We start from the raw sequence: 279,622 nt of genomic DNA, 5'->3' as shown, positions 1-279,622 counted from the left end.
GTGTGTGCACGGGTATGTGCATGCGTGCGTGCGTGCGTGCGTGGGTGTGTGCGTGGGTGTGTGCGTGCGTGTGTGCGTGTGTGCGTGTGTGTGCGTGTGTGTTTGTGTGTGTGTGTGTGTGCGTATGTGTGTGTGTGTGCGTGTGCGTGCGTGTTTGTGTGTGTGCGTGTGCGTGTGTGTGTGTGTGTGCGTGCGTGTGTGAGTGTGTGCGTGTGCGTGCATGTGTGAGTGTGTGCGTGTGTGCGTGCGTGTGTAAGTGTGTGAGTGTGTGCGTTTGTGCTTGCGTCCATGAGTGCGTGTGTGCGTGTTTGCGTACGCGTCAGGGTGTACGTGTGTCCGTGTGTGCGTGCGTGTGTGAGTGTGTCATTGTGTGCGTTAGTGCGTTCGTGTGTGCACGGGTGTGTGCATGCGTGCGTGCGTGTGTGCGTGTATGCGTGGGTGCCTGGGTACGTGCGTGCGTGCGTGTGCGTGTGAGTGTGTGCGTGCGTGTGTGCACGGGTCCGTGCATGCGTGCGTGAGTGTGTGCGTGTGTGCGTGCGTGCGTGTGTGCGTGTGTGCGTGCGTGCGTGCATGTGTGCGTGTGTGCGTGTGTGCGTGCGTGCGGGTGTGTGTGTGTACGTGCGTGCGTGCGTGCGTGTGTGCGTGTCTGTGCGTGCGTGTGCGTGTGTGTGTGGATGCGTGCGTGCGTGCGTGGGTGTGTGTGTGCGTGTGTGCGTGCGTGTGTGCATGCGTGTGTGCATTCTAGTGTGTGTGCGTGCATGCGTGTGTGCGTGCGTGTGTGTGTGTGCATGTGCGTGCGTGTGTGAGTGTGTGCGTTTGTGCGTGCGTGTGTGAGTGTCTAGTGTATGCGTGCGTGCGTGCGTGTGTGTGCGTGCGTCCGTGAGTGCGTGTGTGTGTGTGTGAATGTTTGCGTACGCGTGATTGTGAGCGTGTGTCCGTGTGTGCGCGTGAGCGTGCGAGCATGTGTGCTTGCGTGGGTGCGTGTGTGCGAGCATGCGTGTGTTTGTGCGTGTTTGCGTGCGTATGTGTGTGCGTGCGTGCGTGTGTTTGTGCGTGTGTGCGATCGTGTGTGTGTGCGTGCGTGCGTGTGTGTGTGCTTGCTTGTGAGCGTTCGTGTATGTGTGTGTGCGTGTGTGCGTGCGTTTGTGTGTGCGTGTGTGCGTGCGCGTGCGTGTGTGTGCGTGCGTGCGTGTGTGCGTGTGTGCTTGTGTGCGTGGGTCCGTGTGTGCGTGCGTGCGGGCGTGCGTGTGTACGTGCGTGCGTGCGTGTGTGTGTGCGTGTGTGTGTGTGCACTCGTGCGTGTGTGTGGGGATGCGTGCGTGCGTGCGTGGTGTGTGTGTGTGTGTGTGCGTGTGTGCGTGCGTGCGAGTGTGCGTGTGTGCATGTGTGCGTGCGTGTGTGCATTCTACTGTGTGTGCGTGCGTGCGTGTGTGTGTGAGCATGTGCATGCGTCTGAGTGTGTGCGTTTGTGAGTGTGTGTGTGAGTGTGCGTGTGAATGTTTGCGTACGCGTGAGTGTGTGCGTGTGTCCGTGTGTGCGCCTGAGCGTGGGTGCGTGGGTGCGCGCGAGCATGTGTGCGTGCGTGGGTGCGTGTATGCGTGTGTGCATGCGTGCGCCAGTGTGTGCGTGGTGGTGTGTGCGTGTGTGCGTGCGTGCATGTGTGCATGTGTGAGTGGGTGCGTATGTGCGTGTTTGCGTGCGTTTGTGTGTGTCTGCGTGCATGTGTGCGTGTGTGTGTGTGTGCGTGTGCGCGTGTGTCTGTGTGCGTGTGTGCGTGTGTGTGTGCGTGCGTGCGTGAGAGTGTGCGTGCGTATGTGTGTGTCCGTGCGTGCGTGCGTGTGTGTGCATGCGTATGTGCATGCGTGGGTGTGTGTGTGTGCGTGCGTGCGTGTGTATGTGTGTGCGCGGGTGCGTGCGTTTGTTCGTGTGTGTGTGAGTGTGTGCGTGCGTGCGTTCGTGTGTGTACGGGTGCGTGCATGCGTGCGTGTGCGTGTGCGTGTGTGCGTGCATGCGTCTGTGCGTGTGTGCTTGCGTGTGTGCGTGTGTGCGCGGGTGCGCTTGTGTACGTGCGTGCATGGGTGTGTGCGTGCATGCGTGTGTGTGTGTGTGCGCGTGTGCGTGTGTGTGGATGCGTGTGTGCGTGCGTGGGTGTGTGTGTGTGTGAGTGTGTGCGTGCGTGTGAGTGTGCGTGCGTGCGTGTGTGCGTGCGTTTGTGCATTCTAGTGTGTGTGCATGCGTGCGTGCGTGCGTGTGTGTGGGTGTGCATGTGCGTGCGTGTGTGAGTGTGTGCGTTTGTGCGTGCGTGTGTGAGTGTTTGAGTGTGTGTGTGTGCGTCCGTGAGTGCGTGTGTGGGTGTGTGAATGTTTGTGTATGCGTGAGTGTGTGCGTGTGTCCGTGTGTGCGCGTGAGCGTGGGTGCGTGCGAGCATGTGTGTGCGTGGGTGCGTGTGTGCGAGCATGCGTGTGTTTGTGCGTGTCTGCGTGTCTGCGTGTGTGCGAGTGTGCATGTGTGCTTGCGTGTGTGCGTGTGAGCGTGAGTGCGTGCGTCAGTGCATGTGTTTGTGTTTGCGTGCGTGTGTGCGTGTGTGCATGGGTGCGCGTATGCGTGTGTGCGTGCGTACATGCGTTTGTGCGTGTGTGCCACTGTGCGTGTCTGCCTGCGTGTGTGGAATGTGTGAGCGTGTATGCGTGCATGTGTGGCTGTGTGTGGGTGCGTGTGTGCATGGATGCGTGGGTGCATGTGTGCGTGTGTGCCTGTGTGCCTATGTGCGTGCGTGTGTGCAAGTGTGGGTGTGTGCGTGTGTGCGTTGGTGCGTGTGTGCGTGCATGCGTGGGTGTTTGTGTGTGTGGGTGTGTGCGTGTGTGTGCGTGTGTGTGCGTGTGTGCGAGTGTGCGTGGGTGCGTGTGTATGTGCGTGCGTGTGTGTGTGTGCCTATGCGTGCGTGCGTGCGTGTGTGTTTTTGTGGACGCGTGGGTGCGGGCGTGCGCGCGTGTGTGGATAGATGGGTGTGTGCATGTGTGCGTGTGTACGTGCGTGCATGCTTGTGTGCGTGTGTGCGTGCGACTATGTGTGTGTTTGTGCGTATACGTGTGAGTGTGCGTGTGTGCGTGCGTGCGAGTGTGCGTGCGTGCGTGAGTACGTGCGTCCGTGCGTGTGTGCGTGCGTGTGTGCATTCTTGTGTGTGTGTGCGTGCGTGTGTGTGTGTGTGTGCATGTGCGTGCGTGTGTGAGTGTGTGTGTGTTTGTGCGTGTGTGAGTGTGTGAGTGTGTGCATGTGCGTGCGTGTGTGAGTGTGTGCGTTTGTGCGTTTGTGAGTGTGTGCGTCCGTGCGTGCGTGTGTGTGTGTGTGCGTCCGTGAGTGCGTGTGTGCGTGTGTGCATGTGTGCGTGCGTGTGTGGGTGTGTGTGTCTGTGTGCGTGGGTGCGTGTGTGTGTGTGTGTGTGTGCATTCGTGTGTGCACGGGTGCGTGCATGCGTGCGTGCGTGCGTGTGTGCGTGTGTGTACGAGCGTATGTGTGTTTCTGCGTGTGTACATCTGTGCGTGTATGCGTGCGTGTGTGCGTGGGTGTGTGCGTGCGTGTGTGGGTGTGTGCGTTCGAGAGTGCGTGTTTGTGTGCGAGCTTGCGTGTGTTTCTACGTGTGTGCATGCGAGCGTGCATGTGTTTCTACGTGTGTGCATGTGTTTCTACGTGTGTGCGACTGTGCGTGCGAGAATGCGTGTATGCGTTTGTGTGTGCGAGGGTGTGTGTGTTTCTGCATGTGTGCGTGGGTGCGTGCGTGTGTGCCTGTGTGTCTGTGTGTGTGAGTATTAGTGTCTGTGTGCGTGCGGGCATACGTGTGTGCGTGCGTGTGTGCGTTTGTGCGTATGTGCGTGTGTGCATGCGTGTGTGCGTGCGTGCGTGCGTTCGTGTGTGCTTGTGTGTGTGCGTGCGTGTGTGCGTGCGTGTGTGTGTGCATGCGTGTGTGCGTGTGTGCTTGTCTGAGTGCGTGCGTGTGTGTGTGCGTATGTGCGTGCGTGCGTATGTGTGTGCGTGCGAGAGTCCATGTGTGCGTGCGTGTGTGCATGCGAGCGTGCGTGTGTGCGTGTGCGTGTGTGTGTGTGTGGGTGTGTGTGTATCTGTATGTGTATATGTGTGCGTGTGCACGTGTGTGCGTGTGTTCGTGGGTGTGTGCATGGGTGCGTGTGTGTGCGTTCGAGAGTTCGTGTGTGTGTGTGCGTTCGAGAGTTCGTGTGTGCGTGTGTGCGTGCGAGCGTGCGTGTGTGCATGCGTGTGTGTGTGTCCATGCGTGTGTGCGTGCGAGCGTGCGTGTGTGCGTGTGTGTACGAGCGTGCGTGTGTTTCTGCGTGTGTACATCTGCGCGAGCATGCGTGCGTTCGAGAGTTCGTGTGTGCGTGCGTGAGTGTGTGCATGAGTGTGTGTGTGTGTGTGTGCGTGAGTGTGCGTGCGTGTGTGCGTGTATGCGTGTGTGCGTGTGTGCGTGCATGCGTGGGTCTGTGCGTGCATGCATGCGTGTGTGCGTTTGGCGTGCGTGAGTGAGTGTGTGCGTGGGTGCGTGTGTGCATAAGTGCGTGTGTGCGTGGTTGTGTGCGTGCATGCGTGCGCGTGTGCGTGCGAGTGTGCGTGTGTTTCTGCGTGTGCGTGTTTGCATGTGTGCATGTGTGCGTATGTGTGTGAGTGTGTGTGTGTGTCCGTGCGTGTGTACGTGTGTGCGTATATGCATGGGTGCGTGTGTGCGTGCGTGTGCGTGCATGCGTGCGCGTGTTTCTGCGTGTGTGCGTGTGTGCATGAGTACGTGCGTTCGTGTCTGCGTGTGTGCGTGCGTCTGTGAGTACTTGTGTTCGTGTGTGCGTGTGTTTCTGCGTGTGTCCGTGGGTGTGTGCGTGCATGAGTGCGCGTGTGCGTGTGTGTGTGCGAGCGTGCATGTGTTTCTGCGTGTGTGCATGTGAGCGTGTGTGCGTGTGTGTCTTCGTGGGTGTGTGCGTGCGTGTGTGTGTACGTGTGTGCGTGTGCGCGTGCCTGCGTGCGTGTGTGCGTATGTGTGTGCGTGTGTGCGTGTGTTCATGGGTTCCTATGTACGTGTGTGCGTGTCTGTGTGTGTGTACGTGGCTACGTGGGTGCGTGGGTGTGTGTGTGCGTGTGCGTATGGGTGCGTGTGTGCGTGTGCGCATGTGTGCGTGTGTGCGTGCGTGTGTATATGCATGGGTGCATGTGTGTGTGCGTGCGTGCGTCCACGTGTTTCTGCGTGTGTGCGTGTGTGCATGAGTACGTGCGTTCGTGTGTGTGTGCGTGCGTGCGTGCGTCCGTGAGTACTTGCGTTCGTGTGTGTGTGTGTGTTTCTGCGTGTGTGCGTGGGTGTGTGCGTGCATGAGTGTGCGTGTGCGTGTGTGCGTGCGAGCGTGCATGTGTTTCTGCGTGTGTGCATGTATGCGTGTGTGCGTGCGTGTGTGTCTTCGTGGGTGTGTGCGTGCGTGTGTATGCGAGTGCCTGTGTGCGTGTGTGTGTCTGTGTGTGAGTGCGTGCATGCGTGTGTGCGCGGGTGAGTGTGTGCGTGCGTACGTGTGCATGTTTGCGTGCGAGCGTGCGTGTGTTTATGCGTGTGTGCGTGCGTCCGTGAGTGTGTGGGTGTGTGCGTGCATGTGTGCGTTTGTACGTGGGTGTGTGTGTGCGTGTGCGCCTATGTGCGTGCGTCTGTGCGTGTGTGTGCGTGCATGCGTGCGTGCGTGTGTGCGTGCGTGTGTGCGTGCGTGTGAGTGTGTGTGTGTGTCCGAGCATTCGTGCGTGTGTGTGTGTGGTGTGTGTGCGTGCGTGCGTGTGAGTGTGCGTGCGAGCGTGCGTGTGTGCGTGTTTGCATGTGTGCGTGCGAGTGTGCGTTTGTGCCTTCGTGCGTCCGTGTGTGCGTGTGTGCCTTCGTGCGTGCGTGGGTGCGTGTGTGTGTGTGTGAGTGGGTGCGTGCGTGTGTTCGTGGGTGTGTGCATGGGTGCGTGTGTGTGTGCGTTCGAGAGTTCGTGTGTGTGTGTGCGTTCGAGAGTTCGTGTGTGCGTGCGAGCGTCGTGTGTGCGTGTGCGTACGAGCGTGCGTGTGTACATCTGTGCGTGTGTGTCTGCGTGGGTGTGTGTGCGTGCGTGTGTGGGTGTGTGCGTGTCTGTGTGTGTGTACGTGGCTACGTGGGTGTGTGTGTGCGTGTGCGCATGGGTGCGTGTGTGCGTGTGCGCGTGTGTGCGTGTTTGCGTGTGTGCGTGCGTGTGTACGTCTGTGCGTATATGCATGGGTGCGTGTGCGCGCGTGTTTCTGCGTGTATGCGTGTGTGCATGAGTACGTGCGTTCGTGTGTGTGTGTGTGGGTGCGTCCGTGAGTACTTGCGTTCGTGTGTGCGTGTGTTTCTGCGTGTGTGCGTGGGTGTGTTCGTGCATGAGTGCTCGTGTGCGTGTGTGCGTGCGAGCGTGCATGTGTTTCTACGTGTCTGCATGTGTGCGTGTGTGCGTGCGTGTGTGCGTGTGTGTCTTCGTGGGTGTTTGCGTGCGTGTGTGTGTGCGTGCGTATGTGTGTGAGTGCCTGTGTGAGTGTGTGTGTCTGTGTGTGAGTGCGTGCATGCGTGTGTGCGCGGGTGAGTGTGTGCGTACGTGCGTGTGCATGTGTGCGTGCGAGCGTGCGTGTGTGCATGCGTCCGTGGGTGTGTGGGTGTGTGCGTGCATGTGTGCGTTTTTTACGTGCGTACGTGTGTGCTTGTGTGCCTGCGTATGTGCGTGGGTGTGAGCGTGCGTGCGTGTATGCGTGTGTGCTTGCATGCGTTTGTTTGTATGCGTGTGTATGTGAGTGCGTGCGTGCGTGTGTGCGTGGGTGCATGTGTGTGTGCATGTGTGCGTTCGAGTGTGCGTATGTGCGTGCGAGCGTGCGTGTGTTTCTGCGTGTGTGCATGTGTAAGTGTGTGCGTGCATGTGTGTGTGTGTGTGTGTGCGTGTGTGTGTGGGTGTGTGCGTGCGTGTGTGTGTGTGGGTGTGTGCGTGCGAATGTGCGTGTGTGCGTGTGTGCCTTCGTGCGAATGTGCGTGTGGGCGTGTGTGCCTTCGTGCGTCCATGTGTGCGTGTGTGCCTTCGTGCGTGCGTGGGTGCGTGTGTACATTTGTGCGTGTATGCGTGCATGTGTGCGTGTGTGTCTGCGTGGGTGTGTGCGTGTGTTTCTACGTGTGTGCGAGTGTGCGTGCGACCATGCGTGTATGCGTTTGTGTGTGCGAGGGTGTATGTGTTTCTGCGTGTGTGCGTGGGTGCGTGCGTGTGTGCATGAGTGTGTGCGTGCGTGCGTGTGTGCGTGTGTGTCTGTGTGTGTGAGTATTAGTGTCTGTGTGCGTGCGGTCGTACGTGCGTGCGTGCGTGTGTGCGTTTGTGCGTGTGCGCGTGCGTGTGTGCGTGCATGCGTTCGTGTGTGCTTGGGTGTGTGCGTGCGTGTGTGCGTGCGTGCGTGCGTGCGTGTGTGCATGCGTGTGTGCGTGTGTGCTTGTCTGAGTGCGTGTGTGCGTGTGTGCGTGCGAGTGGGTGTGTGTCTGTGTGTGTGTACGTGTGTGTATGCGTGCGTGTGTGTGTGCGTGCGAGAGTCCGTGTGTGCGTGCGTGTGTGCATGCGAGCGTGCGTGTGTGCGTGTGCGTGTGCGCCTGTGTGCGTGCGTGTGTGCGTGTGTGCGTGCGTGCGTGTGTGTGTGCGTGTGTGTGTGCGTGTGTGTGTGTTTGTGCATTCGTGTGTGTGTGTGTGTGGTGTGTGTGCGTGCGTACGTGTGAGTGTGCGTGCAAGTGTGCGTGTGTTTCTGCGTGTGTGCGTGTTTGCATGTGTGCGTGCGAGTGTGCGTGTGTGAGTGTGTGCCTTCGTGCGTGCGTGGGTGCGTGTTCGTGTGTGAGTGCGTGCGTGCGAGCATGCGTGCGTTCGAGAGTTCGTGTGTGCGTGTGTGTGTTTCTGCGTGTGTCCGTGTGTGCATGAGTACGTGCGTTCGTGTGTGCGTGTGTTTCTACGTGTGTGCGTGCATGAGTGCGCGTGTGCGTGTGTGCGTGCGAGCGTGCATGTGTTTCTACGTGTGTGCAAGTGTGAATGTGTGCATGTGTGCGTGATTGTGTGCGTGTGTGTCTTCGTGGGTGTGAGCGTGCGTGCGTGTGAGGTTGTGTCCGTGCATGTGTGAGTGTGTGTGTGTGTGTGCGTGAGTGTGTGCGTGCGTGTGTGCGTGTATGCGTGTGTGCGTGCGTGTGTGCGTGTGTGCGTGCGTGCGTGGGTCTGTGCGTGCGCGCATGCGTGTGTGCGTTTGGCGTGCGTGTGTGAGTGTGTGAGTGGGTGCGTGTGTGCGTGTGTACGTGTGTGCGTGTGTGCGTGTGTACGTGTGTGCGTGTGTGCATGTGTGCCTGTGTACGTGTGTGCATGCGTGCGTGCATGTGTAAGTGAGTTCGTGCGTGCGTGCGTGCATGCGTGCGCGTGTGCGTGCGAGTGTGCGTGTTTGCATGTGTGCATGTGCGTGTGCGTGTGTGCGTATGTGTGTGCGTGCGTGCGTGTGTTCGTGGGTTCCTGTGTACGTGTGTGCGTGTGTGCGTGTGTGCGTGTCTGTGTGTGTGCGTGGCTACGTGGGTGCGAGGGTGTGTGTGCGTGTGTGCGTGTGCGCGTATATGCATGGGTGCGTGTGTACGTGCGTGCGCGTGTTTCTGCGTGTGTGCGTGTGTGCATGAGTACGTGCGTTCGTGTGTGCGTGCGTCCGTGAGTACTTGCGTTCGTGTGTGCGTGTGTTTCTGCGTGTGTACGTGGGTGTGTGCGTGCATGAGTGCGCGTGTGTGCATGTGTGCGTCTGTGCGCGAGCGTGCATGTGTTTCTGCGTGTGTGCATGTGTGCGTGCGTGTGTGCGTGTGTGCGTTTGTGTCTTCGTGGGTGTGTGCGTGCGTGCGTGTGTACGTGTGTGCGTGTGCGCGTGCTTGCGTGCGTGTGTGCGTATGTGTGTACGTGTGTGCATGTGTTCATGGGTTCCTGTGTACGTGTGTGCGTGTGTGCATGTCTGTGTGTGTACGTGGCTACGTGGGTGCGTGGCTGTGTGTGTGCGTGTGCGCATGGGTGCGTGTGTGCGTGTGCGCGTGTGTGCGTGTGTGCGTGCGTGTGTACGTGTGTGCGTATATGCATGGGTGCGTGTGTGCGTGCGTGCGTGCACGTGTTTCTGCGTGTGTGCGTGCGTGTGTGCGTGCGTGTGTATGTGAGTGCGTGCGTGCGTGTGCGTGGGTGCATGTGTGTGTGCATGTGTGCGTTCGAGTGTGCGTATGCGCGTGCGAGCGTGCGTGTGTTTCTGCGTGTGTGCATGTGTACGTGTGTGCGTGCATGTGTGTGTGTGCGTGCGTGTGTGTGTGTGGGTGTGTGCGTGCGAATGTGCGTGTGTGCGTGTGTGCCTTCATGCGAATGTGCGTGTGGGCGTGTGTGCCTTCGTGCGTCCATGTGTGCGTGTGTGCCTTCGTGCGTGCGTGGGTGCGTCTGTGTGTGTGAGTGCGTGCGTGCGTGTGTTCGTGGGTGTGTGCGTGGGTGCGTGTGTGTGTGCGTTCGAGAGTTCGTGTGTACGTGTGTGCGTGCTAGCGTGCGTGTGTTTCTGCATGTGTGCATGTGTTCGTGTGTGCATGCGTGTGTGTGTCCATACGTGTGTGCGTGCGAGCGTGCGTGTGTGCGTGTGTGTACGAGCGTGCGTGTGTTTCTGCGTGTGTACATCTGTGCGTGTATGCGTGCATGTGTGCGTGTGTGTCTGCGTGGGTGTGTGCATGCGTGTGTGGGTGTGTGCGTTCGAGAGTGCGTGTGTGCATGCGAGCGTGCGTGTGTTTCTACGTGTGTGCATGCGAGCGTGCGTGTGTTTCTACGTGTGTGCGAGTGTGCGTGCGACCATGCGTGTATGCGTTTGTGTGTGCGAGGGTGTATGTGTTTCTGCGTGTGTGCATGAGTGTGTGTGTGCGTGCGTGTGTGCCTGTGTGTCTGTGTTTTTGAGTATTAGTGTCTGTGTGCGTGCGGGCGTAAGTGCGTGCGTGCGTGTGTGCGTTTGTGCGTGCGTGTGTGCGTGCATGCGTTCGTGTGTGCTTGTGTGTGTGCGTGCGTATGTGCGTGCGTGCGTGTGTGCATGCGTGTGTGCGTGTGTGCTTGTCTGAGTGCGTGTGTGCGTGTGTGCGTATGTGCGTGTGTGCGTTTGTGGATGCGTGCGTATGTGTGTGCGTGCGAGAGTCCGTGTGTGCGTGCGTGTGTGCATGCGAGCGTGCGTGTGTGTGTGCGTGTGCGCCTGTGTGCGTGCGTGTGTGCGTGCATGCGTGCGTGCGTGTGTGCGTGCGTGTGTGTGTGTAGGGATGGCAACGATGCGGGGCAGGTACGGGTATCATGATCCCATCCCCATCCCCATAATAAAAATTCATCCCCATCCCCATCCCCAAACCCAACGGGTATACAACTTTTGACCCATCCCCATCCCCAAACCCAACGGGTATACAACTTTTGACCCATCCCCATCCCCACCGGGTAACGGGTATTTTCTTATACCCATACCCATACCCATTTTTTTATTGTTCCATATATCAATTAAATATTTTTTATAAAAAAAATTTAAAAATCACACCAACGGAATCATGATACTATCAAAATATTCAATATTAAAATAACATACTCTTTTTGATTTTCATGATGTCAAATATTAAGAAAAATATTATAATAGTATAAATCTCAAATTAAAGTATCAAATAACAACTAAATAAAATTCAAATAATTATATAAAAGCTAAAAAATTACACATTACTAAAATTTTATAATAACCAAAATATTTATTAATTTTACAAATGATCAGTGGTTTCATTTGCATTCGATCCACCTACACATAGAAAAAAAATGAAAAATTAGATATGATATAATAATTGAAATTGAAAATTTTAATTACTAGAATATAATGTACCTTCTTCATCAGATTCATTTTCACTCATGAGAACATCTTTTTCTTTTAATTTTTTAACACCTACAAACACCAAATGTAGAATATTAGATGAGAATTCACAAAAAATACTAACAAAAAATATTAATAAATTTGAGTAACTTACCTAGATGGTTTGAGTTCCATATCCAACTTCTTGTACACATCAAAGCCTCTATAGTAATATGATGAAGTCGACTACGGTGAGAAGTTAATATCTGACCACCAGTACTAAAAGCAGATTCAGAAGCTACAGTTGTTATTGGAATAGCTAAAACATCCCTTGCAATTGCTTGAAGGGTTGGAAACTTTAACCCATTTGTTTTCCACCATGATAGGATATCAAATTCTTGTGTAACCGACAAATTATCTTCTTCCAAGTAATAATCCAACTCTGTTTTCATAACTGTAGTTCTAGATTTTTTCTTTTTTGCCATAAACTCTAAAAATTCATTCGCATCATTATCAACATCCTTTCCCAACTCCAATGATGTAGCTCTATAAGAAGAAGTTTCATTCTTTTTTGATTGATATTCCAAAACCAAATCATAGCACATTTGATGAATCCTACTAAGTTTCAGATCAAAATCATTACCATACAATTTATAAAAATAATATTCTAACATGTCCATCTTGTACCTTGGATCTAAAACTGAAGCAATTGCCAATATATCATGAATAACACTCCAGTAACTTTCAAATTTCTTTAACATTTGTATTGCCATATTTTGAATGGTTATCTCAGGAGATTTAACCCAATCATTTATTGCAATCTTGATCTCACAAATCTTTGGGAAAAAGATGTTGGCAGTTGGGTATTTGGAGCCAGAAATGATTTCTGTGATGTCATTAAATAATTTTAGCCTTCGACAAACATCCTTTGCAAATTCCCACTGCATATCAGTTGGCAAAGAAGTGTATTGAGCTTCACGTTGCAAATTATATTATATTATATATTATATTACTATGTATATATATATTATATGTGTGGATATCTTATGTTTATATATATATATATATATATAATTATTTATATATATTATATTATATTATATATTATATTATTATTACTATGTATATATATTATATGTGTGGATATCTTATGTTTATATATATATATATATATATGTATATATATATTTTTATAGATATATATTTATTTTAAGTATATATTATATTATATTATATAATAATATAAATATAATAATATATATTATATTATTATGTATATATATATTATATGTATATGTGTAGATATTTTATGCTTATATATATATATATATATATATATATATATATATATATATATATATATATATATATATATATATATATATTTCTTTTAAATTTTTATAAATTTGTCATGTTATAAATTTGTTTATAAAAGATCTCACTAGTTAAATGATTAATTTGTTTTATACGTATATATTATATATATTATATTATATTATTATGTATATATATTATATGTATATTATATTATATTATATTATATTACATGTATATGTGTAATATATATATATATATATATATATATATATATATATATATATATATATAAGTATATTTTATTTATATGTATATATACTATATTATATTATATTATATTTTATGTGTAAATATATTATTTATTTATATATATTTTTTAGATTATTTAATAAATTATAAATAGTTTAGTAATTTAAGCGGGGACGGGTATTTGGGCGGGTATATATATATCCCCATCCCCATCCCCATCCCCAGTTGAAAATTTTGGGTATTACCCATACCCACACCCATACCCAGTCAATGCGGGGATTTCCCCGTCAAAATGGGGACGGGTTCGGGTGATACCCACGGGCACGGGTTTATTTGCCATCTCTATGTGTGTGCGTGTGTGTGTGTCTATGCATTCGTGCGTGTGTGTGTGTGGTGTGTGTGCGTGCGTGCGTGTGAGTGTGCGTGCGAGCGTGCGTGTGTTTCTGCGTGTGTGCGTGTTTGCATGTGTGTGTGCGAGTGTGCGTGTGTGAGTGTGTGCCTTCGTGCGTGCGTGGGTGCGTGTTCGTGTGTGAGTGCGTGCGTGCGAGCATGCGTGCGTTCGAGAGTTCGTGTGTGCGTGTGTGCGTGTGTGTGTTTCTGCGTGTGTCCGTGTGTGCATGAGTATGTGCGTTCGTGTGTGCGTGTGTTTCTGCGTGTGTGCGTGGGTGTGTGCGTGCATGAGTGCGCGTGTGCGTGTGTGCGTGCGAGCGTGCATGTGTTTCTGCGTATGTGCAAGTGTGCATGTGTGCGTGTGTCCGTGATTGTGTGCGTGTGTGTCTTCGTGGGTGTGTGCGTGCGTGCGTGTGAGCTTGTGTCCGTGCATGTGTGCGTGTGTGTGTGTGTGCGTGAGTGTGTGCGTGCGTGTGTGCGTGTATGCGTGTGTGCGTGCGTGTGTGCGTGTGTGCGTGCGTGCGTGGGTCTGTGCGTGCGTGCATGCGTGTGTGCGTTTGGCGTGCGTGTGTGAGTGTGTGCGTGGGTGCGTGTGTGGGTGTGTACGTGTGTGCGTGTGTGCATGTGTGCCTGTGTACGTGAGTGCATGCGTGCGTGCGTGTGTAAGTGAGTTCGTGCGTGCGTGAGTGCATGCGTGCGCGTGTGCGTGCGAGTGTGCGTGTGTTTCTGCGTGTGTGCGTGTTTGCATGTGTGCATGTGTGTGTGCGTGTGTGCGTGTGTGCGTGTGTGTGTGCGTGTGTGCGTGTGTTCGTGGGTTCCTGTGTACGTGTGTGCGTGTGTGCGTGTCTCTGTGTGTGTGAGTGGCTACGTGGGTGCGTGGGTGTGTGTGTGCGTGTGAGCGTGTGCGCGTGGGTGCGTGTGTGCGTGTGCGCGTGTGTGCGTGTGTGCGTGCGTGTGTACTTGTGTGCGTATATGCATTGGTGCATGTGTGCGTGCGTGCGCGTGTTTCTGCGTGTGTGCGTGTGTGCATGAGTACGTGCGTTCGTGTGTGCGTGTGTGCGTGCGTCCGTGAGTACTTGCGTTCGTGTGTGCGTGTGTTTCTGCGTGTGTACGTGGGTGTGTGCGTGCATCAGTGCGCGTGTGTGCATGTGTGCGTGTGTGTGCGAGCGTGCATGTGTTTCTGTGTGTGTGCATGTGTGCGTGTGTGCGTGCGTGTGTGTCTTCGTGGGTGTGTGCGTGCGTGTGTGTGTACATGTGTGCGTGTGTGCGTGCCTGCGTGCGTGTGTGCGTATGTGTGTACGTGTGTGCGTGTGTTCGTGGGTTCCTGTGTACGTGTGTGCGTGTGTGCGTGTCTGTGTGTGTGTACGTGGCTACGTGGGTGGGTGGGTGTGTGTGTGCGTGTGCGCATGGGTGCGTGTGTGCGTGTGCGCGTGTGTGCGTGTGTGCGTGTGTGCGTGCGTGTGTACGTGTGTGCGTATATGCATGGGTGCGTGTGTGCGTTGTGTGTGTGCGTGCGTGCGCGTGTTTCTGCGTGTGTGCGTGTGTGCATGAGTACGTGCGTTCGTGTGTGTGTGTGCGTGCGTACGTCCGTGAGTACTTGCGTTTGTGTGTGCGTGTGTTTCTGCGTGTGTGCGTGGGTGTGTGCGTGCATGAGTGCGCGTGTGCGTGTGTGCGTGCGAGCGTGCATGTGTTTCTGCGTGTGTGCATGTGTGCGTGTGTGCGTGTGTGTCTTCGTGGGTGTGTGCGTGCGTGTGTGTGGGAGTGCCTGTGTGCGTGTGTGTGTCTGTGTGTGAGTGCGTGCATGCGTGTGTGCGCGGGTGAGTGTGTGCGTGCGTGCGTGTGCATGTGTGCGTGCGAGCGTGCGTATGTGTGTGCTGCGAGAGTCCGTGTGTGCGTGGGTATGAGCGTGCGTTTGTTTGTGCGCGTGTGTATGTGAGGGCGTGCGTGCGTGTGTGCGTGGGTGCATGTGTGTGTGCATGTGTGCGTTCGAGAGTGCGTATGCGCGTGCGAGCGTGCGTGTGTTTCTGCGTGTGTGCATGTGTACGTGTGTGCGTGCATGTGTGTGTGTGTGTGCGTGCCTGTGTGTGTGGGTGTGTGCGTGCGAATGTGCGTGTGTGCCTTCGTGCGTTCGTGTGTGCGTGTGTGCCTTCGTGCGTGCGTGGGTGCGTGTGCGTGTGTGAGCGCCTGCGTGCGTGTGTTCGTGGGTGTGTGCGTGGGTGCGTGTGTGTGTGCGTTCGAGAGTTCGTGTGTGCGTGTGTGCATGCGAGCATGTGTGTGTTTCTGCGTGTGTGCGTGTTTACATATGTGCATGTGTGCGTGTGTGTGTGCGTGTGTGCGTGCCTGCGTGTGTTCGTGTGTGCGTGTGTGCGTGTCTGTGTGTGTGTGTGTGGCTACGTGGGTGCGTGGGTGTGTGTGTGCGTCTGTGCGTGTGCGTGTGCGTGTGCGCGTGTGTGCGTGTGTGCGTGCGTGTGTGCGTGCGTGCATATATGCATGGGTGCGTGTGTGCGTGCGTGTGTGCGTGCGCGTGTTTCTGCGTGTGTGCGTGTGTGCATAAGTACGTGCGTTCGTGTGTGCGTGCGTCCGTGAGTATGTGCGTTCGTGTGTGCGTGTGTTTCTGCGTGTGTGCGTGGGTGTGTGCGTGCATGAGTGCGCGTGTGCATGTGTGCGTGCGAGCGTGCATGTGTTTCTGCGTGTGTGCATGTGTGCGTGTGTGCATTCGTGTGTGCGTGTGTGCGTGTTTGTCTTCGTGGGTGTGTGCGTGCGTGTGTGTGTGTGCCTGTGAGCGTGTGTGTGTCTGTGTGTGAGTGCGTGCGTGCGTGTGTGCGCGGGTGTGTGTGTGCGTGTGCATGTGTGCGTGCGAGCGTGCGTGTGTTTCTGCGTGTGTGCGTGCGTCCGTGAGTGTGTGGGTGTGTACGTGCATGTGTGCGTTTGTACGTGCGTACGTGTGTGCTTGTGTGCATGCGTGTGTGCGTAGGTGTGAGCGTGCATGCCTGTGTGCGTGTGTGCCTGCGTGCGTGCATTTGTGCGCGTGTGTGTGTAAGTGCGTGCGTGTGTGCGTGGGTGTGTGCGTGGGTGCGTGTGTGTGTGCGTGTATGCGTTTGAGAGTGCGTATGCGCGTGCGAGCGTGCGTGTGTTTCTGCGTGTGTGCATGTGTACGTGTGTGCGTGCATGTGTGTGTGTGTGCGTGCGTGTGTGTGTGGGTGTGTGGGTGCGAGTGTGCGTGTGTGAGTGTGTGCCTTCGTTCGTGCGTCGGTGCGTGTTCGTGTGTGAGTGCGTGCGTGCGAGCATGCGTGCGTTCGAGAGTTCGTGTGTGCGTGCGAGCGTGCGTGTGTTTCTGCATGTGTTCGTGTGTGCGTGCGTGTGTGTGTCCGTGCGTGTGTGCGTGCGAGCGTGCGTGTGTGTGTGTATGTACGAGCGTGCGTGTGTTTATGCGTGTGTACATCTGTGCGTGTATGCATGCGTGTGTGCTTGTGTGTCTGCGTGGGTGTGTGCGTGCGTGCATGTGTGGGTGTGTGCGTTCGAGAGTGCGTGTGTGTGTGCGAGCGTGCGTGTGTTTCTGCATGTGTGCGTGCGAGTGTGCGTGCGAGCATGCGTGTATGCGTCTGTGTGTGCGAGAGTGTATGTGTTTCTGCGTGTGTGCGTACGTGTGTGCGTACGTGCGTGTGCGCGTGTGTGCTTGTGTGAGTGCGTGTGTGTGCGTGTTTGCGCAGGTGCGTGCGTGTGTGCGTTTGTGCGTGCGTGTGTATGTTCGTGCGTGCGTGGGTGTGTGTGTGTGTGTGTGTGCGTGCGTGCGTGTGTGCGTGTGTGTCTCTCTGTTTGTGTCTGTGTGAGTGTTAGTGTCTGTGTGCGTGGGTGCATACGTGTGCGCATACGTCTGTGCGTGTGTGCATGTGTGCGTGCGTGTTTGCGTGAGTGAGTGTGTGTGCGTGCGTGAGTGTGCGCGTGTGCGCGTGCGTGCCTGCGTGCGTGTGTGCGTTTGTGCGTGCTTGCGTATGTGTGTGCGTGCGAGAGTCCGTGTGTGTGTGCGGGTGTGCGTGCGAGCGTGCGTGTGTGTGCGTGTGCGTGTGTGTGTGTGGGTATCTGTATGTGTGTGTGCGTGTGTGTGTATCTGTATGTGTGTGTGCGTGTTTGCATGTGCGTGTGTGTGTATCTGTATGTGTGTGTGCGTGTTTGCGTGTGCGCGTGTGTGTTTGCATGCGTGCGTGTGTGCGTGTCTGTGTGCGTGTGTGTACGTTCGTGCGTGTGTGTGTGTGTGGTGTGTGAGCGTGTGTGCGTGCGAGAGTGCGTGTGTGTTGCGTGTGTGCGTGCGAGCGTGCGTGCGAGCGTGCGTGTTTGTGTGTCCGTGTGTGTGTGCGAGTGTGTGTGTGTGGTGTGTGTGTGTGCGTGCGTGTGTGCGTGTGTACATGTGTACGTGTCTTCGTGCGTGCGTGTGTGCGTGGGTTCGTGCATGTGAGCGAGTGTCCATGCGTGTGTGCGTGTGTTTGTGCGTGTGTGAGTGAGTGTGTGCGTGTGTGCATGTGTGTGTGCGTGCGTGCGTGTGTGCCTGTGTCTGTGTGTGTGAGTGTTAGTGTCTATGTGCGTGCGTGCGTATGTGCGTGTGTGCGTGTGTGCATGCATGTGTGAGTGCGTGCATTCGTGCGTGCTTGTGTGCGTGCGTGTGTGCGCGTGCGTGTGTGCATGCGTGTGCGTGTGTGCTTGTGTGAGTGCGTGTGTGCGTGTGTGCGTGCCTGCGTGCGTGTGTGCGTGCATGTGTGCGTGTGTACTTGCGTGCGTGTGTGTGTGTGTTTGTGCGTGTGTGCATGGGTGTGTGCGTTCGTGCATGCGTGTGTGCGTGTGTGCCTGCGTGCGTGCGTGTGTGCGTGTGTATGATTGAGTGCGTGCGTGCGTTCGTGTGTGCGTGCGTGTCTGCGTGGGTGTGTGCGTGCGTGCGTGCGTGTGTGCGTTCGAGAGTGCATGTGTGCGTGTGTGCGTGCGAGCGTGCGTGTGTTTCTGCGTGTGTGCATTTGTACGTGTGTGCGTGTGTGTGTGTGTGTGTTCGTGCGTACGTGTGTGTGTGCGTGCGTGCGTGCGTGCGTGTGTGTGTGTCTCTCTGTTTGTGTCTGTGTGAGTGTTAGTGTCTGTGTGCGTGTGTGCGTGGGTGCATGCGTGTGCGCATGCGTCTGTACTGTGTGCGTGTGTGCGCGTGTGCGTGTCTGCGTGCGTGCCTGTGTACGTGTGTGCGTTTGTGCGTGCGTATGTGTGTGCGTGCGAGAGTCCGTGTGTGCGGGCGTGTGTGCGTGCAAGCGTGCGTGTGTGTGTGTGGGTGTGTGTATTTGTATGTGTGTGTGCGTGTGCGCGTGTGTGCGTGCTTGCGTGCGTGTGTGCGTGTGTCCGTGCATGCGTGCGTGCGTATGTGCGTGTGTGCGTGTGTGTGTGTGTGTGTCACTGTGTGCGTGTGTGTGAAACCTGAAACCTGAAACCTGAAACCCTAAACCCGAAACCCGAAACCTGAAACCCGAAACCTTAAACCCAAACCCCACACCCCAAATCTCGAAACCCTACGCCCTACACCCTACACCCAAAACCCTACACCCGAAACACCAAACACGAAACCCTAAACTTGAAACCCTAAAGCTGAAACCCTAAACCTGATACCTGAAACCCTAAACCCGAACCCGAAACCCTACACCCAAACCCTAAACCCAAACCCCAAACCCCAAATACCAAAACCTGAAACCCCAAAACCTACACACGAAACCCGAAACCCTACACCCGAAACCCTAAACCCTAAACCCGAAACCCGAAACCCCAAACCTTAAACCCAAACCCGAAACCCCAAATCCCAAAACCCGAAACCCGAAACCCTACACCCGAAACCCCAAACATGAAACCTTAAACATGAAACCCTAAAGTCGAAACCTTAAACTTGATACCTGAAACCCTAAACCCGTAACCATACACATGAAACCCCAAACTTGAAACCCTAAACCCGAAATCCTAAACCTGATACCTGAAACCCTAAACCCGAAACCCGAAACCCTACACCCGAAACCCTAAACCCAAACCCCAAACCCCAAATCCCAAAACCTAAAACCTCAAACCATACACACGAAACCCAAAACCCTACACCCGAAACCCTAAACCCGAGACCCGAGACCCCAAACCTTAAACCCAAACCCCAAACCCCAAATCCCAAAACATGAAACCCTACACCCGAAACCCTAAACACGAAAGCCTAAACCTGAAACCCTAAACCCAAAACCCTAAACCCGATACCTGAAACCCTAAACCCGAAACCCGAAACCCTACACCCTATACATGAAACCCTAAACCCAAACCCCAAACTCCAAAACCCAAATCCTGAAACCCCCAACCCTACACACGAATCCCGAACCCTGAAACCCTAAACCTGAAACCCTAAACCTTAAACCCAAACCCCAAACCCCAAATCCCAAAACCCTACACCCTACACTTTACACCCGAAACCCTACACCCGAAACCCCAAACACGAAACCCTAAACCCGATACCTTAAACCCTAAACCCGAACCCCTACCATGAAACCCCAAACCCGAAACCCTAAACCTGAAACCCTAAACTCGATACCTGAAAACCTAAACCCGAAACCCGAAACCCGAAACCTTACACCCGAAACCCTACACCCGAAACACGAAACCCTAAACTCGAAATACTACACCTAAAACCCCAAACACGAAACCTTAAACCTGAAACCCTAAACCCGATACCTGAAACCCTACACCCAAAACCCGAAACCCTACACCCTACACCCGAAACCCTAAACCCAAACCCAAAACCCCAAATCCCAAAACCTGAAACCCCAAACCCTACACACGAAACCCAAAACCCTACACCCAAAACCCAAAACCAAAAACCCGAAACCCGAAACCGTAAAACTTAAACCCAAACCCCAAACCCCAAATCCCAAATCCCTAAACCCTACACCCTACACCCGAAACCCTACACCCGAAACCCCAAACATGAAACCCTAAACATGAAACCCTAAAGCCGAAACCTTAAACACGATACCTGAAACCCTAAACCCGAAACCCTAAACCCGATACCTGAACTCTAAACCTGAAACCCGAAATCTGAAACCCTACACCCAAAACTCGAAACCCTAAACCCGAAATCCGAAACCCCAAACCATAAACCGAAACCCCAAACCCCAAATCCCAAAACCCGAAACCCTACACCCTACACCCTACACCTGAAACCCACCCCCGAAACCCCAAACACAAAACCCTAAACATGAAACCCTAAAGACGAAACCCTAAACCCAATACCTGAAACCCTAAACCCGAAACCCGAACCCCGAAACCCTATACCCTACACACGAAACCCTAAACCCAAACCCAAACCCAAAACCCCAAATCCCAAAACCTGAAACCCCAAACCCTACACACGAAACCCAAAACCCTACACCCGAAACCCAAAACCCAAAACCCGAAACCCGAAATCGTAAAACTTAAACCCAAACCCCAAACCCCAAATCCCAATTCCCTAAACCCTACACCCTACACCCGAAACCCCAAACATGAAACCCTAGAGCCGAAACCCTAAAGCCGAAACCTTAAACACGATACCTGAAACCCTAAACCCGATACCTGAACTCTAAACCTGAAACCCGAAACCTGAAACCCTACACCCAAAACTCGAAACCCGAAACCCTAAACCTGATACAAGAAACCCTAAACCCTAAACCATAAACCCTAAACCCTATAGCCGAAACTGAAACCCCAAACCTGAAACCCCCGAAATCCTAAACCTGATACCTGAAACCCTAAACCCGAAACCCGAAACCCTACACCCGAAACCCTAAACCCAAACCCCAAACCCCAAATCCCAAAACCTAAAACCTCAAACCATACACACGAAACCCAAAACCCTACACCCGAAACCCTAAACCCGAGACCCGAGACCCCAAACCTTAAACCCAAACCCCAAACCCCAAATCCCAAAACATGAAACCCTACACCTGAAACCCTACACCCGAAACCCTAAACACGAAAGCCTAAACCTGAAACCCTAAACCCAAAACCCTAAACCCGATACCTGAAACCCTAAACCCGAAACCCGAAACCCTACACCCTATACATGAAACCCTAAACCCAAACCCCAAACTCCAAAACCCAAATCCTGAAACCCCCAACCCTACACACGAATCCCGAACCCTGAAACCCTAAACCTGAAACCCGAAACCCTAAACCTTAAACCCAAACCCCAAACCCCAAACCCTAAACCTTAAACCCAAACCCCAAACCCCAAATCCCAAAACCCTACACCCTACACCTTACACCCGAAACCCTACACCCGAAACCCCAAACACGAAACCCTAAACCCGATACCTTAAACCCTAAACCCGAACCCCTACCATGAAACCCCAAACCCGAAACCCTAAACCTGAAACCCTAAACTCGATACCTGAAAACCTAAACCCGAAACCCGAAACCCGAAACCTTACACCCGAAACCCTACACCCGAAACACGAAACCCTAAACTCGAAATACTACACCTAAAACCCCAAACACGAAACCTTAAACCTGAAACCCTAAACCCGATACCTGAAACCCTACACCCAAAACCCGAAACCCTACACCCTACACCCGAAACCCTAAACCCAAACCCAAAAACCCCAAATCCCAAAACCTGAAACCCCAAACCCTACACACGAAACCCAAAACCCTACACCCAAAACCCAAAACCAAAAACCCGAAACCCGAAACCGTAAAACTTAAACCCAAACCCCAAACCCCAAATCCCAAATCCCTAAACCCTACACCCTACACCCGAAACCCTACACCCGAAACCCCAAACATGAAACCCTAAACATGAAACCCTAAAGCCGAAACCTTAAACACGATACCTGAAACCCTAAACCCGAAACCCTAAACCCGATACCTGAACTCTAAACCTGAAACCCGAAATCTGAAACCCTACACCCAAAACTCGAAACCCTAAACCCGAAATCCGAAACCCCAAACCATAAACCGAAACCCCAAACCCCAAATCCCAAAACCCGAAACCCTACACCCTACACCCTACACCTGAAACCCACCCCCGAAACCCCAAACACAAAACCCTAAACATGAAACCCTAAAGACGAAACCCTAAACCCAATACCTGAAACCCTAAACCCGAAACCCGAACCCCGAAACCCTATACCCTACACACGAAACCCTAAACCCAAACCCAAAACCCCAAATCCCAAAACCTGAAACCCCAAACCCTACACACGAAACCCAAAACCCTACACCCGAAACCCAAAACCCAAAACCCGAAACCCGAAATCGTAAAACTTAAACCCAAACCCCAAACCCCAAATCCCAATTCCCTAAACCCTACACCCTACACCCGAAACCCCAAACATGAAACCCTAGAGCCGAAACCCTAAAGCCGAAACCTTAAACACGATACCTGAAACCCTAAACCCGATACCTGAACTCTAAACCTGAAACCCGAAACCTGAAACCCTACACCCAAAACTCGAAACCCGAAACCCTAAACCTGATACAAGAAACCCTAAACCCTAAACCATAAACCCTAAACCCTATAGCCGAAACTGAAACCCCAAACCTGAAACCCAAACCCCAAACCCCAAATCCCGAAACCCTACACCCTACACCCTACACCCGAACCCCTACACCCGAAACCCCAAACACGAAACCCTACACCCGATACCTGAAAACCTAAACCCGAAACCCTACACCCCACACCCGAAACCCGAAACCCTACACCCGAAACATGAAACCCTAAAGCCGAAACTGAAACCCGAAACCCTAAACCCAAACCCCAAACCCCAAACCTGAAACACCAAACCCTACACACGAAACCAAAAACCCCACACCTGAAACCCGAAACCCGAAACCCGAAACCCTACTTTCGAAACCCTAAACGCAAACCCCAAACCCCAAATCCCAAAACCTGAAACACCAAACCCTACACACGAAACCGAAAACCCCACACCCGAAACCCGAAACTCGAAACCCTACACTCGAAACATGAAACCCTAAAGCCGAAACTGAAACCCCAAACATGAAACGCAAACCCCAAACCCTAAATCCCAAAACCCGAAACCCTACACCCAAAACCCTACACCAGAAACCCCAAACACGAAACCCTAAACCCGATACCCTACACCCGATACCTGAAACCCTACACCCTACACCCGAAACCCTAAACCCAAACCCCAAACCCCAAATCCCAAAACCTGAAACACAAAACCCTACACAGGAAACCGAAAACCCCACACCCGAAACTCGAAACCCTACACCCGAAACCTGAAACCCTAAAGCCGAAACCGAAACCCCAAACCTGAAACCCAAACCCCAAACCCCAAAACTTGAAACCCTACACCCTAAACCCAAAACCCTACACCCGAAACCCCAAACACGAAACCCTAACCACAAAACCCTACACCTGATACCTGAAAACTTAAACCCGAAACCCTACACCCCACACCCGAAACCCGAAACCCGAAACCCTAAAGCCGAAACTGAAACCCAAAACCTGAAACCCAAACCCCAAACCCAAAATCCTGAAACCCTACACCCTACACCCTACACCCGAAACCCTACACCCGAAACCCCAAACACGAAACCCTACACCCGATACCTGAAAACCTAAACCCGAAACCCTACATCCCACACCCGAAACCCGAAACCCTACACCCGAAATATGAAACCCTAAAGCCGAAACTGAAACCCCAAACCCCAAATCCCAAAACCCGAAACCCTACACCCGAAACTGAAAACCCTAAAGCCGACACCGAAACCATACACCGGAAACCCCAAACACGAAAGCCTAAACCCGAAACCCTACACCCGATACCTGAAACCCTAAACCTGAAACCCTACACCCTACACCCGAAACCCTAAACCCAAACCCCAAACCTGAAACATCAAACCCTACACACGAAACCGAAAACCCCACACACGAAACCCTACACCCTACACCCGAAACCCTAAACGCAAACCCCAAACCCCAAATCCCAAAACCTGAAACACCAAACCCTACACACGAAACTGAAAACCCCACACCCGAAACTCGAAACCCTACACCCGAAACCTGAATCCCTAAAGCCGAAACCGAAACCCCAAACCTGAAACCCAAACCCCAAACCCCAAATCCCAAAACCTGAAACCTTACGCCCTAAACCCGAAACCCTACACCCGAAACCCCAAACACGAAACCTTAACCACGAACCCCTACAACCGATACCTGAAAACCTAAACCCAAAACCCGAAACCCTACACCCGAAACCCGAAACCCTACACCCGAAACTCGAAACCCTAAAGCCGAAACCAAAACCCCAAACCTGAAACGCAAACCCCAAACCCCAAATCCCAAAACCCGAAACCCTACACCCTACACCTGAAACCCCAAACACGAAACCCTAAACCCGAAACCCTACACTCGATACCTGAAACCCTAAACCTGAAACCCTACACCCTACACCCGAAACCCTAAACCCAAACCCCAAACCCCAAATCCAAAAACCTGAAACACCAAACCCTACACAGGAAACCGAAAACCCCACCTGAAACCTTATACCCGAAACCTGAAACCGCAAAGCCGAAACTGAAACCTCAAACCTGAAATGCAAACCCCAAACCCCAAATCCCAAAACCCGAAACCCTACCATCGAAACTCGAAACCCTACACCCGAAACTCAAAACCCTAAAGCCGAAACCGAAACCCCAAACCTGAAACGCAAACCCCAAACCCCAAATCCCAAAACCCGAAACCCTACACCCGAAACCCGAAACCCTACACCCGAAACTCAAAACCCTAAAGCCGAAACCGAAACCCCAAACCTGAAACGCAAACCCCAAACCCCAAATCCCAAAACCCGAAACCCTACACCCTACACCTGAAACCCCAAACACGAAACCCTAAACCCGAAACCCTACACTCGATACCTGAAACCCTAAACCTGAAACCCTACACCCTACACCCGAAACCCTAAACCCAAACCCCAAACCCCAAATCCCAAAACCTGAAACACCAAACCTACACAGGAAACCGAAAACCCCACCTGAAACCTTATACCCGAAACCTGAAACCGCAAAGCCGAAACTGAAACCTCAAACCTGAAATGCAAACCCCAAACCCCAAATCCCAAAACCCGAAACCCTACCATCGAAACCGAAACCCTACACCCGAAACCCGAAACCCTACACCCGAAACTCAAAACCCAAAAGCCGAAACCGAAACCCCAAACCTGAAACGCAAACCCCAAACCCCAAATCCCAAAACCCGAAACCCTACACCCTACACCTGAAACCCCAAACACGAAACCCTAAACCCGAAACCCTACACTCGATACCTGAAACCCTAAACCTGAAACCCTACACCCTACACCCGAAACCCTAAACCCAAACCCCAAACCCCAAATCCCAAAACCTGAAACACCAAACCTACACAGGAAACCGAAAACCCCACCTGAAACCTTATACCCGAAACCTGAAACCGCAAAGCCGAAACTGAAACCTCAAACCTGAAATGCAAACCCCAAACCCCAAATCCCAAAACCCGAAACCCTACCATCGAAACTCGAAACCCTACACCCGAAACTCAAAACCCTAAAGCCGAAACCGAAACCCCAAACCTGAAACGCAAACCCGAAACCCCAAATCCCAAAACCCGAAACCCTACACCCGAAACCCGAAACCCTACACCCGAAACTCAAAACCCTAAAGCCGAAACCGAAACCCCAAACCTGAAACGCAAACCCCAAACCCCAAATCCCCAAATCCGAAACCCTACACCCTACACCCGAAACCCCAAACATGAATCCCTAAACCCGAAACCCTACACCTGATACTTGAAACCCTAAACCTGAAACCCTAAACCAGAAACCCTAAACCCAAACCCCAAACCCCAAACCTGAAACACCAAACCCTACACACGAAACCGAAAACCCCACACCCGAAACCCGAAACCCTACACCCTATTCCCGAAACCCTAAACGCAAACCCCCAATCCGAAAACCTGAAACACCAAACCCTACACACGAAACCGAAAACCCCACACCCGAAACCCGAAACCCTACACCCGAAACCTGAAACCCTAAAGCCGAAACCGAAACCCCAAACTTGAAACTCAAACCCCGAACGCGAAATCCCAAAACCCGAAACCCTACACCCTACACCCGAAACCCCAAACACGAAACCCTAAACCCAAAACCCTACACCCAATACTTGAAACCCTACACCCTACACCCGAAACCCTAAACCCAAACCCCAAACCCCAAATCCCAAAACCTGAAACACCAAACCCTACAAAACAAATCGAAAATCCCATATCCGAAACTTGAAACCCTACACCCGAAACCTGAAACCCTAATGCCGAAACTGAAACCCCAAACCTGAAACCCAAACCCCAAACCCCAAAACCTGAAACCCAGTTCGTGGGAGCAATATCACATAATACTTCTTTCACACATTGTCCTGTATTGAATTTGATCCTTGCTCGATTTGGATGAAAGCTTCGTGGTAACAAGAGTTTCTCCACCAATCTTTTAGCTTACAACATTGTTGTCGCTTTCGTAAATGAATGCAACTAAACATGGGTGGCCTTCGATTAAACATCTTGTTTCTCTACATCCTACACCGAAACCCCAAACCTGAAACGCAAACCCCAAACCCCAAATCCCAAAACCCGAAACCCTACACCCTACACCCGAAACCCTAAACCCGAAACCCCAAACACGAAACCCTAAACCCGAAACCCTACACCCCATACCTAAAACTCTAAACCTGAAACCCTACACCCTACACCCGAAACCCTAAACGCAAACCCCAAACCCCAAACCTGAAACATCAAACCCTACACACGAAACTGAAAACCCCACACCCGAAACCCTACATCCTACACCCGAAACCCAAAACGCAAACCCCAAACCCCAAATCCCAAAACCAGAAACACCAAACCCTACACACGAAACTGAAAACCCCACACCCGAAACTCGAAACCCTACACCCGAAACCTGAATCCCTAAAGCCCAAACCGAAACCCCAAACCTGAAACCCAAACCCCAAACCCCAAATCCCAAAACCTGAAACCCTACGCCCTAAACCCGAAACCCTAAACCCGAAACCCCAAACACGAAACCCTAACCACGAACCCCTACACCCGATACCTGAAAACCTAAACCCAAAACCCGAAACCCTAAACCCGAAACCCGAAACCCTACACCCGAAACTCGAAACCCTAAAGCCGAAACCGAAACCCCAAACCTGAAACGCAAACCCCAAACCCCAAATCCCAAAACCCGAACCCTACACCCTACACCTGAAACCCCAAACACGAAACCCTAAACCCGAAACCCTACACCCGATACCTGAAACCCTACACCTTACACCCGAAACCCTAAACCCAAACTCCAAACCCCAAATCCAAAAACTGGAAACACCAAACCCTACACAGGAAATCGAAAACCCCACTTGAAACCTTATACCCGAAACCTGAAACTGCAAAGCCGAAACTGAAACCTCAAACCTGAAATGCAAACCCCAAACCCCAAATCCCAAAACCCGAAACCCTACCATCGAAACCCGGAACCCTACACCCGAAACTCGAAACCCTAAAGCCGAAACCAAAACCCCAAACCTGAAACGCAAACCCCAAACCCCAAATCCCAAATCCCGAAACCCTACACCCGAAACCCGAAACCCTACACCCGAAACTTAAAACCCTAAAGCCGAAACCCCAACCCCAAACCTGAAACACAAACCCCAAACCCCAAATCCCAAAACCCGAAACCCAACACCCTACACCCGAAACCCCAAACATGAAACCCTAAACCCGAAACCCTACACCTGATACTTGAAACCCTAAACCTGAAACCCTACACCCAAACCCTAAACCCCAAACCTGAAACACCAAACCCTACACACGAAACCGAAAACCCCACACCTGAAACCCGAAACCCTACACCCTATTCCCGAAACCCTAAACGCAAACCCCAAACCCCCAATTCGAAAACCTGAAACACCAAACCCTACACACGAAACCGAAAACCCACACCCGAAACCCGAAACCTGAAACCCTAAAGCCGAAACCGAAACCCCAAACTTGAAACGCAAACCCCAAACGCGAAATCCCAAAACCCGAAACCCTACACCTTACACCCGAAACCCTTCACGCGAAACCCCAAACACGAAACCCTAAACCTGAAACCCTACACCCGATACATGAAACCCTACAACCTACACCCGAAACCCTAAACCCAATCCCCAAACCCCAAATCCCAAAACCTGAAACACCAAACCCTACATAAGAAATCGAAAATCCATATCCGAAACTTGAAACCCTACACCCAAAACCTGAAACCCTAATGCCGAAACCGAAACCCCAAACCTGAAACCCAAACCCCAAACCCCAAAACCTGAAACCCTACACCCTAAACCCGAAACCCTACACCCGAAACAACAAACACGAAACCCTAACCACGAAACCATACACACGATACCTGAAAACCTAAACCCGAAACCCTACACGACACACCCGAAACCCGAAACCCTACACCCGAAACCCGAAACCCTAAAGCCGAAACTGAAACCCCAAACCTGAAACCCAAACCGCAAATCCAAATCCCGAAACCCTACACCCTACACCCGAAACCCTACACCCGAAACCCCAAACACGAAACCCTACACCCGATACCTGAAAACCTAAACTCGAAACCCTACACCCCACACCCGAAACCCGAAACTCGAAACCCTACACCCGAAACATGAAACCCTAAAGCCGAAACTGAAACCCCAAACCCCAAATCCCTAAACCCGAAATCCGACACCCGAAACCCGAAACCCTACACCCGAAACCCTAAAGCCGAAACCGAAACCCCAAACCTGAAACGCAAACCCCAAACCCCAAATCCCAAAACCCGAAACCCTACACCATACACCCGAAACCCTACACCCTAAACCCTAAACCCGAAACCCTAAACCTGAAACCCTACACCCTACAACCGAAACCCTAAACCCAAACCCCAAACCCCAAATCCCAAATCTGAAACAGCAAACCCTACACATGAAACCGAAAACCCCACACCCGAAACGCGAAACCCTACACCCTACACCCGGAACCCTAAACGCAGACCCCAAACCCCAAATCCGAAAACCTGAAACACCAAACCCTAAACCCTAAACCGAAAACCCCACACCCGAAACCCGAAACCCGAAACCAACACCCGAAACCTGAAACCGAAACCCCAAACTTGAAACGCAAACCCCAAACCCCAAATCCCAAAACCCGAAACCCTAAACCCTAAACCTGAAACCCTAAACCCGAAACCCCAAACACAAAACCCTAAACCCGAAACCCTACACCCGATACCTGAAACCTTATACCCTACACCCGAAACCCTAAACCCAAACCCCAAACCCCAAACCCCAAAACTTGAAACACCAAACCCTGCAAAGGAAACCGAAAACCCCACACCCGAAACTCGAAACCCTACACCCGAAACCTGAAACCCTAAAGCCGAAACCGAAACCCCAAACCTGAAACCCAAACCCCAAACCCCAAATCCCAAAACCTGAAACCCTACACCCGAAACTCGAAACCCCACACTCGAAACATGAAACCCTAAAGCCGAAACCGAAACCCCAAACCTAAAACGCAAACCCCAAACCCCAAATCCCAAAACCCTACACCCTACACCCTACACCTGAAACTTCAAACACGAAACCCTAAACCCGAAACCCTAAACCCGATACCTGAAACCCTAAACCTGAAACCCTACACCCTACACCCGAAACCCTAAACCCAAACCACAAACCCCAAATCCCAAAACCTGAAACACCAAACCCTACACAGGAAACCGAAAACCCCACCTAAAACCTTATACCCGAAACCTGAAACCGCAAAGCCGAAACTGAAACCTCAAACTTGAAATGCAAACCCCAAACCCCAAATCCCAAAACCCGAAACCCTACCATCGAAACCCGAAACCCTACACCCGAAACTCGAAACCCTAAAGCCGAAACCGAAACCCCAAACCTGAAACGCAAACCCCAAACCCCAAATCCCAAAAACCGAAACCCTACACCCGAAACCCGAAACCCTACACCCGAAACTCAAAACCCAAAAGCCGAAACCGAAACCCTAAACCTGAAACGCAAACCCCAAACCCCAAATCCCAAAACCCGAAACCCTACACCTTACACCCGAAACCCCAAACATGAAACCCTAAACCCGAAACCCTACACATGATACTTGAAACCCTAAACCTGAAACCATACACCCTACACCCAAAACCCTAAACCAAAACCCCAAACCCCAAACCTGAAACACCAAACCCTACACACGAAACCGAAAACCCCACACCCGAAACCCGAAACCTTACACCCTATTCCCGAAACCCTAAACGCAAACCCCAAACCCCCAATCCCAAAACCTGAAACACCATACCCTACACACGAAACCGAAAACCCCACACCCGAAACCCGAAACCCTACACCCGAAACCTGAAACCCTAAAGCCGAAACCGAAACCCCAAACTTGAAACGCAAACCCCAAACCCGAAATCCCAAAACCCGAAACCCTACACCCTACACCCGAAACCCCAAACACGAAACCCTAAACCCAAAACCCTACACCCGATAACTGAAACCCTACACCCGAAACCCTACAGCCAAACCCCAAACCCCAAATCCCAAAACCTGAAACACCAAACCCTACACAAGAAATCAAAAATCCCATATCCGAAACATGAAACCCTACACCCGAAACCTGAAACCCTAATGCCGAAACCGAAACCCCAAACCTGAAACCCAAACCCCAAACCCCAAAACATGAAACCCTACACCCTAAACCCTAAACCCTAAACCCTACACACGAAACCGAAAAGCCCACACCCGAAACCCGAAACTCGAAACCCTACACTCGAAACATGAAACCCTAAAGCGGAAACCGAAACCCCAAACTTGAAAAGCAAACCCCAAACCCTAAATCCCAAAACCCGAAACCCTACACCCAAAACCCTACACTCGAAACCCCAAACACGAAACCCTAAACCCAAACCCCAAACCCCAAATCCCAAAACCTGAAACACCAAACCCTACACAGGAAACCGAAAACCCCACCCCCGAAACTCGAAACCTTACACCCGAAACCTGAAACCCTAAAGCCGAAACCGAAACCCCAAACCTGAAACCCAAACCCCAAACCCAAAAACCTGAAACCCTACACCCTAAACCCAAAACCCTACACCCGAAACCCCAAACACGAAACCCTAACCACGAAACCATACACCCGATACCTGAAAACTTAAACCCGAAACCCTACACCCCACACCCGAAACCCTACACCCGAAACCCGAAACCCGAAACCCTAAAGCCGAAACTGAAACCCAAAACCTGAAACCCAAACCCCCAATCCTGAAACCCTACACCCTACACCCGAAACCCTACACCCGAAACCCCAAACACGAAACCTTACACCCGATACCTGAAAACCTAAACCCGAAACCCTACACCCAAAACCCTACACCCGAAACATGAAACCCTAAAGCCGAAACTGAAACCCCAAACCCCAAATCCCAAAACCCGAAACCCTACACCCGAAACTCGAAACCCTACACCCGAAACTCAAAACCCTAAAGCCGACACCGAAACCCCAAACCTGAAACACAAACCCCAAACCCCAAATCCCAAAACCCGAAACCCTACACCCTACACCCGAAACCCCAAACACGAAACCCTACACCCGAAACACCAAACCCTACAAAGGAAACCGAAAACCCCACACCCGAAACTCGAAACCCTACACCCGAAACCTGAAACCCAAAGCCGAAACCGAAACCCCAAACCTGAAACCCAAACCCCAAATCCCAAATCCCAAAACCTGAAACACCAAAACCTACACACGAAACCGAATACCACACACCAGAAAACCGAAACCCTACACCCGAAACCCGAAACCGAAACCCCAAACTTGAAACGCAAACCCCAAACCCCAAATCCCAAAACCCAAAACCCTAAACCCTACACCCGAAACCCTACACCCGAAACCCCAAACCCGAAACCCTTAACCTGAAACCCTACACCCGATACCTGAAACCCTAAACCCCAAACCCTACACCTGATACTTGAAACCCTAAACCTGAAACCCTACACCCAAACCCCAAACCCCAAACCTGAAACACCAAACCCTACACACGAAACCGAAAACCCCACACCTGAAACCCGAAACCCTACACCCTATTCCCGAAACCCTAAACGCAAACCCCAAACCCCCAATTCGAAAACCTGAAACACCAAACCCTACACACGAAACCGAAAACCCACACCCGAAACCCGAAACCTGAAACCCTAAAGCCGAAACCGAAACCCCAAACCCCAAATCCCAAAACCCGAAACCCTAAACCCTAAACCTGAAACCCTAAACCCGAAACCCCAAACACAAAACCCTAAACCCGAAACCCTACACCCGATACCTGAAACCTTATACCCTACACCCGAAACCCTAAACCCAAACCCCAAACCCCAAACCCCAAAACCTGAAACACCAAACCCTGCAAAGGAAACCGAAAACCCCACACCCGAAACTCGAAACCCTACACCCGAAACCTGAAACCCTAAAGCCGAAACCGAAACCCCAAACCTGAAACCCAAACCCCAAACCCCAAATCCCAAAACCTGAAACCCTACACCCGAAACTCGAAACCCCACACTCGAAACATGAAACCCTAAAGCCGAAACCGAAACCCCAAACCTAAAACGCAAACCCCAAACCCCAAATCCCAAAACCCTACACCCTACACCCTACACCTGAAACTTCAAACACGAAACCCTAAACCCGAAACCCTAAACCCGATACCTGAAACCCTAAACCTGAAACCCTACACCCTACACCCGAAACCCTAAACCCAAACCACAAACCCCAAATCCCAAAACCTGAAACACCAAACCCTACACAGGAAACCGAAAACCCCACCTAAAACCTTATACCCGAAACCTGAAACCGCAAAGCCGAAACTGAAACCTCAAACTTGAAATGCAAACCCCAAACCCCAAATCCCAAAACCCGAAACCCTACCATCGAAACCCGAAACCCTACACCCGAAACTCGAAACCCTAAAGCCGAAACCGAAACCCCAAACCTGAAACGCAAACCCCAAACCCCAAATCCCAAAAACCGAAACCCTACACCCGAAACCCGAAACCCTACACCCGAAACTCAAAACCCAAAAGCCGAAACCGAAACCCTAAACCTGAAACGCAAACCCCAAACCCCAAATCCCAAAACCCGAAACCCTACACCTTACACCCGAAACCCCAAACATGAAACCCTAAACCCGAAACCCTACACATGATACTTGAAACCCTAAACCTGAAACCATACACCCTACACCCAAAACCCTAAACCAAAACCCCAAACCCCAAACCTGAAACACCAAACCCTACACACGAAACCGAAAACCCCACACCCGAAACCCGAAACCTTACACCCTATTCCCGAAACCCTAAACGCAAACCCCAAACCCCCAATCCCAAAACCTGAAACACCATACCCTACACACGAAACCGAAAACCCCACACCCGAAACCCGAAACCCTACACCCGAAACCTGAAACCCTAAAGCCGAAACCGAAACCCCAAACTTGAAACGCAAACCCCAAACCCGAAATCCCAAAACCCGAAACCCTACACCCTACACCCGAAACCCCAAACACGAAACCCTAAACCCAAAACCCTACACCCGATAACTGAAACCCTACACCCGAAACCCTACAGCCAAACCCCAAACCCCAAATCCCAAAACCTGAAACACCAAACCCTACACAAGAAATCAAAAATCCCATATCCGAAACATGAAACCCTACACCCGAAACCTGAAACCCTAATGCCGAAACCGAAACCCCAAACCTGAAACCCAAACCCCAAACCCCAAAACATGAAACCCTACACCCTAAACCCTAAACCCTAAACCCTACACACGAAACCGAAAAGCCCACACCCGAAACCCGAAACTCGAAACCCTACACTCGAAACATGAAACCCTAAAGCGGAAACCGAAACCCCAAACTTGAAAAGCAAACCCCAAACCCTAAATCCCAAAACCCGAAACCCTACACCCAAAACCCTACACTCGAAACCCCAAACACGAAACCCTAAACCCAAACCCCAAACCCCAAATCCCAAAACCTGAAACACCAAACCCTACACAGGAAACCGAAAACCCCACCCCCGAAACTCGAAACCTTACACCCGAAACCTGAAACCCTAAAGCCGAAACCGAAACCCCAAACCTGAAACCCAAACCCCAAACCCAAAAACCTGAAACCCTACACCCTAAACCCAAAACCCTACACCCGAAACCCCAAACACGAAACCCTAACCACGAAACCATACACCCGATACCTGAAAACTTAAACCCGAAACCCTACACCCCACACCCGAAACCCTACACCCGAAACCCGAAACCCGAAACCCTAAAGCCGAAACTGAAACCCAAAACCTGAAACCCAAACCCCCAATCCTGAAACCCTACACCCTACACCCGAAACCCTACACCCGAAACCCCAAACACGAAACCTTACACCCGATACCTGAAAACCTAAACCCGAAACCCTACACCCAAAACCCTACACCCGAAACATGAAACCCTAAAGCCGAAACTGAAACCCCAAACCCCAAATCCCAAAACCCGAAACCCTACACCCGAAACTCGAAACCCTACACCCGAAACTCAAAACCCTAAAGCCGACACCGAAACCCCAAACCTGAAACACAAACCCCAAACCCCAAATCCCAAAACCCGAAACCCTACACCCTACACCCGAAACCCCAAACACGAAACCCTACACCCGAAACACCAAACCCTACAAAGGAAACCGAAAACCCCACACCCGAAACTCGAAACCCTACACCCGAAACCTGAAACCCAAAGCCGAAACCGAAACCCCAAACCTGAAACCCAAACCCCAAATCCCAAATCCCAAAACCTGAAACACCAAAACCTACACACGAAACCGAATACCACACACCAGAAAACCGAAACCCTACACCCGAAACCCGAAACCGAAACCCCAAACTTGAAACGCAAACCCCAAACCCCAAATCCCAAAACCCAAAACCCTAAACCCTACACCCGAAACCCTACACCCGAAACCCCAAACCCGAAACCCTTAACCTGAAACCCTACACCCGATACCTGAAACCCTACACCCTACACCCGAAACCCTAAACCCAAACCCCAAACCCCAAACCCCAAAACCTGAAACACCAAACCCTACAAAGGAAACCGAAAACCCCAGACCCGAAACTCGAAACCCTACACCCAAAACCTGAAACCCTAAAGCCGAAACCGAAACACCAAACCTGAAACCCAAACCCCAAACCCCAAATCCCAAAACCTGAAACCCTACACACTAAACTCGAAACCCTACACCCGAAACCCCAAACACGAAACCCTAACCACAAAACCCTACACCCGATACCTGAAAACCTAAACCAGAAACCCTACACCCCACACCCGAAACCCGAAACCCGAAACCCAGAACCCTATAGCCGAAATTGAAACCCCAAATCCCACAACCCTACACCCTACACCCTACACCCGCAACCCTACACCCGAAACCCCAAACACGAAACCCGAATACCCAAATACGAAACCCTAAACCCGAAACCCTAAACCCGATACCTGAAACCCTAAACATGAAACCCTACACCCTACACCCGAAACCCTAAACCCAAACCCCAAACCCCAAATCCCAAACCTGAAACACCAAACCCTACACACGATACCGAAAACCCCACACTCGAAACCCGAAATCCTACACCGTACACCCGAAACCCGAAACCCTAAAGCCGAAACCGAAACCCCAAACTTGAAACCCAAACCCCAAACCCCAAATCCCAAAACCCGAAACCCTACACCCTACACCCTACACCCCAAACACGAAACCCTAACCACGAAACCCTAAAACCGATACCTAAAAACCTAATCCCGAAACCCTACATCATACGCCCGAAACCCTAAACCCAAACCCTAAACCCCAAATCCCAAAACCTGAAACCTCAAACCCTACACCCAAAACCGAAAAACCCACACTCTACACCCGAAACCCGAAACCCTAAAGCCGAAACCGAAACCTCAAACCCTAAACCCTAAACCCTAAACCGTAAAACCCTAATACGAAACCCTAAACCTGAAACCCTAAACCCGATACCTGAAACCCTAAACATGAAACCCTACACCCTACACCCGAAACCATAAACCCAAACCCCAAACCCCAAATCCCAAACCTGAAACACCAAACCCTACACACGATACCGAAAACCCCACACTCGAAACCCGAAATCCTACACCGTACACCCGAAACTCAAAACCCTAAAGCCGACACCGAAACCCCAAACCTGAAACGCAAACCCCAAACCCCAAATCCCAAAACCCGAAACCCTACACCCTACACCCGAAACCCTACACCCGAAACCCTAAACGCAAACCCCAAACCCCAAACCTGAAATATCAAACCCTACACACGAAACCGAAAACCCCACACCCGAAACCCTACACCCTACACCCGAAACCCTAAACGCAAACCCCAAACCCCAAATCCCAAAACCTGAAACACCAAACCCTACACACGAAAATGAAAACCCCACACCCGAAACTCGAAACCCTACACCCGAAACCTGAATCCCTAAAGCCGAAACCGAAACCCCAAACCTGAAACCCAAACCCCAAACCCCAAATCCCAAAACCTGAAACCCTACGTCCTAAACCCGAAACCCTACACCCGAAACCCCAAACACGAAACCTTAACCACGAACCCCTACACCCGATACCTGAAAACCTAAACCCTAAACCCTAAACCCTAAACCCGAAACCCGAAACCCTAAACCCTAAACCCTAAACCCTAAACCCCAATCCCCAAATCCCAAATCCCTAAACCCTAAACCCTACACCCGAAACCCTACACCCGAAACCCTAAACATGAAACCCTAAAGCCGAAACCCTAAAGCCGAAACCTTAAACACGATACCTGAAACCCTAAATCCGAAACCCTAAACCCGATACCTGAACTCTAAACCTGAAACTCGAAACCTGAAACCCTACACCCAAAACTCGAAACCCGAAACCCTAAACCTGATACATGAAACCATAAACCCTAAACCCTAAACCCTAAACCCTAAACCCTATAGCCGAAACTGAAACCCCAAACCTGAAACCCAAACCCCAAACCCCAAACCCCAAATCCCGAAACCCTACACCCTACACCCGAAACCCCAAACACGAAACCCTACACCCGATACCTGAAAACCTAAACCCGAAACCCTACACCCCACACCCGAAACCCGAAACCCTACACCCGAAACATAAAACCCTAAAGCCGAAACTGAAACCCGAAACCCTAAACCCAAACCCCAAACCCCAAACCTGAAACACCAAACCCTACACACGAAACCAAAAACCCCACACCTGAAACCCGAAACCCGAAACCCGAAACCCTACTCTCGAAACCCTAAACGCAAACCCCAAACCCCAAATCCCAAAACCTGAAACACCAAACCCTACACACGAAACCGAAAACCCCACACCCGAAACCCGAAACTCGAAACCCTACACTCGAAACATGAAACCCTAAAGCCGAAACCGAAACCCCAAACTTGAAAAGCAAACCCCAAACCCTAAATCCCAAAACCCGAAACCCTACACCCAAAACCCTACACCCGAAACCCCAAACACGAAACCCTAAACCCAAACCCCAAACCCCAAATCCCAAAACCTGAAACACCAAACCCTACACAGGAAGCCGAAAACCCCACCCCCGAAACTCGAAACCCTACACCCGAAACCTGAAACCCTAAAGCCGAAATCGAAACCCCAAACCTGAAACCCAAACCCCAAACCCAAAAACCTGAAACCCTACACCCTAAACCCAAAACCCTACACCCGAAACCCCAAACACGAAACCCTAACCACGAAACCATACACCCGATACCTGAAAACTTAAACCCGAAACCCTACACCCCACACCCGAAACCCGAAACCCTACACCCGAAACCCGAAACCCTAAAGCCGAAACTGAAACCCAAAACCTAAAACCCAAACCCCAAACCCCAAATCCTGAAACCCCACACCCTACACCCTACACCCGAAACCCTACACCCGAAACCCCAAACACGAAACCTTACACCCGATACCTGAAAACCTAAACCCGAAACCCTACACCCGAAACATGAAACCCTAAAGCAGAAACTGAAACCCCAAACCCCAAATCCAAAAACCCGAAACCCTACACCCGAAACCCGAAACCCTACACCCGAAACTCAAAACCCTAAAGCCGACACCGAAACCCCAAACCTGAAACGCAAACCCCAAACCCCAAATCCCAAAACCCGAAACCCTACACCCTACACACGAAACCCTAAACCCGAAACCCGAAACCCCAAACACGAAACCCTAAACCCGAAACCCCAAACACGAAACCCTAAACCCGAAACCCTACACCCCATACCTAAAACTCTAAACCAGAAACTCTACACCCTACACCCGAAACCCTAAACGCAAACCCCAAACCCTAAACCTGAAACATCAAACCCTACACACGAAACTGAAAACCCCACACCCGAAACCCTACATCCTACACCCGAAACCCTAAACGCAAACCCCAAACCCCAAATCCCAAAACCTGAAACACCAAACCCTACACACGAAACTGAAAACCCCACACCCGAAACTCGAAACCCTACACCCGAAACCTGAATCCCTAAAGCCGAAACCGAAACCCCAAACCTGAAACCCAAACCCCAAACCCCAAATCCCAAAACCTGAAACCCTACGCCCTAAACCCGAAACCCTAAACCCGAAACCCCAAACACGAAACCCTAACCACGAACCCCTACACCCGATACCTGAAAACCTAAACCCAAAACCTGAAACCCTAAACCCGAAACCCGAAACCCTACACCCGAAACTCGAAACCCTAAAGCCGAAACCGAAACCCCAAACCTGAAACGCAAACCCCAAATCCCAAAACCCGAACCCTACACCCTACACCTGAAACCCCAAACACGAAACCCTAAACCCGAAACCCTACACCCGATACCTGAAACCCTAAACCTGAAACCCTACACCCTACACCCAAAACCCTAAACCCAAACTCCAAACCCCAAATTCAAAAACCTGAAACACCAAACCCTACACAGGAAATCGAAAACCCCACTTGAAACCTTATACCCGAAACCTGAAATTGCAAAGCCGAAACTGAAACCTCAAACCTGAAATGCAAACCCCAAACCCCAAATCCCAAAACCCGAAACCCTACCATCGAAACCCGGAACCCTACACCCGAAACTCGAAACCCTAAAGCCGAAACCAAAACTCCAAACCTGAAACGCAAACCCCAAACCCCAAATCCCAAATCCCGAAACCCTACACCCGAAACCCGAAACCCTACACCCGAAATTTAAAACCCTAAAGCCGAAACCCCAACCCCAAACCTGAAACACAAACCCCAAACCCCAAATCCCAAAACCCGAAACCCAACACCCTACACCCGAAACCCCAAACATGAAACCCTAAACCCGAAACCCTACACCTGATACTTGAAACCCTAAACCTGAAACCCTACACCCAAACCCCAAACCCCAAACCTGAAACACCAAACCCTACACACGAAACCGAAAACCCCACACCCGAAACCCAAAACCCTACACCCTATTCCCGAAACCCTAAACGCAAACCCCAAACCCCCAATTCGAAAACCTGAAACACCAAACCCAACACACGAAACCGAAAACCCACACCCGAAACCCGAAACCTGAAACCCTAAAGCCGAAACCGAAACCCCAAACTTGAAACGCAAACCCCAAACACGAAATCCCAAAACCCGAAACCCTACACCTTACACCCGAAACCCTTCACCCGAAACCCCAAACACGAAACCCTAAACCCGAAACCCTACACCCGATACATAAAACCCTACAACCTACACCCGAAACCCGAAACCCTACACCCGAAACCCTAAAGCCGAAACCGAAACCCCAAACCTGAAACGCAAACCCCAAACCCCAAATCCCAAAACCCGAAACCCTACACCATACACCCGAAACCCTACACCCGAAACCCCAAACCCGAAACCCTAAACCTGAAACCCTACACCCGATACATGAAACCCTAAACCCAAACCCCAAACCCCAAATCCCAAATCTGAAACACCAAACCCTACACATGAAACTGAAAACCCCACACCCGAAACGCGAAACCCTACACCCTACACCCGGAACCCTAAACGCAGACCCCAAACCCCAAATCCGAAAACCTGAAACACCAAACCCTAAACCCTAAACCGAAAACCCCACACCCGAAACCCGAAACCCGAAACCAACACCCGAAACCTGAAACCGAAACCCCAAACTTGAAACGCAAACCCCAAACCCCAAATCCCAAAACCCGAAACCCTAAACCCTAAACCTGATACCCTACACCTGAAACCCCAAACACAAAACCCTAAACCCGAAACCCTACACCCGATACCTGAAACCTTATACCCTACACCCGAAACCCTAAACCCAAACCCCAAACCCCAAACCCCAAAACCTGAAACACCAAACCCTGCAAAGGAAACCGAAAACCCCACACCCGAAACTCGAAACCCGAAACCCGAAACCTGAAACCCTAAAGCCGAAACCGAAACCCCAAACCTGAAACCCAAACCCCAAACCCCAAATCCCAAAACCTGAAACCCTACACCCGAAACCCGAAACCCTATACCCGAAACTCGAAACCTTAAAGCCGAAACCGAAACCCCAAACCTGAAACGCAAACCCCAAACCCCAAATCCCAAAACCCTACACCCTACACCCTACACCTGAAACTTCAAACACGAAACCCTAACCCCGAAACCCTACACCCGATACCTGAAACCCTAAACCTGAAACCCTACACCCTACACCCGAAACCCTAAACCAAAACCCCAAACCCCAAACCTGAAACACCAAACCCTACACACGAAACCGAAAACCCCACACCCGAAACCCGAAACCTTACACCCTATTCCCGAAACCCTAAACGCAAACCCCAAACCCCCAATCCCAAAACCTGAAACACCATACCCTACACATGAAACCGAAAACCCCACACCCGAAACCTGAAACCCTACACCCAAACCCCAAACCCCAAATCCCAAAACCTGAAACACCAAACCCTACACAAGAAATCAAAAATCCTATATCCGAAACTTGAAACCCTACACCCGAAACCTGAAACCCTAATGCCGAAACCGAAACCCCAAACCTGAAACCCAAACCCCAAACCCCAAAACCTGAAACCCTACACCCTAAACCTGAAACCCTACACCCGATACCTGAAAACCTAAACCCGAAACCCTACACCCCACACCCGAAACCCGAAACCCTACACCCGAAACCCGAAACCCTAAAGCCGAAACCGAAACCCCAAACCTGAAACCCAAACCCCAAACCCCAAATCCCAAAACCTGAAACCCTACACCCGAAACCCGAAACCCTATACCCGAAACTCGAAACCCTAAAGCCGAAACCGAAACCCCAAACCTGAAACGCAAACCCCAAACCCCAAATCCCAAAACCCTACACCCTACACCCTACACCTGAAACTTCAAACACGAAACCCTACACCCGAAACCCTACACCCGATACCTGAAACCCTAAACCCTAAACCCAAACCCCAAACCCCAAAACCTGAAACCCTACACCCTAAACCCGAAACCCTACACCCGATACCTGAAAACCTAAACCCGAAACCCTACACCCCACACCCGAAACCCGAAACCCTACACCCGAAACCCGAAACCCTAAAGCCGAAACCGAAACCCCAAACCTGAAACCCAAACCCCAAACCCCAAATTCCAAAACCTGAAACCCTACACCCTAAACCCGAAACCCTACACCCGATACCTGAAAACCTAAACCCGAAACCCTACACCCCACACCCGAAACCCGAAACCCTACACCCGAAACCCGAAACCCTAAAGCTGAAACTGAAACCCCAAACCTGAAACCCAAATCGCAAACCCCTAATCCCGAAACCCTACACCCTACACCCGAAACCCCAAACACGAAACCCTACACCCGATACCTGAAAACCTAAACCCGAAACCTTACACCCCACACCCGAAACCCGAAACCCTACACCCGAAACATGAAACCCTAAAGCCGAAACTGAAACCCCAAACCCCAAATCCCTAAACCTGAAATCCAACACCCGAAACACGAAACCCTACACCCGAAACCCTAAAGCCGAAACCGAAACCCCAAACCTGAAACACAAACCCCAAACCCCAAATCCCAAAACCCGAAACCCTACACCCTACACCCGAAACCCTACACCCGAAACCCTAAACTCGAAACCCTAAACCCGAAACCCTAAACCCGATACATGAAACCCTAAACCTGAAACCCTCACCCTACAACCGAAACCCTATTGTGGGTCTAGGTATCAATCTTATATTTCATAGATAGAATTTGTGAGAATCAACACAATATCTACTTTTATGCATAGCAAAACTCTCAAGGGTTATGTAATTATGAGTTGTAGTATTTAATTTTTTTAACTAATTATGATTTTATTTTTGAAATTATCTTAGAAATAGAAATAAAGAAATAGCAGTTAGAGATTATTGAGATAAATGATTTTAAATCATATATGAGATGTAATTCTAAAAGAGAGATAGGGAGAGAGAGAAGTAGTCATAATATTTAATTGACGATAAAGGGATAATAAGTAATTTTTTTTGTAATTTTACTAATGAATTTTATTTTACAATATAATAATACATGAAAGATTAAAATTTTCTTAGGGTATGATATTTTCACAAATAAAATTTTAACAATTTTGACAAACTACTTTATTTTTAAAAAGATAAAAAAAAGTACTATTTTATTATTTTATTTGGATTAAAAAATAAAATCAAAATTAATTAATTTAATTTTACTTATAAAAACTTTGTCAAGTTTGTAAAAAAAAATTGTCAAAAATTTATTTTTCATTTTCTTAAAAGGTGTAAAACAAAATTGAAAGACAAAAAAACTTTATTTCATACACATATTTATTTTGAATAATGGATATGAAAAGAAATTGTTTTTGTCTCATTGTTACAAAAATAAGATAAGTCATGGCTTTTAGAGACTTAGGAAGAACTAGTGGAATTATGAATAATACAAAGAAGAAAAAATTATGGGTGACAACACAGGTTTGTCTAGCCTGTTTTGACTGTCCAACCCAATTTAATTAGTTCTACTCTTCACTTGCCAAAAATTGATTGGACCAAGCTAGTCTGGTAGTGGAAAACGGGTTAGAATCTGCACCTTGCCGCGCCATAGGACGGGCTAGCGTTGTGACCCGCCATTTTTGTAAAATTTTTTAATATTTTTATTTTTTTTAGATTACTTTCAAATTTTTATATATATTATGTTCATTATATATATATATATATATATATATATATATATATATATATATATATATATATATATATATACTAATAAATAAATACTTAGAGCATATTTAATTGTCTAAGTATTTTTTAATTTTCTAATTTAACAATTAATATCTTTAATTGGATAAATTAAAATAATTATTAGATTTACATGTTAAATTACTCTATTATTAAATTAATGTCAACCATCTTGCATGTTATAATGTTAATGACATGATTGCATGTTATAAATAAGAAATGCTTAATTGCAAAGCTACTACAATTTTTACTTAGCAATTTTATGTGCACAACATACACCATAATTGGCAACTCTAAGCGAGCGGCACCATGAAACGACATGTAGCAGAACTTAATGAAAAAATTGAGAAACTCTGCAATGAAGGACATCAAACTGAAAGTGTCTCGGTGCATATTCCATCAACCGAAGAACGAGAGGGTCCTTCATGTCATACAATTGGGATACGTCGAACCAGGAGACCACTATCTGTGGCTAAGGTAGAAGCTCTTGTGCGCACTGTTGAATTACTTGGAGTTGGGAGAGGTATGATGTTATCAATAATATCAGTATCAGTTTACCTGTATGTAGATAACTGACTTTCTAATAACATTTATACCATCAAGAAGATGGCGCGAGGTTAAGCTACGAGCTTTCTCGGATGCAGACCACAGGACTCTTAGAGATCTAAACGTATGATAGATCTTTGTTTTGTTTTTTTCTTACTACAATTCTTATTAATACTAATTTGATGTAATTCTAATTTGATATGACAAGATAAATGGAACACATTAGTGCACGCGGCAAGAATTCCCCCTGAGTGATGGAGGGGTGAGCCCATACCTCAGGAGCTCTTTGATACAGTCTTAATTGCTCATACTCTTGGATAGAGTCTATATGGATAGAATCTAGAAGACTCCTTAATATGTAGGTATATTTGTTAAAACAAAAACAATTTATCTTATTCTAACTTTTGAATAATGATAGTGAAGTATTTGTCTTAAAAACTGCTTTGCACTTATAATTAACTATGCAAAACAATTTATAATTAACCATGCAAAATAATATTGAATACTAACAGTAATTATGATCACGACTTAAAATAATATTTTACTTTCTCGAGGATTAAATGAAATATTAAATTCATTATGTATAGAGAGTTACTTGAATGTGATAAAATGTAGTTCTTATCAATTATGGAGAACTTTGGACGATTACTTGATTGGCCGTCAGCCGATTCTATCATTTTGAATATATTGACTTAATAATACATATTCTTTTATAACTGTTCATTGATGCTAAGGGACTAACGGTTTCTGTTCTGACCTTTATCTGAATATGATGTATTGTATGAATATGTTTTTGTAGGTATTTAGATGGAGGTGTTATTATGTTTGATATAAGCATTAACGACAAGAAGGTTATATGAATTTCATGAGCTAACTGAGGTCTTTATAAACTTTTTTTATTAATAAAACTTTTAGTTCTGAGGGCTATTGTGGGTCTAGGTATCAATCTTATATGTCATGGTTAGAATTTGTGAGAATCAACACAATATCTACTAGTATTGTTCCTGCAGAGAACAAACAAGAAGTCAGACACAAGAGTCACCTTACCATGTAGTCCGCTATCTCCTCAGTTGGCCTCTTCCCATTCGATAGATGTCGGCTTGAACCCAGGAGGGGTTACCTGCAGAAGAATCTCCGAAGCTCAAGTAAGTCAAAGCTCCCAAAGAGTCAAATCAGCAATTAATGAATGCGTACCTTTAAATGATGGGGTCCACGTGTATTTATAGACATTAATGACGTTTGACCATTTCATGGGCTGGGCCTTGACTTGGGCTCTAGCTTGGGCCCCAGCTTGGGCCATGAGTGGGCCTGGTCCTAAAGCAGTTTCCAGAGGTGTATTGAAGTGGGTTAGCCTTCTAGGCAAGTAGTCGGTTTTGGCCGGCTACCTGTCTAGATGGCTAGTGCTAGTTGTGTCCGGGTGCTGGATGGTATGTGGTTTTAACGTGTGTACTTATTTACTTGATTGGGCTTGGCTAGGTACAGTACAAGTATGCATAACAAAACTCTCAAGGGTTATGTAATTATGAACTGTAGTATTTAAATTTTTTAACTAATTATGATTTTATTTTTAAAATTATCTTAGAAATAGAAATAAAAAAATGGCAGTTAGAGATGATTGGAATAGATTATTTTAAATTATATATGAGATGTAATTCTAAAAGAGAGATAGGAAGAGAGAGAAATCGTCATAATATTTAATTGAAAATAAAGGGATAGTAAGTAATTTTTTTGTAATTTTACTCATGATTTTATTTTACGATATAATAATACATGAACGATTGAAATTTTCGTAAGGTATGATATTTTCACAAATAAAATTTTAAAAATTTTGACAAATTACTTTATTTTTAAAAAGATAAAAAAAGTACTATTGTATTATTTTATTTTGATTAAAAAATAAAAAAAAATAATTAATTTAATTTTACATATAAAAACTTTGTCAAGTTTGTAAAAAAAAATTGTCAAAATTTATTTTTCATTTTCTTAAAAGGTGTAAAACAAAATTGAAAGACAATAAAACTTTATTTCATACACATATTTATTTTGAATAATGGATATGAAAATAATTTGTTTTTGTCTCATTGGTACCAAAATATAAATATGAACACTTATATGTAATAATAAAATATAAAATAATCAAACAAAGCCATTTAAGGAATCAATATTCTATCGTCTCACTAGGTTATAATTAATTATTCTATCTTTTATATTACATGATAATTTTGCTATGTTTTTATCAAATTTAAATTTTGAAATTAAATTTTAAAATGTAACATTTGTATTTTAAATTATACTATCTAAAATATAAAAGTATTTTTTTTAATTGTGTAATATGAAAGATCTACTATAATGCTTTTAGAATAGGACAATATACATTTTAGTGAGTCATTGAAATATCAAAATATTGCTTTCTCTCCTCTCTATAAGGCAACGCAGTATAAACATAAAAAAAATTATATAAAAATAAAGACTTTATTGTTCTAGAATTTTTAATCTAAAATGATATCAATTTTTTATATGTAAATTAAACTTGTATTTCATTTATATTGTCTTTCGTCAATAAAACACATTTAAGATATTCATAAAATAAAAAATCTCATAAAAAATACAACAACAATCCTAAAATCCTTGTGTAGAGAAAAATGTCATTTTTTATTATCAAATAGTCAGATAATCAACGTAATTATCAACTTTATTTAACTATATGAAAACAAATTTGTTAACGTGTTTAAAATTAATTAGACAAACACTGAACCTAACTAATATTGAGGTAAATTAATATATTTAATTTTTTATATTTAAATATACGTTAAAAGTAAGAGAAAGAAAAGTTTAATATATTTAGATAATAACTTTAACATTAATTATCTTATCTATTGGATAATAATAAGGCACTATTGTTTATTTTAGATAGTAACTTAGAAAATAAAAGAGTCAAAGGAGTTGAATAATCAACCTTAAAGATAAATTAGAAATATGTAACTTATTTTAAATATTTTTGTTATTTATATCTCAGATTTTTGGTACATCGTACACATATTTATTTCTATATCCATATATATAAGAATATATTTTTTTATATTTTTCTCTTTTTAGTTTTACCTTTTACATCAAAATTACTATTTTATTAATTTTATCATACAAATAACGGATATTTTCTAAAATTTAATAGTTTTTCTAATTTAACTGTTTTTTTAATTTAATAAATTTTTAATTAAAAAATTACTCATACAACAAAGAAAAATTTATAATAAAATTAAAAAAAAATTTATTTAAATTTGAAAATATTAAAAAAAAAAAGTGACACATAAATATAACACATATACTTTCGCTGATGTTAATATGTATAGAAAAACAAGCGATAAAATTTAATTTCATATAACAAGGTTACATGTTACAAAATATATATATATATATATATATATATATATATATATATATATATATATATATATATATTACTGTTACAAAATATTAAACCCAGTATTTGTCTTAAGAAAACTTAAATTTATATTGTGGCAAATAATATATTTATAGACACAAATAATAACATGTCAAGCAACATAATAATATCAGCACGTAAAAGATTTAATAAATACAGATTTATCAGATAAAATTATATATATATATATATATATATATATATATATATAAACGACACATTTATTTTAATTATAAATAAACATGCATTTAAAGAAAATTATTGAATATTTTACAAATGTCATGGTTTTTAGATGTCCTTGAAGGATAACATTAATAATATTATCATTTATAAGAGGATAAAATAAAAGTACTACATATTCTATTATATATTAGTTAAAAAGAGCCTTCAAGTCTTATATTTCATAGTTGGAATTTGTGAGAATCAACACAATATCTACTAGTATGCATAGAAAAACTCTCAAGGGTTATGTAATTATGAACTATAGTATTTAAATTTTTTAACTAATTATGATTTTATTTTTAAAATTATCTTAGAAATAGAAATAAAAAAAAAGGCAGTTAGAGATTATTGAGATAAATTATTTTAAATCATATATGAGATGTAATTCCAAAAGAGAGATAGGGAGAGAGAGAAATAGTAATAATATTTAATTGAAAATAAAGGGATAGTAGGTAATTTTTTTGTAATTTTACTCATGAATTTTATTTTACGATATAATAATACATGAAAGATTGAAATTTTCTTAAGGTATGATATTTTCACAAATAAAATTTTAAAAATTTTGACAAATTACTTTATTTTTAAAAAGATAAAAAAAGAACTGTTTTATTATTTTATTTTGATTAAAAAATAAAAAAAAAAAAATTAATTTAATTTTACATATAAAAACTTTGTCAAGTTTGTAAAAAAAAATTGTCAAAATTTATTTTTCATTTTCTTAAAAGGTGTAAAACAAAATTGATAGACAATAAAACTTTATTTCATACACCTATTTATTTTGAATAATGGATATGAAAATAAATTGTTTTTGTCTCAATTGTACCAAAATATAAATATGAACACTTATATGTAATAATAAAATATAAAATAAGAGGAACTTAAATTTATATTGTGGCAAATAATATATTTATAGACACAAATAATAACATGTCAAGCAACATAATTATATATATATATGAACGACACATTTTTTTAATTATAAATAAACATGCATTTAAAGAAAATTATTGAATATTTTACAAATGTCATAGTTTTTAGGTGTACTTGAAGGATAACATTAATAATATTATCATTTATAAGAGGATAAAATAAAAATACTACATATTCTATTATATATTAGTAAAAAAGAGCCTTCATATAAACTTAAGAATAATAATTATTATATAATAAATAATAGTCTATTATACTGTTTGAAGAGGTTATTTATTTAAAAGTGTAAATAGACTGCAAATAAATTGATAAGAGAATAATAATAATAACAATAATTATTATTATTACTAGCGAAAATACAGGCGCGACAGCTTGTATGTTCACATTTTTTTTAAATTTTTATAAGAATTTGAGTTAATATCAGTAATATTTACTTTAGAAATATATATAATAAATTTTGAAATAGTTATTAAATATAATAATTGTTAAAAAAAAAATTTTGAATAAAGGAAAAAATACAAGATATTTAAAAAATTGATGCATATGTTTGAATTATTTTTCCATACTTTTAAATCAACATCAATTTGAACCGTGAAAATATGTGAAATAAAAAAATATAAGTTACAAAAAAAATTCAATATTACAGTAAAAAAAAACTAAACAATTTATAGTAAAAATTAAATATTAAAGTAAAAATAATAATAAAATTAAACAATATTTTTTTATCGTTTATTTAAAAAAAATGAACTTTTATCGGTTAACTGCTCACTAATTGAATTATGTATTTTATTTTCTCATCTTTCTTCGATGGCCTCTTATCCTAAACATCGCACACACTCCCTTTTTTAATTCAATCACTACCATTAAGACAATGATCGTGAGCTTCTCATTCCCATCACTACTGTGTAAGGTCATGCCGCCTTGCTCTCGTCATCTCACCTTACTGCCTTCAGTGTAATTTAAAGACCTCACACCCTACTCAACTAATATGTTTTTGTTTGAACCTTAACTATAACTAACATTTTATCATTTTCTTATATGTCTTTTACATTTTTCTCATTTTTTTTATACTCGTTGCTTCACTACTCCCATTTTACCTTATTTTTTTTCATCGTCTTATAATATTTTTCTTAAATATCTAGGTTTTTACCGATTTCGAAACTCTATGTTTTCCACTTTGACAAAATAGTTATTTGTGTGAAAGGTGAATACAAATCAATTTAAGCTTGTCCTTTGAATGATTTTTTATTGAAAGTATACAATTTGTTTATATTATTGTTTATACACTTGCTATATATAATTTGAGGAAAATCATTATGTTTCAAATGTTTAATAGGGACCTCACGATTGTGGTGTTGATGTTCAAAAAGCTTTTGGGTGTGACATTTTTTACATTTTTTAAGCACATTACAAAAGCGACTCTCTTTTTGCTCTACATTAATTAATTAGGAAAGTGTAAAATTTTCCCTTAAACTTATGAATTTTGTAATGTGTAATCAAAACTTTTTTTATTAATAGAACCTTTAGTTATGAGGGCCATTGTGGGTCTAGGTATCAATCTTATATTTCATAGATAGAATTTGTGAGAATCAACACAATATCTACTGGTATGCATAGCAAAACTCTCAAGGGTTATGTAATTATGAATTGTAGTATTTAAATTTTTTAACTAATTATGATTTTATTTTTAAAATTATCTTAGGAATAAAAATAACAAAATGGCAATTAGCGATGATTGGGACAGATTATTTTAAATCATAAATGAGATGTAATTCTAAAAGAGAGATAGGGACAGAGAGAAATAGTCATAATATTTAATTGAAAATAAAGGGATAGTAAGTAATTTTTTTGTAATTTTACTCATGATTTTATTTTTATACATAATAATACATGAAAGATTGAAATTTTCTTAGGGTATGATATTTTCACAAATAAAATTTTAACAATTTTGACAAACTACTTTATTTTTAAAAAGATAAAAAAAGTACTATTTTATTATTTTATTTTGATTAAAAAATAAAAAAAAATAATTAATTTAATTTTACATATAAAAACTTTGTCAAGTTTGTAAAAGAAATTGTCAAAAATTTATTTATCATTTTCTTAAAAGGTGTAAAACAAAGTTGAAACACAATAAAACTTTATTTCATACACATATTTATTTTGAATAATGGATATGAAAAGAAATTCTATTTGTCTCATTGTTACAAAAATCAGATAAGTCATGACTTTTAGAGACTTAGGAAGAACTAGTGGAATTATAAATAATACAAAGAGGAAAAAACTATGGGTGACAACACAGGTTTGTGTAGCCTTTTTTGATTATCCAACACAATTTAATTTGTTCTATTCTTCACTTGCCAAAAATTGATTGGACCAAGCTAGTTTGCCATTGAAAACAGGTTATAATCTACAGCTTGCCGCGCCATAGGACGGGCTAGCGGCGTGACCCACCATTTTTTTAATATTTTTTTTTAGATTACTTTCAAATTTTTATATATATTATGTTTATTATATATATATATATATATATACTAATAAATAAATATTTAGAGCATAGTTAATTGTCTAAGTGTTTTTTAAGTTTCTAATTTATCAATTAATATCTTTAATTGGATAAATTAAAATAATTATTAGATTGACATGTTAAATTACTGTATTATTAAATTAATGTCATGCATCTTGCATGTTATCATGTTAATGACATGATTGCATGTTATAAATAAGCCATGCTTAATTGCAAAGCAACTACAATTTTTACTTACCAATTTTATATGCACAGCATACACCATAATTGACAACTCTAAGCGGGCGGCACCATGAAACGACATGTAGCAGAACTCATTGAAAAAATTGAGAAACTCTGCAATGAAGGGCATCAAACCGAAAGTGTCTCGGTGCATATTCCTTCAACCCATGAACGAGAGGGTCCTTCAAGTCATACAAATGGGCAACGTCGAACGGTTCAATTACTTGGAGTTGGGAGGTATGATGTTATCAATAATATCAGTATCAGTTTACCTGTATGTGGATAAATGACTTTCTAATAACGTTTATACCATGAAGGAGGTGATGCAAGGTTAAGCTACGAGCTTTCTCGTATGCAGACCACAAGAGTCTTAGAGATCTCAAGGTATGATAGATCTTTGTTTTGTTGTTTTCTTACTATAATTCTTATTAATACTAATTTGATGTAATTCTAATTTGATATGACAGGATAAATAGAACACATTAGTGCATGCAGCAAGAATTCTCCCTGAGCGAAGGAGAGGTGAGCCCATACCTCAGGAGCTCTTTGATAGAGTCTTAACTACTCATACTCTTGGATAGTGTCTATATGGATAGAATCTAGAAGACTCCCTGGTATGTAGGTATATTTGTTAAAATAAAAACAATTTATCTTATTCTAACTTTTGAATAATGATAGTGAAATATTTGTCATAAAAATTGCTTTGCATTTATAATTAACTATGCAAAATATTTTATAATTAACCATGCAAAATAATATTGAATACTAACTCTAATTATGATCACGACTTAAAATAATATTTTACTTTCTCGAGGATCAAATGAAATATTAAATTCATTATATATAGAGTTACTTGAATGTGATAAAATGTAGTTCTTATTAATTTTGGAGAACTTTGGACGATTACTTGATTGGTCGTCAGCCTATTCTATCATTGTAAATATATTGACTTAATAATACATATACTTTTATAAGGGATTAACGGTAACAAGCAGTCTTGGTATTTCTGTTTTGACCTTTATCTGAATATGATGTATTTTATGCATATGTTTTTGTAGGAATTTAGATGGAGGTGTTATGATGTTTGATATATGCATTAACGACAAGCAGGTTATATGAAAGTGTAAAATTTTCCCTTAAACTTATGAATATTGTGATGTGTAATCAAAACTTTTTTATTAATAGAATCTTTAGTTATGAGGGCTGTTGTGGGTCTAGGTATTAATCTTATATTTCATAGATAGAATTTCTGAGAATCAACACAATATCTCCTAGTATGCATAGCAAAACTCTCAAGCGTTATGTAATTATGAATTGTAGTATTTAAATTTTTTAACTAATTATGATTTTATTTTTAAAATTATCTTAGAAATAGAAATAAAAAATGGCAGTTAGAGATGATTGGGATAAATTATTTTAAATCATATATGAGATGTAATTCTAAAAGAGAGATAGGGAGAGAGACATAGTCATAATATTTAATTGACGAGGGATAGTAAGTAATTTTTTTGTAATTTTACTCATGAATTTTATTTAACAATTTTGACAAACTACTATATCTTTAAAAAGATAAAAAAAAGTACCATTTTATTATTTTATTTTGATTAAAAAATAAAAAAAAAATTAATTAATTTAATTTTACATATAAAAACTTTGTCAAGTTTGTAAAAAAATAATTGTCAAAAATTTATTTATCATTTTCTTAAAAGGTGTAAAACAAAATTGAAAGACAAAAAAACTTTATTTCATACACATATTTATTTTGAATAATGGATCTGAAAAGAAAATTTTTTTGTCTCATTGTTACCAAAATTAGATAAGTCATGGCTTTTAGAGACTTAGGAAGAACTAGTGGAATTATGAATAATAAAAAGAGGAAAAAGTTATGGGTGACAACACGGGTTTGTCTAGCCTGTTTTGATTATCCAACCCAATTTAATTCGTTCTATTCTTCACTTGCAAAAAATTGATTGGACCAAGCTAGTTTGCCAATAGAAAACAGCTTAGAGTCTGCAGCTTGCCGCGCCATAGGGCAGGCTAGCGGCGTGACTCGCCATTTTTGTAAAATTTTTTAATATTTTTTTTTTGATTACTTTCAAATTTTTATATATATTATGTTTATTATATATATATATATATATATATATACTAATAAATAAATATTTAGAGCATATTTAATTGTCTAATTATTTTTTAAATTTCTAATTTATCAATTAATATCTTTATTTGGATAAATTAAAATAATTATTAGATTTAAATGTTAATGACATGATTGCATGTTATAAATAAGCCATGCTTAATTGCAAAGCTACTACAATTTTTTCTTAGCAATTTTATGTGCACATCATACACTATAATTGGCAACTCTAAGCGGGCGGCACCATGAAACGACATGTAGTAGAACTCATTGAAAAAATTGAGAAACTCTGCAATGAAGGGCATCAAACTAAAAGTGTCTCTGCGCATATTACTTCAACCCATGAACGAGAGGGTGCTTCAAGTCATACAATTGGGCAATGTCGAACCAGGAGACTTCTCTCCGTGGATGAGGAAGAAGCTCTTGTGCGAACGGTTGAATTACTTGGAGTTGGGAGAGGTATGATGTTATCAATAATATCAGTATCAGTTTACCTCTATTTGGATAAATGACTTTCTAATAACATTGATACCATCGAGAAGGTGGCGCGAGGTTAAGCTACGAGCTTTCTCGGATCCAGACCACAGGACTCTTAGAGATCTAAGGGTATGATATATCTTTGTTTTGTTTTTTTTCTTACTACAATTCTTATTAATTCTAATTTGATGTAATTCTAATTTGGTATGAGGGGATAAATGGAACACATTAGTGCACGTGGCAAGAATTCCCCCTAAGCGAAGGAGGGGTGAGCCCAAACCTCAGCAGCTCTTTGATACAGTCTTAACTGCTCATACTCTTTGATAGAGTCTATATGGATGGAATCCAGAAGACTGCCTGGTATGTAGGTATATTTGTTACAATAAAAACAATTTATCTTATTCTAACTTTTGAATAATGATAGTGAACTATCTGTCTTCAAAATTGGTTTGCATTTATAATTAACTATGCAAAATAATTTATAATTAACAATGCAAAATAAAATTGAATACTAACTGTAATTATGATCACGACTTAAAATAATATTTTACTTTCTCGAGGATTAAATGAAATATTAAATTCATTATATATAGAGTTACTTGAATGTGATAAAATGTATTTCTTATTAATTATGGAGAACTTTGGACGATTACTTGACTGGTCGTGAGCCTGTTCTATCATTGTGAATATATTGACAAGATAATACATATTCTTTTATAACTGTTCATTGATGCTAAGGGACTAATGGTAACAAGCAGTCTTTGTATTTGTATTTCTGTTCTAACCTCTATCTGATTATGATGTATTTTATGAGTATGTTTTTGTAGGTATTTAGATGGAGGTGTTATTATGTTTGATATAAGCATTAACGACAAGAAGGTTATATGAATTTCATGACTTAACTGGGTGATTTAAACCTATGAATATTGTGATGTGTAATCAAAACTTTTTTTATTAATAGAACCTTTAGTGTTGAGGGCTATTGTGGGTCTAGGTATCAATCTTATATTTCATAGATAGAATTTGTGAGAATCAACACAATATCTACTTTTATGCATAGCAAAACTCTCAAGGGTTATGTAATTATGAGTTGTAGTATTTAATTTTTTTAACTAATTATGATTTTATTTTTGAAATTATCTTAGAAATAGAAATAAAGAAATAGCAGTTAGAGATTATTGAGATAAATGATTTTAAATCATATATGAGATGTAATTCTAAAAGAGAGATAGGGAGAGAGAGAAGTAGTCATAATATTTAATTGACGATAAAGGGATAATAAGTAATTTTTTTTGTAATTTTACTAATGAATTTTATTTTACAATATAATAATACATGAAAGATTAAAATTTTCTTAGGGTATGATATTTTCACAAATAAAATTTTAACAATTTTGACAAACTACTTTATTTTTAAAAAGATAAAAAAAAGTACTATTTTATTATTTTATTTGGATTAAAAAATAAAATCAAAATTAATTAATTTAATTTTACTTATAAAAACTTTGTCAAGTTTGTAAAAAAAAAATTGTCAAAAATTTATTTTTCATTTTCTTAAAAGGTGTAAAACAAAATTGAAAGACAAAAAAACTTTATTTCATAGAGATCACAGGGCTCTTAGAGATCTAAAGGTATGATAGATCTTTGTTTTGTTTTTTTCTTACTACAATTCTTATTAATACTGATTTGATGTAATTCTAATTTGATATGACAGGATAAATGGAAAACATTAGTGCATGCGACAAGAATTCCCCTTGAGCGAAGGAGGGGTGAGCCCATACCTCAGGAGCTCTTTGATAGAGTCTTAACTACTCATACTCTTGGATAGAGTCTATATGGATAGAATCTAGAAGACTGCCTGGTATGTAGGTATATTTGTTAAAATAAAAACAATTTATCTTATTCTAACTTTTCAATAATGAGAGCGAAGTATCTGTTTTAAAAATTTCTTTGCATTTATAATTAGCTATGCAAAATAATTTATAATTAACCATGCAAAATAATATTGAATACTAACTGTAATTATGATCACGACTTAAAATAATATTATCTTTCTCGAGGATTAAATGAAATATTAAATTCATTATATATAGAGTTACTTGAATGTGATAAAATGTAGTTCTTATCAATTATGGAGAACTTTGGACGATTACTTGATTGGCCGTCAGCCTCTTCTATCATTGTGAATATATTGACTTAATAATCCATATTCTTTTATAATTGTTCATTGATGCTAAGGGAGTAACGATAACAAGCAGTCTTGGTATTTCTATTCTGACCTTTATCTGAATATGATGTATTTTAGGCATATGTTTTTGTAGGAATTTAGATGGAGGTGTTATTATGTTTGATATAAGCATTAATTAACTACAAGAATGTTATATAAATTTTATGAGCTAACTGAGTGCTTTCAAATTATGAATATTGTGATGTGTAAACAAAACTTTTTTTTATTAATAGAATCTTTAGTTATGAGGGTTATTGTGTCTGTAGCTATCAATCTTATATTTCATAGATAGAATTTGTGAGAATCAATACAATATCTACTGGTATGCATAGCAAAACTCTCAAGGGTTATGTAATTATGAATTGTAGTATTTAAATTTTTTAACTAATTATGATTTTATTTTTAGAATTATCTTACAAATAGAAATAAATAAAATGACAGTTAGAGATTATTGGGATAAATTATTTTAAATCATATATGAGATGTAATTATAAAAGAGAGATAGGGACAGAGAGAAATAGTCTGCAATGAAGGCTATCAAACTGAAAGTGTCTCCATGCATATTCCTACAACCCATGAACGAGAGGGTCCTTTAAGTCATACAAATTGGCAATGTCGAACCAGGAGACTACACTCCGTGGATGAGGTAGAAGCTCATGTGCGCACGGTTGAATTACTTGGAGTTGGGAGAGGTATGATGTTATCAATAATATCAATATCAGTTTACCTATATGTAGATGACTGACTTTCTAATAACATTTATACCATCAAGGAGGTGGCGCGAGGTTAAGCTACGAGCTTTCTCGAATGCAGACCATAGGACTCTTAGAGATCTAAAGGTATGATAGATCTTTGTTTTGTTTTTTTCTTACTACAATCTTTATTAATACTAATTTGATGTAATTCTAATTTGATATGACAGGATAAATGGAACACATTAGTGCATGCGGCAAGAATTTTCCCTAGGCGATGGAGGGGTGAGCCCACACCTCAGGAGCTCTTTGATAGAGTCTTAACTGCTCATACTCTTGGATAGAGTCTATATGGATAGAATCTAGAAGACTCCCTAATATGTAGGTATATTTATTAAAATAAAAACAATTTATCTTATTCTAAGTTTTGAATAATGATAGTTAACTATCTGTCTTAAAAATTGCTTTGCATTTATAATTAACTATGCAAAATAATTTATAATTAACCATGCAAAATAATATTGAATACTAACAGTAATTATTATCACGACTTAAAATAATATTTTACTTTCCCAAGGATTAAATGAAATATTAAATTCATTATATATAGAGTTACTTGAATGTGATAAAATGTAATTCTTATTAATTATGGAGAACTTTGGACGATTACTTGATTGGCCGTCAGCCTGTTCTATCATTGTGAATATATTGACTTAATAATACATATTCTTTTATAACTATTCATTGATGCTAAGGGACTAACGGTTTCTGTTCTGACCTTTATCTGAATATGATGTATTTTATGAATATGTTTTTTCAGGTATTTAGATGGAGGTGGTATTATGTTTGATATAAGCATTAACGACAAGAAGGTTATATGAATTTCATGAGCTAACTGAGGGCATTAAAAACTTTTTTTATTAATATAACCTTTAGTTATGAGGGCTATTATGGGTCTAGGTATCAATCTTATATTTCATGGTTAGAATTTGTGAGAATCACCACAATATCTACTGGTATCCATAGCAAAACTCTCAAGGGTTAAGTAATTATGAACTGTAGTATTTAAATTTCTTAAATAATTATGATTTTATTTTTAAAATTATCTTAGAAATAGAAATAAAAAAATGGCAGTTAGAGATTATTGAGATAAATTATTTTAAATAATATATGAGATGTAATTCTAAAAGAGAGATAGGGTGAGAGAGAAATAGTCATAATAATTGAAAATAAAGGGATAGTAAGTAATTTTTTTGTAATTTTACTCATGAATTTTTTTTATTATATAATAATACATGAAAGATTGAAATTTTCGTAAGGTATGATATTTTCACAAATAAAATTTTAACAATTTTGACAAACTACTTTATTTTTAAAAAGATAAAAAAAGTACTATTTTATTATTTTATTTTGATTAAAAAATAAAAATAATTAATTAATTTAATTTTACATATAAAAACTTTGTCAAGTTTGTAAAAAAATAATTGTCAAAAATTTATTTTTCATTTTCTTAAAAGGTGTAAAACAAAATTGAAAGACAATAAAACTTTATTTCATACACATATTTATTTTGAATAATGGATATGAAAAGAAATTGTTTTTGTCTTATTGTTACCAAAATCAGATAAGTCATGGCTTTTAGAGACATAGGAAGAACTAGTGGAATTATGAATAATACAAAGAGGAAAACATTATGGGTGACAACACGGGTTTGTCTAGCCTGTTTTGACTATCCAACCCAATTTAATTCGTTCTATTCTTCACTTGCCAAAAATTGATTGGACCAAGCTAGTTTGCCAGTGGAAAAAGGGTTTGAATCTGCATCTTGTCGGGCCATAAGATGGGCTAGCGGGGTGACCCCCTCATTTTTGTAAAATTTTTTAAGATTACTTTGAAATTTTTATATATATTATGTTCATTATATATATATATATATATATATATATATATATGTATATATATATATATACTAATAAATAAATATTTAGAGCACATTTAATTGTTTAAGTATTTTTTAAGTTTCTAATTTATCAATTAATATCTTTAATTGGATAAATTAAAATAATTATTAGATTTACATGTTAAATTACTCTATTATTAAATTAATGTCAACCATCTTGCATGTTATCATGTTAATGACATGATTGCATTTTATAAATAAGCCATGCTTAATTGCAAATTTTATGTGCACAACATACACAATAATTGGCAACTCTAAGCGGGCGGCACCATGAAACGACATGTAGCAGAACTCATTGACAAGATTGAGAAAGTCTACAATGAAGGGCATCAAACTGAAAATGTCTCGATGCATATTCCTTCAACCCAAGAACAAGAGGGTCCTTCAAGTGATACAATTGGGCAACATCGAACCAGGAGACCACTCTCTGTGGCTAAGGTAGAAGCTCTTGTGTGCACGGTTGAATTACTTGGAGTTGGAAGAGGTATGATGTTATCAATAATATCAGTATCAGTTTACCTGTATGTGGATAACTAACTTTCTAATAACATTTATACCATCAAGAAGGTGGCGCGAGGTTAAGCTACGAGCTTTCTCGGATGCAGACCATAGGACTCTTAGAGATCTAAAGGTATGATAGATCTTTGTTTTGTTTTTTTCTTACTACAATACTTATTAATACTAATTTGATGTAATTCTAATTTGATATGACAGGATAAATGGAACACATTAGTGCACGCGGCAAGAATTCTCCCTGAGTGATGGAGGGGTGAGCCCATACCTCAGGAGCTCTTTGATACAGTCTTAACTGCTCATACTCTTGGATAGAGTCTATATGGAAGAATCTAGAAGACTCCCTAATATGTAGGTATATTTGTTAAACTAAAAACAATTTATCTTATTCTAACCTTTTAATAATGATAGTGAAGTATCTGTCTTAAAAATTGCTTTGCATTTATAATTAACTATGCAAAATAATTTATAATTAACCATGCAAAATAATATTGAATACTAAGTGTAATTATGATCACCACTTAAAATAATATTTTACTTTCTCGAGGATTCAATGAAATATTAAATTCATTATATATAGAGTTACTTGAATGTGATAAAATGTAGTTCTTATTAATTATGGAGAACTGTGGACGATTACTCGATTGGTCGTCAGCATGTTCTATCATTGTGAATATATTGACTTAATAATACATATTCTTTTATAACTGTTCATTGATGCTAAGGGACTAACGGTAACAAACAGTCTTTGTATTTCTCTTTCAACCTTTATCCTAATATGATGTATTTTATCTATATGTTGTTGCAGGTATTTAGATGGAGGTGATATTATGTTTGATATAAGCATTAACGACAAGAAGGTTATATGAATTTTATGAGATAACTGAGTGCTTTAAATTTATGAATATGGTGATGTGTAATCAAAACTTTTTTTATTAATAGAATTTTTAGTTATGAGGGCTATTGTGGGTCTAGATATCAATCTTATATGTCATGGTTAGAATTTGTGAGAATCAACACAATATCTACTAGTATGCATAGCAAAACTCTCAAGGGTTATGTAATTATGAACTGTAGTATTTAAATTTTTTAACTAATTATGATTTTATTTTTAAAATTATCTTAGAAATAGAAATAAAAAAATGGCAGTTAGAGATGATTGGAATAGATTATTTTAAATTATATATGAGATGTAATTCTAAAAGAGAGATAGGGAGAGAGAGAAATCGTCATAATATTTAATTGAAAATAAAGGGATAGTAAGTAATTTTTTTGTAATTTTACTCATGATTTTATTTTACGTTATAATAATACATGAACGATTGAAATTTTCGTAAGGTATGATATTTTCACAAATAAAATTTTAAAAATTTTGACAAATTACTTTATTAATAGAACCTTTAGTTATGAGGGCTATATTGAGCAGTGGCGGAACTTTTACAGGGCCTGGGAGGGCCACAACCCCCCAATTTTTTTTTAATTTTTAAAAATTTATATATTCAATTTTTTAATATTTTTATAAAATTTTAAATTAAATATATATATTAAAAAATATTAAAAATTAAATTATGTATTTTTTATTTTTTTAGTTTAATTATTTTTTATGTTCATGATAAACTTGAGAACTTTTGATTGAGTCGTGATATATTTTTATGATCCATTGAGTACTAATTAAGTCTATGGTGTTAACTTTTTTTCTTAATGGGATGATGTGGCTCTTAAGGGGCTGCGTAATTATTATCTTTTCAAGTCTCTTTGCTGACTTGTGACCTATATCATTTTATTATTTTAAAATTTTGTAATTTAAAATTTTATAATTTATTATAGTTAGCATTATTTTTTTTGTCTCATGAGCCTTTGTATGTTCACTTTTTATTAAGATAGAAGAAAAATAATATACTATGTGTTTTTTTTATAACGAATTTTCATTTGTGACTTGATTATTAGAGTTTTTTTTTTATTAATTATATCTTTGAACTTTTCATTAAATTATAATAAACTACTTTTGAATTTCAAACTTAAAATAACTAGGTCAATTGATGATGAGTAAAAAAAAGTATATTTATTTTTCAAAAATAATAAAAGGAAAACTACCCACGAAGATGAAAATGAAAACATATTCAAATTCTTTACATAAAACAGAATATCGTACTTATAATTCAATTGTTCAATTGGGGGAGTCATTTCTTAAAGTTAAAAAATTATAGGTGATGATGAATTTGATATTAATTCTTTGAAACAATATTATATAGGAAAACATATTCAAATATGAGAATATCCAATAAGTAAAAAGGATGATATTAGAATAGCGTATCTAAATTGATGTTCATATCAAATACAACTTCAAAATTTTGAATATATTAATTTGGCTCCCCCATAATTATTAGTCAAGATCCGCCACTGATTGTGGGTCTAGGTATCAATCTTATATTTCATAGATAGAATTTGGGAGAATCAACACAATATCTACTAGTATGCATAGCAAAACTCTCAAGGGTTATGTAATTATGAACTGTAGTATTTAAATTTTTTAACTAATTATGATTTATTTTTAAAATTATCTTAGAATAGAAATAAAAAAAATGGCAGTTAGAGATTATTGAGATAAATTATTTTAAATCATATATGAGATGTAATTCTAAAAGAGAAATAGGGAGAGAGATGAATAGTAATAATATTTAATTGAAAATAAAGGGATAGTAAGTAATTTTTTTGTAATTTTACTCATGATTTTATTTTACGACATAATAATACATGAAAGATTGAAATTTTCTTAGGGTATGATATTTTCACAAATAAAATTTTAACAATTTTGACAAACTACTTTATTTTTAAAAAGATAAAAAAATACTATTTTATTACTTTATTTTGATTAAAAAATAAAAAAAATTAATTAATTTAATTTTACATATAAAAACTTTGTCAAGTTTGTAAAAAAAATTGTCAAAAATTTATTTATCATTTTCTTAAAAGGTGTAAAACAAAATTGAAACACAATAAAACTTTCTTTCATACACATATTTATTTTGAATAATGGATATGAAAAGAAATTATATTTGTCTCATTGTTACAAAACTCAGATAAGTCATGACTTTTAGAGACTTAGGAAGAACTAGTGGAATTTTGAATAATACAAAGAGGAAAAAACTATGGGTGACAACACATGTTTGTGTAGCCTTTTTTTATTATCCAACCCAATTTAATTCGTTCTATTCTTCACTTGCCAAAAATTGATTGGACCAAGCTAGTTTGCCATTGAAAACAGGTTAGAATCTACAGCTTGTCGCGCCATAGGACGGGCTAGCGGCGTGACCCGCCATTTTTTTAAACTTTTTTAATATTTTTTTTAGATTACTTTCAAATTTTTATATATATTATGTTTATTATATATATATATATATATATATATATATATATACTAATAAATAAATATTTAGAGCATAGTTAATTGTCTAAGTATTTTTTAAGTTTCTAATTTATCAATTAATATCTTTAATTGGATAAGTTAAAATAATTATTAGATTGACATGTTAAATTACTGTATTATTAAATTAATGTCATGCATCTTGCATGTTATCATGTTAATGACATGATTGCATGTTATAAATAACCATGCTTAATTGCAAAGCAACTACAATTTTTACTTACCAATTTTATGTGCACAGCATACACCATAATTGACAACTCTAAGCGGGCGGCACCATGAAACGACATGTAGCAGAACTCATTGAAAAAATTGAGAAACTCTGCAATGAAGGACATCAAACTGAAAGTGTCTCGGTGCATATTCCTTCAACCCATGAACGAGAGGGTCCTTCAAGTCATACAAATGGGCAACGTCGAACGGTTGAATTACTTGGAGTTGGGAGGTATAATGTTATCAATAACATCAGTATCAGTTTACCTGTATGTGGATAACTGACTTTCTAATAACATTTATACCATCAAGGAGGTGATGCGAGGTTAAGCTACGAGCTTTCTCGTATGCAGACCTCAGGAGTCTTAGAGATCTCAAGGTATGATAGATCTTTGTTTTGTTTTTTTCTTACTATAATTCTTATTAATACTAATTTGATGTAATTCTAATTTGATATGACAGGATAAATAGAACACATTAGTGCATGCAGCAAGAATTCTCCCTGAGCGAAGGAGGGGTGAGCCCATACCTCAGGAGCTCTTTGATAGAGTCTTAACTGCTCATACTCTTTGATAGAGTCTATATGGATAGAATCTAGAAGACTCCCTGGTATGTAGGTATATTTGTTAAAATAAAAACAATTTATCTTATTCTAACTTTTGAATAATGATAGTGAAATATTTGTCTTCAAAATTGCTTTGCATTTATAATTAACTATGCAAAATATTTTATAATTAACCATGTAAAATAATATTGAATACTAACTCTAATTATGATCACGACTTAAAATAATATTTTACTTTCTCGAGGATCAAATGAAATATTAAATTCATTATATATAGAGTTACTTGAATGTGATAAAATGTAGTTCTTATTAATTATGGAGAACTTTGGACGATTGCTTGATTGGTCGTCAGCCTATTCTATCATTGTAAATATATTGACTTAATAATACATATTCTTTTATAATTGTTCATTGATGCTAAGGGACTAACAGTAACAAGCAGTCTTGGTATTTCTGTTTTGACCTTTATCTGAATATGATGTATTTTATGCATATGTTTTTGTAGGAATTTAGATGGAGGTGTTATGATGTTTGATATAAGCATTAACGACAAGCAGGTTATATGAAAGTGTAAAATTTTCCCTTAAACTTATGAATATTGTGATGTGTAATCAAAACTTTTTTTATTAATAGAATCTTTAGTTATGAGGGCTATTGTGGGTCTAGGTATTAATCTTATATTTCATAGATAGAATTTCTGTGAATCAACACAATATCTCCTGGTATGCATAACAAAACTCTCAAGCGTTATGTAATTATGAATTGTAGTATTTAAATTTTTTAACTAATTATGATTTTATTTTTAAAATTATCTTAGAAATAGAAATAAAAAATGGCAGTTAGAGATGATTGGGATAAATTATTCTAAATCATATATGAGATGTAATTCTAAAAGAGAGATAGGGAGAGAGACATAGTCATAATATTTAATTGACGAGGGATAGTAAGTAATTTTTTTGTAATTTTACTCATGAATTTTATTTTACGATATAATAATACATAAAAGAATGAAATTTTCCTAGGGTATGATATTTTGACAAATAAAATTTTAACAATTTTGACAAACTACTTTTTCTTTAAAAAGATAAAAAAAAGTACCATTTTATTATTTTATTTTGATTAAAAAATAAAAAAAATTAATTAATTTAATCTTACATATAAAAACTGTCAAGTTTGTAAAAAAATAATTGTCAAAAATTTATTAATCATTTTCTTAAAAGGTATAAAACAAAAATAATTGACAATAAAACTTTATTTCATACACATATTTATTTTGAATAACGGATCTGAAAAGAAATTTTTTTTGTCTCATTGTTACCAAAATCAGATAAGTCATGGCTTTTAGAGACTTAGGAAGAACTAGTGGAATTATGAATAATAAAAAGAGGAAAAAATTATGGGTGACAACACGGGTTTCTCTAGCCTGTTTTGATTATCCAACCCAATTTAATTCGTTCTATTCTTCACTTGCAAAAAATTGATTGGACCAAGCTAGTTTGCCAATAGAAAACAGCTTAGAATCTGCAGCTTGCCGCGCCATAGGACGGGCTAGCGGGGTGACCCGCCATTTTTGTAATATTTTTTAATATTTTTTTTTTAGATTACTTTCAAATTTTTATATATATTATGTTTATTATATATATATATATATATATATATATATATACTAATAAATAAATATTTAGAGCATATTTAATTGTCTAAGTATTTTTTAAGTTTCTAATTTATCAATTAATATCTTTCATTGGATAAATTAAAATAATTATTAGATTTAAATGTTAAATTACCCTATTATTAAATTAATGTCAACCATCTTGCATGTTATCATGTTAATGACATGATTGCATGTTATAAATAAGCCATGCTTAATTGCGAACCTACTACAATTTTTACTTAGCAATTTTATGTGCACAACATACACCATAATTGGCAACTCTAAGCGGGCGGCATCATGAAACGACATGTAGCAGAACTCATTGAAAATATAGAAACTCTGCAATGAAGGCTATCAAACTGAAAGTCTCTCCATGCATATTCCTACAACCCATTAACGAGAGGGTCCTTTAAGTCATACAAATTGGCAATGTCGAACCAGGAGACTACTCTCCGTGGATGAGGTAGAAGCTCATGTGCGCACGGTTGAATTACTTGGAGTTGGGAGAGGTATGATGTTATCAATAATATCAATATCAGTTTACCTATATGTGGATGACTGACTTTCTAATAACATTTATACCATCAAGGAGGTGGCGCGAGGTTAAGCTACGAGCTTTCTCGGATGCAGACCATAGGACTCTTAGAGATCTAAAGGTATGATAGATCTTTGTTTTGTTTTTTTCTTACTACAATCTTTATTAATACTAATTTTATGTAATTCTAATTTGATATGACAGGATATATGGAACACATTAGTGCACGCAGCAAGAATTCTCCTTGAGCGATGGAGGGGTGAGCCCATACCTCAGGAGCTCTTTGATAGAGTCTTAACTGCTCATACTCTTGGATATGGTCTATATGGATAGAATCTAGAAGACTCCCTGATATGTAGGTATATTTGTTAAAATAAAAAGAATTTATCTTATTCTAACTTTTGAATAATGATAGTGAAGTATCTGTCTTAAAAATTGCTTTGCATTTATAATTAACTATGCAAAATAATTTATAATTAACCATGCTAAATAATATTGAATACTAACCGTAATTATGATCACGACTTAAAATAATATTTTAATTTCTCGAGGATTAAATGAAATATTAAATTCATTATATATAGAGTTACTTGAATGTGATAAAATGTAGTTCTTATCAATTATGGAGAACTTTGGACGATTACTTGATTGGCCGTCAGCCTGTTCTATCATTGTGAATATATTGACTTAATAATACTTATTCTTTTATAACTGTTCATTGATGCTAAGGAACTAGACTAACGGTAACAAGCAGTCTTTGTATTTCTGTTCTGACTGTTATCTGAATATGATGTATTTTATGAATATGTTTATGCAGGTATATAGATGGAGGTGATATTGTGTTTGATATAAGCATTAACGACAAGAAGGTTATATGAATCTCATGAGCTAACTGAGTGCTTTAAACGTATAAATATTGTGATGTGTAATCAAAACTTTTTTTATTAATAGAACCTTTAGTTATGAGGGCTATTGTGAGTAGTGGCGGAGCTTTTACAGGGCATGGGAGGGCCACAGCCCCCCAATTTTTTTTTAATTTTTAAAAATTTATATATTCAATTTTTTAATATTTTTATAAAATTTTAAATTAAATATATATATTAAAAAATATTAAAAATTAAATTATGTATTTTTTTTTTTGGTTTAATTATTTTTTATGTTCTTGATAAACTTGAGAACTTTTGATTGAGTCGTGATAAATTTTTGTGATCCATTGAGTACTAATTAAGTCTATGATGTTAACTTTTTTTCTTAATGGGATGATGTGGCTCTTAAGGGGTTGCGTAATTATTATCTTTCCAAGTCTCTTTGCTGACTTGTGACCTATATCATTTTATTATTTTAAATTTTTTTAATTTAAAATTTTATAATTTATTATAGTTAGCATTATTTTTTTTGTCTCATGAGCCTTTGTATGTTCACTTTTTATTAAGATAGAAGAAAAATAATATACTATGTGTTTTTTTTATAACCAATTTTCAATTGTGACTTGATTATTAGAGTTTTTTTTATTAATTATATCTTTGAACTTTTCATTAAATTATAATAAACTACTTTTGAATTTCAAACTTAAAATAACTAGGTCAATTGATGATGAGTAAAAAAAATTATATTTATTTTTCAAAAATAATAAATGGAAAACTACCCAAGAAGATGAAAATGAAAACAAATTCAAATTCATTACATAAAACAGAATATCGTACTTATAATTCAATTGTTCAATTGGGGGAGTCATTTCTTAAAGTTAAAAAATTATAGGTGATGATGAATTTGATATTAATTCTTTGAAACAATATTATACAAGAAAACATATTCAAATATGAGAATATCCAATAAGTAAAAAGGATGAAATTAGAAAAGCGTATCTAAAATGATGTTCATATCAAATACAACTTCAAAATTTTGAATATATTAATTTGAGTCCCCCATAATTATTAGTCAAGATCCGCCACTGATTGTGAGTCTAGGTATAAATCTTATATTTCATAGTTGGAATTTGTGAGAATCAACACAATATCTACTAGTATGCATCGCAAAACTCTCAAGGGTTATGTAATTATGAACTGTAGTATTTAAATTTTTTAACTAATTATGATTTTATTTTTAAAATTATCTTAGAAATAGAAATAAAAAAATGGCAGTTAGAGATGATTGGAATAGATTATTTTAAATTATATATGAGATGTAATTCTAAAAGAGAGATAGGAAGAGAGAGAAATCGTCATAATATTTAATTGAAAATAAAGGGATAGTAAATAATTTTTTTGTAATTTTACTCATGATTTTATTTTACGATATAATAATACATGAACGATTGAAATTTTCGTAAGGTATGATATTTTCAAAAAATAAAATTTTAAAAATTTTGACAAATTACTTTATTTTTAAAAAGATAAAAAAAAGTATTGTTGTATTATTTTATTTTGATTAAAAAATAAAAAAAAATTAATTAATTTTATTTTACATATAAAAACTTTGTCAAGTTTGTAAAAAAAAAATTGTCAAAATTTATTTTTCATTTTCTTAAAAGGTGTAAAACAAAATTGAAAGACAATAAAACTTTATTTCATACACATATTTATTTTGAATAATGGATATGAAAATAAATTGTTTTTGTCTCATTGGTACCAAAATATAAATATGAACACTTATATGTAACAATAAAATATAAAATAATCAAACAAGGTCGTTTAAGGAATCAATATTCTATCGTCTCACTAGGTTATATTTAATTATTCTATCTTTTATATTACATGACAATTTTGCTATGTTTTTATCAAATTTACATTTTGAAATTAAATTTTAAAATGTAACATTTGTATTTTAAATTATACTATCTAAAGTATAAAAGTATTTTTTTTAATTGTGTAATATGAAAGATCTACTATAATGCTTTTAGAATAGGACAATATACATTTTAGTGAGTCATTGAAATATCAAAATATTGCTTTCTCTCGTCTCTATAAGGCAACGCAGTATAAACATAAAAAAAATTATATAAAAATAAAGACTTTATTGTTATAGAATTTTTAATCTAAAATGATATCAATTTTTTATATGTAATTAAACTTGTATTTCATTTATATTGTCTTTCGTCAATAAAACACATTCAAGATATTCATCAAATAAAAAATCTCATAAAAAATACAACAACAATCCTAAAATCCTTGTGTAGAGAAAAATGTCATTTTTTATTATCAAATAGTCAGATAATCAACGTAATTATCAAATTTATTTAACGATATGAAAACAAATTTGTTAACGTGTTTAAAAATAATTAGACAAACAGTGAACCTAACTAATATTGAGGTAAATTAATATATTTAATTTTTTATATTTAAATATACGTTAAAAGTAAGAGAAAGAAAAGTTTAATATATTTAGATAATAACTTTTAACATTAATTATCTTATCTATTGGATAATAGATAATAATAAGGCAATATTGTTTATTGAAGATAGTAACTTAGAAAATAAAAGAGTCAAAGGAGTTGAATAATCTACCTTAAAGATAAATTAGAAATATGTAACTTATTTTAAATATTTTTGTTATTTATATTTCAGATTTTTGGTACATAGTACACATATTTATATCTATATCCATATATATAAGAATATATTTTTTATATTTTTCTCTTTTTAGTTTTACCTTTTACATCAAAATTACTATTTTATTAATTTTATCATTCAAATAACCGATATTTTCTAAAATTTAATGGTTTTTTTAATTTAACCGTTTTTTTAATTTAATAAATTTTTAATTAAAAAATTACTCATACAACAAAGAAAAATTTATAATAAAATTAAAAAAAAAAATTATTTAAATTTGAAAATATTAAAAAAAAGTGACACATAAATATAACACATATACTTTCGTTGATGTTAATATGTATAGAAAAACAAGCGATAAAATTTAATTTCATATAACAAGGTTACATGTTACAATAAATATATATATATATATATATATATATATATATATATATATATATATATATATATATTACTGTTACAAAATATTAAACCCAGTATTTGTCTTAAGAAAACCTAAATTTATATTGTGACAAATAATATATTTATAGACACAAATAATAACATGCCAAGCAACATAATAATATCAGCACGTAAAAGATTTAATAAATACAGATTTATCAGATAAAATTATATATATATATATATATATATATATATATAAACGACACATTTATTTTAATTATAAATAAACATGCATTTAAAGAAAATTATTGAATATTTTACAAATGTCATAGTTTTTAGATGTACTTGAAGGATAACATTAATAATATTATCATTTATAAGAGAATAAAATAAAAGTACTACATATTCTATTATATATTAGTCGAAAAGAGCCTTCAAGTCTTATATTTCATAGTTGGAATTTGTGAGAATCAACACAATATCTACTAGTATGCATAGCAAAACTCTCAAGGGTTATGTAATTATGAACTGTAGTATTTAAATATTTTAACTAATTATGATTTTATTTTTAAAATTATCTTAGAAATAGAAATAAAAAAATGGGAGTTAGAGATTATTGAGATAAATTGTTTTAAATCATATATGAGACGTAATTCTAAAAGAGAGATAGGGAGAGAGAAATAGTAATAATATTTAATTGAAAATAAAGGGATAGTAAGTAATTTTTTTGTAATTTTACTCATGAATTTTATTTTACGATATAATAATACATGAAAGATTGAAATTTTCTTAAGGTATGATATTTTCACAAATAAAATTTTAAAGATTTTGACAAATTACTTTATTTTTAAAAAGATAAAAAAAGAATTGTTTTATTATTTTATTTTGATTTAAAAATAAAAAAAATAATTAATTTAATTTTACATATAAAAACTTTGTCAAGTTTGTAAAAAAAAATTGTCAAAATTTATTTTTCATTTTCTTAAAAGGTGTAAAACAAAATTGAAAGACAATAAAACTTTATTTCATACACAATATTTATTTTGAATAATGGATATGAAAAGAAATTGTTTTTGTCTCCTTGTTACCAAAATCAGATAAGTCATGGCTTTTAGAGACTTAGGAAGAACTAGTGGAATTATGAATAATACAAAGAGGAAAAAACTATGGGTGACATCACAGGTTTGTGTAGCCTTTTTTTATTATCCAACCCAATTTAATTCGTTCTATTATTCACTTGCCAAAAATTGATTGGACCAAGCTAGTTTGCCATGGAAAACAGGTTAGAATCTACAGCTTGCCGTGCCATAGGACGGGCTAGCGGCGTGACTCGCCATTTTTGTAAAATTTTTTAATATTTTTTTTTGATTACTTTCGAATTTTTATATATATTATGTTTATTATATTTATATATATATACTAATAAATAAATATTTAGAGCATAGTTAATTGTCTAAGTATTTTTTAAGCTTCTAATTTATCAATTAATATCTTTAATTGGATAAATTAAAATAATTATTAGATTGACATGTTAAATTACTGTATTATTAAATTAATGTCATGCATCTTGCATATTATCATGTTAATGACATGAATGCACGTTACAAATAAGCCATGCTTAATTGCAAAGCAACTACAATTTTTACTTAGCAATTTTATGTGCACAACATACACCATAATTGACAACTCTAAGCGGGCAGCACCATGAAACGACATGTAGCAGAAGTCATTGAAAAAATTGAGAAACTCTGCAATGAAGGGCATCAAACTGAAAGTGTCTCGGTGCATATTCCTTCAACCCATGAACGAGAGGGTCCTTCAAGTAATACAAATGGGCAACGTCAAACGGTTGAATTACTTGGAGTTAGGAGGTATGATGTTATCAATAATATCAGTATCAGTTTACCTGTATGTGGATAACTGACTTTCTAATAACATTTATACCATCAAGGAGGTGATGCGAGGTTAAGCTACGAGCTTTCTCGTATACAGACCACAGGAGTCTTAGAGATCTCAAGGTATGATAGATCTTTGTTTTGTTTTTTTCTTACTATAATTCTTATTAATACTAATTTGATGTAATTCTAATTTGATATGACAGGATAAATAGAACACATTAGTGCATGCAGCAAGAATTCTTCCTGAGCGAAGGAGGGGTGAGCCCATACCTCAGGAGCTCTTTGATAGAGTCTTAAATGCTCATACTCTTAGATAGTGTCTATATGGATAGAATCTAGAAGACTCCCTGGTATGTGTCAGGTTTTACAGAGGGGGTTTCACTGGGGAGAACAACACCAATGAGATATGAGCCTAACCACATAAGATACTGACACCACTCTCAACCCAAAACCTTAAGGCAATGGGTTTATGGGCCTTGATCCTTATATGGTGCTCTACTTTCTCAATACTGGTCAATGTGGGACTTAGACTCACACTTGGATTCCTAACATTCTCCCCCTCAAGGGTGAGTCCCTTCAACCACATTGGTACACTCCCCCTCCAGCGGAAGCATTCCCAACCACGAGTACCCCTTCTCGTACCGCCGTTCATCTTAACGGGACACGCTTACCTGGAACTCTTTGCCAGGAAGACTTTCGATACAGGGACCTTACTGCACTCGTCTGAACCGATTTTAACCATCGGCTCTGATACCACTTTGTCAGGTTTTACAAGGAGGGGGTTTCACTAGGGAGAACAAACACCAATGAGACATGAGCCTAACCACATAAGATACTGACACCACTCTCAACCCAAAACCTTAAGGCAATGGGTTTATGGGCCTTGATCCTTATATGGTGCTCTACTTTCTCAATACTGGTCAATGTGGGACTTAGACTCACACTTGGATTCCTAACAGTATGTAGGTATATTTGTTAAAATAAAAACAATTTATCTTATTCTAACTTTTGAATAATGATAGTGAAATATTTGTCTTAAAAGTTGCTTTGCATTTATAATTAACTATGCAAAATATTTTATAATTAACCATGCAAAATAATATTGAATACTAACTCTAATTATGATCACGACTTAAAATAATATTTTACTTTCTCGAGGATCAAATGAAATATTAAATTCATTAGATATAGAGTTACTTGAATGTAATAAAATGTAGTTCTTATTAATTATGGAGAACTTTGGACGATTACTTGATTGGTCGTCAGCCTATTCTATCATTGTAAATATATTGACTTAATAATACATATTCTTTTATAATTGTTCATTGATACTAAGGGACTAACGGTAACAAGCAGTCTTGGTATTTCTGTTGTTTTGACCTTTATCTGAATATGATGTATTTTATGCATATCTTTTTGTAGGAATTTAGATGGAGGTGTTATGATGTTTGATATAAGCATTAACGACAAGCAGGTTATATGAAAGTGTAAAATTTTCCCTTAAACTTATGAATATTGTGATGTGTAATCAAAACTTTTTTTATTAATAGAATCTTTAGTTATGAGGGCTATTGTGGGTCTAGATATCAATCTTATATGTCATGGTTAGAATTTGTGAGAATCAACACAATATCTACTAGTATGCATAGCAAAACTCTCAAGAGTTATGTAATTATGAACTGTAGTATTTAAATTTTTTAACTAATTATGATTTTATTTTTAAAATTATCTTAGAAATAGAAATAAAAAAATGGCAGTTAGAGATGATTGGAATAGATTATTTTAAATTATATATGAGATGTAATTCTAAAAGAGAGATAGGGAGAGAGAGAAATCGTCATAATATTTAATTGAAAATAAAGGGATAGTAAGTAATTTTTTTGTAATTTTACTCATGATTTTATTTTACGTTATAATAATACATGAACGATTGAAATTTTCGTAAGGTATGATATTTTCACAAATAAAATTTTAAAAATTTTGACAAACTACCTTATCTTTAAAAAGATAAGAAAAAGTACCATTTTATTATTTTATTTTGATTAAAAAATAAAAAAAAATAATTAATTTAATTTTACATATAAAAACTTTGTCAAGTTTGTAAAAAAATAATTGTTAAAAATTTATTTTTCATTTTCTTAAAAGGTGTAAAACAAAATTGAAAGACAATAAAACTATACACATATTTATTTTGAATAATGGATCTGAAAAGAAATTTTTTTTGTCTCATTGTTACCAAAATCAGATAAGTCATGGCTTTTAGAGACTTAGGAAGAACTAGTGGAATTATGAATAATAAAAAGAGGAAAAAATTATGGGTGACAACACGGGTTTGTCTAGCCTGTTTTGATTATCCAACCCAATTTAATTCGTTCTATTCTTCACTTGCAAAAAATTGATTGGACCAAGCTAGTTTGCCAATAGAAAACGGCTTAGAATCTGCAGCTTGCCGCGCCATAGGACGGGCTAGCGGGGTGACCCGCCATTTTTGTAAAATTTTTTAATATTTTTATTTTTTTTAGATTAATTTCAAATTTTTATATATATTATGTTTATTTTACATATATATATATATATATATATACTAATAAATAAATATTTAGAGCATATTTAACTTTCTAAGTATTTTTTAAGTTTCTAATTTATCAACTAATATCTTTAATTGGATAAATTAAAATAATTATTAGATTTAAATGTTAATGACATGATTGCATGTTATAAATAAGCCATGCTTAATTGCAAAGCTACTACAATTTTTTCTTAGCAATTTTATGTGCACATCATACACCATAATTGGCAACTCTAAGCGGGCGGCACCATGAAACGACATGTAGTAGAACTCATTGAAAAAATTTAGAAACTCTGCAATGAAGGACATCAAACTAAAAGTGTCTCCGTGCATATTACTTCAACCCATGAACGAGAGGGTCCTTCAAGTCATACAATTGGGCAATGTCGAACCAGGAGACTTCTCTCCGTGGATGAGGAAGAAGCTCTTGTGCGAACGGTTGAATTACTTGGAGTTGGGAGAGTTATGATGTTATCAATAATATCAGTATCAGTTTACCTCTATGTGGATAAATGACTTTCTAATAAGATTGATACCATCGAGAAGGTGGCGCGAGGTTAAGCTACGAGTTTTCTCGGATCCAGACCACAGGACTCTTAGAGATCTAAAGGTATGATAGATCTTTGTTTTGTTTTTTTCTTACTACAATTCTTATTAATTCTAATTTGATGTAATTCTAATTTGATATGAGGGGATAAATGGAACACATTAGTGCACGTGGCAAGAATTCCCCCTAAGCGAAGGAGGGGTGAGCCCAAACCTCAGCAGCTCTTTGATACAGTCTTAACTGCTCATACTCTTTGATAGAGTCTATATGGATGGAATCTAGAAGACTGCCTGGTATGTAGGTATATTTGTTACAATAAAAACAATTTATCTTATTCTAACTTTTGAATAATGATAGTGAACTATCTGTCTTCAAAATTGGTTTGCATTTATAATTAACTATCCAAAATAATTTATAATTAACCATGCAAAATAATATTGAATACTAACTGTAATTATGATCACGACTTAAAATAATATTTTACTTTCTAGAGGATTAAATGAAATATTAAATTCATTATATATAGAGTTACTTGAATGTGATAAAATGTAGTTCTCATCAATTATGGAGAGCTTTCGACGATTATTTGATTGGTCGTTAGCCTGTTCTATCATTGTGAATATATTGATTTAATAATACATATTCTTTTATAATTATTCATTGATGCTAAGGGACTAACGGTCACAAGCAGTCTTTGTATTTCTGTTTTGACCTTTATCTGAATATGATGTATTTTATGAATATGCTTTTGCAGGTATTTAGATGGAGGTGTTATTATGTTTGATATAAGCATTAACAACAAGAAGGTTATATGAATTTTATGAGCTAACTGAGTGCTTTAAACTTATGAATATTGTGATGTGTAATCAAAACTTTTTTTATTAATAGAACCTTTAGTTATGAGGACTATTGTGGGTCTAGATATCAATCTTATATTTCATAGATAGAATTTGTGAGAATCAACACAGTATCTCCTGGTATGCATAGCAAAACTCTCATGGGTTATGTAATTATGAATTGTAGTATTTAAATTTTTTAACTAATTATGATTTTATTTTTAAAATTATTTTAGGAATAGAAATAAAAAAATGGCAGTTAGAGATTATTGGGATAAATTATTTTAAATCATATATGAGATGTAATTCTAAAAGAGAGATAGGGACAGAGAGAAATAGTCATAATATTTAGTTGAAAATAAAGGGATAGTAAGTAATTTTTTTGAAATTTTACTCATGAATTTTATTTTACGATATCATAATACATGAAAGATTGAAATTTTGTTAAGGTATGACATTTTCGCAAATAAAATTTTAACAATTTTGACAAACTACTTTATTTTTAAAAAGATAAAAAAAGTACTATTTTATTATTTCATTTTGATTAAAAAAAATTAATTGATTTAATTTTACATATAAAACTTTGTCAAGTTTGTAAAAAAAATTGTCAAAAATTTATTTTTCATTTTCTTAAAAGGTGTAAAACAAAATTGAATCATAATAAAACTTTATTTCATACACAATATTTATTTTGAATGATGGATATGAAAAGAAATTGTTTTTGTCTCATTGTTACCAAAATCAGATAAGTCATGGCTTTTAGAGACTTAGGAAGAACTAGTGGAATTATGAGTAATACAAAGAGGAAAAAATTATGGGTGACAACACGGGTTTGTCTAGTCTATTTTGATTGTCCAACCCAATTTAATTCATTCTACTCTTCACTTGCCAAAAATTAATTGGACCAAGCTAGTTTGCCAGTAGAAAACAGGCTAGAATCTGCAGCTTGTCGCGCCATATTACGGGCTAGCGGGGTGACCCGCCATTTTTGTAAATTTTTTTAATATTTTTATTTTTTTTAGATTACTTTCAAATTTTTATATATATTATGTTTATAATATATATATATATACTAATAATTAAATATTTAGGGCATATTTAACTTTCTAAGTATTTTTTAAGTTTCTAATTTATCAATTAATATATTTAATTAGATAAATTAAAATAATTATTAGATTTACATGTTAAATTACGCTATTATTAAATTCATGTCATGCATCTTGCATGTTATCATGTTAATGACATTATTGCATGTTATAAATAAACCATGCTTAATTGCAAAGCTACTACAATTTTTACTTAGCAATTTTATGTGCACAGCATACACCATAATTGACAACTCTAAGCGGGCGGCACCATGAAACGACATGTAGCAGAACTCATTGACAAGATTGAGAAAGTCTACAATGAAGGGCATCAAACTGAAAGTGTCTCGATGCATATTCCTTCAACCCAAGAACAAGAGGGTCCTTCAAGTGATACAATTGGGCAACATCGAACCAGGAGACCTCTCCGTGGATGAGGTAAAAGCTCTTGTACGCACGGTTGAATTACTTGTAGGTTGGAGAGGTATGATGTTATCAATAATATCAGTATCAGTTTACCTGTATGTGGATAACTAACATTCTAATAACATTTATACCATCAAGAAGGTGGCGCGAGGTTAAGTTACGAGCTTTCTCGGATGCAGACCACTTGACTCTTAGAGATCTAAAGGTATGATAGATCTTTGTTTTGTTTTTTTCTTACTACAATTCTTATTAATTCTAATTTGATGTAATTCTAATTTGATATGACGGGATAAATGGAACACATTAGTGCACGTGACAAGAATTCCCTCTGAGCGAAGGAGGGGTGAGCCCATACCTCAGCAGCTCTTTGATACACTCTTAACTGCTCATACTCTTGGATAGAGTCTATATGGATAGAATCTAGAAGAATCCCTGGTATGTAGGTATATTTGTTAAAATAAAAACAATTTATCTTATTCTAACTTTTGAATAATGATAGTGAAGTATTTGTCTTAATAATTGCTTTGCATTTATAATTAACTATGCAAAATAATTTATAATTAACCATGCAAAATAATATTGAATACTAACTGTAATTATGATCACGACTTAAAATAATATTTTACTTTCTCGAGGATTAAATGAAATATTAAATTCATTATATATAGAGTTACTTGAATGTGATAAAATGTATTTCTTATTAATTATGGAGAACTTTGGACGATTACTTGATTGGTCGTCAGCCTGTTCTATCATTGTGAATATATTGACAAGATAATACATATTCTTTTATAACTGTTCATTGATGCTAAGGGACTAACGGTAACAAGCCGTCTTTGTATTTGTATTTCTGTTCTGACCTTTATCTGATTATGATGTATTTTATGAGTATGTTTTTGTAGGTATTTAGATGGAGGTGTTATTATGTTTGATATAAGCATTAACGACAAGAAGGTTATATGAATTTCATGACTTAACTGGGTGATTTAAACCTATGAATATTGTGATGTATAATCAAAACTTTTTTTATTAATAGAACCTTTAGTTTTGAGGGCTATTGTGGGTCTAGGTATCAATCTTATATTTCATAGATAGAATTTGTGAGAATCAACACAATATCTACTTGTATGCATAGCAAAACCCTAAGGGTTATGTAATTATGAATTGTAGTATTTAAATTTTTTAACTAATTATGATTTTATTTTTAAAATTATCTTAGAAATAGAAATAAAGAAATAGCAGTTAGAGATTATTGAGATAAATTATTTTAAATCATATATGAGATGTAATTCTAAAAGAGAGATAGGGAGAGAGACAAATAGTCATAATATTTAATTGACGATAAAGGGATAATAAGTAATTTTTTTGTAATTTTACTCATGAATTTTATTTTACAATATAATAATACATGAAAGATTAAAATTTTCTTAGGGTATGATATTTTCACAAATAAAATTTTAACAATTTTGACAAACTACTTTATTTTTAAAAAGATAAAAAAAAAGTACTATTTTATTATTTTATTTTGATTAAAAAATAAAATCAAAATTAATTAATTTAATTTTACTTATAAAAACTTTGTCAAGTTTGTAAAAAAAAAATATCAAAAAATTATTTTTCATTTTCTTAAAAGGTGTAAAACAAAATTGAAAGACAATAAAACTTTATTTCATACACATATTTATTTTGAATAATGGATATGAAAAGAAATTGTTTTTGTCTCATTGTTACCAATATCAGATAAGTCATGGCTTTTAGAGACTTAGGAAGAACTAGTGGAATTATGAGTAATACAAAGAGGAAAAAATTATAGATGACATCACTGGTTTCTCTAGCCTGTTTTGACTGTCCAACCACATTTAATTCGTTCTATTCTTCATTTGCCAAAAATTGATTGGATCAAGCTAGTTTGCCAATGGAAAACGGGTTAGAATCTCTAACTTGCCGCGCCATAGGACAACCTACCGAGGTGACCAGCCATGTTTGTAAAATTTTTTAATATTTTTATTTTTTTTAGATTACTTTCAAATTTTTGTATATATTATGCTTATTATAAATATATATATATATATATATATATTAATAAATAAGTATTTAGAGTATATTTAATTGTCTAAGTATTTTTTAAGTTTCTAATTTATCAATTAATATCTTTAATTGGATAAATAAAAATAATTATTAGATTTACATGTTAAATTACTCTATTATTAAATTAATGTCATGCATCTTGCATGTTATCATGCTAATGACATGATTGCATGATATAAATAAGCCATGCTTAATTGCAAATTTTATGTGCACATCATACACCATAATTGACAACTCTAAGTGCGTGGCACCATGAAACGACATGTAGCAGAACTCATTGACAAGATTGAGAAAGTATGCAATGAAGGGCATCAAACTGAAAGTGTCTCGATGCATATTCCTTCAACCCAAGAACAAAAGGGTCCTTCAAGTGATACAATTGGGCAACGTCGAACCAGGAGACCACTCTCCGTGGATGAGGTAGAAGCTCTTGTGCGCACGGTTGAATTACTTGTAGTTGGGAGAGGTATGATGTTATCAATAATATCAGTATCAATTTACCTGTATGTGGATAACTGACTTTCTAATAACATTTATACCATCAAGAAGGTGGCGCGAGGTTAAGCTACGAGCTTTCTCGGATGCAGACCACATGACTCTTAGAGATCTAAAGGTATGATAGATCTTTGTTTTGTTTTTTTCTTACTACAATTCTTATTAATTCTAATTTGATGTAATTCTAATTTGATATGACGGGATAAATGGAACACATTAGTGCACGTGACAAGAATTCTCCCTGAGCGAAGGAGGGGTGAGCCCATACCTCAGCAGCTCTTTGATACACTCTTAACTGCTCATACTCTTGGATAGAGTCTATATGGATAGAATCTAGAAGACTGTCTGGTTTGTAGTTATATTTGTTAAAATGAAAACAATTTATCTTATTCTAACTTTTGAATAATGATAGTGAAGTATATGTCTTAAAAATTTGTTTGCATTTATAATTAACTATGCAAAAGAATTTATAATTCACCATGCAAAATAATATTGAATACTAACTGTAATTATGATCACGACCTAAAATAATATTTGAATTTCTCGAGGATTTAATGAAATATTAAATTCATTATATATAGAGTTACTTGAATGTGATAAAATGTAGTTCTTATAAATTATGGAGAACTTTGGACGATTACTTGATTGGTCGTCAGCCTGTTCTATCATTGTGAATACATTGACTTATTAATTCATATTCTTTAGTAATTATTCATTGATGCTAAGAGACTAACGGTAACAAGCCGTCTTTGTATTTCTGTTATGACCTTTATCTGAATATGATGTATTTTATGCATATGGTTTTGCAGGTATTTAGATGGAGGTGATATTATTTTTGATATAAGCATTAACGACAAGAAGGTTATGTGAATTTCATGAGCTAACTGAGTGCTTTAAACTTATGAATATTGTGATGTGTAATCAAAACAACTTTTTTTATTAATAGAACCTTTAGTTATGAGAGCTATTGTGAGCAGTGGCGGAGCTTTTACAGGGCAGGGGAGGGCCACGGCCCCCCCAATTTTTCATTTAATTTTTAAAAATTTATATATTGAATTTTTTAATATTTTTATAAAATTTTAAATCAAATATATATATATATATATATATATATATATATATATTAAAAATTATTAAAAATTAAATTATGTATTTTTTATTTCTTTGGTTTAATTATTTTTTAGGTTCTTGATAAACTTGAGAACTTTTGATTGAGTCATGATAAATTTTTGTGATGCAGTGAGTACTAATTAAGTATATGATGTTAACTTTTTTTCTTAATGGGATGATGTGGCTCTTAAGGGGCTGCGTAATTATTATCTTTCCAAGTCACTTTGCTGACTTGTGACCTATATCATTTTATTATTTTAAAATTTTGTAATTTAAAATTTTATAATTTATTATAGTTAGCATTATTATTTTTTGTCTCATGAGCCTTTGTATGTTCACTTTTTATAATGAATTTTCAATTGTAACTTGATTACTAGAGTTTTTTTTCTTAATTATATCTTTGAACTTTTCATTAAATTTTAATAAACTATTTTTGAATTTCAAACTTAAAATAAGAAGGTCAATTGATGAAGAGTAAAAAAATTTATATTTATTTTTTAAAAATAATAAAAGGAAAACTACCCACGAAGATGAAAATGAAAACAAATTCAAATTCTTTACATAAAACAGAATATCGTACTTATAATTCAATTGTTCAATTGGGGGAGTCATTTCTTAAAGTTAAAAAATTACAGGTGATGATGAATTTGATATTAATTCTTTGAAACAATATTATACAGGAAAACATATTCAAATATGAGAATATCCAATAAGTAAAAAGGATGAAATTAGGATAGCGTATCTAAAATGATGTTCATATCAAATACAACTTCAAAATTTTGAATATATTAATTTGGCTCCCCCATAATTATTAGTCAAGATCCGTCACTAATTGTGAGTCTAGGTATCAATCTTATATTTCATAGTTGGAATTAGTGAGAATCAACACAATATCTACTTGTATGCATAGCAAAACTCTAAGGGTTATGTAATTATGAACTGTCGTATTTAATTTTTTTAACTAATTATGATTTTATTTTTAAAATTATCTTAGAAATAGAAATAAAAAAATGGCAGTTAGAGATTATTGAGATACATTATTTTAAATCATATATGAGATGTAATTCTAAAAGAGAGATAGGGAGAGAAAGAAATAGTCATAATATTTAATTGAAAATAAAGGGATAGTAAGTAATTTTTTTGTAATTTTACTCATGAATTTTATTTTATGATATAATAATACATGAAAGATTGAAATTTTCTTAAGCTATGATATTTTCACAAATAAAATTTTAACAATTTTGACAAACTACTTTATTTTTAAAAAGATAAAAAAAAGTACTATTTTATTATTTTATTTTGATTAAAAAATAAAAAAAAATTAATTAATTTAATGTTACATGTAAATACTTTGTCAAGTTTGTAAAAAAAAAAATGTCAAAAATTTATTTTTCATTTTCTTAAAAGGTGTAAGAACAAATTGAAAGACCACAAAACTTTATTTCATACACATATTTATTTTGAATAATGGATATGAAAAGAAATTATTTTTGTCTCATTGTTACCAAAATCAGATAAGTCATAGCTTTTAGAGACTTAGGAAGAACTAGTGGAATTATGAATAATACAAAGAAGAAAAAATTATGGGTGACAACACAGGTTTGTCTAGCCTGTTTTCACTGTCCAACCCAATTTAATCTGTTCTATTCTTCACTTGCCAAAAATTGATTGGACCAAGCTAGTTTGCCAGTGGAAGACGGGTTAGAATCTGCAGCTTGCCGCGCCATAGGACAGGCTAGCGGGATGACCCGCCATTTTTGTAAAAAAAATTAATATTTTTATTTTTTTTAGATTACTTTCAAATTTTTATATATATTATGTTTTTAATATATATATTTATACATATACTAGTAAATAAATATTTAGAGCATATTTAATTGTTTAAGTATTTTTTAAGTTTCTAATTTATCAATTAATATCTTTAATTGGATAAATTAAAATAATTATTAGATTTACATGTTAAATTACTCTATTATTAAATTAATGTCATGCATCTTGCATGTTATCATGTTAATGACATGATTGCATGTTATAAATAAGTCATGCTTAATTGCAAAGCTACTACAATTTTTACGTACCAATTTTCTGTGCACAACATACACCATAATTGGCAACTCTAAGCGGGCGGCATCATGAAACGACATGTAGTAGAACTCATTGAAAAAAGATTGAGAATCTCTGCAATGCAGGGCATAAAACTGAAAGTTTCTCGGTGCATATTCCCACAACCCAAGAACAAGGGGGTCCTTCAAGTCATACAATTGGACAACGTCGAACCAGGAAACCACTCTCCGTGGCTGAGGTAAAAACTCTTGTGCGTACGGTTGAGATAAGTTTTCAAGGTCGAGAAAAATTAGTTAGCCATTGTTTTAGTGACTCAAAATCAGCCACTTAGTCATTAAAAAAATGATAAAAATTAACAAAACAGTGGGACTTTTTGAATTTAAAAAGTGCTATTATTGGTATGATAGAAATATGATAATCATTCTTTCCTCTAGTATTGCCACCGCCAAACACAATGGGATAAGTTTCGAGGCAAAAAAAAAATTACTTTGGTATTCTTGAAGTGACTCAAAAACAACTTAGTCTAAAAAAGGGTTAAAATTAACACAACAGTACGACTTTTTCAATATTAATATTGCTATTATTGGTAATGATGATGCATATGAGTTGTGATGTTGTAAATTTAAGTATATGAAATATATGAATGCGTATTTTGGTTTCTGGATGTTTGAAAATTGAATTGTTGGATGCTAAGAACTGAATTAGAGTACCTAAAATCAGTAGTGTCACATTACTGGTGTAGCGCCTGACAATGCAGAGTGAACCGTCAGACGATAGCAAGAGATAGGGAAGCCTTGTTGTCGTGACGCCCGACGGTGTTGTGGAATCGTTAAGCATGCCATTTCGCCTGGTGGTTTCATTGTGACCAACGACTCCCCTAAATTTTTTTAATTTATTTTTTTTATATATATTATAAAATTATATTTGTATTTTAAAATTTTGTATATATTAATATATTATTTATATTAATCCATGAAAAAAATTCTCCAACTTTTTTTATTTTTTTCTTTCGTTTTTCTCTTTTCATATTTCCATTTCTTTATCACTTTTCCTTTCTATCTTAATTTTCATTCTCAATCTTTTTTAAAATTAAATTGCACCATGATGAAATTGAAAAGTTAAGTAACATTTTGCACCTATCAAGTTCTTTTTATAAATAAGTTCATTTTCTATCTTTTTTTATTTTTTAAGCAATTTGTTTTTTCTTTTTTATGTAATAATGGACGATAATAAATCTATCATCTTCTAAATAGGTAAGGGTAATAATTTTGTATTAGAAAAATTACAATAAACCATAAAATGATTGAATTTTTTTCAAAAGAAAGACTTATGATTAAAAAAAAAGATACATCTACATTAATTAAACTTGAATATATATATATATATATATATATATATATATATATATAATCTAATTTTCGTCATTCCTAAATTTTTTGTACAAATTTCGTTATTAAATATACTTTTTTTCTCTGAATAGTTTTTTTATTTCAAAGGTTCTTTTTCCTTCTATCAATTTTTATTCCAATAGGTTTTTATCTAATAAAGTTTTATCGAGACATTAATTATTTAAACCCATCATTTTGTATTTATACATAAAACTTTTCCTCTTTAAAATGATGTATAATGGAAAACATACATATTTTTTTATTTCTTTTTCTTTTTTATTGTTATCTTTATTTTATAATATTTAATTGAATTTTTGTAATTGTTGGATGAATCACTCGTGGTTTGGTTTCTAATAATTTGGTCAGGTTATTATTAATAGAAAAGAAAAGGTCGTGCATGTTGAGTGTGAGTGTGAGAATCTCTCTCCACGGCTCCCTCTAACTAACTCATTTCATTAGTCATTCCTCTCTCTCTTGACTTTTCATTATTTGGTGACTTTTCATCATTTGGTTTGTTTGTTCAATTCTCTCTGAGAACTCAGAAGAAATTAGGAAAATGAGTTGGGAGACGGTTGATGAGTTCCTGGTGCAGTGCAAGCCATCTAGCGACGCTGCCTACGCCTCATTGCGATCGCTGCTGGAGCGCCTAGATAATCCCGAGACCCGTTCTCAGGCTCGGATCTTTCTTTCCCACCTTCAGAAGCGTTTTCCCACCAAGGACTCCTGCGATCAATGCTTTCAAACCTACCATTTTCGCATCGAAGATGTTTCCTTGGGTCAATACGAGGGTATTTATTTTTACCTTTACCAATTATTACTGTCATTGTTATTGTTATTGATTACTAAACCAATGCGTTGGTTGCATTGCAGGCCACCAAGGCAGAAACAAACTGACTACGATGGTCATTCCTAGCATTTTTCTCCCCGAAGACTGGTCCTTCACTTTTTATGAAGGGATTAATAGACATCCAGACTCCATTTTCAAGGATAGGACTGTTGCCGAGTTAGGTTGCGGAAATGGGTGGATTTCTATTGCCATTGCCGAGAAATGGTTGCCTTCCAAGGTTTCCTTCATCACTTTTCTCATCTCCTAACATTTCCCCCCTCTTCCTGCCTCCATCCCACAACACTTGCCATTAATTTCTGCAGGTCTATGGTCTTGATATCAATCCTAGAGCGGTCAAGATTTCCTGGATAAACTTATATTTGAATGCTTTGGATGAAAATGGCCAGCCCATCTATGACCGGGAGAAGAAAACGTTGCTGGACAGGGTAGAGTTCCACGAATCTGATCTTTTATCATATTGCAGGGAAAACGACATCCAACTTGAAAGAATTGTCGGATGCATACCTCAGGTCATTCCACAACCATTAGCTGTACACGTACATTATATTCATCGTCCAACTTTCATTAAGATGCAACCACCCATCTCTGAATCTTGAGCTGTAAAAGAAAGTTCATGGATGTTTTCTTAAACCCAAATTGCCTCATACTCCAGAGGGTTTTTTTTTTTTTTTCGCGGCAAAATATATTTATAGTATAAGACTTGTGGTGCTCTAGCCCTTCTGCAGAAAATTTACAAGAGATAAACAAAGTTCTTCCCCTACTTTTGAATTTACTTTGTAGGATTTCAAAAACTTTGGGCAAAAGGTGTGATGCAAGACTGATATTTTTAAGCTTACAAGACTAATTTTTTTAATAGATAATGGATTGAACTTCGGATGCTTTTTACCTTTACTTTCGATGTACCAAAGTAATAATCATGGTGTTTGATTTGAAACCTTCGATTCATGGCTTATCTCGTTATTTTACTGTTTTTCTGGAAGCAGATAAAGATGGTTGATAGTTTTATTGAAAGATAAGGTCTTCGATTGTACTGTAGCTTTTTCCAGAACTTTGTAAACTAAATTATTCAATATTTCGCTACTAACAATTGTGCTACTAACAATTGTGACGGTTGGATTCACTTCCTTGAATTTCGATATGAACCTTGATTATGGACCGCTATGAATGATATAGACTTTGGCAACTAGTTCTTTTAGCAGTCATGACTTTAGTCGTGTTAGCATATAATGTTTTCTGTTAAAATCTCTTTTGTTAAGTTATTATTGTAGACTAGTTAGTGTTTCTTATAGGCTGTATTTTTGCGTTTATTGTTTTATGTTTTATCCTTATATAAAGGATACTGTACAAAATGTTGGTCATACAGAAAATATAACATTTTCAATTCCTTTGTCATACACTTTCTCTCTCAGTAGATTAGGTTTCTCAACAAATCGCAATGAATTTAATTTATCCCAGGATGTCTAGGCATCATCATTTGACTAATATTGGTTGACTCCCTGCAGATTCTTAATCCAAACCCAGATGCAATGTCAAAGGTGATAACAGAAAATGCAAGCGAGGAATTCCTTCATTCATTGAGTAATTATTGTGCACTTCAGGTAAATAAGATCCTTTTGTATTGGTCACCTGCTATATACTTGGAATGTCATTCATGTCCTGCATGTCAACATGCGGAACGCCAGATCTGAGCTTCCCCATTCCCAATTTAGAGGGTAAACAGAATAGATTTTTTTTTTTTTTTACATTACTTTCTTTAACTATCTACCTACCTAGATATGATAGTTACCTCAGAGCAACTTTTATGTATATGTTCCAGTGATAGCTGACGTATTAAACTATTCCATTATGTGAAGCTACGAGAATCTCCTTTTTCTTTAGACACCTTTTACTCACAAAAGTTGTCCCTAATTCAACTGACGATAGTGATCTTTTGGAACTTTAGAAATCCTTCGAGTTGATGTACTAGCGGCTTATTTATAACAAGAATGCATCATTCTCACTTTTATTTCGTCTTTTGTTGCGTCTAGGGATTTATGGAGGACCAATTTGGCTTAGGTTTAATTGCTAGAGCAGTTGAAGAGGGAATAGCAGTAATCAAACCAACTGGAATTATGATCTTTAATATGGGGGGCCGCCCAGGTCATGGTGTTTGTGAACGATTGTTTGAGCGTCGGGGTTTTCGCATTACAAAGCTTTGGCAAACTAAAATCATTCAGGTTAGGAACTACTCCTTCTACCCTATAATAATTGCACTTTCAAGTTTCTTCATACGAACAATAATAAATATTTGAGAATTAAGTTGAGCACAATTTAGAAATAAAAATATTATTGTTTCATTGAAAACCGAAAACATCAATCGATTTGAAAATTTTCCATTGCTAAAATTACTTTGAGCCAAACTTTTTATAAAGCTGCAACTAGTCACTTTGAGCGGGATGGGTATATGCTTTACTAGATGTCATTTCTCCAATGGAAGTATTATCTTATTGAGACGTATTGGTAAAGGCTGGTGACACAGATATTGCAGCCTTAGTTGAGATTGAGAAGAACAGTCCACACCGTTTTGAGTTTTTCATGGGACTTTCTGGGGATCAGCCAATTTGCGCACGAACTGCATGGGCTTATGGAAAGTCTGGTGGCAGAATTTCTCATGCTTTATCAGTGTACAGTTGTGAACTTCATCGCCCTAATCAGGTGCGGTACTTCAGGAAAGCTTGCTAATTCACTACAAGAATATTTATTGCCCTGGAGGAAATTTGAAGCACAATGCCATTTGTATACTGACAGGTTAAGGTTATTTTTGATTTTCTAAAACATGGATTTCAAGAGATCAGCAGCTCCTTAGATTTGTCATTTGGGGAAGATTCTGTTGCTGATGAGAAGATTCCATTCCTCGCTTATCTTGCAAGCACACTAAAAAGTAATTCTTATTTTCCGTATGAGCCACCTGCCGGAAGCATACATTTCCGCAATCTCATCGCTGGGTTTTTGAAGACTTATCACCATATTCCACTCACTGCCGAAGTAAGAATAGAGTGCTATTTTAATCATATAGGCTTACTGCTGCATGCATATACATTGCCACATTTAGTCTGAGATGATGCCTCATTAGATTACAACTGTATACTAACCTCTATTGTTATTTGTAGATATCTCGTCTCTGTAATGAAAAGTAAAAAAAAAAAAAATGCAGTACTCTGCATAAGCTGTTCAGTTTTTTTGATCACATGTGCACCCTTATACTTGAGTCTGTAATTGGGAACTGCGTGTCCTACAGTATATATGTTTGGTCCGTAGAATGAAGTACAGTATTGTTTATTAAAAATAAAAATGTAATACAATATTGACTTCTTTTTCAATCTTGTGCAAGAATGTTGTCATTTTTCCTTCAAGGACTGCAGCAATTGAGAATGCTCTTCGCTTGTTCTCACCTCGCCTTGCAGTTGTCGATGAACATCTGACCCGGCATTTACCAAGGCTGTGGTTAACATCTTCGGCACTTGAGGTATGGAATAGACATGCCTTAGTATTTTTGAACTTGATTGACATTTTGTTCTGTATTATTATCCCAATGTGTTGAAATACAATTATGTGAACCGTTGTTGTCCTTGCTGTGAAAATTTTTCTAAATCAAGAATCGTTTCTAGAAAAAGTTCCTTTGTCGAGGAACACGTCTTTGAAAGAAATGCAACCCCATGCATGTTTGACTTTTCCGTGAAATTTTGTCCTGATTAGAATAACTTCTTAAAAGGCGCCCCTTGCGGAAGGGGGGCATTGGCTTGTTTGAGTGGGAAAATCTTTTCGTTGGCAATATAGTCCATGTATCCACATACGGATCCAAATTGTGCCATTGTTCCATTTAGACCGATTGTCAGAAGGATAGCTTTGACAGATGTATTGTAAGCTATAATTCTGACATCTGTAGCCGCTTTATACATATTTTTCTTCTATCAGAATAAATTAACTTGCTGCCATTTAAGCAATTTTAGGTGATGATCTAATATTTTCTGAATTATTGAGGGTTCGTTACATCTCATTATTCACCTTTTTTTAAAGTAGAGTAGGATTTGTTGTATTCAGCTGTATTACTTGATGTTATTTGACTGTCTTCGAGACTCATGCCCTTCCTTTTCTTTGTTGTAACTTTAAAACTCTAATGTGATCTTGAAAGACATGGATCCAGTTGTAAAACTTTTTACTATTAGTAGTGTGAGCTTCTAAAACCTTGAGGATTCCTTACACTGAAAATATGTCAAATGATTTTTTTATTTTCATCGATTGATAAGGATTTGGTTTAATTATTGCATTTTTTTCATGACAATTTTTATCTTTCTGGTAGAGCACAGGAGCTATGGACTCTTCAGATGATACCATTATGGTAATTGAAGCTCCCCGGCAATCGGACTTAATGATAGAACTAATAAAGAAGTTGAAGCCTAAAGTGGTGGTGACTGGGATTGCTCATTTTGAGGCTGTTACTAGTTCAGCTTTTGTGCACCTTTTAGATACAACACGAGACATTGGATCTCGTCTTTTCTTGGACATATCAGATCACTTTGAGCTATCCAGCATTCCTGGATCGAATGGGGTCCTGAAGTATCTTTCAGGAACTCCTCTGCCCTCTCATGCAGCAATTATATGTGGGCTAGTAAAGAATAAGGTAATATTCCCTATTCCCTGTTAACTTGGCTCACTTGGTCCAATTGGTAGACTTGTGTTTTGGCTTGACATCATCGATTTCTTATTGATAGCACCGACATAAGTTCATGTTTTACAGGTTTATCCTGATTTAGAAGTAGCTTTCGTCATTTCAGAAGAAGAATCCCTCTTTAACGCCCTGTCCAAAACCGTTGAATTACTGGAGGGCAATACTGCATTAATTAGTCAGTACTATTATGGCTGTATCTTTCACGAGCTTCTTGCTTTTCAGCTTGCTGGCCGGCATGCACCTGCTGAGGTCCGTCTCTTCTTTTTTACTTGTCTGTAAGTTTAAAAGTTGAGGTTGCTTTGTCTCTTCCTGCATTCAAACTGAAAATTGTGTTTTGAGTCTATTACGAATATCAGTGTCTGAATTTAACTGATGGAAGACCAAACATACTGTTATAATGCTAATGTCTGCTTCAACACGAAAAAAGGACAACCCAGATTCCATACCAAACTAATTTCATTCTCCAAGACATTAGAAATTTCTGGATACTTGAGCCAAACCTTATCTGCAGCATACATGATATGTGTTGATGCTTTGCTAATGACTTTCTTAAAATTGATTATTGTGTCAGAGCAATGTGTTAGGTTGACGTCACAAAGCAGAATATTCCTCTTTAAACATTCTTGTTCTTTGTGTTTTTGAAAACTGTTATTTGCAAGTTCCTTGTCGCTTATAAGGAGAGTATACGTTGAAAATCAATGCTAATATATTTCTTCTATATTCATGACTTGCAGTTGTCAGTTCATAAATTAGTCAATTCCCATATTTAGTTTTCTTATCCCATCAACACTAACTGCTGTCCTTTTCAGAGAAACTGTGAGAATGTCAAGTCAGTTGATATGATAGGATTTGCTAGATCAGCCTCGTTGGTCCTTAAAAACGATGAGTTATCTATTGATGGGGTAGAGAATGGGTCCCTGATTCACATGGACGTCGATCAAATCTTCTTGCCTGTTCCATCTCCTGTTAAGGCAGCTATTTTTGAAAGTTTTGCTAGACAAAACATGTCTGAGTCTGAAATTGATGTAACATCAAGCATCAAAAGATTTGTCAAGAGCAGCTATGGTTTTCCAACAGATAACGGCACCGAGTTTATATACGCCGACAGTTCGAAAGCCCTTTTCAACAAGCTGGTCCTCTGCTGCATCAACGAAGGTGGCACCCTCTGTTTTCCAGCTGGTTCAAATGGAAATTATGTTTCTTCTGCAAGATTTTTGAAAGCTGACATAGTGACAGCACCTACAGATGTCAAAGTAGGTTTTAAGTTCACTGAAAAGACACTCACCGGAGTCCTTGGGACCGTGAAAAACCCATGGGTGTATATTTCCGGTCCTACAGTCAATCCAACTGGCTTGATTTATAGCAACAATGAGATGGTAGAAATTTTAAGCACCTGTGCTAGATTTGGCGCAAGAGTTATAATTGATACTGCAGCCTCTGGTTTGGAATTTGACTGTGAAGGTTGGGGTGGCTGGGATATAGAGGGGTGTTTGTCTAAGCTGGATTCTTCAATCAAGCCATCGTTTTGTGTGTCTCTTCTTGGAGGACTGTCTCTGAAGATGCTAAATGGTGTTCTCAGATTTGGCTTTCTTATTCTAAATCAGCCTGTTTTGGTTGACACATTTTACAGTTATCCAGGATTAAGCAAACCTCATACTACTGTTAGATACGCTACAAAAAAATTGCTGGAGCTTAGAGAGCAAAAACCATCAAATCTATCAGATGCTGTTGTTGAACACACCGAGATATTGAGAACTAGATCCAAGCTCTTGAAACAGGTAATATAGGAATGCGAACTTTTTTTTGCTTGAATTTTATGATCTGTTTCTTCAAGTGATTGTGATCCTCTTTTTTTGTTCAAAGATTGCTAAATATGTTATTGGCGGTTATTACCCTAGGTTCTTGAGGAAAGTGGGTGGGATGTGCTTGAATCATGTGCTGGTGTGTCTGTTGTGGCTAAGCCCTCTGCCTATCTCAACAAGAATATTAAGCTGAAACTTTCACCAAAAGGCGAAGCAGACCATGGAAGTGCCACTGAGGAAGTAAAACTCGACGACTGTAATATTAGGACTGTCATTCTCAAAGCCACTGGATTATGCATCAATAGCGGGTCATGGACTGGAATTCCTGGATACTGTCGGTTCAATATTGCGCTTGAAGAAAATGATTTCAAAAAAGCTTTGGACTGCATTCTAAAATTTAGAGAAGTCGCGCTGGGTTAAAACTTCTGTCATTGGTACACGTTATTAAATATTCGGCCTCGGTTCACGTCATTCTTTTTGTCTTTCAGTTTCACTTTTCTGAGGGTAAGTTTTTTATTCCTTGTATTTTTCACGGTCTAACATGATTGATCTTTCATTGTCCGCTGTAATGTTTGCAATGTAAACTTTCTCAGTTCAAGTTATGATGATGGGATTATTTTCTTTACAGTGCCCCGTTTTTAACAACCATCCATGTTGAACAACCAAATTCCCAATTAAATTAAACTCACCAAGACATCACCTTTGAATTTAACTGAAGTTTAAATAGTTTGAACAATAATAACTTATTCCAGCGCCCTCATGAATGTTCGGCCTTTCACGGTTCGTTCCGTGCAAATTCACGTGAGTTCTCCTTATTGGACTCGATACAAATCAGTGATCTAGTTTATATTTAGTATAAATAAATTATATTTTCTATTTCCGCGAGAAAAATAAGTCATTGTAATGATGAACAATAAATTAAGTGTTAAATATTTATTTTATTTTTTAGAATAACACAAAAAGTGAGACCAAACTTTCCTTGCATGTATGAGATGATTTCAAAGACAAACATAATATGCATTAATATTATTTTTATCATTCTATTTTACATATAAATAATTGAAATAAAGAATATTAAAATAATCAATAAAATAATTTTTTTATTTAAATTTAAAATTCTTTAAGGTAATTTATTTTACATATTACTATTTTATTATTGTAAAATAACTAATTTTGTAAAAATGCATGTGAAATGTAACTTATATTTTTAAAAATTATTTGTACATCAAATCATTTTTAAAAATTTATTTTATTAATTATTATCTAATATAACATACAAAAAAATTATTTTATCCATCAATATTTTTACTCATTTTCTTTCACTTTTTGTAACATCGCTCTCCTCTTTTTCCTTTTCTTTCCTTTTACTTTTTTCCTTTCATTATAATTAGGAATGAGAAGGAATTATAGTTTATCTTGTTTTGACACGTCTTATTATTGGCTCACCACCAAAAATGAGATGGAACCTTTCTTAAAAAAATATTGGATTAAATTTATTTTTTTCTTAAATTTTATAATTAATTTATTTTAAAATTTTAGATCAATTTAGTTTTTTTATCCCATCAACACTATATATATATATGGACAAAATTTTACGAATTTTATTTTTTAGTCATTTTTTTATCATTTTTTTATATCACCATTTTTTTTAATTTAAAATAACTATCTATAATAAAAAAGTTTTCCTACAAAATTATAAAAATAACTGAATTTATTTTTATCTATTAGTAAAGGAAATTCTTTATTTTGATTTACATATTTTTTTCTAATTTTATCCTTTAACTAATAACTTTTTTAAACATTTTGATTTAAATTAAAATAATTATCTTATTATTTTACTCTATTAAGTTTCTGTTTATTTAAATTTGACCATATTTTAAAACTAAATTAACTATTTACAATAAAAAAAAAGGACAAACATGTTTCCATTAGTTATATATAATATCAATTCTTTTATTTTCTCTTTTCGCTGTTAAAATGTTTACTATTATATTAACATTCTCTTATTTTAAACTATATATTTGATTTAATATATTATTTTTATCTTCTCTCCTTAATATATCTGTAAAGTCAACCTACATAATGTCACACATAATATTACAGGAGAAATTAATTATTATCTAAATGAGGGAGTTGAGAAAAATCCATCGAAGAATAAAAATAATAATACCATCCTCTGGAGTAAAGGCACTTATTTTATTAATGAAATAACATCTGCATTCTTTATTTTATTTAAATTTATTCTTATATTAAAATTATATAATAAATTTAATCATATATTCTATACTTATTTATTTTATTTTTATATTAAAATATTTATATTTGTAAGATAATTTATGGGATTAAACATTTATTTATTTTTAGTAAAAAGTGAAATTAATTTCTCATTTAAATTTTAAACTAATTTATTTTGTAATTTTTAAAAATATGTTTCATAATATTAAAGAAAAAAATCATATTTAATCATAATTTATACTGTAATAACAATATAATTTACTTTTTACATATTTTCAATATATAATTAATTATTTTATTTATTTATGAAAAATATTTTTTATATTTGAACAAAAACGACCCGTTCCCAATTCCTCTCTCTCTCACACACACCTTCTAGTCTCAGTCAGGTTCAGGGCTAAGGTTCGTTTGGTTCTCTTTCTTAAATATATATTATTGGCTCACAAAAATGCATTATTCTTTCTTTCTTTTTTTCTAAAGAAGCCCTTGACTCCTCAATCTCAAAGCGCCCTTCAGAGTGTTTAGCCGATAAAGACTGACATAAAGCATCCATCCCCTCTTCCTGTGTCATTTTTTGTGGTCGGGATGGACCAAAACGAATCCCTAACCCTGACCGCTGAAGCAGAGCTCATGCAAGACCAAGCTATAGCTGATTCCAACGAGAAGATGGAGGAAAACCAACCTCTGACCGCAGAAGACGAGCGCCACAAAGACAAATCCATGTCTGATTCCGACGATTCTGATTCAGAGGACGAAGCTCAGCAGAACCTCTTACTAGAATCTCTCCAGACCGAGCTTGCTGCTAACCCCTCTAATTATGATGCTCATTTACAAGTATTTTCTTTCTTCGTCAACTCAACTCTATTCTATTATTTCCTTTTTTCTTCTTAAGTTTATTTCAAACTATTTTTGTTTTGTTCAGTATATAACGCTTCTGAGGAGAACCGGTGATGTTGATAAACTGATAAGAGCCAGGGAAGCTATGAGTGAAATCTTTCCATTGAGCCCTGCAATGTGGCACCAATGGATCAAAGATGAGCTTTCTCTCAGCACTGCTTCTCGGTCCTTTTCTCTTCCTTCGACTCCATTTATATTGATTTTCTTTCCTCCCTCCTGTTAGGGTTTATTGACGTACTTTTTGTTACACTCCCCTTTTACCATGCAGGCCCGAGACTTTCTCTAGAATTCTGAAGCTTTACCAACGGGGGGTGTTTGATTATCTGGTTGGTTATTATATTTCAATATGCTGCCTGCTTTAGATAACTAATCTCTGCTTGAGCAATTCATTTGTTTGCCTTTTCCTAGTTAAGAGGAGTACTTCTTCAAAACTGTAGCTCCTTTCTAGGATACTTAAGGATATAGATATTGTCTGAGAATGGAAAGACACTTGTTTTCTTTCAACATTTATAATTAAATTATATTACTTTAAAGGTTTTTCTCAACTGTTGCTTTATGCTCTGATGTTTCAGTCTATCTCTCTTTGGTGTGACTACATTAATTTTGTCCAAGAGTTTGATCCAATGGTACGCCAATGTACACCAGCTGGTATTTCCAAGACGAGGGATATGTTTGAGAGTGCCCTTACTGCAGCTGGTTTGCATGTTGCTGAAGGCAGTAAAATATGGGAAGCCTACAGGCAATATGAGCAGGCTATACTTTTAACCACCGATGATACTGATGCACAGGTCTGAACATTTTCAATTTTACCATAGTTCTATGTTGATGGTACTAGACAACATGCTAGTTTTAGTTTAGCTACATGTGAATGTTTTATGTTAATGCATGTTTTATTTTGTGCCCCAAGTATTGCATTAGTCAAGTACTTTTGTACACAATTATTTGTCAGAAGAAAGTTTTAAATTTTTTTCATTGTTTAGAAACCAGAGGTTTTACTTTGATGATAATATTTAGGGCATAGCAACATAGGTGCAGATAAAATTAGTTTTGTTCTGGAGTTAGAGCCTCGAATGCACAAATATGGACTGAGGTAATTATGAAAATTCAATTGATAGCATATTTTAATTTTGGTTTGTTGAAGTGATTTAAAGGACAAAGGAGATTCTGCTGTCAAAGAAAAATTTGATTTGAGATTAACTTTTGCTATTTACCACAAATTTTTTGTTCGGCTTTTTAACTTGGCAGATACAGTTGAGTACAGAATAGTAAAGATTGAAGTGTGGGGAAAGAGTGGTATTGCTGAGGTGGTGCCTTGAATGCACAAAATGGCCTTGGCTAAATGTGAAGATTCAATTGAGAGAGTAATTTAATTTGTCTCTTGAAGTCCTAGAAAGAGTTATAGAACAAAGAAAATCCAACAGCAGCCAAAGAAAAACCTGATTTGGAGATTAAATTTTAACATTTAAAAAAGAATTTGGCTTTTGGTGGCAGGCATCGTAGGTTGTTGTTTTAGTGGTACATTAAGTTTTCTTCTGCTTTTACAGGCCAAAGAAAAGCAAGTTCAACGCATTCGTAGTTTATTTCACCGCCAGTTGTCTGTTCCCCTTGCTGACATGAGTTCAACACTTGCTGCCTATAAGGCTTGGGAGGCCGAACAGAGAAATATTGAAGATGTTGAAACCATTGACTTGGTTGATATTTATCCTCATGTTGCGTCTTCATACCAGAAGGCCTTGGAGATGTACAATGTTCGTTTTCATCATGAAGAACAAATTTTGAGCCTAAATGTTTCTGATTCAGAAAAACTACAACACTACATGGTATGTTTCCAAGTCAAAACATGACTATTTACTTGTTAGAGGTAGAATCCTAGAATTGTATTCATTGTTCTTTAGCATGTGTAACCTATTTTAATAAGAGATTTGTATTGCAGAACTATTTGAAATTTGAGCAATCTTATGGAATGCCAGCCAGAATTCAAGTTCTATATGAACGAGCTATTACTGACTTTCCCATATCACCTGATCTTTGGCTTGATTATACTCGCTATTTGGACAACACTTTGAAGGTTTTAAAATTTCCCTTCTTCATACTATCTTTGTCACATTTTATGGTAAATAATACCCCTGAATGTCTTCAAACAAAGCAAATTGCATCATGTGATCTATGAGACAACCCCACGTAGTGGAATATGGATTTTGTTGGTCTATTATCTTTTTCACTTCACATAATCCATTTCCCATGTCCGTTTTCTAATTTGGAGTTTCTCCCGCTTGCTTCTTTTCTAGGTTGGTAATATTGTCAGCAATGTTTATTGTAGGGCAACTAAGAACTGCCCTTGGGTTGGAGAACTTTGGATTCGATATATGCTTTCCTTGGAGCGTGGTCATACTTCTGAGAAAGACTTGTCTGAAGTATGCTCTTGATGTAAATTAAATATTTGAAATCGAATTCATATTTCATATTTCTTTGAACCTCAATAGGTTGAATGGATTATTAATGAGTAAATAATATTGTTTCTGGTTTATTAAGGACTAAGGCAAGTTCTTGGTAAAAAATATGCTCTTGTCTTTCTAATACTTCCTCATTGATTTGAATGTTATTCTATTTCAATATTCTAATGATTACAAAACTGACATATATGACCTTTGGTTTTTGTTCTGATATATATGTGTATAGATTCTTTCAGTGTATAGTTATATCTCAAAAAGTTAATTTTTTATCAAGAAAAGGCAGAGCAGTGTGTGATATAATCCATCTGGGCATCTTATGTTGTCTAATTACAAGGCTGTGGAGTTAACTTGTCCATAATCTGCTTCTTTAGATTTCTCCTTGAATGTTAAACTGTTTACTTTAAACTTTTTTCAATGGTGGAGGTTGATGTTCCTTCATTTTTATACATAATATTGATTGTGAGCCTTCATTAGTATAGCTATTGCCATATGGTCAATCTGGGAAATGGCCCAAGATTGAATTGGTGGATGGCACTGAGACTGCTTTCATATTAATTCTTTCAAGTAAATTTTTTGTTGTTCTTGAATTGCTCAACAGTTCCCTTTCTTTGAAATAGCTTGTTTGGAGTTCTGGGTGAACATTGAGTTCGCTCCTACAGTCTTCAATTGTTTAAGCATGTCCATGTTAGATATGGTACTGGTAGAGATGCTGAAAAAAGGATATAACAGTGTTGCAACTTATAGTTCTTTGGTGTTGGTTGGTCACGAATGCCAGAGCCTGGTGGTTGTTGGTTTGGTTATCTAGTTCACTTGAGATCAAGGAACTTACCTATATTCTGTGGTGTTCTGCTCATTATCATTTTGAAGAGGGTGTTATTGTTGGATTGATTGGCAAAGATTGCCATGCTTTGTAGAGCTTTTTGTTACGGTGGAGGACAATTGGCAGAAGAATGCGGTTAGGCATAGCAAATGTGTAGTTCAATTTCCCTTACGGTTTAGGGACAATTAATAATAATATAAGTGTAGTGGGAAGTGTGTGATATTGTGGTTAACTCCTTTTTCTACTGTGAACTCCTGATTCTCGCCGTTGCTTTGTTTGTATATCTTCCATATTATAATAATAATTCCTGTGCTCAGTATTGTATTTTCTGAATTTGGTACGATTTCTCACACCAGACTTATAAAAGTCATTACTCTTTTCTTGTTTTAATTTTTTTCCTTTTATTCCTGATCTTGTTTTTTGTTTGCTTAGAATATCTTCTCCTTTTGAATATGTACTCTCTCAGTAAATTCTTTGATTATAGAAAAAGTATGGTAGAGTTTTTTTATATTTGCTTGAGTTATTTAGGAAATTTTGCCAATGTTTTCAGATCTTTGAGAAGTCCGTGCAATGTACCTTTTCAACTATTGATGAGGTATTTCCAATACTCGATTTAGATTTGTTGCATCTTTTTCCAGAGTGCTTGTAATGTTATCGTTTTCTAATTCCATCTCCCACTTCCCTTAACTTTAAACATATTGCATATTTACAAACTTCTTTTTTATAATTTTTTTTCAGTATCTTGACTTGTTTCTTACTCGGGTAGATGGCTTAAGGCGAAGAATGACATCCAGCAGTGAAGAGGATTTGGAATATAAAATAATTAGGGAGACCTTTCAGGTTGGTTACATTTATTTCCAGTAAATCTATGTTGGAGTTGCATTTGATAGACAGGGAAACTATGATTGCCATGTTTGGTTTACTTTTTAAAATAAAACATTTCCAGGAAACAAATTATTTTTTGACAAGTCTCTCACGAAAATATTCCCATGAGGGATTGTGGGAATCTAATTTTCCTACTTGAAATTGAAAATTTTAATGACAACGCAATCTTGGTTTTATTAAAGCATGTAATATAACAATAAATTAAAAGTTTTTATAAAAGTAATATATTACCTTTCTTTCCTTTCCAGAAAACTTATATTAATATTTCCAGGATTATTTTTGACTAACCAAACAAGATTTAGTCATAATTCCAGGATTCATGATTCCCATATATGAAAAAATTTATCTTCTATCAAATGCCCCTTTGTCTTTTCTCCAGCATAAAATTAAGTGTGTAATGTGTTGCTACACCAGTTTGCACCAACTAATCAACTCGCCACTTTTGTGTTATATCCTAACTCTTTACTATTTTAGCGAGCATCAGATTGTCTGTCACCACACTTGAAGAACACAGAAGGTTTACTACATTTATACATGTATTGGGCTCGTTTAGAAACAAAACTTGGGAAAGATGTAACCGCAGCTCGGGGAGTGTGGGAGAATTGTCTTAAGATATGGTTTGATGACTTTTATTTGATTGATTTTAAATCAAATACTTTGTTTTGGTCTTTTTCATTAAATTAATTATAAACTACTTTTGTCTTTTGTAGTGGTTCAATGTTAGAGTCATGGACTGGTTATATAGCAATGGAAGTGGAACTGGGTCACATAAATGAAGCAAGGTCCATATACAAGAGATGCTACAGTAAAAGACTTTCTGGGACTGGTTCAGAGGTACAATAAGCTTTATGTTATTTCATGAAAATATTGAAACTATTTTAGTTGTAGTTAAAGTTGATTTGGTAGTTGCCTTGCTTAAAAAGTTTGGTTGGGTGGAAGTGTTGGGTTTTTAATAAACTTAAATGTATTAGTCATTATGGGTAACTAGTCGTTGTAAGAAATTAGTCGTTGTGGGTAGTTAATGCACTAGCCGTTGGAGTATAGGTAGTTAATAAGTTAGCCGTTTATAGCCGTTGAGAGTACAACGGTCAGGAAATGTGGGTCTATAAATTGTATTATGTATTGTATGAATGAACAACACAAAAGGTGAATAAAGTTTTTTCACAAGATTATAGTGTTTGTTGTCTACAAAGTAGTATCAGAGCCAGTTAGCTTGAGTGTTTGAGAAGAAAAATAGAGAGCTAGAGAGCTTGAGTGTTTGAAAAAAGAGAGGTAAGTGTTTGAGAAAAAAAAAAAAAGAGTGCGATGTGCCAGTCTTACAAACAGTGTTTCCCTGCCCAAGTTGACAAAGGCTGTCAACTATGACAATTGGAGTCTAAAAATGAAGGCTCTTCTTGGCTCACAAAAATTGGTAGGTGGTTGAAGATGGTTTCGATGAACCAGCCAACACTACAGGTTGGTCAAATGCCCAGTTGAAAGTGCTGAAAGAAGCACGTGTGAAGGACAAGGCAGCTTTGTACATTCTGTACCAAGTTGTGGACGAGTTCGGCTTTGAAAAGATTGCAAGTGCTAAATCTTCAAAAGAAGCGTGGGACATATTGGAGAAGGCGTATAAGGGAGATGACCGAGTGAAGCAGGTGCAGCTTTAAACACTTAGGGGTGAGTTAGAGAGCATGGGGATGAAAGAGACCAAAGGAGTAGCGAGTACATTACTCGAGTTGAAACTGTAGCGAACCAACTTGCTAGAAACGGAGAGACGTTACCTGCTAGTCGAGTTGTGGAGAAGATCTTGAGGTCATTGACAAACAACTTCGAGAATGTGATGTGCGCGATTGAGGAGTCCAAGGACCTATCAAAGCTCACGGTTGAAGAGCTTGTAGGATCTCTTGAAGCACACGAACAACGAAAGAAGAAGTGGGAGCCACTTGTCAATTACTCCAAACGAAGATGTCAATTAAAGATGAGAAAGCTCAGAACACTCAAGGTAGAGGACGATACCGAGGAGGTATAAGAAGCGGTCCTGGTGGTAGAAGCCGAGGACAAGAAGAGAAAGAACAATTCGTTCAACAAAATTGGCACGAAAGAGAACGAGGTCCATGGAGAGGAGGTCAATCAAGCAACTCAAATGTTGAGTGCTTCAAGTGTGGCAAGTATGGTCATTATGCACATGAGTGCTACTCGGGCAAGTGTTTCAGTTGTGGTAAGTCCGGACATTTTGCCAAAGATTGTAGATCTGAAAGTAGAAAGGAAGAGACGATCAACCTTACAAAAGGTGTTGAAGAAGAAGCGACATTGTTGAAGATGGCGTGTAGCTCGGGAGCCGAGCATAAGCAAGTGGTGAACTTGGCAAGAAGACCGAGTAGCATGGAGAATTCAGCAAGAAGGCTCAGTATAGTTGATAAATCGACAAGACAGTCAAGTAGTGTGGATAGCTCGGTATGACTACTGAGTAGGTTGCATAGGATGGTGAGACATGCAGATAGCCCACACAGTGTGGTGGAGCATGTAGATACCTTGGACACCATGGTGGAGCATGAGGCCAACTCAGTTAACTTGGTGGAACGCCTACATAGCTCGGATAAGTTGGTGGAGCAAGTGGATTACTCAGATAGCTTGATGGAGCATGTGAAAAGCTTGAGTAGCTCAAAATTTGAAGAAGAGCTTCTAATCCAAAGGTTAGAGATTGCAAAAAGAGAGAGTATTGAAAAGGAGGTTAGAACAATTTAATTCTACAAGCAAGCTTAGAGAAAAGGAAACATGCTTTGCAAAAGCGGTGCTTGGAATTTGAAGATGTTTCAAGTTTGCAAGAACAGTTACAAGTTAAGAAGGACCTGAGAGCTGCATTGGAGGTGCAAGATGAGAAGTGGCGACTTGAAATGAATGAGGAGATTGAGCACAACAATACGTGGGTGTGGTCTGATCTTTCAAAAGGAAGTCAGCCTATTGACAAGAACTCAGTTAACGACAAGTCGGTCAAAGAGAAGAACAAGTTTGCTAATAAGAATGCAAAAACTGAGAGAGCAGAGAACAAGTTAGCCACAGGGAAAGCGAAGTATAGGTCGACGACCATAGATAAAGTGAAAGGGAAGTCAGTCATGAAGAAAGCGAAGAACTTAACTATTTATGAAAGGGACAAACACAATGTGAGACGAGTTATAGTACGTTGGATTTCATGATGAATAATAAAAGAACAAAGATGGAGAATAAAAGAAGCATTTAAGTTTACTGGGGAGTTTTGTTGGGTTTTTAATAAACTTAAATGTATTAAGTGGAGCAAAATCGAAGAGGGAGAAGAAGATCGTAAACTTGTACAATCTTACACTTTTGATCATGATTTTTAGTACCATGGAAGGCTGTCATGCAGTTCCATGCAATACACTCGGCTAACAAAATATATATTTGAACTCTTATCAGAACTATCTAGTATCATTAATCTCTTAATAACAGAAACTTTCTCTAAGCTTGAAGGAGGGAGAATAAATAAAGGGAAAAGAACATAAACCGAGTGAAAATAAGAGTGGTATGGTTTGATTGAAACAGTGGAAATAGAGGGAAATTAAAAGATAAAATTATTGTTTTGCCCTTATATTGTTATTGTTATTTAAACAGTAAACATCCCCTTTGACATGCACCTTGCTACCACCATTACATCCAAGTACCTCATGGGTGTCCTGGTCCAAGTACCTTTGACATTCATACCCTGCCTGAATCTGGTAGCACATCGCAAACTGCAGCAATGATTCATGAGACATGAATGGATTTTATCCGCCTTGTGGTGGTAGCTTCAAGCACTGTTATAGTGCATCAAGGGTGACATTGCTCTCTGTGGTAGTGGTCGAAGTTGTAGTCGTTGATTCCTGCAACCATGATTCCGAACAATCCCCGTCTATCTTCCTTCGCCTTCACTCACTAAGGGGTTTTTGTTTCACATGATTTTCATTCCCATGACTGCCACGGTGATCATAGATATTCCCATGCATATTAGGAGGTTTTGGAAATATATTATTGGGTGTGTTTATTCCCAGAAAAGTTACGCTTTGTTTTAAGTGGTTTCTATTCCAAGAGGGGTGGGTATCTCATTCCCGTGAGAATAAAAGTTATTGTCTACTTTAACTTTCTATTTCCACTACATTCTTCTCTACCCTTTATTACTTTTATTTTTTAATTAGATAATTTTTTTCTGTAAAATTACTAAATACTAACCAAAAATTTCTTGGGTATAATATTCTGGGGAATATGAATCTTGGGAATGCAAAATTATGTTAAATTAATGCTCCCTAGCATATATTTCCTTTTTATTTTATTGACTGTTTGATGCTATTTTCTTTATTACCTTAGTTATCAATAGTGTTTGTCACAGCCACTATCGCATCATTGCATCACATGAGAGGCACAATGGAATATCTATTGCCCCTTCTTAGCCTACATTTAATCTATTTTGACAATCTTTCTAGGGAATATGTACATAATATTTCCCCCATGAACAAGGAGGTTGTTTTTGCAACTGGAACCCATGATCACATTGTCACAAGCAGCAGCCATATTGTACCAAGGCTGATGCTCAAATAATGGTAGATAGTTTGAGGGAAAATGCAGCAGTATAGTCAATTAAAATAGGAATAAAACTATTGATTAAATGATCATATCGTTGTGCTCAAGCTTCCAAGGTAGTCATAGTACTTCCATTTTATATTTTTTCATTGAGACGACTATTAATGTGTTAGCAACATGTGTGGGTGATTTTACTTGTCACGCAATACTTTTTGAATTAGATTATACTTTCTGTTTCTAAATAACAGAATAATTCAGGACATATGCCATTCGTGGTTACGCTTTGAGAGGGAATTTGGCACGTTGGAAGATTTTGATCTTGCATTTCTCAAGGTACGCATTTCTTTTTAAATTCATTTTCATTATTTCTGAACTCTCCATTATATTTATTCTTGTAAAATATCTTTTGGATATAAGAGTAACCTCTACCAAATAGCCCAAGCTTTTAGAAGATATTGTGCGCAACTACTGTATTGCATGTATCGAGGTGTAGGGCCTGACCTGTCTTGTTTACTAAGGTCAGGCTAAATCTTTCTGAAAAACCTATTGATAAAAGCCAAGCTTAGGCCATAAAAAATGTCTACTAGGCCTGTCCATTTATTTTGTGGACTTTTGTCCCTTATGGATGTGTTCTCTAGTTATTCTGTGGATGAGTATTGACTTATTAAAAATAGTTTGGTTACCTCATTTGATGGGCAATGTCTGTTTATATTTCTATTTCTAATTAATAGTGGTTCTGAGTCTTCAGATATTATTTTGTGGCAATGATCTCTTAATAAATTTTAATTATTTAGTTTGTGCAGAGGACCACTTCCCACTTATTGTTCATTTTTTATGTTAATATTAGTCTTTACAAAAATTGAAATAATTTAGGTGATAAAGAATGTCTGCATGCCTTTTATAGAGTTGGCCAGGACAAACTTTAAGCAGGTTAGATCAAGACTTAAAAAAATAGCCTGTAATAAGTGAATAGGTAAGGGGCGCAGGCTAAGTAATTATGGTGTTGGCCAAGATGAGGCCCATCAAATCCTGGCCTGACCTGGCTTGTTTCCACCCCTAATTGCATGTCAGGTGAGAACTGCCACGCCGAACCCTCTGCAACCTCCATTGTGTCACCATTAACTTTTCATTTCCTATCATAGAAGTTTCAGTTTGAGAGGCTGCGCTAGCTAATATGGGTCATTAGGGTTCTATGTTGATGCTTCTGTTCTGTTTCCTTATTTGTTACGTCTAAGGCCTCAATTTGAGTAAAATATTTTTATCATATTACATGGGTCACATTTTACTTCTAACTAACTGTGAACAATTGTTTACTGGATAATCTATAACAATATATAGTGGCGACTCTCACCATTAAGTGTACATGATTTTTTCTAAATTACCACATATAAGACACATAATCGCTATTTTTTCCTGCAGCCGCTCCATTCAACTTTTATTTTCAACATCTCTTAGATTGAATAAACAGGGAAGACAATGTAGTATATATTTTAAAGAATTCGTTTGTTTATAACTTATTAATTGCAATATTTGATAATGGCTTATATTATTTTTTAAAATTTTAAAAAATGCAAACACAAGCAATCATATAATTAGTAGTAACAATTGCTCATAATAATAACTAATAACATTAAAAAAATATATAAAAATTATTTAAATCATTACATAAGCAAAAACTAAATTAAACATAAGGTATAATATGTTCCCATTTGTTAAATGTTTCTTTGTGTTCTCTATACATATGTTTGTAATCTTTTGTCTTACACACACATGTGTGCCTGCATGTATGTATGCTATGTTTTTTTATTGAACATGAATCTTATTAATTATACAATTTGACTCATGATTCAGAAAATTGGCTTTGTGATTCATGAATTGTATCCCTATTCAACTACCTTGAATGTGTGTTATACCCACACGCATGATGTTTATTTATAATCAAGATAGGAAACAATTAAGGATACGAAGAATAAATCAATACCTGACTTTTAGCAATTGAAACTTTACGTATTTCCATAGATTTAACACCCAACCTTAGCGTCTAGCTTTTGGGTATGGTTGTCTGAAGGTTTGTATCAGTTATCTGGAATACAAGGAATGCCCTATCAAGGAATGCCCTGTATGAAGCATTCGGCTGACTTAATCCCTGTCAATTAGATTTCCTTGTTGCCCACCTTTAAAAGGGACAACTAGGTACATACCCTCTCAGCTAAAGGAGTATCCGAAAGGTAGATGAAGATAGCTTTGCTCCATTTAGGGAAGAGAGTACTGTAGGATTTGAACTTGTGATCTCCCGGTCACAAGGCAACAAATTTACCATTGTGCCCTTTTCTTGGCTGCGTTGGTTTTATTAAGATCGAAATGTTCATATTACAGATTCTAGTATCAGCATGTGTCATTTAAACGTTAATGACATGATCAACCTTACTCCATAAACTGCCTTTTCTTAGGTAACCCCTCGGCTGGAAGAGCTACAGTTATTTAGGATACATCAGGAATCCAAGTCTGCAGAGGAAAGTGAAAAGAATCTTAAGAGAAATGCTCGTGAAAAGAGAAAGCTGGGGTCAGATATAACTGAAGAACCGACTCCATCAAAGCGACTTAGAGATATTGGAAATACAAAGAAAGCACCCGAGGAGAACAAATACCACCAGCAGAACACTTCTCAGGTGTCAAAACTGGAAGGGGTCAATTGGAGGAATAATAAAACTGACGATAACCCAAGTGGGCAACAGTTCAATCACGAAAAGAACAGGGCATACTCTGACAAGTGCACCGCGTTTATATCAAATCTTCATCCTACGGTATACAGTATTCTTAGTCTCTTTATCTTTATTGCTGTGCATATTACTGTGACTGATATGTTGTGTTATTGCAGGCAAATTATGAGCATATTCGTAATTTGTTCAGTGATGTTGGTGGAATTGTTGCCATCCGCATCCTACATGACAAATTTACAGGAAAGTCAAGGGTATCAAATTACTTCTTCTTTATCTTTTTTCTTTATTTCACTTACTCTTATTAGATTTTAATTGGCTGTCTTAGCACCCAACATGCATGTATTGTATTGTATAATTTCCTTTTTATTTGTGTGATTGATTTATAGTAGGATATTAACGTGTCTGCTTGGGAACTTAGTTAGCATGACTCTATAAATAGATGAGTCAGCACTCTTTAAAATTACCTTTTTTCTTTTCAGAGAATAAGACAGATCAAGAGTTTTCTCTCAAAAGTCTCAAATCTGTTATGGTATCAGAGCTATGATTGTTGCATAGCATCAATTGTTCCGTGAAAGAAGTTAAGTAGGTTAAGTCACCATGATACTTGGACTGCTATGCTTTTAAATATAAAGAGGTGAGCCTTGATTATTAGGTGAAAATTTTGGCCTGGAAATAAGCATTTGATCAAACAAGGATTCAATCCTCTTTCTTGGGCATTGGATACTGTCTCTTCTAAGGTTTGATTCTCCCAATTTTTTTATGTTTAGCTTCTCTTCTAAGGAGGGAGAGCGAGGAAGAAAGAGAGTGGAAGAGTATGGAAGATATTGGTTTGGAGGAATGGAAAGGAGAAGACAGTCTCTTTATTCCTCGAGGATAGGGCCCATTATATTTTCACACGAAAAGGAGAAAGCCCTGTTAATTTTGCTGGATATGCAACATATTTGATTATGGTGCAAAGAGATATTCTGTTTGAAAATAGAGCCCCATAACCGATTATGGCATCCTTTTATTTACAGTTTTATTTTATTTCTTTACTTTTTTTCAATAGTAAAATCTCCGTTTTCATTTTCTTTCTGACAAACTACCTCTATTTCTATCAATTGCTCACCACTTTCACTCCCTCGACTCTTACTTCCCTGCCAAACACATTAGAAATTAAACTGCCTGGTGACCATAAAACTTGCAGTGGATTCAATATAGCGAAGTTTCCCTAGTTGGGTTCATGGGCTGGAATGTTGCTTTTTTTTTTCTGTATTTTAGGTACTTTGCCTTACATTTTTATTATCATTTATTTGGAATAAAATACATGGTTCAGGGGGAGCAGAAAAACAGTAGAAAGTTCTCATTCCATGGGTATTGTGAGTACCAAACTTACGGAGTTGACACCATACCTGATTAAGTTACTTGAGAAAGATCCGGAGGAATTAGAATGAATTTGAGAGTGCATGTTTCTCTCTCTTAGGATGTCATATTTACAATAACTTTGGATGCATAAGATACAATGTATGAGAGGAAAAGGAAGAGAATTTGAAAAGATGCATCTAGGAATTAGGTCCAGCATAAAGCACACAACATCTTATACTATAAATCCTATTAAAGACTATTTATTCCGACAAAGTTCATTTTTAGCACTTACATGATCCTTGTCCTCGTTTAGTTCATTTTTTTCATGTGGAACTTTTTTCATTTATTGGAATTCCTGACTAGTAGTAATACATACATTAATTTCTGGTTTGGCTGAAACAGTTATCTTGTACTCTTTTTTCTTACCAACTTACCAAACTGGTGAGAAGGTCTTGTTGCATCACCGCAAATGAGTGCTATATGCCTATTTATTGACTGTACCACTAGTTACAAATTTTTATCTTCATATTGATGAAGGGATTAGCATATGTGGACTTCTTGGATGATGAACACCTTGCTGCTGCATTAGCTAAGAACAAGCAAAAGTTAATTGGAAAGAAGTTAAGTATTGCTCGGTCTGACCCAAAGCGAGGTGGACGGGAATCTTCTAATCCCAAAACATTGACAGAACATGGTATGTATAGTGAATTTTGAATATTTTTTACTGACGCAAGTACATGCATGAATATACTTGCTCATGCAATACTCCCTGGCTTGGATATCGATGTATACTTTATAAATAGAAAGTTGCTGTTTATTTAATATATAATAATTCTATGTGGAGCACGTTATAGGGTTCCAACATTGATACCTACCTAAGACATGTCAGACACTTCTCATAATATCTTTTACCTTCTTCCCTTGAAACCAATATCAAAGAAAAAGGTAGTTGGTTTAAGAAGGTAAATATACCTTTCTTAAGGATATAACTTCATTTTCTTATTTATGGATTTTTTTTTTTTGTAAAGAAACCAAGTTATTACAGTAATAGTTTTTCATATTTTCTTGTGAGTCTTATCATCACAAAAAGGTGAATTTACAAGAAAATTTAAATATTTATTAATTTAGATATTTTGTTATGTTATGTTACTCGTGTTCTTTTTTAATAAGACTATATGTGTGTGTTGTCCTCGTGCTGTATATTCCGGACATTAATCGTGTTAGTGTCTTTCTCATTTTTGGTGTTCTTGTTTTTGTTGCATATTCCAATTAACCAAGTTAGGGTATAACTTGAATTCAAAGATGACTATCGGAAATCTGTTGAAGTTGATAGACATTTTGTCTTGTAATTTAGTTTTGTTTAGGGAAGTTTCACGTGCTTCCTTTCCTTTTCTTTTCTGGCTGATATTCTTACCGTTGGCTTTTTTTAATGTCAATATCATTTAATATTGTTTCTCACTTTCTCTATCAATTGAACTTGAATTTTCAGCACACGCCTCTAATCATTCTGGTAAAAAAGGTTCCGAAGAAATTGATGATGCTTACAAGGGAGATGTAAAGGATGCAAAGTTCTCTTCTAGAAAACCAGAAAATGATAACATCCAGCTTAGAGGGAAGAATATTTTTGCTGTGCCTAGAAATGTCAGACCACTTGGTTTTACTGCAAATAAACCAAAAGCGGAAGAGGGGGATGAAAAGCCAAAATCAAATGAAGAATTTAGAAAGATGTTCATTCGGTAAGGATTTTGTGCGTCTAATCTGTTACTCCGAAGATGGCGGTTATCTTTAAAATATTTGGCTCCGGAGTATGGCTGTGTTGTGATTTGCATGATTAATTACATCAGTCTACCTAGATTAACCTTCAGGCAGTCTTCTACTTTTTACAATTGACACAATCTGTTTTGGTTGCGATTCTGTATAGTGTTACGTAGATAAACTTTCGCAGTACTTGACCCGTCGTTAGATGTTAGATATTTGGCAGCTGCTTTTGTACCCTCAAGATTTTTTCTTGCAATCCATTTATTTCAAGATAACGACTTCATTCTTTCTGGATTATAATAATCATAATTTTTCAAGTTTTTTTAAGATGGAATTATAGGAAACAATGCATAGTAGAAAATTATTTAATCTATCCTAATTACAAATTGTGTAAATGGATGCATTTAAGAATATAGAATTCGTAGTAGTGGATAGTAAAATCTGGGACGAATATTCCCATTTCAAGTGTTTCAGATTCTGCCTCTAGAATTGGAATTTGTACAAGTGATTATAAAATTCATAATCTATTTTTGTGGACTCATAACACTAACATTTTGGGTTATGTAATTTAAATATAGAATATAATTTTTGAATTGTCAAAAGTATGTATTTAGCTTCCAATCTTCTTCTGGTCCCTTCGTCACTAGGATCTTTTATTTCCAACGAACAGAATTGTAGCGAAGGACTGAAATGGCAAAAGGGGGTTTTTTCCTGCACCCCAACCTTTATCCTGTACTTCAAATAATTACGTTTTTCTCTCTTATAAATTTATATGCCGTGGTGGTCGAAAATATTGAAATCAAAATTTACAGTGTTACCAGTAACTTTTTTTTTTATCTCTGCTTCAGCCCGCACTCCCAACTTTCCTCTTATGTTTTATTTTTTTCACTCTCTCTGTTTCGTTTCACCCTCTTTGTTTCATTAATCTTTCAAAGTTCTTTTCTTCCAGGTAAGTATCCATTCCCATTTTAATCATATTCCATTGTTGTTATCATTGAAGTTTAGTTTTGTAGTTTTATATACATTACGGATGTCGACATCCACTTCAAAAAAAATATGAAATGGATGTTGATATTCGTTTCGTTATTTTTTGTTGGTTTTGTTCACAATAACTCTTTCTTTTCTCTTTTACTTTATTTCTTTTACTTTTTTAACTGCGAGAGCAAAATAGAAATTTTTGAGGTACAAGAGAAATGTTTGAAGGTGAGAAGTCCTCAAATTTTGTTAAGTAGGGTTGAAGTTTGGCAATGACTTCATGCACCCTATATATATATATATATATATATATATATATATATATATATAATTATATTTCTACCTTTTTTTTGTTTTATTTGAAGTTGTCTCCTTCGTGGAGATATTAGTTTGCATTTGGTGTGGTTTCTAATTCATAGAAAGTAGACAGGTGGTTGTAAGGATCCTCTGCAAACTGGCTAGATGCAATTAAAGATAGCAAAGCTTGTTTTATTTCTATCACTTTTGTAAGTCCTTGCTACATTGCATAGTCCCCAGTACTTCTCTGCTGATTTCCTTGTCATGCTATTTGAGAAGTTTTGAGGAATTAAATCTGGATTCGATATACCTTCTTACTGCTGTAATTTTGCTGCCTGCCTTTGCTTTCTAATCCTACTGTTATTTCTTCTTGCTGTTTTTTTGATTTATAAATCAGAAAGTAAGATTTGATCTGCTCCTTTCTTTGGCATACAAAGCAAACTTAATCGCAGAGAGAGAGAGGGCAGTTTTAAACTGTTTCGAATTATTCTATTGTCTTGTCTAAATATTGGTTGAATTTTTTAGAATAACTATTTATTACCAATTAATTCCAGCACCAATTACCAATATTTATACTACAATGATACTAATGATACTTTTGTTGTATTTGACCACACTTTAATTTAGAAAAGTTATTGAAATTAATAATAGATACAAGTAGTGTTGTTAAATCAAGTCACTTGGTACAGCCCACTGTAAGTTGGTGGGTTAAATGGGTTAGCTCACTAGCTCATTTAATTAAAAAAAATATTATTTATTTTCTTCCATCTAAAAAAAATTAAATTATAATTGTGATTAAAATCTAAATAAATTCAAATACAACCCAAAATAATGTTCATCATCAAATATAAACCAAAACCAAAAAAATATTAGGTTTGTATTTGACAATCCAATATGTTCATCATCAAATATAAAAAAACAATCTAACTCAATCCAAATACAAAAAAATTGTGTAACTTTTTTTTATCGATAAAAATATATAAATAATATGACAACTTGGGGTGTCCTAACCCATATACAAAAATTTACATAGCTCTTCTATACATAAAACTCTTTTGATATCGCAAAGAGTTTATATTATAACAATCATAATCTATTCATATCATCTTATGCTAACAAATCATTTTGATTAAAAATAACACTTTTTTTCTATTTCAAAAGTTGATCTTTCTTTCTGGCCAATGTGTTTCCATCTTTCCACCTGATTATGTGTTTAGACTTTGTCCCTTCAAAATTGTGTAATGGGTAGGTGAGCTAACCCGGCTCATCACAGGTTCCACCGGGGTTAGCCAGGTTTTTTATGGGCCAGGTAAAAAATTAACCCATACTAAAATTTATAAAAAAATTTCAATCCAACCCGACCCGTGGTAGGTCAGGTTAGTCCACATGTTCTCACCCACTTTAACAGTTTTAGACACAAGTGACAAGTTTGGACGTTCTTTCCCTTTCCTAAATTCTATTTTAATTTTTCCTCATTTACCTAGAATTTGTCAAGAATCATTACTCTGGAAGTATTCTTATAGATAGATCTAGATGCAACCCTGCATTCTAGAACCTAGGGAAATTTATATCTGATTCCTTTACACCTGCTAGAATAAATTTCTGCTTTAATGTTCAGTACTTTTTTGCCAAACATCCCCTCTAGCTACCATTAAGGCACCCCAAGTTTACACCTGTCCCTCAATAATCCCTAAAGATTTTTATATAAGGAAGGAGCCTATTCTATCTAGATTTCTGGTGATCTATTCAGAGGAGAGGATATTGTTTTATAGAGTGATGTGGGTGGTATTCAGTCAAGTGTTCTGGGCTTAGTCACATAGACTTCTTTTCTAGTTTTTCTGTTTTTGTACTCTGATATTCTGAGGTTTGAGGTTTCCCTTCACTATTAGTTCTATGTAAACACCTCTTCACTGGTTCAAGCTCCAGTGTAGCTTAACAACATTTGTTAGGCTCAGCCAAATGAGTCCTTGTGATTATTCTGGATTTTCAAATGTCATGATTGAGCTCCTTAATAATAACATAGTTGTGCATCTGATTTCTTTCTCTTTTTCCCAGCAAAACAACGTGATTTTCTTAGTTTCTTTGTTTTTCATTTATCAAAAGAGAACGTTCATTAAAGTAGGTAAAGAGGGTCTTTTTCTTTAATGAAAACAAATTAAGTTCTTGATAAGTATCTAAATTATTATGTTTTATGATGTCATAGAGACAATTATCAGTAGTTAAATTATAAAAAGATAAAACAAACTCAACTTTTTAACCTTTAAACTATTAATTTAAGTTAGATTCTAAAAAAAAAAAAGTGAATGATAAACTAGTAGAAGAGATAAAAGGAAAAAAGTAAGAAAAAATAAACTAAAATCTAAATGATAAATACAAACATGGATATCTAAGAGTGAAAAACTAATTTATTTGGGGAGATGAATAAAAAATCTCTCAGTGTAGAGGATGTATGTTAAGATAATAAGTTTATAACTATAAAAAAAAATCATAATAATAAAAAGTGATATAAATAAAATATGTGAACAAGATTAGCATAATTTGTATCAAATATTACGATTTTTTATATGATAAATTTAAATTAAAAAATTAGTTGATTGAACTAAGCAAATGTTAAAACACGAAATTTAGTTTTTTGGTACAGAAACAAAACTAAAAATTTAAATAAACCCACAATCACAAGAGGTATACATAATGCATAGCACTAGTTAGTGTGACATAATAATTCTTAAGAATTTATTTTTTTCATTAAATAATTTAATGAAAATAATATCAGATTTTTTAAAACTTTTTATTTCAATTAGAAAAAAAAAAGGATTTTTACTTTCACTTTTATGAGAATTTTTACCAATTTTTTTAAAATATTATTTACAAGAATGTTATTTTTAAAAGACTAACAAAATATAATTTCTCAATTATAATTTTTTTAAAACTAAAAACTTGTTTTCATGACTGTCTCATCACAATTCACGAAACTAATAATTTCTATATGTGAAATAAAAATTTATTTCGCGTCAAATCCCGTTGATTTTTTCTCTTACTAATAAATAAGGCCCGAGAGTAGTAGTAGTAATAGTATCGTGTGGTGCAGTGTATTGTATCGAATTAGAAAGAGGTTGGTGTCGGCTTGAACCAAACACGACCATATCGGCGATTGAATTTCGATCTGTGCGTGCTTTTCAGTTCGTTAGCCCTACCCACTGCCTTCTGCAATCGGGTGGACTGGATCCATCCACCCTCACCATTTTCGTTCTTCCTCGTCGCAATTATCATCTCATCGAATAGTTAGGGCACACAATACTGCAACAGTTCATCTCTCCTCTTCTCGACATGGCTTCCGCTGCACCAGGTTCCCTCTATTCTGTTACTGATTTCATTGCTAACTGCTTGCTATTCTTATTCATATTTGCTCACTGTTGCTATGCTCTTCTGCGTGTTTCCTCCTTTTCCTTATAATAGTTAATAATTAATTCACATTGAATGCAAATGCTGTTTCTCATAATTTCTCATTCATTAATCCCTCATTCACTACTCTGCTTTTTCTACTCTCTGCCTCTTCTACTCAACCGTCATATATGTGTGTGTGCGCGCGCGCATGCTTGCTCTGCTACCGTATATTAAATATAATAATATGTTTTGAGTTGCATAGGACGTAATAGGGTTTTCCTTGCTGTGAGCTGCATTTTGCCCTGCAAAAGCCTCCCTTCACCGTTATATGTTTCTTCATAAAATTGTTGATGCCACCTATTGCTACAGCTTCAATAAAATGATATAATCTAATAAGTGATAGTTTTAGCATTTTTTTTTTTAATTTCAAGAAGCATTTATAACCTTTCAGTGGTTGTCCAATGATATATTTCTCCTTTTTTGGCAATTTGGGTCATCCATGACCTATTCATGTGTTGTCATTGTTTTATAGGTGCAACCAATGATGCTTTATACAAGGAATTGTGGCATGCCTGTGCTGGACCCCTTGTCACCCTTCCGCGTGAAGGGGAGAGAGTTTATTACTTCCCCCAAGGTCATATGGAACAGGTACAAGTTGCCCGGGCATCTGCTCTTAATTTCTGACTTTTATTGAAGTGATATGCATGCGCCACTACTTTTTTTCGTCCTTGCTCCGGACCATGTTTTTGCTTACTTGTTTTGTTTCTATTTAGGATCTTATTCGTGCTGACATCGTTCACCTTTCAATGTTTCCTTATAACAATATTTTGTGCATATTATTTGTGTATCGTATGCTGCTTGTTGAGTTTTAAACCTGCACAAGTTGTGTCTGGTCACATTTCTTCTGCATGCATCACATAAGTTTGTACTCGTTTGATTTGTTTACGTTTGTGCTTTTGATTATTACATAGTCAGGAACCAGTTTCTTTCGTGAATAGCATTTCAAATTATAATTTAGTAGTAACTTTTTATCCATCATTCCAGACTCTTTTAAATGCTTTTTGTTGTTTTATCTTACACGTGCTTTTTATTTTATAGCTCGAGGCATCTATGAATCAGGGATTGGAGCAGCAAATGCCTTCCTTTAATCTGCCTTCTAAAATATTATGTAAAGTGGTCAATGTTCATCTTCGAGTGAGTCATTATTTTCTTATGCAATCTTACCATACACTTTTTTTTTTATGATTTTGAATTTTGTTCTTTACTATGAACATTACTCTGATTAAATTCATGCTGGTCATGTAGGCTGAACCTGAAACAGATGAAGTATACGCACAAATAACTTTGCTTCCTGACGCAGATGTGAGTGCGCACTTATACTTTGCTTGACATGGTTGTTATATTTAAACATGTTATGTTGTTTTTGACTATCGCTCAACACATTTTCCATTCATTTTTTTTTTCACGCCCATTCAGTGTTCTTTTATTCCCATTGTTTATTTCTTATTTTCTGTCTTTTTGGTTTAGCAAAGTGAGGTGACAAGCCCTAACAATCCTCTACCAGAACCTCCAAGATGTAGTGTTCATTCATTTTGCAAGACTCTCACTGCATCTGACACTAGCACTCATGGAGGTTTCTCTGTTCTTCGAAGACATGCAGATGATTGTCTGCCACCACTGGTTAGTAATTTTTGCCTTTCTAAAAGTCATTGGACACACTTGATCGTTGTGATCATCTGCAGTTTTCCTTTACTATATATTTTGCGTGTTTTGTTTAGGATATGACGCAGCAGCCACCTTGGCAAGAATTGGTTGCAACTGATCTGCATGGCAATGAATGGCATTTTAGACATATTTTTCGAGGTAAATAGGTTACAACTCCCCCCACCTAGGGATGTCAAAAAAATCCGTACCCATGGGTATCCGCAACAGGTAGGAAATAGATATTGTAAATGGATACCTATGGGTACGAGTATTCGCATGTTAACAGAGCGGGTACGGGTATGTGTATACTCGTACCTGCTATATTCTAATTTAAATAAAACAATAAATAAACATGATTAAAATATTAAAATATTGATTTTAAATGAGTTATTTTTTATTGAATTAGTTTTAAAAAAAATCATTTCTTTGTAAAATGTCATTCAACACTATTTAAATGGGTTATTTGGACTTTGTTTGAAATGTATGAATGTTATGTATTGTATTTTATTTGAATTTATGATTAAAATATGTTAAATATTTATTTTTATTTTTTTGTAAATACCTGCGGGTACCCGTGGATATTAAAAAGTTATGCGGGTACCCGCATAATAGATACCCGATGAATATGGGTATGGGTACGAAGCAGATATTTATCATCCAGCGGGTAGGTTACGTGGGAGCTACCCGCCTTGTTGACATCCCTATCCCCACCCCAATCTCTGGGCTGTTTTATCATGAAAACCCATTAAAGGGCGTGGGCATTGCATATTACTGTAGGTTGAATATAATGACTGCACCTAGGCAAGCATTATGCCTATGTTAGGGGGTTGAGTGTTGGATAATCCCTGCACCTAGTTATAGCTATGATGATTAATCAGTCTTTTGTATCTGCGTTTCATATCTATAAATATGAGGAACATGAGAAAGCTCTCTTAAGCCCTCAAATATATTTTCACTGTTTAATCTCAAGTACAACAAAACTTAAAAATAAAAATTGGGACGTTTGCGTGCTTATTACAAAATTTGTTGTAGAGTTGTACTTAGAAAGGGATTTGTTTCCTGTATATATGGTATCACTTTTTTCTGTAATACTTGTGGTATCACTTTTTCCCAGTGTAGTAAGTATCGTACGTTTCGTATCGTGAATCGTACGATACGAAACGATTCAGGTCTTTGGTGATACGAATCGTGAGTTGTATCGTTTTTACTCCCGTATTGTACTTGTATCGTACGATACGAGTCTGAATCATGTGAATCATGATTCGATTCACGATACGAATTTATCCCAATTTGAAAACCTAGTTTTTCCCTCTATTGATTTACCCCCAAATTGAAACCCTAATTTTTCCCCCTTTATTTTTCGCACATTGAAACTGATTAACCTTACTTATTAAGGTTAGTGTGCTCGAAAACATGTTCTTCTCCTTGCCTCTCGTGATCACGTCATCTCTGTTTGTTGCGGTGGTCGCACAATGGTGCAGTGTTGGTTACGTGATGTTGCAGTGGTGGTTCCATGTCATCTGTGCATGCCTTTGTTCGTTTGTTCAGTGGGTTTGAGCTTGTGCGTTTGTAGTACAGTGGTCACATGGTGGTAAATCTTAGAGAGGATGAGGATGAACAATGAATGATTAGAATAGAATTTTTTTTAGGTTGTTTAGGATACAAGGAGCAAACACTTATTTTTTGGATGGTTATAATGCATAATTTGTTTAGTAGCATATAAGTATAGTTGAAGGAATCTTATGCAGCAATCACATTGTTTTTTGAAGGCCATGTTGCTGAAATTGTGAAACTCTGTGGTAGATACACATAGATACAACCACTCTATTTGATTATGAGATTGTTTTGTTATTAATTTTCTCTTTACATATTTATCTATCTTATATATTTAAGTATAAACTGCATTCTTTTAATGTTTATAAAATGTTTATGAATCGTACGATTCACGATACGATTCCTGATTCAAAATTTAAGTTTTCTGATACACGATACGATTCACGATTCAATTACCATGTTTTTTCCTATTGCTAGCTGACCTATAGGCTAGATAGAGCTTCATCTTTCTCTAACTGACAATATAGAGTTTCTCTCGGGTTTTGCTTTTTGGGGTGTATATTTTACTTTAATGATAACGTTTCACATGGTCTGTTATATTCAATTTTACAGTGAATGGATTTTACTCAGTAGTGGATTTTCTAAGAAAGATTCTGTTTCATAAATCTGGATGACATCATTACTTTGTGGGTTTTCACTGGAACACCCTGATATTATGTTATCCACCTGTATAATATGAGATGATGAAATTAGCTTTGATGTTCATAATGTCAGTAAGTTCCTGACTGTGCTGAGTAATCTGCAGGGCAACCCAGGCGCCACTTACTGACTACTGGGTGGAGTGTCTTTGTCAGTTCCAAAAAGTTAGTGGCTGGTGATGCATTTATATTCTTAAGGCAAGTTGTTTACTTGAAGTTTTGTAAATTTTTCATTGGTTTTTTCCCCCTTTGTTAATGGTTATGGTTTTTTACTTTCCTTGTATGCAATTCTAGGGGTGAAAATGGAGAGCTGCGTGTTGGAGTTAGGAGGCTCATGAGACAGCAAGGCAACATGCCATCTTCTGTTATATCTAGTCATAGTATGCATCTGGGTGTTCTTGCCACTGCATCTCATGCCATTGCCACAGGAACCTTGTTTTCTGTTTTTTACAAGCCCAGGTATCGTATTTAATGCTATGAATTTATTAGTTATCTGATAAGTCTTATCAGTGATGGTGTTCTTGCCCAACTCATTATGTCCTGCTAACGTTGATGATACCTTGAACTAACATATAATTGTGTTTTCTTGTATTTGTACATTTGTATGCCCGCCTTCATACAATTAGTGGACTATTTTCTTTATTGATGAAATAATTTTACCCGGATGATATTTAAGTTTGCTTTTGTTGCTTTACTTTAATATTTATTTTTGTAGAACTAGCCGGTCTGAGTTTATTGTGAGTGTCAACAAGTATCTTGAAGCTCAAAGTCATAAACTTTCTGTTGGAATGAGATTCAAAATGAGATTTGAGGGTGATGAAGTTCCTGAAAGAAGGTGAACTACCTGGTTGTTTTGAAAATTTATATTTTGATTTTAGACAATCTGTCAATTCAACTCCCTCCCCCCTCTTCAGGTTCAGTGGTACGATTGTGGGTGTCGGAGATAATAAATCGTCAGTCTGGACTAATTCTGAGTGGCGATCATTAAAGGTTAGTATGGGTTTACACTTCAATTTATTTATTTTTTCTTTTTTTATCTTTTGTAGTTTGTATCTGGTGGAATTCAATACTTTAAAAGCTTTCCGAGTATGTTTTAATTTTGGTTAGTCAAAAAACAGAAATTATTCTTCCTTCTCTTTAAATTGGTCAATAGAGGTAAGTAAAGGTGATGCTTTGTGTATGGAACAATCTAGTAATAATGATATTTCCTTGACGGTTGGACACTGACCCATGGGGAAAGAGATGTTATTTAAAAACTGAATTTAGATGCCATAAACTGGCTCAGATTCATGATGAGTGAAGACAACATGCTGATACCTCAATAAATTACTAGGATTTTAAATTTACCTAGCAGCTTTGGGTTCATTAGTCTGATGATCCATCTGTATTTCAGGTTCAATGGGATGAACCATCTTCTATTTTGCGTCCTGATAGAGTTTCTCCATGGGAATTGGAGCCACTTGTGTCTACCCCTCCCACAAATTCCCAGCCTTCCCAAAGAAACAAGAGATCACGGCCTCCCATTCTTCCTTCAATGGCTGATTCTTCTCTGCAAGGTGGCTTGACCACACATAATTTCTCCATAAAGTTGTTTTATTTGTGTTTGGTTTGACTCAAATTTTCTTATTTCGTGTGGATCAGGTGTACGGAAATCACCACTTGATTCTGCACCATTCTCTTATCGTGACCATCAACACGGACGAGACATCTATCCGTCAGCCAAATTCAATTCTACTGCAACTGGCTTCCTTGGTTTTGGTGGGAACTGTTCTGCTTCCAACAAATCAATATATTGGTCTAATAGGACAGAAAACTCTACAGAATCTTTTTCACCTGTAGCACTTAAAGAATCTGGAGAGAAGAGGCATGGGACTGCAAATGGCTGTAGGCTCTTTGGGATTCAGTTACTTGACAATTGTAATGGGGAAGAAAGCCTACCAATGGTCACTTTGTCAGGAAGGGTGGGTGATGATGGCCCTCTTCCATCTTTGGATGCTGAGTCTGACCAGCATTCCGAACCATCAAATATTAATCGATCTGATATTCCTTCGGTAAGTTGTGATGCCGAAAAATCATGCCTGCGGTCTCCCCAGGAGTCTCAGAGCAGGCAAATAAGAAGCTGCACAAAGGTAGTACTATTTATTTGTGTTGGTGTTGGCATAATTTTCTGATTTTCAAATTCAGTTTACAATCCTGTAATATTCTTGGCAGTTGGCATAATTTTGTTTTGTTCAAATTTAGTTGTCTGTATGTGAAGTAATATATATTGCATATTAGCATCTTCACTTTACAGATCTGTATGATTACTTTTACCTCCTGATATTAGTAATAAAACTATTTATAATACACGTTTCATATTATTCCAGGTTCACATGCAAGGTATGGCAGTTGGAAGGGCTGTGGATTTAACACGGTTTGATGGATATGAGGATCTGCTAAGGAAATTGGAAGAAATGTTTGACATCAAAGATGAACTCTGTGGATCCACAAAAAAATGGCAGGTTGTGTACACTGATAATGAAGACGATATGATGATGGTTGGGGATGACCCGTGGCTGTAAGATTATTTGAGACTAGCATATATTTACTTGGACACTTTATTTGTGGCATCACATTTTACAATTTTTTGTGTATATTAAATTATGTCTTGCATTTTTACTGCAGTGAGTTTTGTAGCATTGTGAGGAAAATTTTCATCTATACTGCTGAGGAGGTGAAGAAGCTTTCACCCAAAATGGGACTTCCAATCAATGAGGAAGTTAAACCCAGCAAAATGGACTCTGAAGCAGTTGTCAATCCTGAGGACCAGTCATCTATTGTGGGGTCCGGTTGTTAACGTCTTAGGTCTTCCAATATTTCAGTTGTTATACAGTAGATATTTGCATGAAAGTTGGAAGTAGAACGTGAAAGAAACGAGTATGAACCTGACAAGCACTTCATCATGGCCTATAGGAGAAGAGACATGAACCTGGCAAACATTTCCTCATTGCCTGTAAGGAGGATGTCGTTGGTGTATTCTGCATGTCTACAAGAACAGCATGACAGCACCCAAGCAGAGGGTTGATGTGATATTATGCTGTTTACCCAACCTTGAGAGATAAGGCTAGGGGTGTTGTGGCTTTTCTATTTCTTTCATAGCTCCGTTTTCTGAGTCTCGAGGCCATTGCTTGCTCAGTTTTGTATTGGGCTGCGAGCTTGAAGAAATGTCTTTTGGTTGAGTATCTTACTATGCATGCATTTGTTTATTTTGGTTCTTTTTAATTTACTTGATGCGATGCATATCATTTCTGTATATATAACTTTCTATAAATATACATACTATTTAATGTATGTATATCGAGCCAATTTTTACCCTGCAGAGCTGTACACAATCTGATCTAAACTTTTTTTATACTAATAATTTCCTCTGGTAAGCAGTTTCATTTTATTTTTGTGGATAAGTTTCATCTGAATATTATGACAGCTGATTAGGTTAGATGTCTGATGAGTTCTTGCAATGACTCGGTACTCTGCAGAAAAATCTGTTACCTGTTACGGCATTGTACCTTTCTGATGCCTGTTAACTTCTGTTTTATTTATTTTTTTAGATTTTTAATTAATTATAATACTATATGTTAGTATTTGGTAATATTTCCTTAGTATTAGAAAGTGGGATTCCAATGTATTTATTTCGAGATTAGAACCGAGATCTCTGCCATTCTTTACTGCCAGGGTTTGTACTTAACCCAGCTCGTTGAATTTTACGCTTTTCGTTTTTAAGTGTTCTTTAAAGTCTTTTCTAAAGAAATTAGGAAATACAAGTGTTCTAGCTACGGATTATTAAGATTTTTTACCAGAGTATTCAGTGTTTTTTTTTTTTTTTGTCACTTTTATTTAACCTAATGTCTGATCTTTGTTTCTTATATAAAGGATTTTGTTTGTAGTCTTTATTACTTGATATTAATATGGTTTTTGGTTATATTCAGTATGACTTTAATTCTACGATTGTAATTCCTGACTTTAGTGTAATTTTCTCATTTTGGTTCAATGGTTTATAATATTTACTAAGATGTTTCGACCAACCTGATATATTATGCAATCATTATAATAGCTATACTATTATTTTATTTTAAAAGAAGATAGTGGATGTGAAATTATTCTTTTTTTCAATGTTAACTATGACTTTGAGATAAACCTAATTATGTGGCAAGGACAATATTTTAATAATTTTTTTATAACATGAAATAATATTTTTTGAATAATTTTGGAATATAGAAAAATTAAAAAATTAAAAAAATAGAAAGTTAATTAGAAGATGGCTTGGGTTATAAAAAAAATTATCAAAATTTAGTTGTTAAAAAGTTAATTTTGTTATCTTTTGGGTATTTACTTTCTGCAGTCTCACAATTTTTTCGTGTATCTTCACAATTTTATTTTATGGAAAAGTACTTCTGATTACATATTCCAGAAATATTCCGGAAATGACTTTCTAGAATTTCTGAAATAAGAATTTTGAAACAAATTCTAGAATAGAATTTTTAAGATGAGATTTTCATAATGAAATTTTTAGGACAACACTTCTTGAATGCATGATATGTATTCTACAATAAAATTTTTGAAATACGTATATCTTAGAGAATGAGTTTTCCCAAAACATCTTACATACATGAAATGGTGGGAAAAACTATCCTTTGAATTAGTAATGTCAACATATATAATATAACTAACACTTTCTATTTACTTCAATGGGTGTTTTTGAAATAATATTTTAGTTTGTAGCATTGTTAATAAAATTAACTTACTTTACTATTCTCTAATTCAAATCATTATTTGTTTCTCGTATTTTTAGTTTGTAGCACCAAATTTGTAATATTTTTAAAACAATATTTAATTTAATATTAAAATAGTATAATTTGATATAACTAATACATTTGTTCTATATGAAACAGAATCTTAAGGACACTGGTTAAGAGAATCTTAAAATAACCAGATTTATTATGTACTGTGTCCTCTAAAGGTCTTGAATTTTCTGGTTCATAATGATATATAAGTAAGTTCTCAGTACCAAAATAAAATGATGAGTATATATTAACCCTGATAATGTGGCATCTGATATGAAGTGCAGTGTCAGATGCACTTTTCTAATTAAAATTCTAGAATGATTCCGTCTAATTATACAAGAACCAAAAAACATGAAAACATAATGCAAAGCATGACTTGCAGTAGAGAAGTTAGAGCTTCATTGACATATGCAGATCAAACATAACACAAAATCCTTTATGGAAGATTTCTCCATCCCTCCTGCAGGAAAAAGACAAAAATAGAAAAATCACAGTAACAATTTATTTTAACAATCACTAACTGAGTCAATATTTTTAAGCTCTTGCTGCCGCAATCTCAAACACTTTGAAGGTCATGACAATTAGGCTGCAACATAGATCCATAAGCCAAGACTTGGATAACCCCTGACAACTACGTACGGTTAAGGACCATGAACATGGAAATTATTAGAGTATGAAATATGGGAAGTTTATATCATATGAAGAAGTGCGTGGATTTTGGATGATGAAAAATGAATTAAGGATATAAAACGAAGCAAATGTGATGTTTTAATCATCAATATGAATTTTTGTTGGTCAGTGATCGTAACGGTAGGTCCTGATCGTTCTTGTGTTGTTCTTAGGTATAGATAGAGCGTCCTGTGGAGCAGAAGGTGTTTTGGTGTTCCTTGAGTCTGTTGAGCTGTTTGGGCCGATCGAGCCGCTTTGTCAGGTAAGGGAAGCTAGTATTATTTTACTTTGCAATGTTTTTCTAAATTAATAATTGCATGTTGATGAATTTGATCTGTGATGAGTATGATTGTTTTGCTTGTATGGTTTGATATATACTTCTCGTAGCTGAATCCAGAAGTTGTGAAAATATCCACTAGTTACCTGCAGAATTCACTGTTTGAATTATACTTCTCGGAGTTGAATCCACAGGTTGTGGAAATATCCACCGGTTACCTGTGGGATACGTTGGTGTAAATTATGCATCCTGGAGCCAAACCCACGGATTGGGGGAAAATCCCTAGGTTACTTGTGGAACCTTCTGTTTGTTTCTTCACCTTTAACATAATTGTCATCTCCCCTCTATCATACGTAACATAACTTTTGTTAGTAACAAAACCTTTAGTTATCAGAACCTTTAGTTATCAGAGCTATTGTGGGTCTCGGTATCAATCTTATATTTCATAGATAGAATTTGTAAGAATCAGATCAATATTTACTGGTGTGCATAGTAAAACTGTCAAGGGTTATGTAATCATGAATTGTAGTATTTAAATTTTTTAACTAATTATGTTTTTATTTTTAAAATTATCTTAGAAATAGAAATAAAAAGAATGGAAGTTGGAGATGATTGGGATATATTATTTAAATCATATATGAAATGTAAATCTAAACGAGAGATGGAGAGAGAGAAATAACCATAATATTTAATTGAAAATAAAGGGATAGTAAGTAATTTTGTGTAATTTTACTCATGAATTTTATTTTACGATATAAAAATATATGAAAGATTGAAATTTTCTTAGGGTATGATATTTTCACAGACAAAATTTTAACAATTTGACAAACTACTTTATTTTTAAAAAGATAAAAAAGAGTACTACTTTATATTTTTATTTTGATTAAAAAATAAAAAAATTAATTAATTTAATTTTACATATAAAAACTTTGTCAAGTTTGTAAAAAAAAATTACTTTTCATTTTCTTAAAAGGTGTAAAACAAAATTGAAAGACAGTAAAACTTTATTTCATACACATATTTATTTTGAATAATGGATATGAAAAGAAATTGTTTTTGTCTCATTGTTACCAAAATAAGATAAGTCATGGCTTTTAGAGACTTAGGAGAACTAGTGAAATTATGAATAATACAAAGAGGAAAAAATTATGGGTGACAAAACGGGTTTGTCTAGTCTGTTTTGACTGTCCAACCCAATTTAACTCGTTTCATTTTTCACTTGCCAAAACATGATTGGACCAAGTTAGTTTGTCAATGGAAAACGAGTTAGAATCTGCAACTTGTCGCGCCATAGGACGGGCTAGCGGGCTAACCTGCCATTTTTTTTAAAATTTTTAATATTTTTATTTTTTTAGATTACTTTCAAATTTTTTTTATAAATTTTTTTATATAATATATATGTACACATACACTTATAAATAAATATTTAGAGCATATTTAATTGTATAAGTATTTTTTAAGCTTTTAATTTATCAATTAATATCTTTAATTGGATAAACTAAAATAATTATAATATTTACATGTTAAATTACTCTATTATTAAATTAATGTCATGCATCTTGCATGTTATCATCTTAATGACATGATTGCATGTTATAAATAATACATGCTTAATTGCAAAGCTACTATATTTCTTACTTAGCAATTTCTTGCACAACATACACAATCATTGAAAATTCTGAGCGGGCAACACCATGAAACAACATGTAGCAGAACTCAGACAAAATTGAAAAACTCTACAATGAAGGGCATCAAACTGAAAGTGTCTCGGTGCCTATTCCTTCAACCCAAGAACAAGAGGGTCTTTCGAGTCAAACAATTGGGCAACGTCAGGAGATCATTCTCAGTGGATGAGGTAACAGCTCTTGTGCGCACGGTTGAATTACTTAGAGTTAGGAGGTATGATGTTATCAATAATATCAGTATCAGTTTACCTGTATTTAACTGACATTCTAATGACGTTTATACCATCATGAAGGTGGCGCGAGGTTAAGCTACAAGCTTTCTCAGATGCAGACCATAGGACTCCTAGAGATCTAAAGGTGTGATATATCTTTGTCTTGTTTTTTCTTACTATAATTTTTATTAATTCTAATTTGATGTAATTCTAATTTGATATGCACAGGATAAATACAACACATTAGTGCACACAGTAAGAATTTCCCTTGAACAAAGGAGGGGTAAGTCCATACCTCAGGAGCTCTTGGATAAAGTCTTAATTGCTCATACTCTTGGATAAAGTCTAGACGGATAGAGTTTAGAAGACTACCTGGTATGTAGGTATATTTGTTAAAATAAAAATAATTTATCTTATTCTAACTTTTGAATAATGATAGTGAAGTATCTGCTAAAAAATTTCTTTGCATTTATAATTAAATATGGAAAATAATTTATAATTAACCATGCAAACTAATATTGAATACTAACCGTAATTATGATCACGACTTAAAATAATATTTTACTTTCTCGAGGATTAAATGAAATCTTAAATTGATCTTCATATCCATACCTCTATATATATAGTTACTTGAATGTGATAAAATGTAGTTCTTATCAATTATGGAGATATTTGAACAATTACTTTATTGGCCGTCAGCCTGTTCTATCATTATGAACATATAGACTTAATAATATATATTATTTTATAACTCTTCATTGATGCTAAGGGATTAAAGGTAACAAGCAGTTTTTGTATTTCTGTTCTGACCTTTATCTAAATATGATGTATTTTATGAATATGTTTCTGCAGGTATTTAGATGGAGGTGTTATTATGTTTGATATAAGCATTAACGACAAGAAGGTTATCTGAATTTTATGAGCTAACTGAGTGCTTTAAACTTATGGAAATTGTGATGTGTAATCAAAACTTTTGTTATTAATAGAACCTTTAGTTATCAGGGCTATTGTGGGTCTAGGTATCAATGTTATATTTCATATATAGAATGTGTAAGAATCAGCATAATATCTCCTGATGTGCATAGCAAAACTGTCAAGGGTTATGTAATTATGAATTGTAGTATTTAAATTTTATAACTAATTATGTTTTTATTTTTAAAATTATCTTAGAAATAGAATTAAAAAAATGGCAATTGGAGATGATTGGGATAGGTTATTTTAAATCATGTATGAAATGTAATTCTAAAAGAGAGAGAGGGAGAGAGAGAAATAACCCTAATATTTAATTGAAAATAAAAGGATAGTAAGTAATTTTTGTGTAATTTTACTCATGAATTTTATTTTACGATATAATAATACATGAAAGATTGAAATTTTCTTACGCTATGATATTTTCACAAAAAAAAATTAATAATTTGACAAACTACTATATTTTTAAAAAGTTAAAAATAGTACTATTTTATTATTTTATTTTTGATTAAAAAATAAAAAAATTAACTAATTTAATTTTAAATATGAAAACTTTGTCAAGTTTGTGAAAAAAAAAATTGTCAAAATATTATTTTTCATTTTCTTAAAATTTGTAAAACAAAATTGAAAGATAGTAAAACTTTATTTCATACACATATTTATTTTGAGTAATGGATATGAAAAGAAATTGTTTTTGTCTCATTGTTACCAAAATCAGATAAGTCATGGCTTTTAGATACTTAGGAAGAACTGGTGGAATTATGAATAATACAAAGAGGAAACAATTATGGGTGACAAAACGGCTTTGTCGAGCCTGTTTTGACTGTCCAACCTAATTTAACTCGTTTTATTCTCCACCTGCCAAAACATGATTGGACCAAGCTAGTTTGCCAATGGAAAACGGGTTAGAATCTGCAACTTGCCGCACCATAGGACGGGCTAGCGGGCTAACCCGCCATTTTTTTAAAATTTATTAATATTTTTATTTTTTTAGATTACTGTCAAATTTTTTTTATAAATTTTCTTTATATATATATATATTGATTCATATATTTATAAATAAATATTTAGAGCATATTTAATTGTTTAAGTATTTTTTAAGCTTTTAATTTATCAATTAATATCTTTAATTGGATAAATTAAAATAATTAGTAGATTTACATGTTAAATTACTCTATTATTAAATTAATGTCATGCATCTTGCATGTCATCATGTTAACGACATAATTGCTTGTTATAAACAAGTCATGCTTAATTGCAAAGCTACTACAATTTTTACTTAGCAATTTTATGTGCACAATATACACCATAATTGGCAACTCTAAGCGGGCGACACCATGAAACCAAATGTAGCAGAACTCATTGACAAAATTGAGAAACTTTGCAATGATGGGCATCAAATTGAAAGTGTCTCGGTGCTTAATTCTTCAACCCAAGAACAAGAGGGTCCTTCAAGTCATACAATTGGGCAACATCGAACCAGGAGACCATTCTCCGTGGATGAGGTAGAAGCTCTTGTGCGGACGATTGAATTACTTGGAGTTGGGAGGTATGATGTTATCAATCATATCAGTATCAATTTACCTGTATGTGGATAATTGACTTTCTAATAACATTTATACCATCATGAAGGTGGCGCGAGGTTAACCTACGAACTTTCTCGGATGCAGACCACATGACTCTTGGAGATCTAAAGGTATGATAGATCTTTGTTTTGTTTTTTCTTACTACAATTTTTATTAATTCTAATTTGATATGCACAGGATAAATTGAACACATTAGTGCACACGACAAGAATTCCCCATGAACGAAGGAGGGGTGAGCTCATACCACAGGAGCTCTTGGATAGAGTCTTAATTGCTCATACTCTTGGATAGAGTCTATATGGATAAAGTCTAGAAGACTGTCTGGTATATAGGTATATTTGCTAAAATAAAAATAATTTATCTTATTCTAATGATAGTGGAGTATTTGTCTTCAAAATTGCTTTGCATTTATAATTAACTATTCAAAATAATTTATAATTAACCATGGAAAATAATATTGAATAGTAACTGTAATTATGATCATGACTTAAAATAATTTTTTACTTTTCGAGGATTAAATGAAATCTTAAATTGATCTTCATATCCCTACCTTTATATATAGAGTTACTTGAATGTGATAAAATGTAGTTCTTAATAATTATGAAGAACTTTGGACAATTACTTGATTGGCTGTCAGCCTGTTCTATCATATTGAATATATACAGTTAATAATATATACTTTTTTATAATTGTACATTGATGATAACAAGCAGTTTTTGTATTTTTGTTCTGACTTTTATCTGAATATGATGTACTTTATGAATATTTTTATGTAGGTATTTAGATGGAGGTGTTATTAAGTTTGATATCAGCATTAACGCCAAGAAGGTTATTACGAGCTAACTGAGTGCTTTAAAGTTATGAATATTGTCATGTGTAATCAAAATTTTGTTATTGATAGAACCTTTAGTTATCAGAGCTATTGTGGGTCTGGGTATCAATCTTATATTTCATAGATAAAGTTTGTAAGAATCAGATCAATATCTACTGGTGTTCATAACAAAACTGTTAAGGATTATGTAATTTTGAATTGTAGTATTTAATTTTTTTAACTAATTATGTTTTTATTTTTAGAATTATCTTAGAAATAGAAATAAAAAAAATGGAAGTTGGAGGTGATTGGGATAAATTATTTTAAATCATATATGAAATGTAATTCTAAAAGAGAGATGGGGAGAGAGAAATAACCATAATATTTAATTGATCATAAAGGGATAGTAAGTTATTTTGTGTAATTTTACTCATGAATTTTATTTTACGATATAATAATATATGAAAGATTGAAATTTTCTTAGGGTATGATATTTTCACAAACAAAATTTTAACAATTTGACAAACTACTTTATTTTTAGAAAGATAAAAAAAAAAGTACTATTTTATAATTTTATTTTGATCAAAAAATAAAAAAAATTAATTTAATTTTACATATAAAAACTTTGTCAAGTTTGTAAAACAAATTCTCAAAAAATTATTTTTCATTTTCTTAAAAGGTGTAAAACAAAATTGAAAGACGGTAAAACTTTATTTCATACACATATTTATTTTGAATAATGGATATAAAAAGAAATTTTTTTTGTCTCATTGTTACCAAAATCAGATAAGTCCTGACTTTTAGAGATTTAGTAAGAACTAGTGAAATTGTGAATAAATCAAAGAGGACAAAATTATGGGTGATAAAACAGGTTTGTCTGGCCTGTTTTGACTGTCCAACCTAATATAAATCGTTCTATTCTTCACTTGCCAAAAATTGAGTGGACCAAGCTAGTTTGTTAGTAGAAAACGGGTTAGAATCTGCAGCTTGCCACGCCATAGGACGGGTTGGCGGGGTGACCAGCTATTTTTTTAAAATTTGTTAATATTTTTATTTTTTTAGATTACTTTCAAATTTTTTTATAATTTTTTTTATAATATATATATATATATATATATATATATATATATATATATATATATATATATATATATATATATATATATATATATATATATATATATATATATATATACTTATAAATAAATATTTAGACCATATTTAATTGTATAAGTATTTTATAAGCTTTTAATTTATCAATTAATATCTTTAATTGGATAAATTAAAATAATTATTAGATTTGCATATCAAATTACTCTATTATTAAATAAATGTCATGCATCTCGCATGTTATCATGTTAATGACATGATTGCATGTTATAAATAATACAAACTTAATTGTAAAGCTACTATAATTTTTACTTAGCAATTTTATAAAAAATTATTACCCAAAAAAATTACCTGCTAATTAAAATTCTATTTTTTTCCTTACCTAACCGCCCGCTAACATCCTAACTCTACTTATTTTCTCGTACCCAAATGAAATAGAAAAAGTTTTATTTAATAATTAACTGCATTTATTATTTGTAATAGAAAAAGTAATCAAAGATATTTTAGTTTAGAATAATTAATCCACGATAAGTACATTTGCATTTATTGTTTATCATAGAAAAAGTAGTCAAAGATATTTTAGTTCATAATCATTAATCATTAATGCACGAGATTTACAGTTTAACATAGACTTATAAAAACAATAGTAAATTAAGATGATATATATGATTTATTTTCTTTAAAAAAATCTTCCTTTAATTTATTTAAATCACTTATTTTTATTTTTTAAACATTTTTTAAATATTTTACTTTTAAGAAGTTAACTTTAATATGAAGCTTTGTAATTTTTTAGCTTATTATTTTGCTTAATTGTCATTCTATTTAGGGTATGTTGACATGTAAATATTGTTCATTTAAAGGAAAGGAAAATGATAAAATAGAGTATATTAGAAGTTAAAGTTTCTATGTTCATTTTAAGGGTGTGTTTTTTTTTTTTAAGAAATGATTGAAGAGAGAAGGAAATAATTTATTTCGGTGGATTTGATGATGAAAATTCTATTAATTTTTTTAATAGTTATATTTGAAGTGGATTAGAGAGTAAATTTTGGAAGGGTTTAATTAATGTGACTAATAAAAAAAAATTAATAACTGAAAAAGTAATATTATTTTATTGTCATTGATGTTAAAAGTGGTATAAAATAATAAATTGTAATTATATTTTGAATTTTTGTTATTATGAGTAAAATTATTAATAATATTTATTAATTAAAATAAATAAATATTATAATATATTTGATTTGAAAGTGCAGTTGTATGTTGTGATGAAAATGCAGTGTTATGAGAGTAGTGCAGTTGTATTTTGTAATAAAATAATAATAATGTATTGGTAAAATATTTACAATTACTGTCGAATCTCATATTCGACTAAGGATATCATATAGAAAGAGATCATGCAAATCAGCGTATTGTCTTGCTTTCAGAAAGGAACACAATAAATTTATCAAATCGGCATTCTCTATCACCTTTTAAGAGTAATTTCTCCCAAAATAACACATTTAGAAGGTGTGTTTACTTGAGTATATGAATTTAAAGGAGAAGAAATGAATAGGATTGAATAAATTTAAGAGTGAATTGCTTATTATTTTTTTAAGAGATTTAGAAATGATACTGAGTTAATTTGAAAATAAAATTTATAAGTAATTTAATTAATGTGATATATTAAAAATGATATTTTAATAGATTAAAATATAAGATTACTTTGCTCCCTAATAATTACTATTATTTTTATTTATTATTATTATTATTATTATTATTATTTATCATCATAATTATTATTAATATTATGTATTATCCTCGTATAATAGCACTGAACCAAGCCAACACCACCTTCATTGTTACCACCTACAAAATTACGTGCAATTTGGTCATTTGAATCAGAGGTAATTTGGCCATTACAATACTATCACTTTCAAATTTCTCGTTGATGTAAATATTATAAAACGTGTGTTTCTCGCAAATCCATTTATTCTCCCGCTCTCAAATGACTGAAAAGGAACATGAAAATATGTACCTTTCATTCCACATCATAAGATATTTGAAGGTGAAAATTTGAGTGAATTTAAAATAAAATTTGTCGATGATTTGATTGATGTTATAAATTATAAATTAAGTTTAACTTTTAAAAAGATAAAATTATTAAATTCTCCTTGATTTTAAAAGTAATCTAAAATTATATTTAAATGAGTTAAATTTATTTTATAAAAAATATTTAATGAATAAATTGGAAATATTTTTTAAATAAAAATATAATAAAATAAAATATATATACCTATTTAAATTTGTTTTGGTAAACAGTTATAAGAACATTAAGATAATCTTACATAAATCTGTTAGATTATGAATCTTAAATAAATTATCAGAAGCATCAAATCATCTATATAAACAATTATTTTCAAATAGTAAGAGCAGTTCCTAATACAATAGTAAAATACGAAAGCGTACATGATCAGTAATTAGGAACACAATATAGATATTGAAAAGTGGTACCCGATCTTCCAAATAAAATCAATGGATAATTAAAAATTATTTAGGTGAGACAATAATGCTCTCTTTGCTAGTAGGAGGTTATGAGAATGTATCTTACAAAAAATGTTATTATGTCATCTCATAAAACTGATTAATGGGATATCAATTTTATATCCTTACCAGTAGAGACCAAGGACATCTCAACAAGTTCTTGAATACTTAAGTCTATCACAGACTTTTCATTAAACAATCCAACCCATCACAGATCGTTTATCAGAAACTCAATATATATTATCCATAAATTAATAACAATTGTATAATATAATTGATATTTACAAATAATATAATTTATTAATTAATGTTAATCCACAATAACAACAAAATAGAGAATAATAATTTTATATAAGGACATTAAGATAATCTTACATAAATCACCTTCAAATCTTTACATAAGAGAGATGATGGAAAAATAACAAAATCTCTCTATTCCTTCATTTTCTTTTTTTCTCAAATCCACATAAATTAACACTTTAATCAGATTCAAATCATTCGTCTTTTGCCATTTTAAATAATAAATACCTTCAAATCAATTTAAAAAAATCTCATTCATTGCATAAATAAATTTTGAATATACATCAACTGTACACCGCTTAATCCGTTTTTAATTTTAACTTTTTTTAATAAAATACATGTATAGAGTAAAAAATGCATATGTAATGTACTAATACGAGTATTATTTCATTAATAATAAAAAAATAAAACTATTTAAAAAAATATAAATGCTATTTTAAAAAAATAAGAAGGGAAGATATCTAAACTATTATATAAAGGATTCAATGTATCAATTTTAGAATCTAATCGTTTTTTCATTTGAATTTTTTAGTTTTAACTATTTTCTAAGAAAAGTTATTTAAAAGTAAATAAAAATGACATAATTATATATATATATATATATATATATATATATATATTTTTTTTTAATTATAATTTTATTATTTTTTATTATCACAGAAAAAAATAAACTTACACGTATCACTATTATACTTGACAGGAAAAATGTCACTCTTTATGTTTTTGTTATATGAGTTATAAAAGAAGAATATGCCTAAGATGAAATAAACATACACGTAATCGAGTTATCATCCCATATATATATATATATATATATATATATATATATATATATATATATATATATATATATATATATATATACGAAAATGATATTTGGACATATATTTTGAATTTATTTTTGACATAGTGACGTGTCAATCAATTTTCTTATTTAAAAATTTGTTTTATTTTACTTTTTTAAAATTAAAACACGTGTGGAAGAAGATGGAGAACAGGTTCAACAAAGAGAACCCATAGTTTTCTCATTTGGAAGAGAGCACTACAACTTGAGAGAAGAGAGAAGCAATGCCTCGCGACGTCATCGAATAGAGAAGTAGGGTCTGAGGTTTGGGTTCTCAACGACGATGGGTGGTGGTTCGTTTTGACTTTGTTCTTTGTTTCACTCTCACAATCGCCAATGATTCATTTTCGTTCAAATACCATACATGATTGAAATGTTTGTGGTTAGTTGTTTTGTGGGTGAGTTGTAGGGCTTCTCCATTCTATCGTTGTTGTTGGTGTAGATATCATTTAGGATTTAGGTTTTTTCTGAGTTGAAGATGACGACACTAGAACCACTCTTAACGGAAAAAAAATATGACAGCATGAGTCACACAATGTGGGGATTTATGTGCAAATAGGTGGGGAGTTGTGTTGGAGTTTTTGTACAAATACTGGACAGTTCTGTCAACCATAAAAATCACATTGCAATCCTCATGAAGAACAAAAAGCTTCATTGGACCCAATCTTAACGAAAAAAAATATGACAGCAGGAGTCACACACATGTGGGGAACCATGTACACAAAATTTAACATAACTCCCCACTTATTTGCACATGGTTCCCCACATGTGTGTGACTCGTGCTGTCTTTTTATTTTGTTAAGATTAGGTCCAATAAATTTTTTTGTTCTTCATGAGGACTACAATGTCATTTTTGTTATCCATATTAACTACATTGAACATATTGTCTCATAATTACATAATTGTCCAGTATTCGTACAAAATATTCAATGCAACTCCCCACTTTTTTGCGCATGGCTCCCCACATTTGTGACTCCTGTTGTCATATTTTTTTTCCATTAAGATTGGATTCAACAAACTCTTTTTTTTTTCTTCATGAAGACTGCAATGTCACTTTTTTAGTTCATATTATATACATTGAACATGTCGTCTCATACTTACATAATTGTCTAGTATTTGTATTAAAATCCCAACGCAACTCTCCACTTCTTTGCACATGGTTCCCCACATGTTTATGATTCCCTCTATCATATTTTTTTCGTTAAGACTGGGTCCAACAAACTTTTTTGTTTTTCATGTAGACTGCAATGTCATTTTTGTGGTCCATATTAGGAACATTGAACATGTTATTTCATAAATACATAATTGTCCAGTATTTGTACAAAAAACTCAACGTAACTCCCCACTTATTTGCACATGGTTCCCCACATGTCTGTGACTCCTGCTGTCATGTTTTTTTTCGTTAAGATTGGGTCCAATGAAGCTTTCTGTTCTTCATGAGGATTGCAATGTGATTTTTGTGGTTGACATTAGGTATATTAAAGTTGTTGTCTCATATTTACATATTGTCTAGTATTTGTACAAAAACCTCAATGCACCTCCCTACTTATTTGAACATGGCTCCCCACATGTTAGTGACTCCCGCTGTCATATTTTTTCATTAAGATTGGGTCTAATAGACTTTTTAGTTCTTCATGAGGACTTCAATGTCATTTTATGATTCATATTAGGTACATTGAACATGATGTCTCATACTTGCAGAACTGTCCAGTATTTGTACAAAAACTCCAACACAACTCCCCACCTATTTGCACATAAATCCCCACATTGTGTGACTCTTGTTATCATATTTTTTTCGTTAAGAGTGGTTCTAGTGTTGTCATCTTCAACTCAGAGAAAAAACCTAAATCCTAAATGATATCTACACCAACAGCAACGATAGAATGGAGAAGCCCTACAACTCACCCACAAAACAACTAACCACAAACATTTCAATCACGTATGGTATTTGAACGAAAATGAATCATTGGCAATTGTGAGAGTGAAACAAAGAACAAAGTCAAAACGAACCACCATCCATCGCCGTTGAGAACCCAAACCTCAGACCCTACTTCTCTGCTCGATGACGTCGCGAGGCATTGCTTCTCTCTTCTCTCAAGTTGCAGTGCTCTCTTCCAAATGAGAAAACCATGGGTTCTCTTTGCTGAACCTCTTCCCCATCTTCTCCCACACGTGTTTCAATTTTAAAAAAATAAAATAAAACAAATTTTTAAATAAGAAAATTGATTGACACGTCACTATGTCAAAAATAAGTTCAAAATATATGTCTAAATATAATTTCCGTTTCTTTTTTCATCCAATAGTCCGCTAAATAAAATTCATAGTCTAATGCTGTGACTGTCATGTTAACAACATAGAAATAATAGAACAGGGCCATGATCCTCATTAATTTAACTTATAACCTCAGACGTTAGGAATAAAGGCGTTAAATTAAATACTCGTAACTTTTGTGAATAGATCATCTCATGTATGTTAATCGTTTTTTTTTGCATGGCAAAGGTTAACACTTTTCTGTGTATGATATACAGGTTTGGTGCTCAATGACATTGTATTGCAAGTTCCTAGGTGCAATTGAGGACAAAAATTACGACAATTTGAGTAAACGAGCTTAGAATAGACGCTTGTATATCATTTAAACTATACTATAGCCAGGAAGTTTAAATGCAATTCTTTTATCTACCATATCTCTCAACCTTTGAGCGTCCTTAAATCTCCCAACACCAACAAGAATATTGGACATAAGAACATAATCCCCACTGTGTCCTCTCTCCATCTCTAGTACTTTTCTGGTCACCCTCTGACCAATTTTAACATTATTATGAACACTGCAAGCACCCAGCAACGTTCTCCACATCACAGCATTGGCAACCTTATGAGGTACCTCTGAAGCAACCTTTTCTTCTTCTTCTAACCTCCCAGCCCTCCCCAGCATATCTATCACCCAACCGTAGTGTTTGATATCTGGCACAAATTCACAATCCTTTACCATTTTAACAAAAAAATTGAGGCCTTCTTCAACCAATCCTCCATGACTACAGGCACTCAAAACACTAAGGAATGTCACACGGTTTGGCCTAAGTCCAGCCTTCTCCATGTTTTCAAAAGTCTCCAGAGCTTCCCTCCCCATCCCATTCATTGCAAAACCAGAGATTGTTGAAGTCCATGATACCAAATTCTTCCTCTGATCAGGTAACTCCTGCAAGAATCTATTCACACTTGCTATGCATCCACACTTTGCATACAAATCAATTAATGCATTGGTAATGCGTATGTCAGAGGAATTGAACCCTCTCTTCTCCGCATATCCATGAGCTGATTGACATATCTTAATACACCCAATATTCACAATAGCAGGAAAAATGGTCAAAAGAGTAACTTGAGTAGGTTCTATACCATCAACTTCGATCATTTCCCTAAACAAAGTTAAAGCTTTGATGGACTAATTCCTGCGTGTGTATCCATCAATAACAAGGGTCCACGACACTACACTCCGAGAAGGCATCTGATTAAACACAGAAAGTGCAAGTTTAACCTCCTCCCATTTAATCAAACCAGTGAGAAAAACATTCCAAGTGACTAAGCTTCTGCGCGGCATTTGGTAGAACACTTGTGCGGCTTCAACTAAAAGACCCGAACTTGAGTACATTTGCAACAGCCCAGTTTGCACGTACACATGAAACTGAAACCCAACCTTGAAAATGAGGGCGTGGAGTTGAATCCCAAAGTGGGTGCAGGTTGGATTGGCAGAAGCGTTAGAAAGAAAGGAAAAAGAGAAGGTGTCAAGGGAATGGTTAAATATGTTTTTTTTTTATCTTAACTTAAGTGAATTTTATAATTAGTTAATTTCAAAATTTTGGACTAATTTAATCATTTATCTTTCGAAATACATGAATTTAGTCATTTTAATTAAATTTTGTTAAATTTATTTTACATTTCACGTTTCATAACAGTATTTGACTTAACATTAAAACAAATATTTGTCAAACAGTATAAACAATTCAAATACAATATTGAAATGTGTACGAAACATCAAATAAACTTAACAATATTTGATTAAAATAATTAAATCTACATATTTCAAAAGATAAATGACTAAATTGATTCAAAATTTACTAAAAATTAAGAGATTAAAAATATATTTAACCGAAACTTTTATAAGGTATCATTATATCGATGATCACGACTAGAAAAAAAAAAAATACATACTCGTATTCATTAATATGAATATTTGATACAAGAACTCAAATTTTATTTTTGTCGTCCTTCAATTATATGTCTTTGTTTTGATAATATACTTTCACTTTTAATATAACAAAATATGAATAATTTTCTTAACATTCTTATTTTAATTCAAATACAAAGAAATGAAATACTTAGCTATTATGCTTGTGTGAAATTATTTTAATTATATTCATTAGTATTTATAGGTATTTACATTTAATTTTAATAAGTAAATTAAAATTTAATTATTTATACGTATATTATAACATTTAAATACATGTAAAACTTTTATCAAATTACCATAGTAGTAATTATTTTCTAACTAATGTTAATCATGACCAATATTAATATTTTTTGTTCAATATCAGTCGAAAACTTTTTGTCTAATGTCGAAAAAGTTATTTTTGACGAATGTGGATTTTTTTTTTCAATCGTCGTAGTTGTTTTTCGGTTAAATTATGTCTTCGATTTATATTTTTATAAAAAAATATTAATTTGATATATTTTTTTATTTGTCTTAATTTAGTTTTTACTTTTGAATTTTTGTCTAATACTATTACTACAATATTAACATTAAAAAATAGATAAGACTTTAATTGTATTAAATTTTTCAAAATAAAAATCAAATTAAGATAAATAAAAAAAGTAAAATCAATTTTTTTTACAAGATCAAATTTGTTTTTCATCAATGTATGCAGTGATTTTTTTTCTAATAGTAATAGAAAAATATTTCAGCTAATATGATGAAATAAATCAATTGATTTTAGCTTAAATAAATGTAAAGATCAATCGAAAACAATCTCAACAAACACTAATCAATAAAATACTTTGACAATTTTAATTAACAGAAATAATTTTAAAACATTAGAAAAAGATAACATCAATCAATATTAACTAACTTAAAAGAAATTATTTATAATATTAATACTAGCGTACACACACGTGCGTTATCACGCAGTATACGCATCTTTTAAATATGAATGATAGTATCTTAGTAGGTGATAATAGTGTAATGTTATTAAGTTAATATATAAAATAAATTTATATTTATTACAAATGAAGTGAAATGTTAAAAGTAAAGTCAAATGAATAGAAAAATTAATTGTTGAGAAATAAAAAAATAAGAAAAAAACATTTATTTGTCCTTCCCAAAAAACACTAATTTATTTATCTAGACAACAAAAATTTTGAGGGTTAAATATGTTTTTTTTTACCTTAACTTTAAGTGAATTTTATAATTAGTCAATTTCGAAATTTTGGAATAATTTAATCATTTTTCTTTCGAAATACGTGAATTTAGTCATTTTAATTAAATTTTGTTAAATTTATTTTACATTTCACGTTTCATAATAATATTTGACTTAACATTAAAGCAAATATTTGTCAAACAGTATAAAAAACTCAAATACAATATTGAAATGCGTACGAAATATCAAATAAACCTAACAATATTTGATTAAAATAATTAAATTTGCATATTTAAAAAATGAATGACTAAATTAGTTCAAAATTTACTAAAAATTAAGAGATCAAAAATATATTTAATCGAAACTTTTATAAGGTATCATTACATCAATGATCACGATTAAAAAAAATAAATACATACTAGTATTTATTAATATGAATATTTGATACAAGAACTCAAATTTTATTTTTGTCCTTCAATTATACGTCTTTGTTTTGATAATATACTTTCAATTTTAATCTAACAGAATATGAATAATTTTCTTAACATTCTTATTTTAATTCAAATACAAAGAAATGAAATACTTAGCTATTATGCGTGTGTGAAATTATTTTAATTATAATCATTAGTATTTTTAGGTATTTACATTTAATTTTAATAAGTAAATTAAAATTTAATTGTTTATACGTATATTATAACATTTAAATACATGTAAAACTTTTATCAAATTACCATAGTAGTAATTATTTTCTTTCTAATGTTAATCATGACCAATATTATTATTTTTCGTTCGATATCATTCGAAAACTTTTTGTCTAATGTCGAAAAAGTTATTTTTGACGAATATGGATTTTTTTTTTCAACGTTGTAGTCGTTTTTCGGTTAAATTATGTCTTCAATTTATATTTTTATAAAAAAATATTAATTTGATATAATTTTTATTTGTCTTAATTTAGTTTTTACTTTTGAAATTTTGTCTAATACTATTACTACAATATTAACATTAAAAAATAGATAAGACTTTAATTGTATTGAAATTTTCAAAATAAAAATCAAATTAAGATAAGTAAAAAAAGTAAAATTAATATTTTTTTACAAGATCAAATTTGTTTTTTATCAATGTGTGCAGTGTTTTTTTTTTTCTAATAGTAATAGAAAAATATTTCAGCTAATGCGATGAAATAAATCAATTGATTTTAGCTTAAATAACAATGTAAACATCAATGAAAACAATCTCAACAAATACTAATCAATAAAATACGTTGTCAATGTTAATTAACAGAAATAATTTTAAAACGTCGAGAAAAAAATAACATCAATCAATATTAACTAACTTAAAAGAAATTATTTATATTATTAATACTAGCGTACATACACGTGTGCTATCACTGCAATTTACGCATATTTTAAATATGAATTGATAATATCTTAGTAGGTGATAATAATGTAACGTTATTAAGTTAATATATAAAATAAATTTATATTTATTACAAATGAAGTGAAATGTTAAATAAAGTGAAATGAATAGAAAAATTAATTGCTGAGAAATTAAAAAAAAAGAAAAAGATAATCAGTTTTATAGAAAATAGATAAATATAACCATTAATTTTAAAAAATTTAATAAATAATGATATTATAAATGATAGAATTGATATTATAAAATGTGGAGACAAAAGAGAAAATCTCTTTCATTGTTATATACATATATAGATAGATATCAAATGATAATTAAAATAATATATTTAAATTAAAGAAATTAAAATGTAATAATTTAAATTTCATTATTTAAATATAAAACAAAAAAGTGAAATAGTTTAAATTTAATATGTTAAGGTGTCGAAAAAAAAAAATGTTGAGAGCAAGAGAAAGGCGGTAAAGGAAGGGTATAAAAAGAAATTAAGGAATAGAAGGGCACAAAGGAGGTTTGAAATTTGAATTGAATTAAAGAGGCGAGAAGAAAGGTGCAGAGGGTAGTTTACATGGAATGAGTAGAAGACGAGAGTGAGTGAGTGAGCAAAGGAGGGAGAAAATGAGCACCGTTGATAAAATGCTGATCAAGGGCATCCGGAGTTTCGACCCGGAGAACAAGAACGTCATCACCTTCTTCAAGCCCTTAACCCTAATCGTTGGTCCCAACGGTGCCGGCAAGACCGTACGATCAATCCATCCATTTATTTTTTTCTTTATCTTTCTCTTTCTTGTTTTTTCTTTCCAGAATGCAATCTTTTCTCCTTCTGCAGACCATCATCGAGTGTTTGAAGCTTTCTTGCTCCGGCGAGTTGCCTCCTAACGCCAGGTCTGGCCACAGTTTCATCCACGACCCCAAGGTAATCTATAACCCAAGTCTTACTCTCTTTTTAACTAAGTATTCGATTAATCCATTGTTTCTTTTATCTGGGAAGGTCGCCGGGGAAACCGAAACCAAGGGACAGATTAAGCTCCGATTCAAGACGGCCGCGGGTAAAGACGTGGTCTGCGTCAGGTCCTTTCAGCTTACGCAAAAGGCCTCTAAAATGGAATACAAGGCTATTGAGAGTGTGCTTCAGACCATTAATCCTCACACGGGAGAGGTATTACACTTCTTGACTTTCTTTTACTTCTTCACTCTCTTCCCATTAACCCATCTTCTCTTCTCTGTCAGAAAGTTTGCCTCAGCTATCGATGCGCTGACATGGATAGAGAGATTCCTGCGCTCATGGGTGTTTCCAAGGCCATTCTCGAAAACGTTATATTCGTTCACCAAGATGAAGCCAACTGGCCTCTACAGGATCCTTCCACCTTAAAGAAGAAGTTTGACGACATCTTTTCCGCAACTCGGTATCTTTCCTTCCCTTTCTCCACTCTCTCCCGCTGTTTTTTTTTTTTTTTTTTCACTCAACATATTCTAATACATGTCGTACGCATATGCTTCCCACTCAATGTACAGATACACCAAGGCATTGGAAGTTATAAAGAAACTTCACAAGGAGCAGGCTCAAGAGATAAAGACTTACAAGCTTATAAGGTCTCTTTTCTCTTCCTAGATATCACCCAACTCTGTAAATGTTAACAACAACAATAATAATTAAATAAAGTTTGCTCTTTCGCTCTTTATTCTAACAATTGTCAACCCTACAAAACCGCTAATTCTATTGCCTTCTCTCAATTGTAAGTTAATGCGACCTGTTAAAGTGTTTGAAAACATATACTTTTTTGTTCTATTTTATTCGAGCACATTTCCACTACTTGTATAGTACCTGTTGTGCCCCATTTATATGACACTGTTCTCTTCTATTTCCAATAGAAGGAAAAAAAATAACCATTTCATTTTTATGCAAGGACAAATTATTGTATGGAGGATCAAAATTTTATTTTGCTTTAGTTGGTCCTTTTGCCCTACTGCCTTTTTCTTTTTTGGGCTATTCTCAATCATTCCGTGAAGTAAAAAACAAATCTATGATTTTTTAGTCTAGTTAGTTATTTTAGAACTTAAGCTTTGTCTTTCACTTTGACAACTTTTAATATAAAGAACTTGCAATATGTTCCTAGTATCGAAAGTTTTTCTGAAAAGGATTTCAGGTAAGAGTGTCCCGTTAAGAAAAGAATTCTTAACGACGGTACAAAAAAGGGCAGAAATTTTTTTAGTCTAGCTAGTTATTTTAGAACTTAAGCTTTGTCTTCCACTTTGACAACTTTTAACATAAAAAACTTGAAATATGATCCTAGTATCGAAAGTCTTCCTGTAAAGGGTTCTAGGTAAGCGTGTCCCGTTAAGAAAAGAACGACGGTACAAAAAAGGGCAAAAAATTTTTTAGTCTAGCTAGTTATTTTAAAACTTAAGCTTTGCCTTCTACTTTGACAACTTTTAACATAAAGAACCTGCAATATGGTCATAGTATCGAAGGTAAGTGTCTTGTTAAAAAAAGAATTCTTAACGGCGATACAGAAAAGGACAGAAAATATTTTAGTCTAGCTAATTATTTTAGAACTTAAGCTTTGCCTTCCACTTTGACAACTTTTAACATAAAGAACATGCAATATGGTCCTAGTATCGAAAGGCTTCCTAGAAAGGGTTCCAGGTAAGCGTGTCCTGTTAAGAAAGGAATTCTTAACGGCGGTACAGAAAAGGGTAGAAATTTTTTTCGTCTAGCTAGTTATTTTAGAACTTCAGCTTTGCCTTCTACTTTGACAACTTTTAACATAAAAAACTTGCAATATGATCCTAGTATCGAAAGTCTTCCTGGAAAGGGTTCCAGGTAAGCGTGTCCTGTTAAGAACATTCTTAACGGCGGTACAGAAAAGGGTAGAAAATTTTTTAGTCTAGCTAGTTATTTTAGAACTTAAGCTTTGCCTTCCACTTTGACAACTTTTAACGTAAAGAACTTTCAATATGGTCCTAGTATCGAAAGTCTTCTTCGAAAGTAATCTAGGTAAGCGTGTCTCGTTAAAAAAAGAATTCTTAACAGCGGTACAGAAAAGGGCAGAAAATATTTTAGTCTAGCTAGTTATTTTAGAACTTAAGCTTTGCCTTCCACTTTGACAACTTTTAACATAAAGAACATGCAATATGGTTCCAGTATCGAAAATCTTTCTGGAAAAGGGTTCCAGGTAAGCGTGTCCCGTTAAGAAAAGAATTCTTAACGGCGGTACAGAAAAAGGCAGAAAATATTTTAGTCTAGCTAATTATTTTAGAACTTAAGCTTTGCCTTCTACTTTGACAACTTTTAACATAAAGAACCTGCAATATGGTCCTAGTATCGAAAGGCTTCCTAGAAAGGGTTCCAGGTAAGCGTGTTCTGTTAAGAAAGGAATTCTTAACGGTGGTACAGAAAATGGTAGAAATTTTTTTAGTCTAGCTAGTTATTTTTGAACTTAAGCTTTGCCTTCCACTTTGACAACTTTTAACATAAAGAACATGCAATATGGTCCTAGTATCGAAAGTCTTTCTGGAAAAAGGGTTCCAGGTAAGCGTGTCCCGTTAAGAAAAGAATTCTTAACGGCGGTACAGAAAAGGGCAGAAAATATTTTAGTCTAGCTAGTTATTTTAGAACTTAAGCTTTGCCTTCCACTTTGAGAACATTTAACATAAAAAACTTGCAATATGATCTTAGTATCGAAAGTCTTCCTGGAAAGAGTTTCAGGTAAGCGTGTCCCGTTAAGAAATGAATTCTTAACGGCGGTACAGAAAAGGGTAGAAATTTTTTTAGTCTGGTTAGTTATTTTAGAACTTAAGCTTTGCCTTCCACTCTGACAACTTTTAACATAAAGAACCTGCAATATGGTCATAGTATCGAAAGTCTTTCTGGAAAGGGTTCCAGGTAAGCGTGTCCTGTTAAGAATAAAATTCTTAACGGCGGTACAGAAAAGGGTAGAAATTTTTTTCGTCTAGCTAGTTATTTTAGAACTTAAGCTTTGCCTTCTACTTTGACAACTTTTAACATAAAGAACCTGCAATATGGTCATAGTATCGAAAGTCTTCCTGGAAAGGGTTCCAGGTAAGCGTGTCCTGTTAAGAATAGAATTCTTAACGGCGGTACAGAAAAGGGTAGAAATTTTTTTCGTCTAGCTAGTTATTTTAGAACTTAAGCTTTGCCTTCCACTTTGACAACTTTTAACATAAAGAACATGCAATATGGTTCCAGTATCGAAAGTCTTTCTGGAAAAGGGTTCCAGGTAAGCGTGTCCCGTTAAGAAAAGAATTCTTAACGGCGGTACAGAAAAGGGCAGAAAATATTTTAGTCTAGCTAGTTATTTTAGAACTTAAGTTTCGCCTTCCACTTTGACAACTTTTAACATAAAAAACTTGCAATATGATCCTAGTATCGAAAGTCTTTCTGGAAAAGGGTTCCAGGTAAGCGTGTCCCGTTAAGAAAAGAATTCTTAACGGCGGTACAGAAAAGGGCAGAAAATATTTTAGTCTAGCTAGTTATTTTAGAACTTAAGCTTTGCCTTCCACTTTGACAACTTTTAACATAAAAAATTTGCAATATGATCCTAGTATCGAAAGTCTTTCTGGAAAAGGGTTCCAGGTAAGCGTGTCCCGTTAAGAAAAGAATTCTTAACGGCGGTACAGAAAAATGCAGAAAATATTTTAGTCTAGCTAGTTATTTTAGAACTTAAGCTTTGCCTTCCACTTTGACAACTTTTAACATAAAAAATTTGCAATATGATCCTAGTATCGAAAGTCTTTCTGGAAAAGGGTTCCAGGTAAGCGTGTCCCGTTAAGAAAAGAATTCTTAACGGCGGTACAGAAAAAGGCAGAAAATATTTTAGTCTAGCTAGTTATTTTAGAACTTAAGCTTTGTCTTCCACTTTGACAACTTTTAACATAAAGAACATGCAATATGGTCCTAGTATCGAAAGTCTTTCTGGAAAAGGGTTCTAGGTAAGCGTGTCCCGTTAAGAAAGGAATTCTTAACGGCGGTACAGAAAAGGGCAGAAAATTTTTTAGTCTAGCTAGTTATTTTAGAACTTAAGCTTTGCCTTCCACTTTGACAACTTTTAACATAAAGAACATGCAATATGGTTCTATTATCGAAAGTTTTTCTGGAAAAGGGTTCCAGGTAAGCGTGTCCCGTTAAGAAAAGAACGGCGGTACAAAAAATGGCAGAAAATTTTTTAGTCTAGCTAGTTATTTTAGAACTTAAGCTTTGCCTTCCACTTTGACAACTTTTAACATAAAGAACATGCAATATGATCCTAGTATCGAAAGTCTTCCTGGAAAGAGTTCCAGGTAAGCGTGTCCCATTAAGAAAGGAATTCTTAACGGCGGTACAGAAAAGGGCATAAAATTTTTTAGTCTAGCTAGTTATTTTAGAACTTAAACTTTGCCTTCCACTTTGACAACTTTTACCATAAAAAACTTGCAATATGATCCTAGTATCGAAAGTCTTCTTGGAAAGGGTTCCAGGTAAGCGTGTCCTGTTAAGAACATTCTTAACGGCGGTACAGAAAAGGGCAGAAAATTTTTTAGTCTAGCTAGTTATTTTAGAACTTAAGCTTTGCCTTCCACTTTGACAACTTTTAACATAAAGAAATATGGTCCTAGTATCGAAAGTCTTCCTGGTAAGGGTTCTAAGTAAGCGTGTCCCGTTAAGAAAAGAACGGCCGTACAGAAAAGGGCAGATAATATTTTAGTCTAGCTAGTTATTTTAGAACTTAAGCTTTGCCTTCCACTTTGACAACTTTTAACATAAAGAACTTGCAATATGGTCCTTGTATCGAAAGTCTTCCTGGCAAGGGTTCTAGGTAAGCGTTTCCCGTTAAGAAAAGAACGGCGGTTCAGAAAAGGGCAGAAAATTTTTTAGTCTAGCTAGTTATTTGAGAACTTAAGCTTTGCCTTACACTTTGACAACTTTTAACATAAAGAACTTGCAATATGGTCCTAGTATCGAAAGTCTTCCTGGAAAGGGTTCCAGGTAAGCGTGTTCCGTTAAGAAAAGAAAGGAGGTACAAAAAAGGGCAGAAAATTTTTTAGTCTAGCTAGTTATTTTAGAACTTAAGTTTTGCCTTCCACTTTGACTACTTTTAACATAAAGAACATGCAATATGGTTCTAGTATCGAAAGTCTTCCTGGAAAGGGTTCCAGGTAAGCGTGTCCCGTTAAGAAAAGATATCTTAACGGCGGTACAGAAAAGGGCAGAAAATTTTTTAGTCTAGCTAGTTATTTGAGAACTTAAGCTTTGCCTTCCACTTTGACAACTTTTAACATAAAGAACTTGCAATATGGTCCTAGTATCGAAAGTCTTCCTGGAAAGGGTTCCAGGTAAGCGTGTTTTGTTAAGAATAGAATTATTAACGGCGGTACAGAAAATGGTAGAAATTTTTTTAGTCTAGCTAGTTATTTTAGAACTTAAGCTTTGCCTTCCACTTTGACAACTTTTAACATAAAGAACATGCAATATGGTCCTAGTATCGAAAGTCTTTCTGGAAAAGGGTTCCAGGTAAGCGTGTCCCGTTAAGAAAAGAATTCTTAACGGCGGTACAGAAAAGGGCAGAAAATATTTTAGTCTAGCTAATTATTTTAGAACTTAAGTTTTGCCTTCCACTTTGACAACTTTTAACATAAAAAACTTGCAATATGATCCTAGTATCGAAAGTCTTCCTGGAAAGGGTTCCAGGTAAGCGTGTCCTGTTAAGAACATTCTTAACGGCGGTACAGAAAAGGGCAGAAAATTTTTTAGTCTAGCTAGTTATTTTAGAACTTAAGCTTTGCCTTCCCATTTGACAACTTTTGACATAAAAAACTTGCAATATGATCCTAGTATCGAAAGTCTTTCTGAAAAGGGTTCCAGGTAAGCGTGTCCTGTTAAGAACATTCTTAACGGCGGTACAGAAAAGGGCAGAAAATTTTTTAGTCTAGCTAGTTATTTTAGAACTTAAGTTTTGACTTCCACTTTGACTACTTTTAACATAAAGAACATGCAATATGGTCCTAGTATCGAAAGTCTTTCTGGAAAAGGGTTCCAGGTAAGCGTGTCCCGTTAAGAAAAGAATTCTTAACGGCGGTACAGAAAAGGGCAGAAAATATTTTAGTCTAGCTAGTTATTTTAGAACTTAAGTTTTGCCTTCCACTTTGCAAACTTTTAACATAAAAAACTTGCAATATGATCCTAGTATCGAAAGTCTTCCTGGAAAGGGTTCCAGGTAAGCGTGTCCTGTTAAGAACATTCTTAACGGCGGTACAGAAAAGGGCAGAAAATTGTTTAGTCTAGCTAGTTATTTTAGAACTTAAGCTTTGCCTTCCACTTTGACAACTTTTAACATAAAGAACTTGCAATATGGTCCTAGTATCGAAAGTCTTCCTGGTAAGGGTTCTAAGTAAGCGTGTCCCGTTAAGAAAAGAACGGCGGTACAGAAAAGGGCAGATAATATTTTAGTCTAGCTAGTTATTTTAAAACTTAAGCTTTGCCTTCCACTTTGACAACTTTTAACATAAAGAACTTGCAATATGGTCCTTGTATCGAAAGTCTTCCTGGCAAGGGTTCTAGGTAAGCGTTTCCCGTTAAGAAAAGAACGGCGGTTCAGAAAAGGGCAGAAAATTTTTTAGTCTAGCTAGTTATTTGAGAACTTAAGCTTTGCCTTACACTTTGACAACTTTTAACATAAAGAACTTGCAATATGGTCCTAGTATCGAAAGTCTTCCTGGAAAGGGTTCCAGGTAAGCGTGTTCCGTTAAGAAAAGAAAGGAGGTACAAAAAAGGGCAGAAAATTTTTTAGTCTAGCTAGTTATTTTAGAACTTAAGTTTTGCCTTCCACTTTGACTACTTTTAACATAAAGAACATGCAATATGGTTCTAGTATCGAAAGTCTTCCAGGAAAGGGTTCCAGGTAAGCGTGTTCCGTTAAGAAAAGAAAGGAGGTACAAAAAAGGGCAGAAAATTTTTTAGTCTAGCTAGTTATTTTAGAACTTAAGTTTTGCCTTCCACTTTGACTACTTTTAACATAAAGAACATGCAATATGGTTCTAGTATCGAAAGTCTTCCTGGAAAGGGTTCCAGGTAAGCGTGTCCCGTTAAGAAAAGAATTCTTAACGGCGGTACAGAAAAGGGCAGAAAATATTTTAGTCTAGCTAGTTATTTTAGAACTTAAGCTTTGCCTTTCCACTTTGACAACTTTTAACATAAAAAACTTGCAATATGATCCTAGTATCGAAAGTCTTTCTGGAAAAGGGTTCCAGGTAAGCGTGTCCCGTTAAGAAAAGATATCTTAACGGCTACAGAAAATGGCAGAAAATTTTTTAGTCTAGCTAGTTATTTGAGAACTTAAGCTTTGGCTTCCACTTTGACAACTTTTAACATAAAGAACTTGCATTATGGTCCTAGTATCGAAAGTCTTCCTGGAAAGAGTTCCAGGTAAGCGTGTCCCGTTAAGAAAGGAATTCTTAACGGCGGTACAGAAAAGGGCATAAAATTTTTTAGTCTAGCTAGTTATTTTAGAACTTAAGCTTTGCCTTCCACTTTGACAACTTTTAACATAAAGAACATGCAATATGGTTCTAGTATCGAAAGTCTTCCTGGAAAGGGTTCTAGGTAAGCGTGTCCCGTTAAGAAAAGAACGGCGGTACAAAAAAGGGCAGAAAATTTTTTAGTCTAGCTAGTTATTTTAGAACTTAAGCTTTGCCTTCTACTTTGACAACATTTAACATAAAGAACCTGCAATATGGTCCTAGTATCGAAAGTCTTCCTGGAAAGGGTTCCAGGTAAGCGTGTTTTGTTAAGAATAGAATTATTAACGGCGGTACAGAAAATGGTAGAAATTTTTTTAGTCTAGCTAGTTATTTTAGAACTTAAGCTTTGCCTTCCACTTTGACAACTTTTAACATAAAGAACATGCAATATGGTTCTAGTATCGAAAGTCTTCCTGGAAAGGGTTCTAGGTAAGCGTGTCCCGTTAAGAAAAGAACGGCGGTACAAAAAAGGGCAGAAAATTTTTTAGTGTAGCTAGTTATTTTAGAACTTAAGCTTTGCCTTCTACTTTGACAACTTTTAACATAAAGAACCTGCAATATGGTCCTAGTATCGAAAGTCTTCCTGGAAAGGGTTCCAGGTAAGCGTGTTTTGTTAAGAATAGAATTATTAACGGCGGTACAGAAAATGGTAGAAATTTTTTTAGTCTAGCTAGTTGTTTTAGAACTTAAGCTTTGCCTTCCACTTTGACTACTTTTAACATAAAGAACATGCAATATGGTCCTAGTATCGAAAGTCTTTCTGGAAAAGGGTTCCAGGTAAGCGTGTCCCGTTAAGAAAAGAATTCTTAACGGCGGTACAGAAAAGGGCAGAAAATATTTTAGTCTAGCTAGTTATTTTAGAACTTAAGTTTCGCCTTCCACTTTGACAACTTTTAACATAAAAAACTTGCAATATGAACCTAGTATCGAAAGTCTTTCTGGAAAAGGGTTCCAGGTAAGCGTGTCCCGTTAAGAAAAGAATTCTTAACGGCGGTACAAAAAAGGGCAGAAAATTTTTTAGTCTAGCTAGTTATTTTAGAACTTAAGTTTTGCCTTCCACTTTGACTACTTTTAACATAAAGAACATGCAATATGGTTCTAGTATCGAAAGTCTTCCTGGAAAGGGTTCCAGGTAAGCGTGTCCCGTTAAGAAAAGAATTCTTAACGGCGGTACAGAAAAAGGCAGAAAATATTTTAGTCTAGCTAGTTATTTTAGAACTTAAGCTTTGCCTTCTACTTTGACAACTTTTAACATAAAGAACCTGCAATATGGTCCTAGTATCGAAAGTCTTCCTGGAAAGAGTTCCAGGTAAGCGTGTCCCGTTAAGAAAGGAATTCTTAACGGCGGTACAGAAAAGGGCATAAAATATTTTAGTCTAGCTAGTTATTTTAGAACTTAAGCTTTGCCTTCCACTTTGACAACTTTTAACATAAAGAACATGCAATATGGTCCTAGTATCGAAAGTCTTTCTAGAAAAGGGTTCCAGGTAAGCATGTCCCGTTAAGAAAAGAATTCATAACGGCGGTACAGAAAAGGGCAGAAAATATTTTAGTCTAGCTAGTTATTTTAGAACTTAAGTTTTGCCTTCCACTTTGCAAACTTTTAACATAAAAAACTTGCGATATGATCCTAGTATCGAAAGTCTTCCTGGAAAGGGTTCCAGGTAAGCGTGTCCTGTTAAGAACATTCTTAACGGCGGTACAGAAAAGGGCAGAAAATTTTTTAGTCTAGCTAGTTATTTTAGAACTTAAGCTTTGCCTTCCACTTTGACAACTTTTAACATAAAGAACTTGCAATATGGTCCTAGTATCGAAAGTCTTCCTGGTAAGGGTTCTAAGTAAGCGTGTCCCGTTAAGAAAAGAACGGCGGTACAGAAAAGGGCAGATAATATTTTAGTCTAGCTAGTTATTTTAGAACTTAAGCTTTGCCTTCCACTTTGACAACTTTTAACATAAAGAACTTGCAATATGGTCCTTGTATCGAAAGTCTTCCTGGCAAGGGTTCTAGGTAAGCGTTTCCCGTTAAGAAAAGAACGGCAGTTCAGAAAAGGGCAGAAAATTTTTTAGTCTAGCTAGTTATTTGAGAACTTAAGCTTTGCCTTACACTTTGACAACTTTTAACATAAAGAACTTGCAATATGGTCCTAGTATCGAAAGTCTTCCTGGAAAGAGTTCCAGGTAAGCGTGTCCCGTTAAGAAAAGAAAGGAGGTACAGAAAAGGGCAGAAAACTTTTTAGTCTAGCTAGTTATTTTAGAACTTAAGTTTTGCCTTCCACTTTGACTACTTTTAACATAAAGAACATGCAATATGGTCCTAGTATCGAAAGTCTTTCTGGAAAAGGGTTCCAGGTAAGCGTGTCCCGTTAAGAAAAGAATTCTTAACGGCGGTACAGAAAAGGGCAGAAAATATTTTAGTCTAGCTAGTTATTTTAGAACTTAAGTTTTGCCTTCCACTTTGCAATCTTTTAACATAAAAAACTTGCAATATGATCCTAGTATCGAAAGTCTTCCTGGAAAGGGTTCCAGGTAAGCGTGTCCTGTTAAGAACATTCTTAACGGCGGTACAGAAAAGGGCAGAAAATTGTTTAGTCTAGCTAGTTATTTTAGAACTTAAGCTTTGCCTTCCACTTTGACAACTTTTAACATAAAGAACTTGCAATATGGTCCTAGTATCGAAAGTCTTCCTGGTAAGGGTTCTAAGTAAGCGTGTCCCGTTAAGAAAAGAACGGCGGTACAGAAAAGGGCAGATAATATTTTAGTCTAGCTAGTTATTTTAGAACTTAAGCTTTGCCTTCCACTTTGACAACTTTTAACATAAAGAACTTGCAATATGGTCCTTGTATCGAAAGTCTTCCTGGCAAGGGTTCTAGGTAAGCGTTTCCCGTTAAGAAAAGAACGGCGGTTCAGAAAAGGGCAGAAAATTTTTTAGTCTAGCTAGTTATTTGAGAACTTAAGCTTTGCCTTACACTTTGACAACTTTTAACATAAAGAACTTGCAATATGGTCCTAGTATCGAAAGTCTTCCTGGAAAGGGTTCCAGGTAAGCGTGTTCCGTTAAGAAAAGAAAGGAGGTACAAAAAAGGGCAGAAAATTTTTTAGTCTAGCTAGTTATTTTAGAACTTAAGCTTTGCCTTCCACTTTGACAACTTTTAACATAAAGAACTTGCAATATGGTCCTTGTATCGAAAGTCTTCCTGGAAAGGGTTCCAGGTAAGCGTGTCCCGTTAAGAAAAGAATTCTTAACGGCGGTACAGAAAAGGGCAGAAAATATTTTAGTCTAGCTAGTTATTTTAGAACTTAAGCTTTGCCTTTCCACTTTGACAACTTTTAACATAAAAAACTTGCAATATGATCCTAGTATCGAAAGTCTTTCTGGAAAAGGGTTCCAGGTAAGCGTGTCCCGTTAAGAAAAGATATCTTAACGGCGGTATAGAAAAGGGCAGAAAAGGAGTAATTGCAATATGGTCCTAGTATCAACTAAAATTGCTCAGCGAAGCACCCTGCTTAAGCAACAAGAGAAGCAACATGCTGCACTTGATGAGGAGAATGAAGGTAAGTGTTGAAGATGGTATACATATACATATATGTGTGTGTGTGTGCATTTCCATCATTGAGCCTGTTTTGAATTTTGTATCTCCTAAATTGTTGTATTTCCTGATGGATTTACATACATGCCCTGTGAAATATATATATATATATATATATATATATATATATATATATATATATATATATATATATATGTCTCTAATGCCTTTTTCTTTTTCGGATGAGTTATTGTTGGAATGGTAGGCCAAGTTTGATGAAAGGATTGCCATTTTAGAAGCAAAGATAAGAAAGTTGAAAAGAGAATCGGATGATGCTACCGAGAAAGGTACTGCCCTCACGAATAACATTGGTCATACCATCAAAGAGATTGCCAAACTACAAGCTGAAGCAGAAGTAAATGAATTGATACACAAGCTGCCTATACTGACATCTTGTTTTGCATTGTGTTATCGTAATTTTGTTACTATTTTGAACTTCAGGCTCACATGTGTTTGAAGAATGAGCATGATTCCTCCATTAAAGATCTTTTTACTACATATAGTTTAGGGTCTCTTCCAACTTCTCCTTTCAGTGATGAGGTTGCTTTAAATCTCTCTAGGCGTGTAAAATCAAGGCTGGCAGATCTTGAGAAAGATCTTGATGAGAAAAAGGTGATATTTTCTGTTCCCTCTTTCCGGTTTTTGTGTGTATGTTCACTTTTACGTGGCTCACAAATGAGATGTTAAGGAATTTTCAGTGATGTTTTCTTGCTGTTACTTGGTATTTTGCATAAAGGGTCGTTTTTTCTTCTCTGTATATTCAATTGGCAGTATTGTAGTGGGTTTTTGGTGGATATGCAAAGAGATTGGAATGCTTTGTACACTTGGTGTTTACCATTTTACAGGTTTTTCCTTTGGCAAGAATATTGTCTCTGCTCCTGTGGCTCTTTCTTTCTTCGTTTCACTGTTCAGTGAATTCATTTTCATTTTTAAAGAATGTGGTTGGCTAAATTTACCAACTTTTAAAATTATTTTCACCATATCAAAAGTAAGAAAACTGCATGATTGTGACTGTTTTCCTCTTTTGTGCAGAAAGCAAATGACAACGAACTTGAGATGGCATGGGATTGCTACATGGATGCTAATGACCGTTGGAAAGATATTGAGGCTAAAATAAAGGCCATGCAAGGGATCAAGGTTGGGTGTTTCATTCCAATACATACATTTATTGTCAAATGTCTTTATCTTACTTGCACAATGTTAATACGTTATGTTTGCAGGATGGCATTCTGAAGCGCATTGAAGAGAAGAAAAACGAGCTCGATTCATCTGAACATCAAATGACTAATGTGAACTTATCTCACATAGATGAAAGAGAAAGACATTTGGTAAGGCACCCACTCTCTGTTATTGTTTAGTAATCTGTAACCCTATTTGTGGACTTCTGACCAATATGATTAGCATATTTTTTGAGTAATGTTTGCAGAAAAAGGAGATTGAGAGGAAGGAAAGTCAACTATCTCAAAGACAATTTGAATCCATTATACCTCAAATGCAAAATGAGATATTTAGTGTAGATCAAAAGATTAGGGCTGTCAATTCAGAGAAGGATATCATGACTGCTGATTCAGCGGACAGAGTTATGCTATCTCATAAGAAAGCAGAGTTGGAAAATCGAAAAAAGAAACATAAGAAAATGTAAATCCATTTTGTTTGTATTCTCTTTACCCTCCACTTTTTATTCTTTAGAATTATGTTTCAAAGTTGGCGATCATCTCTGTTTATTATATTTTATAGGTTTGATGACCTAAAGGACAAAATTAGAAAGGTGCTGAAAGGGAGGGTTCCTCTTGATAAGGATGTGAAAAAGGAAATTACTCAAGCATTAAGGTTGGGAAAATCTTTTATTTTTTATTTTTATTTTTTTTTTTATGTTTACTCGTAGTTGTAAGCACTTACCTGTTGAATTTGGGCTGGGAACCTAACTCCATCCGGAAATGTATAAGGGGAGAATTGTTCAACCTTTTATAAGCTCTACGTTGGCGAAATGTACAGTTGATGTGAAATCTCAAACACACTCCTCATGTTTAAAACTGGTTGAACCAAGTTCACTTTGAGAGTTGAGGATGAGCCAAGATAAGATTTATGATATGTTGGAGTTGCAAGTATAGGTGAAAAAAGTCTCACATTGGGTATGAATGCAAAGTAAATCACAATTTACCTTGTATTGAATTTTCTTTCTGGTGCAGGGCTGTTGGAGCGGAATTTGATGATATGAATGCAAAGTACCGCGATGCTGAGAAGGAAGTCAATATGTTGCAAATAAAAATACAAGAAGTTAATGGTAACCTATCCAAACACCGCAAGGATTTGGAATGTAAGTGCTGTCTATCATTCAAAGAAGTTGAGTATAAACATTTAGTTTTTGAAGGAAATCAATGTTTGAGTTCTGCATGCTTGTTGTTGCAATGGTTCACAGGATGCGCTTGCCTAGTTGTCATGCCAATAGATTACTATTATGCATATCAACATGATAATATGAAGTAAATATAAATAGCCTTTCTTTTATTTAGCATTTTGTACGTGTCTCTTGAAATAGGTGATGATGCCCACTTGATATTTTTTATTTTTTCATGCTGCATCCTCTTTGCCCTAGCTTGGTTTCTTTCTTCCACCATGCTGAATAACTGAAGACAGTTTTGTACCATTTATATTTAAATGATTTTCTTGCAGCAAGAAAGAGATTTATTGATTCGAAGCTTCAGTCTTTGGATCAGCAATGTTCTGGACTTGATTCTTATCTCAAAGTTTTAGAGTCTTCCAAGGACTTGTACAAAGAAGGTTTATTTGTGTCAGACCATATTGTTGATGTCGTTTTTGTGACCATATCAAAGTGTTTGTGTTGTCACTGGTATGCTGTTTCCATATCAACTAATACTTTGTCTTATGATTGCTTGCAGCAAATATAATATTGCTGATGGTATGAGGCAGATGTTTGATCCTTTTGAAAGGGTTGCCAGAGCTCATCATGTTTGCCCTTGCTGTGAGCGGCCCTTCTCTCCAGAAGAAGACAATTTTGTCAAGAAGGTTTTAACTTCAAATCCTGTTATTACATATTTACATTATCTATTGGCTTTGAGCAAGCACGTTATGTAGTTTTGAATTGCACTTTTTCAATGACAGCAAAGAGTGAAGGCAGCTAGTTCAGCTGAACATATGAAAGTTCTCGCTGTGGAATCCTCAAATGCAGAGTCTCATTTTCAGCAGCTGGACAAGCTTAGGATGGTTTACGAAGAATATGTTAAACTTGGCAAGGAGACCATCCCTAATACTGAAAAGGAACTTCAGCAACTTAAAGATGAGATGGATGACAAATCTCAGGCTCTTGATGATGTAACGATCATAAGTTCTTTTAAAGATTTTCTGGAAATTTCTTTTAATTAGATTGAGTTCCAACGTTTACTTCCTTTCTGAAATGTTTTTATATCAATTATTTGTTTAGCACTTCCCCTGGCTTAATGCAGCAAGCATATTTTAGAAAAAAATTGATGGTCCTTTTTCTAAGGAATTTTATATTTTACTGGAAACAGTATATTTCTTGACCTTGTTTGCCTAATTAAATATTATGAATGTCTGTTTTTTATTGACAATTAACGATAGGAGGCTTTTTAAAGTTATTAATAACAAGGGTAAATTTGATACACCGGTAACATTGTTTTAAAAATTCAAAAATTCAACAAAGTAAACTGAGTTAATTATTTTTATTGGTCTGTGCGGTTCTGTTAGAAGTGCCTTGTACCAGAGAGTGTAGTATCTGTTTCCCCTTTGTGCTTTCCGTTAACTTGTTTTGGGTTATACAATTGCTGAAATTTTCAGGTTTTAGGTGTTTTAGCACAAGTGAAAACTGACAAGGATTTAGTTGACACATTGGTGCAACCAGTTGAAAATGCTGATCGGCTTTTCGAAGAAATTCAAGATTTGCAAAAGCAAGTTGAGGATTTAGAAGATAAGCTTGATTTTCGTGGACAGGGAGTGAGGACTCTGGAAGAGATTCAACTGGAGCTTAAAACCCTGCAGAGCACCAAGTAAACAGCTTAAGTTTTTTTACTGTTTACTAACATGGGCAATTTTACCATCTCGAGCCATTAAGATAATTGAATTCTGTCATATTCGCATCATCTCCATTTCCTAAGTGCTCTTATACTTATCATGAGAATAGTTTCAGTTTTGTTTCTTATTCTTATCATTATTTCCATTCTTATCTTGTTTAAAAGGGACAATTTGCAATCTGAATTGGAGAGGTTGAGGGATGAACAAATACATATGGAGAAGGATCTATCACATATTTGTAACCGGCGGCACAATTTAACAGAGGAGAAATTGAAAGCAACCAACTTATTGCAAGGTGTTAAGAGATTAGAAGAAGAATTGGAACGTTTGACTGAAGAAAAGACTCAAGTTGATCTTGATGAGAAGGTTTTTAATTATCTGATACATTGATGGATATTTAGTTGTTGTTATAGGCTTGGGCAATTGCCTCTTTTTACCCCTTTCTACTAAACACACATTTTCATAAGAAAAATTAGTAAAATTGTCAATGCTCTGATGACAGAAAGTGCAATTATCAGTCATTGTTCCTTTTTTTTCAACTACTTTTGGTGCATTGCTTACAATTTGTCGTCCAATTTGTTGTGTTGTATTTGTGTCTATATATACTAAACAGCTTTTCCGTCCTGATGGAATTGTTGCCTTTCAAAATTCTCAACCTTATATGTTCTGTTTGTGTATCTAACCCTCTGTTTCCAAAATATTTCCTTCAAAATTTCCAATAATTCTAAAAAAGGCTCTAGTTTTTTTCTCTCTCTCTTTGCCATGTCACAGAGGTTTGTTGATCCAAATTCCTTCTATATGATTATTACCAGAATGAACTCTACTTCCCTCTTCTCCCGTGTAAGAGAATTTTGGTCCAGGACTTATACTAGTAAGTTGATGAGTAACTGAATAATTTTATGATTATATGAACAGTGTGAATACTGAGGGTTCTAGCGATGGAAGTGATGGCAACACTGCAGGGGTGAGAACTTTCTCACTATTAACATATTTTTTCTTGTCCTTGTACAATAACAGTGTTTCATTTAGAATGATTCTACAAATTGAAGAGTTAATTTTTATGCTATTTGATAATTGTATGTTCAGGCTAATCAAACAAAAATGAAAAGAAGCCGAGAGGAAACATCAACCACTGGTATGACTCTAACAGTCCTATTCACTGTTGCATCTTGATGAATGATTTAGTTGTCTTGGATCACAATTATACTTTTGATGTCAACTAGATCATTGAGTATGGTACTAGGGTGTTCATTAGTTAATACTTGGATGGCCTTTTACCGGGATTTCAGTCTAAATACAGTCAAGCTTTTGAGGTCCTTTTGTAAGAAATTGAGAAGAAAATGGCACACTTGCATGATATTTAAACATCTTAAACTATTAATTTGAGGAGTTAAGTTGTTTACTTAATATGTGTTTTGATGGTTATATTTTATCACACTGTACAAGCAGATGGAGAAGGGAAAACTGAGACACAAGATGGCCCAATTTCCAAAGAGACTGCATCTTCGAAAATGATTATGCCTGCTACCCCAGCTAGTATTGCAGGAAAGTTTGTTGGTCCTGTAATTTCTTCAGGTATGACCACAGCACTGGAGCTTAGGAACTCTTTCACTGTTCATTCTAAGGAAAATATAATGATAGAAGTGATTAAGCGGTTTAGATTAAAATATAATGTTAGATTATTGAGTAATGATACGTATTTTAAGGAATCAATTAACCATATCTACATATATGGTGAAATAATGGTTCCTAAGGCTACGTAAGTTTCCTTTCACTTGCTTCGATATAAACAATAACAGCTTAAATTGATTACTCTTTACTAACCAACTTTTGCATTTTTGTATTAGGTTTTTTCTGATAATGGAATTTGGAGAAGAATCTTTAGAATGATTATAAAAATTATGTGACTTAGTTCACTTGCACGCACATCATTCTACCAAAAACTTTTTCAAGAAATTTTTTCTCTACTCTATCCAATCAAAATCTGGCATCACAATTTTTCCAGTTTGTACATTATACTGTATCGGTGTGAGCTAATCATCGATACCAAATAATCATGATTTTTGTGCAGGTCAATGATCTAGTAATAAACTATTTTAGTATATGCATGTTGATTTCATGATTTGAGGTTGACGTCCTTCTTGCAGCTAATATTTATCTTTTATAATTTTAGCAAACCGGTGATGCAAATGAGCCTGAGTCTTCTATGGGTACAAGAGGATCATCTGGTGGTAGCAATATTTAGGGTGTTGATGATGTTTTTTAAGATGAAACTATTTTAGTGTATTATGAACTTTGAGTAAGTATGGATTAAGTTGTAATTGTTTCAATTTAAATTGCTTTTATGTTAATATGTTGATTTTGAGAATCAAAAGTTCTAATGATATATATTTGAACACTTTGGTTGAAGTATTTGATTGAAGTTTACAAAAGATATTATTGATATAAAAATATAAGTACCTCAAATTCTAATTACAAACAAAATATTGTTTTTTTATGAGATTTGAATAACGCAATAATAAATCCACAAATTAAATAATACAAACGAAACAGGTTAAAACTTTTACAGTATAATCCTCAAATTGAGGAGGGTATTAACCCCCACAAAAAAAAATAGGAATTTTGGAATCAAATAGGTTTATGGAAATAAAGGAGGTTTTAAATCTCCACAAAATAATAGTCATGAATAGAAGAGGTTATAACCCTCCATTAAAAAACTTCCACAATATAAACTTGGTACCAGGGGTTGTAGAAAACCTCCACAAATAACTTGTGGGGAACCTATCTGTGGAGGTTTGAAAAACCTCTGCAAATTATTTTGTGGTGACTTCTGCTGTCATATTTTTTTTCGTTAAGATTGGGTCCAATGAAGCTTTCTGTTCTTCATGAGGATTGCAATGTGATTTTTGTGGTTGACATTAGGTATATTAAAGTTGTTGTCTCATATTTACATGATTGTCTAGTATTTGTACAAAAACCTCAATGCACCTCCCTACTTATTTGAACATGGCTCCCCACATGTTAGTGACTCCCGCTGTCATATTTTTTTCATTAAGATTGGGTCTAACAACTTTTTAGTTCTTCATGAGGACTTCAGTGTCATTTTATGATTCATATTAGGGACATTGAACATGATGTCTCATACTTGCATAACTGTCCAATATTTGTGCAAAAACTCCAACGCAACTCCCCACCTATTTGCACATAATTCCCCACATTGTGTAACTCCTGCTGTCATATTTTTTTCCGTTAAGAGTGGTTTTAGTGTCGTCATCTTCAACTCAGAAAAAACCTAAATCCTAAATGATATCTACACCAACAACAACGATAGAATGGAGAAGCCCTACAACTCACCCACAAAACAACCAACCACAAACATTTCAACCACAAACATTTCAATCACGTATGGTATTTGAACGAAAATGAATCATTGAGATTGTGAGAGTGAAACAAAGAACAAAGTCAAAACGAACCACCACCCACCGCCGTTGAGAACCCAAACCTCAGACCCTATTTCTCTGTTCGATGACATCGCGAGACATTGCTTCTCTCTTCTCTCAAGTTGGAGTGCTCTCTTCCAAATGAGAAAACCATGAGTTCTCTTTGTTGATCCTCTTCTCCATCTTCTTCCACACGTGTTTCAATTTTAAAAAAATAAAATAAAACAAATTTTTAAATAAAAAAATTGATTAACACGTCACTCCGTCAAAAGTAAGTTTAAAATATATGTTTAAATATCATTTTCGTACTATAAAAGCACATGTTCTGAATAGAATGAGAGGTTATGAGAGTCAGAGTAAAGCATAGCAATGAAGTTGCGATGGAGCAAGACTGATCCTTTCACCGTGCAATGACCCTCGTCACCTTCTCCTTCGTATTTCGGTAAGATTTCTACTCCTGTAATCTTTAATTTTCTACTCTGTTTTTTGTGTCGATCAACTTTTCTTCAAAGAATTCTAAAAAAAAAAACAAGTAAAAAATAATTTAACTAAACCAACCTAATTTTCGTCTCAGGCTTCATTGATTGGATATATAATGATAAATGCAAGATGATTCTCAAGAAACTTATAAATCAAGTTGATTCCGATCATGGCTATGCGTTGCTCTATGCTCACTGCGTCGCATCGTTCAAGGTTTTATTCCATCGATTACTTTCTCCGAGTTTTTTTTTTTTCTTTTTTTTCTGGTTGGGAAGATATTTTTTTTTATTTTCTTTCTTTTTTTTATCAGGATGATAGTTTAGTTGGAAAGAAATTCTTGCAAAAGAATCCCGAGGGTAAATCTTGATCGTGGTTATAAAGAAACGTTATATGAAAAGTTGAGATTAAAGTAAAAAAGAATTGAGTAAGCATTTAATTATTTAGAAGTTAGTAAATTTGCAAGATTATATGTATATATTTCCAAATTTATAAAACTTGACTTATTAATTAAAACAGAAAAACCTAATTATTCATTTAATGAGATGAATTTTGTAATTCATGTATTATCGCCATACCATCTCATTTGACATTCAAGATTTTTAGATAAGAACTAAGACACGTAAGTAATATTTCCTGTGACATTACAATTACAATGTAATGTTTTTTATTATGCTTATTTTTATATTAATTAGATCAGTTTTTTTTTTCTGTTCTATATTTATTTTTTAATCTCTCAGTCAAATTAACGGGATAATATAAAATAGTTTTTTTATTTTAGAAATATTAAAAGATTTGATTTTGTAAGCATGGTGGGAAATGGAAGCACTTGATTTAATTTAAGGTTAAATTATACTTTGGTCCCATTTTCGTAACAAAATTTAAATTTGGTACCTCAAATTTTTTTTTGTCTTAATGTGGTTTCTATTTTGGGAAATTTGATGTAATCAAGTCATCTCGTGTAGTAACGGTGTTAAATGGGTGCCACGTGTTACCTTTTGAATTTTTAAAATTCTTTTATTGAATTTTTTTTAAATTTAAAAAAAATTAAAAATTTGTCACATGTCAAGCTGACATCGTGCCACGTGGCAGTGACAATGTCACGTGTCACTGTTATGGTAGGTGTCATTTTCTCATTTTCAATTTGGTCCATGTATTTTAACTTTTGTCTCAATTTAGTTCTAATTTTTGTAAAAATTATACAGTTTCGTTCCCTCCAAATTGAAACAAAAATTATAAAATGTTATACAAATATTTTTATTAAATTTGATTTTTTTTATTCAAATTTATATTTTTTATATATTTTCAATAAAACTAAGTTTATTTAAATTTGTTTCACATTCAATTTTACTTAAAAATGTTTTCAAATTTTAAATTTATTTGTTTTTGATTATTACATAAACTAGTTATTTTTTCTTAAATTATATAATTGTTATTTTTATACCAACTAAAACATTTGTATAGAAATTATTGAATTTTACACATTTTAAAAATATGTAATTATTTAAAATATAAATTCAAATAAAAAACAATATTAAAGTATGATGTAATAAAATATCAATATAATTTATGAATTTTTTTTGTTATTAGCATTATTTTCTATTAACAACTTTAAAACAATTTTAAATAAAGTTTGATGTAAAATATAAATTAAAATAAACTTAATTTTGTTAAATATATTTACTTGAAATATCAATTTTGATAGAAATATTTGTACACATTTATATAGAAATTAAATTTGATTTTAATTTGGAGAAGGACAAAATTACACAAATTTTACAAAAATTGAGACAAAAATTAAAATATTAGGACAAAATAATTTAATTACATCAAATTTTTTAAAACAAGAATCATATCGAAATAAAAAAGAATTAAGAAACCAAATTTAAATTTTGTTGTTAAGATGAGAACCAAAAGTATAATTTAACTTTAATTTAATTACGCAGACACCGCCTCTATATCTGGGGGTAGGAAAGGAGAAACCGAAACCCTGTTGAGCTGAGTTGCGTTGGGATTGAAATTTCAAATTTCAATGACACACAGTTTGAAGCATACAGTGGATTCGGAGTGCAGTGATAACAATCGGCCGTCCAAGTTATCAAAAATCGAGCATCCCACTCACATTGAAGAAGAAGAAGAAGACGACGAAGAAAAAGGAATGAATCAAAACCCTAGGAATGGGATTCAACGCTATTTGTTTGCAATCGAGTATATCGGCACTCTTTTCTCCGGTTCACAGAAGCAGCTCACTTGTCGTACCGTCGTTGGAGCGCTCGAGGTAACAAATTACAACATCGCGTCACCATTTCCATCCACGATTACTATCAAATCAAATGTGTTGTTGTTTTGTAGGAAGCTTTTGCTAAATTTGTTGGCCAGCCCGTCTCTGTTTCTTGTTCAAGTCGAACTGTGAGTATCACTCTAACCTCACTCACTATTCACGGACAATTTGCAAAATCGAATACGTATAGTATATCAATTAACTGTGCTATGGAAATGCAGGATGCTGGAGTTCATGCCTTGTCAAATGTTTGTCATGTGGATATTCAACGGACCAGCAAAAGGAAGCCCGGTGAAGTGGTTCGTATCTTACATAAACCCAAACTTTATACTAATCGAGATATATATTTGCTCATCTTGTCATTGTAAACATGTAGTTACCACCTCATGAACCTGCTGTGGTTGGAAGGGCTGTAAACCATTTCTTGCAGGTATGTTCTTCTTGTGCTCAAATCAAAATAAATTACTGGGACACCGACCAAATTCGCCACATTTAAAAATACTAGACCACAATTACAAATTTTAAAATGAGGGACTAAAACCAATTATAACCAAATCGTTAGGGACTTAAAACATTTACCCTTTAAATAAATACATTGCTTCTTCTGTCTTGACAAAATGTTTGATCTTCTTACATGACGTGGAACAAGAAAGAAACTCTGAAGATAGCTGCAAAGAGTGCGTGCTTGCAATTTTTTAGTTATTGGCTTGGATAAAGCAGATAGAATTGTAATTTACTCTCCATCACCTTGTGCTTTAAGTTCAATCTTATTCTGAACTGTCAGCATGATGCGTGTTGAGGCAAAAACTTGTACCACAGGCCCACAGCTAATGCCAAGTTAATTTTTTTTTTTCCATACAATGTGTAATTTTCTAATGCTACTGCATACCCAGGAGATTTTCTGTTTGTGACAGCTTTTCATCTGTGCAGATTCATAATATTTATTATTATCGAATTTTGGCTTTATAAACTATTCCAGGAAGATTAATGAATTATTGAATATGTTCTTAAGAAGAGCAAATTTATTATCAACTTCGTGTTTGTTTGTACTCAAAGTTGGAGTTGCAGTTTTGAAAACCTAAACTAATCTGTTTCTCAAATTTTGCTTATTAGATGATTTCACTTGAGTGTAATGTCTGTGCTCAAAATCTTCTAATATGTTTTTTGGCAATTTGATTTACTTTAGAAGCATGACAGTGACTTAACGATTATCGATGTTCGATGTGTTCCATCTGATTTTCATGCCAGATTTAAAGCACAAGAGCGCACGTGAGTTCTTCAGAATCTTGGTTTTCATGCGTTGATTATCACTTGCTGCATTTATATACCGTCATCGGCTCTCATATAGTTCTATTTGATGCAAGATTTTCATTCTTAGCTCTTATTTATTGGATTATGAATGGAGGAGTTACTTGGTCTCTGAAGTATATTTGTTAAGTTATGAATGAAGTAGAACTGCTTGATCTTTTGAAATTGCCCTTAATTTTTGTGTAATAGTGACAGTGAAGATTATTGCAATAAGGTTCATCTAGGACTTCTGACATTAGCTACTTTTCCGTGCATTTCCACAGAATTCTTTGTTTTGTTTTTGATCATTTGAAGTAATTACCCATTATTTGGAACTACCATTCAGATACTTCTATCGTTTGCTGTCTGGGCCAGAGCCTTTGTCAACCTTTGAGAAAGATCGAGCATGGCATGTATCTGAGGATCTTAATCTTCCAGCTATGCAAGTTAGTTAACAGCTCCGTATATTTTTCAGATTGTCAATCCTCCATCTATGCAAGTTATTGATGATATCCATGCAGGAAGCATGCAGGGTTCTTGTTGGATGCCATGATTTTAGTTCCTTCAGGGCAGCTGGTTGTCAGGTTGTATTTTTTCTTTAATATGTGTGAACAGTAATGCATAACATTCTAATTAATAATTTGTCTAACCTAAAGTGGAACCTTGTTTTCCATTCAACTCTCTTCTACATTCATCTGCTTCTGATTGATATGATAGGACTTCACAGTACGCAGTAATATATTTGAAAAGCATCACAGTAATCAAATAGTAGTCATGATTGAATTTTCATTTAAAGGATTAATTTTAGTTGAATGCTCTATTGTAATTGTAGGCATTCTTTCTAAAGTGTTTTCAGCATGTCTTGTTTATGTTCTAAAATATCTCATGCAAAGTTTCTTTGTACAGGCAAAATCACCAATTAGAACTTTGGATGAACTGAGTGTCACCGAGGTAATTGAAAGTCTATATTTCCCATCTGTAATGGATAGAGAAGGACATAATAAAGTTAGTAGTGATCTTCGTGGCTACCTTAACAACTCCGAAACTGACATTTCTCCTAGTTCAAGTCCATGCATTGATAAAGTAACGACTTCAGGTGTAGGATTTGGCAAACGAAGACGACATCGTTGCCTGGTGGTAACAGCACGAGCACGTTCCTTTCTTTACCACCAGGTTGAGTAATCTAACTTTGAATTGAATCCAGTAAGAAGTTCAATTTTTTTGCGTTATGATTTAATCCTGCATTTTTAATCCAATCTGTTCTGAACACAAAGATGCTAATTGATTTCAGGTTAGATTACTTGTGGGTGTTCTCAAGGCTGTCGGCACTGGAAACCTGACAATTCCGGACGGTACTCATTCATTCATATCTATTCACGTGTGATATATTCACATACATACACTTGATTTCTCACATTATGGGCACTTTGCAGTTGAAAGAATTTTGAATGCCAAGAGTGTTACTTCCGCAAGTCCAATGGCTCCAGCATGTGGTCTTTACCTGGGAGAGGTGAAATATGATCTGCCTACAACTTAGTTCACCCAATCCAATGGATAAATTTTGTCCCTTGTATGAACTTAACTTTATCATTACTTAACTTTGTTTCTTTAAAATTAAGGAAAAACTTTCTCAAACATATCATTTAGCCCTGCACCGATCCTTCCATTAGATTTTTTCCTTCAAAAAAAAGTAAAGGTAAAAAATATTTTATGTAATATTTATTTATCAGCAGAGATCTATCGTCTAAAAGTACGATAAAAATAAAATATATATAGATAGATATAAATTTTCCTTTACTAGTTGATTATATAACTTAAATTTTCCTTTTTAAGGTGGTACTAAAACTCATTCTACTAAAATTTCTTCAATTTATCATGTTCCATATTGTGGGCCTGCTATCAAATTTGGGGTAGGGGAATTTCTATTTTGCATCTCCATAATTTCGACTCACACCTTTATAATTTTTTATTCTAAAATAAAATTTTAAAATTTCAGAATATAAAATACAAAAAAAATATTTTTAATTGCTGAAAAAAAATTATGAAGGTGCACAAGATGCCCAAATTCGGAATATCATTCTGAGAGTAAAAGGATATATCGGAATACAATAGATATATAAGTAATTGCAGACATCTTTGGTGAAATTTAATGTATCAAATCGCCAATCCGCACCGCAGTACAGTTCTATAATTTAATATATCAATCACATTCTTTCATGTAAATTTTGTAGCACCAACGAGAATAATAAGTTAAATTCATATAATTAAGAAAAACTATAATTCTAATATAAAATTTTTAAATCTATCCATAAAATTCTTGTCTGCTAAGCCTTGAACCTAACTGCAGGGAAAAACTGAGTGGGAAGGAAATTGCGGCCTCCCTAGTAATATGCTTACGCGGATCTAAAAAGTGAAACGAAATATAAAGTACACAGAACAGAAACCAAAATTACAATATCTGCTATTGCTATAAAGAAATTGTGATTATAATACATCATGTAACGAATAATGAACCGATGAAGATAAGAAGTTACTCCACGAAAGAACTAATAGCAGCATGTATGGAACTAGTACGAGCAGAATTTCTCCTCTGCATTAGTGAGTGTGGTCCACTCCAAACAGACTGACTATTTTGGGGGAAAAAAATTCCACACAAAGCTGAAAGCTTGGGGTTTTCATTATATAAACTCTCAAGTAGCTTACTTTTCTGTTGTTTATCTTGTGATCCCTACAAACAGATTGAACAATTAAGTACACTTATCAACTACAAATAATGACAAGTTAATGCAATTGCATTATAGCATGTGATTTCTTGCGTGACTGGTTAAGCAGATACTGTAATTTACTAGATCAAACAGTCCGTGAAATACCTTGTATTTCTTCTGTTGCTGGACTGACGAAGCCTGTCCTTCTTGTTGCTTTGTTCTATATTCATCGTGAAGAACAGTTGCATCACCAACATTTGATTTCACTGTCCCACCATGTTTTGTTGTCTCATCCATCTCTCTCTTGTGACTGTTCATTTCAATATCTTCGTCATCTTCTTCCTCTTCATTCCCCTCCTCCTCATCCCCTTCTTCTAGGCCATGCTCATCATTGCCATCATCATCAACATCGATGCTCCTGTGCTTTCTCTCAGGAGGGCTACACTGCTTCTCACCAATATCCATCTTTGTTACCTCTCCTTTGTCTTCATCAACATCTCCATCAGTGCCCATAGATTCATCTATATTTGATGATGAATCCTCACCACCAGGACTATCTACTTGTATCGATTCCTTAAAATTTACAATATTATTTATGTTATTGGCCAAGCTAGTCAATTATTGGTTTTCATGAAGTAGATACTCAGATTTCTTTAATACTTGCACTATGACCTTCATTTTATGTCTGGGAATCAAGCTTGAGAATATCGTTTATGCCACTTAAAAAAAATTATTTATAATAACTGACTTTATATTTTGCACCAAGGCAGGTATATAAAGCCAGTCTGACTATTAAACAGAATAAGTAAATCTTTTGCGGTCTTATCATTTCAGTTCAGAATTTTACCCGTGAGACATGATATGTAAACCCTAAAACTGCCTCCAAAAATTGCCAGACATCCAAAAGATAAAGTAGAGGCGACAAGCCATTAAAATACCTCGTGCTTAAACTCTTTAGCATGCTTATCACCACCAGATCCAAAGCTGCCTCTGGCCATTCGAGCATTTTCCTCCCGTTCTCTCCTTCGTCGCTTTAGAACACAGATAGCACATAAACAGTCATGTTTATGGTGTCTTCTGCAGAATAAGATGAAATGTAAGCATGCATATGATTTCAATGAACCACTAGGAAAGGATGGGAGCAAGGAATTCTATGTCCCGAGCTCCTCATTATTGAACACTTACATTTACAAATGAACAAAGTATACATTTTACAAAACTTATCTGAAGGAAATAGAACTCCCGAAGTAAATAAAAGTTTCTCTTCCCCTCTATATCAATTCCATGTAACTAAGATATCTCTATGCTAAGAACAATTATCACATAAGAAATTATAATATCATATAATAAATAGAGCTATTTTGCATTTTTGGAATACACACCCATGACGCTTTTTTGTCTTCTGCTTCAATTGGCTACTCTTCCCTACTTTTCCATCACCAGACAGTGTGGTATCTTCTGTTGAAGTCCTTTCCATACCTGATACATAATGAAAACATATAGCATGTTGCTATCAGAATGCCAGAGTAAAGTATTTTACATGAAATGAAAACCATATGTTTTAAGAAGATAATGCATGCAAAGTAATGTTCTTCATTCTTGTGATAGGGTTAAGATATGTTGCAATAAGAGAACTGTTTGCTTACGAGGGAGCTTCCCAGATTGTCTCCAATATGTTCAGATATCTAATACCAACTGATGGGTCTGGGATGAGATGGGATGTATTTGAAGAAAGGTATCATACTTCTGTTTGGATGTTTTACAATGGAATGGGGGAGAGTTTCCACTCCATGCCACTCCATGGAATGGGAAGTAATTGGAATGGTTAGTGGATTAGGAAACAACACCCCATACCCCTCAAATTGGGGGCAGTAAACAAGAAGTATCGGATGAAATAGGTTTCATTCATCCTATGTTAAACAATACAAAGGGGTCTAGGTAGATATTACAACAAAAGTCCACATGGAACAGATCTAATTATCATTCTAAAACATTGTAAATTTTCGAGCTATACATTTTAGAGTGAAATCTCAGAAAGGCAAATTGCATAACTATAACTTCTCAGTTTAAAAATTATAATATGTATCATTTATTGTCACCCTCTCGCCTCCTCACTCTGTCCACAGAAGACCAAAAGATAAAAGTAGAGGAACACAGACAATGACAGAGCCAGTGAGTAAAAACTACACATAAACTAAGCCTACTCGAGCAGAAGATTCCACTAGAAAGCATTGAATAACAAAAATAATAAAATTGAATGAACGGCATATTTCAAGACATACTTCATGCAAAACAGATCCAGAGAACGCAGAGACAAGAGTTACATAGCGAAATGCTTTATATCTTCCATCCTAGCACAGTAAAAGGGAAGGACAACATTTTTAATATATATAAATATAGATAGAGGTGGATGTCTCACCCTTAGTCCCTTTTGATTGTTCCGTGTATAGCCCAGCTGCAGTCCAATACTTCATAAAGTTCTTCTTTACTCGCCTCATAAGATCCAAGATATAGTCACCTTTATTGTTATACTTGTAACAGTTGTCCCAAATGTATTGAACATCCTTATATACATCCTCCGAATTCATATACTTTTCATTTTTTTCAAGATTGCTGCATATAGTTCCAAAGTCCATTGGTGTATCTATGATATCGAAATAGTCCTGGTTCCAAATAAAAGTATGACATAAGACACAAGTAAATATGTCAAAAATATGGTTCCAAGTTTTATAATCAATCACGTTATTCACTATGACTGAACAGATATCATAGATCGTTGTAGGATATAACCTCTATGTCTACCAAGAGAGAGAAAGATAGCTCGTGCATGTTGAACAACAACAAATTAGTATCTACTAGAATGTACTACTTTAATTGCTCTTCATTTTCGCTGTTACCTTTCCTACATAGGTTTAGTATGTCAAGAGAAACGTTACTAAACAATAATTTCTGGAAGTACCCAGGGCGTAGAAGACTGCTTCATTGAAAAGAAGGAAATTTAACAAAACAAAACACTGAAAAAGGAGCAAACTTTAGGTTCAGAGAAATATCTAACATCTCCACCAGAGAACGGAAACCAAACATAAAATAGGTGTCATCCAATTTTTTTAAGAAAATAAGCTATGGAAAAAAATTACTCACAGGAATTCCCAGAGCTTCGGGATTGACAGGAACATTGAAGGGTTCAGCTGCATCCATTTTCATTACCTTCCTTATAATCTGTGCAGAACAAACCGAATGCATTATTAAAGTTGATAATGTAATGCTTGGAAACAGCAAACAAAATCAAGAAGGGCAACTATATCAAAGCTCCAACAAACCACTAAGGAAGCATCCAATTCCTGCTTATTATATAGAGCATTATGTTGAGTGGCCTTTCTTTCTTTTGGGTGGATGACCTCCGTGGAAGCTGACAAAGGTTTGCTTGTGTGCTCCGCATTTGATCCCAAAACCTTTGAAGACTTGATTTTTATGCTACCAGCTCTCTTTGACAGATTACTCAGTTTCATATCAGGCAACGAGTTTGCACTATCCTCCATTCTCTCGGCACTCAGACCTTGTTTTTCAAGGCCATGCTGCTGGCTACTCTTATCAGTATCGCTCTGTGTGGGAGCATCAGATGAGGTGGGTTGGGAGTCCAACATTTTAGGTGTCCTAAGCTTCACCTTAACACGCCCAACTGATTTCCCAATAGCCTTATCAATGGAACCATCAGGATTTATGTTAGCAAGATTGTAATGCTGATCCGTCCCAGTGGAAGAAGGCGTGTCAACTTCCATTCCAGAGTTATCTTTATCATAACCAAACTCATCCAAACCAGAGGTTTCTTCCTTGTTTTGACCCCCACCATTACTTAGGTTATCGTTAGCACTTATTCCATGGTTAGTGGTACCTTTTGACTTCCCTTTCTTATGCCCACGCTTGCGCTTCATGTTCTATCTTCAAACCAAATACCACCCTGAAACAGATTCAAACAAAAGTCAAATAAATCACCACACTACAAAGTACAATAATTTATGCATAAAGGGACCATTAAAATCTTATAATACTGAACACAAAAAAAAAAAAAAGAGTTTGGCAAGGGGAGGGACATGAATTGAATGAAAAAAAAAAAAAGTAAATTTGAGCTAAATGAAACGAAATTATGGAGCAAAAGAATTAAAAGTGGAAGAAGTAATTAGAGAATTGAGAAAAGCAGTTACAAGGAAGGGAAAACGGGTGTGGAGTCCGGAAGAGAGAAAAAGGCGGGAGTACGGAGGAATCGGCGGAGTGGGAAAGTGGAAAAGGTTCCCTGAGCTTCACTCGACGGAGGAAGAACACCGCCACGCCGTGCAAACACTCAATTCAATCCCTTCCCTTTCGCTATCTTCTCAACTTCAAAACGCTTCGTTTCATTACCACCTGCTCCACCACTCTCTCTCTTCTTCTCTACCCACGTCAACACTAAATTATGAATTTTATCTTTAACCTATGAACTATTTTTATATTGAATATTAAATTATTCAAATATTCGTAAATATTAATTAATATTATAATATACTTTAATACACATTATATTATTCATTTATTAATAATTATATTTTTAATTCAAATACTTATTCACTGTAAAAAAATTATTTACTCTTTAATTGTTTTAATAATTACTTTTTCAAAGTTAAATAATTATTCATAATAAAAGAATTATTTATCTAATATTATTTATAATATGTTTTATTTCAATAATTAAAATTTATTTTATCTTTAACTATATATATATATATATAACTAAATACATCTTTTATTTTTTTAATTTTACTCATTTAATTACTATTTTTAAAATTTAAATAATATATAAATATTTAATAAATACATACAGACCGGACAATACTTTTATATTAAAAGAAATAACTGAAGAAGGATAAGTTTGTTGAAAAGATGAAATTTACAAATAAGGATAACTGAAGAAGTTGTACCTCTCAGGTTCTCAAAATGTTCATCCACACCTCCACACCCTAATAGGCCTCCATTTGGTTCACCATTTATAGAATTGAAAAAGTTTAAGCTCTAAGATCAATTTTGCTTCTATAGGTAGGGTTGGAGTTTCAAATTGTAATCATGATATTTTAAAGACTTTTTAACAATTAAAATAACAAATTTGATATTTACAGTGATTTGTGTTTTATATTAGAATTTTTTACTCAAATAACATAATACAGTTCAAAATTTGACAAAGGTAACTTTTTTATTTTTAATGAGAGTTAAAAGAGAAAGTGTTATGAGTAAGTATTGGAAAAAAAAGTGAGAGTTGCATGAAGTAGGTAGGGTGTGATGATGATGATGAAGAAGAGAAGAAGGAGGTGAAAAAACAAGCCATGAACGTGACAGAGATAATAAAATAGTGAGCATCACAGCCTGCCATCCACGTTCACCAATATAAGCAATTATGATCTCTTGTTTGGACTATGCATGCACAAATTCTTTCTTCATAATTTTTGTTGTAAAAGTCAAGGTTGCTTAAGATGGAGACATTACATATGTGTTTTTATTTCAATCTATTTTCGACATTTTCGACATTTTCTTTAGTGCGCTTTCTTGTCACGGGCCATCTTCTTTTCTCAAAAACATGTCTTACATGCAAAATGGCAAACACTTTTCTTTTCTTTTCTTCAACCTCCATCCCCTTTACCTTTCAAACACTGTATCCAATTTCATTCTTTCTCAAATAACTCACAATTTCATTATTCGGATTACTTCAAATGCAAGTACTTAGAGAAGTTTATAAGGAGCAATTATTATGGACGGTACGTAGTTCATACAATGTCGTCTAAAACCAATTGATTGTCACACACTAAAGGGAAAGTGATGTTTGCATCAATTTCATCTCTTTCTTACCTTTTTCTTTCATATTCCTCAGACACTGTGATTGTCTCGTTGACAAAAACATGTTTACTCAATGCTTTTCCTTTTAATCATTTTTCTCTTCATTATTGCTTCATTCATTTCAGTAATTACTTTGAGTTTTTGGGGATGCATGATTAACAGAAAATGGGGTTCTTCTGCACTTCATGTAACATAAAACATGACAAAAGCCATGGTTTTCCCTTAACAAGGTTATGTTTGGGCAAACACGAGAGGAATAAAAGTGATCTACATCACCACTTTACTACCTTTATTTCTTTTTCACTATAAAATGATTTCTTTCTTCACTTGAATCATGAATGCTCTACTACTGCTTAGCTGTTGGATGTCAAACACTTTCATTCTCCCGCTCCCCTTTTCATATTTTTTTATTATGTCATAATAATAATAATCATTACTACTATTTTATTTTACCTGTGTTGTTGTGTTCATTTCATTTTTTGGGGAGTTTCTCATGTAATGTAATGTATGAGTTGGTATTTGCACGATATTGCAGCAGCCTTTTTCTCTTCTTTTAATATCTTTTATCAGTGGAGATTTTATGAGATTATGCAAGATTCACAGTGCAATCTTTCTCATGATTACATTTGAATGGTTATGGTGGAAGTGAGGGAATTCCACACATTTATGCCATCATCATACACAGACTTTAAGCTTTAATCCTCACATCACAGAGGTTAGGAAAATAGCCTCCTATCTCCTTTCATAAAAACTCAAAATTCTTGTTTTGAAATGCATAGAATAATTAGATTGATGTGTTAAAGGAATGTTGTGATTTGTAACAGTGGTTTGAAATAATTGCTTGCACTTGTCCCACAAAGAGTCACTATTCATGTGACTTAAAGGGTTGGATTGAGAAGAAGAATGCAGGGTTAAATAGGAGTACTTTTAGTTTTAAAGGTAGGAATTGAAAATTGCTGGTGAGGGTCTGAGGACAAGAAGGCCCATTCTTTTTGATTTGTTAAAGTTTGGTTGTTCTGACAAGGTATAGTATTGAATAAGTTAGGCATCAGGATGATCGACATGGGAACATAAATAGGATTATCAAACACCTTTGTCTTTACATTTTCTATTAGCTATAAAGCTAACATCCTCACCATCATCTTTCTGTCAACCAAAATAAATTGGATCAACAACACACTTCAAAGGTAAGTTTACTCTCTGCCTGCTACACAATGCTAATCTTTCTCTTTCTGTCTTAATGCCCTTTTTTAGTGCAAATTGTTTTCATGAGGTTAATTTCTTTTCAATATCATTATTACAAGGTTCTATCAGGCCATGCATACATGTGCTTGTACCATTTTTTTCTTTCAATTTCTTCACCTCAAGTATTCATCTTATCTTGCCTTTTAAGACTTCCCACAAATGCCTTTAAGTTCTTGTTTTCTGTCATCCATGTCTGTAGATGCAAAATAATGCATTAACTGTTGCAAAGGTTGGATTGCAGATCGCAGCCTCAACTAACAGCTCTTGAGATTTTAGTTTTTGTCTTTAGAGCATGAGCGATTTGAACGGTGAAAGATCAAAGGCATGGAACATATATCCATCTTCAAACCCTGGTCCATCATCACAGAGAGGAGTTGATGAGGAAGGTCCATGGAAAAGCTTAGGGACATCAATGAGTGCTATTTCTTTTGGGTTTGTTGCCACCGCCATTTTGATTTCAATGTTTCTTATAATGGCCATATTTGAACATTTGTTCAAACCCACGCCACAATCTATGATGCCACGCTATCAGGACCACCCAAAACAACCAAATGCACAACCAGTAAGTCTCTTCATGTTTTTTAACCTTTCTTTTATTCACTCTTTCTCTTCATACAATAAAAAAGGTGATTTTCCCTAGTTGTGTTTTAACATTTATGTTCTTATTTGTGACAGGTTCCACCATGTTATGCTAATTCTGATTTCTCAGTGGTGATGCCAGGGCACCAATATCCTACCTACATCGCCCAACCTGCTCCTCTCCCTTGTCAAAGGGAAGGGGCTTATTGGCCTTCTCATGAACATCATTTTGTATTTAATTAGTGCATTTTTTTCTAACCTTCAATATCTTATCACTCAACTTCTCTTCTCTCTGTATACAGATACTCAGAGACCACCCACTTGTGTCAATTTTATACATAAATATTGTACTTATATGCCAAAATGTGAAGCCAGGTTTCTCCAAGTTTGATCTACTTCAACTTCAGCAACTAAAGTTGCACCATATAAATGTTTCTTTGTTGTTTTTACTTGCAATATTATCAGTATCTACTCTTAGTTTTATGTAATTGTAGTTTTACTTTCTGGTTTCTGATTTTCATAATTATATGTAGAGGTTTTTTTTCTTATAATATATATAGCAGACATCTTAGTTTTAAGACATTGTTTCATTGTGGAGGAATATGTGCCGTGACACATTAGTGGTGGCGAGGATCAAAAGCTAAGAACAAGTACCAAAATTAAAATGATAATACTTTATGCAGCAATAACATTGTTCCACAAATTTGAGAAGCTAGTGATTAGTGATTGGAGTAAGTATAATGAGAGAGAAAGAGAGAGAGAGAGAGAGAGAGAGAGAGAGAGAGAGTGTTGCATTGATGAGAGGAGAGTGGTGATGTCAAATGTGTAAAGGTGAAACTGCCACAACACAGCAGTAATTTGTTGTAACTACCAACCAACACAGGAAACAACTAAAGCTGTGTCTAACTAAATGTTCCACATGTTACGAGAAAAACAAATGTAAAAGAAAATTTTGCCTTCGTTATTTGCCTTATTTAAACCTTAAAGTCTTTACTTTTAATTTTGTTAATACATACTTATATTCATGTGATCCCGATAAACTATTAGTTTTGACACCGCAATTGAACTTTTCAGGATGTAGACTAACGAGGTTTATCATTTACATGATTTGTATTATGAGATTACTATCAACAAAATTATGAGAGATTCAATGTTTGAGTCTTTATTTACTTGTACGTCAGTCAACTTTCTCATTTTATTGATTTGTGAAATAAGTGTGTTTAAATTTAAATAAATATTATTTACATAGACTTAAAGGAGCATAAAGCTCGAAAATGATAAAGTAGGAAAAAGATAAAGAAATTAAATACTAAACTTTACATGTCATTTATTTGTGAAAAAAGAGAACACCTTAGGTTTCTATTACATGCATAGTAAAGATTATAATAAATGTTCTTGATTTTTTTTAAATGTATATTAATTTTCTATTATGCCCTTTTCCAATTCTGTTTATTAATTTAAATCATATTTATTAATTGCAAGAAAGGATGAAAGTGTTTTGTAGCTCCAATCTTGCCAATAAGATATTCTACATTATTTAATACTTCAGTTAATAATATACCACTATTTTACTAGTAAAAAAAACTCAAATATCAATTACAAATGAAACAAGTGAATTGATCTTTTGGTGAAAGAATTTTTAATAAATAAAATTTTATGTAATATAAGGATATAATTATTAAAACATAATTAAGAGTGTCCTGAAGTTTGTAATGTAACAGATAGAAAGGAACAAAGTCCAGGCAGAAATGGTTTTGCTGCAGAGGTTCATATTCATATAATCATGAAGGCTGTGTATCTTACTAATAAATAAGCGAACAATGGAATGTAACGTAACAAGTAACAATATACAAACATGATACTAAAAGAATACTAAAAGATGACATGATTTCTCAGCGTATTAAATTGATATGTATATATTACTGTTACACCATAAAATCTAAGAGTGGAATTGATTTGTAATTGTAATTGTAATTGTAAAAAGTCATGGTGTTAAACTATAGAAGTTTACATTACAAGTGGAACTCCAGTAGGAGGGGAAAGCTACTGCAACTATATCTATCTTTGCAAGAAGCATAGCAAAACCAGAGCATTTTTTCTTGGTCATAGCCTTAAGAATGAACACTTGCAGAAGAATGGTCATAACTAAAGGTCATCCAACATGTCTTCATCTGGTAATATCATGGTCAACAAAGAATACTTAACACGGAGAGAAATTCTGCCCTTATCAACAACAAGCTTTGCTCCAGACACAACCCAATACCCAGGAGACTCTTGTGGTCCTCTGCTCATCTCACTTGTGTCTACAAATTTCAGAAGCTTCAGAGCTTGCACAGGAACCGGAGGGCCGCCTGGATACACCGCAGAGTTTATATTAACATCCGCCGGCCGCGGTGGAGGCTTCTGAAATGTTGATGTGAAGTGTTGGCTGATTAAAGTGGATATCAGCCCTGACTTGGCTCCCAACTTGGGCGATCCCTCCCACTCCGGATGCTTTACTGCTTTCGCTCCCAACACAGTTGAGAATCTAAGTCTTAAGAACAGTATATTTTTTATGCCGTAATTCTCAACTTGCAACTGTGCTCCGGTTACTATTGAAAGATCCTCCTCAGATTCCACAGGAGCTGTGCACACGTGAGAGAAATTCTTCCATTGAACCTTCTCGTAGAATCTCCTGTCGTAAGACTTCCGCTCAAAGTTATCATTTGGATCATCTTCAAGCTGGAAGATTTTAGGAAGTGATGAAAGGTGTTGCAAATGGATGGCCAACCGATTGCTTTTCTTACCTTCAAGATACAGACGGAGACCAGTTACTGGCCTCTTACCTACATCAACCTGTTATAACATCACAACAATTCCTGGCTTCAGCACAGAGATTATAAATTACTACTATATTTTTTCCAGTGGGCACGTGTTTAGAAGCATTAAATGTATGCTACTAAAATAGAGAATCAACGCCCACAAACTTTAGAATGTCAGTTTAAAAACTGCTGAAAATTGATGAATGTTGAAAATAAAATATATCAAGCATTATAGTTTACACTACATGAAAAAAATAAATATGCATCTTTTGTTTGTAAGACTACGTTCCCCTGCATGGTAACAAAAATAAATTCTAAAAGCTTTTACATACAATATTTAGTCCAACATTTTTCCTTCTTGATATTCAACAAATCCGTCTTGAGTTTGGCTCCTAGAACTTATGGTGCTAATGAAATGGCAGATAGTAGAGCTAAATGTTTGTGTATGGTTTTCCATGAACCAGAGACTACAGAAGAAAATGGGTCACCTAATGCTGTTAGAACTTAGTTCAGTTGTTTTTAATTGTCTATGAATGCTTTAACATGGGTGCATAACTATCAAACAACATGGGTCCATGGTCCACATAACAAGAAAATGTGCAAATACTGATTGATGGCAGTAGAAGCACTCATAATTTCTTAGATTTGGATTTAGCTAAGAAGTTGGGGTGTGAACTGGAATCCATCACTCCAATGACTGTGACAGCAGGAGGTGGTACAAGGTTGGAGGCATCCTATATATGCAAGGGGTTTACTTCGCAATTACAGCAAACCGAGTTTACAGCTGATGTGATAGTGCTTCCTTTGGTGTTTTGTGATTTGACATTGGGTATCCAGTCCTTTGGGATTTTAGGAAGTTGCAGATGGATTTTTCTATAGATGTCAAAAGATGGGGAGCCAAGTCTTCGAGCATCAAATTGATTAACAACCAAACTTTCACTCATGATGTACAAGGTGCTCAAATGTGTTTTCTATACATGGACAGCCCCACATCACTTTGAGACCCTTACTTGTAATGCTGTTTCATCAAAAAACCTAGCCCATACTATTCAAACAGAAATTCAAGATCTGATTGTTCAGTTTGCTGACATTGTTGAGGATCTGAAACAGTTACCTCCATCTAGACCTGGTTTTGATAGTAAAATTCCTTTACAAGAAGGTTCTGGTCCTTTAATTCTACGTCCTTACGGTTCTCCATAATTCGCAAAGATATAGTGATAATCTAGTTGATGAGTTCCTTGCTAAAGGAATTATTCAATACTGCAACAGCCCGTATGTTTCCCCAGGCAGTTTTGGTTAAAAAAGTCCGTTCATGGTGATTGTGTCAATTGTAGAGGCTAACTCAGCAGACTATGAAAGACAGGTTTCTAATTCCTCTTACTGATGGATGAATTAGGTAGAAGTATGTATTCTAAACCGGATTTGTGGCTGGATACCATCCACTGAGGACGGAAAACAAGACAACTTTAAAACTCATGCCCCAACATTTCAAATATTTGACTGTCATTGAGTTAACCAATGCTCCTGTTTATTCCAAGCATTAAAGAATCATATTATCAGATTTAATCTCTATCCCTAGGTTATTGTCGCCTTTTGGTTATTGTTGTAACTGCCTGACACTATTTGGTTTGGCCTAGTGGACTCAATGGAAAATGTCAAGAGCAAGCTGTTACGATAGCCTACATTAATTGTAAATTTTTTATTTATTGCGTTTTAATTAGTTGAGATTTTGTTTTAATATTAGGAAGATTGTAATAAGAATAAAATCCCGTAGTTATAGGGATTTATTCTTTCTAAGTATATGGTCTGTTACATATGTATATGTTTAAATAGGTCAATTGACCTAATAATCATCAATAAGGAATAAAGCAATTATTCCCTTCTGTTTTCAAGATGGTATCAGAGCTCCTGATCCTAGGAGTCTCTGACCGTATCCCAAAACAGTGAATCGCAGTTGTCACTGTTGCGCAGTCTTTACCCATTCTGTTTCACCGCTGCCTCTGTTTTTTCTTTTTTTTCCCACTGCAGCCTTCAACGCTGTTTTTATTTATTACTGCAGCCCATTGCTGCATCTTCAAGCAGTCTTCATCACTCTGCGATTGTCTTCCTGCAGCCTTCATTGCTGCACTTTATTTTTCCCATTCCTTTATTCTTGCTGCTATGGCTGAGGCAGTGAATTCTATCCCTGATTCAGGTGACAAATTCGTCCCTAATAATGGAGAATTGCAGAATATTCACTCTGCATACAGATTCAACGGAAAGAACTATCTTAAGTGGTCCCAACTTACACGAACCATATTAAAAGGCAAAGGCAAGGGCAGTCATCTTACAGAAAATCCTCCTAGTGAAACAGAAACTAGATTCAGATCATGGGAAGAAGAAGATTCAATGATTATGGCGTGGCTTTGGAATTCTATGATACCTGAGATTAGTGACACATGTATGTTTCTAAACTCAGCCAAAGAGATTTGGGAGGCAGTCGAACAAACCTACTCAAAGGCTAAGGATGCTGCCCAAATATATGAAGTGAAGGTAAAAACTGTGGGAGCTAAACAAGGCAATAAATCTGTCACAGAATATGCTAATCAGCTCAAGTCCTTGTGGATGGAATTGGATCATTATCGTGTGATAAAAGCAAAGTGTTCAGAGGATTCAGTTCTACTCAATGAGTATATTGAGCAAGACCGTGTATATGATTTCCTGGTGGGCCTAAATCCTGAATATGATCAGGTTCGGATTCAAATTCTAGGCAAAGAAAGAGTTCCAAGTCTGAATGAAGTCATAGCCATTATCCGAAGTGAGGAAAGTAGAAGAAATCTGATGTTGGAAATTCCTACTGCTGAGAGTACCGCAATGAAGGTAGAAGATGGAGCGGCAATGGTGGTTAACCAAAAGAAGAATATTTTTCCAGCAGGGGAAAAGAAACAAGAAGAAGTGTGGTGTTCTTATTGCAAGAAACCACGTCACACAAAGGAGAAGTGTTGGAAACTACATGGGAAACCACCAAACCGAGAATGGGGCAGCCAAAGATTTCATACCCAAAAGAGGGGAGGCCAAGGACAAGTAAATTCTGTAATCGGACAGAATGAAGAGATGGGGCAACTGAATCACGAAGAAATAGAAAGAGTAAGATCCTTTCTAAGTAAGATGGACAAGTCTACAGGTATGTGTACCTTGATACATTCTGGTAAGATTCCATATTCTCTTGGCTTTAATGTTTCAGATACAAACTTTTCACACTCGTGGATATTAGATTCAGGAGCCACAGACCATATGACACCTCTACCTATATATTTTTCCACCTACTCACCCTGTCCTAGCAATAAAAAAATTTCTACAGCTGATGGAACGCTTATAACTGCAGCTGGACAGGGAGAGATCCACATAAACCCATCCCTCACGTTAAAAAATGTCCTTCATGTTCCTAAATTATCCACTAACCTCATTTCTATTCAAAAACTTACAAAGGATCTATGTTGTACTGCTATATTTGACAGCAATATGTGTATTTTACAGGACAGGAACTCGGGGAGGACGATTGGACGTGCTAAAGAATGGAATGGTCTCTATTACATAGAAAATCCCAATTTGTCTACAAAAGTCACTCTCTTGTTACAGAATCTGCCATGACCGATAAAGAAAAAATTCATCTTCACCATTGTCGGATGGGGCATCCTTCATTTCAAATTGTAAAAACTATCTTTCCCTCTTTATTTAAAAACATAGATATAGGGAGTATGTGTTGTGAAGTTTGCGAGTTAGCCAAACATAGACGTCTCCCTTTTCCTATTAATAATAAATTGAGTGATCAACCTTTTTCTCTTGTTCATACTGATGTCTGGGGTCCTGCGAATATTCCAACTTTTTCAGGTGCTAAATGGTTTTTAACTTTTATTGATGATTGTACTAGAGTTACTTGGATTTTTTTATTAAAACACAAATCTGAAGTCAGTTCCATGTGTATAAATTTTGTCTCAATGATCAAAACTCAATTTGGTGTCACCATTAAGAAAATCAGATCTGATAACGCCAAGGACTATTTTAACATAACTTTAAATTCTTTTTGTCAAAAAGAAGGTATTATTCATGAGTCTTCGTGCGTTCACACACCTCAACAAAATGGGGTGGCTGAGAGGAAAAATGGGCATCTTCTAAATCATACCAGAGCCCTTCTTTTTCAAAATCATGTCCCGAAAAATTTTTGGGGGGAAGCTATTCTCACTGCCACATACCTAATCAATCGTTTACCCTCAAAACTTCTAAATTTACAAAGTCCTATGCAGGTCCTGTCCTCATTCTATCCCCACATAGAGTCCTCAAACAAACTTCAACCTAGAATATTTGGGTGTATAGCTTTTGTCCATGTTCACAATAATGAAAGGGGAAAACTTGATCCTAGAGCTGTCAAGTGTGTTTTTGTAGGTTACTCAAACACACAAAAGGGTTATAGATGTTACCACCCTATATCTAGAAAATTTTATGTGTCTAGAGATGTTACCTTTCATGAAAATAAAAGTTATTTTGAGGAATCTCATCTTCAGGGGGAGAGTATAACAAAGGAAGATGAACCATTAAGGGAAGATGAGCTTCTAATATTCTCAAGACCTGAAATTAATCCTGGTGTGGTGAACATGGACAGACCTGAAAATAGTCCAACTCAACCTGAAATTGAAATACAACCAGAGACCGAAACTACTATCACCAAAACTCAACCTGAGATTGAACCTCAACAAATTGAAAGCCAATCTGAAACTGAGATTACTAATGGTAGAAAAATTGGGAAAAATTTGGTGTATTCAAGGAGAAAAACGAGGTCCATTCCAGCTTCTAGTCATGTTCAAGAATCCAATCTGGTACCACTATATGAGGTAACATCTACTAGTCCTGTAAATTTGTTTAATGAATGTGATGCTGGAATTTTGGAAACCTCAAAAGTACAGCAAGAAAACCTTAGCCTACCCAATGAGCTTGACCTACCTATTGCTCTTAGAAAGGAAACCAGAACATGCACTAAAAAACCTGTTTATCCTTTATCAAATTTTCTATCCTTCACACAGTTCTCTCCTACCCATAAAACTTTCCTTACAAATCTGAATAACATATCCACACCATCTTCTGTATCTGAAGCATTATCTAATAGAAAATGGAAACAAGCCATGGATGTTGAAATGGAAGCGCTGAACAAAAATAAGACCTGGAAGCTTGTTATCTTACCTAGAGGGAAAAAGGCAATAGGGTGCAAATGGGTATTTACTGTGAAGTATAAAGCAGATGGAACAGTTGAACGATACAAGGCGAGGTTAGTGGATAAAGGATTCACACAGACGTATGGAGTGGATTACTTGGAAACTTTTGCTCCGGTTGCAAAAATGAATACGGTCAGAGTCATATTATCATTAGCAGTAAATAATGGTTGGGACTTACAACAATTTGATGTAAAGAATGCATTCCTACACGGAGATCTTGAAGAGGAAATTTATATGGAGTTACCCCCAGGTTATGATGAAATGGCAGTCTCAGGAACTGTATGCAAGCTAGAAAAGGCCTTATATGGATTAAAACAATCTCCTAGAGCATGGTTCGGTAGATTTTCTAATGTGATGACAAGTTTGGGTTATAAACAGAGTCAGGGAGACCATACTCTTTTTTTCAAACACTCAGTTTCAGGGGAAGTAACTATCTTGCTGGTTTATGTAGATGATATTATTGTAACCGAAGATGACAAGAGAGAGCAGCAGAAGTTGAGTGAATGTCTTGCAGCAGAATTTGAAATAAAGATACTAGGAAAACTCAAGTATTTTTTGGGAATTGAAGTAGCCTACTCTAAGAAAGGAATCTTCATTTCTCAACAAAAATATGTTACGGATTTGCTTAAGGAAACCGGCAGAACGGCGTGTAAACCAGCAAACACTCCGATCGATCCGAATATGAAATTAGGAAGTATGGAAGAGGATGTGGCTGTGGATAAAGGAATGTATCAAAGACTTGTAGGCAGGCTCATCTACTTATCCCATACCAGGCCAGACATTGCTTTTGCTGTCAGCCTAGTAAGTCAATTTATGCACCAACCAAAAGAGGCACATTTGCATGCTGTATTCAGAATTATTCAGTATCTAAAAGGCACTCCAGGCAGAGGGATTTTGTTCAGAAAAAACCAAAGCCTAAGTATTGAATCATACACTGATGCAGACTATGCTGGGTCAATTGTGGACCGGAGATCAACCACTGGATATTGCACATTTCTTGGTGGAAATTTGGTGACTTGGAGAAGTAAGAAGCAGAATGTCGTGGCAAGATCAAGTGCCGAAGCAGAATTTAGAGCCATGGCTCAAGGAATATGTGAACTTCTATGGCTAAAGATCATCCTAGATGATCTGAAGATAAGATGGGAGAAACCTATGAAATTGTACTGTGACAATAAATCTGCGATTAGTATAGCTCATAATCCAGTACAACATGATAGGACTAAACATGTTGAAGTGGATAGGCACTTTATTAAGGAAAAATTGGAAAGTGGGTTGATTTGTACTCCTTTTGTATCTACACAAGATCAACTTGCAGATATCCTTACTAAAGGTCTACACAATATTATGTTTGAAGATATTGTATCCAAGTTGGGAATGGAAAATAATTATTCACCAGCTTGAGGGGGAGTGTCAAGAGCAAGCTGTTACGATAGCCTACATTAATTGTAAATTTTTTATTTATTGCGTTTTAATTAGTTGAGATTTTGTTTTAATATTAGGAAGATTGTAATAAGAATAAAATCCCGTAGTTATAGGGATTTATTCTTTCTAAGTATATGGTCTGTTACATATGTATATGTTTAAATAGGTCAATTGACCTAATAATCATCAATAAGGAATAAAGCAATTATTCCCTTCTGTTTTCAAGAGAAAAAAAATTTATCTCTGTTTTCTCCTTCTTTCTATTAGCAATGGTTACCATTCTTAGTTCTGGTTTCCCTGCTTCTAGTTGTGGACATCCTCAGAGTTGTTCTCCCTGAATCCGAATTCCATCACACAAACCAAAAGACTTAAATGTGATTAGTTATGACCCAAAGAGGCACAAGCAATCAATACCTGTGTGGTGTTAACATAGAGCTTTGGACCCATGAAGCTAAACTGTAAAGAAGCAGAACTCCGTTGCTTCCGTTGCGGACCAAGTGGAAGATCACTGAATACAGGCGCCCACTGCCTTGGCAGTTGGAATTCCAAGAATTGGTGGAGCTCTTGAATCGGTGGTTTATCTGCAAGATCCAATATGTAATTAAGCATTCTGAACTAGTAAAGATAATTTATGTGGAACAAACCAAAATTAAGACAAAACATTAAAAAAAAGTGATCCATGAAAATTTAATTTTAAGAGAAAAATTTGAGACATGGGCATTGTAATGATGCATATGAATCACAAACATCTAATCACTATTCTACTAACAAGAATATGCTTTCTTATGTTTCACTAATTGGTATTGCATGTCAATGCCTAAACGCTATTAAGTCCTTGTGAGAGCATCTATGCACTGGTAGGGCGGATATTTTAAAGAATTTATGACAGTAGGTTAATTCAAAGCCAACTGAATTAAAATATAGAATGAAATAGAACTTCAACAAGCAAAGGAATTGAACGCTTCTATTCTATTCTGATGACAAATTATTTTCCTTCACAACCAAGAGAATAAAATGGGCAATTCAAAAAATCATGAGCATTTTTACGAGAATAATTGCAAACTTCTTCACAGTATGGATTATTTATTTCATAAACACAATTGTTTTTACTTGCAACATCATTAATAGCACAAAACTATACTTATTTTAGAATATCACAGATGATCTGTGATGATTTATTATTTGTTTATATTTTACTATTTGTTTCCTTATTTAATTACGATCTTTATAATCATAGAGATATCTGATTAGAAACAAATTTATTAAAATATGATTTATAGAGATATCATTTCATGTTTATAGGAAGTATTATTTAGATAGAACGTATGTAAGAAAAAAAGCAATTTGCTTACATCGTAAATAAAGGTTTATGGCATGGCTCAAGAATCCACTCCCTGGCACTCCATTCAATAGAGATGTAATTGGAATGAACGACATTGAGATCACATCTGGCTCATGCTGAACAGTTTGTAACCACTCGTTGTGGAACAGGTTTCTGTCATCACTCCCACCCCTCCTCTTGCAAATGCTTACAATATCCTGCAATAAAAAAAGAATAAGTACAATTGCTATGGTAAATATAAATATTTAAAATGTTGTCAAAGTTAAATAATTTAAGCACACCTCCTTATGTGAATAAGAACTCGATGGACTAATATTAGCAAATGTTAGCCTCTGCTCCCTGATTCCAAACTGAAGAGAAGCAAAATTTATTACATACGGTCAAGTTTCAATGGCATACAGTGATATATGAAGATAACAAAATGCTTATTGCCAGAAAATATATATATATAGGTCTGTATCAATGGAAAACAGGATAAAAGATGAGCAATTCGAGATATTAAATAGTACGGATTGCAGATTCACAACCCTACAACTCAAAGTATTCAAAAGACCTCTATACTCTTCCCTGACTTCTTCTCTCAATTAGAATAACCTCCCATCACCCCTTTTATCTCTAAATTCACATGTAAACACTCCCCATTCCCGTCTCCTTTTTCTCATTATACATAGTTTCTATACATTTCAAAGATGATATTATATTAGTCAAGAAAATAATTACAACTTATGAACCATACAACTTACATTATATCAAAGCAAAAATGCAGTACAAGACTCAATGAAATCTCATAATCATTCAATCTTAAGAAACGTATGAATTGTTGTAAGTTTCATATAAGCTAGAGATATGACTAAATTATAGTTTAAATGAAGGTGCAAATCTCACTTTACAATCCGGTTTTATGAAAGTAAATTAGATTTAAAGTTTATTTTTTAAAATGGTATAACCTATCCTAGCAAGGTTTGTTGTTACCCCAATCAAGCCACGATCTAACCAACCACAAATATCTAGTTTTGAGTAAGGTTTAAAGTTCACCAGACAAACCATATTGTGATGTTTTCATAAAATAGCAGGATAAGTACTGATCAGTCCCCACGCACAAAAAAATTGTTCACAAACCTTGTCATTTGGGAAAACTTGATCAGAAGCAATGGTATAGTGGCTATTGGCATCTAGAAACCTCCTATCCGCCATCTCTTTCAATTTTTTCTGAACATCAGCAGGTTGAAGAGTTGATGAGTGTTGCTGCTTCAAATATATTACATCTTTTCCCCCCATTTTCATACCAACAATTATATGAGTGCCAAAGGTATCAATAAACCTGAGAATTGTGAATAGTAACAGTTGGCCAGAGTATCAAACCAAAAATACAGTAGAAAGAAAAACGAGGTAATCCAAATAGAATTAAATAATTTTTAAGACAGCCAACTTATGGTGCTTGTCAACATAATTGAGCCATACAAACAAAGTTTGAACATTTGCACTAAATGAAGAAAGATAATATATCCAAATTACTCCTAATTTGATTAGAAGATTAGAGCGTAGCACCATTTAAGATATTTATATTAAAAATTAAAAGCAAATGAACAACCAGAACAAGAGAACAAATATGCCAAAATAAGCTTTTATCACATAAATTTGGCTTTATAGTAGGCATACATAAACAATGAACTTCCTATTGTTATTTATAAGCCCAAGTCAAAAATTTTCATGAAAAGGACATTGATCAGCGAAGAAAATCTCAAATAAAATTACGTACTCTTGTCAGTTTAACGAAATTGATTCTTTTTAATGAATATTCAGATATGCCACTGCATGATAAGATGGATGTGTTTTTACAATTCACCTCATTTATGCAGCCATTCCCAGAATTTCATCTGGTTATCATACAAGGTTGAAAAAAGAAATGGCAAAATATATAATACTGGAGCATAAATAAAACAAAAGCAATATATCGGAGAACATCTACTTCCACATATTATTCATTTATCATTAAATGTCATTCTATCTTTTTGCTATAATGAATCAGCTTAAGGCCCACAGAACCTCAATCATTATGAAGCTAGAAATCTGAAGGCATCCATAGTTCGAAGAGCTGACCAAGATGTCAAAACTAGAACTTAGAGGGTGATCAAAATTTCATTTGACAAGGAAATAGAAATAATTTATCATTTGGTCAAGATTACATTAACAAAACTCAATTCACCTTGCTAAAGCAGGTGGGTCCCACGATGACGGCACAGCTTTCTTAACGTGGTCACAGAGGACCATTTGAGACTTCTCCAATGCAACAGTATAGAGTGTAATTAACACCCCATCAAAAGCAAGGGACTTCGTAAGGGCTGCATCTCTCTGCCAACTACCAGAAAATTCAAACATTGTATTGAAAAGCCCTGATGGAATTTTGCCAGTCAAAGATAAGTCCTGATTGAATTGCTCCGACATCTGAAAACATTTAAAAGTAAACAGCCACTAAACAGGAGATGATGCGTTGCTTGAAACTTAAAATGCTGATAAAAAGAAAGTCTTTACCACTGAAATAGAAAATTATAAACAAAAGAAATATTTGTTATGTCCCTTCAAAGATCAAAAGAATTTAGAAACCTACTAAAATATTCATAATTTGGAGATGATTTGGCTACTTAGTGATACACATAACACACTAAGCGGGTAGGGCATGTCATATTCTTTTGGAATAGCTTATAAGGGTTATTTACATATAACCTATCAAGGAAAGACTACCAACAGCAATCAGTCAGACAGATCCTACCAGTTGAGCCAATCCCTCGTTGGCTTTAAACAGAGGGTGTTACTGAAGCCAAGTAACCAGGACACATCATACTGAAAACAAAGTTCATTGTGCATCATGGTTCAAACATGTAACAATAAAGTTTTGACAGTAATGATGACAAACACGTGTTCACTTTGGAAATATGAGACTACACTACGACCTTCATATGCATTCCATCTATCATCTACTAAAAAGTGCATTCCAATGGGTACATCAGGAACAAAACACTTACGTGAAAGGAAATGGAAGAAATGATGCACAACAATACTCGTAATTTATTTCTAAGTAAGAGACAAAATTTTCATCAAACAAATCATGATTTCAGAATTCAATTCACCTCCAGAAGTAAAACAGAAAACTTTACCTGTTGAAAAGACAGAACATCCGACCTGAACCGCGTGCGTTCCCCTTTATCACATTTAATTGATTTGGAAACATTTGGTATTGAAACTCCACCGGGTAGTACCACCTCTCTGACATAATTTTCATCTATCTCAATCAAACGCGAATTTACGGAATCTCCTTTACAATATTTAAGCCTTATATCAGTGGATATATCATAACCACGACCGATGGAACCAATTGCAATCTCAGCAGCTATATGAGCGGGAACTTTAAGTGCCATATCTTAGCATATCATTCCTGTTCACTGAAATGAAACCAAATCCCACACAGTTCAGCACTCTTCTTAAGTAGTTACTAAGATCATTTTAACTCACAAATTAGGAACTTCGCTAACACAAAATAAATCAAGTTACTTTCTAAAACACAGACCATGCATACAAATGCAAACTAAAAATGGTTACTCACGCAACTAAATAGAAAAGAAAAACTCAAGATCCATCTCAAAACCGAGAAAGGAGAAAATTTTTAGGACAGAGTCGTGCAAAACTAGTAAAACATTCACTCCTTAAGCTCGGCCGAAAAAGGAAATTAAAAAGTAAGAATAATATATTTTTTTTGCCGCAATGATTCATGATAGCCGGGTGAACTCTCTGCACAGTGCCCCACAAATAGAAAGCTAGGCTGCAATTCAGAAATTGAATGCCCCACCCGCCCCAGAGCTCAGCATGTACTTAAAGAAACGCATTCTTAGTCAAAACCTGTAATTAAGCCAAATTTGGTGCTTAAACCGTACATAATTACGGTGCAAGAGGAGCTCCTCAAAGTTTCTCTCCAGCCGTGAAAATGGAGGATTTCAAAACAGCGATCAGGCTCAGCAGCGCGTGCCTTGTAGCTGGGATTTCAAAACCCTAAAGTGAAAGTTGGATTCTTGGAATGGTGGATTAGATGTAGAGAGAGAGAGAGAGAGAGACGAAAGCGGAGGAGAGAGAGAGGAATTGAAACCGGAACAGAGGTGGACTAACATTTTAAGTAATTAATAATTAATTTAAAAGTATTGACTATTGAATGAGAAAGAGTGAAAGCAATAATAGCATTCATTGACGATTTTTACAAACTTTACGCCCATTATCTCTCCAAACATTCATTCTACTTTCTCATTCACCACTTTTCGCTGCGAACTATAATTTGCAAATTATTATCTTTGCTGCATATTCAACTATTTTTGAAGGGTAATCATATTTTTTAATGAAACTTCTTTTCACTATTTTGTAGAAAATATTCAACGAAAACTAAATGTATTTAGCATGACGAAAATAAAAAATGCACGGGGCGTTAAAAAAGTGGCAAGAGGTTTGAAGCAGTGACAGTTCTGAACAAATATAGTAAGACCGAAGTTTAATGAATACATTATTAGTACTTTGACCCAAAATATGCAAAGGTATTATGTTGCAGCTGTAAAAGACGGTAATGGATTTTACTGTCAAATGTATTATCACATGTACTGCTACCTCTGCACATTCATTTTATCTAGTCATCTACACATACACATGACATGATATCATATTACCCTCTCTGTCACTCTGTCTCTCTGCTGACCAAAAACATGAGGAATGGGTATGGCAGGATTAGCAGTGAGACTACCCACAAACCAAGATCCATGGATCATGCTACCACTCCATTTCCTCAAACCCCAAAAGCACCAACAACCACCAGCGAGAGTCCGAGGAGGGTGGAAGACGGGAAGGGAGAGATATTCGGAGTGATACTGGGTAGGAGTGCTTCTGTTTCAACCAGTTTTTCTTCTGCATCAGGGGCGTTTGAGGTTACAATGAAAAGGGCATTCTCAATGGGAAGATCATCATCGGTTTCAGAGAGGTACTGCAGGATCCATGACACAGCAATAGCATCGCCGATTGAAGATGATGATGATGATGATGAAATGGAGGAGGGTACAGCAAGATCCAAGGAGGAGAAGGGAGTGAGGATGAAGATTAAGATCCTCAAAGCATGTAAGCGCCTTCTTCGATTCCCATTCTAGTCTTCCATTCCCTTTCACCTCTCTTCACTTCAGACCAGAGTCACATCACTCCTTTGTCAGTTTTTTCTATTTACTTTTTTATTATACCTTGTCCAGATCTTCAAATTGCAAAACTAGATCTTTTTATCTGTTGTTGTGCGTAAAAGAGTATCAAAATGAAAAAATTTTGAATTTTGGTGTCGTCACTTTTCTTGTTTCATAACCAAGATTCATAGATGGAATCACTATAGCAATCAGATTATTCATTGCCAGAATAATTTAAGTTCGAAGCATCGATATATAATTAAGTCCAGTCCCCTAAAATGTTTTTTCTTCTTCGTTCACTTGTTTCTTTTAACAGTAAATATAACAATCAATAACAATTAATTTATTCTTAACGATAAAACAAATGTTTATAGTTGACTGTAAATAAAACAAAATTAGCGACACTATTTTATTTTTCATATATAGAGTAAAATATGAGAATGAATTGATTATAGAACACTAAAAATGAGTTTGGTCCGAGAGGTTTCAGACACGAGTATTATTACAAGAACAATAATAGGAATTTAATGTGAGACTTTTAACCATCTAAATTGCTTGCTCTCGAGAATAGATAAATTTGTGAGACGATATAATGAATTATACAAGTTTTGGTTAAGATATATATAATGTAACTAAAGGTGATAAATATAATAGAAAGAATTAGTTGATAGAGAATGGAAAAAAAGGTGTAAAAATAAGGAGCGGGAATAGTGGAAGTTTGTGTGTTGTTGAGATTGAAAGGAGAGATATTTGGATTGGATTGGGAAATATAAAATCTGTCACTTTTCACTGCGATGAATGCAATGCATTTGCAATGAAAAAGCCATGGGAGACGACTCGCCAAAAAATAAAGTAAAGTTCCTCTGCAGCTACGCCGGCAAGGTCCTTCCACGACCCTCCGATGGGCTTCTGAGGTACGTGGGAGGCGAGACTCGGGTGGTTTCAGTGCCTCGTGACGTGACATTCGCCGGTACCCGTCCCTTGGATTTGAAGGATTGAATTGAGCTTAATTTGAATTGAATTGAATTGAATAGGAATTGAATAGAATTGAATTGTTTTGCATTGCATTGCATGAATTGATGATTCCAGAGCTGATGAAGAAGGTGGGGAACATGGTGGAGGGGGAGGTGGTGCTCAAGTACCAGCTTGTGCCCGAAGATCTGGACGCGTTGATTTCAGTTAGGACGGAGGAAGATGTGAAGCACATGATCCAGGAGCACGACCGCCACCAAACCGGATTGCTCCGTGCATTCCTGTTTCCGTCTTCAAAGATGCTTTTGGCTGCCTCGGAACCCTATCCATTGGAGCAACGTTACATCGACGCCGTGAATGGAATCCTCCGAACAAGCCCTAAAGCGACGACCAGGGGCTCTGCATGTTCTTCCCCGAAATCAATCTCACCCGAAGCAGGGGATCAGTACTCCCCTCGGTTTTGCAATAATTCGATTTCCATGTCGAGTGCGATGCAGAGAGTGCGAAGCTCTCCCAGCCTCTCAAACATGGATCAGCAAGCTCATTACCACCAGCCTCATCCCCATCACCCTTTTCTCAACTATCCATCTTTCTCTACGACTAGACCGCCCCAAGATCCTCAAATAGCAAGACTTGGTGGAAGGGGTGCCTCCTTCAACTACCATTACTCAAACCCTAGACAACCCCCCAGAGGAGTAGGAGGAGTAGGAGGCTATGGCTACCCTGATGACTCTGCAACTTATGGGAATCCCCTTCCTAATCTCCCCAGAAGTCCCAGAAGAAAATCTATATGGGAGTAGCCCCAACCCCCATCTCTGTACATACATATAAATACCACAACTTTTGTAAATTCGCACACCATATCAATCAAAACCTTTTATTTTCAAAATTCTTATCATAAAAACTACACCTTTAACATATTTTCTCGTTTATTAACTAACTTGCAACCTTTCAAGACTCGACTACGTAAAATGTAGGATGAACATTTTAAATATGTTTGACTTTAAAAAATCTCTTTTTTTTGTTTCCTTCTACACTTTTCCTATCTTATCATAAACTAATCTTCCATCTTTATGCTTTTCAACTAATTTAGCAGTCAGTTTTTTGTTGATAGTTTGTAATTTGTCCCAAGTGCAGATAAGCTGAAGCGAAAAGCAAAAAAATATACTAAATTGTAAGGGCCCGTGAGCACGGAGGCGAGTCAGCATTGAAAAACCTCAACTTTTTGCGACTTCAAAGATGATGGGCGTAGGAAGAACCTGAATCCCGGGGACTTCAACCTGAATGCGCATTATTTAATTCCAAGTAACAACTGTCCAATTCAGGGACCTTCAACTTTCTCGCTCAGCATTTTAAATTGTAGTACGTTGTTGCATCAACATTTTCTATACAATCAAGTAAAGTAAGGCGTACACAAATTAAAATACCTTAACTTTGTTACCACACTTTTAGACCATAGTATCTCGCCTGCTAATACATTAACAACATTTAGAAAGATAACCTAATTAATTATAACGGCATTTTACTATATTTCTAGGCAACTGGACTTTAAATAATCACTCAATGCCATGTCCTGCCAACTTCATCCAGCTTCATTATCCCGGAGCATATATAAATATTTCCAACAAAGAGCAATGCGACTAGATTAGAAACCAACAACATCGCTCGAAAGAGGAAACTCGTACAATTATGCAATCGAGCCAGAACATAATTGTCTGCGGTAAAACTGGGAACATAAAATAAAACGAACATAAACCAATAATCCTTATCAAAAAGAAAAAAAATACTAAGAATGCGTTTCATTAAGTACATGCTGAGTTCCTACAAAATCCGTGTCTATTTTTAAAGGAAATACGCACCCACTCACCATTGACAAAAATATCATTTAAGAATTTGGGGGGGAAAATAAAAATACTCTCTGTAGGTAACTACTTTCATTTAGAGTCGGTGAAATCTGCATCGATGACATCACCTTCCGGTCCCTTGCCGGAAGATTCTGAAGGGCCAGCATCGGCACCAGGTGGGGGAGTAGGGCCTCCTGCACCAGCAGCTCCTGGCTGGTTGTAAAGGGACTGACCAAGCTGCATAACTTCCTGATTGAGGGCAGCCATGGCATCCTTAATAGTTTGGGTCGAACCCCCAGAAATTGCTTCTTTAAGCTCCCCTAGTTTTGCTTCAACCTTCTCTTTGACGGGGCCAGGAACCTTGTCTCCAAGCTCTTTCAATTGTTTCTCTGTCTGGTATACCACGGAATCTGCCTGGTTCTTAGTGTCGATAGCGTCCCTCTTCTCTTTGTCTTCCTTTGAAAATTTCTCAGCTTCCTTCACCATTCTCTCCACCTGTATTTCATTCCGCAGACAGCAGTAAGCATTCCCACTTCAAAAGCCCCTCCCATAATCATAAAATTGACGTTTCTTTCGTATAATAATACAAAAAGAAGCAACTGCCAACAAAAACAATAAGCAAAGGCTATACAAGACTGTAAACTATAGTGGATACCTCATCTGAAGGTAAGGTGCTAGCACCAGTAATGGTAATATCTTGCTTCTTCCCCGTGCCCTTGTCAATAGCAGTAACCGAGAGAATGCCATTGGCATCAATATCGAATTTCACCTCAATCTGAGGAACTCCACGAGGTGCAGGAGGGATACCATCCAGCCGGAAGCTACCAAGTGACTTATTGTCCCTAACAAATTCTCTCTCACCCTGAAGGACATTGATCTCTACACTGGTCTGTCCATCAGCAGCGGTAGAGAAAACCTCGGACTTCGATGTGGGAAGAGTGGTGTTTCTAGGGATAATTTTGGTCATCACACCACCTAGAGTTTCCAGACCCAAAGATAATGGAGTGACATCCAACAGCACAATGTCGCTGACGTCTCCAGCCAAAACACCAGCCTAAAAGCACAATTATGGAAAAAATGGTCAACGATAATAGAGACTCTTCAAAGCATAGAGACATTCTCTGTCCCCTCCCCATTCCCTTCAAATTACACAATTCTTCAAAGATTAAAGCTAAATCTCACCTGAACTGCAGCTCCAAGAGCAACCACTTCATCGGGATTGACAGTGACATTCGGGTCCTTGCCAGTCAACTTCTTTACAAGCTCCTGAACGGCTGGAATACGTGTTGATCCACCCACAAGGATAACCTCATCAAGATCCTTAAATGAGAGCTTTGCATCCCTCAACGAGTTTTCAACTGGTGTCCTGAGCCTGAAACACAATTCATACAAGTACAACCATGCTTAGACAGTTTGTTCCGCTTTAGTGAAAACATCAAAAACCTTACGCTTGGCATCCATTAAACTTGAGTGCTTAAGTGAAAAAAGCAAAAATCTTATGTTTATCATTCATTAAAATTCAGAGCAAGTTCAAATCTATCGTTACCTGTCAAGAAGATCTGAACACAATTCCTCGAATTTAGCCCTTGTGATTGTTGTCTCGATATGTTTGGGACCATCTGCTGTAGCAGTAATGAATGGTAAACTGAAAACATAGGCACAATATCTCAGTGGTTTGCTTAATTAGCACAAGATGTCATAAAATGCAATGGGAAAAAGAATACAAGGACGTGTGTAGTAGATGCCCATACGAGAAAGGTAAATACCTAATGTTAGTCTGAGTCAATGATGAGAGTTCCATTTTAGCTTTCTCTGCTGTCTCGGTGAGACGCTGAAGAGCTTGTTTGTCTTTCAAAAGGTCGATGCCTTCATCTCTCTTGAAATTGGAAGCCAGCCAGTCAACAATTCTCTATAGCCAAAGAAGGATGCAACAGAAAAGAGTAAGCAAACCACAATTAACTAAATTTTCTAGAATTCTCAGGATCAGAAAGAAGGGCAAGGCAACCTTATCAAAGTCATCACCACCCAGATGTGTATCCCCAGAAGTAGACAGCACCTCAAACACTCCATCGCCAACCTCAAGCACCGAGACATCAAACGTACCACCTCCGAGGTCAAAGACCAAGATAGTTTCATTGTTTTTCCTTTCGAAACCATAGGCCAAGGATGCAGCAGTTGGTTCGTTGATAATCCTGAGAACCTCCAGACCAGCAATCCTGCCGGCATCCTTGGTAGCAGTCCTTTGCGAGTCATTAAAATAAGCAGGGACGGTAACAACAGCCTTGGTCACTTTATCGTTCAAAAACTTGGAAGCATCGTCCACAAGCTTCCTCAAGACCTAAACAGCGCACATGTAGGTATCAATAACACAGCAACCCAGCAATTAACATCGTGAATGAGAAAATATAAAGAAAAGAAAGAGAAAGGTGACCTGGGCAGAAATTTCCTCGGCAGCGAACTGTTTACCAATGGCGGGACAGTCGAGTTTGACGTTGCCGTTGTCATCTCTGATGACTCTGTAAGAGACCTGCTTGGACTCCTCGTCGACCTCGGACATCTTCCTGCCAATGAACCTCTTGACGGAGAAGAAAGTGTTCTCCGGGTTAACGACGGCCTGACGCTTGGCGATTTGGCCAACGAGTCTATCGCCGCTCTTGGTGTAGGCGACAACGGAGGGGGTGGTTCTTTGACCCTCGGCGTTGGTGATGATGGTGGGCTTGCCGCCTTCCATGGCGGCGACGGCGGAGTTAGTTGTTCCCAAGTCGATGCCGACGACTTTCTCATTGACGACGCGGAGACGACCTACCCTCCTGGGTCTGCTCTTGACCTTGATGAAGGCCTTGGTATTTAGCCTCTGACCCAAGAATAGGGTTCGGGAACTGGCGAAGGAGGGGGTTCCAAGGCCGTGTATTTGAGCGTTTGAGCAAGCCATGTTTGTTACGGGCGAAACCCTAATCTGATAATTGGGCGGGGAGAGAGAGAGAGAGAGAGAGATGGGAGCGTGAAAAGGTAAGGGTGAGGTAGGAGAGTCCACGCAAGAAGAAGGGCTGATGAAAAATAAATAAGAAGGAAGGAGGGTTTTGGTTTGGGAGAGGATGAGGGTTATGTTACGTCCTCTGTGCAGCCACGTGTGCTTATTCTAGAACCATCTCAATTTCCTCATTTCATTTTTTTTTTTCATAACAAACAAATCGCTACAACCTACTACTACACTCTAGTACTTTTTCATTTTTTTTTTTCACACTTCATATTTTTTTCCAACGTTTAGATTTATTATCCATCATATTTTCAATTATAATTTTAGTTCTCAAATTTTTAGTTTTATGTAAATGCCTTATCTGTTATAATTATAAAAAAAAAATAAGATACTATAAAATTACCCAATAGTTCATATTTATATTATTGACACATTCCATTTCAGTGATTTTTCAGTCATTTGCTATGTAGAAATACCAAAAATGTTCCATTTTGCTAAGTTTTCTCTACCAAATATTCATGTTCCTTATGTTCTTATAGAAGATGTAGACTGTGTTTGTGTGTTAGAATGAAGTAAACGGTCATACAAAAAAACAATAGGAAATCGGTTAGGGTTTTTTCTCTATTCGCCTTCGGTTAGTCTAAAGTTGGTTTATTTTTTGTTTTCTTCCTTTAATTTTTGAATGAGAATTGTGATTTTTATAACATAGGTTTAGGATTGAAAAAAATAAAAATAAATATATATATATATATATATATATATTTTGTCGTTCTTTTCTATGTTGGAACTTTTATTGTCCCAATTTATACCAATCTACTTTTGCCAGTTTAGGTGCTTTTGAATACTATTTTTAGATCTTACATTTTTTGGACTTAATGGTTTAAATATTTTAAAATAATATTTTTTTAACTAAGATTTGTGTGGTTAAATATTAATTTAGTTACTAATGGGCTAACTTTGTGGTAATACAGGTTGTGGTTCTGTTTAATTTCCTCTTATGAACGATGTATATAATATATTTATACTAACTACTTTCAATATAGTTTAGGATCTCTATTTTTTAGGAATTTGTTGGTTCTCAATTTTTAATAAAGATTTATTTTGTTTTAAATATTTATTGCCTTTACTTGAACTTTTGTAATAATGAACTTTTGCGATAATATTTATATTAAACTATTGATGTGACTTTTAGACCGAAGCAAATGTAAAAGCTTATGATTTTGTTTTTCAAATATTGTCACAATAAAATGGTTTTGTTGATAAGAATATATCATAGACATAAGTAAGATTGGAAAAACTAATTTAGAAAATATAATAACAGTGGTTAATGTAATCATATTTTTATGATTTTAATTTATTGTCAAGTCCTTATTATTCAGAAAAATTTTAACAACTATACTCCATATATTTTTCATAGCCCATTTTTAGTATTTTTAAAGAGTCTATTTTACATTTTTTTTACATGTTCTATCTTTTATATTAATAAAGAAACATACTCTAACAATTTATACAGACATATTAATTTTCTAAACTAATAAATATTTTTCACGTCCATTATATTTTGAAACTTAATTATAAACTTAAAATTATTTATTATTTATATTTAAAATTTAATTATAAACTTTAAAATAGTTATTATTTTTTTTTCTTCGACCTCTAATTTTTTTTAATATAATATATATTTACTTACCTAAAAATATACAGACAAATATCTAGACGTGCTTAAAACTAGTTATTAGTAAAAGAAAGTATTAGATAGGAGATAAAATATTGAGGGATAAATTTTGAAGGCATGTGAGAAATGCATTTTCAACTCTCACGAGAGGAATAAAAAATCAGCATGATTCCTGCAATGGCATGATCAGACAAACTACACTAGATGGATCAAATTATTTCAATATGCCTTCACACATTAAACCATGCACAGCTTAAAATTATACTATCCTAGTATGTCGTATGTCATACATCTAAACTCTTAAAATCATATTTTCAATCCCGTGATTTTAGATTTGATCATATAAGAAAATGTCCTAATTTTTTTTAATTTGCTCAATCCTTAACAAATCTATGCGAAATTCTTTATAAATATCGTTATATATTTATATATATTCTTTTTATTTTTGATAGAAAAAAAAAAAAAGAGGGCCTCGAATAACCAATGGCATAAATATACATGAAAACGTCTCCTCAACAAGAATAAAAAAAACAACACCTTTTGATAATAAAATTCCAAAAAGAAAAAAAAAAAAATCATGCTATATATTATATTATATTATATTATATTATATTATATATAATAAAATATAATTCTAGGAACTCTTTGTGGGGAGTTTTTCTCCGATGCACCAGATAATTTACAGCCTGCTAGTAATTGACAACAACTTAGAGAGAGTAAAATAGCTAAGTGTGCAAAGCCATAAATAAGTTCTGTTTACGCGCATGCTCTGGAATAAGAAGATTGATAACATCAGGGGGTATGCCAGAAAGTTCTGCATAAATGAACAACCAGAAAATTAGTATGACAAAATTTGTTTTGTAACCCCAAGATCCCAAACCATAGGGACTAAAACCCACACTAATTAATACGAATCATTAGTAGATTGTGGTGAGATATGAGGAAGCTGATTAAACTCACCCTGAGATTTAAAATTGAAAAGTGGAGGAAGTGGTCGACCATTAGGAAGACGGGTGTTGGGGTCCCTCAATTCATCAAAAAATGGATGAATGCAAGCCTCCAACTGCAGAGCCACAACATCATAATAGTCAAACAAATTTACAAAAGAGAAAAGTAAATTATAAAAACATTGGAGACATTCAACTTACCGCAGTGCATCTCAAATTGGGAGAGTACTGAAAGAACCTACACACAAGGTCCACTGCTTCTGGAGGTAAACGTTTCTGAAAGACCTATAAAATCAGGATAATATCACTGTAAATCTCTCATTCACACGTTTTACTAATACTTCGCATATGCTCAAATTGAAAAGCTTCACGCGTGCACACACGCATTAGAAGGACCAATATATAGCATCGATTCAACCAAGATATTAATGCCTATCCTTCATCTTAGAATGCTGAAAGGAGTCCTCAATCCCTCGCCAAGCATTGGGAAACTGCGACCATGTTTGAAAAATGTAGCCCATTACAATTTTAACTTTTGTCCAAGTACTACTGTCCTACCCTCCTGTATCTACCTACAACTATCAGTAGTACTGCACTAATCCACTCCCATGCATATCCAGTATGGCAGACAAACCAAACCCAGAAAAGGGCTGACTCCTTGATCTATATTCAACTCCTTTTAATGCCCCAATAACTTACAACCAAAACAATTTATATCAACCTGCAACCTCCACAATTAAACTACAATACAACTAGGAAATGGGAAAAAAAAAAACTAAATCAAAAGAAAATGTAGGTCCTACTGCTTGTGAGAGAAAAACACAAAAAGTTCTGCCACATTATAATAATATCATATTGAAATACTTGCTCAAAGAAGACTACTTCACATATCGTTTATGAAGTGCATAGTATCAGTACGGTATAGGTTCAACAATGATTAAAATACAGCTGTTCTAGGCAATGAATTAGCAAAAGGAAATTTAGCCTAAATCCTGAATTACTACATTCATGGGAAGTTACAGAATGCAAGAAAGAAGATGAGAGAAAGAACCTTGTGCCATGGATGAGGTTTTATCTGTGGAAACTTAAACTCAGTATAATTAGGGTTCATGCACTTTATCTCCTCCCTAGTTGGAGTTCCCAAAACCTGAAATAAAAATAATTAAATGTATTTGTTCATGACTCTATTGTGAGAATAGTGAACGGTAAAACTTTATACCAGAACAATGAAAGAACTTGAGAACTTCAAAATACAAAAATGTACTAGTAAAGGAAAATTTACTTTTTGTTTGGTATATTTCTCTCAAACCAAGACGAGAAGAACAAGCATAGCAGAATATTTGTACATCTAAGACTACAATCGTTGCTCTAAAGAAAATAAATACATTCCTTTCATTGAGCCAGGATGCAGAGAAAATGTACAAATCCTCAGGGCATACACCGTTTCTGGTGGACCAAACTGAATTTGGTGTGCATATAACATCTAAAAAATATATTCACATCTAGGATAGCAAAATCCAGATTAATTGAAAACCATATGGTAAATCCTTACCTTGATGATTTCAACTAGCTGATCAACTCCACTCTCCCCAGGAAACAATGGCTGCAAACCAACTTGAACTTCAGGAAAAACACAATGAAACAGATAAACGATGAAATGAGAAAAATGTAGTCACAATTTTTCAAGAACTACATTACCTGTCCAAGGAGTAATTCAGCCATTACGCAACCAGTAGACCATATGTCTATGGCAGTTGTATATTCGGTGGCCCCAAATATAAGTTCCGGAGCACGGTAGTATCTTGAACAGATGTAAGAAACATTTGGTTCTCCTTTTACCTGATGTATTAGAAGAATATGGATGAAACTCAAGGACAAAAAATGTAGCTTCCATCAACCAACAGTGCACTTAAATCAATATCTTACCAACACTTTTGCACTACCAAAATCACATAGTTTCAGCTGATGAGTATGGGGATTCACCTGACATGAGCAACATACATTTGAGTCAAACAAATAGTAACAGATGCCATACAAGTATATTTGCTACATACTCTATCATCTTTCAGTTAGGCTGTTAAGCCAGTCAAAATGATTATAAAAGCTTCACTTATCTTTCACATTATATAAGAATTTATTCCAAAAGATCTAGATATTAATTTTCTTTTTACAAAAAGTTAAAGTTTGACAATCCAAATAATCAGAACTACATAATTTTAACTACAAAACAATGAAACAAGATTTTCGCATAGAGATTTAACAGAGTGTTGGTAAAATAAAGCCATTGTTGCTGTGCAGCTTCAACCTCTCTAACTTAATAGCTCAAGCTTTTAGGAAGTTGGACCAGAAAATGGTACTGAATTTCTTTGACTAAGTGATCAGGACATGTTATTAGTAAAATCAAGCTATTATTGCTGTGCAGCTGGTGCCTCTCTAACTTAATAGCTCGAGCTATAGGAAGTTGGACATAACATGGTACTGAATTTCTTTGACCAATTGGTTAGGACACTTTATTAGTAATATGAAGCCAATACTGGGCTTCCGAACAAACAATTAAAGTGATATTATAAAGTACGACCAGCATTCACAAAACCATCAACTTCAATGCAAATTAAAGGAAAATTCAGACATCATCAACTGATTAAAGCAGACTACATTTAACAAGACTTACAAATATAAAATCACCTTAATTCACACATGCAGAGACATGGGAGGATGTGGGACCAAGCAGTCAGGCAGACATTTCAAGAATAATAAAATTAAAATTGAACGGAATAAGCCGTGTGATTATTTGCTTGAGAACATATTGAAAGAGGGATGCGTAAACATGTGTGGAGAAGACATGTAGAAGCCCTAGTTGGGAGAGTAGACTGGATAAAAGGCAATCCAATCGTTAATTTGTTAGACAAAGGGAGATTGAGAAAAGCTATAGCTGAAACCATTAAAAAGGATTTAGAGTTCAATGTTTTTGTTTTTGTATAAGATTTATGATAGAACATAATGACATCATTTGGTTCATGTGGTCAACCATACCTAAAGGGAAAAGGCTTGGTTGTTGTTGATCACAAAATATTTATTGGAGTTCACTAGTGCTTCCTACTTCCCTTTCAGTGTAGATTTATATCAGATATAAGAATGCTAAAAATAAATAATAAATAATATCATAATAGATGAGTGCAGTAAGAGAGAAATACTATATACAAAATAAGTTTCACACAACAAATAAATCAATAACTCAGAATTGTCTTACAAGTAGGTTCTGAGGTTTGATGTCACGGTGACATATACCAATGCAGTTATGTATATAAGCAAGGGCCCTGCAAATCTGCAGCCAAAACCAGAGAAAAGAAGAAATAAAGATATAAATGGGCAAGAAAATAATAAGGATTTAGAATGTGTAAATGACACAATTTCTCACTTTCGTTCTGCAAGACTGTTTCTCATGCACAAAAAGCAATATCCACTATTTTTTCCCCTTTTTTTAACAATTCCTTTGAAAAAGAAATCCATAGATGAAACTGGAACTCAAAATCTTCATATCAGACATAGCTAAAGCTGGGGAATTTTAACATGAAAGTTTAAGAAAAACAATCAAAGCAGGGTTAACAAGGGGCGAGTTAGCACTTCATGGGCTATTAATATGCGACTATTAACACTTTAACACATGTACGATATTTATAAATTGAAATACCCAAGGGATTGCTTCATGCTATTATTATATGAATTTCCAGTTTTTCATTTCCAGATCTAACAGGAAGGAAGCAATCACATACCTGGTAGGTATAAAGCTTTACATATATCAAAGGCATTCGCTGGTTAATCCTGCTGTAGCTCCTTGCGATGCGATTCACGGTTTCAGGAACATATTCAAGGACAAGATTCAAGTAAACTTCTTCCTTGTCAGTTGTTGAGAAGAAACAATGCCGTAGGGCAACAATATTTGGATGATCCAGCATTTGCATAATTTGTAACTCTCTATTCTTGTAGCGCTTGTCCTGGAGAACCTTCTTGATGGCTACAATCTCTCCCGTTTCTCTACATTTTGCCTGATAAAAGCATTAATAAAATGAAAAAGGTATCAGAATGTCATACGTCGACAGCACGGGGTTCACAAAAGATATCAAAATCAAACCAAGTAGGTATGTCTCACCTGGAAAACAACACCAAAAGAGCCTGTTCCGACCACGTGTTCTGCAATATAACTGACATTCTGTCAACTCAAACAAAAAAACTGGTGTCAGACAAAACTTGCCGGTTGTCAACAGTTCAACTATGATTCCAGAACCTCGAGAATTCGAGAATTGTCAAACACCAAACGACCAGAAAGTGATTCTTTTAACCTGTTTAGATTGACCATTTCGGCCACCGATACTGGTTCTTATGACGTGCCCGGTCTCAGCACCCACACCATCAATGACGTCCGGCTCACTATCCTGCAAAAATACAAAGACAAAGCAATTGAAACTTACTGAAAAAGAAACAGTAGAAGAAAATTAAAATTTCGGGAGACGGTGTTTTCAAAACTTCTGTTTGAAAGTGGTGTCTACGAGCTATATTCTAAAATTAACGAAGAGAATGGAACAGGAAAAAGATGAATTCGAGATGCTTCTTGAATTAAAAAAAAAAAAAAGAAAAAAAAAATTAACAGTGTACTGACTCTATCGTCGTCGTGGTCTCTCAATCTCATCTCGAGCATCTCTCTGCCAAGCCAATCGACGGAACTGGAAGAACCCCTGAAGGCGGCGTTAACGGACCTGGAACTGCCGACCCCACCACTTCCGAGGCTAGCGGAGGCCATGGATGAAGATGAGGAAGAAGTGTTTGCGACGATGGATGAGAAATGGATCAGATCTAATCGGAAAGGGAAAAGCGAAGGGAGATCGGTGGAGAGAGGAGAGAGGAGAAAGAAGGGAAAGAAGATAATGGTTGTGAAGAGAAGAGGTGAGAGTGACCTTGTTGAAGTGGAAGTGTCAGTTTGTGGTGAGAATGAAAGCAGTGGAATTGCATCTTACTCTCTCTCACTTTCAACCATTCTCATCTCTTCTTCTTCTTCACTTCCATTCTCTCTTCTTATTTATTCCATTCCACCTTTTCCTTTACATCTATACAATAATACCAATTATTCCTCCTTCTTCAACCTTCCCTCTACCCACTTTCCACTTTTCTTTTCTTTTTCTTAATTTTCATTTTCTCGCATAATTTTAGGTTTTTCGGATTTTACCCTTCATCCTAATATCATGAATTTCATCAACAGTGGTTCACTTTACAAACTATTGAAAATGCAGGTAATTAAATTATTTTTAAAATATTGGGATATTTTCCCATGAATTAATCTTTTTTATGAATTAAGATTAACTTTGAGAGCGTTTAATCATTATTTTTATAATTTACCGATTCTGATATTTTTTAAAAATGTTATTGAAATGGATAAGTTGTTTTGGATGTCTACTTCACTACGGATAAGTTTTATTTATGTTGTATGTACGGGTATCTCTAAATGTGATTGATTACTTCCATGTAGATATCATTTTTTGTTTTTTTTTTTTTGTGTTTTTATATTATACGGGGTTTTCTTGCCTATGTTGTGATTTGGGTTTTAAGATTTAAATTTTATGATGATAAAGTGTTTTTATATTTTAAAATAATACGTAAGATGACTAAATTATCTGATTTAATTGAAAGTCATTACAACTTGTTAACTTGAAGACTAAAATTACTTGAAAAACTTATATCAGAGAAGCATATGAATGGAATATAGGAATTAGATGTACCATATAAAAAAATAAAGGCTTAAATAGTTATTTGATCTTAGTTTTGGTCGACTTTTTTTATTTTAGTCCTATTTTTAAAATTGTTTTCAGTTTGATCATACTTTTTGTTATATTTTTTCAATCAAATCCTTTTTGCTAACACCGTTAAAATAGTTAACGGATGTGAACAGTAACTGTCACGTGTCATTTTGTGATTTTTTTGATTTTTTTTTAATATTTTTTATTTTAAAAAAAATAAAATTTTTTTTAATTTAAAAAAAAATGTACACGTGTCAAGCCCATATCATGCCACGTGTCATTTTTGTGATTTTTTATTTTCTTTTAATTTTTTTTTAAATTTAATTTTTTTTATTTTAAAAAAATCCACGTGTCAAGCTAATATCATGCCACGTGTCAGAGTCAGTTTTTTATATTCAATTTGGTCCCAATATTCGTTAATTGTTTTCAATTTGGTCCTATTTTTTTTTTAAATTTAACATTTTTGTTCCTCTCCAGATTGATACAAAATTTAATTTGTATATATTAAAATGCATATTTTTGTTAAATATTTTTAATTTAGAATTAGCATTAGTTTAAAATTAAAACGAAAAAAAAAAAACAATAACACCACTAATTTAAAATTTTAAGAGGTTAAAAATATTTAATTTTAAACCAACTCTAATTTTAAATTAAAAATATTTAATAAAAATATGTAGTTTAATAAGAATATTCATACAACTGCAATTAAGCCACATTTATATACAAATTATATTTTATCTTTGGAGAGGAAAAAAAATACTAAACTAAAAAAAAAACTAGGACTAACTTGAAAATAAATAACGAATATTATGACCAAATTGAATATAAAAATATGATTCTGACACGTGGCATGATATTAGCTTGACATGTGGATTTTCTTTTAATTAAAAAAAATTTTAAAAAAAATTTTAAAAATTTTAAAAAAAATTTAAAAAAAATTTAAAAAATTAAAAATAAATTAAAAAAATTAAAAAAAATCACAAAAATCACAAAATGACACGTGGCAGTTACTGTTCACATCCGTTAACGATTTAGACGGAGTTAACGGAAAGGAGTTGATTGAAAAAATATAACGAAAAGTATGACCAAATTCAAAACAATTTCAAAAGTAGGACCAAAGTAAAAAAAGTCGACCAAAACTATGACCAAATGACTATTTAAGCCAAATAAATAATATTACGAACATTATTTTCATGCTGTCTCGCATCTATGTATGTATGAATAACACTTGTATGTATAAATAGTAAAATATTATTTCGGTGTCCACCGTAATTGGGCACCCAAATATAGAGATGTCAAAATGGGTTTCAATCCGTGAGTCAACTCAGTTCCTTACGGGTTCGAGTCGGGTTGGATTGAGAAAAATTTAACTTTTTCAAGAGTGGGTTGAACTCAACCCGATTCACTTAACCCACAAACATCTTTTTACAATTTTTTTTCAATTTTTTTAAATTTTCTTTTAATTTTTTTAATAATTATTTACTACTCCTATTATATTTGTTCAAAATTTCATATTTTTAAATGCTAGAATGTTGTTTAATTATATTTGAATAGTTTGAATATTTAACTAATTTGATTGTCAGGTTATATATGTTAATACTTTAATCTTTAACTATAATCTTTATAATAAATTACTAGTAATCATCTTATAAACAAATTTTTTATAAATTAGTATGAAAAAAAATGTATAGTTTTTTTATTTATATTTTGTTGAATAACATGATAGAAAATTTGTAATATTAGTCATACTTTCTTAGACTATATAGATACTTTTTTGTAAATAATTCTTCATATATTGGTGGTGAGAATAATCACAACATTGGTTCTTGATTTAACTATAATTGTCATCTCATAGGTTACTTAAAATTTTATTTAAATATTTGAATACTAAAAAACAAAAAAATAAGTTTTTTAGGTGGGTTGGTGAACCAATCCACTTAACCCACTAACCTGTGGTGGGTTGAGTCGAGTTACAAAATTTCTGGCTTACCATAAAGTGAACCGAGTTGGGTTCACTCATTTTCAACCCGGCTCGTGGTGAACCAGCCCGTGTGAGCCGGGTTGGCTCACTTTTAACATGTTTATCCAAATATAATTTCATTTTTTTTTCTCAAAATACTACATAGATTATGAAAATAACTTTGTGTTTGAATTAGATGATGAATTTGAAAATAAAAATCGGGGAAATTGAGGTTGTTTAAATTAAGAAAAAATAATAAAAAATTAAAAATTAAAATAAAAGTTAGTGAATCATCTCATATGTTCAATAAATTAAAAATTACTATAAATTTGTAATACATTCAGATATTATATTTTAATACATAAATATTATTTTATATAATTACTATTCACTTTCTTCCAAAAAAAAGTTAAGATGTTAATTCTATCTTGATTGTAGCGCAAATTTTCATTGGTTTGTGCAGAGTACATCCAGACTCTTCTTTTTCATGAAACAAATGGACTATCACTGAAGTAAGTAGATATTTTTTATAACATAGGTATTAATAATTAATACTAAAATCAAATAACAATTCACATATATATCATCTCAAATATGTAATTAAAAATTCATATAAGTTTTATCTTTTTTTCAATAACCATTTTCGTATAACAAAATTCACTTAAACAAAATTCCAACTCAATATAATATGCAACCTAATATTCATCTAACATTTATAATAAACATTCAAATACAATTCATCAAATAATAATAAAAAAAAAGCTTCAACAAAATTATGCTCATCTAAACGAAAATTAGACAGAAACTAAGTTGAATTATGGTGTTATTTTCACTGAAGTGCAAATAGAACTAAAAGTAAGGTAATTTTCAACTCTATATATGTTTTCCTAAGCAAGCAATCTCTTGCTTTAGCGAAAAATAGGACAAAGATTAAGGTTTGGGTCTCTGTTTTATTTTCGTTGAGTAAATATCCTTCACTTGATTGAAAATATAGAAAAATTAACTTTAAGGATTGTTTCAAAAGTATTTCAATAATATAATTTTGAAAGATCGATTAATGCAAACCATGATTTACTCAAACATCATTTTTGGTCTCTTAACTAAATCATATTTTATCATAAAAAATGTTATATAAATATACTCTACTTGTGTAAACTATATTCAAAACTCTCTTTTAAGAAAAAGTTATAGAATGATTTGGTCATTAGATTAATATATCCACAAGAGTACCCAATTTAAACATGTTAAACAATAATTTGTTAAACAAAACTTGATTAAGGTTACGAAATTTTAACCAACCACAATCTCAGCATAAAATTCATGATATCGTTACCACATCACTTTCATATTCAAATCTATTGTCCTAAAGTTTTATTAAAAAACATAAATAGTTCTATTTGCCTGCGATAATTATTCTCAAGGCAGAAATTTTCAAAAAACAAACTTAAATTATCACTTTTATTAACTGATATCATCAAAATTGGTAACAAAATCATGTAAAAGTAATAGAAAAAGAAATATATAAAGTGAACAAAAATTCACTTTGTTTAAAAAATTTATCGAGTAAAAATACTCTATGGTTCCTTAGCTACTAAAGTGCGATTAAATTTTGGAAAAGACAAAGATTTGAATCATAAACTTAGAGAAAAGTTCAAGAAAGAATGAAAGAAGAAATGAAAGGGGTGAGGTTACATTGCAAAGTGAATTTCTCAAAATTGACTCAGTAATGTGATATGTTTTCATTTATATGGTGCAATTTGACATTATCTATAGTAAATGCAAAAGTTTTTCGAGTTAAAGAAAAAGTGAGTAAAAACATTTTAAAAGTTTGCAAAGATGTAATTGATGTGAGTAAACAAATACAAATACAAACAATCACAAATATGTCATTAGTTTTATTGATTTTTCTGTTAAAGGGTAGACGTAAGTTATATTATAAATTATATTTGGAATAATAAATAATTATGAAGGTTTCAAAGAAAAAAAAATATTTGAAGATAATAATAGAGTGCAGAAAGGAAATTGATTTCAATCAATAATAATAAACTTGGTATCTCAAACCAAACCAACCAAATGTTCTTTCTTTTATCATATTTTTTCATAGATCAAGCACACTTTAAAAAGCTTCATAACTTATTTGTCTAAATGAATACTTGATAACATTTTTTAGCTCTCTGCATACTTCTAAAATTCTAAACGATATTTCAATTCACCAGTCCCTTTAAAACTTTATTGTATGTAAGAAACCAAAGCCGGTGTGAAAGACAAAATCAAGACAATTATGATAAATCATCAAAATGATATTTACCAAACACTAATAAATCAGAGGGTTAAACATGTTTTTGATCTCTTAACTTTCAGTAAAAATTGAAATTAGTTCATATTCAAAATTTTGTCCTAATTTAGTCCCCTAATCTTATAAATGTTTTGATTTAGTCATTTTAATCAATTTTTTAAAATTATTGAACGTTTTAAACATGTTTCATGAGAGCATTTGAGTGTTTATCCCGTTTGGAATATTTTCGCTTCAATATTAGTTAAGAACCTATCTTGAAAAATATTTGAAACATCAAATAAATTTAACAATTTTTTTGTTAAAATAACTAAATTCAAACATTTATAAAGTTAAAGGATTAAATTATAGCAAAGTTTCAAAGAGATATTAATTTCAATATTTACTGAAAGTTAAAAAACCAAAAACATATTTAACCCTAATTATAAAATCATATATAAGATGTGATGCAATTGGAATAATATTTTGGATCGGGAACGAAAATATTGCTTTCCGACAAATATTTTTGTGTGTTACTTTTAGATAAATTAATTAACACATAGTCAACTTAATAGAAAAACTCATACATTTTTATCATTTTTTAAAATTTCCCTTTACTTTTATATCTTTCTGGATTTTTTGTGTGAAAATTATGATGTTAGTCCTAATTCATTTTAGTGATTCTACGGAATTATACTTAGAATTTCTATATCCACTAAAAAATAAGAAAATAAGTAAGATGAAACTGTTATTATTATTTTTTTAATCCAAAAATTTAAATTTCTAAGAAGAATTAATAAAAATAAATTATTTGTATAATAAGTAAATTGTAAGTGTTGATGTAATGCAATAATATAATTAAAGTTGGGAAATTTTCTTCAATAAAATGAAAAAAAAAAGTTTTTGATTCTTACTTAATCTTTCAATCTAAATGACATAATAATACACACTTTTTCTGCCAAATCAAAATATCTGATATAAAAACAAACTTGCCTATCACTTTATTCTACAGAACCAGTATGAAGCTTTTGTGGTCTATATTTAAAGGACCTACATTCTTATAAAAAATACATGCAAAACATTTTAATACCAGGCTCACTAAATAATTTTTAACGTTATTCATTTAATTTTTATATAAATGTTTATATTTATAATTTTCACCATTTTAAAAGAGAACATTTTCACCTTAGGCATTTTATATATAAAAGATGTCGAATTATCCAAAACTTTTATTAATTAGTATATAAAAAGTATACTTCGGTGATTTTTATCAATTTAATCATTCAAATGTAACTTGTGTTCTCTTTACTATTTATGGTAAAAGATAAAAAAAATCATATTTTAGTATATCCAAATTTTGATTTATATAAATTAGTTATTCAACAATATTGATGTATTACTAATTTTTAATATAGGAGTGTTTTGAGAAAAAAAAAATCTAATTATAAAATTTATTAAACAATATTGATGCATTGCTATCGTTTGTTTGTATTCTCATTTAACAAACTATAAATATGATTATTTATTTCAAAATTTTGTTTATATATTTTTTATTATTAAATACAATATTTAATTATTAATTCTTTAACAGTAATAACTTTATAAGAGTAAAATAATTTTTAACCAAAATAAACTTTTATATTTATAAAGAAAAAAAGAAAGAAAATAAAAATTAATATTAAGTGGAGTAAAAAAAGTTTAAGGTGTCAAGAAAAGTTAAATTTAATGTTATGTTAGTACATTGTACTTTAAATCTGGACCGTAGAATGGGTATAAGAGTTGTAGTTTAATAAAAGGAGAATAAGATGAGTGGTTAACATTTCTCTTGCACAAGATCTGTTTACACATTCATTTCACTTTTTTTTTTTTTCTTTTATTAATGTTGATAGTATGAAAGTACCTAATCGGTTGTTCTGAGTGTGGCCCTGTCATTATCTGAGAGTTCTTTGTGTCAATAATAATAATAATAATAATAATTATTATTATTATTATTATTATTATTATTATTATGTTGAATCTTTTCTTTCTCTGTTCTTAAAATTAAAATAATAGGAGCAAAATTAAAATGAAGCATAAATTGAAATACACGTATTTTTTGGAACACGGATGATAATGGATAACAAACTCTTATTTGAAATATTTAATGTGATTGTTGATTAATTGATGACATGATCAGGTGCATGCATCCATGCATGAATGCTTCATCATTCACTGCCTTCAATCATCAACATAATATTCTATAATTAATAATGTATCCAATAATAGAATAAACATTTTTACACCACTGTTTACCTAAATTTAAAATTTTTATAGTAATTATATTCAAATTATTAAATCTATCAGACCAGGGACAGCAAACAAAAACAGTCTCTAATGCGTGAAAATTTGTGACCAAAAAAATATTCGAGTTAGACCAATAATATCTTATAACATACACTTAAAGTAGAAAATGGGTACAAGTTGAAACAATAGATCAACTATATTTTACCATGTCACAATGTAATTTCAGACTTTTACTTGAAATGTTAGAATTTTCATCACGTTTATATAGTTTTGAGAGAGTGGTGATGTACATTGTAACACCCTATATTATTAGTATAAAATATCAATTAGTATAAACATTTAAATTATAAATATATCGAACATTAATATAAATTACACCAGACAAATTTAACACAAATTAATTTTAAGAAATCAATAAAATTGCAAACTCACTTATATCAACATCAATTCGTCACATATTCACTAATTCGACTCAAACCTTTCCCCTACCTTAGAGAAATTGTCCTTACTAAAAAAAAGTCTCCTCAAATAGCTTTAACTAAAGACAAAAAAACTCACATTAATAATTTTAACACATATTTAAGGATTGGACAAAAAAATCTAACCTTTAATTCGATTCACTTTTGCTTCTATCCAATCTATTCAAAATTCATTTTATTAAAAATTTTATCCATTTAAAATTCATTTTATTGGATTTAGATTTCAATATGATCTACATTTTATACATATTATCAATTAGATATTTATTCTTTAAATCAAGATATTCAAATATGGATAATAAAAAAATCCAATCTAAATTTTTAATTTAATTTTTTAGTTGGGTTAATGGTCGAGATGGACAATTCAAATTTGACCGTTTTAGGATAAGTTGGTGCGATCCAAATTTGGTCGCATTTGACGAAGTCAGCCTTGTATGAAATTTGACCATATTCGGCCGAATTCAGTCGAATCGGTCCCGGTCAAAATTTAGCCCAGTCAGTCATGGACCAAATTTGACCATATTTAAACGAGTTGACCTCGACCCAAATTTGACCATATTGGCTGAGTCGACACTAAATGAAATTTGGTCGTATTTGGCCAGGCCACAACCAAAATTTGGTTGTATTTAGCATAGTTGGCTCTGACTGAAATTCGGTTGAATTCAATCGAGTCGGCCTCGACGAAAATTTAGCTAAGTCGACCCTAGTCCAAATTTTGCAGTATTCATCTTATTCGACCTCAGACAAAATTAGGTCGTTTCGACCAAGCCAATCACAATCAAAATGTCGCAGTATTCAACTAAGTCGGCCTAAGTCGAAATTTGGCTGAGTCGGCCATAACCCAAATGTGGTTGTATTGAGCTAAGTCAATCCCATACGAAATTTGGTCGTATTCGGCCGAGTCAGTCTTGATTGAAATATGGCCGTATTTAGCCATGTCGGCGCCAACCGAAATTCGGTCGAATCGAGTTGAGTTGGTCTCGATCAAAATTTTGGTTGTATTTAACCTAGTCGTCCCTAACCGAAATTCAATTGTATGATGCCAAATTTGAGTGAGCCAGTCTTGACCAAATTTTGGACATATTTGGCCTAGTCGGTCTTAACCAAAATTCGTTCGAATTTGGCCGAGTCACCCCAACCAAAATTCGTTCACTTTGCTTTTTTTTTTGTAAAAAATGAATTATAGATATTTAAGTTGATCAAGATATTTAGATATGGATTTAAATATTAAATCAAATATATGGATATGGATTTAAAAATAAATCAAATTAGTTATGTTGAAAAAGTGAATTTAGATTGAAAATCTTATCCAATTATTTGGATCTAAAACAAACGTGGATTAGATTATTAAAAATTTGATCTTTTACCACCTTAGGGCATGTTCGTTTGCATGTATTATCTGTAGAGAATGATTTGTGAAGATGAATTTTAAAAAAATTTATGTTCTCATGATACGATTTGAAAAGAAAAGCACGGATGAATTTACGAGATTGTTTTGAAAATTCATCACTTCATTTTATAAGGATTTAAGAAGATAACACATTATTTTACATTTATACCCTCTTTAAATTTTATATAAATATATATTTATTTTAGGCTTAATTACTGTTTTAGTCCTCGAATTTTGTCTAAAGTCTCAAAAAGGTCCTTTAAATATTCGGAGTCTCAATTTAGTCCTCTAATTGTCATAAGTGAATCAATTTGGTCCCCAAAATTAACGCCGTTAAAAATCGTAACAGAACAGTGACAAGGCTTAATGACTGTGTATGACTTTTAGTGACGTGGCCCGTATCAATCAATTGTAGTGTGCAAGGAAAGAAGTGTTCGAAGATCATCGTGGAAACGCTAAGCTAGGGTTCGCTAGGGTTCAATTTTCGTTGTGATTGGCACTGCATCAGATGAAATTTGGACATTGTGATCGACGACATTCAACAATCCAGGTGAGCTTCCAATTTTTTCGAAATCAATTTTAGGGTTTTTTGTTATTTGCGTTCAATATGATTTTGGGGGATTTGGGTTTGTTTTTGAGTTTGATTCTCGTATATCGTTTTTGAGTTTGGTTTACTGAGTAGAATGGTTTTCTGATTTTGATGGTTGTATTGTCCCACCATTGTGGTTCCTTTTTCTGTAATTTGTGGTCCCCTTCGAAATGGGGTTTAGTTTTTTGTAGTTTGTGGTCCCCCTTCGAAATGGGGTTTGATTTTCTGTCGGTTTGTCGGTTTGTCGGTGGTTTGTTTGGTAATAAAAATATGTGGTTTTGGGTATATGGACATTTCACAGCTTTGATGGATGACGAGAAGTTTGAAGTGGTTATCCACCATGGAGGGAACTTCGTGAACGAGGGTGGAGTTAAATATGTTAATGGCCAACTTAGTGTTTTGGCGTGTGATGAAGATAGATGGTCCTACTTTGAGGTGTTATCAATACTGCGAGAGATGGGTTATATTAATGTCAAAGATTTGTGCTATTCTGTTGGAGGTTGTGCAGTGTTGGAGGAAAGGTTACAACATTTCATTGATGACGTTGGTGCACTCCATATGGTGAGCATCGCGAAACGACATGGTTCAGTTCATATGTTTGTAATTCATTCAGTTTGTGAACCAGAGGTAGTACAGATGCTAGAATATTTTTCAGCTGGGGAGAATGCCACTGTGCCTGAAATTGTACCAGACCAAGTCGAACCTGACCGTCAAGTTCTAATGTAGGTGATAATCTGCCACCAAGTGTCAATTTGACTCAAGCTTCAACTTCAAATCAACCAATTTCAGCACCTACAACAACCACTCCAGCACCTGCAACGGCCATTCCAGCACCTCCAACAGCCATTCCAGCACCTCCAACAGCCATTCCACCAACTGCAACAGCCATTCCACCACTTTCAACACATCCCACTGCAACAGCAAATGCACCACAACGTCCCTCATCACGTGGCAGACCCAGCATGAGGCAGAAACTTCCACATAGGAGGGGGCAAGTTTGGAAACCGTGAAGTACTTGATGTATTTTGGATGTTGTATTTGTTGTATTTAATGTATTTTGTGGTATGTATCCACTTTGGATTTAGTTTTGGATGTAACACTTGATGTTATTTTGGAATTATTTTTGGATGTAACACTTCAAGTGGACCCATATGTGGGTTAACATTGCAGGCTTTGTTCAAAACCAGTTGAATTTAATTAGACAAAGGAATATATTTTGGACTTCATGTGGCCCCTTTCAGAATATATTTTGCACTTCATGTGGCCCATTTCATTGTTTTACTGTTGCACGCATATTAACACACATATCTTGCATTTCATGTGGCCCCTTTCTTTCAATTGTATAAGCCTTTTAATATTAACAGATTTTCACAGATAACAAATTCACCAATACAGAACACACTGTGATTTGAAACTTTATATATCACACCAAAACAAGCTACATAATTGCACAACATACCAAATACAACCTTCACAACAATTTAGGGACTTTTCAACAGCACTGAAACTAAGATTATATTAAGGACAACAACAACACCAACAACTCCTATTAAACATTTCACCCATTTCTCATACAACTTAATACTCTTTTCTAAACTACAAATCTCCCTATTCTGGCTTAAGATAACACCATCTCTTTGGTCAATATCATCTTCTCCACTCCACTTGAAATAATTACACCCAACAGATTCTTGATTTCCTCTCTGTTCGTAAAGAGAAGACAAAAACCAATCAACAATAATTACAATCAATAATTTTAAAAAACAAATCTGCAACAACACTTAACCAACTAACCTTGAAATTTGGGCATCCCCAAAATTTCTTCCCAGCATTCCTAGTTGTTCTAGCAGTTCTAATCATAGCAACATCTCCACACCGACAAATTGGAGTTACACCCAACCCTTTCCATCCACCACCAGCAGAGGACAAACCACGATTTCCATTATCCGAACACGTGCAAGAACAACAAGAGTTCACTTGTGACATGCTTCAAACCACAACAAAATCGCCACCTGCAGGATTTCACACCAGCAACGAAAATCGCCACCTGCAGGATTTCACACCAGCAACGAAAAAAAGGGGAAGGAGGAAGAAAACCTTCTCAATTTAGGGTTTCCTACTCAATTTAGGGTTTCATTAAAACTCATGCCACGTCAATTGCACCCCCGTTTTAAAAACTTTGACACGTAGCAGTTCAATTATGCCATGTGAGTACTGTGTGAACGGCGTTTGTTCAATTTAAACGGAAAGGACCAAATCGAGTCACTTTTAAAAATTAAAGGACTCAATTGATACTCCAGATCTTTAGAGGACCTTTTTGAGACTTAAGAACAAATTCTAGGACTAAAACAGTAATTAAGCCTTTATTTTAATTATTAATTATAATATACTATTATTATTTTATTAATTATTATATATATTATTTATTATTATAATTTATTATATATATATAATTATTAATAATTAAAATATTATTTAAAATATAATAATTGATATATTTATATATAATAATTAATAATATATATAAATATATATTTAATTTTTTTATTTTAAGATTTTGTATTATTTAAATATTTTATTTAATTTGTATTAATTAATTATAATTTTTATAATATTAAATTATAAAATTATTTTTTATTAAGGGTATTTTGGTAATTTCTTAATTTTATCTATTTTTATAATTAATTATATTTATCACATCAATCAAATCTCTCATTAACTTTTATAAAACTTATCTTCAAATCTACTCACTTTACTCTCTAAATTCACTCAAAAAAACACAAAAATTTATTTATCCAAATTTACACAAATCCATATTCATACTCTCTCCCATATCCATCCCTTCAAGTGAACACACCCTTAGACTCTGTTCACTTCGATGGATGATACTGTATATAATGATTTGCGAGGATGGATTTAGAAAAAAATTATGTTCGCATGGTATGATTTGTAAGAGAAAGCGCTGACAGATTTGTGAATAACTTTCAAAAATTTATCCCACCTATTTTGCAATGATTTGAGTAGATAAGTAAACATTTATCAGCTATAGCCTCTATAATTTTATATAAATATATATCAACTAATATAATTATTAATCATAATATACTATTATTTAATTTATTTACAATAAATATTTTATTGTATGTTATTAATTATTAATAATTTTAGTTATTTATTTACTACTATATTATATTATATTATATATATATATTATTTATTATTATTAATTTATTATATAATATATATAAATTAATAATAGAGGTAATAAATAATATATATATATATATATATATATATATATATAATTATTATTTTTAATAATATATATAATATTTAATAAAACTAAAATTTGTATAAATGTCTATAATAATTAATAATAGTAATAAAAAATTTGTTAAGATTTAATATTTTATTTTATTCAATAATAATATTTTTTTTATTATTTATGTTTTAATGTATTTAATAATGTATAATAATAAATGATAATATATTTAAACTTAATAATTAGTTATATATAAATAATAATTAATATTAATAATAAAATATATGAATATGTATAATAATTAAAATGTTGTTAAAAATAATAATATATAATAATTATTATTATTTAAATTTATGTATAATAATTAATAATAATAATAATAAATATATATATATATATATTAAAATATTGTTAAATTTTAATATTTTTAACTCTTCTAATAAATATTTAATTTTATTTTTATCACTAGGGCTAATTTGGTAATTTTAAAATTTTTTCTATTAAAACTTTTTTTTTATCTATCACATCACTCAAATCATTCACTAACTCTTATAAAATTTATCTCCAAATCTACTCATTTTAACTTCTAAATTCACTCAAAAAAACACATATTCATCCATTCAAATTCACATAAATCCATATTCACACTCTCCCTCAAATTCATCTACACATACGAACACGACCTTAACCTTTATTACCACAACAAGTTTATAATATTATTGTTAGTATTTAATAATTTGAATTATATTACTATTATTTTATAATTTTGTTATAAACTTTTCATTTTTCTTATTTTAATAATAGTAATGATTTATATTTTATCATTTGTATTATACTATTGCATTTTATTAATTATATTTATATATTATAAAATTATAATAAAAATCAATTATAAAAATACAATATATGTATATAATAAAACAATTATATGTAATTTATCGTATTTCATTGTGAATCTTTACATAGTCTTCTCAAATCCGTTGTTTGAAATAAAAAGTTAAAAAGAGTATAAGAGTGGAGAGAATGAAAGAGCTTATAGGGTCAAAGGAGGTAGGTAGGTAGGGTGAAGTAAAATGCAGAGTTGAAAGTAATGATTTTGTGGTGTGGGAGCGTAGGGCACACTTTAGGCACAGTGTTCCCATTTGCCGGCGGCATGCTTCATGTGTATTTGGCTAAATCTTCAAAAGGACTTTCAAAAGTGATTCTCTTCATCATCATCCTCCTCCACTTCAAAACTGGAGGCCACTCAAACTACTAATGCCTAAAAATTACACTTTAACGTCCCATAAATAATGTGTTTATGTATATAAAAGTGTGACTTCTCGTTTAATAAATAATTTTAATAAATAAAACATTACATATAATAATAAAATAAAATAAATAAAAGAAAGTATATCAGAATTTAACCATTACAATAATTTCAAAATATACTTTAAATAGAAGTGTTATGTCACAGAACAATACCATGAACATATTTTAAAACATAAATTAGATTGGCAAAAAAGTGTTTAAAAGAGTAAAGAATTATATAAGATCAATTTTTCAAATGATACTCAAAAGAGTAATAATCAACATGTCTAAACTACACAACAACATCTTTGTCGTCTTGATGATGATCAGGGGTTTCCACATCTGCTCACACCAACATTTGGTAATCATTGCAAAAAGAAAAACACAACAAGGAAACAAAACACAAAAAGAAAGAAGGGTAAGCTTTAAACATTTATACGTAAATATAGTTACATAAATACATCACTCAAGAAACACATACATGGAGAAAAGAAACATCATCTCACAAAGTTTTCACTCCATTAAACACCCAATTGACTATTGACACAATATCCGGATTATGCATTTGATATATAATTGTAAGGAAGTATGTAACTGCGTTGATTTCTAAACTCTAAAGAGTCTACCCATAAGGAGTTATCACTCAATCAATCACAAGGTTAATCCCAATATGTCTCAGGCTCAAACACCTCCCAAGACTAGAATCTCCTATCACTCTCACCACATAATCACTTTGCTCTATGTGAGTGTGAGTGATTATTAGAGTTCATAATACCTTCCTTATCTAGACATACACTAACCACACCATCACCAAGAATTTTCCTTGAAACTCTTTTACTATCAACATTCCACATGTTATCTCAGAATAATTATCATCCTAAGCTAAACACATCAAGTACATGTCAAAAAAAATGTCTCATCATTCATACATAACTTCATACATCATATTTTTAACATTAACTCAGTCAATCACAAGTTAAAGTAAGGAATTAAAATTTTATAGCAATTCTCGCTTAAGCTAGATTGATATCGCTTAAACCATAAATTTTCGTTTAAGCTAGACTGATGTCGTTTAAACTAAAATTTCTCGGTTAAGCTAGAAGAGCAGATTTTTCACTAGTTTCAGCATGCAAAAACCCAAAATCCCAAAAAACAAAACTAAAACAAATACAATTCAAAACCAAAAACATGCAAGACACTAAAAAAAGGTTTTAAATCTCTAACTTCCCTTATCTTGACCGAGAGATAAACTTGAGAAAAAAAACTAATAGAAAAAGCACCACAACTCCATAAGCAACTAAAGGGCTGGAAAAAAAACATGAACATAACAAAGATGAGGAAGATGACATAACCAATGCACAGAGCTGGAAAAGGAGAAAAATGAAAGTTTGAGCTCAACTTACATGAAGAAAAGACAGTTCCGCTAGTTGGGAGGAGAGTTTCACAGCTACCCTAATACACCTTATGCTTTAAAAAGGGAAGAAAGAATGTTAAGTGTTTTTGAAAAAAGTCAGAATGAAAGAAGTGAGTAGGTGAAAGGGGCCTTGGGAAAAAACAAGTGGGTTGACTTTAAGTCCTCTAATAAAATCAGACCCAAAGATTTTTACAAACAGAAATGGACTTTACAAGGTATAACACATTATACGTATTAGTGAAATGTTCAATTTGAAGTTTTTTTTTTTCTCTTTGAAATGATTTAAACACAATGATAATATCTAAAAATACAATTTTTTATTAAAAAAATGCATAAATTTGTAAATTTATTACATAATGTTCTATTTTGATTATAGAAATAGAAACGAAACTTATATGATCACAATTATTCGCTTTTTAATATTAGATATATTATATTTGAATAATCTTGTTTATATATAATTTTGAGTATGTAAATATACAATGATCTACTGAAGGTATCAAAGTCACAAACTTGGGCTGTTATATGCTCTATACACATGGGATGAATGAAAGTTTTACAAATATGTGAAAAGTTGGTGTGGTATGCAATCAGAGGGAAGCATTGGAAGGAGGAAAGATGATGCATGTGTGAGGAAAGGGCGGGGAGTGGGGACATACATGCATGTGCGCGCATGAATACCAAAACCGAAGACTGAAAGATTAGTTAAATGAAAGAGAAATTCAATGATACAAATGAAGATTCGCGCTGTTTTTGCTTCCTCTATTTCACTGCTGATGTAGAAATATCCAACAAGGGTTTGGGTGCATGATATGAATATACAAGAACCCAGAAAAGGTATCTTACATTAAAACTCATAAATACATGGTTTCAATCCACCGTCTAACTTAAATGTGGGAACAAACAACAGCCATGATGATCACGTACTGGGCAATTTTTTAGCACTGCTTCAGATGCAGCAAATGCTCCTTTCAATTAAAAGCAATACACTATCCATCTGCTTACAAATTGACAAAACAGAAACCGCAACCAAGAAAAATCTATAGCCATAGTTATCATATTCTTTTCCAATCCAAACCCAAGCAGAGGGCAAACTAACAACAATATAGATCCAATCAGAAAAGTACAAGCTTGAGTTTAACATCCGTGCCGAGCGATAACTCTCTAGATCACCCTCATCTTTCATTTTGGTTACAATGTTCTTTCTCCAATATTAGTTATAACTTATGTCACCCACAAACCCACTTTCAAGCAAGTTAATTTCAAATTCTACTCCTGGCTTCCTTACTTGAATCCAGTAGGAAAATTCGAGTTGATAGGCATTTAAATACAACAAATCTCTTATCAGTTGGATTTATTTGTTAAAAAAACTAACCCTGTTCAAATTCAAAAGGATTAATAATCATGTCCCAATTTTGCGAGGTCAAGAACACCAGAATTGTTGGACTAATCTGAGATAGAACTTCGTCCAAATTGGTACCAAGTCTTCCAAGAACAAAGTTCTTGGGGATTTCAGCGTCAGCAGAAAGACGAACAACAGCTGGGTTGGACGTAACTTTAACAGCGTATTATAATTAAACATTTGCGCTGAAGGCAGCAATTCACATAATTGACAATATAATCAAGAGCCGGTAATATGTCACAGCTGAGTTATGCTGAGAAATGCAACACCATACTGTACAATGATATTTTAGACGTAAATCAATATCCACACACTTATGACTCCCTCAATACCCTTATTTATCCTTAGTAACACACCATCAATGGTATTTAAGTGTCTAAGCTCTACAAGAAACTTCATTGTCAACAAAGACCGAATACACGAAGCTGAAACGTCATCCATGGAGTGTTGCTTCGAAGTAGTGAGCAAAGATGATCCAAAAACTTTCCAGGATCATTTCAAGCGCCCAATTGCACCCAATTGTATTTGGCGGACTTCTAATCGATATAGGAACTAAGGACACAGGTACACATTACCTCGAATAGGGGTTTGTACTTATAGGAACTAAGGAAACAGATACACAATACCCTGGATTTATATTTACACTAAATCCACTCAAAGATTAACTGTGTATAAACCCAGACTATGGTCATCTAGGTCAACTTGCCACGGTTGGCAAATCTCCATATTTCTTCAAACAAGCAACTAGTAACTGGGACACCAGGCCATTGTTCTCATCTCGCTTTTACTAGGAGCCATCTTCAATGAAGTAATGTCTGAATATTTTTAGCCAAATCAAATGCATCATGGTACTCTCCTCTCTTGTATTGTAAAAGAATTTTTTTAACCACACACTCGTTTACTTGTAAGAATCTGTCAACTAAAAAGGGACAGAATCCAGCAGCTAGCAAATGGATGCTCCAAATCTGTATGTCAGCAAGCTTACCACTGCAAGGGAAAAACATCAACCTTGACACATGTAAATAAAAAAAAAAAAAACTTCAACTAACATCAACATTTGAACAAAACGAAAAAAAATTCTTCAACTAACATCAGCATTTGAACAAAACGAATATTACATTTTGGGTTAGGAAACAACATATTCCAATCATTTAAAATATTTGCATCTTCCAGGGAAGGTCCCAAAGCGAAGGACCCACTACAAAAAAAAAAAATGAATATACCAAATCTTATGAAGCTACACCACGAAACCACATTAAAGAAAATCAAGCCAGAAATATGTACCACCTATATTTATATCAAACGAACATAAAACAACAATTTACAGATCAAACAAATTTTCACAAAAAAGATATTAATGTGAATAACTAAAATTATCATACCCCTGTTCCTGAAGACTCTTTGCTATGCGAAGGTACAGGGAAGGATCATTGTACACAGCCTTACCCCATGCATATATAAAGAGGCTTTTCTTGAATTCAACCCCTGACCTATTGGTGACCCAGACACAACTTAATCTTTGTGCCAAGGTTTACTCTCAATGTAAATAGCAACATATTGAAGAGAAAATTGTTTGTGATAGTAAACATCACAGGAAAGCAATGATGAGTAGTAGCTCTACAATAATATCAACTCAAATAATATTCTATAATGCCAGACCAAGAGAAATCTAAAAACTGAAAAAATACGAACTAGGTGACTCTTATGATTGGCTAATCAACAAGCATATGCTCTATGCAACAACAGCCTTGATAAAGGGAATTTGTCTCACCAATAAAAAATACTCTAGGTACCAGAACTTGCTTTTTGAACCCAAACTTGTTTCTGCAATTTAGAAAAGAAATCTTAATCAACTACTGAACCAGAAAAGAGTATGATTTGTATCCTCCCCATGGAGAAATCAAATTTAGGTACCTCGTTGGAACCATAAGCAGTGGTACCAGATCTTCTAGGATGCTTCCCTTCACTTGAAACTGAATAGCTATCAACATCCTTTACCCCATGTGTTGGTCCGCGGCGACCAAAATGCTTGAAGCCTTAATAGGAGCAATAAGTAAATTCTTAAGTAAAAACCACCCTGAATGAAAGCATAAAAATGTCTTAAGATTTTGTTTTTCAAAGCTAGAAACCAACCATTTTCTGATGAATGACTGGTACGGACACCTCCAAGAGATTTTACCTCCCCACTTCTTGCATTTGGCATGTCATGTTTCAAATCTGCACTTCTTCCTGATTCATATAAGTGAAAAAAATCAACTTGTGAAGATGTACCAATTTTACCACAAGTTATATCATGTGCATCATAGAACCCCTCAAATAACTAGAGTCAGTGAAAGAAGGAAAAGAGTGGTATCGCACAGGTTAGAAATCAGAGGAACAGGAATCTCTAGGTGGGGGTGGGAACTAACAGTTGAGATGGAAGGCATGGGTACTGGGACGTAAGAGCAGCTGTAAACAGGTATCAAGGGAAGTGGACGGCTGGAATTAGTTGGAAAATAGGGATATACAAGGCCTCTAGAATTGCGAAGAGATTTCACCCCTTCTGTTTCTGCATTTCCATATTTTCCATTGTTATTATGATATCTAGCTCCTTTTGTTTTTTCTATCAAATCCATATTAATTTTTGTGCCATTTTGACACTTCTTAACTTTCTCCTACTACATACAAACAGGGCATAAATGCTTTTCAATTTCTTCCCTTTTTACATCATATAAAGGATAATTAGCAATTGCCAAAAACAAAATCATAGCTTTAGAATAAAACATGTACCTTCGAAAGGATCTACTTGTGAGGAAGCAGCAGATGAGAAAGACTCATCAGCTCCATTGGAACTTGTCCAAACACCACGATCTGGTCTATCTTTATGCCTAGTATGCCTATCCTGCCTCTCGCTAGATACATGTGAATCATGCACACCAATCTTATTCTCTGATGTACCATTCATGCCCTTCAGAATTAGTTGCACGTGTATGGGCCGAGGGGATTGTTTTTCTTTTCCTAGATTAGATTTTTGGATTTGCTGCTCAGAGAGTGCCCTGGAAGATTGGCTTTGACGCAACTCCTTTTTTGAGAGTATACTTCTGATAATCCTTCCGCTACCTTCATGCCTCTGATTCTGCTTCAAAACTGTTGCACCAAGAATTTCTTTAGCTGAAGATGTTATATTGTGATGCTGTGACATGCTATCTAAATCAGATACCTGCATAATAAAAACAAACAAAAACGAAATAAACTCTTAGCAGAATAGTAGTTATAAACATGATCCACCAATGACACTGGCAATGACCTAAAATACAATCCACATCCAAATTATAGCGAACTATTGATTCATCAAACAATAATAAGGCAGCATATTACATAAAACAAATCCTAGGAATCAACCACATTAGCGAGTAGTATTATTCGTATTAAATCAATTGCATAATTATACCTTCACTTCTTTCATAGTGCTTCTCTAAAGCACGCTGACCTTCACATTTATTATGAAGATTGTAAATTGATAGCCAATAGCATATTATTAGATATTGATCTCTCTGATTGTCCCTCCACTCACCAATAGGATGATTTAAGTATTAATCTCACCAGAAAATCAATTGATGGACAAGATGGCAGCACCAACAAGTCAACAACATTGAAAACACCAGAATAAAGAAACAAAATGTTCATGAAAAAGGGACATAAGAGGAGTGAGGTAAGAAAGTGATAAATGATCAATCTAATAAGGAAAATTAACAAATACAATCAGCTTAAGTGAGTGTTGTGCATCAGTACATATCAACCATCAGAAATACACCAACTTCTCACACCAAGTAAATAGTAAACTACACTAAGAGATTCCATACAAAATCTTTAACACAACATGTGCAACATACATAGATTGCAAATAAAATAGAATTGTGAAGATATAAATCATAAGCTTACAGCAATTATCTCTCTTTCTTTCCCTTTACGAAGCAGTACTCTTTTTTTTCCAGCATCATTATTTCCAGAAACTCCTGATAAAATGGACAAAAGTGTAAAGAAAATAAAGTAAACCAAAAGTGTATATTTAAATGTTGCATCTACATCATAAAATAAAACCCAAAGAATAAAAAAATAACACATGAAATTTTGAACAAAACATCAACACTACCATTCTCATCAAGGGTTTGTTTTCCATCTGAAGAGGCCATATTTGAAGCTTTACTTGAAATATGCTGATCACCTTGGCTAGGAACCAAAGTATAAATTGATCTGTCTTTCATAGTAGCATTTTTCCCTGGGTGCCTGGCAACATACTGAGCATCATGAAAGCAAGAGTTAGGAATGTTAAAACACACGAGTAAGAGCAAAGTGTTCAACTCTGACGACAAAAGTATCAAATACTATGCTGTTTTGAAAAGTATATAATCATTATTATTATTATTATGTTGCATCTTTTCTTTTTCTCTTCTTAAAATTAAAATAATAGGAGCAAAACATAAAAGCAAGGATAAATTGAATATTATTATTGTTTTGAAGAAAAAAATTACTGTTTTGAAGAAGGGACAATCAATGTTCTGAAAACCAAACTGATTATTACACTAGTACCATCTTCAATGGTGGTTCTTATATGCGCTCTTAAGCCAAGAACTTGTCTTAATTTTTCTTCCATTGGAGAAAGGTAAGTTGGATGCCAAGTAAACCTTGTTCTTCTACAAAAACTCATAAAAACTTGTTCTTAATTACATAATTAACCCACATAAGATGAATCCAAAATTCAAGCTAGGTTCTTCTATTGGAGCAAAAAGTAGCCGAAGTTCTTAAATATTATATGGAAGTGAGGCAGCCAGAAAAAGTGCATTAAGAACCCAAAACGAGTTCTATTATTAGGGATGCTCTAAGGGTACCAGTTCAAGCTTTGATGGTCGAATTGTAGTATAATATTTAGTATTTAAATAATATTTTTAAAACTTTGGTGTAACAATGTTATACCAAAATACTATGTCCAGAAAATATGCATCGGTAAGCATCATCATAATAATTATAATAACATAAAGACATGGTTTTATCAGCTGGCCCGAAAAATTACAAGGGATTTTATATATCTGCATTTCGCTGGATTCTAATAGTCATCCATCCACAATTCCAATACATTTTCAAACAAACAGTATTGACACTGATAAAAAAACGACAGTAAGGAATAAAGTAAACAGTGTGGTTTCTATAATTGCCTCACAGTTATTTAGTAAAAGAAAACTTTGTTGGATAAGCCGTTCTGTTTCAGTAGGCTGTCCCATGTACACATAACCCAAGTCTTCGATTGATATTTGTGGATTTAAGGTCATCTCTCTTAATTTTACCCTTAATGTGTGTTGATGTATGAACATCTGAATGACATTGAAAGGTATTTACAATATTGACAAGCTTGTATTGTGAGGCATGCACTCAGCAGAAGTAAAGCCCACATTTGGTTGGTTTGATTATATTCCACAACAGTACTGGGCCTAGGGAAGGATGTGGTAATGGAGTGAAAGTAAAGCACCACATCAGGTACTCTTCTAACTGTAAATTACTGGTGCTCTAAAATAGGCAATGAACATCCTTGTTGTTAAGTATTGCTGAACTGACCAACTGTGCCGAACCACCGGTTCAAGACAGGTCTTACTAGTTAGAGACCGCTTTATTTATAAAGTGGTTTTGAGGTCATTCCTAACAGGATACCAAGCCGGTTCCATTTTAATAACCATGCTAATACTTAACTATATTTAACTTTCCTCTTCAAAAAATGAACAATACCATAGTAGCAGAAACCCTCTTCTTTCCGGAACCTCGTCTTGATGTGCCAGAACTAGGACTCCCATTTGATGAAGTGCCTCTTCTACTCACTTTGCCATTGGATAACGACCTCTGCACACACATCATGCACATTAGATAAGCAAAGATACCAGCAACGTGCTAATAGACAAAACAGGATAAGGATATTTACAAGGGATTTGCTCTCATCAGCACAAATGCTCTCATAAAGCTAATATAATGACAAGGGACAATTAAATAAGCTTTGAGATTTCAAAAGTTGTTCACAAACAAAAAAATACCCGAGGTCCCTTGGCAGCTCTTTTCTGGCGCACAAAATCCATCAGTGGTGTACTTATAGGAATATCTTTTGCAGCACCTGGTAAAGCACGTAAACCCAGTAAGTAACAAATGGGGGAAAATAGTATTTTGTGCCCATTATTTGTATGCATGGTTTTAAGTCCTAAAACTTTCAAACTTAAAATTTACTGTGTATATGGTTTTAAGTCTCAACTTTCAAACATAAAATGTACTTTGTATCCATTTTGTGTATATTTAGGTCTCAAAATTTTCAAACATAAAATTTACTGGGTATCTTCTGCATTAGTTGACTAACCAGATCGTTCTGCTTCTCTCTTCTCCAATTGTATCTCAGCGCTGGGAAGATTCTCAACAGGCTTGGAAAGTAGTTCAAGAAACTCCATATACTCAGAATCTAGATGTTCATCATGAAAAGGCATATATTTATCAAAAAGGAAAAGACTATAATTTATTGAGATGCATATAATGCCTATTGAGATAAACATATCCACTACAATTTACTTAAACCAAGTGGTACCTTTATATATGGTCCCATCACGACCATCCTTTTTAGACCACTGTCTTGGAACGCGTTGGGAAGGAGCATATTCAACAATAACTTTGAACTGAGATCCTAGAAAGCAACAAATGTGAAACAGAGAACTACATTCAGTATCTATTATCCAATTCTCATTGTTTCATGCACAACATATGTAAAATGCATAAAATACACTTGTGAAATAAAGTCTTGATATTCCAAAGAGTAAAAACATAGATTGCTTGCCATGAAAAACCTACATGGAAACAAGTCTATTTCCTGATGTATTGAATACTGAACTAGAGGGCGACAAAAACCAAACCGTGGCATTGGCCAAATTCGAACATTGATTGCAAGAACGACAAAGATAACAGCTTCAGCAAGATCTTATGCATGCCTAGTAAACCACTTCACATGATTTCATTAATTACCCTTTTCATTCACAAAGACGTGTCCATTAAAGAACTCCGCAAACAGTATAACGTCATCTGGCCTCTTGAAGTCAATGTAGGCTCTAGAATATGATATATGCTTCTGGCTGAAAAATCCATTTAAAAAAAGTATAACATAAAGTCAAAAGGTTTTCCTTAAGATATTATGAAACAGAGTATCTAAATTGTAAACATCGACGCCCAATTCGCATTACAGATGTTCAGTTATAATCATAATAATAACTACCAGTCAAATGATATTCCCAGTAGAAAAAACAAATTTAATACATAGTTTATGCTATTATAACAATTATATAGAATCTGGTAGGCAAAACCATACGTACCCTAGCCTAGCCTGGCCAAGCCTAGGCACGGTCAATTGACTACTGTAATAAAAAGCAGCAAGCAATGAAGTATATATGAAGAAAACACGAAGCAGAATGCGAATGGAGGGCTAGAAATTAATGTCACCTGATTTTGCCAGGACGGAAAGAGAGCCAGTTGTAGCGGTCAGCGAAGGCGGCATCAATTTGGGCCAAAAGCGCGGCCTCAGAAAGAGAGGGCGGCAAGTGACGCAGCACCACCTTCGTCCGATCCAACGCACCCTTCATGCCAAAACCCTATCCTCACTACACACACTTACAGTTACAGTTACCACTTCTCTATCAATTAATCAATCAATCAACCGATCAACGAGTGCGCGAACGACAATCTCGGTAGGATTACATCTTCTCCACTGTTTCAGATTGAGAGGATCAACACAGCAAGTATATGCCCTAATTCCAAAGAAAACCCCCAAATTGCCATGCACTCATAAAGAAAACAACCAGAAAGAGAGGAAGGGTTTGCTTTGCGTGCGTTTGGAAGGAAATTGCGAGTTGAGTTGAGTTGCCTGGAGTGCGTGCGTGTCAAATTAATTTAAAACCATATACGGTTGCGTTTTGAGTTTCTACTTCTGACTTCGGGTGCCCTCTTCGAAGTTTAAAAGAATAATGCCTCCTGTATTTTCGAATAACATCATTTTAATATTAAATTAAAACATAAATGTTTTTCAAAAAATTATTTCAGTTAGTATACAATCTAATTATATGCTCGTTTCACAAGTTTTTAGAAAATAATAAATTATTTATAATTATAATACTATCTAATATAAGTAGAGCTGTCAAAACGGGTTATCCGACCCGAGTTGACCCAATCCAACTCGGCTCGCGATGGGTTGACCACTTAGTGGGTCAATCCAACCCGGCTCACTTATTAGTGAACTAATAAAATTAGAACCCGACCCGACTCATTATAGATTGACGGGTTAAACATGTTGGCTCAGTGACTCACTTAATTAAAAAAAACACACAAATTTTTTTCTTCAATCTCAAGAAAACTAAATTATAATTCCGATTAAACTCTAAATAAACTTCAATACAATCTAAATAAAATCTCAAATTATGTTAAACTCCAAATACAAACCAAAATCAAAAAAATATAAATTACTATCTAACATCAAATCATCATTGTCACTTATCAAACTATAGTATTAGAATCTTGAATGGATAAATCCACAACATTTTCATCTCTTGAAGCATCTTCTTTATTCTCATCTACAACAAAACAAGACAAAAATAATGTTAACTAATAATATTATATTAAAAAATTAAGTATTAAATAATTAAATTAATTTTACAGGACTAACAATAATGTTACCTGTTAGTTCAAAATCATGCAACCAATTTTGTGTTATAATGAGTGCATCAACATTCTCTAGAAAAACGATATTTGGTTAACACATGAGAACCAAAACTAAAAACAAACTCACTGGCAACATATATATATATATATAATATATATATATATAATAATATATATATATATATAATATATAATATATGATAAATATTAGGATAAGATTAGGATACGTTCATATAAATATTCAATAATTATATAATATATATATATATATAATATATAATATATGATAAATATTAGGATAAGATTAGGATACGTTCATATAAATATTCAATAATTTTTAAAAATATGATAAATATATTATTATTGTATAAATTCAAATTAAAATTATATTTATCAAAATTATTAATATAAAAAAATAGAAATTGTTTTTTACTATAAAGATTTTACAATTGTATAAATTAAATATAAAATTAATAAAATATCAAATACAAATAGAACACATATATGTTATCTATAAATTGAAGTAATGATCCATCAGTCATAAATAGAAATCATGAAGGATTTAATTATGAAATAAAATCTAACTGATACAAATTTTAGCCGTGTAAGCTGTGTTCGAGTAGAATTGATGCTTACGGGTCAAATTTCACTTATCAAAACTTTATTTCGCGAAACAGAACTATAAAAAACAAGCTTAATTGTTTTTTGTTTACATAGTTTAAATGATTTTGTCTACACAGTTATATTAATGATAACCTTTAAATTTAATCGTTTAAAACAATAACATTTTGACTAGTTTGGGTCAAGAAAAAAATTAAAAATATCATTATCTGGTAAATATGAGGAAGTTTTTCTTCTTCGTCTCTATTATTATTATTTTATTCATTAATACCTAAAAGTTGTACACTTTTTAATTGAATTTTTATTTATTTTTTCGTGTTAGATGAATAATGTGATTGTTATATTAGTTAGTATGTTTTTCCTATATATTAAAAATGTGATATTTCATATTTAATATAATATGATAATATGATTAAAAATTTAAAAATATGTTAAATAATGAGATAATTATGCTTTTCAACATCGATATACTTTGATTACTTTAGTTAAAAGCGTATTGAATTACAATATCATTATACTTTTAAATGTGACAGTTAGGGATATCAACGAGGCGGGTAGGGTATGGATAGCAACTCCCCCATACCTTATTTGTTGGATAAATATCCGTCTCGTACCCGTATCCATATCCGTCGGGTATTCGTTATGCGGATACCCGTCTTTTTTTTCCATATCCACGGGTATCCGCAGGTATTTACAAAATTATTTAAAAAATAAATATTTAATCATAAATTCAAATAAAATAAAATAAAATACATCACTGTCATAAATTTTAAATAAAGTTCACAAACTCAAGTCCATACAAATCCAAATAATTATAAAAATAAATATAGAATGACGTTGAACACAATGAAAATTCTTTAATTAGTGTTTTGATCAACGAGCTCACTTTCTCCGATTGATTCCTGAAAATTAGTCAAATAATAAACCTCAACTATCATGTACCAAATATTCTTATTTTGATTTCATCATCTGACAACAAGCATATCATAAACGTCACTGTCTATATAAAGTTTGATGTATATGCCAAATTTCAAAGAAGAGAAAGAGAGAATGTCAAGAAGTGTATTCGGAAGAAGACAATGCACCAATACTTGAAGCTGGAAAAATAAAAATAGAAGACAAGACAAGATGTGCAGCTTAGAAAAGATTATGTCAGAGTGTTTTTTACTAATATATATATATATATATATATATATATATATAAAGGTATTTTTGTGAATTAAAATTTAACGGGTACGAGTATCCACGGGTACAAATACTATGATACTCATACCCGCCCCGTTAACATGCGGGTATCAAAAATACCCGTACTCAGGGTAGCGGGTATCCATTTTTTACCCATTGCGGGTTTTATCCGCGGATACTCGCGGATATATATATTTTTGACATCCCTATTCACAACCAACAAAAATTGTTAATATTATTTAGTTTTTATTATCCAACATATTTTTAATAAAAATAATGAGTTATTCATCCACAATACCTCACATTTTTTAATTTCCTAATACATGGATTAACAAAAATACCATTTTATGAGATAATGATCATGTTACTAGATTAATAAAAAAATTAAATAAGAAAACTGGATTAAAAAGTATAACAAATTTGAATATTCAATAAATAAGAAAGAAAATAATAAAAGAATTTTTTCTGAAACCAAAAGTCAAATATTTAATATAATACTTAATGCCATCAGTGTAGTATTAAATAAAAACAATTTTCTTCACAGAGTATTAAATATTACATTTATTGAATATAATGTAGTTATTAAAATTAATAATTAAATATACATTTATCAAATGCTTGACCTTTTCTTAATCTAGACCTACATGCATAACAGCACACTACCCGAAAAGTAATTATTTCAAGTATTAAATATAAACTGTTATCAATGATTTTATATCTAAGAAAATTATATATTTATTAAATGTAGTAATTAGAATGTAAAATGCGTATAATTATTTAAAAATGAATATCTGCATACTCAGACGTACATGTAAAAAATATCTTGAAGTTTTTTTTATTAGTTTCAGTATTTACATATTATATATAAAACATATAAAATGTTAGTTTAAAGAAATACTTTAAAATAGAAAAATAAAATTCATGTTAGCACAGACAATAAAATATATATAGTGTTTGGTTCCGTTCCGTTCCGTCTCTTATTTGCGTCTCCGTCTCTCTCTGGCTTTGGTGGTTTGGTATAGGGATTTGGTGTGTGGCTGTGGGGTTTGCGAGACACTCACTCAGTCACTCACTCGCTCAGTCACTCGGTCACTCACTCTGCTTTTCGTTCATTTGGTGAGTCTCTGCGTGTTGTGTTCATGTGTGTGTGTTTGCAGAGTAGATTAACTAGGTTTGGTTTGGTTCGGTTGCAGAGAGTGAGTGATGGGAGAGAGGATCCATGGCGGTGGGAATGGGAATGGATGCTATTTCCATTTTCCTCCTCCACCGTCCCCTGTCCGCTCCTCTTCCTCCTCTATTCCTCCAGATCGCGAAAGGTACTTCCTTTTCCATTATTCACTTCTTCCTTCTCGCATTACAATCTCTCCGCCCAACTCAACTCCCTCCTCCTAATCTAATAATTTTCAGATATTTCGCTGAACTACTCGCTGAGAGGCAAAAACTTGTGCCTTTTGTACAAATTCTTCCCCAATGTACCAAGCTTTTGACTCAAGGTATGCGCCATTCCAGTTTATCATTCCCATGCCTTTTGATTTTTCATCACCTCCTTCTCTTTCTAATTCTTTGTTTATGCATGCATACCTTTTGTTTGATTGATGTATACGTTTACTCCTACTCTTTCATTCTTATTGTGTTGTTTTGTGTAACAGAAATCAGACGCATGTCGGGATTTAATCAAGGTTTTATCGATCATGAAAGACTCGAGCCAGATAGCCCATTCAGGCCCTTGGGTCAACATCCAAATACTAGACCAATGGAGTTGGAGGGATGGCCTGCTTTGCCAATAGAGGTCACTCAAACCTCTATCTGTTTTTTTTTTGTTATATCTATATTTTTTTCAACCATGATGATTTGCATTGTGTCTATCTTCCATATAGTGAACTCATTTGGTGTCTAATGTGTCTTAGGACGACTTTTTTGGACTTGTTAACCTTGTATTTCGTAATTGTGTCATTGTATTTTAAAGGATTGTTTTACACATAGAGGCAGGTATACGAAAGATTATCTTTCCTGCATTGGAATGCCACTAATTTTGAGTTGATTTTTTAGAATATTTCATCTCCGAAATTGTCCAGTTTAATGGAAGTTTGGGGCATTACATATACTCTAGATTTAACCTGTCTTAGAGGCAAATGTTGTTATATACCTTAACATGTTTTGGACCAGTCCGTATGCTTGCCCATCAGCTCTTCAGCCCTATTACGGTGAATTCTTGATTGCTTTTTATCTCCAGATTTTGGCTCACTGGAATTTTAAAATCATTGATGCTTTTAGCATTTACATTTTGAAAAATGAAAATGCTCATAGGTGGGCAATTTATGTAAAGATTTCTTTTGAACTGTGAGAAAACTTGGTGTCAAGGAGTTTGGGTTGTTATAACAGCTTCTGGTTATAAAGAGAGATCTAAATACGAAATCCTTCTTGCAGGACAAAGCAAATCTCCAAAGGATGGCATCCTTTCAAGCGCCACCAATGGGTTGGCCTGGGACACAAGGAGTTCCATCTACTCCTGTTGTGAAGAGAGTTATCAGGCTTGATGTTCCTGTAGACAAATATCCAAATGTAAGTCAAATCCTTGTTATTTCACTCCAGTTTATATCAGGTTTTGTTTTTCAAATGTAATAGCTTTTAGACTCAAATCTCAGCAGTATAATTTTGTTGGCCGAATTCTGGGACCTCGAGGGAACTCATTGAAAAGAGTGGAAGCCATGACTGAATGTAGGGTTTACATCAGAGGCTGTGGCTCGGTAAAGGATTCTATTAAGGTAAAGTTGGTATGTGTAAGTAAACTTTCTATTTCCCCCACTGATATGCATAATCTGATGCGGTGAACATTAAACATTACTTTTAACAACATTTCTCAAGACTCAACTGGCTCTCATCCAACTCTAGTGTAGCTAGCTTCCCCTTGGTACTTTGTAATTAACTTTCTTTCCCAAACTTATACAATTTCTAAAAATATTTTTTGGATTTCTCATTACTCATACTATAGTAAGTTTGATCGTCACATTTGTATTATGTATTCCAATTTCCCTATATTTTCTTTGTAGGAAGAAAAGCTTAAAGATAAGCCCGGATATGAGCACCTTAAAGAGCCATTGCATGTGTTGGTGGAGGCGGAGTTTCCGGAGGATATAATTAATTCTCGCCTGGATCATGCAGTGGCAATTCTAGAAAATCTTTTGAAGCCTGTGGTATAGTTATATTATTGTAGTTATTGCACTAATTGTGCCTTCTTTTTCTTGGTATCTTGCTAATCTTTTTAAACCCGCCAGGATGAATCCCTTGATCACTATAAGAAGCAACAGTTGAGGGAGTTGGCTATGCTTAATGGTACTTTGAGAGAGGAAAGTCCAAGCATGAGCCCAAGCATGAGTCCTAGCATGTCACCTTTCAACAGTACTGGAATGAAACGAGCCAAGACAGGAAGATGACCCACCCGGAAATTTAACGGTGGATCATACATTTTTCTAAAGTCAAGTTATTAGCATCTGATTTCTTAGACTTTGTGATGGTCTTTTCACTGATAACTCACCAGAAACACCCTTGTGCTGAGTCTCCTCAAGAAGAAGCTTGCTGGGACTGGGATGATAGATGGTTTACGCCAGATTTAATTTGACGTCCATTCTTTGGCGTATTAACCGCAACAACTTTTGAATGTCGTTTTGCTTAGTTATAGTATTAACTAATTTGCAGCTGCTACTTAGTAGCGTACACTTAGTTCAATACCTTTTAATTTTTTAGTTATTTTGCATTTATCACATTATTAAATTTACATACATGCATATAAGAGTGTTGCAAGCATCTCTCTCTATATGCATGGTATTGACTGAAACTAAATAAACAAATGGAGTGTCTTTCATTATTGTGACATGATATATATATGTCATTGCTGTTCAAGGATGGTCGATTCAGTTATTATTGAGTTTGCTAACGGTATTTTGTATAGTTTGATGAACTGAAATGTGAACTATGAAGTCATGGTATTCAAGTTGTTCGACCGCACAATTATTATTCTCAACTAGTGCTTAGTGAATCTGTTGTTAAGATTTGATTTTATGAAGCAAAGTTGCATTTCTCAATTGAACCATTGTAATAACTGTAATAGTTTGTAATTTATTATGCGTGTTGAGCTTAAAACATTTTGGAGGACTGAAATTCCTTCGCCCTTTTTAATTAACTAATTTGCAGGAGCATTTAATTAGTCACTTCTAGAAGAATAAAGTACCACTACTACGAACGACAGTTGCGATAATACAAATACGATGGAAAGACTGCAATTTTCATGTACTTTGAGAAACGATACTGTTATTTGATATTTTTAATACTTGTGGCGTCAGCATTATTGCTGCAGCTCTCATTGTGCAGAAAAGAAGGGTCAAGACATACTCCACCCCATGAACGAGCCTTTTTTTTTTTTCATTAAAGGAGTAAAAATAATGACACACAGTAAGATAACTGCTTTATTCATCCGTTCAAGGCATTTCTTCTCAACTTTTGAAATTATAAGAATTCTCCGGGAGAAATATATAATAATAGTGCAAAACTGAACCCAACTGATGTAGCTTTACATTTGTTCAAGGTTGTGAACGCTGTCCTCTGCCATAGATAGCGTGCTATGGAATTATATAATTTTTTTCAACCATATATGCACTGTATACACACAAGGATTATCAATTGAGATGAATGTTTGTAAAAAAATGATAAGTTATATCGTACAACCATACATTCATATAATTTGGGATTGAATTACAAAGTCATTTCATTTTTAAGTTATCTTATAATCTTTTTTAGTTCTAACTATGGTCTAATGTGCATCCGTATGTATAATTTAAAGACAGAATGCACCCGTTTTAATACGTAGAATGATAAAATAAAAAAAAAATAGTCACAGTCCTTCATATCCATTACATTAATCTCGTTGTTAATCGGTTATAATATGGAGAGATTGGATTGATCACACATTACATGATTTAAAGAGAAAAAAAATGAGTAGACTTCTTTTTCCAGTCGCTATTACATTCTTTTAATGTGAGAATAATTAGAAATACTTCAATTTGATTCGCGCAGAAAATTGGGATGCAAAAGAAGAAAACACGAAAAAAGGAACCACGTGAAATTAACGATAGAAAGCAAATGATAAAAGTGAGAGAATAGAAAATTTGAAGATTAAGAAAACAAACGACAAAAGTGAGAAAATATAAAATGTAAACACGAGAACAAATGACAAAATGAGAGTATTTTTAATCTGGATCATAGATATGAACAAATACAAATTAATTTTATATCCTCTTACCTCTCATGCTAAACATTCATTCAATTCTTATACTCTATTTCTCAAAATCGCACCAACGCACATACACATAGAAACATATTACATGTATGTTTGCTAAACTCTCAATTTTGTAATAAATACTTCACTCTCGCCAAAATCCCTCCAGAACTACCATTTTTTTAATTTTAATATAAAAAAATGTCAAACGTGCCATGATTTATTTCAATTTGAAAGACAGAAAAAAAAGGTCTTGGCTGTCTTATGGATGATGCATTAAAGATCTTTTTCATAAATAAACTATGAACTGTTGACCAGAAAAAGAGAGAAGAAAGAAACTACGCTAAATAACGTTATGTAACACAAACCCTCTTCATCCTTCATGCCCAGGTGATTTTAAAAAACAAATGTCACCCATTCATGGACAACCATATATTACCCATAACATGTCAAGACTACAATATCATACATATCAACAAATTTCAGGTGTATCATACTCAAGACGACCACCAGTCCAATCTCTGCAAATTAGCATTCTCTACATCTACTATGTAGATAAATAAATATCTATTAAAAAAAATCATCAAATAGCATTACAAACAATGAACTACGGTTCTTCACTCCAAGAAAGTTTTAATCCACACGTCCACCACCATCATATCTGTCTTCGGCAAGAAGCGACATTATTTTGAAGGCAAGGCAAATGCTAACGAGTTATAAGGACACTTGTTAAGCATTGAAAAATTAAAGTACTGTATTATATTAATTGTTGTGCATTTCACCATAAATTTTTTGCTACTTTTTATTGTTAACAAGTGTCCTTGCACTTGTTAGCATAACTCATTTCAAAACAAATAAACTCGCATAAGCCTGCAATCAGAAGTTTTGAAAGTATTATGACATAATTTACCATATACGTGAGCTTAAAAGAAGATCACCCCCCTTCAAAATATAAACCCTAAAAATATTTAGGTGGCAATGCACGAGATCCACCTAGTAGGGTGTGGAGAGGATAGGTGTACGCAATACAAGTAGATAGATGGGTTATTTTCAAGATTTGAACCTAAGAAGCACAAATAAAAAACGTTGCGATTGAGCTAAGATTCCCCTAAAACCCTATAATAGTAATAATCAACAAATAAATGAAGACACCGTAACAGGATTACTTCTGTTTGCCAAAATGTCACTTTCCATCAAATGTCCTTACTAATGTGCACACATGCCTGTTAACTCCTTAATTGTAATTATTGTACGACTTGGGTGTTGTAAAGATGTTAAGATTGGCCTTTGGCCCTTATGAGTTGGGTTGAGAGCTTGACAGCTGTGTTAAGTTGGAACAGTAACAAGATGGGCTTAGAAGGAAGAACAACACTCAGGTAAGAGCAGTTCTGGAGATGAGAAGGTGATGAGGAAAGTCACGAGGCACGGTGGTTTCAATTAGCAGCTTTGGTAGCTTCAATGTTTCCGAGAGTAACATGACCCAACTCAATTCTATGGTTTACATTTTTCTACCACTACATTTCTGATTCATGCTCTATTTATTATTCATTTCTTAGTCTTTGCCACTGGTTTCTCTATTCTATCATCGCCTTTGCCCAAGTAATTTATCCCTAAAATCTGTATGTACAATAATCCAAATAAAGATCCCATATATAGTTTGACAACCATGTGCAACAGAGCTAAGAGCTCTGATAATGACATTTCACAAGCTGGTTCTGTAATGATGGTTTCAGATGTTTATGGTACTTTTTGAGCAAATGACGATGGCTGCCTTGGTGGACTGGGTATGTGATAGTAAAAGCTAACATACCGCAGTGCCAAAGGCTTATTGCATTGCTAAGGTATAGCTGAAGGTCATAACATAATACAGACTCAAACCCTTACATGTGCTAAGAGGTTGTTTCTATACTCAGACCCACAACCAACCAGTCACCAAGAAACAACTTTACTGTTGTGACATGGCTTTGTGCTGTGTGGCCCCTATGTCTACGATAAGGACTTGGGTATTATAAGATCCCTAGGTCCCAGATTGAGCAATATGAGATGTTAAATGGATATGGTGACTTGGTTTCCCCATCTCCCTAACAATTAACTTTTAAGAGAGGGTTCTCCAAGCGCTTGAGTGTTTAATAGTCTATCTGAGTGGACCACAAGTTCAACACGTTGAATCTTGAGCCTGAGAGCATAACTCAAGGTTGTGTTTGAGTACATGAGATTTGGTGAGGTAGACAAACCATATACTAAAAAGATCACGTACAGAAGGAGTGCAGTAGAAAGGCAAAAAGGTACAAATACATGCGCACATTAGCAATGCAACGAATCTTTTTTTCTGATAAACCTTTGAATTACCAAGAATAGAAGAACATTAAATATATTTATTTTACCATTTAATATTTTATATCAGAAAGGTTTTCCAGACCATACAACAAAAGAACAAAACTTAAGTACCTTAATTGATTTGATATAGTTCTTGAAATCAAATTTAAGGTTTCACCTCAGACACAGTAAGTAACTCACATATTAGAGGTTGGTAAAACTTCAATTTTAATAAGGGCATGTAAAACACAAATAAGCATCTAACTTATAGCACCTAAGTTTTTTTCATTACAAAAAGGCAGAAACTTAAGTGCACTGTCATATAGTATATGCTTTTAATGCTGTTATCCAATCCAATCAAAGTAATAAAATTTGAGTTTCGCCAGGGTAACTCAGATAATAAAGGTTCAATTACCATAGCAAAACTCCAATTTTGATTGGATTATAAGACTATAGTGACACAAGGGATTAACCTAGAGTTTAAACTCAATACTGAAAGGTGTATGGACACTAGCAGCAGGAGCATTTAAATACTCAACAAGAGAAAGGCTTCCCGGCCACCTAGATTAGAAGGTGTAAGAGCAAAGGTTGGCAGATTTCTGGGTCATTAATGGTTATAGGAGAAATCCCAGGCTCATTCTGATTCGGTAACACGTGTCCGCCAACAAATCTAAGGTGTTAATTAACTCTCTCAAAACTCTCCTCTTACGATCATGAAAAAGAAAAAAAAAAAAAAAACTTTAAGAATGGAGAATTTAGGATTTGACTTTATAGAAATACAGTTTGGGCGAGTATAAGAAAGAGAAAAAGGGGATAAATTATGATGCAATACCAATCTTGAAGATGTCGAGCTGCAGAGGTCAGTCCCTTAGGCCAAGCTCAAGCTCTAACTCATCATCCTCTTCGAACAACTTCAAAAGACGAGCGTATTGTTCTTCCCTTTTCTTCTTCCGCCAAAGTTTGAAAAGTGCAAAGCAGAACAAGGAAAACAGCACAATCCCAATTATTATAAGGACAATTATAGTACTAGGGCTTCTGGTGGCAAAATGTTCTATCTTCGTGAGATCTTTAGAAACAGCTGAGTCGTCGGAAAAACCTAGAAAATAGCCCAAAAAGGAAAAAAAAAAAATAAGACATTTTAAGGTGGAAAAGCAAGCAATGAACTGAAATGAAATCAAAGTCGGAAATGCAATTGATGAGAAACGGTCACGCACATGCAGGCATCGAAACCATTCAGATAATACAAAAATTTCAATCAAAGCGGAGACATATTATAGAATTGCGTGGTCGTTTGGCATCGAAAACAGAGATGAAGAATTTGTGGGTTTCCTAGAAGCATAGATTGCAACATAGAGTAGGAATTGAATGAAAATGAAAAGGGAAAGAATTAGGTTAGGTTGAGGGAACGAACCAATAACGAAATGCAAAGAGAAAGCAAGAAGGATGAGACTTAGCGATCGGTTTCTGGCAATTGAATTCATCTCTGTGCGATGCGATGAGATTGGATGCGATTTCAGCTTATTTGGTTTCACGTGATTTTCAAATGTCTTCTCTCAACGTTGAACATTCAACATTGAACTTTGAACGACCCTTTCCCTTCTTTCCCCTTTTCTAATCTTAAAAAAAAAACATTATTTTCTTTCCTTTTCTTTTGCTTTTACATATCACTCGTTCCCTCTTGTAATAAAAAATAACGAAATTATTATTATTATTATATTATAAAATTAAATATAAATAATTTTATAATTTATTGTTAATAATTTTTATTTATATTTTAAGTAATATTTTAATTAAAAAGTGTTAAAAAAACAATTAAATTTAAATAAATAGTCATTTAAAAACTATAATTAGTAAAATAATTATTTTAATTTAAAATAACTTTAATTTAAATGATCATATTAAAAAGTAAATGTATACACCAAACAATAAATATGGAAAAAACAAATTCATTTGCATATAAAAACTTCACTTTTTATCTACACTATATTTTTTTTATTGTTATTATAAAAATGAGTGGGAATACATGTATATTTAAATGATAATTTAAATTATCTTCTGTCAAAAGATAATTTTTAATTTATTTTCACTTTAGAGAAAAAAAATTACTAATAAATATTGTTATAAAAATTTTAAAAATATTTAAACCAAAACAGGTCTTCATGATTGTCACAATATGTGATATTAATAATTCTTTGGTCAAAATTATTTTTACGTGAGTTTATTCTTATGCTTTGTGATATTAATAATTCTTTGATTACTGTGCATATTTTATTGAGAATTGAGTTGGATTCTTTGATTACTGTGCATATTTTATTGAGAATTGAGTTGGACGGAATGTTCATGTTTTTATAGGTTTTTTAATAATTTTGCCTTCATTCCTTAAATAACGAGGATACATGTGTTCTAACTGTTTAACATTTTTCTTTAAACATTTAAGTGGTAATTAATTTTTTCAGAGATGACGTTATATTCCAACTTTTAGATGAGGTAAACTATAAAAAAAATTTCAAACAAATTTTCTAAAGTTTTGAATTAACAATTCATTTTCTTAAACAATATAGTTTTAAAATATTAAAAAAATAAGAATGTTACATTAACTCGTGTAAAAGTTTAATTTTTTCTTTATTGTAAGAGTTTAATTTGCGTGTGATATTAACTAGTTTACATAACATGTCAACAACTCCCAAATATTTCCACCTCACCTAAACGAGAAATCCAAAGTAGCTTTTGTAAAATTTTAAGCTTTTTATTGCAGTCACTTTTTTATACCAATAGTTTACTTGTAAAACAATAAGCATTTTTCAAATTAAAATAAATATAATTTTTAAATTTAATCAAAAATATTTTTCATACAAGGAAGGGAAAGTGAAACACACAAAAGATAGGAAGAGAAGATCATGAAAAGAAACAAAATATGTGAGATTGGGTACCAAAACAGATGACGTTGAAAAAACAAATATAAAAATGTAAAAATATAATTTATCAATTGAAAGATGACACCAACTTTCTCTTATTTTTCTTCTGAATAACGCTGACATTCTATTTCTGTTAAAATTGTATAAAAGCATCTCTTTATTCTAAAAAAGACTACTTCATAAATAAAACAACCTAGAAATGCTGATGGTAATATTATAAGAAATAACTCAAATGATATAATGTCAAAACTTATTAATAAAATAATCTAAAAAATCTTTAAATAGTAAAAATTGTAAAAATAATGATAATTCAGTTGTGCAAGATATAACTAAAAAAGATAGAACCAATCTTGTGATTGGTTATAAGCTTTAAAATATTTATTTTTTTGAAAAATAGTTTCCAAAACAAAAATACATCATAAAATCTGACCTCTGCGGTATTTATAAGCAGTCTTCTCTACAATAACAAACAATTTCCACACACGGTCTATGATAGGCCTAATAAATTTCATACGTACGCATTGACGTCTTCACAGATAAATAAATTTGTGTACTAGTCTTGCCAAAGTAAACAAAATGAACGTATACCAAAATCACCCTTGTAAAAGTTTCAACGCTGACAAAATCACCAAAACAAAACAGCTAAGAACTCACTATAACAGGCAAAAAAATAGAAACCAACTCTTACCAAAAGGCGCAACAAAATCATAGGTTTTTGTAAGACTACGCAATAATTTTCACTTGAAGCACTTGGCATCCAGAAGAGGCTCTCCCTCAAATGGCTCATAATCCTCAATCATCTGACTCACCCGCTCTTTCTGAGTTTCGTCAGAGATGTCAACCTTGGTCCACTCGTACAGCTCCATATCATAGCACTCGTCAATCACAAATTGCGGAATCTCTTGCCCGCGGAAAAGCCACAACCCCTTAACCTTAAATGGTGCCTGTGATCCAATCACAAGCATCTTTCCAAAAGCATACTTGCGAGCCAGATCCATCCGCTGAAGAAAACCACCAACCTTGTTTAATGTCACAAAGGAAACAGTGTTCTCGTCGTTGTATTTGTAATCACAGAACCAGAGAGAATAACCCTCTGGATCATACATGTCCCAAAATCCTGCAAGTTCACAACGAGGATTATTTAACTTGATAAGATATCTGCCATCTCATATCAGCTTACTTTGACACCCTACGCTAAATAATAGTAACAAATCATGATGAAGAATGCAATGAGCTTTCGAAAACACGTGACTTACAAAATTAGACACAGAAACCACAAACATTGTCATCATAATACCTTTGATTGCAACCTCGCGGAAGTTGGTCTTGGTGTTTGAATAGAGTCTTTTCCACTCATCCAATATCATCTTGCTTGGAGGAAGAAGATCAAGAGGATTTTTGGGCTTGGGCTTGGGTGCCTCCTCCTCTGCCTCTTCCTTGGGCTTCTCTGGCTCTGGCTTAGCCACTTTCTTCGGCTCATCCTTAGGTTTGGGCTTCGACTCCTTAGGCTGGGAAGGCTTCTTGGCAGATGGAACAGGTGGAACGGCGTCTGTTTGCTTAATCTGGCCTAATATCTTGCGGAAATTGGGCTGGTTGACCAAGGTCCAAAAGTATCTCTCAACATGAGGGAACTCCGAGGTGAAGCTCTTAACTAAGAGCTGGGTGAAACCCAAATACAGGTTGCATGTCATTATGATGTCGGCAAGGGTGACGGAATGACCAACCAGATACGTATTGGATGCAAGGTGAGTGTTCAAGGCACCGAATGCTCTCTTCAACGCAGAATTTGCAGCCTCCTCGACCTTGAAGCAGACACAATCAGATGAGTGGATAAATTTCGAGAGACACAAAAAAAACATGATCGGGGCAGGATGATAAATATAACATTTCAGATGGATAAATTTCGAAAGACACAAAAAAATGATCGGCAGGGATGATCAGAGAAGAGATAAATACAATATGGAAGTTAATAAATGTTGTAAAAGATGGAGCTTACTGGTGGAAGGTATGGAGCGAATCCAAGTCTGGGTATGTACCATTTGAGGATATTAGTATCGATCTCCAAAGTTGCAAAATCAATCCACTGGTCGATGCGGGCCTGCAACGTGAAAAGGAAGAGCGTATAAATTAGGAAAGGGGAAAGATGGGTCAAAAGGGGAGTAAGCAAATAGATGGAAAAGTTACGTTATCAATGGGAGTAGACAGGAACAATGCGTTGTCACCGTTAAGTCGAGCAACTGCAGGAGAGAAAAGAGGACGATTTGAATTGAATTGGTAAATTGACGGTGGAATAATATGGAATTGCACGCAGACATACCGTAACGAGCAATAGCATTGCTCTCGAAGACTGGACCATCGGGTGTTTCCAACACAGGAGTCTGGTGGAAAAGGAAAGTTGATTGGTTAGGGATCGCATGAGCATGAGAATACATAGATATATCGATGCACACATACCTTCCCAAGAGGATTCATTTTGAGGAACTCAGGAGATTTGTTGGAAACAGACATTTCGAAATCGGCAAATTCCAGTTGGACACCACTGTACTCTGCTGCGATGAGAGTCTTGTAAACATTTTTGTTTCTTTTGGGTGCGTGCAGGATCTACACATGAACATTGCATTCAGGTTTATGAACATTGCATTCAGGTTTATGGTAAATTGCTCAAATAGTTGGTTAGTTAATTGGGAAATGGAAAAGTAGAAAGTAGAAAAAGAACTGACCAGAGCCATTTCTTAACTTAGAGCAATTAAATGAGTAGGCGCTTCTGCTCCTGCTACTCCCACTGTGAGACGAGACGAAGAAGAAAGCCGCCAAAGGAGGAAGAGATAGATTAACTTGTAAGCGAGGGCAAACCCTAAAAGACATGGACTCAGTAGAATCAATAGAACCCTACCCGACCCGACTCAAATTCAAGTCAAGTCAGCCCAAATACAATAACCGAATCAAATTAAATTGGAGGCCTGTTCCTGCACCATAATTCTCCTGTGAAGCCCATGTGGTTGAAAAAAATCAAATTAATCATCACTTTTATATGTGTTGTGTCTAAGGAATGAAAATGTTTCAAATTGTATAGGTAAGAAATTTTTTATAAAAACAATGAATTTACATAATTTAAAAATACAAAAAATAAGTTACAAGTTATATAATTTGTAAAGATAATTTTTGAATTATACATACAAATATCTATAGAAATTACTCATAAATTACATAATTACTTTAAAATTAAATAATTCAGAAATTTAAAATATTTCTAAATTATATCATGTAGAAAGATGTGTAATTTAAAAACATTTTTCATAAAAAAAATGTCAATAGGACTTTTGTATTGTATATGTTTTAAGAGTCAATCTTAATGCAATTTGAAAGTTTTTTGTAAGATATTCCACACGTTAAAAAAATTCATCATAATCAAGGAGTTTTTTTGGTATTTTTTAGATTTGTACGTATTTTCATTTATTTATGTACATATTTAATTATTTGGAAATTATTTAGATTTTAAAATTATTTTACTTTGTCCTGTTAGTTAGTTGATCGTAACCATTTTACTTCACATAATTTTTTTAAATATGATTTGTGAACTAATTTTATGTTTTAAAATTGAAAATTTTGTAATTTTGTCGGACAGTATTCCTAAAATTGTGTTTTACATTAAGGATGGAAATTTGAGTCTTTGTTAATATTAATTAGTCTTTCCTAGCAATCTTATATTTTTTTAAAAACAAGGTCAATATCTTTATGTTATGCAACTTTTGAATGACATTTCGATGTTATTTTATTTAAAGAAAGGGTGGATATTACTTTGAAGTCAATCATATCCTTTCTTTGTGTACTTCGATAAATGAATTTTATTTTTTAATTTTTTATTTATTTCTATTTTCTGTTTATTTTATCAAATTACTTATGAACAATAACAATAAATAGTTAATTTTATATTTAACCTTTACGGATAATATGGTAACATCAAAATTTTCATATACATGTCTTTTGATTTGTTTTATGTTTTCATTTAAATTTGTACACATTTTTGTTTATTTATGTAAAATTTGTACACATCTAAATTTTTGGGAACTATTTGAATTTTAAAATTGTTTTATTTTACTTCTGTTATAATATCTTTAATTTTTTGATATATTTCTATTTCTATTTATTTTTTCTAGTTACCTATAACAATAAATAGTGCATTTTATGTTTAAACTTTACCATAATAGGGTAACATTAAATTTTGTATGTATTAATTCTTAAGTATCTTCTGATTTTTTATGTTTCCATCTAAATTTGTACACACTTTTGTTTATTTATATAAAATTTGTACGCATTTAAATTTTTGGAGGTTATTTGGATTTTAAAATTGTTTTATTTTGCTGCCCTGTTATTATATTTTTAATTGTTTGATATATTTTTATGTTTAATGATTTTTAAGTTCTTTTAAATATACTTTGTCAACTGTTTTTTATGATTTGAAAATTTTGTATAACTTTGTTAGACCTTGCTCCCAAAGTAGTGTTTCTGACCGTTTGGATCTTAATACTAATCAGCCTTTATATCATCATCTTTTGTTGAATCTCTTAAGAGCTTAATTATAATTATTTGGATTGTTATGTGAATATATTGATCTTTGTTGGAGATCATCTATGCCGAATGGATTACATATCTAATATAAATTTATAATGTAATTGTTTCATGTAATGAACGGTATTTTTTATTTTTTCACAAATTTTGTTCTTGTTATGACAGTGTCAAGACGTTTACTGTTTATACATAATTTAATCTCTTCAAAATAAGACTTTGGTTTATTTTTAAGAAGAAGAAACGATTATCAAATATTTATTTTTCTGTAATAGCAAAAGTGGACCTAATTAGATACGAGCCTCCTTATATTAAGTAAAACATCGGAAAGTCAAGGAAATTCTAAAATGAATGGGTTGAATACAATGACGTTATTAATGTTGACTTTTTAGTTCAAAGTCCTGAGCTTATTGATGAAAAAACTCCACTTTATGGTTAACTTTGTATATCACTTTAGATTACTAGGTTGTTTGTAGTTATATTTACATCTTGATCTTGATGTGTCATAAATATTAAAGATTGGATTTTATAATTTTTATTCTTAATGGAAGCCTAGTCAGTCCAAATACAACGACCCAATCAAATTAAACTGGAGGCATGTTCCTTTCTACACCCCCATAATTCTCCTGTGCAGCCCATTAAGTGGTTAGAAAAATCAAATTAATCATCACTTTCTTTTTCTCTGTCTTGTGTCTTAGAAGTAAGGAATGAAAATGTTTCAAATTGTATACGTAAGAAATTTTTTATAAAAACAATGAATTACATAATTTAAAAATACAAAAAATAAGTTACAAGTTATATAATTTGGGAAATTAATTTTTGAATTACACAATTAAAAAAATATTTTTAGATCCTAAATTACATAATCTAAAAATTATTACCATCAAACATAATTTTTAAATTAGGAATCCATTTGTTTTCAATAAAAAAATTACTCTAGAATTATATAATTCATAAATTTAAAATATTTTTAAATTATATAATCTAAAAATTAATGTGTAATTCAAAAACATTTGTCATAAAAAAAACAAAAGAAGTAAGAAGGACCTTTTATTATATATAATTCAAGAGTCAATTTTAAATTCCCAAACTATGCAATTTGATGTTTTATTTTTTTCATAAAAATAATAATTTTTACATTACACAGTTATTATAAATAACTAAGAATGTAAAAAAAAACATATGTACCTGCGAATAAAATCCACAACGGGTAGAAAATAAATATTGTAAATGGATATTTGTGAGTAACGGATATGGATATTTTGTATACCCGCATGTTAACGAGGCGAGTACGGGTATCATAATATTTAGAGCTGTCAAAACGGGTAACTCGACCCAACCTGGCTCGGTCCGCGACGGGTTGGTCACTTAGTGCGTTAACTCAACCCAACTCACTTATTAGCGAGCCAACAAAATTAGAACCTGACTCGACCCAGCACGGGTTGGCGGGTTAAACAGGTTGGCTCACTTAATTAAAAAAAAACACACAATTTTTTTCTTCAATACAAAAAAAACTAAATTATAATTCCGATTAAAATTTACATAAACTTCAATACAATCCAAATAAAATCTCAAATTAGGTTAAACTCCAAATACAAACCAAAATCACAAAAATATAAATTACTATCTAACATCAAATCATTCTTGTCACTTATTTTTTTTAATATTAATATATATATATATATATATATATAATATATAATATTTAAAATTTATTGGCACCAACCTAGCCCATCACGGGTTCAACCCGAATGAGCCGGGTTCTTAGTGGGTTGAGTTCATTTTTAACCCGTATTGATATTTATAATTTTTTTTCAACCCAACCCGAACCTGTGATGAGCCGGGTTAACTCGCAGGTTATAACCCATTTTGACGGCTCTAATAATATTCATACCCGTAGATACCTCTATCAGCTATACTCTAATTTAAATTTAAAAAAATGATTAAAACATTAATTTTGAATGTATTATTTTTTATCAATTGGTTTAAAAAAATCTTTCATCTCTTTATAAACTATCATTCAAGACTATTTAAATGTATTATTTGTACTTTTATAAAATTTATGAATGTTATGTATTATATATTTATTTAAATTTATGGTTAAAATATGTTGTTAAATATTTTTTTTTATAAATATCCGATGATAACCGTGGTTATTAAAAAAATAGAAGAACATCCACATATACAAATATTTAGACAAATATTTAGCTAAAAAGTAGAGTATGAAAAAACTACTACTCCTATCCTTACCCATGTTAGATATTCCTAAAAATAGGTTTTACTACTTCTCAATACAAAAGTAAATATGGGATCAAAATGAAATCTTCAGTTTTGTAACCTTATTTATTTTCTAGAATTGAACACAAATCACTCGATGGAATAATTTTTCAAGTAATTGTGTAAAAAGAGAAAAGGAAATTTGACTGGTATGAAATAGTAAACGTAATTGAGTTTTACAACAGACAGACATGGTAGTATTAAAATAAAATATAAGAAAAGCTGGGTGGGATGGGTGAGGAGGAGGGTAAGCCTATAGAAAAGGGTTTTGTTTTTATCATCAGTAGAAGAGAGGAGAAAAGAAAAAGAAAAGAAAATGGGTCGCGGAGCAGAGGAAGAGTACGATTATCTGTTCAAGGTTGTGCTGATCGGGGATTCGGGTGTTGGAAAATCGAATCTTCTGTCCCGATTCACTCGGAACGAGTTCTGTCTGGAGTCGAAGTCCACGATTGGAGTGGAATTCGCTACTCGCACTCTGGAGGTGTGGTTCCAGATCTGGTATTTTTGTTGCTGTATTCATTAATTCATCAATTAAGAATGAAAAATGACATGTAATATGTGACGGCAGGTGGAGGGAAGAAGCGTGAAAGCTCAGATATGGGACACGGCTGGACAGGAACGATACAGAGCCATTACCAGTGCCTACTACAGAGGAGCCCTCGGAGCTCTTCTTGTCTACGACGTCACCAAACCAACCACATTCGAAAACGTCACCCGCTGGCTCAAGGAGCTCAGGGATCACGCCGATGCCAACATCGTCATCATGCTCATCGGAAACAAGACAGATCTGAAGCATCTCAGAGCTGTTGCCACCGAGGATGCCCAGGGTTATGCTGAGAAGGAAGGCCTCTCTTTCATCGAGACATCTGCTCTTGAAGCTACTAATGTCGAAAAGGCTTTCCAGACCATTCTCTCCGAGATCTACCGCATAATCAGTAAGAAATCACTCTCCTCTACTCCCCACCCTTCATCTGCCACTGTTAAAGAAGGCAAGACCATCACGGTTGGCGAATCCCAATCCACCACTACAACCACCTCTTGCTGTTCTTCCTCCTCATAATTCTTCTTATCCCACTTCTTCACAATATGGATCTTTCCTGCTCTTGTTTATCAATTCTTTTCCTCGCTTTATCTAAACTTCTAAATATGTATAAAAGTAACTACACTCCATCATCCTTTTTTCAACATTCACAAATACCATTTTTTATTTCCTATTTCTTTGCTTTCGTTCGCATCTCTAACAACAACCACTCATACAAACGTTGTGTGCCGCCACTGTCAGTAAGTCATCAAAACGTAAGTCCATAACATATTTTCCTCTCTTGGGCACGCCGTCATCAAAAGAGAAAGGATGAAACTGCCAGTGTTCTACATTTTTTTTTTAAATTCAAGCAAACGACATATTTTCACTTATGTTTTTTTTTTCAGAAAAATAAATGAATCAAACATATTATAGTTTCTATCTTCGTTTTCGAGTTACTTTGATTATGATGACACATCCCAAATCATCATGCCTTCATTATGAAAATGAAGGCATGCTCCCCTCTTCCTAATTTGGAAATTTATTCATACAACCAGCTCATCTTCCTTCCCAACTTGCAGTTTGTAAATGACTTTTGTCTATACTTAAAATAAATAATGGTTTTTGTCTCCTCTACCCCCCTTTGGTATACTAATTTTTGATAATATAATATGAATCGAGGGAAGCGAAAAAGGCAAAACAGGATTCGAAAGGCAGCTGTGAACACGATATTAGAATATAGTAATCATTTGGAGTTCTGTTTCGGTGAAGTTTCCTTCTCATTTCCGCATTGCAACTTGAAAATTTTAAAAATTAATATAAATATTATGCCAATAGCGTAATAGAATCATGTCAATTTGGAGAATTAACTTAGTAAGTGTAAAATGATTTGTAATCGAAACGGTGAATGTTACCTTAATTGACCAAGTCTGAATTATGTACATGTCAGCGTGAACCAAGCCTAAAATGAGTTGAACGAACGAAACCACCAAACTTGACGTGAACCAGAAATTCCTAAAATGTTGAAAACAAATTTCATAGCTATATAAAGGCCCAATAGTTATTCTAAGCAACCGTACAATATAAACACAGTTCATACCAAATCAACGACCGGACCACTATAGTAAATACTGTACAGTGTCTTCGTAAGACAACATCAAATCTTCCTCCGCCGATCTGTTTGTAATTTCTCGACGATTTGGGGTTCTAGAAAGAAACCAAAAGGGAAAAGGAAAACATTCATTTACATTAAACAAAACGCGAGCCTGTAATTTATCCTTTCACATCAAATTTCAAACTCCCCGATAAAATGCATTTTCCTAGAGAAATTTTACCTGTCATGCTTATAACTTATTGCTGATTTACACGGAATATAAAACACTATTCATGATCTCTTTGAAAAGTAATATAAATGCTTGTATGTTCTAGCATGCATACGCTAACGAAGATGTGGTAATGTGGTGAGTGTGTGCGTAACCACAAAAACCCAATTCCTTGTAATCAGAAAAGTAACTCCACCGAGTCCCCGCCGTTAATTTATTTGTAGAACATTAAAATGTTGAAATATCAGCCAAAAAACTTTAAGCCTCCGACAACTTTCCCGACTGCAGGCGCACTGGTGATCCGAATATATGCGCCTTTTCAGGGTGTGAGGCTAAGGCGCACTGGTTTGTAATGTTCCATGCACTTACCACAAGCATATACCATTTACTTAGAATTTAATTGCCTTGTGGTTATGCAATACGTATGCGGAAAATGCGTGGCCAATTGCCTCCCTTCCCTTCTAAACAAGGGAAGTCATAAGGACAGAAGATTCAGAACAACATTATCCAGGGATTTAAATAGATGAACAGTCATATTTTAAGAGTTACTACTTAAACATCCATGTCATAACACAGTAAAGAAAGAGTCTCCCTATTTTCATATAACAGTTATAACAGACCGTAAAACCTAACCACAGCAGTTGCTGTTCTGTGGGATTGGTTGCCCCTTAATTTGAACGGCTTCTGCCGACTTACCAACAGCTGTTTGGCTTCCCATCCTGCACATAAGTTCAAATAAATGTTCAAAACATCTCAAAGGGACTTACTCGTCTAGTGTTGGAACTCATACCATCACAAGACATTGATTATATTTGTAGTTTAAAGATTCTAAATGAGAGAGAGGAGCTAGAGATATTAGATACTTCTTCTTAATCTCTGCTGCCATAGTTAAGAAAGCCTGTTCCACATTGATAGAGTCTTTAGCACTTGTCTCAAGGAAAGGGATACCGAGCTCATCCGCAAAGGCCTGTGATTCATACCCTCAATACATGTTAGACAAAGTACGATTATCCTAATCCTTATTTTCCGTTTAACATGCAGGGAAAGTAACTGATATTTCATAATCTACCCTTCAGGCACATGCTTCTTTAACTAAACAATTCTACATCAAATGGCACTGACAACTCACAATAAATGCAGAAGTGACCAGTCTAAAGTTATTATTATACATGACATATTTAGCTAATGATAAAAATAGCAATACACGCATTCAAAAGATCTCTAAATCTTTGCTAAATTTTTATTTATTTAAGAGAAACTGAGTTCCAAGTAATTGGAAATTCTACCGAGATAGCGCATCTCCAAAGAGTAAAAATATAATGGTTGTCATGCCTCTTTATTTGGTCATAGAATGAGAGTGAAAACATTGAAGTTCCCTTTCCTCTCCAATACCTCAGATGAATATTAAACGACATAAACTTTAGAATTATTACTATTGCTTTTGTTTTCCATCCCAAAAAGACCAGTATCTAGAATGAAACTGTTAGTAGTTTTTGAGGTAATGCGCCCCCTCCATTATTTTATACAACGCCACAGTTTTGATAGTTCAAGATGTTTAATGGTTTCGATAGCTTAGGGATACATGTGTAGCAGTTTCAATTGCTCAGGGGATACAAGTGTAAGACTTTTAAAATGTTGAATGTTCACATGCTATATTTAGAGTTGAATGTTCATATGTTATATTTAGAGTAATATGTTCAAAATTAATACTTTCCTTGATTAAGACATAGAAAACGCAAGATAAACTCCATAGGGGGAAATAACACCAGATGCCTAACGATTAATTTCGAAATAACACTGAACTCCTAAAGAGAAAAGAACAGAATTTCCGGATGAATCAAAAAAGAAAAAACGAAAAGGAAAAAAGTGATAATTCAATAATTTACCTTGGCCGTTTGTGAGTCTACGACCTTGTTATCAACCAGATCACATTTATTCCCCACAAGAAGCTTGCACACACTGTCATTTGCATATCTATCAATCTCATTTAACCACTGCTTCACATTGTTAAAGCTTTCCATCTCAGTGACATCATAGACAATCTGTTGCGATCCCAAAACTTATAAGGATTCCAGAAGTTTGCTCAAGAAATTCAATTAGTATCAAGGCAGGTATATGGTTTTTAGCGTAGATGATGATAGGATAAAGTTGATTTACAATTATTCCATGCGCTCCTCTATAGTAACTGCTTGTTATAGTCCTGAATCGCTCCTGTCCGGCTGTATCCCACTACAGGAAACAGTGAGTATCAGTGATTAGGGAAGGAGAAAAGATGATGCCTCGAATGGCTTCATTTTCTATGACAAGCAACATGGATAATGAGATTCACAGCTGAGGTCTACTTAAAATGACATATACGAAAAAACAGAATAAAACAATCCAAGCTTGGTAAGTGGGCAACAACAGAACAGAGCGTGACTGAACAAGGTTACAACGAATGGTGATGATGAACTGTACCAAAAATGTTTATGTGGAATGATGAAGATAAGAAGGAAAAAGATGAGAGATGGAGCTAGGTGTTGATTTTTCAATACCCTACAATTGGGTAAGAGGCGAATACAGAAATTAGGGCAAAATTGTAACATTCGGGTGGGTGCAACACAATATAACCAAAATAGATAATAGATAGAAATTGGCGTGACCAATAGTTATCCTGAAAACCTAAAAATAGAGTATAAGAAAAGAAAACTCACAATCTGGAGCTTGACGGTTTTTCCTTGTAGGTCGACGGTTCTGATTTTCTGGAGAGAGATAAGAAAATGTGTCGGGACATAAATAGAAAGAGAAAGAAAAAGAGTCAAAGAAGAAAAGAAGAGGAGTGATGATTACGAAATCAACTCCAATGGTACTTATGTAGCTGTCCACATAGGAGTCATCCTGCAAGGAAGGGAAGTGAAGAGATGAGAGAAAGCGAAGGCGAAAGGAGAAATCCGGTGAAGTGATGAGAGACTGACAGCGAATCGGAGAAGCAAGCATGATTTCCCGACGGAAGAGTCGCCGATAAGCAGAAGCTTGAACAGGTAATCGCTGAAATCAAATCAAATCAAATCAAACGAAACCCCAGATCAGTAACACTTTCTTCCCCCAACCTCTTCCTCTCAAACAAAAATACTTACTATTCGTTACTCATTATCGCAACCCTCTCTCTGCTCTGTGCTATGCGTTCTCCGCTCTTTCAACACCAAAACTTTTCTTCTCCTTCCCCGGTCCCCCCTTTTAATTAAATTCTCTCTTTTTAATATTTTTAAAATACCAAACTTCGCCATTACTCTTTTTATTTTTATTTTTTTACTAATAAAATAATACCTTTTTTTAATGGGCAAATGGGCAAAGACGACTTTAGCTAAAATTCAACAGACACATATCAAGGATCCAAAATCATTGTACAGGAAGTTACACAATTCAAAGGTAAGGTATCGTAATTTTCTCTATGGTCGATAATGCAATATTTGTTCGTCAATTATAATGATTTTTTAGAATCTGGACTCATATACAACATACAAGTTATTTAGGCTAGCAAATTACAATTATAATATTGTATAAAATTAAAAAAAAAAATGTTGTGGTGTTATGAAATATTTTATTGAAGAAGCAGTAGTGGATAAATGGGTTGAGAGTGATGAGGGTGGATCAGGAAGGAGGCGGTGGGGGAGGGCAGAAGGGCCCGCGCAAGAGGTGAGGGTGGTGCCTGAAGCTGGGAATGGTGAAGTGTCTCAGCCTGCCCTCTTGTTTGTTGATGAAGCATTCGCAGAGGAATGCCTTGGAGAAAGTGTCTTCGACCTCTCTGTTGACATCATGTACGAACACATCGGTCTCTCCACTCTCCTTGTTCCTGCTCATCATCCCAGCGGTGTAGATGGCACTCATCCTCCCAGGTGCATCCTGGTAGTAGCCGGTGGGTGCGTCGACCATGATCAGATCCCACTCTGTCTCGTACACCACACTGGGCAAACCCTTCAAAGCAAGCTGGCAAACGGAGTATCTGGGGTCTCCCACTGCTGTGCACTCCTCTCCTCTCCCAACCTCCATCAGATTCTCAGCCTCCTTCACCTTGCTGTCGTACCTCACGTGGTACGACTCCACCGTCGGAAACCGCCTCCTTATTTGCTCCATCCATGCCTCGTCTTCTTCCAGGAACACCGTCCTCCCACCATGATTCAGTGCACTCCACATGAGGCTGTCGTGCCCCAACCCAAACACCAGAAAGTTGCACGGGGATTTCTTCTCCAACACTCTTGCAGACACCGATATCTCTTTCAGCGTTTGTTGTGGGGTGATGGTTGAGGTGGAGTAGTGGATGAGTGTTTGGGAGAGAGAAACTGGTATCTTTTTGCAACTCGGGGAACAATTTTGGGTCTTTACTGAATGCGATGGTTGTGAGGTAGCATTTGGGGTCTCCTCTTGCATGTCTTTGAAGGTAGACAAGTTTGATCTTAGGACGAAGAGGAGGAAGAAGGCCACCAAGAGCGGCAGAAGGAGCAGCTTGGAATTGAATGGTTGATGGGGTTTGGGCCTCATCTTGGCTTGATTTGTGTGTAGAAAGTGAGTGATGAAAAACAGTGAAGCGAACATGGATATGCATGCGTTATATTTGGTTTGAAGTTAGCTGGCTAGGGCCTGGGAGGAATAATTGACGTTTGATGCTTTGACGCCAAGGGAACTCCCATGCACTGCCACTGGATGGATCCGCATTTGATATAGACAACACACCTCTCAGAATTGTGAATCAAGCAAACTGCAGTTGTTGCATCTTCAAATTTGGTGGAATTTCTTTCTGTACCTATTTTTCCGTCAACATCTTAATCTTCAATCTCTTTCTCTCACTCACTCACTCACCCACTCATTCGTGTCTGCTTTCTGAACATCAAATCAATCATAACAAACAAGCTTAGTCCATAACCCAGCTTCCTATTTTTATTCCTTGAAGGGAAAAAACTCTTGTGAACGTATTTTAAGGTTTTGCTTGACGACCAAGATCCTCTAGAGCAACACAAACAAATAAAGCGTAGAAAGTACAGCGAAACATGATTTCCTCTTTTCTTCTATTTATAAATGAATTGAGATCAAACCAAAGGAAGTGGACTTAAAGCTTAAGTTAGAGTGGGAAGAACAAATAGCCAGCCATTGTATATGTATAGTTAATAATCATACAGTGTTCGCTGTTCGTTAGAAATTCCACATTTCTTCTATTCCAAAGCTCCAAGTCTTGAGATTGCATGTTTTAATTAATTGCCTCTTGCATGTACACACCCACCCTAAGTATAGAATTGATTGCAGAGGTTAATCGATCTAGTAAATAATCCCAGAAATTAAGGTATCACATGAATGTTAATAGTAAATCTTCTGTCTTGGTATTACTTCACTTGCATACCCACGTTAATGAGAATTCGATGTTTTGAAATGCAGGACTTTCTTCAGCCTTTCGAATTTCCTATGCCAATGCCCTCTTCTAGCTTTGAACATGCAGGTAACCCATTAACCTATGCATTAAATCAATAAAATGTAATCGGGCAAAATCAGTTTCAAATGTACAATGCCATGGAAATGACTTCGCGATCAGGCAATGGGCAACTTGGTGTGTTTTATACAATTATTGTACACTCTATCGGCATGGATTTTATTGGCTCTATAAACTATCGACCTTCCTGAAGCATTAAGTTTGTTGGTTAGAACACTGTACAAGGCCTTCCATGGTAATTATAAATATCTGAAATGAAGAAGTGAGTTGAAGCGCTCTGAGCACTAGTCATCCATTGGCAACAAGAATTGAATAACTTTCATAACAAATATTTTATCTTGGCATTTTATGATAGCCACAACCCTGCGTTCGAGTGTTCTCATCCCATGTTAACTGCATCAGAACACTCTTGAAAGTCAGTCACTTTTTGATTTCTCAAACGAGCTTTCCGGACAGCATGTTGGGTTTGCCTTTCGTTTTCCTTCAGTATTCCTCCAAGACTATCCTCTGGAGGCCAGCGACGGTCCAGAATGATGCATGCGGGCATTTTAGTTAGCAAGGCCCTGTAATCATAAATACAAGCAGGTAATTATTTGACAGCTTCATATTCATTGAACATAAATAATAACAACCATCTCCTGAAAGTTTCATTCAGGTTCCAGTATCCTCTACTAATTACTAGTACAGATATATTTTTATTATCATACAGGGATATCTCATAGTATCCCTGGGTTATTAACATTAGCCCCGTTGCAAGAAAATCTTGATATCAAGCAAGTAAGCAAACCAGTCTTCACAGTCAACAATTGAGCAATTTCACATATTTACCTTGGCACGGTCCTTCCCTGTGGGGAGAAAGTCCTTCTTCTGTTAAGATTTGAGTCCATCGAACAATTGGTTGGACTCACTATCTGCTTTATGGCTATATATCCTGCCAAATTGATCTTCTGGCAACTGCGAATTCACACCAAAGTCACCACCACTCATTTCAAGCAGTGAATCACCACGAACTGCAATTGAATTAGAAAATCTTGACAATTTTGCGACGCTACCTTGCCAATAGGAAGTATGTTTGCTCAACTCAGACTTTCTTGATATAAAGCCATGATCAGGGCATGTTAGGACATTTTCCTCTGTCAAATTCAAATTGCGTGAGGATCCATAAACACTTGGATGCATTGACTGCCCAGAATGAGAAAGTACATTGTGTGCTGTTGACGTTGACTTTACAGGTTCGCGAGAGAAGCCATAACCCTCATCCTTTTCGTAATTGTACTTCTCACAGACCCGCTTAGAATTACACTGTCCTTTCTGGCGCCAAAAATCACATGGAAAAAGGAGTGTCAGGCAAACCCAAATAACTCATGAAAAGAATGTCCATTAACATTATGTGTTTATGATAACGTACCCCAATAGTTGCCAGAAACTCAGCATTAGCACCAGGTATTGGCACAGCTGTAGACTCTCTTAAATTATTCCCAAGTGATTCATAATCATGTCCTTTATTTGGTGCTCTTCGCCTGCTTAATAATAGACAAATGGGTGTCAGGAGAAACACATGGAAAAATAATAATAGACAAAGCCGTGTCTCAAAAAGAAGAGGAAAAACCAACCAAAAAAACACTCAAATACTTCTGCAATAATAGAAATGAATATCCTGAGAGAACAAAAAGGAAAGGAAGACAAAAAAGAAAAGTCCAAAACGTTTCTATTATTGCTTGAGACATGGATACAGAAAATAAATAATCATTAAAGCACACACTAGAAAGGTGTGCGAAAAATGTCCTATTGTTGCAGGTAATGCAAAAAAATCAGATATGACAAAATCACGTAAGAATTGACTCAAGAAAATTAGGTTTAGAAGGTGACACCGCCGCTGATTGTCAAATTTTCGGATAACTAATTTAATCTAATTTATTCTCTAATATAAAAAACTCAAAAAAGTAATACCTTCTAGCTTCCTCTTCGCGAAGTTTCGCATCAAACTCCTTACTCGGTGGATACTTTGGTAAAGATGATGGATCACAAGGAAGTGGCATCGTTGTGAAGAACTAAGCATGGAAAATGTCAGTGGCTAAGGAAAAAAGGTTGGGAAAGAAATCTTCTGAGGCCCATTCTTCTGTTCAAAGACGATTTGTAGTGTGAACTGCACTCGTAAAAGAACTAATATTTACCTCATGCCGAAGTGCTGAAGGTGCAGTTCCCCGATCATCCGATTCAACAGCTAGAAGGACCTCCAAGAGGCTCAGTGTAGATGAAGGAAAATCCTTGAATGTCTGAGAAACAACGCGTATGTAAGGATGTTGAGGTTTAAAAATTGTTGCATGCGGTAACTTTGACTTCTTCCAGTATTCTTCAGAAGGAGATCCACACAGTTTGAAGATTTTATGTAGTTGCTCCACCTAGAATGACATATTACCAGATCTTAGTTCCATGGAAAGTTGTGACAAAACAATTAAGTATTTCAAATGACACCTTTTAAATCGTAAATACCATTTCTCATCAATAAAATGATTGCAGGTATAACTCAAATGGCTATAAAACTAACATGTTGAAGTTAGATTACAAATGTGATGCTTATTTGATTTCTTCCTCTAGTTTACATTACTTTGTAAAGGTATAACTCTCTCTCCTCCGATGCAAATATGCATAGGTAACAGAAGAGAACCTATTAGTTTAAGGCTTGTATCATCAAAGATTTGATGATAAAGGTATCCAATGCAAAGGCTTGAGTATGTCTAACAAAAAATTTGCACATAACCAAGACAAAAGTAGAATACTACCTCTGTTCGTCCAGACAGTATAGGCTTCCCTACAAACAACTCTGCAAGAATACATCCAGCACTCCACAAATCCACAGTAGTTCCATAATCTGTAGCTCCAAGTAAAAGTTCAGGTGGCCTGTACCACAAGGTCACTACCCGACTTGTTAAAGGCTGCCCCTGAGATGGCTGAAGCAAAGTTGCGAGCCCAAAATCACCGATCTTTAGTCTGCCATTACCGTCAAGCAGAAGATTTGAACCTTTTATGTCACGATGCATGACACCACGACTGTGACAATGTTCTAGACCACGAAGAAGCTGTTGCATGTAACACTTGATCTGTAATATGACAAAAATTATTCACCCAGTTGAAACAAGAAGCCGAGGTCCTCTAATGAGAAAAGAAAATAAGAGAAGAAGTCTGACACGGAGCTTTAAGTTGTGAATACAGTTGAATGCAAAGAATACATGGGCTTTTAATAAAAAGGTTATTGTTGGTTTCAGGTATTGCGTCGGAGTCCTTCACGCCGGCTACCAAGTGCTCAAAGGATGCTGGCAAAGGAATCAATAAATCAAAGATTTTATTGGAATCCATGGTGGGGGTTTGTATTGGTAACTAAGATGTTACACTTTACTATTAATGTTTTCTACTTATGATCTCATAACCAGTGCCTAACTGTTCAGTGTTCTTCTTTGCTTTAAACAAATTTCTTGTCTATTTCAACTAATAAGTTAATTAGGTCCAAGATATGCAAACTAACTGCAATATCCAATGCAGTTAGTCAGAGCTTTACAGCTCTAGAGCCACTAGGGATTTTTGCAAGATGATGAGATACGCAATTCAAAAAACTTTAAAATGTCGTTGTTATCCCGGTCAAACCCTTTACAAAATATACAATGTTTTTGAGTCGTCAAATTCAATAATAATAATAGTAGTAAAAGTGAATTTCGATTTAAAAAGATATTTAGCAATCCATTGCTTCAGAGTTTGTGTCAAGCTTCTTTTAATTATAGAAATGGTAGACACTTTTCTAGATCTCACATACGGACAAATGACATCAGGTGAATTTTAAATGCTTCCAAGAAAAATTTACAGTTGTAAATGAGAGAAAGGTTGTTATCTTTTCTTTAAGACTCTGTTATGCATAATTAGAAGGTAGGTTTGGGTATAATTAGAAGGTACCTGTGCTTCGGAAAACTTGATGTCAGGTATTGCTGCAAGTCCTGCAAGATCGTGCTCCATATATTCAAAGATAAGGTACAAGCTACCAGAGACCCGTGAGGCAATCATGCCCTCAAGCTTCATGACATTGGGATGATCAAGCCTTCGCAACACAATAATCTCCCTTGACATAAAACAAACGCTTTCTGGATCCATATTAGTAAATCGAACCTTCTTCAATGCAACAATTGTATTTGTTTCAAGATCACGAGCTTTATAAACACTGCTGTAAGTTCCTTGGCCAATCTGCAACATGACAGGTAAGTGATTGAAGAAAAAGATATGGTCGGTGACATTAAATAAGAATGGAAAGAGAAGCAAGGAAAGGAATAATAATAGGAATTGCCTTATCCAACTTCTCAAAGGAATCAGCTCAGCCCTACGAGGTATCCAGCCATTAATGGCTTCACCGGCAACTGCAGACAGCCAAGAGGGCCATCCAGCGAGAACCTGTACTCCTCTTTCCCCTCTGGTTATACTATACAACCTAGACATCTTAGGTTGTTGTGTTTGTGTCGTTGATTGCACCCCATTCCCATTGGCTTTCTTGTCTCCTTTCTGTTGAATTGGGGTGGAGGCTTTTTCTTGAGTTGCATTTGAATTTGAATTTGAATTGGATACTAGGGAAGTGGTGTCTCCGAAATGGTTGGTGTTGGGGGATGGAGTGGCCTTCAAACTTTCAGTATGGTTTTGGGAAACGTATTGGTGTGATGGTGGTGATTTTGCTTTGGAGCATATGCAACCCATAACACCCGCCACCAATTCCCAACCCAACAATGCCAATGAGAATGTGATTTTATGTTCTTTTTCTTTCTGTTGTATTATACCGTATTAGGTTGAAGAAGGGATGGATACAGAGACCCAATGTGGCCCTGCCCAGATTCTCTAACCAAATGAAATGAAAGGAAAAACAGAAACTGCGAAGCGAAATGTGGGTGAAGAAGGGATAGGAGATGCTGTGGAAAGAGAGAAACTTGTAATGTGGGTTACAATTGAACGGAAACAGAAACAGAGGGTAATGCAATTGCGTGGTTCAAGCAACAAACGACATGCAGATGCGGTGTCATTCACCGGAAAACACAAAAACATAGCATACATGAAATTGAAAGGAGATGAGCGGTTAGAGCAACATTGGACGCCTAGGATCTCCAATCCAACATCTCTAACTATGTCTCTCAATTACGCCAAATCCCTTTCCCTCCCATGCACACTCCCATACCCACGCCTCTCTGTCACCTTTCAATTATATTTCATTTTCCACTCACTCCTAAATCTATAACAAATCTATAACAAAATATATAAAAAGATAATTTTTTTTTCCACTCTCATGATATCAATTATATCTTTTAGAATATAATTATTTACTAAATTTTTTAAAATTAATGTTTATTTTTATCTATTTTCTATAAAATTATTTATCATTTTTTTTATTATTTATCAATAATTAATTTTTATATTTATTTCACTTTATTTTATATATTAATTTAATAACATTATATTATTATTACCTATTAATTTATTATGATTATCATTTATAGTAAAAAATATGTACATATACGTACGCTAGTCAAATAACTTTAAATAAATTTATAAATAAATTTAAATAACTATCTTTAATTCCTTCCTAAATATATACATAAATTTAAATAACTATTTTTTATTCCTTCCTTCTTCCTTCTATTATTATTGCTTATTGCATACTATTCAAATATATAAGCAGAGGAGAAGAGAAAAGGGTTGACAAATATTAAATTAAATTTTTTAATATTTTAAAAGTAATATTGAATTAAATATTTTAGGGTGTTGGAGTGTGAAAAGGATAGGAAAAAGGAGGAAGACACGTAGGTTAGGGCGAAAGGCGAAGCAAGTGGTTTTATCCACGAAGCGGAAGGTTCGGAGGACACAGCTGGAGACAGGCTGTCACCAACAAAGTCCCACTCACCAATTCCCCTCTCTTCTCTAACTCCCTCGCCATCTCCTGTTCCCTTCTCTCTCCCAATTCACCTTCGCGCACATCCGTTGCAATTAGGGTTAGCTGATCCCCTTCTTCCCCTCTCCCTTCCTCGCTCCTCTTCACCGGATCAACCGTCCCTTCCGCTGTAAGCTCCCTCTCTTTTCTTCCTCTTCCTTCCTTCAATCTCTTCTTTCTCTTTCTGCTTCTGTTTTTTCTTTCTTTTTTTCTTCTCCCAATCGATTTCAATTTTGATTTCATCCCCTTCCTCTCTTTCCTTCTTCAAATACCCAACAAACCTAACTTTACTTCACATTTTCTTCCGTCTTTCCCTGCCTCAACCCTTAGCTTTTCTAGTTAATGTGCCTTCTCAATCCTAAATACCTGCTCTCTCCACACCAACTCTCTTATTTTTTCTTCACTACACTCACTCTTCATTTATTATTGCTATCGCTTTCAATCAAAACACCCTCTCATGCTCCACAACGCCATATCTTTCGTCTCCTATCACACCTCTTTTTGCTTCTATATGCAATTTACTGCTTTCAACTTAATGTTTCTGTTCCCGATGACAACTCCCGGTTACAGTCTCCACTCTTTTCGTCCTCTCTTCCAAGTTTCTTTCTTTTCTTTTTTTGTCTCTTTGCTCTGCTGAAAACCAGTCGCTGGCCTATGATTTTATGTGATTATTAAATTATTTAATGTACTAATATATCTATATTTGTTTTGAATTGCATTTGTTGTTGCGGCTCCCTGGGTTTATTGACACTGCGAAATATAGCTAATGAATGTGGTCACAATTGAGGTCACACCTTTGACATTGCATGCAAAACCCACTCTGGGACTTTTTTTATAAACCTTGTTATCAATTTAGGAATGTAGTGTGTAATCTCACATGGATGTTATTGTTAGCCTGTATAAGTTATTTTTCCTTTCAATTTATTTTTTCCATGGCCTGTGTTTTTGCAACCCGGTCAATTTGTTGATATATGCTAAACTCTCTGAAGATTGAAATGATTTTCCTTATGAGTTTGGTTTGAATATCTCAAGTTCTGATATGTGATCATTTTAAGCAAAGTTGTCTTGGTTTTACATTTGAGTGTTCAACTTTCATTGTTTCTTGTTCTAACTAATTCGTTATCTATTTTAGGTGCTTGAATTGGATAATCAGCCTTAAAGCTATATGTTCAGGGGTTGATGTATTGCTCATAATCTTGTATCTACAGTGACCGTATGGAGGGGTGCTACTTGATTGATCTGGGATGTTGTGGAGCTATCTATCTTGAGTGATTATGCATATCTGGATCGAGTTCAATCATCTTATTCTTTTAATAACACTGGGAACTCATTGATATATACTTTAGTTCTGGAAAGAAGGCACAACCACCAGAGGATTTCCTGTATCCATGCTGTCAGAGAGCATGCGTGGAATCTGTACATCGGGTAATGCCCCTGTCGAGAATAGCTACCGAGGCATTCGGTCTGGTGACGATTTGTTTAGTAGCCATCTTAATTCTTCTTGGGTTGATGTGCATTGCTTACTCATTTTACTTCCGCTCTCATATTCATAGTCAAGGTCTGCTTCAGCTCACTTATTTTAGTGGTCCTTGGATCATCAGAATCACAATCATCCTATTTTCAATCTGGTGGGGTATTGGTGAAATTATTCGACTGACTTTGTTAAGGAGTACCTTTCACTTAAAATGGCCGGACACTGTCTGCAAGTGTTACATTGTATCAAATTTGGGATTTGCAGAACCGTGCCTATTCCTCACACTTGTATTTCTCCTTCGGGCACCTTTACAGGATTTGGAGACTGGAATTATGAGCAAAAAATGGAATGTGAAAACATCGGGATATGTTCTTCTTTACTGCCTCCCAATGTTTGTTCTTCAGCTTTTTGTTATTTTGGTTGGACCTCGGTTAGACAAGAATAGGGGTTCTGGAAAAAAGTTGCCTCATTATTTTTCAAGTGCGGGGGCTGCCTCTTCAATGGCCGGGGAGAGTGATACTGCCTTCTGTACTTACCCTTTACTCAGCACTATTCTCCTTGGCCTTTATGCCATTGTCCTGACTTCATACCTTTTTTGGCTTGGTAGTCGGATTTTGAAACTAGTTATTAACAGGGGTCTGCAGAAGAGGGTTTACACATTGCTATTCTCAGTTTCATGTTTCCTTCCATTAAGGGTTCTTTTTCTTGGTTTATCTGTTTTATCCGGACCTGAGCATTTTATGTTTGAAGCCTTTGTTTTCTTGGCTTTTCTTGCACTGGTATGTTGCGCTGGCTTGTGCATGTACACACTTGTTTACCGTCCAGTGGCAGATAGCTTAGCGTTGGGAAATCTGCAAGACATGGAAGTAGCTAGGAGGCGAAACGATGATCATAATGATACCGTGTCTTTCATTGCTAGCCAGAGTCATCTAGAAGGAAATGTTGAAGAAAATGTTCGGTCTAGTCCTGGTAGATACTCTGATGCATCGACAAAGCGAGGATCGATTTCATTTCGGACATTAGAAAAGGGTGTTACATCAACAGGAACATTTGTTGAACTTAGCCTCTTCTCTCCCAGCCGCAGTGCAACCCCTCCAGGATCGCCTCCTCTCCTAGGTTGGCCAATGCGATCACCAACGCAACATATTGGACCATAGAGGCAGGCTGGAAACTGAATATGTTGGATCGATATCAATTTTGTGGAAAAGGGAAAACTGATTGTAAAGGATTTAGCATCAATAAGGCGTCTTTTTTTTTTGTTTTTTTTTTTTAATTTGTTATGTTTGCTAATTCTAGTTATAATGTTTTTGCCCTGGAATTTATTGTGAGTACACTCTTTTTACGCTTCTGTACCATCTCGACATCGTTTTACTTGTTTCTAATTTTGTACTTTAAATGTTGGAATACTCTTGCGTGAAGTCATTGGGTTAAGATAGTATTAGATTCGGACCTTGTGTTTGATCTTTGGATCGAATAAGTATCTCTGTATTACGAGGTTATTTGGGGTCAGATTACTTTGCTTTGCCTATTACATGGCAACCAAGCCTAACTGGAAGCTTCTAAGAAATGTAAGAATGTAGTCTGATTAAACCTGAATACCTCTTCCATCGATGTCTTTCTCTTTGCTTGAAAAATAGGCATTACCAATTTTACCGCTTACGTCGGTGCTTAATTGGTTAGATTTAATTTTGATTAACTTCCAATTTAAAACTTTAATAACCGTAGTTAATAGTTTATATAACGTAGAGAGGGGACTATCACCACAAGTGAGGTTTGGTTTCAGTGGAAGGACTGAAATACGTGATTGGCAGGAGACAAACCAGTCAACATTGCACTCGCATCAACCTTAGCCTCCAACATTTGCAGGAGACAAATCAAACAACTACAGTGTGGAATGTGTTGGATCTAGCGTGTACATATATTTATGTATGTGAATTGTTTTGTTTGATATATAGAACTAATTATGTTTTAGAGATTAGGTGAAGGAAGTACATTTGGAAATTAAAACGCTTTGTGCAACCCTAAGGTTACGAGATGAACTATTCTTATGATAATGTTGTGTAAGAGCATGAAGCGTAAAATCTTAATCCAATATAAGAGAAGAATATGATTCTAAGAAGACGAGCGTAACGGGGAACTTTGAAAGCAGCCTAAGGCTTGACTTGATTTATTGAATATAATGGACAAATCTAAGTGTCAGTAGAAAACTAGAGTGTAATGAAGAATGGTTTAGTTAACTGGAGTCATGACCGAGTCTGACAACTACGAGAAAGTTTCAAAAGTCGACGAGAGATTTTGATGATTAAATAGCCTATGCTCCTTACACTCACGCGCCGAATCTCATTCTCCTCACCCTCAGTTGTGCCCTCTTCTTATTCCCTTTCCTAGTTCCTAGTAATCATCATCTACAGAATTGTTTTCCTTCGTTGCATAAACTTTCCCTATTTAAAGGGTCAATCATTAACTAATGTAAGATGAAAATAAAATTATTTGTTGGGTATAAGAGTCCAACCATTCCTCAAAGTTTTATTTTTTTTTCTGCATGTAAGTGGATACGTTTGATTAAGTTGAAGATCACCGAGACTAGGTTTATATTTTTGCACATTTCCTAGTGGTTCATATAGATATTAATCTTCTTTTGTATAAGAAACTGCATGTCTAGGAGAAATCTGTGCGTTGGTTATATTAACAAAATATCGAACCTTTGGAGATAACAGGGAAACTTTTTAAAACAATGAATGTTTATTTAGTCATAACAGATTGAATTACACGTCGACCCACGAGTTTCACCAACAGCATTAATAATAGCATTTATCGCAACCTAAAATTACACTCAGTTGCTAAATACAAGAAAAGGGAGACAAAATCCGGCATCAGCAGGAGGAACGTCATCTTTATCAGAAAAATATAGGAAGGCAAGAATATAAATATATGTGGGGAAATTGTCATAAAAGTAAACTGTTTTAATAAAAAGCAAGTTCAGTCATCAACTTCAGCTTTAATCTCTCTCATCAAATCCTCCTTGTAATCCTCAAATGTTCCAGGGAAAGTTTTGACAGTACCATCCTCGACAACCCAAATTTGACTCCTTTCTTCATCATCACACACACGTGATATCAATCTTGAATCATGACTGACAAGAACAACTCCACCAGTGAATTCATCCAGTGCATCTGCCAATGCATCAATACTTTGCATGTCCAGATGATTGGTTGGTTCATCTAACAATAAAATGTGTGGCTTTGACATGGAAATAGATGTGAAGACAACCCGAGCTTTCTGCCCTCCTGATAGTTTGGCAATAGGAGTAAGATGGTTATGACTCGGTAGCCCAAACTTACCAAGTTTTGCACGAACAGCCTCCTGCTTGCTAAGTCCCTCCTGATCGGGATGGAGACGCAGAAGATACTGCACAGCTGTTTCGTCCATTGTTAGAAGGTCCACAAAGTGTTGGGAGTATCTTCCTATCCTCAACTTCTGACTTCTTCGTACTTCACCCTCGGAAGCAACCAAATCACCAGCTAGAAGATTCAACAACGTGGATTTTCCAGCTCCATTAGGCCCAACAATGGCAACACGAGTCCCCATATCAATGCCAACATCAACATTTGATAGCCTAAAATCCTCTCGGTTTGGGTAGCTAAAGCTGACCTCAATGAGCTGCAAAAGTGGGGGTGTAAGCTCAGTGGGTTCAGGAAAGTGGAATTCCACACTGTAATCCCTCCACTTCTGTGGAACCTCTGATGGGGCATCATCCTCATCAACCTTGCCCTTGCCTTTGCTTTTAGATGCTTCCTTAGCTGCTGCAAACTTTGCTCGATCCTTAACCTTTTCTTGCTGGGCTCGGTTTCCACTCCTTTTAGCTGCTTTCAACTGCTTGTCATAAATCTCATACTTCTTATTCATCTCTTTGCGACGCTGTTCATATCCACTCTCAAAATCATCAAAATTTCCACGATAGAAATGAAGTTTCAAATCATGGAGATGAATAATCTCAGTACATACTGTATTGAGAAAATCTCTATCATGTGAGACAACCACCAAAGTTTTCTTCCAACGGCACAAATACTCTTCCAACCAGAGAACAGCCCTCAGGTCGAGATGATTCGTGGGTTCATCAAGTAATAATAGCGTTGGTTGAACAAAAAGTGCTCGAGCTAAAGAAATTCTCATTCTCCAGCCACCACTGAAGGATTTTGTAGGGCGGCCTTGCATATTCTTTGTAAAACCCAAACCGGCTAATATCTTTGATGCCTGAGCTTCAGCAGCATCAGATCCCATCAACTGTAGTTTTTCATATAGCTCTGCTAGCTTTTCTCCCGTATCATCTTCTTCATCATCATCTTTGTCTACACTTTCTTCAGCAGAAGCTGCATTCTGAAGAGAGGCAACCTCTTGCCGAATTTTAACTAGTTCTTCATTAGCTGAAACAACGGCTTCAAGAGCTGTCTTGTCATCACCAACTACCTCCTGCTCAACCAGAAGAACATCAATATTCTTAGGTACTGGTATCTTCCTCCAGGCAAGAAGTTTCAGCAGTGTGGACTTACCCTTTCCATTGGGTCCAACTAAACCATACCTCTTCCCATGAGATATCTTCACTGATGCATTCTTCAAAAGTTCTTTACCACGAGCAGAAACAGAGAAATTTTCTATTGTTATATCTTTCACATTTGCGTCAGCATCATCATCTCCATCAAGCACCGAAGCTCGGCTTCCAATGACCACAGTGAATGCATCATGATCATCCTTGAGAGCCTCCTTCTTTGCCTGCTCAGCAGCATGTGCTGCTAAAAGATCCTTTTTTTCACGTTTTTTCAACTCTTTATCAGCAATAGGCACATCAAGTGGTTTTAAATCAGGCCTTTGCTGCTGACTTCCACGTTTGGATGCATTATTTTTCTCCTCCTCCTGTTCTAGGAGATCATCATCTTCATCATCAGAAGGAGGAAGATCAATACCATCGGTGTATGCAGAAGCTTTTGGAGCAGATTTTGGCTTCGGCTTACTGGAGGTAGAGGAGACTTTTTTGGGTTTGTCAGGCTTTTCATCCATACTGGCCAGCATGGCAGAGACAGAAAATTTTTCCTTCTTAGGAGCATCTTTAGTTGTCTTGGTCTTCGCAGATGGGCCAGCATCCTCTGTCTTTTTCCTTCCCATTGTAGAAGACTGAAACAAGCAGAAAACATCTTAAAGTCAACTAACCATACACCGTTACTGCTATGCCCTTTCCCAAATAAATATTGTTAATTGAGCTAGTCAATAGTAAATCCGAAAATATATGTTAAAATGACCTTAATATAGGCTCTGCACACAAAATTTAAAATGTCATATTTCAATTTATTTCTCTAACCAGTACTTTTTTGAATACCGATTACAAGATATTTCATTGATACTTTTCAATCAATTTCTCTAACCAGTAACATGAGTTAATTAGACACATCGTGTTTCAACTTTATAAATTACAATTCGTTGTATTAGATACAAGAGTTGTCTATGTCTACACATCTGTTTTGGACAACCAGATGTCAAAGTACAAAGGAATCAGAAAGTGATAAAATCATTACATGGGGTGTGATCTAAAGAGGAGAAATGAGGAGAGGGAAGCTAAATTGAAGGCATGCAAAATTAAAATTACAGAATTGGTGTAAGAGTAAAGGTTTCATAAATAAATAAATAAGGAAATCAAATATATTATATAGAAAGGTGCAGGCAAGTATTAAAGAAGAAGCAAGAAAGCAAGAGACGAGGATGACGAATAGAAATGCAATCAAATAATTAGTGGGATCACCTATGTAACCACCAATCTATCTATCTATCTAACAATCTTGATTTCTTGAACCGATTGAAATTAAATAAAGGATAAAGGAGAGGTCAGATGAAAATGGGGAGGGCGATGCAGCAGATCACGGAAGCACAGAACGGTGAATGACGGAAGCAGAAAAACGGATAAAAACAATTGTAATCGAAAAAAGAAAAAAAAAAAAAGAGGAAGGAATTGATGAAACTGAGAAGAGAGAAAAGATAATACGGAAAGCATCGGAAAACCTTTGAACCTGATTCGGCGGCGGCGGCGATCAAGTTGGGCACACTCGAGTGGAGTTAGGGTTTCAGTCCAAGCTACGATTTTCTTTCACCCTTTCTTATCTTCTTTTACAATTATATACCCTTTGTTAAACCACACCCTCTTTTAAATATGCCTTCAAAAACAGATCATTGTATTAATCAAATGAAATTTACAAATTACTAAAACTAAATGGATCTTTGTCAGTGCCTTTTAGTGTTGTAAGGAGTAGAAAATCAAAACAATCCAACCATTTAATAGTTTTTAGGAACAATTTTAAGAAACAACCAATAAAACTTTTTAAACAATTTTAAAACCTTACAATTTATCAAAATCTATAATTTAAACATTTTTCTCATTCCGTTTTCTATCTTTTATATTTCAAATTTCACCTTATTTATTTTTGTACCTTGCATATTATTGCCCTTCTAATATCACTGGGCAATAATAGCATATGACAAAAAATATAGTATAAAATAACTTCTTTTCGTATAAGATATATCATTTTTTTTTTCAATATCAACAGACTTTCACATATTTTCTATTAGACATATGATATATTTAGTTCAAGTTCGATCAATGCAGTTATTGTAACTTTATTAAAATATTTTCTTGTATCGTTTTCAATTGTATAATATGGTACTCGGTTATAAAATAACAATGGATTTATCATTTTAAAGGTTGTAAAGACGATAATAACAGATAAATGTGAATTTTTTGTTTTTTAAATAGATTTATTATCTATTATAACTTATGAAATAGAGATATTAGAAAATTTACTTTATCTATTATATTTATTATCTATAATAATTTATTATACTATATATGAGAAGATACTAGAAAATTTATTTTATTATTATTTTATTTTGTTGATAAGTATCTTAAAAATTAATGTTTTAATCATTTGATACTTTTAGTTTTTTTTATTTATATTTATTTTGTTGTGTACATGAAATTTATTTTTCTTTTTTCTTTTTTATTTGATTTATTTATAATTATTTTTTTACACATGTGCTTAAAGTTGTTTTACCTTTTTATCTATTTATTTTATTTTTAAATTAATTTGCCTATATAATTTTTTATTTTTTATTTTATCTTTTTATAACTTCTCATTAATTGATCATTTTATAAATTATTAAAGAATATCTTATATTTAAATTATAAATTTTGTATTATTTTTTTTGTTAAAAATATCATATATATTCTGGTTTTAATTTGATTGATGGAGATATAATATATTTTATTCTTTTTTATTATTATCGAATATTATGTATTGTGATGATATTTTAGATTTTACTTTTCTTGTTATATCATATGATATTGTACTTTGTATATTGAACAAGTCTTTTTTGAATATTATAGTTATTTGTATTGCACGAGGATTCCAATCCCCTTCCTTCATTTTCACATCAATAATTATATTATAATTTGTGTCATGAAAACTTTTAAGAGATATTGAATAATTAGGATAGTTATTAATATTGTTTTCACACATCTCATAGTGCAAGAAGGGTGCTTTGAGTTAAAAAGGTGAGTTGGGATGAACATGAGAGGTTGATAATTTAATTAGGTTAAGTATATCTGTAGTTTCTGAATTTGATGCAAAATTATAATTCGTCGTCGTTCAAAACTTCGATATATTTTGGTTCTTAAACTTAAAAAATGAATGAATATGGTTATTTTAATCTAATTACATTAACTTTTTTTGAATTGTCAAACACATTTCTCAATAGATATAATGTGTCAAACGATGTAAACAGTTTTGATATTAACATGAAATGTGTTCGACAGATAAAAAAAAGTTAACGTAGTTGATTAAAATGATTATATTAATTCATTTTTAAAGTTTGGAGACCAAAACGTATCGAAGTTTTGGACAATGACAAATTCTAATTTTGGATCAAAGTTCAGGGATAAAATCTTTCAAAAAAACTAGTTTTAAACCTATGCATATGTGGGTTGATGTTTTTTATGTGTTTTTTTCATGTTAGTAAATATATATTACATTGAAAAATATTTAAATATATATTATATTAAAAGATATTTAGAAAAATAATATTTTTAAGTTTATAATTAAATTTGAATATAATTAACGTGGAGACTACTCATAAGTTTAAAAAGTCATTATATATGTAAAAATGTATAGAGTAAATTTTATAAAAATACAAAGGATATAACATGTTAAAAAATATAGAGTAAATTATCCAAAAATAAAAAAGATAGACTATGCAAAAATATGTAAAATATACTGATTATAAATTCAAATTAGTGTATAGACATATTGGTCTAATGTGTATTGTTTGACTCATATAATCAGTGCATCGACAAAGTCATCTAATATTTAATACTAGACTCAGAAGCGGATCTTCTTTATGATTAAGGGGAGCCATGGCTCCCCCAAGTTTTTAATTTTATTATTTATATATATTTATATGTATTTTAAGTTTAAATTTATATATTATTGTATTATTTATATACTTTTATTTAAAATGTACAATAAAAATTAATTTGATGGACCTTGGTTAATAAAGGGATTAAAGTTTTAAATCTACTCATAAGGTTTTTTCACAGCAAGTCATTAAAAAGTGTGAAAGAAAAAAATACATATTGAAAAATAGAGATGGGAGGAGAGAGAAAGAATAACAAATGCTCACAGTATCTTATGAATGAGTATTCTAGTATGTATGTTAAATTTATGATTTTTTCCATTACGATATTTCTTCCAAATTAAGTTTTTTCTCAAATTAGTATGAACCTAAGTATGATTTTAGGAATTATTTTATGAATTTTTTTTATTATTTCTCGTCTAATGTATATTATTAGATTTGTAAACAAGATAAAACCAATTTCCTAGTAATTTATTTTCATAAGTTATAATAGTATTTTCTTTTCATATAATATTTTTTATGAATGCATGTAAATAACATTTTAGAAAAAACAATCTTTCATATGATATTGTAAATCATAAAGAAAAAATATAGACAAGAGATGTTTGACAATAATTTTTTCATTGAATTTAAAATTCACTATATTTTATATCATTATTTATTTTCAATCTGCACACAGTGATGTATACCAATTAGTTCGAGCATGCATGATTTTTTCTTTTAAATTTAATATTCTGATTAAATATATATATATATATATATATATAATTATAATTATTGTTGAAGAAAACTACTTGTTACCGTTAGTCCCTTAGCATCAATGAATAATTATAAATGAGTATATATTATTAAGTCTATATATTCACAATGATAGAACATGTTGACGACCAATCAAGTAATTGTCAAAAGTTCTCCATAATTGATAAGAACTACATTTTATCACATTCAAGTAACTCTATATATAAAGGTATGGATATGAAGATCAATTTAAGATTTCATTTAATCCTCGAGAAAGTAAAATATTATTTTAAGTCGTGATCATAATTACAGTTAATATTCAATATTATTTTGCATGGTTAATTATAAATTATTTTGCATAGTTAATTATAAATGCAAAGCAATTTTGAATACAAATACTTCCCTATCATTATTCAAAAGTTAGAATAAGATAAATTATTTTTATTTTAACAAATATACCTACATACCAAGCAGTCTTCTAGACTCTATCCATATAGACTCTATCCAAGAGTATGAACAATTAAGACTCTATCCAAGAGCTCCTGAGGTATGGGCTCACCCCTCCTTCGTTCAGGGGGAATTCTTGTCGTGTGCACTAATGTGTTCCATTTATCCTGTGCATATCAAATTAGAATTACATCAAATTAGAATTAATAAAAATTGTAGTAAGAAAAAACAAAACAAAGATCTATCATACCTTTAGATCTTCAGGAGTCCTGTGGTCTACATTCGAGAAAGCTCGTAGCTTAACCTCGCGCCACCTTCATGATGGTATAAATGTTATTAGAAACTCACTTATTCACATACAAGTAAACTGATACTGATATTATTGATAACATCATACCTCCCAACTCCAAGTAATTCAACTGTGCGCACAAGAGCTTCTACCTCATCCACAGAGAATGGTCTCCTGGTTCGACGTTGCGCAATTGTATGACTTGAAGGACCCTCTTGTTCTTGTGTTGAAGGAATAGGCACCGAGACACTTTCCGTTTGATGCCCTTCATTGCAGAGTTTTTCAATTTTGTCAATGAGTTCTGCTACATGTGGTTTCATGTTGTCGCCCGCTTAGAGTTTCCAATTATGGTGTACGTTGTGCACATAAAATTGCTAAGTAAAAATGTAGTAACTTTACAATTAAACATGACTTATTTATAACATGCAATCATGTCATTAACATGATAACATGTAACATGCATGACATTAATTTAATAATAAAGTAATTTAACATGTAATATAATTATTTTTAAGTTTGAAGAAAATATTTATTTATATTATATATATATTATATATATTATGATTATTTATATTTTATAAACGTTTATAAATAATATTTTAATTTTTCAATTCAAACCGTTGCTCTCAGTATACTTTAAAGTACACTTTATATCGGTTAGTTCTTAAAGCAAATCAAAATAGTCGTTGCTATCATTTCTGCTTTATATTCGATGTCACTTCAATTGTTTGTCCATTCAAATTTCTTTCTCTCTTTCTGTTCATTTTCAAGCACCGGAACAACATCTGTTAGCTGGGTTCTCCATGGTGCTCCCTCTGAGGAATTCTCGTAGATTGTTTCAATCCCCACCAAACTTCAGCACCCAAATATTGTTGAGCTTGTTGGTCATTGTTCGGAGAAGGAGCATATGCTAATATATGATTATTTTAGAAATGGCTCCCTCCATGGCTATATTTACACTTAACAGACGACTTCAGCAATCCACTCACTTGGAACACAAGAATCAGAATTGCATTGGGAACCGCTCGGGCTATCGTGTTAGTTTATATCTCCCATATAGTACCTGTGTACTGAAGTATCTTGTTTTGACCATATGCACAACATATTCCTTCATACATTTTCCCTTCAAATCCAGATTATACGTCAATTTGGTTATTACTATGTCAAAGCTGGTGTTTATTTTCTGAATATGCCTTTTTCAGGTACCTCTCCTCCTTTATTGCACAAGAATATATCAAGTCCTCGAATATTTTGCTTGACAATGATCTGAACCCTCGTCTCTCAGACAATGGTTTCGCATCCTTTCACCAGGTTTGTTTAGTCCTTAATTATATTACATTATATATCGAAAGTTCCTTATAAGATGAGTGTTATTTGTTGGTAGCGTACTAGCCAAAATCTTGGGACGGGATATAATGCACCAGAGTGCACAAAACCTTCAGCTTTTACACAGAAGAGTGATGTATATACAACTTTGGGGTAGTGATGCTGGAACTTCTGACAGGTCGAATGGCTTTCGACAGGTGGGTGCTTACTGAGGCGCAAATGGAGGTGCAAACACAGATCGAGAAGGAAGGAGAAAGGAGAAAGAAGTGAAACGAAGAGGTGAAATGAAGGAGAAATGAGAAACAAGCGAAACAGAGAGGTGAGTGAACGGAGAGGTGAGTGAACGTTGTGAGAGTGAAGTGATTTAGGGTGAAATTAAGGAGAAAGGAGAAAGGAGAAAGAGGCAAACGCAAAGTTGAGTGAACGCAGAGAGTGAAGTGATATGGGTTTGAGTAATTTGGGTGTCAGTGACTTTGAAAAGTTAAGAAAATATTAAATTGTTGAGTCGAAAAATGAAATAGAAAAAAGAGAAAAAAGAGGGAACAAAGTTTTACCAAAAAACAAGGAGGTATCGAGATAAAAGTGGGACATAAATAATTTCATAAAATTATTAAAATAATGTTTTATATAAAGTGACATTTTAAAATGACACAATTTTAAATAATAATATGATAATGTAAAAGATGTAGTTAGAAATACCATATTATATATATATATTATGATCGTTATTAAACTGACATATTATACTGAAAAAGTGACAATTTTAATTAACTGTCGTATTAAAAATATCGTTGTATATATAATTTTTTGTAGTGATTCTAATAAAAAGTAGCAACTTTTTTCTTATTCATCTACATTTTATTGATTTTAATGGATTAAAAATACAGTAGATTGTTCAAAATCTTAATGTTTAAAACATAATTTTTCTCCAGTAATTAATTCTAACAAAAGTTACCATCAAATTTCTATATTATTTATAGTTTGCTGATATTTGTTAGTTTTTTTTTTTCAATCACCGAATTAGTGAATTTGAATATGGCACATGCTTAATGCTAAAAGAAATAAAATGGATGGCATAAGATAATTATTCTCTTGCTTGATATTTAAAATTGCATTATTGATTTATGTGTTTCTTTAAAAGATCTTGCTTTGTTTTGTTTAACAACTCAATGCAAACCTAAATGTCCATCTCGCAATAATTTTTTTAAAATAAGGAAACAATTGAAATCAATGGTCAGACTTGAATGTTTAAGCAATAATAATGTGATTGATATATTTATTATTTAATTAAAATAAACTGACCTATCGTACTTAAATGTATTTTCTGAACAAAGTAATTTCAAATAATTTTATGAACATTATATAATCATTTAATCTAAATTCTTAAGTTGGTTTTCTTTATCGACAACAGCGAAATTACACAAGATCCCGTACACTACACGTGGGAATCTTGAGTCATGTGTGGCGAGAAATGAAGGGAGAAAGTCAAAGTTTCTTATTTTCTTAATTTGAAAAATTGCTAAATAGGAACATGGGCATTTGAATGGTTCAAGCTTGGTACATTTGTAATAGTTTATGTATTGGGGTGTCCTCTGTAAGAAGATAGAATGCTAGTTAATACAAAATATACTGTTATCTGTATATTATGTTTTTATTATGATTTGGAAACAAACAAACAGAGAGAGGTGCAAAAATTAAGGAGAGCCAACCGTTAACCGGTAACGAGCGAAAACGGTGGGTTTTATATAAGTTAGAGTTTGTTGGTTTGGTTTCTTTGTGCGGGCTTGCGTCCCTTGTCGTTGATTCAAAAACATTAACTGCAACTTGAACTTGTTCCAAAGCCTTGATTTTTGAGCATTCCCACTCACTGCAACCAAAGGAAGGGGTTCCCTCTAGAGGGCGGTTTTCCGATTTGTCGGAAACCGCTCTACCTATCAACAACCAGTTTGAAATCACTAGAAAGAAAGAAGAAGCAATGGTTATTGGGTGAAGAAGGGGGTATAATAATGCGTTGCATGGCTTAAGTTTTTGTCTGTCTATGGAATGTGTATGTGCACAGGTTATTGGATCGGATTTGTGTAAATAATTTATGTGGGTGGTGATGGCGGCGGCGGTAACTAGAAGAAGAGACGGTATGTGTGGCGTCCACCAATGGGCGTGGCCTAAACCCAGCAAATGGGTGAAGGGGAAACTGGTTGGATGTGGATCTTTCGGGACTGTGCATTTGGCGATGAACAAATCGACGGGTGGGCTTTTTGTGGTAAAGTCATCAAATTCGAGGGCAGGACGTGAGGCTTTGGACGAAGAGGTAAAAATCCTGAAAATAGTTAATTCATCGCCATACATTGTACAATGTTTAGGGACGGAGGAGGAGGAGGGGAAGTTGAATGTTTTTATGGAGTATATGGCAGGAGGTAGTTTGGCAGACGTGGCTCACAAGTTCGGTGGGTCATTGGATGAAGAGGTGGTTCGTGTGTATACCAGAGAAATTCTTCACGGCCTAAACCATCTTCACCTTCATGGAATTGTACACTGCGATCTGAAGTGCAAGAACGTGCTTTTGGACCCACAAGGCAACGTGAAGCTGGCGGATTTTGGATGTGCGAGAAGGGCAAACGAGTTGAGAAAGTCATTTGGTGGGACTCCTCTGTGGATGGCTCCTGAAGTGCTGAGGAACGAGTCTGTTGAGTTGTCTGCAGATATATGGTCCTTGGGTTGCACCGTTATTGAGATGGCTACCGGCAGGCCTCCATGGGCTAATCAGGTTTCAAATCACATCAGTGTTGTTCTCTGGATTGCCCATGGTGATGGGATTCCTCAGTTTCCACCACATTTCTCCGATGAGGGTTTGGATTTCTTGAGCATGTGCCTGCAGAGAGATCCCCGTAAGAGGCCTACCCCTCAACAGTTACTTTCCCATCCCTTTGTTACTCCCCAACATCATTATGCTTCCTCACCCGCAAGCGTCTTGGAGGTTCACGATTTCAAGGACTCTTGTGATGTTCATCACGATTTCTCTCTCACAGACACACTTCCTTCTTCTTTCACTGATTACTCCAAAGGAATAGCTGCTGTTTGTAAAGCGGAAGACAGTGCTTTGGGCTCATCGGGGAATTGGATTACAGTTAGATCAGGCTGAAACATTCATCATAGAATTGTATATTTAGATAGACAATTTCAAATGTACAGCATTCTGTAGGAAACCCATAGGATCTCAACTTTCAATGCCTTTTCCTTTGCCTTCTCATTTCCCTTTTCTAACCATTGCCTTACTCTTCTGTACCCACAACTTTGTTATTAAGGCATAAATAATGCAAGGTTCCTACACACTGCATGTCATTTTTTATATTAAACCAAACATTTTAATACTTCCTACCTCCTGCATGTCAATACATTTTTTCAAGGTTCTTCTAAAACAATTGTCACTATTTTTCTTTAAATCTTCATTATTTCTATTTTCAACAAAGAAGTAGTCAACTATATATACATCTCTCACCATATTAATCGATTTCAAAAGAAGTAAATATATAATCTTCTGTGTGAGCTTTTTCTGTACTTTCGGGCATCATCCCCTTTTCTTAAAATTGTTGTCTTCCTACAAAATAGAGTAATCAAACTTGCCCGCATTCTCTTACCATCTTTGAAATCTCTATTACAAACACTTGTCTCCTAATTTTTTAAATATCACCAAGATAATTTATGTAACATTCAAAAATTTTACAAAATATATTTTTAATATATAATGTATTACAATCATATTTATAAATACATTGTTTAATATATATATATATATATATATATATATATATATTATTACTAAAAATAATAATAATTACTATTATTAGAAATAATAATAGACATAAGATATAAAAGAAGAAAATATAAAAATTAAAAATGATAATAATAGTAATAATAGTAATAATAAATAATAAATACATTATAATAATGATGACAAATATTTAAATAGAATAATATAAATATTTAGATATTATATATATATATATATATATATATAATGTCTATTAAAATCAATTATAGATATATAAGTCTAAATATATAGGAAATTAAAACTAATGTTAAAAATAATAAACATAACAAATAATTCATTTGTAAGTGTACATTTGAGTTTGACAATTTTTGGTTACAAAATGATTTTTTTTATAACTTTACCCAAAAATTATTATTTTAAATTTAATTGAATAATTTATCACGATAATTCCTTTACCTAAATTTTTAAAAAACACTGACTCTCAATAAATGCCATTTAAACAATACACTATATATATATATATATATATATATATATATATATATATATATATATAATTTGTAACACCTATCAAGCAAAATGGAATTATATAATTTTTTTTTTCATTTTTCTAGTATTTAATTTCTTTATAATTTGCTCTATAATACATAAACGTTTTTTT

The 279,622-nt window shown here is 35.0% G+C and overlaps 25 protein-coding genes, 1 long non-coding RNA gene and 1 pseudogene across 57 annotated transcripts; 15 read left to right on the top strand and 12 right to left on the bottom strand.

Annotated features, from left to right (window-relative positions):
• Positions 1–84,430: 84,430 nt before the first annotated feature.
• Positions 84,431–92,008, top strand: MMT (methionine S-methyltransferase). Its single transcript, XM_028076298.2, has 12 exons — positions 84,431–84,812; positions 84,895–85,088; positions 85,174–85,380; positions 86,374–86,469; positions 86,899–87,087; positions 87,377–87,565; positions 87,659–87,895; positions 88,242–88,376; positions 89,211–89,531; positions 89,649–89,828; positions 90,389–91,357; positions 91,478–92,008. The coding sequence occupies exons 1-12, from the start codon at positions 84,581–84,583 to the stop codon at positions 91,799–91,801; spliced, it is 3,273 nt and encodes a 1,090-aa protein (XP_027932099.1). The 5' UTR covers positions 84,431–84,580; the 3' UTR covers positions 91,802–92,008.
• A 2,026-nt stretch (positions 92,009–94,034) lies between these two features.
• EMB140 (EMBRYO DEFECTIVE 140) lies at positions 94,035–109,330 on the top strand. Of its 2 annotated transcripts, none has more exons than XR_014995595.1 (16): positions 94,035–94,450; positions 94,539–94,678; positions 94,782–94,839; positions 95,086–95,301; positions 96,058–96,333; positions 96,447–96,581; positions 96,802–96,927; positions 98,337–98,381; positions 98,525–98,626; positions 99,146–99,288; positions 99,382–99,505; positions 103,481–103,555; positions 105,673–106,026; positions 106,101–106,193; positions 106,422–106,576; positions 107,824–107,970. XR_014995595.1 is itself a non-coding variant. In XM_028077570.2 (16 exons), the coding sequence occupies exons 1-16, from the start codon at positions 94,202–94,204 to the stop codon at positions 109,024–109,026; spliced, it is 2,544 nt and encodes an 847-aa protein (XP_027933371.1). In that variant the 5' UTR covers positions 94,057–94,201; the 3' UTR covers positions 109,027–109,330. The 2 variants fall into 2 exon arrangements, 1 of the variants encoding a protein (XP_027933371.1); XM_028077570.2 differs by lacking the exon at positions 106,422–106,576 and adding an exon at positions 108,776–109,330 and having other exon boundaries at positions 94,057–94,450; positions 107,824–107,980.
• A 4,040-nt stretch (positions 109,331–113,370) lies between these two features.
• LOC114188019 (auxin response factor 1-like) lies at positions 113,371–121,083 on the top strand. 2 transcript variants are annotated; one of them, XM_028076496.2, is made up of 14 exons: positions 113,371–113,662; positions 114,233–114,348; positions 114,799–114,894; positions 115,006–115,062; positions 115,228–115,380; positions 115,479–115,563; positions 117,764–117,854; positions 117,951–118,115; positions 118,372–118,491; positions 118,571–118,646; positions 119,050–119,212; positions 119,298–119,785; positions 120,023–120,213; positions 120,321–121,083. In XM_028076496.2, exons 1-14 carry the CDS (start codon positions 113,644–113,646, stop codon positions 120,490–120,492), a joined length of 1,992 nt encoding a protein of 663 aa, XP_027932297.1. In that variant the 5' UTR covers positions 113,371–113,643; the 3' UTR covers positions 120,493–121,083. The 2 variants fall into 2 exon arrangements, with proteins under 2 accessions (XP_027932297.1, XP_085530811.1); XM_085674685.1 differs by lacking the exon at positions 113,371–113,662 and having other exon boundaries at positions 114,196–114,348.
• Positions 121,084–135,901: 14,818 nt separating this feature from the next.
• LOC114188638 (pentatricopeptide repeat-containing protein At1g09220, mitochondrial-like) lies at positions 135,902–137,249 on the bottom strand (annotated as a pseudogene).
• A 3,535-nt stretch (positions 137,250–140,784) lies between these two features.
• LOC114188192 (DNA repair protein RAD50-like) lies at positions 140,785–155,697 on the top strand. Of its 3 annotated transcripts, XM_028076747.2 has the most exons (14): positions 140,785–141,015; positions 141,104–141,190; positions 141,266–141,433; positions 141,505–141,680; positions 141,790–141,867; positions 152,939–152,990; positions 153,411–153,515; positions 153,599–153,706; positions 153,805–154,016; positions 154,116–154,208; positions 154,568–154,695; positions 155,052–155,159; positions 155,279–155,405; positions 155,502–155,697. In XM_028076747.2, exons 1-13 carry the CDS (start codon positions 140,893–140,895, stop codon positions 155,302–155,304), a joined length of 1,464 nt encoding a protein of 487 aa, XP_027932548.1. In that variant the 5' UTR covers positions 140,785–140,892; the 3' UTR covers positions 155,305–155,405; positions 155,502–155,697. The 3 variants fall into 3 exon arrangements, with proteins under 3 accessions (XP_027932548.1, XP_027932550.1, XP_085531428.1); XM_028076749.2 differs by lacking the exon at positions 155,052–155,159; XM_085675302.1 differs by lacking the exons at positions 140,785–141,015; positions 141,104–141,190; positions 141,266–141,433 and adding an exon at positions 152,584–152,733 and having other exon boundaries at positions 141,597–141,680; positions 141,790–152,343; positions 152,820–152,990.
• Positions 155,698–160,173: 4,476 nt separating this feature from the next.
• LOC114188226 (Pseudouridine synthase family protein) lies at positions 160,174–165,550 on the top strand. 3 transcript variants are annotated; one of them, XR_003605387.2, is made up of 13 exons: positions 160,174–160,310; positions 160,443–160,561; positions 160,659–160,772; positions 162,292–162,623; positions 162,698–162,754; positions 162,848–162,925; positions 163,003–163,056; positions 163,813–163,895; positions 164,260–164,359; positions 164,435–164,497; positions 164,820–165,116; positions 165,205–165,265; positions 165,347–165,550. XR_003605387.2 is itself a non-coding variant. In XM_028076794.2 (13 exons), the coding sequence occupies exons 4-13, from the start codon at positions 162,378–162,380 to the stop codon at positions 165,448–165,450; spliced, it is 1,110 nt and encodes a 369-aa protein (XP_027932595.1). In that variant the 5' UTR covers positions 160,175–160,310; positions 160,443–160,561; positions 160,659–160,772; positions 162,292–162,377; the 3' UTR covers positions 165,451–165,550. The 3 variants fall into 3 exon arrangements, 2 of the variants coding, with proteins under 2 accessions (XP_027932595.1, XP_027932594.1); XM_028076794.2 differs by having other exon boundaries at positions 160,175–160,310; positions 163,816–163,895; positions 164,820–165,086; XM_028076793.2 differs by having other exon boundaries at positions 160,175–160,310; positions 164,820–165,086.
• Positions 165,551–166,352: 802 nt separating this feature from the next.
• LOC114188244 (DNA-binding bromodomain-containing protein) lies at positions 166,353–171,082 on the bottom strand. Its single transcript, XM_028076814.2, has 8 exons — positions 170,821–171,082; positions 169,939–170,576; positions 169,760–169,837; positions 169,038–169,281; positions 168,001–168,097; positions 167,557–167,695; positions 166,784–167,191; positions 166,353–166,641 (listed from the first exon to the last, which is right to left on the bottom strand). The coding sequence occupies exons 2-8, from the start codon at positions 170,548–170,550 to the stop codon at positions 166,444–166,446; spliced, it is 1,776 nt and encodes a 591-aa protein (XP_027932615.1). The 5' UTR covers positions 170,551–170,576; positions 170,821–171,082; the 3' UTR covers positions 166,353–166,443.
• A 1,163-nt stretch (positions 171,083–172,245) lies between these two features.
• LOC114187196 (multidrug resistance protein) lies at positions 172,246–174,810 on the top strand. 6 transcript variants are annotated; one of them, XM_028075370.2, is made up of 3 exons: positions 172,246–172,398; positions 173,964–174,284; positions 174,398–174,810. In XM_028075370.2, exons 2-3 carry the CDS (start codon positions 174,015–174,017, stop codon positions 174,542–174,544), a joined length of 417 nt encoding a protein of 138 aa, XP_027931171.1. In that variant the 5' UTR covers positions 172,246–172,398; positions 173,964–174,014; the 3' UTR covers positions 174,545–174,810. The 6 variants fall into 6 exon arrangements, with proteins under 6 accessions (XP_027931171.1, XP_085530642.1, XP_027931170.1 ...); XM_085674516.1 differs by having other exon boundaries at positions 172,261–172,398; positions 173,999–174,284; XM_028075369.2 differs by lacking the exon at positions 172,246–172,398 and adding an exon at positions 172,412–173,664 and having other exon boundaries at positions 173,999–174,284.
• Positions 174,811–176,163: 1,353 nt separating this feature from the next.
• LOC114186950 (MAC/Perforin domain-containing protein) lies at positions 176,164–189,332 on the bottom strand. 2 transcript variants are annotated; one of them, XM_028075035.2, is made up of 8 exons: positions 189,007–189,332; positions 188,268–188,552; positions 187,319–187,557; positions 186,232–186,433; positions 185,394–185,462; positions 185,123–185,309; positions 184,185–184,351; positions 176,164–177,136 (listed from the first exon to the last, which is right to left on the bottom strand). In XM_028075035.2, the coding sequence occupies exons 2-8, from the start codon at positions 188,526–188,528 to the stop codon at positions 176,447–176,449; spliced, it is 1,815 nt and encodes a 604-aa protein (XP_027930836.1). In that variant the 5' UTR covers positions 188,529–188,552; positions 189,007–189,332; the 3' UTR covers positions 176,164–176,446. The 2 variants fall into 2 exon arrangements, with proteins under 2 accessions (XP_027930836.1, XP_027930835.1); XM_028075034.2 differs by having other exon boundaries at positions 189,042–189,329.
• Positions 178,752–180,931, top strand: LOC146885959 (uncharacterized). 2 transcript variants are annotated; one of them, XM_085674514.1, is made up of 2 exons: positions 178,752–180,265; positions 180,619–180,931. In XM_085674514.1, exons 1-2 carry the CDS (start codon positions 179,263–179,265, stop codon positions 180,651–180,653), a joined length of 1,038 nt encoding a protein of 345 aa, XP_085530640.1. In that variant the 5' UTR covers positions 178,752–179,262; the 3' UTR covers positions 180,654–180,931. The 2 variants fall into 2 exon arrangements, with proteins under 2 accessions (XP_085530640.1, XP_085530639.1); XM_085674513.1 differs by having other exon boundaries at positions 178,752–180,289.
• A 355-nt stretch (positions 189,333–189,687) lies between the features above and the next one.
• Positions 189,688–192,714, top strand: LOC114186952 (uncharacterized). 3 transcript variants are annotated; one of them, XM_028075037.2, is made up of 2 exons: positions 189,688–190,257; positions 192,420–192,714. In XM_028075037.2, the coding sequence occupies exons 1-2, from the start codon at positions 189,801–189,803 to the stop codon at positions 192,458–192,460; spliced, it is 498 nt and encodes a 165-aa protein (XP_027930838.1). In that variant the 5' UTR covers positions 189,688–189,800; the 3' UTR covers positions 192,461–192,714. The 3 variants fall into 3 exon arrangements, with proteins under 3 accessions (XP_027930838.1, XP_027930839.1, XP_085530641.1); XM_028075038.2 differs by having other exon boundaries at positions 192,415–192,714; XM_085674515.1 differs by lacking the exon at positions 192,420–192,714 and adding an exon at positions 191,400–191,540.
• Positions 190,282–192,171, top strand: LOC114186951 (Octicosapeptide/Phox/Bem1p family protein). Its single transcript, XM_028075036.2, has 2 exons — positions 190,282–191,280; positions 191,400–192,171. Exons 1-2 carry the CDS (start codon positions 191,109–191,111, stop codon positions 192,080–192,082), a joined length of 855 nt encoding a protein of 284 aa, XP_027930837.1. The 5' UTR covers positions 190,282–191,108; the 3' UTR covers positions 192,083–192,171.
• Positions 192,715–193,047: 333 nt separating the features above from the next.
• On the bottom strand, positions 193,048–196,176 carry CPHSC70-1 (chloroplast heat shock protein 70-1). The gene is made up of 7 exons (XM_028075032.2): positions 195,558–196,176; positions 195,132–195,464; positions 194,893–195,035; positions 194,673–194,771; positions 194,309–194,498; positions 193,782–194,180; positions 193,048–193,621 (listed from the first exon to the last, which is right to left on the bottom strand). Exons 1-7 carry the CDS (start codon positions 196,056–196,058, stop codon positions 193,217–193,219), a joined length of 2,070 nt encoding a protein of 689 aa, XP_027930833.1. The 5' UTR covers positions 196,059–196,176; the 3' UTR covers positions 193,048–193,216.
• Positions 196,177–198,342: 2,166 nt separating this feature from the next.
• Positions 198,343–203,819, bottom strand: SK41 (shaggy-like protein kinase 41). The gene is made up of 12 exons (XM_028076705.2): positions 203,383–203,819; positions 203,066–203,158; positions 202,876–202,935; positions 202,499–202,771; positions 201,976–202,050; positions 200,652–200,708; positions 200,424–200,564; positions 200,278–200,328; positions 199,777–199,872; positions 198,927–199,010; positions 198,739–198,841; positions 198,343–198,592 (listed from the first exon to the last, which is right to left on the bottom strand). The coding sequence occupies exons 1-12, from the start codon at positions 203,521–203,523 to the stop codon at positions 198,504–198,506; spliced, it is 1,263 nt and encodes a 420-aa protein (XP_027932506.1). The 5' UTR covers positions 203,524–203,819; the 3' UTR covers positions 198,343–198,503.
• Positions 203,820–220,998: 17,179 nt separating this feature from the next.
• On the bottom strand, positions 220,999–228,824 carry LOC114187755 (regulator of nonsense transcripts UPF3-like). 7 transcript variants are annotated; one of them, XR_003605340.2, is made up of 16 exons: positions 228,350–228,824; positions 228,223–228,264; positions 227,879–227,985; positions 227,448–227,543; positions 227,226–227,324; positions 226,912–226,988; positions 226,613–226,723; positions 224,988–225,132; positions 224,777–224,850; positions 223,625–224,054; positions 222,989–223,084; positions 222,770–222,891; positions 222,627–222,679; positions 222,238–222,345; positions 221,974–222,053; positions 220,999–221,842 (listed from the first exon to the last, which is right to left on the bottom strand). XR_003605340.2 is itself a non-coding variant. In XM_028076106.1 (14 exons), exons 1-13 carry the CDS (start codon positions 228,487–228,489, stop codon positions 222,641–222,643), a joined length of 1,578 nt encoding a protein of 525 aa, XP_027931907.1. In that variant the 5' UTR covers positions 228,490–228,823; the 3' UTR covers positions 220,999–221,842; positions 222,627–222,640. The 7 variants fall into 7 exon arrangements, 4 of the variants coding, with proteins under 4 accessions (XP_027931907.1, XP_027931908.1, XP_027931909.1 ...); XR_003605339.2 differs by lacking the exon at positions 221,974–222,053; XR_003605341.2 differs by lacking the exon at positions 222,238–222,345.
• A 3,487-nt stretch (positions 228,825–232,311) lies between these two features.
• Positions 232,312–235,267, top strand: LOC114186797 (RNA-binding KH domain-containing protein). Of its 6 annotated transcripts, none has more exons than XM_028074817.2 (8): positions 232,312–232,483; positions 232,561–232,683; positions 232,775–232,860; positions 233,017–233,156; positions 233,795–233,929; positions 234,016–234,141; positions 234,418–234,561; positions 234,643–235,267. In XM_028074817.2, exons 2-8 carry the CDS (start codon positions 232,571–232,573, stop codon positions 234,799–234,801), a joined length of 903 nt encoding a protein of 300 aa, XP_027930618.1. In that variant the 5' UTR covers positions 232,312–232,483; positions 232,561–232,570; the 3' UTR covers positions 234,802–235,267. The 6 variants fall into 6 exon arrangements, with proteins under 6 accessions (XP_027930618.1, XP_085530418.1, XP_027930617.1 ...); XM_085674292.1 differs by having other exon boundaries at positions 234,016–234,147; XM_028074816.2 differs by having other exon boundaries at positions 234,013–234,141.
• A 1,766-nt stretch (positions 235,268–237,033) lies between these two features.
• Positions 237,034–240,584, bottom strand: LOC114189000 (uncharacterized). 2 transcript variants are annotated; one of them, XM_085674843.1, is made up of 3 exons: positions 240,367–240,584; positions 239,788–240,051; positions 237,034–237,300 (listed from the first exon to the last, which is right to left on the bottom strand). In XM_085674843.1, the coding sequence occupies exons 1-2, from the start codon at positions 240,434–240,436 to the stop codon at positions 239,816–239,818; spliced, it is 306 nt and encodes a 101-aa protein (XP_085530969.1). In that variant the 5' UTR covers positions 240,437–240,584; the 3' UTR covers positions 237,034–237,300; positions 239,788–239,815. The 2 variants fall into 2 exon arrangements, with proteins under 2 accessions (XP_085530969.1, XP_085530968.1); XM_085674842.1 differs by having other exon boundaries at positions 237,034–237,509; positions 240,367–240,573.
• A 1,815-nt stretch (positions 240,585–242,399) lies between these two features.
• On the bottom strand, positions 242,400–244,730 carry LOC114188141 (elongation factor 1-gamma-like). The gene is made up of 7 exons (XM_028076688.2): positions 244,591–244,730; positions 244,325–244,471; positions 244,188–244,248; positions 244,055–244,107; positions 243,867–243,968; positions 243,168–243,672; positions 242,400–242,987 (listed from the first exon to the last, which is right to left on the bottom strand). The coding sequence occupies exons 1-7, from the start codon at positions 244,597–244,599 to the stop codon at positions 242,608–242,610; spliced, it is 1,257 nt and encodes a 418-aa protein (XP_027932489.1). The 5' UTR covers positions 244,600–244,730; the 3' UTR covers positions 242,400–242,607.
• Positions 244,731–248,902: 4,172 nt separating this feature from the next.
• On the top strand, positions 248,903–249,927 carry RAB11C (RAB GTPase 11C). Its single transcript, XM_028077555.2, has 2 exons — positions 248,903–249,194; positions 249,282–249,927. The coding sequence occupies exons 1-2, from the start codon at positions 249,030–249,032 to the stop codon at positions 249,771–249,773; spliced, it is 657 nt and encodes a 218-aa protein (XP_027933356.1). The 5' UTR covers positions 248,903–249,029; the 3' UTR covers positions 249,774–249,927.
• Positions 249,928–251,547: 1,620 nt separating this feature from the next.
• Positions 251,548–254,314, bottom strand: LOC114188891 (ras-related protein RABD1-like). Of its 2 annotated transcripts, XM_028077557.2 has the most exons (8): positions 254,173–254,314; positions 254,011–254,083; positions 253,886–253,933; positions 253,750–253,797; positions 253,214–253,285; positions 252,943–253,098; positions 251,920–252,023; positions 251,548–251,775 (listed from the first exon to the last, which is right to left on the bottom strand). In XM_028077557.2, exons 1-8 carry the CDS (start codon positions 254,184–254,186, stop codon positions 251,685–251,687), a joined length of 606 nt encoding a protein of 201 aa, XP_027933358.1. In that variant the 5' UTR covers positions 254,187–254,314; the 3' UTR covers positions 251,548–251,684. The 2 variants fall into 2 exon arrangements, with proteins under 2 accessions (XP_027933358.1, XP_085530967.1); XM_085674841.1 differs by lacking the exon at positions 254,173–254,314 and having other exon boundaries at positions 253,886–254,032.
• Positions 254,315–254,338: 24 nt separating this feature from the next.
• LOC146885958 (uncharacterized) lies at positions 254,339–261,820 on the top strand. Its single transcript, XR_014995866.1, has 3 exons — positions 254,339–254,464; positions 256,463–256,523; positions 259,781–261,820. It is a non-coding gene; the product is annotated as an uncharacterized LOC146885958 (long non-coding RNA).
• On the bottom strand, positions 254,458–256,040 carry GXM3 (glucuronoxylan 4-O-methyltransferase-like protein (DUF579)). The gene has a single exon (XM_028077554.2). It carries the CDS (start codon positions 255,626–255,628, stop codon positions 254,687–254,689), a length of 942 nt encoding a protein of 313 aa, XP_027933355.1. The 5' UTR covers positions 255,629–256,040; the 3' UTR covers positions 254,458–254,686.
• Positions 256,751–260,744, bottom strand: LOC114188894 (putative serine/threonine-protein kinase At1g09600). 3 transcript variants are annotated; one of them, XR_014995865.1, is made up of 8 exons: positions 260,460–260,744; positions 259,298–259,615; positions 258,689–258,916; positions 258,465–258,565; positions 257,923–258,037; positions 257,567–257,825; positions 257,343–257,468; positions 256,751–257,077 (listed from the first exon to the last, which is right to left on the bottom strand). XR_014995865.1 is itself a non-coding variant. In XM_085674839.1 (7 exons), the coding sequence occupies exons 1-6, from the start codon at positions 260,652–260,654 to the stop codon at positions 257,385–257,387; spliced, it is 1,398 nt and encodes a 465-aa protein (XP_085530965.1). In that variant the 5' UTR covers positions 260,655–260,744; the 3' UTR covers positions 256,751–257,077; positions 257,343–257,384. The 3 variants fall into 3 exon arrangements, 2 of the variants coding, with proteins under 2 accessions (XP_085530965.1, XP_027933359.2); XM_085674839.1 differs by having other exon boundaries at positions 257,343–257,825; XM_028077558.2 differs by having other exon boundaries at positions 257,343–257,825; positions 257,923–258,034.
• A 571-nt stretch (positions 261,821–262,391) lies between the features above and the next one.
• On the top strand, positions 262,392–265,259 carry LOC114187933 (uncharacterized). Its single transcript, XM_028076360.2, has 2 exons — positions 262,392–262,597; positions 263,600–265,259. The coding sequence occupies exon 2, from the start codon at positions 263,896–263,898 to the stop codon at positions 265,096–265,098; it is 1,203 nt and encodes a 400-aa protein (XP_027932161.1). The 5' UTR covers positions 262,392–262,597; positions 263,600–263,895; the 3' UTR covers positions 265,099–265,259.
• Positions 265,260–266,664: 1,405 nt separating this feature from the next.
• Positions 266,665–270,241, bottom strand: ABCF4 (general control non-repressible 4). Of its 2 annotated transcripts, none has more exons than XM_028076358.2 (2): positions 269,998–270,241; positions 266,665–269,110 (listed from the first exon to the last, which is right to left on the bottom strand). In XM_028076358.2, the coding sequence occupies exon 2, from the start codon at positions 269,099–269,101 to the stop codon at positions 266,921–266,923; it is 2,181 nt and encodes a 726-aa protein (XP_027932159.1). In that variant the 5' UTR covers positions 269,102–269,110; positions 269,998–270,241; the 3' UTR covers positions 266,665–266,920. The 2 variants fall into 2 exon arrangements, with proteins under 2 accessions (XP_027932159.1, XP_027932160.1); XM_028076359.2 differs by having other exon boundaries at positions 269,990–270,142.
• A 4,557-nt stretch (positions 270,242–274,798) lies between these two features.
• LOC114188637 (protein STRUBBELIG-RECEPTOR FAMILY 5-like) lies at positions 274,799–275,462 on the top strand. Its single transcript, XM_028077203.2, has 4 exons — positions 274,799–274,941; positions 275,069–275,177; positions 275,251–275,345; positions 275,390–275,462. Exons 1-4 carry the CDS (start codon positions 274,799–274,801, stop codon positions 275,460–275,462), a joined length of 420 nt encoding a protein of 139 aa, XP_027933004.2.
• Positions 275,463–276,849: 1,387 nt separating this feature from the next.
• On the top strand, positions 276,850–278,519 carry LOC114187725 (mitogen-activated protein kinase kinase kinase NPK1-like). The gene has a single exon (XM_028076048.2). The coding sequence runs from the start codon at positions 277,282–277,284 to the stop codon at positions 278,329–278,331; it is 1,050 nt and encodes a 349-aa protein (XP_027931849.1). The 5' UTR covers positions 276,850–277,281; the 3' UTR covers positions 278,332–278,519.
• The last annotated feature ends 1,103 nt before the right edge of the window (positions 278,520–279,622 follow it).

The sequence above is a fragment of the Vigna unguiculata genome, chromosome 6 (genome assembly GCF_037176805.1).
Source record: "Vigna unguiculata cultivar grain cowpea cultivar isolate G323 ecotype 2 chromosome 6, ASM3717680v1, whole genome shotgun sequence".
NCBI lineage: Eukaryota > Viridiplantae > Streptophyta > Magnoliopsida > Fabales > Fabaceae > Vigna > Vigna unguiculata.
Note: the sequence above shows the minus strand (reverse complement) of the source record. Positions and strands in the feature narration are given on the sequence as shown.

What these genes read in the sequence shown, in the direction of transcription:
- MMT (XM_028076298.2), top strand. Translation starts at nt 84,581, where the DNA reads ATGAGTTGGGAGACGGTTGATGAGTTCCTGGTGCAGTGCAAGCCATCT. An exon ending in TTCCTTGGGTCAATACGAGG is followed by an intron (nt 84,813 to 84,894) that starts GTATTTATTTTT and finishes GTTGCATTGCAG; the next exon opens with GCCACCAAGGCAGAAACAAA. An exon ending in GGCAAACTAAAATCATTCAG is followed by an intron (nt 87,088 to 87,376) that starts GTTAGGAACTAC and finishes GTATTGGTAAAG; the next exon opens with GCTGGTGACACAGATATTGC.
- LOC114188891 (XM_085674841.1), bottom strand. Translation starts at nt 254,032, where the DNA reads ATGCTTGCTTCTCCGATTCGCTGTCAGTCTCTCATCACTTCACCGGAT. An exon ending in GTACCATTGGAGTTGATTTC is followed by an intron (nt 253,798 to 253,885) that starts GTAATCATCACT and finishes ATCTCTCTCCAG; the next exon opens with AAAATCAGAACCGTCGACCT. An exon ending in TAGACTCACAAACGGCCAAG is followed by an intron (nt 252,024 to 252,942) that starts GTAAATTATTGA and finishes TATGAATCACAG; the next exon opens with GCCTTTGCGGATGAGCTCGG.
- LOC114188226 (XM_028076793.2), top strand. Translation starts at nt 162,378, where the DNA reads ATGACACACAGTTTGAAGCATACAGTGGATTCGGAGTGCAGTGATAAC. An exon ending in CTGTAAACCATTTCTTGCAG is followed by an intron (nt 163,057 to 163,812) that starts GTATGTTCTTCT and finishes GATTTACTTTAG; the next exon opens with AAGCATGACAGTGACTTAAC. An exon ending in TTAATCTTCCAGCTATGCAA is followed by an intron (nt 164,360 to 164,434) that starts GTTAGTTAACAG and finishes ATATCCATGCAG; the next exon opens with GAAGCATGCAGGGTTCTTGT.
- LOC114188192 (XM_028076747.2), top strand. Translation starts at nt 140,893, where the DNA reads ATGAGCACCGTTGATAAAATGCTGATCAAGGGCATCCGGAGTTTCGAC. An exon ending in AGGCCATGCAAGGGATCAAG is followed by an intron (nt 153,516 to 153,598) that starts GTTGGGTGTTTC and finishes TTATGTTTGCAG; the next exon opens with GATGGCATTCTGAAGCGCAT. An exon ending in AAAAAGAAACATAAGAAAAT is followed by an intron (nt 154,017 to 154,115) that starts GTAAATCCATTT and finishes TATATTTTATAG; the next exon opens with GTTTGATGACCTAAAGGACA.
- GXM3 (XM_028077554.2), bottom strand. Translation starts at nt 255,628, where the DNA reads ATGTTCGCTTCACTGTTTTTCATCACTCACTTTCTACACACAAATCAA.
- ABCF4 (XM_028076358.2), bottom strand. Translation starts at nt 269,101, where the DNA reads ATGGGAAGGAAAAAGACAGAGGATGCTGGCCCATCTGCGAAGACCAAG.
- EMB140 (XM_028077570.2), top strand. Translation starts at nt 94,202, where the DNA reads ATGGACCAAAACGAATCCCTAACCCTGACCGCTGAAGCAGAGCTCATG. An exon ending in GGGGGGTGTTTGATTATCTG is followed by an intron (nt 94,840 to 95,085) that starts GTTGGTTATTAT and finishes CTGATGTTTCAG; the next exon opens with TCTATCTCTCTTTGGTGTGA. An exon ending in CAAAACATTGACAGAACATG is followed by an intron (nt 107,981 to 108,775) that starts GTATGTATAGTG and finishes TTGAATTTTCAG; the next exon opens with CACACGCCTCTAATCATTCT.
- LOC114187933 (XM_028076360.2), top strand. Translation starts at nt 263,896, where the DNA reads ATGCCCCTGTCGAGAATAGCTACCGAGGCATTCGGTCTGGTGACGATT.
- RAB11C (XM_028077555.2), top strand. Translation starts at nt 249,030, where the DNA reads ATGGGTCGCGGAGCAGAGGAAGAGTACGATTATCTGTTCAAGGTTGTG. An exon ending in TCGCTACTCGCACTCTGGAG is followed by an intron (nt 249,195 to 249,281) that starts GTGTGGTTCCAG and finishes ATGTGACGGCAG; the next exon opens with GTGGAGGGAAGAAGCGTGAA.
- LOC114188894 (XM_085674839.1), bottom strand. Translation starts at nt 260,654, where the DNA reads ATGGATCCAGAAAGCGTTTGTTTTATGTCAAGGGAGATTATTGTGTTG. An exon ending in TACTGTCTGGACGAACAGAG is followed by an intron (nt 258,917 to 259,297) that starts GTAGTATTCTAC and finishes ATGTCATTCTAG; the next exon opens with GTGGAGCAACTACATAAAAT. An exon ending in CTTCAGCACTTCGGCATGAG is followed by an intron (nt 258,566 to 258,688) that starts GTAAATATTAGT and finishes TTCCATGCTTAG; the next exon opens with TTCTTCACAACGATGCCACT.
- SK41 (XM_028076705.2), bottom strand. Translation starts at nt 203,523, where the DNA reads ATGGCCTCCGCTAGCCTCGGAAGTGGTGGGGTCGGCAGTTCCAGGTCC. An exon ending in CTTTTGGTGTTGTTTTCCAG is followed by an intron (nt 202,772 to 202,875) that starts GTGAGACATACC and finishes TGCTTTTATCAG; the next exon opens with GCAAAATGTAGAGAAACGGG. An exon ending in TTGGTAGTGCAAAAGTGTTG is followed by an intron (nt 200,565 to 200,651) that starts GTAAGATATTGA and finishes CTAATACATCAG; the next exon opens with GTAAAAGGAGAACCAAATGT.
- LOC114187196 (XM_028075370.2), top strand. Translation starts at nt 174,015, where the DNA reads ATGAGCGATTTGAACGGTGAAAGATCAAAGGCATGGAACATATATCCA. An exon ending in AACAACCAAATGCACAACCA is followed by an intron (nt 174,285 to 174,397) that starts GTAAGTCTCTTC and finishes TATTTGTGACAG; the next exon opens with GTTCCACCATGTTATGCTAA.
- LOC114186950 (XM_028075035.2), bottom strand. Translation starts at nt 188,528, where the DNA reads ATGGCACTTAAAGTTCCCGCTCATATAGCTGCTGAGATTGCAATTGGT. An exon ending in AAGTTTTCCCAAATGACAAG is followed by an intron (nt 185,463 to 186,231) that starts GTTTGTGAACAA and finishes GCTTCTCTTCAG; the next exon opens with TTTGGAATCAGGGAGCAGAG. An exon ending in GTTCTTATTCACATAAGGAG is followed by an intron (nt 185,310 to 185,393) that starts GTGTGCTTAAAT and finishes TTTTTATTGCAG; the next exon opens with GATATTGTAAGCATTTGCAA.
- LOC114186952 (XM_028075037.2), top strand. Translation starts at nt 189,801, where the DNA reads ATGATATCATATTACCCTCTCTGTCACTCTGTCTCTCTGCTGACCAAA. An exon ending in GATTAAGATCCTCAAAGCAT is followed by an intron (nt 190,258 to 192,419) that starts GTAAGCGCCTTC and finishes TCCCAAGTGCAG; the next exon opens with ATAAGCTGAAGCGAAAAGCA.
- LOC114188244 (XM_028076814.2), bottom strand. Translation starts at nt 170,550, where the DNA reads ATGAAGCGCAAGCGTGGGCATAAGAAAGGGAAGTCAAAAGGTACCACT. An exon ending in CCGAAGCTCTGGGAATTCCT is followed by an intron (nt 169,282 to 169,759) that starts GTGAGTAATTTT and finishes ATTTGGAACCAG; the next exon opens with GACTATTTCGATATCATAGA. An exon ending in AGCAACAGAAGAAATACAAG is followed by an intron (nt 166,642 to 166,783) that starts GTATTTCACGGA and finishes ATCTGTTTGTAG; the next exon opens with GGATCACAAGATAAACAACA.
- LOC114187725 (XM_028076048.2), top strand. Translation starts at nt 277,282, where the DNA reads ATGTGGGTGGTGATGGCGGCGGCGGTAACTAGAAGAAGAGACGGTATG.
- LOC114189000 (XM_085674843.1), bottom strand. Translation starts at nt 240,436, where the DNA reads ATGAATTCAATTGCCAGAAACCGATCGCTAAGTCTCATCCTTCTTGCT. An exon ending in CTCTTTGCATTTCGTTATTG is followed by an intron (nt 240,052 to 240,366) that starts GTTCGTTCCCTC and finishes GCTATTTTCTAG; the next exon opens with GTTTTTCCGACGACTCAGCT.
- LOC114186797 (XM_085674291.1), top strand. Translation starts at nt 232,571, where the DNA reads ATGGGAGAGAGGATCCATGGCGGTGGGAATGGGAATGGATGCTATTTC. An exon ending in TACCAAGCTTTTGACTCAAG is followed by an intron (nt 232,861 to 233,016) that starts GTATGCGCCATT and finishes TTTGTGTAACAG; the next exon opens with AAATCAGACGCATGTCGGGA. An exon ending in CTGTAGACAAATATCCAAAT is followed by an intron (nt 233,930 to 234,012) that starts GTAAGTCAAATC and finishes CTCAAATCTCAG; the next exon opens with CAGTATAATTTTGTTGGCCG.
- LOC146885959 (XM_085674513.1), top strand. Translation starts at nt 179,263, where the DNA reads ATGGCTGAGGCAGTGAATTCTATCCCTGATTCAGGTGACAAATTCGTC. An exon ending in GTGTACCTTGATACATTCTG is followed by an intron (nt 180,290 to 180,618) that starts GTAAGATTCCAT and finishes TGTATTTTACAG; the next exon opens with GACAGGAACTCGGGGAGGAC.
- CPHSC70-1 (XM_028075032.2), bottom strand. Translation starts at nt 196,058, where the DNA reads ATGGCTTGCTCAAACGCTCAAATACACGGCCTTGGAACCCCCTCCTTC. An exon ending in CCGAGGAAATTTCTGCCCAG is followed by an intron (nt 195,465 to 195,557) that starts GTCACCTTTCTC and finishes TGCGCTGTTTAG; the next exon opens with GTCTTGAGGAAGCTTGTGGA. An exon ending in TGTTCAGATCTTCTTGACAG is followed by an intron (nt 194,499 to 194,672) that starts GTAACGATAGAT and finishes ATTGTGTTTCAG; the next exon opens with GCTCAGGACACCAGTTGAAA.
- LOC114188019 (XM_085674685.1), top strand. Translation starts at nt 114,211, where the DNA reads ATGTGTTGTCATTGTTTTATAGGTGCAACCAATGATGCTTTATACAAG. An exon ending in CCCAAGGTCATATGGAACAG is followed by an intron (nt 114,349 to 114,798) that starts GTACAAGTTGCC and finishes TTTATTTTATAG; the next exon opens with CTCGAGGCATCTATGAATCA. An exon ending in AAATAAGAAGCTGCACAAAG is followed by an intron (nt 119,786 to 120,022) that starts GTAGTACTATTT and finishes ATATTATTCCAG; the next exon opens with GTTCACATGCAAGGTATGGC.
- LOC114187755 (XM_028076106.1), bottom strand. Translation starts at nt 228,489, where the DNA reads ATGAAGGGTGCGTTGGATCGGACGAAGGTGGTGCTGCGTCACTTGCCG. An exon ending in GAGCTGCCAAGGGACCTCGG is followed by an intron (nt 226,724 to 226,911) that starts GTATTTTTTTGT and finishes ATGTGTGTGCAG; the next exon opens with AGGTCGTTATCCAATGGCAA. An exon ending in AGAGGGTTTCTGCTACTATG is followed by an intron (nt 225,133 to 226,612) that starts GTATTGTTCATT and finishes CATGATGCTCAG; the next exon opens with TATGTTGCCAGGCACCCAGG.
- LOC114188141 (XM_028076688.2), bottom strand. An exon ending in CAATGCTATTGCTCGTTACG is followed by an intron (nt 244,108 to 244,187) that starts GTATGTCTGCGT and finishes TCTCTCCTGCAG; the next exon opens with TTGCTCGACTTAACGGTGAC. An exon ending in TCGCTCCATACCTTCCACCA is followed by an intron (nt 243,673 to 243,866) that starts GTAAGCTCCATC and finishes GTCTGCTTCAAG; the next exon opens with GTCGAGGAGGCTGCAAATTC.
- LOC114186951 (XM_028075036.2), top strand. Translation starts at nt 191,109, where the DNA reads ATGCAATGCATTTGCAATGAAAAAGCCATGGGAGACGACTCGCCAAAA. An exon ending in TCGTGACGTGACATTCGCCG is followed by an intron (nt 191,281 to 191,399) that starts GTACCCGTCCCT and finishes TGATGATTCCAG; the next exon opens with AGCTGATGAAGAAGGTGGGG.
- LOC114188637 (XM_028077203.2), top strand. Translation starts at nt 274,799, where the DNA reads ATGGCTCCCTCCATGGCTATATTTACACTTAACAGACGACTTCAGCAA. An exon ending in TATAGTACCTGTGTACTGAA is followed by an intron (nt 274,942 to 275,068) that starts GTATCTTGTTTT and finishes TGCCTTTTTCAG; the next exon opens with GTACCTCTCCTCCTTTATTG. An exon ending in GTTTCGCATCCTTTCACCAG is followed by an intron (nt 275,178 to 275,250) that starts GTTTGTTTAGTC and finishes ATTTGTTGGTAG; the next exon opens with CGTACTAGCCAAAATCTTGG.